At 47.9% G+C, this 287,128-nt stretch overlaps 3 protein-coding genes across 7 annotated transcripts; all 3 read left to right on the top strand.

Moving 5' to 3' along the window:
• Nucleotides 1-43,164: 43,164 nt before the first annotated feature.
• TRA2B (transformer 2 beta homolog) lies at nt 43,165-74,002 on the top strand. The gene is made up of 9 exons (XM_090051115.1): nt 43,165-43,321; nt 50,476-50,609; nt 58,134-58,296; nt 60,696-60,884; nt 62,462-62,577; nt 64,301-64,384; nt 70,427-70,492; nt 71,404-71,477; nt 73,564-74,002. The coding sequence occupies exons 1-9, from the start codon at nt 43,286-43,288 to the stop codon at nt 73,572-73,574; spliced, it is 873 nt and encodes a 290-aa protein (XP_089907241.1). The 5' UTR covers nt 43,165-43,285; the 3' UTR covers nt 73,575-74,002.
• Nucleotides 74,003-110,780: 36,778 nt separating this feature from the next.
• On the top strand, nt 110,781-227,860 carry IGF2BP2 (insulin like growth factor 2 mRNA binding protein 2). 5 transcript variants are annotated; one of them, XM_090055890.1, is made up of 16 exons: nt 110,781-111,575; nt 112,016-112,076; nt 178,253-178,301; nt 179,399-179,450; nt 181,720-181,783; nt 190,668-190,940; nt 193,889-194,023; nt 195,722-195,844; nt 196,239-196,374; nt 196,654-196,782; nt 211,447-211,515; nt 219,079-219,195; nt 221,937-222,011; nt 223,073-223,204; nt 224,770-224,883; nt 225,812-227,860. In XM_090055890.1, exons 1-16 carry the CDS (start codon nt 111,386-111,388, stop codon nt 225,905-225,907), a joined length of 1,815 nt encoding a protein of 604 aa, XP_089912016.1. In that variant the 5' UTR covers nt 110,781-111,385; the 3' UTR covers nt 225,908-227,860. The 5 variants fall into 5 exon arrangements, with proteins under 5 accessions (XP_089912016.1, XP_089912017.1, XP_089912018.1 ...); XM_090055891.1 differs by lacking the exon at nt 211,447-211,515; XM_090055892.1 differs by lacking the exon at nt 221,937-222,011.
• A 34,493-nt stretch (nt 227,861-262,353) lies between these two features.
• LOC149862801 (olfactory receptor 14A16-like) lies at nt 262,354-263,316 on the top strand. The gene has a single exon (XM_090054117.1). The coding sequence runs from the start codon at nt 262,354-262,356 to the stop codon at nt 263,314-263,316; it is 963 nt and encodes a 320-aa protein (XP_089910243.1).
• The last annotated feature ends 23,812 nt before the right edge of the window (nt 263,317-287,128 follow it).

Here is a 287,128-nt window from a genome sequence, read left to right as displayed (position 1 = left end):
GACCAGCAAATCAGGCAGGGCAATGGGATCTAAGAGGCACTCGGGAAGGATGTGGGGCCCATTTGTGGTACGCCTGTCAGAAGAGCCAGCCCCTATCACCCTAGGCATTATGCACACACCAAAGGAAAAGATGTGTGCCCTGGAACACTTGTAGTCTTGGCATTCAAGGAAATGGCAGGTGCAGAGGGAAAGGATAGTATTGGTCACTGTCATGCTTCCATTGCATGTCTTGTGGGAGCTGATGTGGTTCTTGAATCTCCAGCTCCTGGAGGGAGGTGAGTGTGGGAATCAGCTTTCAGTTAAAATGATCTAGCAGTAAGCACCTGTGGCTGTGGAGGAAAATTGTGCTGTGCAGGGAGGAGGATGCAGACCAATGGTTTGGAATGGCAGCAAAGTGGGTTTAGATTGGAGCAGGAAAAACTTCTTCACTGTGAGATCAGGGAGGCTGTGGAATAGACCTCCTTGGAAGCTGTGGACTCTCCATCACTGGAAGTGTTCAACAGAGGTTGGATGGCCACTGGTTGGGGATGATCTAGGTGTAGCTGTGCCTATGTTCTACTATGGGTATGCCCCAAGCTTCTCTATTTTGCTGGTTGCCCTTTCCCCTTCTGCTGCATGGGTCAGGGAGGTTTTAAGCCTTCCTCAGAGGCACTGGGCGTTGGCTGTAACCCAAGCTAAGCAATGGGTGTTGGCTACAACATGGAGATGCTTCACTGGAGGTCTTGCCCTTCTGCTCATGGTCAAACTGATGCCATATTTGGAGTCAGGAAGGAATCTCCCCCCATGGTCAGGTTGGTACAGACTGTGGGGGTTTCTGCTTTCCTGTGTTTGCAGGGGTTGGCCTCTACATGGGATCTCTTTAACCTATATTAACAACCTGTTGTAGAAGCAGGATGTTGGCCAGCATGGTTCTCCTGCTTTACCTGTAGCAGGTTCAGGTGTTGTGTCAGGGCTGAATGTCATTTTTTAAAGAGTTTAGATGATGAATTTGCTTGGGATTATTTGGGGAGGGCTGAGCCCACCTCAGGTAGGGGGTTGAACCAGATGTGGCCTCTGGAGCTCCCTTCCAGCCCCACTGCTCTAGGATTTTGTGATGGGGAAGCAGCCATGGGGAGCACAGGGTTAAACCAGTACATGCCTCTGCAGGGAATCCAGATCAGGGGCTGAGACTGCACAGTGAGCTCAGAACCAGGGAATCTGAGTTTGTTATTAGTCTGCAGCAATATCCAAGTGTGCAGTCTAGTCCAGGCCAGGAGCCAGGGAGCCCAGAACATACAATGAGGTAAGCGAGAGTGAGCTACTGGGGTCCAAGGTAGAGGACAGGCAGAACAAGGGACAAAAGCTGGAGCAAGGCTGGAGCTGCAAGGGTGTGAGGTGTTGAGTAGTAAAAGTGTGAATGGAGAGCCTGGGCTTATACACTAACCAGTCTATCCTGCAGGCAAGTAGCTTGTGGTGGAGGACCAGTGTGTAGGACCCTGACTGGCAGGTTTTGGAGCACTGTCCATATCCAAAAGCCCCAGCTGGCTTAGCTTTACCACCCAGGCTGGCTTCATGAAGTGGATACCTGCTTACTAGAAACTGGACTGAGACTGATCTGCTGACAGGAGACAGCTGTGGACCCAGGCCTGGGCTGAAGCCAAGAGGGTCCACACCTCATTCATTATCCTTTCAGCATGTCCCGTGTGCCCCGCCTTCTGTGCCCGAAGGGACAGATACCCTGTGGGCATCTTGAATGAGGAGCCAGTGTCTGCTGAAGCGAGTGGGTGGCCCCTTAGCTTTATACCATGCAGAGCTAACAACAAGGATCAGGCTTCCTCTTTAATGAAGTGCCCCATGCATGCAAAGCATGGTTTTCTCAGCTAGCAGGGCAGTGCCCAGGGCTCACGCTGTGCAAGGGACTATGGTGGGATTATCCTGGTTATTTTCCCACATACTGCACAGAAGGAACTGTTTCCTCTCCTTCCTGAATGCAGCACTTCATGGTCTGCCCAGTTCAATACAAGTGCGTGCCTGCAGCCTTCTTTCTGGCGATGAGATCAGGCAGTTTGGAGCTGAGTTGTTCTAAGTTGTTCAACCAGCCCCCATGCACCCAAATACCTGCTGGCAGACACGCACACAGCTGGCAAAGCTGGCTACTCCCCCACAACCAGTTTCCCTTCCTGAGCCCTCTCCCCATGCCAAGAGCTCCTTCCTAACCTCTACACAACAGCAGTCTGCCTGGCCCACTCCACCTTTGCCCTTGAGGGCTGACCTCTCTGCTTGGCTTGCCCTACTAGTAAAACAGCCCTAGCAATCCCTGCCCCAGAGAGAGGGGGGCATGACAATGACTGTTTGTGCATTATCCAAGCTACAAAGGCCAAAGCTCAGCTCGCTTTCACTTGGCTCCCTGGGGAATGGCTGGCTGTGTGCACATGCCCCAATTGCTCCCAGCCCTCCAGCTGGTATGGGATGGATTAGAGCATCGCATCACCTCACCTCCCTGCACAGATCTCCTTGGCTGAGCAGAGTGGATGCTGGTGGCCAGGCCTCTTCCTCTGGGGTGAGTGGGAAAACAAGCTTCCCAGGCCCTCAGCCAGCTTCATCCCTGAAGGCCTACTAGCCCCTGAAGGCCTTCTTGACTCCCTCAGCCCTTCTGCCCTTGCCAGGTATTGTCTAGGTTAGGGCATTGATTGCAGACACATTCACTAGCCCTACCTAACTGCGCCTTCCCTCCACCAGGAAGCTCAGTGCAAGAAACCAGCCTGCGTCTGGGCTGGGAGCCACGCTGGTGCCTGCACTAAAGTGGACACACTGCTGGGCTCCAATAGGCCCAGGCCCCAAAGGCACACAGAGGAGCTGACTCCCCCCAGCAGGCAGGGCACTGCAGATGCAGCCAGTAAGAGGCACCAACGGGCAGCAGCCAGCATCCTCCTGCCCCACCGTGGCTGTGCTCACAGCCCTGGGGTGGAGGAGTGCCCCGAGCTACACGGCTGGGGGCTGCACTGTGCAGCCACCCCAGGCATGGACCCACAAGATGTCAAATCAAAAAGACGGGGCTCTCTGATGTTCAAACGCCCTTATGGCCTGCTCTCCTCCTCCCTCCCTCCACATCCTCCTGCTAGCCTGGCAGGAAGCAATACCACCTTCAGCGTCCCTGGCCAGGGAGAGGCAGCTCCCTAGTGTGGAGTGTCCAGCTCCTCCTCCAGCTTCATATCCTAATGCATCAGCTTCGTACCATTCCCACCACAGCAGTGACCTGAGGCCTGCCAGCCTCATGCCAGCTATCCCCTGGCCCTACCCCCAGCCCCAGCCCAGCAATGAATTATGCTTCCCCCAGACCCCAGAGCAACCACCCCAGGCACTTCTCCCCCCATCCCACTATCCAGATAGGATGCTACAGGGATGCATGGGAGGAAGGGAGGATTGAACCAGATTTCACAGGGGCAAAAGAAAGATGAGGGAACAACCACCCAGAGCAGCTGGGCTCTTCTACACCACCCTCTCCCATGGTGGAGAGGTCACAGGGTGAGGATGACGGGCATCCTGTGCTAGGAATACAAGCAATGCTAGTGGTGGTTGGGAGAGGGAGCAGGGGACACAAAGTGCTGTATGCACTTAGGCCTGGTCATCATCATACAGGCAGGCACAGCCATGGGGAGGCATGTGTGTTTTCTCCCCAGAAAATTCTTTATTTGCCCAAAATGCAGGTTTGAGGGGCGCTGAAAATAATTGAGTGATGGTCAAAAAATATTTTGGAAAAATCAAATCATTTTGTTTCCACTTCCCCAAAATAGACTTTTTCTTTCTTTTCTTCTTTTTCAAAGTGAAGTTTTCTGTTAAAAATTTACTTTATGCAAGTTTTAGATACATCCAAAAAGAAACATTTAGTCTTGGGTCTCTTCTCTCACACACAGGAATACTCTCTTACTTGTGTGTGTGTACATACAAACATGCACATGTGTATGCACACACACACACACACACACACACACGTTTCTCACATGGAGATACCTGAAACACTACTCACTCACCCACCCATATGCAAATGTTATGTCCCAATTATCAGGCTGCTACTGAGAGGTCTTTTAGGATGGGGGATCCCAGATTCCTTTATGAAAATGACAGTACTGTTCATTCCAGAAGACAAGACAGAGTAATTTTCTAGAGATGTTGATCCCAGCACTGACAAGCTCAGGCCACTCAAAGGCCTGCCTGATTCTCTCCCTGCTCTGAGCCAGGTAGTTGGAGTGATTCCCATGTGGAGGGTTTCAGGGTTAGAGACACATGGCCTGAAGAAACTGGTAGCAGCACTGCTAACCTCAAGACTCCAAAACTCATGAGATTGTTTTGCCTCTGATGGTTTCTTTTTAAAGCCATTCTAATTAATTTTGAGTTCTTTTTCTTTTCTTTTCTTTTCTTGATTTCTGAGGGGGTTTGGGTCACAAGTGGGTCATGCTTTCAACCCTTACTTCCCAGGCAGGAAGAAATTAACTTCCTTTAATGAAAGCTGATGTTCTCCTGAAATGACAGGAGTCTGGATGCTGAGACTTTAAGGAAAGCATTACCTATCGTGAGACAGACAGGAGAGTTGGCTTCCTTCAGCTAATGATAAACTCTGGTGATCTAAAACTGGAAACATGTCCTTGACCGTAGGCTTAGTCTGCCCTGATCAAAACTGGGTGCAGGGCATCTCTGGAGCAAAAACAGTTCTGGCCCTCAGGCATTTCTCAGTTTTGCAGTCACCTGTGCTAACAAGGGGCTGTGTGGACCGGAGACAGAGGCCAAGGTCCGCTTTTAGCAGCAGAGGCACACATGAGGTCCGAGAGATCCCCCTGGTGTTCAGTGTGAGATAGCTACAGTTCCTGAAAGCAAATAAATGTAAATGCCATGAAGACCTGTCCTGTGGACCGTGCTAGGGAAAATCAGTTCATCAGGAATCACTGGCTGGGTTCCACACTCTTTGTCATCCGCAGCTTTCTGGCCATAAATGCCTGCCTCCTGCCTGAGTTCAGTACTGCCCTGTAGAAAGGGTTTGTGTGAATCAGGCTGTCTTGACTCTCTGAACCTCCAAGCCCCTTATGCGCCTATAGCAGGGAGCCAAAGACTCCTCTTACTACAACAGGGAAGACAGGCAGCTGAGACAAGGCGAGCTGCACAGCAGAAAGCTAAAGGAATAGGGCAGATTCCCAGACAAGGCAGGGCTAAGCTGCAGCAGGGATGGTCAGGCTGCCCATTAAATTAAGGAGAAACCCCTGTGCAGGGACTAAGGCATCACCTGACCAAGGGTTGTAGGGCTCTGGGGGATATAAGCCCAGCACCTGGAGACAGGTGGGTGGTCAGGTCTGGTGTATTGTTGGGAATTAAGTTTTCAGAAGAGAGGGGCTGTAGAGGCAGGCACTAAAGCACCTGGAGAGTGGAGAGGTGGACACCTAGGGGAAGAAGGGCTGTTTTTGCCCAGTGTTGGGGAGATTTATTTGAAAGTGGTAGCTTGAATTTTATTCTGGTTTAAACAGGAGGACTGGATGTGATTATAAGGGGTGCCTGAGGAGCATGCCAAGTTTTGAGCCCTGCTAGGGCTAGAGGTGCAAGATCCAAGCAGTCTGAGGCCAAGAGAGTCAAAGCCTGAGCTCTATGGGGCAGCAGAGGCAGCCTGAAACTGAGAGGGCCAGAGCTAGAGCCCCAGGTAGGGCAAGACCAGAGCTGGAACCCAGAAGCCATGGTCTGGTCTGGTGGATCTAGGCTGAGTGGGGCACAGCCAGAGAAAAGGGGCTGAAGCTGGGAAGGCTGAAATCCCAACAAATGTTCTGAGGCCTGAGAGGGCCATGCATGGTAGTGGAACTGGGCAGCCCCTCAGAAGCAATATCCTATACCCTCTGTGAGACATGGGTGTGGGTATGGGGGCAGACAGACCCTAAACACAGCCTCTAAGGTGCCTGGTGTCCTAGGGCGCCAGTAGGGCTGGAAGGACCACAATAGACTCTGATGATAAGTTTGCAGTGAACTGGACCCAGTCTGGGCCCTCAGAGCAGCCTCCCAACCCTTTTTGAGCAGTATCAAGGGGCTGGTGTGAGCAGGGGGTGGCACTGTGCCACTGGGAATGGATTCTGTCACAGCACCCAGAGGGGCAGAGTGCACAGCTGCAGGGCTCCGTAGTGCTGATGGGTAAATCCTCATCTCCAACCACAGCAGGAAACTTCACAGGGCTTCAGTGTTCCCTGTTTGTAATTGGCACAGCATTGAGATGAAATCAAACTGTACCACAACATGCCATTTTGCTTTATGAATTATAACAACAATCTATGATTATTATGCATCAAGACATCGCTGTCCTCGGCAGGCAGCACAGAGGCAGGATGAATACAATATGCGTGACCATCACACAAAACAGATTGTTGTGGTGGGCTGGGTTGATGGGTGAGTGGCTGGGTGAGGAGGCAGGTGTGACAAGCATAGGTGATGTGGAAAGAAAAGGCCAGCCCCTTTGTGCATGTCTGTCTGCACTGATGCTGTCTCAGTTGCAGAATTGCAAGGTGGGGGGAGGGGCTCAAGAAGAGGCTGGGCGTGGGCAGGCATCTGACTGGGATGGCTTCAAAATAGCATGTCCAGCATCTGTTCAGGGGGCTGGATTAGATGGAGGACCCTTGTAACCATGCAGATTTATGATAGTTGTGCCTCTTGATAAGCAAAGGAAGCCTGAAAAGTGGTGAACTTGTTGTCCTGCTTGATTCTGCTGCTTTTTTTAACATTAGGCGGTCTAGAGCTGTCCGAGATGCCTTGCAGTGAAAAGCATGAGCTCACAGGTGGCATTGGAGAGAAGCACTTATTTGTTCAGACTGACTCGGGTTTTGGCCTAGCCCAACAGTTGGAAGAAATGGGTATGACCAGGGCACCCTTATTCAGGAATAATGGCTGGAGCAATTCTTGTCCAATTCTATTTCTGGGGCAGTCTTTGCCAGGGAGAGGTTTAAACATGCAGCTGAGGTTTCCAGCAATATCTATGGGAGTTCAGTGCCCTGCCCAGCTTCTAGTGACACTCGGGTGGATTTGGGTGCCTCAGTCTCAACAGCAGAAGACAAGACTCGCCTGCCCTTTTGTATGGATGGGCCCAGATGCCTCGCACTTAGACAGCCAGGCCCCCACGTCAGACCCCCACGCATCCCGCCCCTGCCTTCATGGTGATGCTCCCCTTTCAGAGACCCCACTTGCCCCACTTCATGTTCCAGGTCATGGCCTCTACAATCCCCCACACTGTGAGCCACGCAGGTAAGGACAGCAGTGCCAGATGCTCATAAACAGACAACCCGTGAGCTGAGGGAAGCCAGGCCATCTATAAAATGGGCATATCCCATTGGTTTTAAGAAACGGGAGCTACTCTAGCTTGCAAGACTAGGGTTGCCTATACCCACTCAGTTGTAGGATAATCTGTTTCTGATCCATAGTGTTATTCCCACTAAGTTGCACCAGGGACACTAACATTTACTCTGTCTCTTCTACCAGCTGGATAAATGAGGAAAGCTGAGTTTATAACGTTCTGGCTGCTTTTTCATTCCAAGCTCAGGTAGTGCCTCTGCTATCCCTGTTCTTTGGGAGCCAGAAGCAAAACCCTGAACACACTCACAGCACTAGAGGCTTTGAGACAGCCCTCCAGGGCTCCTCTGTCTCCTGCCCTAAATTAATGGAAACTCCTGGCTTTGGAATTGGGGCAGTGTCATGGTCCTATCTGGTCTGATCTGATAGATGCAGGATATGATAGCCATCTCCTGGCACCAGGAAACCCCAGCTTCTGCAGCTTTCTAAAATTGGGGGTGGGGGGAAGGCATCATTCAAGTTTGAGATCAGGTAATGGCTGTGACTTTGCCATGGGGTACATCACAGGCTTAAGTAGCCATTGTGGCCAGATCCAATCCCATCTGTCAGTCATCCAAGTGATACTTTAGGCATCTATTCCATCATGCTCCAGTGCCTGAAAAGTCATAAATGCCAAAGGAGGGTGGGATTAGCTACTAGGATGCTGGCACTCATAGCTGCCTTACTGTGGCAACTTGTCCTTCATGGGTCTTGCCCTGTCAGACACCAAGGGCCAGATCCTATTGTACCTGTTGGGCATCTACTGAGTCTTGGGTACCTAAGTGTGATCCTCTTCTGCCCCACTGGAGTCCCTGAAGAAACACTAATGTAAAAGGTAGGCAACTTGTCTTGCTCTTTGCTTCTTGTGACTTCATCTTAAGGTGAAGATGATGGCATGCTATAAGAGAAACAGTTTCCAGGGACAGGAACAGGGTGGAATAGGCTCACATGTAGGCACCTAACAAGTGGAACAGGACCTCTGCCCAACTGTTAAGGTCCCAAGGACCTCTATAGCTCTGCACACAAGCTGCTACAGCTTCAGCCCCAAGCCATCGCTCTCCAGCCCCTTGTATCCCTCTCACAGAGGGGGCGGTCAGCCCAGGTTCCCCAGTGGGCTTTGTGTTTGCTCAGCAGACCCCTGCTGGCAGTGCTAGTGCTGGCCAAAGCTGGCGAGCAGAGCATACAACGAAGCTGGACGCTGAAACAGCAGCTCTGAAGAGTTGGGGGCCATGCAGCCTGCTGAAAAATCACTAGGTTCCATGCCACTGGAAATCACTGCGTGCCTGGGGCTCTTGGAAGGGGGTAGGAAGCCCTACCAGTCCTGCTCTGGCACAGCTTAGCCCTAGCAAAGCAGCAGTGGCAGCAGCACAGGTGCAACATTAAATTTCCTCTAACTCTTCAGACAGTTCCCTGGGCATCCTGGCTTTTAAAAGGACTGCAGCAGCTGGGGCGGTTGCATGCTCTGACACGGATCTGATGTGGGCAAGTTCTGGAAACAGAGGAGGGCATGGATCCAACACGTGTGTGAGAGCAGACCCCGCTGCAGGTGAGTCCTGGGCCTGCTTTATTTGTTGGGGGAGGGCTCCCCCTCGTGGTTGTCCAGCTCCACTGAGCTCCTGCTGCTGGACTTGGCTGAGATGCACTGGTTTCAGACAGAAGACAGAAGTCAGGCTGACTGTTCTTTGTAAGTTTTCAGGTACAAAATCATGACTCTCCCTCTGCCTGAAGAAGGGTGTTTGTTCCCCAAAACTTTTCCAACTATTTAGTTGGTCTAATAAGATATCACATTTACCCAAAGAACCTTGAGTGCCTATGTCCTTAGACCAACACGGCTACAACCAGCACCCGTAAAGACAGAAGTCAGTCACCTAGTCCTGGATACAGCTTAAGCACCTGGCAACAAAGTGACGTCATTGACTGCGGGGATGGACCCTGCAGGGGAATCTAGAAGTCCAGTGCTTGGGAAGAGAGAGAAGCTTCAGAATAGGACGTAGAATGGCCAAAATGTTAAGGTGCAGTCCCTTCTCAGCCTGATGGAGTGGGTCAAACCCACCACTCCCACTTCTCAGGAGAGCATCCTGATCAATGGGCTGCATGCTTCTCTGAGTGGCCTGCAGTGGAGAGATGCTCTCCTGATGAAGCTGTGTCACTGCGCAGAGAAGAATTCATGATCCCTTGGGCCAGAGAGGGAAGAGGAATCTGTGGCCGGGGAACTGAACAATCCCATGGGAAGTGGAGTCCAGGGTCCTCACACCAGCTCCTGGGTCTTGTTTCTTTAACAGTGAACCGTCATTGGCTATCAATAGCTATGGGATCAGGGACCAGAACCCAAGTCTCGCCTCCAGCGGGAGTGCCCTAATTGCTAGGCTACAGAGATGTGCATGCTTGTTCTCTCTCTCACTGGCCCAATAAATCTTGAGTAAGACACTGCAAAATGCAAGGATCTGGGATTGGCACAGCTTCAACAGGAGGAATGGAAAATCCTTCCACACCCCCAACCACACACTCACACCAGTCTATAACCTGTTCATTACTCTCCTAGGAGACACAGATTTGAACCCTCTCAGCTAGAGGCAGGCATTGAACCCAGGTCTTCTCCTTCCTTGGCAAGTGCTCTAACCACTAGCTTATTATATAAAGGGAGGTGGGACACATACCATCATGTCCACCTTGGGCTATACTGGAAAAGAAAGGGGTTGTTGCAGCTTTGTTTCTGAGGATCTTAATCCTATCATTGTGTGTGAAAACAGTCAGTCAGTATCTTATAAGCATCAGCTCAGTGGCAAGGACAGTTAGTAGATTGCCAGTGAAAAAATATTTCCACACAAAGAATATTTGTCTTCTTGAAGTAAGGTCCCGGGGTCTCCGGCTTCGCCTTCACATTTTTTCCTCTTTAGAGAATAGTGTTGCTCCGCAGAGCAGGATCGCTGCCAGACAGACTGGCTTTGCTCTTTCTACATTTTATGTAGTCTATAATGTGCATATCTACCTTGCCTTCAGTTCTTTCGCTGTCACTGGACCCCAGCTTGTCCTCTGCAGATTGCTCTCTCTCGACATTGTCAGAAGCTCATCTGCCCAGCAAAGTTCAGCTTCATTTCCTTGACTGTCACTGGGTCTTGGCCTCTCTTCCTGCAAGTCTCTCCTTAGTGACTCTGTCTAGGATACTATTGGATTATTCACAGTTTTTATCTCTGGTTCCTTAAACTGCCAGTTAATTCAGGGAAGGCGTCTGCCCCAAAAGAGCCTCTTTGGTCATTTCCTTTTTTAGCTTCTGTTTTTGTCTTATCATTTTCCCTCACGTCCCATTTTTATGCATCTACATGGGCACAAAAGAGAGGGAACATCTGCATGTTTTTGCTTACACTTCTTGTACAATGTAGTAGGCAATGGAATAATCCCACTCCATCCCCAATCACCCATTATTTCAAGCGGTATCAGTGTGGTTTCCTAATAGCCAGGCCCCTTGAAAGCCTGGTACTTACTGGCAGTTGGCTCCCTCCCTTCCATCCCCTAGTGTCTGACCAAGACAATTTCTGGTAAGGCCACTACTTTATGGGCACAGATGTTGCTAGCAATTAATATTTTACTCATCATATTTTATGGAGTATATCATGGTTGTGTGGTGGAGGGGGACAGGACCCAACAGGGGGCTGTCGGATGCATCGTAGAGGGAAAAATGGGTACATTAGGAAGCTGCAGTCTGGGATAGGTGAGGCCCACAGCAAAATCCCTGGGGTATCCAAGCCTGGAGAAAAGATATACCATGTGCCATGTCCAGTTAGAGCTATGATCAGTCATGAGGCCAAGCCCAAGACAAGAGCACCAAAGAGAGCACTCTTTTTCCCACAGAGTGTGGCAAGGACATCCCAGGCTCATAATTTATCGGCTGTAAATCCGTGTTGTGAAGGAAAAAGCCATTTTGTTTAATTTGAATGAAACCATCTGGGCAGCATTACTTAGCAGTTGATGTCATATACCCTGACTTCTCATAGGGATAATGTAAACTTCATCCTACATGTGACGTTGGATACTCTGGTAGATGTGCTCTTGTAAACTATTTTGTAAAACAAATGTTTGTGCTCTACCACAAAAGAGGTTGCCAGAGGAGAAGACCACCCACCAGGGACTGCCTTAATGATCCACACTGACCTGCTTGCCCCCTGATTTTATCACAGAATTATGACAGGATCAGTGAAATGACTCTTCTAATGACATGCATCTCAGCTCAGAGCTATGTCTGCTGGAATTTGCAATGGAGACCTCCCAACTAAGACAGCAGGCACTGTCAGGATCAGGGACTACAAGCTGTGGCACTGTGGCAGTTTCTGGGTATGCCTACACTGCAACGTAGGCAGATAGAGTAGTTTAGGCTGAGTTTCTTGCCGTTGCAGCTACAGATACTGCCGCAGCCTAAGCCACATCCTTTTGTCCTACTAAATAAAAGTGCCAGGCTCTACCTGCAAACTTAGCCCCAGTTTTACAACCAGGATTGGTCCCACTGAAATCAAAGGTCCTCCAGAGCCTGATGGTCCACAGCATGATTAAGGCGCACCAATTTCCACAGCCAGCAGTACATGAGAGGGGGATATAACTAGTATCACATCTGGCCACCTTTGGCTCCACAGCTCAAATGGCAATGTACTCAGCTGAGTTCAGTGGGAGAAGCCTTTGGTGTGTCTCAGGCAGGGCTTGACTTGTGCCCCTGGAACCATAGCAATGTACCTGGACTGCTCTGCCCGCACAATCCTGTTCCTACTAAAATAAAGGAGACAAAAGATGTGAGAAAAGCAATTCAAGTGTGTAACAGGGAGCCAGGGGCTCTGTTAGCTTAAGGGAGAAGCTACAGTAGGGATGTTCCCAGGTGGAACAAGACCACACATTATGAGCTAGCTTCAGGGGAGTAGGCAGCCAGGGACTGTAGGCTACAAGTGTCTACTGTGGAGCTGGCTGTGGAGCTAGCAGGAGGAGAATAGGGCAGAGCCCTGGTTAGGCAACAAGTACGGTGCTGGCAGTAAGCTTCCCTGGAGGCTGAGGTGGCACACCTGCAGTGGGCCAGGGGAGCACCTGTCTGGAAAGGGAGGAGCCAGGGGATATAGGCCTGGGCGGGGGGGCAGTGCAGCTCTGATACTGGCAGGGAGAGGAGCTTCTGCCAGCTCAGGCTGGTGAGCTGTGGGTGCTGCAAGCCATGGCATGGTACTCACAGGGTTGAGAGAGCCAGAGTGGGAAGGTGGCTGGGCTGTAGTATGATGAGAGGGAGTGTGCGAGTTAGACGCAATTGCTTGGATTTTCATTCTTGTTCACACCGGATGATGGGTGTGGCTGGAGGGGTGGGAAAAGAGGCTGCAGGGGTGCCAGAGTGGCACATCAAGTTTGGAGCCCTGTCGGGGCAGAGCACAAGACAGAAGCAAGCTCAGGCCAAGGAAACCAGGACCTGAACTTGAGTGTAGGGGAACGGAAGCAGCCTGAAGCCAAGTTGGTCCCAGCCTGAGACCAGAGAGGGTGACTGAGGCAGCCAGGGGCCAATGACAGGCTGGGACTGAAAGGCTATGCCAGAAACAGTGGGTCTATGTTAGCAGTCTGTAGCCAGAGTCACCTGTAGGCTAAGGCCGAAGCTTATACAAGGGAGTAACTGTGGATAGAGTGACAGCTGTGAGGCATGGATGCAGTGTAGGGAAGAAAGAGGCTATGGATGGCCCTTAAGGCAGTGGGTGCCCTAAGGCACTAACAGGGCCATGAGGGACCCCACTTAAGGCAGAGAGGAAAGGACTAGGGGTGTCAGCTGGGTACGGGATGGACCCACTGGCCAAAGCAGGCTGGGGCTCGCTCAGGGACTCTGGGGCAGCCTGCCTTCTCCAACTGAAAATAACTCCATCAAGGTATGGCAGGAGAGAGGAAGAGGGACGATGCCCCGAGGAGCCAGAGTGGGGCAGGAGCCATGTGGATTCAAGGGGGCATCATGGCCACCCCTGGGGCCTGGTCCTGTCACATGGAGTTTAAGGGTTAATAGACATTGCACAGACCAAGGAAACTCCACCACATCCAGCTGGCATGGGGGTACAGGGCCTCTGGCCTCTCATGGTGGGGCACTGGGGTCTCCAGTCCCTGAGCTGCATCATGACTATAGGGGTGTCCAGTCTACTGGTGACAGCTGTGGGACTTCCATAAGGGGGTCTCCAGCTCCTGGCAGAAGTAGTCTCTAGTCTCTCAGCAGTGAAGGCAGGTGTGCAACCATCACCAGCAGGAGACCCTCACTCTCACTCCTACCACAGGACCAGACACCCCCTCCCCCCCAACCTCAACACCACTGCTGAGAGACCAGAGACCACCCAGCAATGGCTGTGGCAAGGCGGTCTCTGGTCTCTCAATGATGGCATGGGAGCAGAGGTGTCCAGTCTCCTGGTGGAGCAATTGTGACCCACGATGCAGGGGTATCTGAAAGGATCAGAGATTCCTGTACTACTACTACTCCCACCAAGAAATTGGAGACACCCTCCCCACTGCCATCACTGTGGGGAGATCCCTGTGCTCTAATCACCACCACTGGGAGACTCAAGACCGTCCTCTCCCCAGATGCAACCACCCTGTTGCTAAGAGACCATCTCCCCCAAACCCTCTCTGCCACCACCACCACCACCACCACTTCCAGAAGACCCCCACACCCCTGCTGCCACCACCATGAGACCAGAGACCTGCCTGAAAACACTGCTGAGAGACTTGGAAATGTGTCAAATGTTACGTCTGCCCATATTCTAACAGGCAGTATTTTGGAGCATTTATTCATAGATTTCATAGATGTTAGGGCTGGAAGGGACCACATCAAGTCCAGCCTCCTACCCCAAGGGCAGGAAGTCAACTAGGGTCAAAGGATCCCAGCAAGATAAGCATCCAAGCATTTCTTGAATGAGTCCAGAGTAGGTGTCTCACCACTTCTGGAGGGAGTCTATTCCAGGTCTTGGGGGCTTGGACAGTAAAGACATTTTTTTCTTATGTCCAACCTAAAACAGTCTTGGAGGAAATTATGACCATTGGTCCTTGTTTTTCCTTGGGGCACTCTGGTGAACAGATATTCTCCCAGGTCCTGATGTACATCCTTTATGCACTTATAAGCAGCCACCAGGTCCCCCCAAGCTTGCACTTTTCCAGACTGAAGAATCCCATGCCTCTCAGCCTCTCTTCATAAGGTCTGTTCTCTTGCCCTCTGATCATGTGCGTGGCTCTCCTCTGGACTCTCTCAAGCTTCTCAACATCCTTCTTGAATTGTGGAGCCCAGAACTGGAGGCAGTACTCCAGCTGCGGCCTCACCAAAGCCGAGTACAGTAGGAGGATGACATCCTGAGATTTACTTGAGAAGGATCTATGGATGCAAGCCAGAGTTTTGTTTGCTTTACCAGCTGCAACACTGCATTGGTGGTTCATGTTTATCTTGTGGTCAATCATGGAAATCGACAGCTATTGACAGCTATTAAATCATGTCAAGAAATTGACAGCTATTTTCTTTCCCTGCAGGGTTGTATGACCAAGGAGGATACACCTCAAGATGAGCCCTCCACTGCTAAGTGGCAGACAGTCACCTCCCGTGCCAGGGCTGCTGAGACATGGCAGCACCAGTTCCTACAGTCCAGCTGGAGAACAGGTACGAAGCTCTGGCAGCCCTGGAGGAGGAGGACGGAGAGGACGAAACCAGGGAGGAGGCAACTCCACGCACACCGCGTCCCGTGCAAGCCGAAGGAGGCAAGAAGGCCAGGAGGAAGAAGCGTCACATGATCGTCATTGGTGACTCCATCCTGAGAGGTACGGAGGGCCGCATCTGTCGCCGGGACCCCTCGGCACGTGAGGTATACTGCCTACCTGGAGCGAGGATTCAGGACGTGAAAGGGATGCTCCAGACTGTAATCCAGCCCACCGATTATTACCCTATGGTCCTAGTCCATGTGGGTACTAATGATGCGGCCAGGAGGAGCCCTGATCGCCTGATGGAGGACTACCACGCTCTGGGGCGCATGCTGAAGGAGATGGGCGCACAGGTGGTTTTCTCTTCTATCCTGCCAGTGAGTGGACAAGGCAGACGGCATGAAACGTGCATCGTGGAAACCAACTGGCGGCTACAGGAATGGTGCTTCGAGGAGGGCTTTGGCTTCCTCAGCCACGACCGGCACATCACGACGAGAGACATGCTGGGATGGGACGGGCTCCACCTTTCCCCTAAAGGTAAGGGTGTGTTCTCTTCTAGGTTGGCGGACCTCCTCCGGCGGGCTTTAAACTAGGCTCGTCGGGGGAAGGGGAAGATGAGGGCGGAGGAAATATTAGACTGCCAGACCAAACAGCACCCACAACTACAGCCCAGCCCAGCCCAACGAGCGAAGCAATCAAACAGGTAAGAGAGAGGGACCAGGGTAACGTTGGGACTAGGGGGTCAGTACACACACCCACAGGAGGCCTCAAATGCCTCTACACAGATGCTTGTAGTATGGGCAACAAGCAGGAGGAACTCACCCTCCTGCTGGCTGACACCAGCCCAGACATAGTGGGGATTACGGAAACGTGGTGGGATGAAACGCATGATTGGGCGGTCAATGTCAAGGGCTATAGGCTGTACAGGAGGGATAGGATAGGAAAGAGGGGTGGGGGCGTGGCGCTCTATATTAAGGAGGAATACACATCCTCGTTAATTAGCAAGGAGCCAGGGGAGGGGCACTTTGAAGTGCTCTGGGTTAGAGTACGAGGCAGTCGAGGGGAAAGGGACTTAATGGTGGGAGTCTACTACAGACCTCCCAACCAGGGAGAGGAGCTTGACCAGGATTTCTTGGGTCAGCTCACAGAGGTAGTGAAGGCTAAGGATGTGGTTGTCATGGGGGACCTGAATTTCCCGGACATCTGCTGGGAAGAGCAGTCAGCCAGGTCTGAATGCTCACGTAGGTTCTTGACCAGAGTGCAGGACCTCCATCTAACCCAGGAGGTGCACAGCCCCACCAGGGGAGACGCCTTGTTGGACCTAGTGCTGGGCACGGGTGATGACCTGGTGAAGGGGCTGCGGGTGCTCGACCACCTAGGCGACAGCGATCATCGCCTGCTGGAATTCACCATCCAGCACAAGGTGGCAAAGGCATGCAGTAAGGCAGCGGCCCTAGATTTTAGGAGGGCAGACTTCAACGAGCTAAGGAGGATAGTTGGAGAAGCGCTGAGGTCCCGGGGGGGAGGGGAGCCAGGTGTCCAAGGAGAGTGGTCGCTCCTTAAGGAGACGATCCTCCAAGCCCAAAGGAAGGTAATCCCAATGAGGATCAAAGGGAGCACGAGAGCACACAAGCCTCTGTGGCTCACCAAAAGAATCTGGGAATGTCTCCTTGCTAAAAAGGAGGCTTATACCCAGTGGAAAGAAGGGGTCATCACCAGGGAGGGCTATTCTGTAGCTGCTCGGGGATGTAGGGGGGCAGTTAGGAAGGCCAAGGCAGAGATGGAACTAGGACTAGCTTCCCAGATTAAGGACAATAAGAAGTCTTTTTTTAAATACGTAGGGGGTAAAAAGAAGGTCCCGGGTAATGTGGGACCCTTGCAGGATGACATGGGTAACTTGGTCGTCACACCAGACGGCAGAGCTAACATGTTTAACGATTTCTTTGCCTCTGTCTTCCTAAGTAGGGACCAGAACAGCCACCTCCCTGCTGGGCCCCCCTCAGGCCCCGGGGGAGGCACACCCGGGCCACGGGTTAGCGAGGATTTAGTTAGGGAGCTTCTGGAGAGGTTGGACGTATTCAAGTCAGCCGGCCTGGATGATCTCCACCCTAGAGTTCTAAAGGAACTGGCTGAGGTCATTGCAAGTCCCCTGGCACAACTTTATGAGCACTCGTGGTGCTCTGGTGAGGTACTGGAGGACTGGAAGAGGGCCAACGTGGTCCCCATCTTCAAAAAAGGCAGGAAGGAGGACCCGGGAAACTATAGGCTGGTTAGTCTCACCTCGATCCTAGGCAAGCTGTTTGAGAAAATTATGCTGGCACACATCCAGGAGGGGCCAGCAGGGGACTGCATGCTTAGGGGCAACCAACATGGGTTCATCAGTGGAAGGTCCTGTCAGACCAACCTGGTGGCCTTTTACGATCAGATCACCAGATCGTTAGATGCAGGGGTAGCAGTGGATATAATCTTCCTGGACTTCCAGAAGGCTTTTGACACTGTCTCTTAACCTGTTCTCATTAAGAAACTGGGGGGCTGTGGTGTAGACACCCACACAGTCAAATGGGTCGCCAACTGGCTGGAGGGCCGCACCTAGAGGGTGGTAGTAGATGGGGCCTTCTCAACCTGGAAGGACATGGGCAGTGGGGTCCCCCAGGGCTCGGCCCTCAGGCCTGCACTGTTCAACATCTTCATCAGCGATTTGGATGAGGGGGTAAAAAGCACCCTGTTTAAATTTGCTGATGACACTAAGATGTGGGTGGATGTGGGCACATTGGAAGGATGCAACGGGCTACAATCAGATCTAGACAGGTTACAAGGGTGGGCGGATGAGAATAGGATGGGTTTCAACACAGACAAGTGCAAGGTGATGCACCTCGGGAGGAACAACCGGCACCATACCTACAGGCTGGGGAACTCCCCTCTTATCAGCACGGAGGCGGAAAGGGATCTGGGGGTCATCATTGACTCCAAGATGAACATGGGCCGGCAGTGTGGAGAGGCAGTCAGGAAGGCCAACCGTACCTTGGCATGCATCCACAGATGCATCTCAAGCAGGTCCAAGGAGGTGATCCTCCCCCTCTATGCGGCACTGGTCAGGCCGCAGCTGGAGTATTGCGTCCAATTCTGGGCGCCGCACTTCAAGAAGGATGTCGACAGCATGGAGAGGGTCCAGAGGAGGGCCACTCGTATGATCAGGGGACAACAGGGCAGGCCTTATGAGGACAGGCTGCGGGACCTGAACCTGTTAAGCCTCCAAAAGAGAAGGCTGAGGGGGGATCTTGTGGCCTGTTATAAACTAGTTAGTGGGGATCAGCAGGCATTGGGGAAGTCACTGTTTCCCCGAGCACCGCCAGGAGTGACCAGGAATAATGGTCACAAGCTGGCAGAGGGTAGATTTAGGTTAGATATCAGGAGGCGCTACTTCACAGTCAGGGCGGCTGGGGTCTGGAACCAACTTCCAAGAGAAGTGGTGCAGGTTCTTACCCTGGGGGTGTTTAAGAGGAGGTTAGATGAACATCTTGCTGGGGTCATTTGACCCCAGTATTCTTTCCTGCCACGGCAGGGGGTCGGACTAGATGATCTGCTCAGGTCCCTTCCGACCCTACAAACTATGAAACTATGGCCCCCAAGTCTCTCTGAGCCATGGTGCTAGCAAGCGTAGCACTGCCAAGCCTATAAGTATGCTGTGGGTCTTTTTTCCCAAGGTGGAGTACCTTATATTTATCAGTATTCAATGTCATCAGATTGTATCTGCCCACTTACTAAGTTTATCCAAGTCAGCCTGGATCACTAGCCTGTCCCCAGGTATGGATGCTATGCCCCAAAATTTAGTGTCATTGGCGAATTTAGCCAGTGTGCTTCTGACATCAGCGTCCAGATCATTGATAAAGATGTTAAAGAGAACTGGTCCAAGGACAGAGCCTCAGGGTGTGCCGTTGGTCACGGAGCACCATAATGATTCACTACTATCGACCACTACTCTCTGGGTCCAACCTTGGAGGCAATTTCCCAGCCATCAGACTGTGGTGTAGTTAAGGCCACAGTTGGCCATTTTTTCCATGAAGAGGTCATGGGACACCAGATCAAAGGCTTTTTTAAAGACCAGATATATGACTTCAATCTCTTCCCCTTGTCCAGGTGATGTGTCACCTGGTCATAGAAGGAGATGAGATTGGTCAGGCAAGACATACCTGTGACAAACCCATGCTGGCTGTCTCTCAGGATGTTGCCCTCAGCCAGCTTATCCAGATAATTTTCTTCAGAATCTTACTGGGGATTGAGGTCAAGCTGATTGGCCTGTAATTCCTGGGATCTACTTTCCAGCCTTTCTTGAAGATGGGTACCATGTTGGCCTTCCTCCGGTCTTCAGGTACTTCTGAGCACCACAAGTTTTCGAATATTTTTGCCAATGGTTGGGCTATGACACCTGCCAGCTCCTTGAGTACTCTAGGATATAAACTGTCAGGACAGCTGACTTGAAGGTGTCCAGCCTTCAGAGGATGGGTCCAGCTATACAGCGCACCCTTTGAAGCACTTAAAGGGGTTTAAAATGCTTCAGATATGACATCTGTCTGCAACTGAACATACTACTATGAGCACCTCTTTCAGTCTCTGTCTTGGGACAAACAGAACTTTCATAAGGGCATGTGTTGGGCTCTGTTGGGCCAAGATCTTCTCAATGCCCTGAAATACATCTTCTAACTCATTGGTTCCCTACCTTTCTTGATAAGACCAAGGATTTGATACATGTTTAGCCCAATTACAGGGACCTTGGCAGTAGCTGTATTGGTCTAAGCACAAAGGCAGACAAACTCTTTGGGAAGAGATGATATCTTTTATTAGACCAACTAAATAGTTGTAAAAAAGTTGTTCTTTGCAGGCTTTCAGACACACAGATCCTTCTTCAGGCAAAAAAAGAAATTGAAAATGGTGAGGGAAATTAAAGATGATCAGAAATCTCTCAGTATGAAAAAAGCCAGTCTTTGGAAAGCTGTTCTGTGAGAATAAAAATGAAGCAGAGTTTCTGAGACAAAGGCAGGCAGGTTACCTGGAGTTATCAGATGGCAGACAGGCTGTATGGGGCCTTAAGCCCAATGTTAATATTTAGTCCAGGCTGTTGTATTTGGCTTTTTTCTTCATGTTGTGCAGTTTCCATTTTAACTGGCAAAATGTGATATTTCCATGTTTTGGGGATCTTGGCTGTAGCCATATTGGTCTAAGCACAAAGGCAGATAAACTCTTTGGGTAGAGGTGATATCTTTTATGAGACCAATTAAATTAGCCCAGTTATGGGTACCTTTATCCCCTGGCACTGTTACAAACAGCAGCTCCTCCTGCTGGTTATTTAGAGAAACATTAACCACCAGACCAGTTTAGATATTATCCTTCTCCTCTTTACCCCACCTCATTTTTTCTCAAATTATAATCTGGGGGTTTATGCTCGGTGATGCACTTAGAGACATGTATCAGCTCAGCCAGAGCACAACCTATCGTGCACACTCAAGGACCATGTAGATGTTTGCACATCTACAACAAACATAGAATAGGACTAAGTGTAGGGTATAAAATCAAATAGGATTCTGCCATCAGTTCACACATGCCCTTTTGGGGAGACTAACTCCTTGCTGTAAGCCCTGAGTTTTCCTACTTCCCTCTTGGGGCTGTTGCTTTTCTTGTGCTGTTTGCCCCAGAGCATGAAGCTCCATTAACTATTCCATATGGATTGTGACTTCAAGCCCCACATGCCTTTTTGCCTCAGGTGTCTCTTCTTGTAACATTTGGGTCCCAGTGTCAGAGCACTGTCCGTCCTCCCACAGTTCCACTCTGTACTGGGTGACTTCCTTTGTTCAGGGAATTCTAACTTCTTTGCCAAGGGTTAGTTCTAGGTCTTCCAGCAGTCTCCCTCTGAGCATGTTTTCCCAGATCCTAATTATCACCTGGTTTCTCATCAGGAACTCAGTTTTTTCTCCCCAGACTGCAATGATGGCCCTTTAACTTAAAATCAATCACAAACTCTTCACCTGCTTACTGTGCCCTCTGATAAAAAGCATGTGTTGTCTCTGTTTCTTTTTTATGTGTGTAGTTTACTTCTCTTCAGATTTCCACAATACCATGTCATAGTTACCCTCTTTGCCCGACTTAACTGAAAGCTTTTGAAAACATCAAATGTGCAAAACTGGCTACTGTCAGAATAATACTCCCCCTGGCTCCTTCCCCTTTAATGGCTCCCATTGCTTGGAGAACCAGGGTAAAACACTGCTTCAGCTTTCCCGTTATCCTCCATATTTTCTGCGTTTTACCTGGTGGACAAGGTTATTTGGGTAAGTATGCTATCTTTTATTTTAGACCAACTAAATAGTTGGAATTTTTTTTTTGTGCAAGTTTTCAGATACAAACACCTTTAGCAAGCAAGGGGGGGTCTGCAGTTGTGTTGTGTTCTCCTGGATGGGATAGAAGCCAGTACGCAGAAATACAGGTCAGTGAAAATGCAGATGTGAGGATCAGAGGTTAACTGTTGGAGCATTTTAACTGCTCCCCATTCCCCTTTGGGGTTTTTCCTTAGTTTATAACATGATGTATTGTTCAGAAGTCACTCAGAACCAAGCAGTCTGACAGGCTTGCTTCCTCCAGGGTCTCAATTCTAATTGAAGAGCACTGCCTAGCTTGGGGCTTTGAAGAACATAACTATCAGCCCCAGCTGTCCTACTCCACATCCTCCTAAAGTGACAGTTCTCCATACCTTTATGATTCTCAGCTACTCATCGCCGTAACTTCTGTTGTGGCTGAGCTTCACACTAGCAAACCCTTTCTTGCTCAGATGACAATCCCTCTCAGGCACTGTGGCAAAGCGTAATGGAGCTATAATGAGGTAAAAAGGCTTTTGGAAAGACAGAGGACTGAAACTTCCACAGAAGCACCCAAAGGCTCAGCTAACTAGCATGTACATCTTAACATGATCCTTGGGAAAAATAATGATGAGCAATTGTGCTTGATGTAGCTTGCTCTGAACAGGACTAAAGCATGCCTTCTTTAGTGTTAATATTTCCTTCCCAAGGTCCTTCATCTTCTACCTTATGTCTAATAAGGTATTTTTTGTCCTTGGTTCCCACCTATTGTTGGAAAAAGCTTTTTGTTTCCTGTCCCCTTCAGGTCCCTCCATCACAGAATGCAGGTACATTTTTTTCCTGAGCTTGCTTCATGCAAATAAACCCTCACCTCCTGCCACACAGATGTGCAAGGCATAGGTGGTCACAGCTACATGCTCAGCACTGAACTCTGGCATTTAATGGCTTTGGAGGCAGTGCCATCTTCCCGTCAGTCTCCCAAAAATGCACTCTACCACCAGCCTGCAGCTGCTTGGAGCATAATTCAATGGTTCTCGACCCTTTTAGACTTGAGGCACCCCTCGCTAGACTTAAGGTGCCCTTTGGAAACTGCCAGCTCTTAGCAGTCAAGTGTTTTTTGATTCTGGATAAACAAGACAGGAATTCTTCTGTTGCAAAGTACTCAGAAGGACCATAGCAGGTCAGAGTGTTTTTGACCCTATGGAGTCACATTTGAAATCTCAATGTTTATCTTATGAATCACCTAACAGTGCTAATGTTGTGTGGTACCCCACAGCACCCTTAAAATGATCTGTACAGAGGATATGGCTGCAACACAGAAGCAGCATTTCCAAACAGAGACACCCCTGAGCATGAGCTGCCCACCTGCTCCTGCTCACATGCTGCAAACCTTGAACCATGACACTAGAAATGTTCTGGCCCTAATGGCTGCACTTATGCATGTCAACGACTGGGGTCTTCAGAACAGTCACAGAGGGATGCTTTTTCATGTGTTTTCTGATTATAAAAAGTAAGAGAACAATTCTTCTATTGCTAAAAAGAATACTCACCAGTATATTTCCAACTTCGGAGAAGGATTGGTATTGTTGGCTCTGTCCTTTTTTGAGGATCGTTTGTTAAAGGGTAATATAAGGAAATCACTCCCACACTCTTGAAATCTTAAAGCCGAGTAACATAGCATCTAATTTTCTCTCCCAGTTTTGTCCTGCTAGTTACGTAATCTCTTGTCTCTGGGTTTCCACTTTGTTTGGTTTGGCTGCCAAACAAGAAAGCACCAGATCTCCTCTGCACCTTGGCATTAAGCACCCTTCCAGTGCCACCAGCACTTGTGGGCACCAGGCCCTTCGGCACCCCTGAGTGGTACCCCTTACAACTGACTTACTTAGGGGCTCAATCAGGAGAATGTGGTATGGGCACATGGGTGCCATCTATACTCCTTGTCACAAAACAGCCCACAATGTACCCCTGAAGCCCTGAGTTTCGCCCCACTGTGCTTCCAGTTGCCCCAAGGAACAAACCAAGGTTGCTTTAAGATAGTCTCCTACCCCAGCACCTCCGTTCCTCTGCAGTTGCAATGAGAAATCTCTGCCAGCCCCAAGTGCCCCCCACCCCACTTATGGGTTATGGCAGAAATTATAGGTCTCCCTCTTCACAGAGAGAGACACCCTGGAATATCACTCTTTCCACTAGCCATCAGTAAGGAGATGAACAGCAAAAGGATTTATTTCATAGGATGAAAGAATTATGCAAACAAAACAGACCATAGGTTTGGTGCCGGAAAATAAAATAAGTACGGATTTATACCCTCTCATCTGGCACTCATGACAGTCCTTGCCAGAGTTCGAGAGATCTACCTGCATGCTGGCTCTACCAGTCCTGTGTAACTGGGGCCAGTGAAACCCCAACACCAGATATTCAAAGATGAATGTTCTAGCCTAGTAGCTAGGGTCTAAAAAGCCTGCAAACCAGTGCACCCCCCACCCCTAAGTGAGCTCTCTTCTAATATTCATGAGTCACCATATTCTTCCAGAAAGTTCTGCTGTGCCTGGGGTACCTGGTATCCCACTTGATGGGCTATTATTTCCAGAAGCCTTTGCTACTGAAGAGTTGATTGCCCTCATTGTATGCGGTCAATGCCCAGGAGTGCACATCCCACCAGTGGCCCCTTTGGTCTGCTATTGCGAGTACCAGCAGTCTTAGCTCTAGAACACAATGGCAAGGGATAGTTATGCAATGATTTCTTAGGGTGGTATCTTTTACTGGACTAACTAGGTAATTGGGATAAAGGTAGGCGAGCTTTTGAAGACATTCTTCCTCCAGGAAAATTAGCAATTCCGCCCACTCCCTGAGTTCCCTGACTAAACCATATCCAAAACCATAACCATATACATAGTTAGCATAGCATAATCCATATAGTAATAACAGTAGATTAAATGGATACAGCCTAACATGGGCTTTCCAATGAGATCCACATGCCATATCAGTACAGTAAAACACAAGAAAACAATTATGACATGCCATGAACCCCTAAATGTAACAGGGTTCATGACACCCCTCTCCCCCACAGTTGGGAAATCCAATCTCTGGAAGCCATTTAGGAGTTCTGGCATATCCAGGATGTCAATCACCTTCAGATGAAACTATTCCATTTTGGCATCACAGGCCTTCTCTACCTGAACACAGGACTTGCTAACACCAAACTGGTTAGCCACAGATCAATAGCAATCTCATCTGAAAGCAGTTTGATGCTAAAAAGATGGTTAAGAGACACCCACAGTCCCTCACAAACTCATGCATGTCCTCAACAGTAAAGCTTTACACACAGAGGAGCCTGCGTATGGCTTATATGAGAGAGGGGAGATACCCAGGATGGTCTGGGAGACAGAGGTTCATTTTCCATCCCTGCAGAGCTGCTAGGCAAAAAGCAAAGAGGAAGGTGGAGCATCAAGACCAGTTCTCTTCAGGGATGTGGAATTTCTCTGGAGTTGTTCCCCTGGCTGCCCTGCCTCCTCCTGTTGCACTAAGTACACATCAAGCCAAAACACCCTTAGGCCATCTCTAGACTGTACACCATGCCCAGCAGCCTCTCAAACACGCCATGATACCCAGTGGGCCCAGCCCTCACAACTGCAAGCGGCATAGCCTCATCCGTGCAGTGCTGTGGATGGGCTGTCACTGTCACTGCCATGCTAATTGGCCCACCCATGGTTGAAGCCAGTACATTGCTTAGGGTGCTGCTCTTGTTCCCAATTAGTTTGCCTTAGGGATACAGAACTGGCCTTCCCCCCTACCATCACGTGTATCTCAGGAGCGGTTCTTTGAATTGCACAGCATGTCTGCTCCCCTGCCCCTTGCTCTGAGTGTGCAGCTGTTTTCTCTCCATAAGGGGATGACTCAACAAAGCAATTCAACCCAGTAGGAGTCTTCCATGTGTTCCTCTTCTAGGGCATGGAACGGAGTTTTTCCTGCTGAACTCAGCCAGGCCCCATCGGTCTTACTACAGGCTCTTGTGTGCTCAGAGAGCCTGAAGCCTGAGGGAATAATTCAACACGAGTGTATAATTATGGATTCCAATAACAATTTTGTTGTTCTTGTTTTGGGTTTTTCTCTGGCTGTAGCTATTTCATGGAAATTGCTCTGGCAAATGTCTCCCGTAGGACTACATTTTCTTAAAGTCATCTCCTCCACTCCCCTACGGTTCTGTCTGAAAGCTTTGTAGGTACAGAATATAGCAATCCTCAGGTTGGAAAATGTCCTAATTTGCTTCTTTTTTCATGGTTGAAAAAATATTTTCCACGTGGCCATGAGAATGTCAGCATGACACTGGCAGAATCAGTTTACTCCCCAGCACATCTCAAACAAGCCCCTAAATGAGACCTTATGGGAGTTATGAATTCACTCTCCCCTTTATATCAGGTCCACTCATTTCATAACCCCAAGTGTACTAGAAGCTCCTGGTCTCTCTGCCATCCTTGCAGGCAAACTCCCCAAAACCATGCCATCCTACTTCTCCCTCTAAACCAGAGCAGATAATATATTTGTGTAAGTTTTCTGTTATCCCTTGTTAGATTGCTTTTCTGGCCTCTCAGGACAATTATAAAAGTCCCAAAGCCACCTTTCCAGGACCAGAAAAATTCCAGGATCCATGTTGCTCCTGTTTTCCCTGCTGTCAGCCATGGGACAAATGATCATAGCTTTCCAGATCTAGGGACTTCCTTGAGCTTGTTCCCAAGTTCATACCCAAACATCTACAGAGAAGGAAATATACTGAGAAAGAAACAGCTTACCTGTTTGCCAGCACTTCTCTGGAGATCTGTTTCTTTTCTTCCTGTGTGACTCCTCCTTTTTACACGTGTTTCTATTTTCTTGCTCCTTGATTTTCCCTGTTTCTCTTGGCTCTGGGGCTGTAGTCTCAGCCACTTTGCTACCACTTTTTCAGCCCAAGCTTCCTCTCCCTCTTAAATACTATGCTTAGAATCATAGGGCTGGAAGGGACCCTGAAGGATCATTGGGTCCAGCCCCCTGCATGAGCAGGAAAGACATCTGGGGTCAGATGACCCCAGCCATGTGACCGTCCAGTCTTCTCTTGAAGACCTCTACATGATTGCACCACCTCTGGGGGGAGCTTGTTCCATAGTCTGGACACCCTAGTTATAAAGAAGTTTTTCCTAATGTTCAGCCTGAAACTATCTTCCAGGAGTTTGTGGCTGTTGTTTCTAGTTTTCCCCCAGGGCGCCCTGGTGAACAGTTGTTCACCAAGCCCCTGATGTATGCCTCTGATATAGCAGTAAGCTGCAATCATGTCCCCTCTCAGCCTTCTTTTCTTTAGGCTGAAGAGTCCAAGATTCCTCAGCCTGTCCTCATATAGCTTGCCATGCAAGTCCCTGATCATGTGGGTGGCCCTTCTCTAGACCCTCTTGAGTTTTAGCATGTCCTTGTTGAAGTGCTAGCACCCAGAACTGGATGTAATGCTCCAGCTGCAGCCGCATCAATGTTGAGTAAAGTGGGAGAATCACTTTTTTGGAGATGCATGGATTGATGCATACCAGAGTTTTATTGGCCCTAATGGCTACTGTGTTGCATTGCTGGCTCATATTCATGCTGGGGTCTATTGTTACACCCAGATCCCTTTCATTGTAGTGCTGATCAGATTATTCTGTAATTTCACAGTGCTGGGCTTCATGTTGATAAGGATGACACTGGAGTGTATGGTGGCCTGCTCTCTCTTTTTTCTTTCTGTCAGAATTAGGCAAATTTTTGCTCTCTCCCTTTTTGAAGGGAAATCTTTAGCTAAAGGATAGTATGAGGAACTCAATTCCACATGCCTAAAGCCCTGAGCCATTGTGCAAAATAGTATCTTAATAGTATCTTAAATACTGGAAACTACAAGTGAGAGAAGAACAGTGGGAAAAAAACCTTGATCAGACCCTGCTCACTCTCCTTTCGTATCTGCTCTCTGCCACTGGGCAGGATGGACCTATGGTCTGATCCAGTAAATGGCAGTTCTTATGCTCTTACCCAATTTTCTCTCCCTCTTCTGCCATGCTAGATATATAATCATTTGTCTCTGGGTTTCCACAGTTGTGTTTCTCCCTTTTTCCCCCAGTTTGGGACTGCTCATTCTCTATTTTGTGGGACTCTGGTTTGTTTTCCAGAACTCTCTCTGGTACAAACCCTGCTAATGGGAAGACAAGAGATAGGACCCTAGCTCGTGTTGATTTCTGATCTTTTCTCGGGTAGTTACTTCACTGTGCTTTAAGGGCTTTGATTAGCATTGTAAATATTGTTGTTCAGTTCCAACCTCAGTGCTGATACATGGGTTCCTTGCTGTTTCTGTAGTATGCATTTAATAGTCAGCAGAGGGTTATCTTCTGTCCCATTGGGAGCAGGGAAGGGAACAGAATACAGGCAGTCCTCAACTTAAGATGTTTCGAGTTACAATGAATAGCACTAATGACGTTTATAAACTGACACCCGTTTTGACTTTCTGATGTCAATTTCGACTTTACGACGCTTTGATCTGATGCCACACCAGCGAACAAGTTCACTGAGTCACTCATCTCCCTGTAGAACATCTGTCCAAACTTCCTTGCATGCTTTCTTTAAGAAAGCAGACAAGACTCCAGAAAAACCTGCAGCCAAGAACCCTGCACAAAGTCCAACCAAGAGCCCTTCAAAAAGTTCAGCAAAGTCACCTCAAAGAAGTCCTTCCAAAGCAATATAATTACCATTTACAATATAATTACATTAATGTATAATATAAATGTAATATACATAAATACAATATACAGTGTTGTATACAATATAAATACATAGATATTACTCATCTATAATTGATTGAGTACAAACTCCTGGGTTATTTTTGGTGGAAATAGGGTATCGGGCCTTGGTTCAGAAACCAATCCTCTATTGATAACATTGTTTGTATGGGAAAATCGGTTCCAAGTTACAACGTTTCAACTTAAGATGCAGTTTTGGGAGCCAATTGTGTTGTAAGTCCGAGGCCTGCCTGTAAAGAGACTTTCTTCCAGGGCACTGTCTCTCACTGAGCATCATTCCATCTACTTTATTTGCCTCCTGAGCTCATGTAGCATGGGTACACCCAAAGGTGTGCTCTGATCCCAATCACAAGGGAGTGGCGAGGGGTGAGGGTTCACCACCACTGACTCATGGTTTCCTCCTATCTCTGTAGAGTTAGACTTGAGACAGGCTCTTAACGACTTACAGTATTTATTAATATATAATATGCATAAATATAAAATTAAATATCATATACATATATTTACACAGGGGACATTAACCAATAACCAAGGTCAAACCCTGAATAACACTGTGGGAGAATCACTCCCAACCACAACCCCCACAGAAAACAATATATATCCACAATGAACCCACAGCTTCCCCACCCCACAGTGGGGAACCCATACTCAATTAAAGGGTCATGCAAAATATAGTAGTGGAAATGTGACTTTACCCCTAGATTTTACCATTCCCTTTTCCCTTAATGCAGAATAATAGACATCAAATGAGTCCCTACCCAGTTAGGGAAACTAACATTCAAAAAAACCAACAGAGGGTGTTTTTCAGAAATTACTCTGTCCTATGATAGCACTATTTACCCATCACAAATAAACAGTTTCAGCAGCATCACCCTATACTTCATAATAGAACATTTCAAGATAAGGCACAATCATTAACAATCTTACTAACATCTGCTCCTTGATATAGTCCATGACCCATGGCAAGGGATAGTCCTCTTTCCAATGGGAACCCTGGGATGGGGACAAGGGAGGACATGGGCCCTTGATTGGATGAGGGGTTGCTGACCCAGCCCCCTCCCCTGGCCCCCCCACCCCAGCTGTCTTTCCCCTGTGGGACCCAAGGGCCCAGTGACTCACACTCCCTTCAGGTGGCGGTGGTCAGGGTGCAGCTCGCTGGGGTCTCCTCTGCACTGATGCTGGAGCGCCCCTCCAAGCCTTCCCCATGCCGCTGGGCTCCTCCCCGCCCTGTGCCCTGCTCTGGGCACCAAGGGCTCAGCTCCTTTCAGCTGCTGTGCTGCTGTTGCTGGCTCCCGGGTGCTGGGCCTCACGCCATAGCACTACTATTTCCCTGTGCCCTGGCTTTGGTATTGAGGGCTCTTTTAGCAAAGGCTGGGCCCTTAAGGCTCCAGCCATCCAGCCTCATGTTGCACAAACAGCGGTTTGTTCCCTGGAGGTGCGCAGAGATCACAGACATCAGTCGGCACTTAAGGGTCTATTTGCTTGCAAGCAAAGGTCAGAGCAGAGCTACATGCTCAGATTAACTCTGACCCTTGATTGTGTTTGCAAACGGCATTTATCTTCTCAAATCTTCTGGGCGCGTGCGCAGACACAGAAGTTCTTGCAGCTTACTTCCGTTTCATACAAACATACATGTAACTACATCATCACATACATCGCATGTATAGTATAATTAGTCATTTGAGAAGGGGTGGGGCGGAGAGGTAAATATGCAACAGCTAATTAAGCATGCTCAATGCCACAAGGGTTCATCAACAGTTCATTCCCCAAGGCTATGCAGTTAAATTCCAGTTTCTGTAATCAGCATGTGAAAGAGTAAGGAGGATGAAAGAAGAACCTTGGGCAGTGTTCTTTTCTTATCAAGAGCAAGATGCAAGCTGTGTAATTCTAACAATATTCCCCCCTCAAGATGCTTTCTGTTTTCCATTCTTGACTAGTACTCTTAACATCCGCCTTACTACTCACTAACCACTTTGGGGCCAAAGGAAAAGCCCTCTAAGGCCACAGTCCTTTGACCTCTTGGAGTCCCCCACAGGCCCAGCAGTTGGTGAGATTGAAAGTACCTGTAATTCTTTCCATCATGTCAACATACAAATTTGCTTCTGGGGGAGCAATTAGGGGGAACGGGGATATAGGGTGGCAGCTAGGGCTGCTCAATCTTGCCTCCTTTACTACATAGATAACAACAAGGCATATTAAGACTCCCGCCATATCTTCCCTTTCTTGAGATTGAATACAGCCTAAACTTTTCCTTTGTTACTTCCTCATCTGATTTTCTGGACTCTGACTAAGCCGCCTCAGGCGTACTTGGAGATCACCAGTAGGTTCACAGCTCCACCTGCTGGCTTCTTGTTCTGAGGACGGCTCAGCCTCCGGAGTGAGCTTGTCCTGGGAGCTGGTGTCCTCTGATGCTCGTGGACGTCATTTCACACGGGTATGGTGTATCCAACGGTCATGGCTGGCAATCTTTACAGCGGTGTGGGTTGTTAAAAGTACCTGGAAAGGGCCACTCCACCGCTCAGTCAAAGGTTCATTTTTCTACTGCTGCACCAAGACCCAGTCTCCCGGCCAGAATTCATGTACCGGAACGTCTGAAGGCAGACGTTGAAAGGAGGCTGCATACGTGTGAAGAGAAGACAAGACAGACTGCAAAGCAATAACATACATGTGAAGCTCGCTATTACCTAATTCAAAAGTTACATTTTCTCGCATCCCAGGAGGTAAGACCCGAGGAGGCTTGCCAAACATAATTTCATATGGGGTTAATTTAATGCCTCGTCAGGGAGTGTTTCAAATGGAAGTAAGAGCTAGCGGCAATGCCTGAGGCCACTTAAGGTGTGCTTCAATACAGATCTTGGTGAGTAGAGTTTTTAAGGTCCTATTCATGCGTTCTACTTGTCCTGAACTCTGTGGTCTCCATGGTGTGTGTAGTTTCCAAGTGATCTTGAGGGCTTGTGCGACTTCTTGAACTACCTTTCCCACAAAGTGTTGTCCTTGATCCGACTCGATGGATTCGGGCAGAGAATACCGGGGAAAGATCTCCTGCAACAGATACTTCACTACTGTAGCCGCAGTGGCAGTCCTGGTGGGCCATGCTTCGACCCAACTGGAGAGCTGGTCTACCATGACAAGTAAAAACCTATGATGTCCGGATCGTGGGAACTTGGCAAAATCAATCTGCCATGCTTGTCTAGGGTACGCTGCCCAGGGTCTACCTCCCATTGGCACAGGAGGTTTCGTTCGAAGGTTTACTTTCTGACATGTGATGCACCTGGTAGCAATACGCTGAGCTTCTACATATAGCCCTGGGGCTACTGCTTGGCGGATCACTAGATCACCCATAGCCAAGCCTCCCATATGGGTACTTGCATGGAGCTGGTGCAGCACCTCCCGAAGCAATGGCCTGGGTATCATGACTTTCCTTCCTGGTACTATCCACCACCCATGGGAGTTCTTTTCTGTGCAAGCCTCCTGTGCAAATTTATGTTCTTCAGGGGAATACTGCGGAACTAGATCCTGGACGTATGGCCATACGGCATGGGACAAGGCCTGCCTGGATACTTCCTCCGCCTCTCCACCAATAAATGCGGCTTCCTTTGCTGCTGCATCAGCCCTTGCATTTCTAAGCTTATGCTTTTCCTCAGCAGCCTTCCCATGGGCTTGCACATGAATGACTGCTACCTCTTTAGGTTGGTGGAGTGCATCTAGTAGCTTGATAATCTGGGGGCCGTTAGCAATTCTATTCCCAGAAGCTGTAATGAAACCCCTTTTTTTCCACAATAGTCCGTGCGCATGAACCGTAGAAAAAGCATAGCGAGAATCAGTATATACATTAAGCCGCCGGCCTGTCCCCAACTGTAATGCTCGAGTGAGCGCAGTGAGTTCTGCGGCCTGTGCCGACCATGAGCTCGGCAATGACTCCCTCCATACTACCTAATCTAAGGTTACCACTGCACATCCTGTTCGTCTTTTCTATCGATGACAGAGCTGGAGCCGTCTACAAAGTATTCAGCATCTGGGTTTTCAATTGGGTCCTCAGCCAGATCAGGTCGCACCTGTGTGGTTTGATTCAGGACCTCAAGGCAGTCATGAATTGGTCTCCCTGGTTCCGGCAGCAAGGTTACAGGGTTCAAGGCTGTAGTATGTTTGAAAGTAAGTCCTGGATTAGAGAGCAAAAATATCTCATACCGTGATTGTCTGGAGGGGTTGAGAAACTTTCCTCTCTCAGTCCCTAGAATCTGGGGAACTCCATGTAGGGTGTATATTTCCATGTCTGCACCCATGACTATCTTCTGGGCTTCCGACAACCACTGCTGTGGCTGCCACAGCCCGAAGACAGGCTGGCCACTCGAGCGCAACTGGATCTAGAACCTTTGAGTAATATCCCACGGGTCTCCAAGTTGGGCCTGATGGTTGTGTCAGCACCCCTGACGCAACCCCTCGATTCTCATGAACATACAGTCGATATGGCTTTTTATCATTTGGGATGGCCAGGGCAGGGGGCTGGGTTAATGCTGCCTTAAGCAGATCAAAGGTGTGCTGCATTTCTTTAGTCCACTTCCATTCAGTGAGACTCTCCTTAGTCAGGGAGTCATACAGTGGTCTAGCCTTTCTACTATAATCTGGTATCCATAGTCGACAGAACCCAGTTAGCCCTAGGAATGCCCGCAGCTCCTTGGGTGACTTAGGTGAGGCTAGACCTTGAATTGCCTGTACGCGGTCCGCACTCAGGGCTCTGACTCCCTTTGAGAGCTTATATCCCAGAAATGTAACTTGAGGCTGACATATCTGGGCTTTCTCTCTAGAGACCTTATATCCTTTTTCCCCTAGAGTGTTTAGCAGTGATTTGGTGGCTTCCTCGCAGAGTTGCAAATTTGGGCTTGCAACCAGCAGGTCATCCACATACTGGAGGAGAGTCACTGCGGGGTGTGATCCCTTCCACTCCTCCAAGTCCTTCTGAAGGGCAAGTCCGAAAATATGGGGGGCTGCTATGAATCCTTGTGGGAGAACCGTCCACATGAGCTGGGCTTTATGGAAAGTATCTGGGTCCTCCCATTCAAAAGCAAACAATTTTTTACTTTCTCGGTGAAGGGGAATGGAGAAGAAAGCATCTTTCAAATCTAGCACTGAAAATATTTCGGCTTCCTCCGGTACTTGTGTCAAAATCGTGTGTGGGTTCGGGACTACAGGGTGGTCTGAAAGAACCTTCTTATTTACTGCTCGCAGGTCTTGGACCAGTCTATATGAGACCCCATCTGCCTTCGGCACTCCAAGAATGGGGGTATTATATGGTGAGGACCCTTCCACTAGCCAGCCGTATTTCTTGTACTTCTCTATTAACGGCTTGAGTCCAACCCCGGCCGCTCGGCTGAGTGGATACTGCTTTACCCGAACGGGCTCCTCCCCATCCTTGAGTATGATCCTTACCGGGGAGACCGACTTAGCTCGCGCAGGGGTTCCATCAGCCCATACTGAAGGGTCTACTCCAGTCATGTGATCTTCAGAACTTATTACAGGGCGTCGGTCCTCCAGGAGAGCCATCTGATAGTTCGAGCTCTGCTTGACAGGTAACTGGACCACCATCTGGTCGTCTCTGAAAAATATCCCAGCTTGCAGTTTTGTGAGTAGGTCTCGCCCAAGTAGTGCAACCGGGCAACTTGGAGAATATACAAAGGAGTGCTCAAGCAAATGGTCCCCCACTTTGGTGAGGAGTGGCTTACAAATGGGGAGTCGGGATTGCGTTCCCTCAATCCCTTCCACAAGAACATGCTGTTCGCTAGTTCTTGCACGGGTGGCGTTTTCTGGAATCATTGAAAATGTAGCCCCAGTATCAACCAAGGCTTTAAAGTCTCTGCCACTAACCCTAATAGTTACCATGGGATCTTCTCGGGCTCCAACCCGAAGGGTAGTGGTCTTAGATCCCTGTCCCCTTCATTCTGTGTCTTCACCCTTTTCCTCTGCCTGCATGAGGTGACCCCTTGGTTCACGCTCTCTCTTCTCCTTCAACTTTGGGCATTCCTTCTTCCAGTTCCCTTTCTCCCTACAGTAAGCACAAACGTCTGCTCTCACTCTTCTTCCTTTCCTTTTCTGTATCCCAGTCTTTCCAGGGTTACCTCCAGTTATGGCAGCCGCCAGCGCTGCCATCTGTCGCTGAGCCTTTTTATCCTCCTTGCGCTCCTGCGTTTGCTCACGATTCCCATATACCTTATATGCGATTTCCACCAGCTCTGAAATCGGTTTCCCGGGACCTCCCTCAGTTTTCTGTAGCTTCCTATGAATATCAGCAGCGGATTGACCAATAAACATAAGATTTACCATGCGTTGATTATCTGGGGCTCCTGGATCTAGGTCCGAAAACTTGCGGAACGCCTCGTACAGCCCGAGGAAGGCTGAGGGATCCTCTTCTTTTCCCTGTCTCACTTCATACAATTTAGACAGATTAGTAACCCGGGGCACTGCCTTCCCCATTGCTTCCACTATAATCTCCAGATACTGTGCACTCAGCTCTCTTCCTGCTGCGGTATGATTATCCCATCCCGGTTCCTCAACAGGGCAGGTATCACGCAAGGTACGACTGGCGGTTCCCTCCGCTTCTACCCTGGCTGCTGCAATGCGCTCTGCTGTCCCCAGTACTAATCTCCTCTCCTCAGGGGTCAGGAGGGTTTGGAGCATCATCTGGACATCAGCCCAAGTGGGTCGATGGGTTTGCCCAATGGATCGAAACAAGTCCCTCATCTTTTCAGGGTCTTCACGAAAAGAGGGGCTCTGATTCCTCCAATTGAATAGATCTGAAGTACTAAATGGGGTGTAGACAAAAGTTGCATCGCCCCCCTCTCCGATAACCTCTTGCATCGGGCAGTTCAGTACTGGCCGTGATTTTACAATATTGTGCAAATTATAGCTCTTATTCCCCGATTCAGATGGGGCACTTGGCTGAGGCACTCGCTCTGAATCATTAGGTATATTTTGATATGCCGGTGGTGGTTTTCCTGAGGGAGGGAGCAGTGGTGCAGAAGGACTGGGTCCTGGGGAGGTGTCTGATTCATCCTCGCTACTTGTCAGGGTGACCGGAGAACGAGCCCGATACTCGGCTAATTCAGGATCCCCCCCCCCCCCCACATTAGACTTGGGGAGTACAGGCGGTCCCCCTCAGGTCTTTCCTTTAACAACCATCATGTGAGATTTTATTAAGCATTTCTTAATCCAAGGTGGCTGATCTTGGACCACTTCTAACCAATAGTCTATGTAAGGGAACTAATCTCAGTGTCCATCCTGCATAATTACCCCATAGATGGCCGTCACTTCTTTTGCTACAAAGGATCCTTTCGGGGTCCAGTGGACCCTGAATGTTGGCCACTTGAGTTGACAAAACTTAATTAAATCATCTTTTTTCATCTTTTACCCCATAATCCGCCTGCTTTGTAAATTTGCTAAAGTTCTGTAAAACAACCTAGAGGAGTACTTGAGTTTCTACACGGGAGCTACCTGCACCCATTTTAATGCCCACAAGAGTGTGTCTAACGCACACCAAATACTAGAAAGCGTGCATCAAAAGATCCAAGTCAAAGACTGTCCGAAAAAGTGCGTCCAACGCACACCAAATTCCGGGCCAAAAGAATCCCCGGAACAAAACCAGATCGAACAAGTCTCTTTGTCCCCAGATCCAAAAACCAAATTGGGCAAGGGAATTTGTATACTCACTCAAGTATCCTAGAGATCTCGATCGGAATGCTGGAATGTGTGTCTGGCGTCCTCAGAAACCAAGAATTTTACACAGGTAGCCTTTAACCTCCTGGGTACCCCGACTCACGTCTCAAACCCCCTGGGCGAGCCCAAAAAGGCGGCTCGGTGCGCACTCCCCGTGGCGGCAGGGACGATCTTGTCACTGGGTCCCGGGGTGGTCCAGGAGGCTCCTGCCTGGCTTGCCAAATTGTTGTACAAACAGCGGTTCGTTCCCTGGAGGCGCGCAGAGATCACAGACACACAGACATCAGTCGGCACTTAAGGGTCTATTTGCTTGCAAGCAAAGGTCAGAGCAGAGCTACATGCTCAAATTAACTCTGACCCTTGATTGTGTTTGCAAACGGCATTTATCTTCTCAAATCTCCTGGACGCGTGCGCAGACACAGAAGTTCTTGCAGCTTACTTCCGTTTCATACAAACATACATGTAACTACATCATCACATACATCGCATGTATAGTATAATTAGTCATTTGAGTAGGGAGGGCGGAGAGGTAAATATGCAACAGCTAATTAAGCATGCTCAATGCCACAAGGGTTCATCAACAGTTCATTCCACAAGGCTATGCAGTTAAATTCCAGTTTCTGGAATTTGCATGTGAAAGAGTAAGGAGGATGAAAGAAGAACCTTGGGCAGTGTTCTTTTCTTATCAAGAGCAAGATGCAAGCTGTGTAATTCTAACACTCATGCCAGGTTGCGAACCCGAGCAGCCCTGCTGCTCCCTGGCTCTGCTCCCGTGTGCTGCCATGTGCACCATGGGACCTGGCCACTTGCCGGGAGATGGGGCCTGAACTGCCTCGCTGCGGCTCTCAAGGCCTTGCCCCATGCACTGTGCGGCCTGCCGGCCCACTGGGGTTGTAGACTTGAGCTGCCACTTGTGGCTCCCAGAGTCCAAGCTCCGTGTGCAGAAATGCGCACCGTGTTGAACCTGAGGGTCTCACACCCTCCCAGGGATCTTCAGGAGCTTGGGGCTAATCCCCACTGGGGCAGCTCATCACCAGCTTTTCTCACTCCCATCTTCCATCTTCAGCTCCCCTGTTGCGTCTCCCTGTGCTAAGCACGCTGCTTTTTATATACTTTTCAGGGCTCCGCCCCTAAGGTTGTGGGGAGCTGATAGGGTTGCAGTCTACAATTAGGTCTGTGGAGCTCCTCTCTCCCTCCCTCAGGAAGAGGGCACAGCTTCGCTCGTTCGGCTGCCTCCCAACTGGTGGATGGGCCCCATCAATCAAAACAGCAATCCCCAGCCTGGGACTCAACCGGGTTCTGAAAAGCAGGCCTGCTACACTCACATGTATTTTCCCCTTGGTTTCCCACAGAGCAAGCTTCAGTAGGAGGGATAGAGGGACTAGCACAACTGTTTGTGAGCAACTGGGGCAGGTGACCAGGGCACCAACTTAGAGGGGTGAAACAAGAGCCACTGCTGCTGCTACCAGCTTGGCCACCACCACTACCCCTGCCACCACTAGGGGCACAGAATCTTCTTGTTATGCCTCTGGGTATTGCATAGCTCAGTAGTGCCTTGTAGTTTGTTAGCTTTGCTACCAAGTGGAAAACAAGGATGCAAACCTTCTATTAGAACCTGGAACTCCCATTTTCTGGGCAAATACCCTAAATCCTAAGCTATTGAGCTAAAATATGAGACTCCTTTTCCTCCCCAACTCCCCCCACCCCCTCCAGCTCCCAGGTTTTCTCCCACTAACCTTTCAGGACATATACAGGGTTGTTGAGGGATGCTAGTGAGATGGATGGCATCTGCTAGGTACAGGTGTTGGCTGCACTCAGCATGGGCTCCAAGATGGCACTGAAATGGTCAGGGCCAGGAATGAGAAGTGTCACAGCAGAGGTCCCCTGCAAACACCAGCAGCCTGACATGGTGAAGGCTGGGTTTGAGGAGGGATCTAAAGCCTTGCATTCTGCTGAGGCCAGCCTCACAGGCCTGTAGTTGTTTACATCATTATTTTTCTCTTTCTTATATATAAGATCTACCTTTACCATGCCCCAGTCATACAGTCCCATGCCTGGGCTGACAGATCTATTAAAAGTCACCATACTTGTGATTTCATGTGAATATTCTGAGAGGGAGATCATTTGGTCTTCCCAACCTGAACATGTCAAGCTCTTTGAGTTGCACTTTGGCCTTAAATGTAGTAATTTCCATTTCTGTTCCCTCATTCCTGTTAGCTACTCTGCTTTTGCCCCCTCTTTTGGGGGCCCCAAAGCTAGATTATTTGAATCTTGACACCATGTTCAATGTATTCTGTGAAAAAAGTGTGACTAAATCTCTATTTTGGATATGTCTGGTTTCAGCTTCTAGCCACTAGCTTCTAGTTCTTGTTCTCTGCTAGGTGAAAGAGACCTTTCACGGTAGTTCCTATGGCAGCACTTACACTGTAATCAGGTCACCTCAATCTTCTTTTTTGATAAAGTAAACCAATTAAGCCTTTACTGTAAGGCATTTTCTCCAGGCTTCAAATCATTTTGCAGGTCTTTCCTCCCATCTCTAATAATTTTTCAGTATCCTTTTTAAAATGTGAACTCCACTTTATTCCAGAAATACTTTCAGCAGTGTCATATATACAGGTAAAACCACTTGCCTGCTCTTTCTTCCAACTCCCTTGTTTATATATTAGTTTCATAGTTGGTAGGGTTGGAAGGGACATGAGCAGATCAAGTCCAACCCCCTGACATGGCCGGAAAAAGTACTGGGGTCAAATGACACCAACAAGGTGTTCGTCTAGCGTCCTCTTAAAGACCCCCAGGGTAGGAGCCTGCACCACTTCTCTTGGAAGTTGGTTCTAGCTGCCCTGACAGTGAAGTAGCGCCTCCTAATGTCTAATCTGAATTTACCCCCTGCCAGCTTGTGACCATTATTTCTAGTCACTCCTGGTACTGCTCGGGGAAACAGGGACTCTCCCAGTGCCTGCTGGTCTCCTCTGACTAGTTTGTAAATGGCCACTGGATCCCCCCTCAGCCTTCTCTTGTGGAGGCTGAACAGGTTCAGGTCCCGTAGCCTCTCCTCGTAGGGCCTGCCCTGCTGCCCCTTGATCATGCAAGTGGCCCTCCTCTGGACCCTCTCCATGTTGTCCACATCCCTCCTGAAGTGCGGCGCCCAGAACTGGACGCAGGACTCCAGCTGCGGCCTGACCAGTGCCGCATAGAAGGGGAGGATCACCTCCTTGGATCTGCTTGAGATGCATCTATGGATGCATGACAAGGTGTGGTTGGCCTTCCTGACTGCCTCCCCACACTGCCGGCCCATGTTCATCTTGGCATCAATAGTGATTCCAAGATCCTTTTCTCCCTCTGCACTGACGAGAAGGGAGTTCCCCAGCCTGTAGGTATGGTGCCAGTTGTTCCTCTCCAGGTGTGTCATCTTGCACTTCTCAGTGCTGAATCCCATCCCGCAGTGTTCTCATCTGCCCACCCCTGTAACCTGTCTAGGTCCAACTGTAGCCTATTCCTCCCTTCTAGCGTGCCCACATTCCCCCACATCTTAGTGTCATCAACAAATTTGAACAGGGTGCTTTTTACCCCCTCATCCAAGTCACCAATGAAGATGTTGAACAGTGCAGGCCTGAGGACCGAGCCCTGGGGGACCCCACTGCCCACATCCCTCCAGGTCAAAAATGACCCATTCACCACCACTCTCTGGGTGTGACCCTCCAGCCAGTTGGCGACCCATTTGACTGTGTGGGTGTCGACACCACAGTCCCCCAGTTTTTTAATGAGAATGGGGTGAGAGATTGCAGTTTCCTTTTACCACAGCATAGTATTGGGAACTTATATGACATTGCTTGTTCACTAGGACCCCTATATCTTTCCAGTTCACTGCTTGCCAAGATGTGATCCTCATTCTGTAGCTACATCCTTTTTTCATAGACATATCACTCTACTTTTGAGTGAGTGTAAATGAATTTTGCCTGTTTATCAAGTGTTCCAGATTTCTCTGTAGGACTCCCCTGTTCTCACGATTATTTTCCATTCTGCCAATCCCTTGGCTTATCTGCACATTTTACCAGCAGTGATGTTATATTTACTTCCAAGTCACTGGGGAAAAATTGCATAGTGTAGAGCTAGTCCTGGAATGAGGAACATCACTAGAAATACAGCTAGTCAATGACAAGTCCACAACTGCTTTCCAGGAACTGTCAGTTAGCCAGTTCTTAATCCATTTGCTGTTTTATTGTACAGTGCCAAAATTTTAGCAGTGCCACGTATGACGAAGTCAAATGTCATATACGATCTATTAAAACTATACAATGATCTTAGCAGTCAGCCAGACTCGTATCTTTGTCAAAGTATAAAATCTTGTTTGTTTGATAAGGCTCATTTGCCATAAAACATGTTGACTGACATTAATTATAAACTCTATGATTCTTTATTCTTTGAACCTTGCATCAGCTTTTCTATTATTTTGCTGTTTTTCCTATGAAGTATTTTAGGGCTGTGTTTATACTGTAGCATGAACTCATAAGGAAACTGCCTAAAGGGCAGGTAATCCAAGCCACACCCAGACCTTCAAAACTGTTTATTAAGAACTATCCTTTAACATGATTATGTGCAATAACAACTTACTGGGTTAGTATATTGCAGGATCTGTCTTCCCTTACTTGCTCTGTCTTCACTTTTGTAAGCTCATCCTAACATTTTCAGTTTCTGCATCATTAGTTTTGTTCCTGTGCATTTCCTTTGTTTGCTTTATTATTCCATTTAAAACACAAAGCTAATTATTTTAAACCATTGTTTAGACAGTGTAAATTCTTTTTTTGGAGAGGAGATATACCCCCAAAATGAGTGCAAATGGCTAGTTAATATGATTTGAAAAATACCACATCCTTTCTACAGTAGGTGCACAGTTGAAAGTGCATTTAATTGAAAGGTGCTAACTTACGTTTTACAGATGCCCTTTTCCCTGCCAGTCAAGATAAGACCTAGACCTGTGATTGAGCTCAGATGCTGTTTGTGGTAGGCTGTTAGAGATCTGCATTGGGGTACATCTAGACAAGATTGTGTGGTTCTGCTTAACTGATTATTTAACTAGTGCTTTATAAATATTGATGTAAGCATGCCCCAAACCTTTGTTCCAGGACTGAGATTGGGTCTACACTGCAACCATTTCTAGCATCAGGCCTAAAAACTGATATAGCTAAGCAGTAGTGTAACTCAGGAGGGAGCTAATGGGGCATCAGCTGCTGGTACCAACATAGTGGATCCCAGAACAGCACACACCTCTTGTGGGGACTATGTGCCCTAGCAGCAGCTGCAGAGACTTTTATTGAGTCTCCAAAGCAGGTAAGATTCCTGTCCTCCACCCTCTCCTGCTCTTGTTACTTCCACCCTCCTGCTCTCAGGGGCTCCCTCCCTTCCCCCACACTCCCCTCACACTGATCCACCCCACCCCCAAGGGCAAAGCATGCCACTGTACCTAAATTGGGAACCCCTTCCCCTCTGGGTGTAAGTCTGACAAGACAGATTAACACGTTTCTTTTGCTGGTGTAAACTGCATAGCCACTAGGGGGCTCTGCCTAGATCTCTAGCTCTGATTCTCAACCAGGGTGTCAAGGTGGCTTAAGATCCTTCCAAGGGTGTTGCAGGGTGTGACACAATCTTAGCACTGTTAGGTGTGCAAACATGATTCACAAGATAAACCCAGAGATTTCAAATAGAAAATCAGTGTTAAAAGCATTCTGACCTGTTGTGGTCTTTCTGAGTTATTTGCACGAGAAGAATTGCTTTTTTATTTTTCTGTAGTCAAAAAATGAGTGAAGATTAAGATTTGATATTTTCCAAGGGGTGCCTTGCGTCTAAAAATGTTAAGAACTGATCTAGCTATATATCAGCAAAACCTTTTTAGTGTAGACTAGGGCTGTGTGTGTATGTGTACGTATGTTTGATTTATATGCCACCCTTCCCAACACATGGTTAGGGCTACTTAGAAGAGGAGAAAAAATAACTTATGAAACGTGAAAAATGCTTATTCTGTATTCCCACCCATTCCTCTGAGATAAGGATGTCTTGGCCAATTCAGTAGGAAGCAGGGAAACTGAGTCATGGCCTGTGACCATTGTTCTTTCCTAGGGTCACCTTATTAGCATGGGGTGTGTGATCACTGGTCTATGTATTTCAACTCCCTTGAAACTGTCCCTCACAATCCACTTGTCTCACATGCTGATCGTTTTGATTCAGACTGAACTGCTTATGGGAGAGGCACATAGCAGGCAGCCGGGGCAGATACATATTAATTTTCTAAATTTTTTAGGGGCCCCATGGGCCAGATAGAATGGTCTGGTGGGCCACATCCAGCCCCCGGGCTGCATTTTGCCCACACCTGCTCTGGGGGCTTTAGAGTGGCTCACGGACTCCCCTGTTCCCAGACCACATATATAAACGCCCTATAACCATCTCGCCCAGTCTCCCGTGTCACACTGCTCATTTTGAACATATGACCTTCATTCTCATCCGTATTTTGTCTTTTAGTTGTCCCCCAAAATCAACATGGGTAGTCCTGGGGGAGGCTGTCGCACAGCTTGTTCTGAACCTTTGACCTCCTCTCCCATCCCTGTTTAGTCTTTTGGCTGCCCCATGCAATCAGTGATGTGCCCTTAGCAGCCCATTCCTTCTGTGGTTAAAGCTGTGCTCGGTGGGCTCTGGGCCACGTTCTGCAACAGCACCTCAAAAGAGGGTCACACCATGGCAGGGAGCAGCTCCTGAAGGGCAGCAAATTGGCTCTGACTAGGATTTTTCCTCTCCCACTTGCAGCTTCCAGCAGTGAATGTCTGGGGAGCTCTGGTGCCCTCACGCCTGTGCCCAGCAGCTACCAACGCCCCTTTCCTCCAAGCCCGTGTCTGGTCCCTTTTTCCCTGGGGAACCTCTACTTCTTGCACCAATGCCAGTGCTTGGGGCAGCTCAGCCCATCCCCGTGCCTCCAGACACAAACTCTGCGGCGGAAAGGCTTGGCGCGTACCGATACTCCTTATTTGCTTTCTCTTGCTCACAGTGAGAACTGGGTCCAAGCTGAGGCGTTTCTTTATTTCGACCCAGGCGGCCAGGAGGAAGGGCTGACAGCCGACCCCACAGGCGGTTAAGCCTCCCTGGGTGCCACTGCCTGGGTTTGCATCTGCGGCCTCTAAAAGGATGGTCCACATGGAACACGTTTACTTTTACTGAAGCACGTCAGGCAAGCACGGACGCCACAGCTCCCGCCTTGCCCCTGGCCCCGCCCGGCGAGCGGGGGCGGGGCCAGCCGAGGGGGCGGGGCCGAGGGCTCACAGGAAGGAGGCGGGGCCGAGGGGTGTCAGGTGACGACGCGCGCGCGCGGCCTTCACGTCACTTCCGCTGCGGAGAGCGCTCGCGCCTGGGACGGTCGGGTCGGGTCGGGTCGGCGGCGCCGCGGTCGCCCAGAGCTCGCGCGGGGGGGAAACGATGAGCGACAGCGGGGAGCAGAACTACGGCGAGCGGGTAATACACGGAGCTGCGCGCGGCCGCCTGCCCGGGCGCGGGGCTGGGCTCCGCCGCGGCCCGGCTTGGCTCGGCTCCGCCCGTCCCGCCCGGGGGCCCGGAGAGCGAGGCGGCGAAGGCCACAGTCCGCCGCACGCGGGAAGGCCTCTGCGGCCGCGGGCCCCGGGAGGCGCCCGCGGGGCTGGGTTTGGCGCGAGAAAATGGCCGCCGGGCCGGCCAGGGGGGGAGGGGCGGCGCGGGCGCTCTAGCAGCCCCGCGCACTCTGTGGTAAGTCCGCCCGGCGCCATCTTGGGCTGGGGACCCGGGCGCGCGGCGGAGGGACAAAATGGCCGAGGGCCGGGGGGGGGGGCGGCCCCGAGCGCCCCTCAGTGCTGCCTCCTCTGCCCCGTCTCTGCAGGGCGGTGGGTGCGGGGCCGCCGGGCGGTGCGGGTGGCCTGTGTAGCGCCCTGGGGCGCTGGCTTCGTGTGCGGCGGGGCCCCGCTTCTGGTGGGCCCCGCACTCTGCCTGGGGGCCGCAGACGGGCCGGGCCGTGGGAGGGGAGCGTTAGAACCCCCCGGGCAACCCCGCGTGGGCCGAGATGCTGCATGGCTCATGGACAGAGGGGCTGAGTCGGTCACCCGTGACAGCGGTCTTGGTTCAAATGGAAAAAAGATTGAGATGCTTTTCACTTCCCCCGTAGCTGGGATGTGTAGTTGGTAGGGTTCTAGGTAAGAGCAGGCTGCAAGGGGCCTCCCAAGGTCACCTAGTCTAGCACCCTGCTCAGTGCAGCATCCTCCCTGACCAGAAACTAAGCGTCTTCATCCTATGTGTCAGTCGGTAGAACAGTTTTTAAGCCTCTCATGGGGGTTTTGCATTGCTTTTCTTAGTGAGATTAGGCGAACCGCAGAAATCAGTCTGGGGTGTTAGCTATTCGTTGCTTCCTGGCACTGCCCTTGCAATAGCAGGTGTAGTATTTTCTAGCTTCAGAGATTTGGCTGTATTGGGCAGCGCTAGGTTTTGAAGTTATCAGCTGTGACAACTGAAGGCTGTGCTCTTTGAATGAACTGGTGCCCTTGGAGGTAAAAGTGATAGCCATAATAGATGATGATATTCCATCCAGTAACATTTCAGACTTGTGTTATTTTTCATGAGCATCCATATCCTATGCTCATCCTAAATAATCTACTAAGAAAAGAATATATTTGAGGTGGGATTAAGTCTTGCTTACAGTGAGCCATCCAAAAAATGGCAGTAGCTATACCTTGCTTTTGGCTACTGTGTAAGCACACTTTTAACCCTACTTGGGATGACCTTCGGACAGGGTATTCTAGGAAAGCTGTTTGCCGAAACACTGAAAACAAACAAAGCAGTAGAGGCAAGAAGACCTTTATCAAGGAATAGTAAGTAATAACTTCTAAAAGTCAGGTTACAAATCCTTCTGTTTTTGGGGTTTTCCAGACAGTCATATTGTAGGCCGTGTTTGAAACATGCTAGTATTACTCATGTGGCTCATTTGGACTCTTGGAAATTCATAAATATGCTTGGTATTAACAAGTGTCTTTAAAAATGGAGAGTGTGGATAACTAGTTACAAGAGATGTGCTATTGTTAAACTAGATTGCAGGTTGTGGCTTTCATGAGGGTAATTTGTCTATAGAATAACATACTGCTGTGATTGCAGTTTCCTGTTGTTCTGCCTGTAGCCCCCTCACCCTACTAATGCTAATTCATAACTGCTGAGTAAGGTTTGTTTGCATTCTCCAGGAGTGGTTAAATAACCAGGATTTATTTTATGTATTTTTGACATGTTACAAGGTTAGTGTCGTTCTTCTTCAAGTTGGAAGTTGTGGTGTCCGTATTTTGTAGATGAAGGGCTCAGTGAGTGAGATGTAATTGACTTCCATTGTCATTAGTCTTGCCACTGCTTGCCTTTCCCAGCATAATTAGGCCTTCTGTGTGGCTTCATTGATTAGTTTTCCAAGATACAGGTGTGTGAATTTTGTTCCAAATGCAGAATTTTAAATAAGAGCAGCTTGCTTAGGAGGCACTGTGATAATGATTTAGATCATATATTCATAGATTATCTGGCTTCACCTAAACAATAATATTCAGACAGAAGAGGGTACTTCTGGAAAATGGATAGTTGCCATGCATTGATTTGGAATCATTTGAGACTTGCAAGTACTGATCCTATTCTTGACCAGTATGGGTGGCGGATACTTGTTGGTTTTTATTTGGATTCGCTGGCCTTATCTTCAAGTAGAAAAAGATACACTTTTCCAGATCATGTTAGAATACCTTTTCCTAGTGCAGATACCTGTTGAAGGATGAGGCTATTCTAGATGTTCCAAATGCCTCTGCCTTCTTTAAACTATTTAATGCATCTTACTAGCAGCTTGTCTGTAGTGTGTTTTTTCAACTTGCATTCTTTAAAGTATGGAACAAGTTAATCTTGCAGTTGTATCTAATGCATTATCACAAGAAGCCTCTTCACAATCTGTAACCACATGAAGCTAATTTTAACAAGTTAAAATGCTGAACTTCAGGCATGGCTCACTCTAACTAATAGGGGTGTACCATTGGTGTAATGCACCTAATTAACCTCCTTTATTTAGACTATTAAGAGTAAATGTTGTCTATAACTGGAAGGTTTATTAGGTGATTTTACATGGTACAGTCACTGCTTCTGTTTTAATTCTGACAGAAATAAATAGTACTGTGGAAAAAAGGTCAAGCTGTTGTCATCCTTTGCAGTTTCTTTCATGGCAGAGAGAATTTTAAAGAAATAAAAATCAGCTTTCCTTGGAACAGTTCTCTTTTCCTAGTTTTCCCATGCCTCTAGTCTTCTGCTACATGCAACACTTTCATTAGCATAACTGTGGATTCAGAAAATCCGCACTAAACAGTTGTTTAATTGTTCTGTCCTCTGTTAAATTAGCAGGCATTCAATTAGCAGAAGACAGGGCTGATTACTGGGAGGAGGCTCATTTGTACCTTTTGGTGTGGAAAGAATTTAGGAGTTGGATGAATTATTAAGTGCCACCACTATTTAATATGATGGCAATATTAATATTGACCTGATTTATAATATTAATTGACGACCATATCAATATTAATGTTATAGTTTACCTGACTTCTTGATTATTTACATACCCTGAAGGTGAGAATGACCCTCCTCTTTTGATAGGCCTGGACTTCCTGGTAAATCAGTTTTTTCTTCTGGGAGAAGCAAGGATTTCTTAGGGTGATACTTTTTATTGGACCACTTATGTAGTTGGGCTAAAGTTATCCAGGTTTTTGAATATGAAACTTTCTTTGCAGCCCTGATTGCAGGAAACCAGGCACAGTGACTTGTGCCTGGCTTCCTGTAATCAGAGATGCAACAAAGAGTGTCTTGCATTCAAAAGCTTGTCTAGCTTTATCCCAGCTACTTCATTCAATAAAAGATACCGCCTTAAGAAATCCATGTCCCTCACATATGTTCTGGCCCATCGGGTGACAACATCACTCATACATAACCTTTTTCTTCTGCTAACTGAGTGTCTGCTACTCCTGGCAACTTCTCTCAACCCCTCTTTACAGCTGCTGTGGTTGGCTTGTTCTGGTCAGACATGAAGAAGAATGTGAAAGGCTGCATAACTGCACCAACTATATGCAGTTGGTGCAATAAAAGATACCACCCTAAGAAATCCTTGCCTCACGTTTCTGGACTGTCTTGGCTACAACATCATGCTTACACATTGCAGGGACTCCTCAAGGGACTTCATAGTCTAAATCTAGCATTGTATGATGGAAAGAAAAACAGCCAGGTCTGAAACTTGGATTTAGGAGATCTTGTTTAGATGTACACTCAGTAAAGTTGTAGTTGTCCAGATTTTACTGTTTCCACAAAAGCTGAGCCGTTTTATCAAACAAAGATGATACTTGCTGGCTTTGTACCAGGATGGGGGCAGTGAGCAGAAAGTAGAAACAAGCTTCCTCTTCTGACCCCATCTTGCTTATTGCTGCAGAAGCCTGTTCTTTTTCTGCTGCTTCTTGGGTTGCAAGCTATTAGTAGATGTTGCCACATGGGACATATAGCAGCAAAAAGAGCAGTGCACATACAAAGAAGAAAATTCAGATTGGGAAGAGCAAACCAAGGCAGACTTGGAAGCCTTTCAAGCTTTAGTGGCCTGTTGAAGGCATAAGAAAGGTATTCTATAGAAATTTGGTAAGAGACTCCTTGGGGCAAAGCTCTTGCCTTAAACCAGGAGCTTTTCTTATGATTTTAACAAGTGAAAGCGTAATGTTGTCCAGATCTGTTGCAATCACTTCCTGCTTTCCTCAGTTTTTAGATTATTACTGTACTACATATGCTTGAGAGTTGAATAAATTCTTCAAAGGGACTTTGGGAGAGATTTCTATAAAACTGCATTTGAAGTAGGTTTTGGGAGAAGAATATAGGGAAGTGAGTACTGAGAGATGCAAAATCAAAAGGCAGGAGATGAAAGAGAAGCAGTTGTTTAATTGGGAATGTAGAGATTCATCAGTTAACTGGTAGGGATTAGCTCTGCATTTATTTGAAACAGGGTTGCCAACATTTACAGTTGTTTGGCTCTTACCATGGTTTGCTATGTACAGCCACAGAGATGACTGTACTCTGGTTAATAGGTAAAGTGATGCCCAGCTTAAAACAAGAGATTTTTCTTGGATAAAATGTAGTCTTTGAAATTGTGCAGTTAAGGAGTTGTTGGAAACTCACATCACAGTATTTGGAATTTTTGTCTGCAGTCTCAATGAGAGGCATGCCATGAGAGCAGAATGGCATTGTGATGTGAGATTTCCTCATTTCTGTGAACATGTAGGATTTTTGGCTGCCTCTATGTAAAAACTGGATTATAGTTTTAGGACAGATATGTCACTAGACCATCAAGTTCTGCAGTCCGGTGATTTTTAAAATCAGCGTTTAGTGACTGTACTTTTGAATATTCACTATTACTTGGATTGTATATTGGCATAACTTCATCAACATTTTTGACAGACAGGTTGGGAGCCAAGACTTCCTTATCTATCTCTAAGCTATCAACATTGTGAATGTACTATTTTATACAAGGAAATAGTGTGCTTATAGGCTGGAAGTTGTTGTTCCTAGTTTTATCCCTCTTCATGGTTACTGTATCAAAGTTTTTAGAGCATTAGAGCAAAGATTTTGACTGGCTGTATTAGTTTACAGAATTTTTAACCTGAGATGAGTTCTTGATGGATTGAGCTTTTTTCTTTGAATGTTGTCATTACTGAATGTTAAATAACTAGGAAAAAATCCTGCTAGCCCTTCTTGAATGAATTTGTGGAAGAGTTCAGTGCAAAATTACTTGTAGAAAACTTAAGATCAGCTTTTTTATTCACTTGATAATACCATTGATTTAAATGCTTGCATTTTACACTTCAGAATACCGAGTTTAGTACCTAATGACAGGCAACTAAATCACTAGTAAAACTTACAGTAAGACTAAACATTTCTCTGGGCTGTGTGGAAACAGTTTAAACTAAAACTAAACCCTAGTGTTTCATTTAATGACTGTTTGATGGTCTTAAACTCCCTTTTATGATGAATTTCCAAAATTCTGAGAATGTGAGGTTAAAAGGAGGGGGGAGCAACATTCCTTAGAAATGACAAAACAAGAGTGAATGAGAACAAGTTTTGGCCCCAAGATGTTGCATTTAATGCTGCGTTCTTGGGAGCAATCTTGGCTCAATATTTAGCTTTTATGTTTTGTATTTCTGTTTTTCAACTGAAGAGCAGTTAGAGGAGTTTCTGTTCAGAATTAAATTCCCTGCTGATGTTTTGAAATAGTACTTTTCCAGTGTTTGCAATACAAATTGCAGACTTATGATCCTGTCTGAGAACATTTAACATTGTTACTGATTAGAAACTTAAATTACAAAATGTAACTAATTAGGATAGTTCTTTTGTCCAATAGAAGAAAAAATAGAAGTTAAAAACTGGTCTAACTAGAACAGCTAGATTTTTAAAGTGAGACTTTAAAATGTTGATGTGCAGACTTGTGTCCTAAATTTGTGTTTTAAAATCATTGTAACATGAAAGTACAAAGCTTGCGTGTGTAATTAGTTATGCAGGCAAGTGAAATGAATACATGCCTAACTTTTTAAAACCAAGCTTCAAAATTCTTTTAATAATGCATAGTGACAACAGAAACATAACAAAATGTTTAAAAAGAAGTATCACATTAAATTGTCTAATGTACAATTGAATTGTACCCTTGCATTAAAACATATTATCAGTTGATCAGTATTAAATATTTATGGTGACCTTTTGACACTTAAGCCTTTCTTGTTGAAGTCTAAATATGACTAAAGATGTGTGAAATATAACAGGGCTTGAAATGTCAAAAATGACCAGTAAGTTTTCCATTCTTCATATTAAATTAGGCATAAATAGAAATTGCACAATTACCCAGTGCTAAGTTAGATTGAATGGACCTCTATGTAAAAACGTAGTAAAAACTTAATAGTTTCAGTTCTTGATCTGCATATCTAGTAATAAAAAGTCCAAAAACAACCTTTTTTTTCTAGTTTCAGTTTTGGCACTAGATTTTATCCTGGAGTTTTTAAATATTCTTCATCCTGTTCTTTTTCTATTAAGGTTAATGTTGAAGAAGGAAAATGCGGAAGTCGTCATTTGACAAGTTTTATAAATGAGAATTATTTGAAGCTCAGGAATAAGTGAAGCTGAAATTTGAAAAAAAAAGAAAGTGAATGCATGCTAATTATCAGACCAGAAGTCCCACTTATAGAATATTGAGCAATTTGTGTGAAGTGGGGAAGATGAAAGAAGTCAGAATTTGAAACGGAAGAATGAAGAAAAGGAATAAAAATGAAGTTAAGATAAGAAGTAATCTGGAATCTGAAAGCACTACGCTAAGTAATTACTAGTCTGTTTATGTGTCCCTGTATATTTTGCTAAACATGCATGCATTATCTGTTTAACAGCAAAAGTATATGCAGGGTAAAGAAGTGCCTACCAGGAAAAAAAACTTCTTAAAATCTAGGCAGTTCTAATTCCAACTGCCCGGACACATAATTGAGATTTTACCATTTATTTCACTGGAGCTTGTTTACAGATTTCAGATCACCCAGAAATTGTGTACAAATTAGACTTTCAATATCTGCATGCAGGAATCCCGTTCTGCTTCCAGAAGCGGAAGTGCTCATGGGTCTGGCAAGTCTGGAAGGCATACTCCTGCAAGATCTCGATCCAAGGAGGACTCAAGGCGATCCAGGTCAAAATCTAGATCCAGATCTGAATCTAGGTGAGTTCACCCCCAAAGTCAGTTGGATTGTTTTGGCACTGTTGGGCTTGAGGGGTAAAGGTTACCTGTAGACATTTTGAATGGAAATGGCCTCATACCATTTCTGTTGTGCTCTGATGTATACAAAGGGTCTGAAAGGTGTGAACTTCTTTTTTTTTTTAATAAGACAGCTAAATATCAAGTTAGGGCTTGCCATTTCTTTTCCTGAGAGGGCTGCAGTCATTTATATGGGTGGCCCTGCATCTTCATTCAAATGTTGAAAGGGATTAAAAGCCTAATAAAAATGATGCCGTTCTCCAGTTTAAACATTAACACAAGTAGTTCAAAATGCCCTAATTAAAAATCTTCCCTGTGTCATCTTTCACTCTTGTGATGTCGTTACACTAATTTGTCAGTCACCATAAAAACTTCCAGGGCAGATGACTTGACATTTTAATTCTTTAATTTTAAAAACCAGAAACAAGCCTCATTGACAGGAAGGTGCTGGAAATCACACCTTTCAGGCTTTTTTTTTTTTTTTAAATACATTAAAAAATCCACAAGCCCAAGTTTTTTCCTCTGCAGGTCATGGTTAACATACACTGGGATCACTTAAATGTGGCTTATGTGGGATACTGTTCTGTGGAGCAGCATTTATACTTTAAATGTTTTAAGTAGTAATCCTTTTAGGTTGGCCACTGATACATATTTTTCACCCCAAAAAGCTGATAATTAGATATGAATTGCTGTAATAGATAACAAGTATTCTTTGTGTCCTCCAAATGCATAAATACTACCCTTATGCTTATACTTGGAAAATGCTTTACTATTGTTTGCCATAATTAAATGTAAAGAGTTAGACTTCTGTGAAGCTTTTGAACGCCTAGGGTGAAATAATGTTATAAAATAGTAACTGTAAAAAATGCTGAAGCATATTAAAATGCCATTAGTACCCTGTAAATTTTAAGCCATTACTATATTGTTCTCACTAGAAATCTGCTTTTATTCCCCCCCCCCACTTGTGTGGGGTCAACCAGTATTGTTCCCCCTACTGTCTTGCCTTTGCTACTTACCTTTTTGCATGCTGTAAAAATACCGAATTAACTTTATCCATGCCATTGTTATTGTAGTGTGTTTAGTGTATTTAACTCTGTGTCCTTTCCTTGCTTCTCCTGTGTGGTTTTGAAAGGGCAGTAGCAGCTAATGGTCTTCATTTGTAGTTTTCGTCTTGTATTCCAAAAACAAAACTTTTTCTAAAATTGAACTTGAAAATATGGGATCAGTTTAATTCAAACGGTACTGTATATCCATCTGTTTAACAATCTGAGCTATTGGTGACAGTTTTGCACAGGGCTATTGAGAGAACTATTTGTGGGATGAGAGGGTAAAACCTCATAATTTATACACACAGCCCACACCCTTTAATTATTGTTCCTTTTAAAATAAGTATTTGGGTAACCTGCAGGTCCAACTAACACACACCCCATAAACATACCAATTACTGTATGTAAAAGCAAGAAAAACTTCACTTCCTATTTACATCTTTGCGTATAACCTGGTCTGCTTTTAAAGTCAGAGTTCTTGTTCCATAACCATAGGCTATGAGAGGTTGGTACTCTCTTGGGGTGAAATCAAGATGCCGAACTATAGAAATTCCAAACTGAGCTCAACTGTTGTGCTCCAGTGTAGTCCCCCAAAGTGCTGTCTGAGTCCTCTCTGGCAACTTTTTATTGTTGTCTTTATATAATAGTCAGCACAAATGAATTAAGAATTAAATGAATTGTTAGTAACCTAGATAAATCAATGCTGACTAAACCAAGGAAATATACACATTGCTCAATACTTTCTAAATTTAATTGTATATGTTCAGTTGTCACTGCACAGAGCTTTTCCTTGAGCTCTTCAGTGTCACTTTTACTGCGTAAAAAGCGATAATATGTTGTGAAATGAACAAATTAAAAAAAAAATGAAATCATCATTATATTTAGTTGGTGGTGCACCTTTACGTAGTGTGCTGTTGTGTTCTGGTTTGGTCACCTAATAACTGAGAGCGGATAAGAGATGGGGTTACAAGACATAGAAAGGTTTCTTTGGTCATTGAAACTCTTTACACTTCTTCCTGAGAATAGAATGAGATGGGGATTGTTTTTTAAAAAAAAAAAAATTAAAGTTATGAAGGGCATAGAATAGTAAATTATGCATTCATGTCTTTTCTATAACAAAGGAAATAGAAGGGGTTCAAGTAAAATTGAAAGCTAGTTAGAAAATAACTACTTTTGCACAGCATATAATTAACCTTTGGAACTCCTTGTCATGAGAGATCCAAGGATTGTAGTTTGAGGATCCAAAAAGGTTTGGCCATTTGTATCAATAAAGATGAAAGTTAAATTTAAGATAGATAGATATAGATGTTAATAATTCTGTTTCAAAGCCTAACCTATTGCCTGGTGAGGTAGGAAGAAATTCTCCTATTTGTTCACCCTGTAAGGTTTTATCAGTACTTTTATTTTATTCACCTGTTCTGTTTATTTCTGTTTTGTTTTTTTTCTGAGGTATTAGTTGTAGTCAGCATGAATTGGAAAACTGGACTAGCTAGATCATGTGTCCACTTTATTTTGCAGTTCATATGTTTTACACTGTGTATTCCTTTTGTTATACTTGTGAGAACTCTGGCAGAGAAAGTCAAGAATTCAGATGTCAAAGTTTTGAGGCAATTTAGTATACTAACTTGACTGTGGTGGATTTGTCTTTCTGAAATCTTACGTATGCTCTTAAATTCCTGGTGCAGCCATTGCCATTCACTACTGAAATTTCCCAGCTTGATATTCTGCAGGTCACACTTTCTCCCATGATATTGTGATTCGGTTGTTACATATGCCGCACATTTTGTTGCGCATATTGTAATGTAGCCAGAAGAATTTTGAACTAGTACAGCTGTCAAATGTCTAAGTTTGGACATTTGATGTCACAATCTTAAAATGTTAGCCCTGGTTCTTGTGGAAGTCAGAGGCTTTGTAACAGAACTGTTCATACCCTGAGGACTACATGCTTTACAGTCTTGACTTTTGTTCACTAGGGGGGTTATGACAGTCTGGCTTCACGAATATACAAAGTAGTAAATGCTTTGAATTCGAAGTATCCTTTTTGCAGAACTTAAAACTCCATTGCTTTTACTGACTTGAATATTAGTATACCCTTGTATTAATATAGATACCCAAGTTAATAACTTCATGTCCAGTTCTATCACAGTACAAATGTGATCATGGGAAAATCTATTTGAAATGGTGTTTTGCCCATAAAAATACCAATCATGTTTTCATGCCTCAATTACTATAGCAAACATTTGGATAATCAACTCTGCTGACTTAGCTTTGGTTCTGAGAACAAAGCTGTTTTTTGGTTTCAAGCATGATAGTCACACAGAGGTTGCACACATTATTCCCTTAGTAATAATTGTACAACCTCACTTTAATGAAAAGCATTGTTTGTAGACCTGCACATATATTGTCTGTAACTTTTTTAAAGGTTTGGAACTAGAACTTAAACAGCACTGACCAGAAAGAATAGAATTTAGCTGTGTACAAGCAGAATGAAATTAGCAGTACTTGGAAGCAAGGAAGCCCTATCACGAGGCTTAGTCATGGCAGACGAATGAATCACTGTTCTACTAGTCCAGGATTGTCCCAGTTTATTCTGTGAGGAGGACTAAATCTGTAATCATGATTTGTGAGCTAGTGCACAGATTTGGAATTAAGTACTCCTGCCCTGCAGAACTCTCTGAGGCTGAAATATGGCTTTATATAGTAACTGTACATGTAACTTACTTGTTACCTTATTCTTGCACTTGTTGGGAAAGTAAAGGTTGGTTGCTGTTGTTTCTGTTTTTCTGCCCCCCCCAGTTGATTTTTGTCACTTCCTTTCCCTGCAACATCTAATTGTACACTTTATCTGCTTCCCTACTTCACCTACTAATTTCATTGGCTTTATTGACATTAATGACATAGTTAAGTTTTAATGCTAGTATTGCAATGAAATTTAATTGGGGAAAAAACAAAACCCTCTGTTTTCTATCCCAAATTCACTGTATACTGGTGTGGTTGATTTCTCTCCCCCCACCCCCCGAAATGATTATAATTAGCATTTTAAAGATTTTCTTCTGGACTATGAAGGCTGGAAACAAACTTTAAAAAAAGCCCATAATTTATAAAATGAATATTCTGTGTCATGGAGGTTTGAAAACCTCTTATCTAGTGTGAAATCATACCGTATAGGTAGTGAGCATTACTAGATACTTTAGATGAAGGTGCAGAAATCATGTAGATATCCTACTCTTGTGATATCCTACTTTTAGAGGAGGTTTCTATGTCATAACTGTCAATTTAATGGTTGGAATATACTCTGAGCAGGGGGAAAATATGTTCCTACATGTGAGCTTAGTTGATAACCATTCCCTATTAGGCTGGACTATTTGCAGCCACTGTTACAGGAAGCTTTGAATGTCCTCAGACTTCCGGGTCTGGGGCTTTTTTTTCTTCTCCCAACAGGGCTTCTTTTTCTTCACCCCTCAGCAAGGTTTTTTGTGGTTCACAGCTAAACAACTTGGATCTTCAGATTCCATTTTGAATCGCACAGTCTTGTGCCCAAGGACCCAGAGAAGAGGCAGGTTAAATACCTTATCCTGATCATTTAAGATGCACATACCTGGCTGAGGTCTTGGGAGGCTACTTTCTATAAGCTATCATTAGACTTTTCATGTTGCTGTTCTTTGGGCCAGTGTGAGTGGTTCCACACGGGGTCCATCATTCTTCGTAAGGCCCCCATCTCTCTTCAGGTCAGGTCGTTAGTCCATTAAGAATGGAGTGAATTGCTTTCTTCTGAAGCCATGGGTATCAGAATGGGCAACAGTATCCACTCCAAACCTCTTAAATATCCTCTGCATGGGTATGGATCTCTGTCAGTAATCTGAAAGGAGTGTCCACTTGCATAAGAGCTGGATCCTTCTTGCCAGTCTACCTCAGTCTGCAAAATCTCTGGCTAGGTTAACTTCATTCAAGTACAGAAAAAGGAACAGTGTTTCAGGGGGCAAAGCATTGTGTTATTCATGCTGGCCAGAGAACCAAGAAGAGTCCTTGTCTCGGGAATAGGGAAGAAAGGAGCACAGAGGCAGGCTAGAGGCCTTCATTGTAAAGGCATCCCTTGCTCTCACTGTGACTGGAGGCATACACTACTTATTGCTCTCCTTTCTTCAACTCCTCTTGATGTTGATACCCCTTTTGCTTCAGCATGGTGACCATGGCTCCCCAAGAGATGGGGGCAGGGAAGACTTGTTTATACCTGTTTACCAGTCTCCAGATTCATGGCCTTTTCAAGGGGGTCTGTCTTAGCATAGGGATTGCATAGTATAGGGGTGGAGCATTCTCCAAGATCAGGGGAGTTTGGCTTCTGTAAGAGGGTGTTACTCAGGCTGCAGCTGGAGCTGTTTCCTTAAGGGTTTCTCAGGTTTGCTAGAGAAATGTATGGGTTGGAGAATAAGACTCAATTTTTGTTTATTTTTTTTTAACTTTATTAATGAATCCAACCCATAAAGTAGCAGTTTAATATTCAAAAATGTATCCAAACCCCCAACATATACACAAAGGTACTCTCTTCCTCTAAGCAGTGTCTGTGATGGCTTATCAGATGCTGATTAGGACAGCACATGTGCTAGTGTCCCTGCCATTAGTTATAACACAGCCCTGTCTTCTGCTTTTGTTGTGATCTCTATGTCTTGGTCACTGCCTAATACCCAAGAAGTTTTGGGATTGGTCAGTGCAGGTATCAAGGTTTTCAGAGCTTGCCATCACAGTCCAGGAGACGAGTCACTTTGCACTGACAGATGACTTGGCCTGCCAACAACAGCTTTATATACCTTGCTTCATATTTTACTGAACTGAGCAACCTTCACTTGTCACCAAGAATCCAGATTTTTTTGTAGTAAGTTCCACAGTAAGAATGTGAATATTTTCTTATACCAGAACCTTAAGGCCTTCAGAATTTCTGCGTACCTGGTGTTATGAAGTAAAGCATGGAAGTATTCTCAGAAAAAGTATGGAGGGCAACCAGGCTACTTCCTCAAACTCACCAAATATTTGGTTATCATGGCTAATATTCAGTGTGAGTTCCAGATCGGGTTAATCCCTCTTCTTGTCCTAGCTTTCCAAAGTCTAAAACATAGCAAAAGGCACTTGCTCAGGAACACATCACTTCCAAGGATACCACCCTTTGTGCTTTATTTAAACACATCAGATATGTTTAGAGCTATGATATCTGTCATTGCTGTCTGCTAAAGTTGGATCAGATTCTCTTTCTTGTTTGCTGAAATCTAAGGGAAGATCCTTAGATCACTCTTCAAATGAAAAGTTGTCCTTGTTTGCAGTGAGGGGGAGAGAACTAGATTTACTATACCATGTTAAATGTTGCTTGAAATGTTGTCATGATAAAGTTGGGCATTCCTTCCCTCTAGCTTTCTCTGTTTCCTTCTCTGCGCATCTCAAAAGCAGAAAAGTAAAATCTCTCTTGAATGAGGTCCACCTTGGCATAGATTTAGTAGGATACTCTGAAGGGTGCTTGCCTCCATATTTACTTTCCTCTGCTTTTTGGAGACCATTTGAAGCACAAGTGGGAATGTGCAGAAACATCTCCAGAGAGAGATTGATTACAAACATGTATTCTTCAAGAGCTTTTCCTAACTTGCCTTGCTAAATATGACTGAAGACTTCAGTAAGCTAAGAAAAAGCTAGTCACTGGTTGTGCAAATTTCAGTGGTGGAGAGAGGGCCATAGCATTGTTTTCCCAGAGACTTAGGTTCCAGAGGATAAGTCACAGCTCATGGTACATACCGCAAGTATAAATGTACAAAGACTATATGTGCAGTTCCAGTTAATGGTGGGGTCGCTTCTTAATAAGGAGAAAAACGACAGGGGTCTCTATGCCAGTCTAAAGTCTATTTTTTAAATCCTCCTTAACTGCTAGCCTCTGGGCCTTTAGGCAGAGTTCTTTATTATTTTATTTGAACTAACTGAGCTTTTACAGTCTCATTGGGTATCATTTTGTCCTATAGATAAATATTTCTTCATTCTCCCATGATATAAAAGTCTTCATATGCTTGTAGTTGTATTCATAAGCAGAGATAGTTGCATTCTGTCATGTCCCAAGTCCCTTCCTCTTTTCAATAATATCTTTGTCAAAGGTGCCATTTTCCATCTCCTGACAGGAATATTTCTTTACCTTTTGGGACTAAACTAAGTATAAACTACTTCAAATCAAAATAAACTTGTTTAAGAAGAGAACTGTAGAAAATGGTTTAGAACGGAAGTTGTAATTTGTTCTGAGCTGACTTAATCCTAAGAACTGGAGCCGAATTGAGTACTGAATCCTCTAAAGTGTGGTACAGCATGACTGTTATGAACTATTTTAAACAAGAAGCATGGGTATTGCAGTTCAGCATATTATGCATTGGCAACTTTTAAAACTCTTTAGAAGTAACTTAGTTCTTTCTCCCCACAGGTCTAGGTCAAGGAGGAGTTCTCGTAGACACTATACAAGATCCCGTTCCCGCTCCCGCTCTCACCGGAGGTCCCGGAGTAGGTCTTACAGTCGGGATTATCGGCGACGACACAGTCATAGCCATTCCCCTATGTCTACTCGCAGGCGTCATATTGGAAACCGGGTACGACTGCCTTGGAACTAGTTGGTTATAACATTCCTTTTCCTTTCCCTTCAAACTTGCTTCCATTTTTCTGGTTTGTAAAAGTAAATTCCTTTCAATAACAGCAAAAATTGAGATAGTCAAGGAAGCTGCTGTGCTTGTAGAGAGTTCTTAATAATCTTTGTTCATGTTCCGAGTTCTTGGTTTTTGGCTACTGGAACACTGGGTAAGTAATAAACTGGTAGCCTTTTATCTTTGAATCTTCCAACCATAAATTTATCTTATTTGAACTTGTAGCTTTTAAAAGGAAGCATTTTTAAACATTTGAAAATCTTTGAATTGCATGTCACTTAAATACTTTAAAAATTTAAATACAGAAAAATGAGGCAAATACTGTTCTCCAAAAAGTCAAATTGAGGTTATGGGTTCTTCATTAGGTATCTGACCTTCAGCTCCTCATGCTAGCTTTTAAAATGAAATAAATCTCTTTGATTTTTTTTTTCTTTTAAATTGCATGGTATTTTGTTGTAGATAATTACACAAGTGTCTAAAATGCTGTAATGCCTTAGCAAAGGGATACAGTCATGTTAATAGTCCGTGCAGTTTTTGCTCTTGTGTTTCTTCATGTGATCATAAAGCTTATAAAACTTGTTTTTTAAAACCATTACCTCGTTAACAACCACAACCAAAGCTAACAAGCAGTATTCATGAGTCTCTGTGATAGCTAAGTAGTGTACATACTTAATGGGAGGGGGGGAGGATCTATAGTTAGATCTCATTTTCAGGTTTCCAGAGTGTTTTGTAATCCAGAGACATTTTTAATGTGAAAACTGTCAGATGACTCAATGCATTGGATTTCTTTTAAAATGAGAAATGCATACTAAAAATGTTTAAAAAATTGGTGGGAACAAACAGTCTATATAAGGGTGGGCAATTATTTTGGCCAGACGGCTGCTTCCCCAGTTCTGGCAGGCTGTCAAGGGCTGCATGACAGGTGTTCTGCCCCCTGGTCACCATCTTGAGGCCAGTGTCCCAGGGCCAGCACCAGTGGGCCCAAAGCGGGGCACAGTTTAGCAGGGGTGTGAGGAGCTGGGCTGAGCTGCCCCAGCTGGGAGTGGGGGGGAGCTGGCCCGGCTCCATAGAGCCGCTGCTGACCAGGACCCCTGTACTCCTGCTGTCCTGCTCTGGGCCCTGCCTAGCCCCAGGACACCGGTACAGGCCCTGTGCTCCCGCTGGCTCGCTACCTACTCACTCCCAGTGCCCCCCAGCCCTGACCCCCTGCCTGCTGGCAAGGAAGAAGCTGGTGCTGAGCATGGGGAAAAGCGGCCCCTTGCCCGCCCCATGGCCAGTGCTCCCTGCTGCAGCAGTGGGGTGGACAAGGGGCCGTTTCCCTGTACCACACTGAGCTTTTCCCCGGGCTCCTTCTCTGCCCGGGGCCCTCCTCTGCTCTTCCCCCTTGGCTGCCCTGTGCTGGAACCACAGATATGTGGTCCCAGGCCAGAAGCCTCTGCTCGGACTTCTGGTCTGGCTGGGTGGGCCCTGCTGTTGTGGAAGCCTGCTGGGCTTCCCCTGGGTCCTACTGCCCTTGGTTCCTGTAATTTTTGACAGGAACCAAGAACAGAGAAATATTAATTTTTCTAAATTTTTTAGGGGCCCTGTGGGCCAGGTAGAATGGCCTTGCGAGCTGGATGCAGCCCATGGACCATATTTTGCCCACCCCTGGTGTATATCCATATTAACCAGTCAGTATGCCACTTAAAGGTGGAAGATTAAGCATTTTCAGACACTACCCATTTCTGAAAATAAACTTGTAATGTCATCATAATATCGCTGCCCCCCTTCCCCCCCACCCCCAGCAGGTAGTGGTGATGGGAAGCAGAGGTGAGGGTTAGGCCTTGCTCCTCCTTCTCCCCTGCCCCCACTTGCTCCTTGGAGATGTAGGGGTGGCAGTGTGAGGGAGACTGCGGTCGGGATACTGTGGTAAGGGGCGAGGACAGCTTCCCCTCCCCCCCCTTAGTCCCAAGCCTACTTCTCTTCCACCCCTCCCTAGCGTCAGTCCCAAGCCCGCTTCTCTTGTCTGCTTGCCGCTGCAGCATCAGCCTGGGCCTGCTGCTCCCCATAACCACAGTGTGCCTGCTCCTCCCCACGTGTCCCCACATCAGGCCTGTTTGCTTCTCTTCTCCCCTGCCAGACCCCAAGAGGGAAGGGTGGGGTGGGGTGGGGTGGTCTACTCTCAACAAGCAGTTGGCTAGTACCTCTTTATAAAAAGCTGACTTAAACATATGGGTTTGTTCTACTTGCAGCCAGAAAGCTAACTTAAGGATCTGCCTTGAAATGTTCTGAAAGCAGCTTATGTTTGTATTGGGTTTTGCAAGCAGTGAAAGTTTTTTAAACTCCAATATTTTGATGCTTTCTAATAGGCAAATCCTGACCCAAACTGCTGTCTTGGTGTGTTTGGACTGAGCCTGTATACGACTGAAAGGGATCTCAGAGAAGTGTTCTCCAAGTATGGCCCAATTGCAGATGTTTCCATTGTGTATGACCAGCAGTCTAGGCGCTCAAGAGGATTTGCATTTGTATATTTTGAAAATGTTGAAGATGCAAAGGAAGTAAGTTGGAATATGTATGATTTGGAACATTTGCCATTCTCAGCTGCTGAAATGTTCTTGTACAGTGCTCTGCAAAACTATGGTTCTTTCTCCTGTACTTGAGGCCAGTGTAGAAGAGGAATACAAGGAAAAATGTGAAACAGTCAAAATGCAAAATAACTATTGAGTGCCTGAGCAGTAACAGGCATAGCAAGTTCTGCAAGAAAAGTGAAGAGATTATAGTTGCATTTGTTTTAAACCAGTTTGGCCAGGAGGTTTGAGGACCATTTCTTTCCAGGTTGAATTTGGATGGTCTAGTGATCTAAGCATTGGGTTTCAAATACCACAAGATAAAATTCCATCATGGCTAACTCACTTTTACCTCTGTCTGAAATAGTTCCACACTGCTGGTTTGTTTCCCCTGGTATAGTCATGGAAGTTCTTACCAGTCAGATAAGAACAGCACTTGACTAATGCTGCTGAGGATAATTTGTAAATTGCTTTGGAATTACATGGGATGAAAAGTGCTATATATGTATTAAATATTGCATACTAGCCTCTAGAGCAGATGGTTGAATGGAAAATATTTCACTATATAATAGAACTTAAAACTGCGCAAATTCTAGCTCTCACAACTTGACTTGGAAGAGTTAAACAATTTGCCTTTTTTTAAGTTGTTCTTTCTTTAGGGTGGTGGTCTTCCCATCTTGGAAAGCATTTGGTAGTTTTAAAACAAGATTTTAAAAGTTTGATTGGTTTTAGTTTTTATATTGGAATGATAACTAAATGTGTCCAAAACCAAAATCATACTAGGTTTAATGGACACGCACAATTTTTCAAGGGTCAGCAGTAAACCAGTAGACTTTTTGCCTTGTATATCAAGTTAACTACTTAATGCTATAAAGTAGACACTGTTTATCAGCAGCTAGAGAAGAAATAGTTCTTGTACACTTTGTTTTTTGCCAAGCTCTCAATTTGTTGTAAAAGAGCTACAAGTACTCTTGAGTACTTACTGAATCATTATTTGCAGATCTCTCAGCACAGCATAGGAGGTTTGTTTGAAATGTACATACAAGTATTCCAGACCTATAAGGTCCACTTACTGGATGTATAACCAGATTTGCTGAAATTAAAATATTATGGCTGCTTGCCGACTTTAAAAAGAAACAAAACACAAAAAAACAAAACAAAACCCCTTTGCTTTACCAGAATAAGCAACATGTTACTTTGACTCAGGCAGTATCTTTGTGGATCAGGTGCTTTGGCAGGTCTTTTTGGCACTTTTATCTAAAGCTGACTCAACCAGCTGTTAGAGGCAGCAAAGAAGCCCCCTTTGGGGCACCTGATCTATGCAGAGGTTGGGCAAGCTGGGTCCAGCTAATGTGCTGTGTCTTCTGGGCTTGGTGCAGAAATGCACTGAGTTTTAAAGTAAAGCACCTTTTTTTAATGTCTGCAAGCAGCCTATGAGTGCACACACTTGCATTCTTCTGTCTCTTGGACACTTTTAAATTGAAGCATCTAGAACTTGTGATGGGTTGCATAGGGTTATTACCAGTCTGAGGTTAGAACAGCAATTCAGACAATGTTGTTCTGTATAGGCTAAAGAGCGTGCCAACGGAATGGAACTGGATGGGAGAAGGATCCGAGTAGATTTCTCCATAACAAAAAGACCTCATACTCCTACGCCTGGAATCTACATGGGGAGGCCTACTTAGTAAGTTATCCCAGAAATCAGGTGGCACCAGTACCCACCCCACTTCTTTCCCCTTGCCCCAAAAAACCCAATGTGTAGCCTCTTCTACTTTGTTTGTCTGCAAGAGAACAAAGTATTTCTGCTTCTGTGCATTCCTACTTTGTCATGCTCTGCATTTTGGTTTCTCTTTAATCATTACCGGGGAGCCTGGTTTTCCGTTTCCAACGGAAAAACAGAGAAAACCATAGATTTCCCCTTTTTATCAGCAAGGAAGCGGATTTCTCCTTTTAGCAGAGAAACCCACAGATTCCATGCTTTTACAAACGGCTCTGCAGGCTGGTTGAGCTCCAGCCTATAAGAGCTGTTTGCAAACAGGGTGGGGAAGGCCCCCAGCCCTGCCTGGAGGGGGAAGGGTGGGGCCTGAGGCTCTTAATCAGCCACAGCTCTTTTCAGCTCAGCTTCATTCTTCGTTCCTGGAGCCTGAGGTAAGTGGGGCTTGTAGGGGGCTGGGGGCCCCTCTGACAGGCCTGGGGGGTTTTGGGTTATGGCTGGGGACAGTGGCAGGGCTAGGGGACTTAGGAGCCAGCCTCACGAGCCCCACCTGAGCAGGCAGAGCAGTGGGGGAGCCGGCTCCATGCTGCTTCTGCTGCAGCTGCCTGCTGTTAAGGGCAGGGAGCTGCAGACTTGGGATCCTGACCCTATAACCCTGGCAGCTGGGGGCCCTCTCTGACGGGGCTGGGGGGCAGGGCCTGTGGATGGGGGCAAGAGGCATGAGTAGGTCAGTGTGCTGTTGGGACAATGAGGGGCACCAACAGGGTTGGGATGGCTTTAGGGGTGAGTGAGGGGCACCAGCAGGGGGAGAATTGTTGGGGGCAAGTGAGGGGAACCAGTGTGGCTGCAGGGGTCTTTTAATTTTATTAAGGGATTTGGGGGGGTTTATCAGAGAATTTGTGATATTTTTTTTTATCAGAGAAAACCATGATCCGTGATCAAAGTCCCTTTTTAAATGCTACTTGTAGAACACCTGGCATATGGCTATAAAGTTTAGGCGTTTGTACACTAATCTGTGCAGCTACTTTAAAGAATTAGTTGTTTGTACAATATATTTTAATGTTTTATTGTAAGTGAAATCATATCTATAACCAGGAATGGAATTAAGAGTTGATTGGAAAGCAAAATATCAGGGAACAGTTGAAGCATTTTCCAGATTCACCTTTCTGATCTCCAAATTCGTCAGTCCTTAATCTATTTCTCTTTTGTGAATGTGCTTCTTACAGATGTGCAAGTGTCACTTTCCCTGGAAAACCCCAGAGGTTTTAATAGCAAGCTTTAGTTGTGCAGCTCTGCTTAATAGAATAGTTACATTTGGACGCTAGGCTTTAAACCCAAATGCTTATTTCTTAACAAACTGAAAAGACTTGTTCCTTGGGCTGATGGCGGTTCTTTAAAATTTGGGCTTTAATGCCCGTGTAACTGAAATGTTATGCCTGAAGTCATCTTTGTCCTAACAAGGATATATCGTTCCAAAGGGAGCGTCTTCAAGGTAGAAGAAAAGAAAAAGTTGGCTTGGGAAGAAATTATTCCCATAACCCATTTCGGATGATTAAATGCAAAGAATAGTTGGGTTGGGTTTGCAGTTGCACATGCATTTCGTGATGTTATTTGAAAACTTCTACAGCTGTGTTGACTGAACGTATTCTTCTGTATTGTATTAAATGCGACTGCGACTGTTTTACTGTTATAGCGGCAGCTCCAGACGGAGAGATTACTATGACAGGGGATATGACAGAGGGTACGATGATCGGGACTATTACAGCAGGTCATATAGGTGAGTTGGTATTAACTAGTACTTTCAAAAAGAGGAAAAAAGCCGTCAAATCATCTTGCAGTATAGCTTTCTAAAAACTGTTTATGAAAATAACTTACCTGTGTTTCTTCTAACTAAGCTTTGTGCCTTTTGAAATTCCTGTAAAGTCACTTTAAATTCTGGTTTTGAGATCTTTGGTTCTTACTACACATCTTTGTGTTGACTCTGACTGCACACAAGAAAAATTGTTGTTGGTCAAACTGGAATGGACTCTTGTTCAAGGAGATCTTTCAGTTCAGCCTAAGCTTAGTCCAGGATGCTATCTTGTTAAATTTGTAACTAAGCATACAAATATACATATCATGTACTTGTATGTTTAAAAAAATTGTCCCACAGCTGTACCTCCACCAGAGGTAGCAATGTTCAGATTGCGTCAGAGAGGCCATCACTTGGGTTTTTACCACTGTATTTTAAGCTGACTTGTAACAAAAGAGTTCATAAGGTTGCCACTGTTATTACCAGTAGTAGGAATATGACTGTGGAAGACTTTTTATTATGGGAGTGTAAGCAGTGTCAAAAAGTAACGAGCCTTGTCTTAACACTGAGCAGCAGTTGCTCGTTTATGCACTGTATTTAGTCTGATGTGTCCTATAAAAGGACAGTGTCGGGCTGGTACAGAAAACAACAGGGTTAACCTATATTCCAAGACAGTGCATCTATTTGTTAACTCCTTGGCACCCAGAGTTGGATTTTCTTGCTGTAATATCCTGTTCCGGACAACAGCTGTTCCAGAATCAATCAGCACAATTAGCTGTAGGAAATGCAAAGTTTTAAGTGGGAGGAATTGAAATAATTAAATATAGTGTTTTTTACTGAATTGTACCTACACTAACATAAGTATACTCAAGGAATTTTAAATACAGTGGTAAAGATAAAAGAACAGAAGACAATTAGTAGAGAAACAATGTGGATGAAGCATCATGATTTTTATTCTTTTTGCAGAGGGTTTAAATATGAAGGCCTATTCCAGCATGACTCAAAAGCTAGTTTGGTCAACATGAGTGGTGTTTGATTTGGGGATCAAATGATTTTTTTAAATCAAAATGGCAAATAGTGTGTTAGCTTCCACACAAGGATTGAATTGCAGGGGGTAGAAGTCTATCCAGAAAATCAAGCTTTCTGGCTGACCATAGTAATGGGATGAAATTTTGTGATGAAAGAACCCTTGAAGATACCATCTAACCTTCATTATCCCAAGTTTGTCGTTATTACTCCATTTATTTATATCCAGGTGCCCTTGAACAGATTTAAGTTCAGCTTGCCTGACATCTAATGCATTTAAATTTCAATAAATCCAATATGCTTGCACTACCTTAATCTCACTCGAATTGTTGTTTTACCTCTTTTCAGCTGCTCTTTTTAAATCCTCTGGCTGGGGTGCTGCTTTTCCAGTTGCTTAGGAAATTTGTGTTCCTATAAGATCCTGTCTGTCTTCATTAAATTGCATTTTCTGTTCAACACCATGGTAATTTGTTGGGGAGGTGAAGGGATAATTGCATTTGCTTGATTACATAGCTCTACAAAGATACTATACAACTTATTTGGAACTTGATTTTAAAGTTGACCCTTTTGCCAGTTTTATCATTTGATCATTTTGATGAAAATGTCGAATTTTTTTTATTAAATGAATCTTCAGGTTATTGGCCTCCACAAAGCTGGGTTAAACAAAAAACATGTTAATACGTAGAGCAGCTCTTCATTCTAGCATATTTATACAACTATACTACTGAAATGGTAAAAGTTGCAGTCTAGCACTTAAGGTTAATTTTGATGTTTTCTAACTTGCCTCTTTGTATATATACATTGCTATAATTTAACACTTATGTGAAGAAGGCTGCATTGATACCCCTCATTCTGGCTTATATGTGCTGGACTCTAGAGTAATTGGTTTTTAAATGTAGTTAGTGTTACTCCCTAGGTTTCCTTTTAAAAAAAAAAAAAATGGGTGGGGGGAGAAGATGGTTGGAATCCTGTTTGATGCATTGATACCATCTGGATCATTCCCAGTACTGAAAGATGGTGACCACTGCTTCTCTCTCCTTGGTTTTTTTTTTTTTTTTTTTTTTTCCCTCACCAGCTTTCACTCAGCTACTTCTTTGTCCAGTCCCAATACCATCATACTTTTTGGCCTAATCTGTTCTGTTCCTTGGTCTGTTGAAACATAATTTTAATACATGCTTCTTGGAATTTAATAGTTGGGGTATGGAAGAAATGAGCTCTCTACTCTTTTTTGGCTGTTTGCCCTTTGTAGGTGAGGACAGTCATAACTGAGAGAGTCCCTCCGGAGAATGCATATGTGTAGTCGGGTCATCAGAAGGATTTTTGAAAGCTTGGAATTTGACCCCTTAAGATCAAACCTTTTAAAATAGTATTAGTAGCTAAAATGTAGTCTCTTTGTAATACATTTGAGCTGTGCCTCTTTTCAAAGCTTAGTTGGCCATTGTTGAATAGATTTTTACAGGACTAGCAAAAGGCATATTCCTAGAACAGAGGCCACTTCTTGGCAAAGTTTTTAGTCTTGTTTCAGAGTGTGTTGGCACCAGTATATTCCAGCAAAATGATTTATCATTTTTAACCTGACAGGAATAATCTGTTTTCCCCAGTTTCATTCTCAGGTTGAAACTGCTTCAGCTGCATTATCAAAAAAAAAAAAAAAAAAGAAAGAAAGTAAGCCTAAAACTGATAACTAGTATATAAACTAGTCCAAACCACTGGCAAAATTCTAAGCAACTGAAAGTAGGTCTTAACTGGGGGGTGTTGGGCAGCCTTCATAGGGAACACTACTAATTCTGCCTGTGTTGATTTATGTAATTAGCTTAAGGGCTCAGAGTTCTCTTGCTCCTGTTTTTTACATTGGAATTTTATCACAAACCCCATCTTAAATCCAAGATAATGTATTAGTTTAGGAAAATTTTAGGGGAACAATTATTTACTATTAATTCTTCCTCCTTTCCCATCCTCTCCCCCCTTAATCTCATGTGGAATAAACAAAGTAAGTTTTCCCTTTTTTAATCTGAAAGTCTATTCAGAAGCCCACAAATCTGTCCATGATTTTCCTTCATCGAATTTTGAGTAACAAGTTTGGGTGAAGGGCAGTCAGAAGGATGGGCAAGATTCTAAGCAGTTTCTGCAAGAGTTTCGTAGAGTAAACTGGTCCTGCTGCTCTGCCTGACCATGATGTGACAGGAGGACTGGAAGTATTTTCACTTGCTACTCCTTAAACCAGTGAGAACAGCTAGTTGCACAATCTGGCCTGCACACTGGAAAATAAATGGCAGCCCATATTTAGAAAACTTGCTAGTAAGATGCATGTGCAGATCTTTCTGTGGCAGACATCAGGGGTGAGCCATATCTTCTCTACAGGCAGCACAACAGAGCATAGCACCAGGTTTTGTTCTGCTGTTTCCAGGATAGCTGGAGTTGCACTCAGCATTCCCACTCCTTCCCTCCTCCCCGCCCTTAGGGCTGAATCAGAAAACTTCTGAATAGGTGCTTGGCATCTAAATACCTTTTTAGATCTGGCCCTAAATGATCTAGAATAATACGCTTTTTAGCATGGTCATACTCAGCAAGTTTAAAGAAGGCCTGTCTGGCCTTGTATAACTTCAGTAAGGGTAATTGGCCCTCCATCTACCTCTTCCCTTCCTTGTTTACAAATATGAGGAGAACTTCGTCTCTGTTTTATTGTATAGTATTCTTTTCGTAGGGGCTGAGGTTAAGGCATGGTTTAGTGACTTCTGCATCTCAGTTTTCTGAGACTACTGAATCCCCTCACCTAAACTTCCAATTAGGATGTTGAAAAATTGGACTGAGTGGGGCACTTCCATGTCATTTGGAAGTAAATTTGCATTGGGTTTAGTTCATGTAATGATATTGTGTAAAAATATCTTGGAGCCCTTTTATAAGCTGTACTCTAATGCACTCAACACTGGACCAGAGCTGAAAAATCAGTTGGTGCCATCTGGTGCGTTGCATTGTTCTTTTATCTCCTAAACAGTAAAGTCTTACCCTTAATCCAGTATCAAATAGGAATTGCCTGTTAGAGCTCACTCCCTCAGTGTGTGGTATGGGACCTGTAATGCTTAGACTGCATAATGTTGCAACAAGTTGTAAGCCCTTCCCTTAACAAACAGGGTATTTGTATACACTTGTACTGTGTGCGGAGATCTTGGTAAAATGGAATTACATTCAGCCTTTTAGAAAAGGAATTCCCAAATAGAAATTGTCAGTATGTGAAATCTTTTCTTGCTTCATAATAAAAGTGCTAACTCTGATGGTTTTTGGTTTTGGTCTTTGAGACCTGCTGTATTTACAAAGGTCTTGAGCATCCATTTACCCCTTTTTTTCTATATGCAAATTACATTCAGACTCCAAGTCCCAGTAAAATGATTTTGTTGTAACCAGTGTTTCTGAACCAAGCTGCTCTTTTAGGTGTGAAAACACCTATACATGATTCACAAGATGAATCCTGATGTTTTAAATAAGAAATTCATTGGATCAAGAACATTTTTTGTAGTCTTTGCAACAAAATTTGCTCTACTTCTCCGTAATCAAAAAATGAGTGAGGGCTCAAAGCTGGCATTTTCTAAGAGGAGTCTTGAACTTAAAATGGTTGAGGATCTCCCCAGACTGGTCTATATCACCACCTCAGGGTGCACTCGCACTACCTTTTTAATCATCGTTGCCATGTTCCCATTACCTGATTTTTCTTTTCCACGGGGGCCTTGACTGCTTCCAGTAGCAATTTGGAGCACTTGGCACCTGGTCAAACTTTAAAAATCTGTGCATTCTTTGAGCTTAATTCTGTCAGGCATGAGGATCATTTGTGTGGGGGCAGAGTTAAGGAGCATGTGTGCTAGAAATGATCTCTCAGACTATAGTGATTTGCATGGGCTAGGGGTGACGACAGAATGGGCAAAGCTATTTTAGCTGCATACCACCTGTCTCAACAGAATAAAAAATGTTCACACCCAAGATGACATGCCTAAGTAACTGTGAAACTTATTTTTGTAACACTCTTTTTCTCTTGTCTAAAGCTTAGATTGTAAACTTTGTTGCATGGGCTTGGCACTGCTTTGTTTGCATTGCAAGGTATCTGACATGCTTCTGGATGCTCTAGAACAGTAGTTCTTGACCCTTTTAGACTCAAGGTATCCTATACTTGATGCACCCTTAGGAAAATGCCAGCTCCTAGTTTTTCACTTGTTTTCTGACTACAGAAAAATAACAAAAAAACTTGGAAAGACCACAGCGGGTTGAAAGGCTTTTTTCTTAACACTGCAGCATTCCATTTGAAATCCCTGGTTTTAATTTATTAATCATTTGCATACCTAGTAGTGCTAACATTGTGGCACCCCTGCAAGGCACTTTGAGCACTCCAGGTTGCTGTGATTCTCAGAGTGCCACTGCTTTTAAAACTAATTCTGTTAGTTGGATGTCTTGTGCTCTGTGAGTGACCCCTTATGGAAAATGTTTTGTGTGGCTGTTGTGTTTAAGAAGTCTCATCATTGCTTTTAATAAGCTTCTCCCATGCACTGAATCTGTTTGTTCATGTTTCCACATAAGGATGAGCTGATTGCACACGTCATACTTGGCGATGGTGGGGGGAAGGAAACAAATGAAACAAGCCGTGCATAGCTGGATGTGCAAGTACAAGGTTTTGCATATCTTGGCAATTGCTGGATTTTGTATGCTTTTATGTTAAAATAGTCTTGAGCTGCTGCTTGGAGGATAGGAAAGTGTAAAATACAGTTTAAGCCAATTGAAACATGAGCCGGTTTTCACTTTCCTGAATGCTGTGATGTTAGCCAAGTGACACTACGCAAATGAAGTGTAATGAGAAATGGTAGTTTACCTTATGCAGAACTCTTAGACATTTTATCTCTCCTGTGTGATCAGACTAGAATTGTACCTGCAAATGGTTTCTCTGTGTGTAATTTTCTTGTTTTACACCTTTGCAAATAAAATAACTTTTGCATTTATTTATTGATTTTGTTTTCACAGAGGAGGAGGTGGAGGAGGCGGTGGAGGAGGGTGGAGAGCTGTCCAAGACAGAGATCAGTTTTACAGGTATGCTAGGAAATGATTTAGTATGCAGAGAACAGTGGAAATGTTCATGAAAAAAGGCTACATAAGAATCAAACAACCAGAGCCTAGTGTATATTCCAAAGCATTAAAGGGAAGTGATTAGACATGGAAGTTATTTAACTTCTGTCAGTAACACCACTTGCCACCTGGAAGGTGTATAGATGGGTGATACGGTTGTTTTAGCATAAACTGGCTTTGGAGCATTATGGAGGGAAAATTTGCATTCTGTGCCAAGGAGTTAAGCAGTTACTGAAAAAAATCTGTGAGAGACTGAGCCTTAGGTTGGACTGGATGGTTTGGGGTTATGGACTTAGTCTAGAAGGAAGGGGATCCCCAGTTAAGTCCAGTACAAAGATTTCCTGCTGTTAGCTGTCCATCTCAGATTTAACTTTAAGAAGTTTTCATGTTCTGGAATGCTGCTTGAGATGGGTGTTAATCTTGTCTGTAACGAGTTGTATAAAGGGAAATTTATTTAAACTATTTAAAAAATGTCTCTGTAACTGGATTATTCATAAGAGTTATAGAATGCAAACATAACATTTTCATTAGAGAGATTGAGTATAACAAGTTTGAAATCAGTAGCATATGGAAAAAACATAGATGCCACCTAGTACTAGGGCTAACTAACTACCCACTATCTATTAGTACACTGTATGGATAGTTCTGTAACTGAAGGGGTGTATATTTTCAGTGAATAAGTTACCAATGTTAAACAGATGAGTGGACTGCGGGTGTGGCAAGGTTAATAATTATGTCAGGAACTGGTTACATCCAGTAATCATTGGTGCTTAAGTGTGCCAAAGGAAAATTGGAGAATGCAGTATCTTTCCCTATCACGTGAATTAACATAAATATTAATAACCTTCTGGAACTGGAATTGGCTCTTTCCACAGGAGGCGATCACCATCACCATATTACAGCCGAGGAGGTTACAGATCTCGTTCCCGATCTCGATCCTATTCGCCTCGTAAGTGGTTTTGTTTTAGAACTGGCAGTTCAAAAGCAACTATGCTGTTAAGTGCTCGTGTAGAATGCTTTGGATAGAGATGATCCTGCCTTGTGGGATTGGACAGGATCAGTGGGGGACGACCTTTTTGGCAGGTGTGCCACTCTGATCCCCTTCCCCTGGCTGATCAACTGCTCTGCTTTCTGGTGCTCTGTGCCCTGTGCTCCCTAGCTGAACTGCTTTGTTTTCTTCTCCCTTGCCTACCTTGCTATCATGTTGCTTGTCCCTCCCCTGTCTGCCAGGTTCCATAAGCAAAGGCTGTCCCTACTGCCAGTGCTTCAGTTTGACCAGCCTCGGACTAGATGACCTTCTAAGGTCTCTTTTGGCCTTGTTTTTCTGTGATTTAATTGGACTTCAGTGAACTTAAAATTATTTGAATGGGCAAATACATATTGAATGGGTAATGCATATTCCATTGGAGAATTTAATACCGGCTTCTCCACCATTTAAAGATGAGACATGCTAATTTTATTCTTCAGAACTTTACAAAGGCATCCCTTCAGGTTTTTGAATATACTGTTTAAATAGCTGTGGGCAGCCCGGTTGCCATGAGGTGTCTTGTCACATTCACAGTTTTTGTTATGCCTTTACATGTCTGGAATGACCTTTTTAGTGTCAACAGGCGCTTAAAAGTAGCTGAGGTTCCCAACATGATGATCTTTCCATACTGCTTACAACATCTTAACTTTGAGATCTTGTGCATTTTAGAAGAGGGCTCTCCTAATACCTGTTTTTGCTTTTTATATAGCAGCCATACATTTATCTCCTGTACAGAATGCCAGTTGAAATTAAACTGTACATAATGGGATTATTTGGCAGTCAGAAAATTGACTAACATGGTTTCATGCTGGAAAGGACCTGAGCAGATCATCAAGTCCAACCCCCTGCAATGGCAGGAAAAAGTACTGGGGTCAGACAACCCCAGCAAGGTGTTAGTCTGGTCTCCTCTTAAAGACCCCCAGGGTAGGAGCTAGCACCACTTCGCTTGGAAGTTGGTTCCAGATCCTAGCTGCCCTGACAGTGAAGGCTCCCCGGTCAGGGAGCCTTCATATAAGGTTGGCACTTCAGTCCTTTAGAACCATCTCTTCCTTCCTTGTCTGTGCTTTTTGAGTAAGCCCTGTCCATTTCAAGGCTGCAATTCCAGGCAAGATGCCCCAAGTGAAGTGCAAGTGGCTGAGAGCTTGCTGTTCCCACATGTTAGTACACACCCTTAAATCACTTCAGCAGTACCTTCTTTTAATTTTAAAACCATTGGACTTTGAGAAATGGGTTGTACCATTCATCTGCACTGCCTCCCACCTCGCCCTTTTATCTACTGCAGTGGTTCAAACTGTTTTATGGTCAAAGCACCCCACCTCCTCCTCTTTTGGATGTGGTGGCAACCCCTCCCTTCCTAAGTAAGAACCATTGTTGGTGCAGCCTCAGTTTGCCTCTGTGCTCCTCAGCCAGGTCTCTGTCTCCAGGTGAAACAGCCTGCCAGAGGAAGGCTGTTCTTGTGCTGCTTCTGTATTAGGGCTCTCTCGTCATCCTGAGGGATGTGGGAGCTACCTCATGGTGCATTAACCCTTCCTGGTCCATTATCCCTTACACTCCTTCTAAAACGAGCACAAATGGAATTGTCCCATCTGCTTCTGGTTCTAGGAGGAATGTAAGGGGTACTGGACCAAAAAGTGCTGCCCGGCAGGAAGCAGTTTGCTGCCTGCTTTAGGCTGATTGGGCAGCCCTAATTTCAGGGGGAGAGCACGGGGCAATCTTACCTGTCCGGTGTTGCCATGGCACCCCAGGTAAGCCTGTAGATTTGTATTTTTCAACTGGCTTGTAAGGTAGTAACTCTGTCATTGCTCCTCATGTTTCTGATTACTTCCAACCCAAATCCTATGGGAGGTGTCCACCAAGTTCACGTGTGCAGCCCAATCTGTCGCTCTCCAAATTGGATACCTTTTTGAGCAGGGCACCTCCACAGATGCAGATGAGGTACACTTAAAAAATGCTGGCTAAAGGCAGTTGCTCCATGGAAATTTAATAGATGTGTAACTTTTTTTTACAGGTCGCTATTAAAACATGGAATTTCAAAGAATTTCTGGTTACAGCCCTTGAGTTGGAATCGCAAACTTGTGGACAATATTTTTATTGTCTCTTCTGTTTCAAAAGTGAACAGTGCCTAGTGAATAGGTGACTTTGACACCTTTTATGAAGACTACTTTTTGGTGATGTTAAAACGCTGTTTCATTCTGCATATCTGTTGTGTAGTTTGGTGCTTTGTTCAGAGTTGTGTTTTGAGAGGAGTATGTTTTGCATGTATTTTTTTAGTCTCAATTTTGACTGCTAAAATGTTTCTATTGTAAAAAGGAAAAAAAAAACCTGTTCATTTAAAGTTTTTTCTACTGATTCCAGGGTATTCTGAAGATCAAAACCTGTGTAAAATGCTTTCAAATGGTAAAAAAAAAAAAATAAACATTTTGATTTTTACTTCCTTTACAACCTCATCTTGTGCTTTAGCCACTTTATTTCCTGCTCATCCTTCCCCTTTTTGTATAGTAACTGATTATTTTGAAAGAAGATCCTCTACCGGCTGTCGGCATACATAACATGAAGCTGATAGATAAAACATCAGGTTTACGCTGTAATCCATACTACTGTTGCTTGTATAAAATTTTGTTTTTCATGTGTATTGATTTTCAGATGCTGATTTTCAGTGTCTAATTAATCAAGCCCAGATACATAACCAACCAGTAACAAGGATGATGAATACACTTGAATAGAAATGTAGTTTGGGGGGAAGGCTTTTTTGTAATTGACTATTACAGTGGCAATGTTGAGCTATTTTCTGTAACCTAGTTGCGTTCCCCTCCTCACTCCCATCCCTCTAATGTTAGTCCCTCGCTCTAGTGATTTTGTATTTCCCTACTGGCTTTTGTCATCTTTTTGGATTCACAATCCTAAACTTGTACTAATAAGGCTCTACCACCTTTCCTACCCCCAGGGTATGAACACCCCCACCCCACCCCCAAAGGTTTGAAGCATGGTTAGACTCCCTGGGAAGGTGGACCAAGGTTTCTCTTATGTGTAGACCAAGTATCTGAGATTCCTGCAACAATTTTGCTTATGAAAGGTAGCAAGCTAAGTTTTAACTGCAGTTGAATTCCTGATTTCAATATTTTGGTGAAAGGAAAGAGAAGATTCTTCATTTAAAAAGTTTAAATCTACTAGTCTTTTACTTTTGCAATTAGCTTAGCTCTTAATTTTTCCAGTGCTTTTCACTTGATATATACTTTCTTTGCTCACAGTAGCCAGTGAGGCAATCTCTGGTTTCTCACCTACACCCAGTGTAGGAAGAGAGCATATGGTTTTCATAAGATTTGAGGAACTTAGCAGATAGGCAGCAAAAGGAAGAAGCGGGATTGTGGGAAAGACTGAAAAGAATAAAAATGGAAGGTTGCCATCTTTTCTCTTCTAGTAAAGGTTACTTGCTAGCCTGACATGATAGCATCAGTTTGTTTCACTACATCATTTCTGAAGCATGGACACCAAAAGTAGAAATGGCATTTGAGCAATGGCCTCACTTTATGGCATAGGGAAGTGATACTACTTCTTAGTCCATGATAAGCTGCTATTTAAAACCTCTGGTCATTTTTGTCTTATTAGTTTTTGCATTGCTGTAAGTGTTCATGTTCAATTGGCTCGCCACTTTTTGACACACATGTTGCTACAGTCAAGCATCCAGCCCACTATTCTGAGAGACCTACACTTTGTCTTACAAACCTGCATGTCCATTAGGCCTGCGCAAATAGGGAAGCATTCCATTTGGGTTTGGCCAATTCAGAGGGCAGTGATTTGATTTGGTGATTCAAATTGCTGTCCCCATTTGATTCGGCCAAATCAGAATTGGAGATTTTGATGCTGATTTGGATGGGCTGGGGAGAGGCAGGCACAGCTGGGCGGCTGTAGGTTCTCCTGCGGGTCCTCAGGCTGTGCCTGCCTCTCTCCGGGCTGGGGGAGCTGCAGGAGAAGCCCCCATGGCTGCCCAGCTTCCGATCAGTTTTTAAAAGCCCCTGAACTCACTGGCTGCAGCAGTGGGGATCGAGGCCTCTTGAGGGCTTGTGGCAGAGTGTGGGGCAGCAGGGATTCCCCCCTGCCTGGCACCTGTGTGGCAGCTGCTCCATGGCACTGGTGCAGTGTGGCTTGACAGGGTGCCATGTGCTGTCTGGGAGCTAGGGCAGAGCGGTGCTGGGCTCTGACTGCTGGAGCCACCCCAGCTCCCAGACAGCATGCAGCACCCTGCCAAGCCATGCTGCACCCATGCCATGTGACAGCTGCATGCAGGTGCCTGGTGGGGGTTAAGGAGTGATCCCTGTAATAGCTGGGATTTTTTTTTTTTTGAGCATGCTCAATGTACGTCCCATATAAGGGCACACGTGTGCGCACACATCAACCATGCCAGATTTTAGTTGCATTCCTTGCCTCCTTGTGCCCTCATTAGAGGCCATAAGTGATAGAGCAGGTACAAGTTTCCCTCAGTTCCTTCTTACCACCCATAGCACTAAGGTGGCATCTGACCATGGCTGACTAGTTTTCTTCAGACTTCAAGTTTGTGGTTTGGTCCTGGTGTGTAATGAAATCCCTTTGCTCCCTCTTCCCCTTCTCATTGAGATTTCTTTAATGTGGGTATGGAGGGAAAATAAGATGCATCTGCAATGAAGTGGGCTGCTTCCACACACCACTGTAGGAAGTTCTAAACCCTGCCTGACCTGCTGTGGTCTCATTCCCATGTTGATGGTCATAGAAAAAGTGCCGTACCAATTACAGTATGCCCTTATTCTTTTTCCATTCACTTGGGCAGCAAGGATCTGTTGCTTGTATCTATGGTCTTACTCCACGTAACGTTTACGAGGCCTGGAAACTAGACTAAGAAACTGGTCAGTAATGTGCTGAATTCAAGATGGGTGGGTGAGACAAAGTGGTCTCAACCCAGTCAGTGAGGGATATCTGCCTGATCAGATCGTGATGGCAAACTTCAGGGCTGTGCAGGGATGGATTCATCCAAGTGTCTAGATGTCTGATCAAAGCTTGCGTCCTCAAACCCTGTGGTTTGCTTGACTTCTGTAATATGTACAAAGTCATGCCATGTTCTACCAAGCACCCGATGATGGTAATTGTGTGTAAGGCCTCCAGTCTCTTAAGTTTCTCCATGATAATGTCCATACTTCAAGCTTATACACATCACAGATGAGACATGGTACAAAAATAAGGATCAAATAAGCGCCAAGTCATAGCTTATATTGTCTCTCTTCCTTCTTCAGTGAACCCATCACAGATGACATAGGGCAGTCCTTCACAGTACATCTAGCAGGTACCTGTCCAAAGTGCTGTGCTTGAAATGGATAAATAAAGACTCCAACCCATTCAAAAGAGTAGCTATTAACTTGTATATTCTGTGCAACTGGTCCAACTGCCCTCATGAAATAAATGGTTGAAATCTTTTCTGGGGGGCATTGAAGAAACATGGCATCAAGACCCCAAACTGAGACATTATGTTAAAGCTTCTGAATCCAAGAAATCTTACCTACCCCTTGTCATCAACACTGGATAACAATGGTTCCCCTCTTGGGAGCAATCCTAGGGTTGGTAGTAGAGGTTCCTCTAATGGCACTACTGCACAAGATGCAAGTGGCATTGAACCAATCAGCTCAGCTCCATACTATGCCTCCCTGGCTGTACTAGTCTTTCTAGGGATTATTAACACAAGTGCCCTGCACCTGAGGGCAGCAGTCAGGTGATCAGAAGGGACAGGGTTTGGCTGCTTATAAGCCCAGCCACTGAGATGGGGCTGGCAGTTCAGGCCTGCAGGCAGTGGGGAAAGGCATGGAGGACAGAGCTGAGTGACTGAAATGAAGGTACCCTGGGGACTGGAAGGAATCAAAGTAGCTCCTTGTACAAGTGGCAATTGTTATGACTGCCGAGGGGCTTGTAGTTGGCTTACAACTGGAAGGTTAACCTTTGGTGTTCTGATTTTCTTCTATGTTGTTAAACTTTAAAGCCAGAAGACTGAGAGTGGCCATAGGGGCTGAGGAAGCCATGAGTGGGTACCTGGCAGGCACTCTCCTCTGCAGGGCTGGGGCCTGAATCAGCAGACCTGCCTTGAGGGGTCTTAGCTAGAGAAAGAGGAGGTAAGGCATAGGTGTGGCTAAAGGGGTGGGAAGGAGCCCTCAATAACTAAAAGCACCTCAAAGGACTACCCCAGCCCAAGAGCAGCCTGCCTCCAAATACACTGGTTACCAGCAAATCAGGCAGGTGAGAAGGAAGAGGAGTAGTTTGGGGTAGTACTGATGAGAAGGGGTGGAAATGAGAGCCCATACCCTTCGCAGTGCCCAAGAAATGACTAATGGGGGAATGAACATAGGCCCAGGATCCACCAAAGAAGTTAACACCTGATGAGACAATGACTTTGGACCTATGGTGTGGTCAGTCACTCCAAAGCATTCCAGGGCTCCCAAGATTTGTACAGTGAAGACCCTGAATATCAAACAGCTGTATGAGAGCCATTGCACAAGCTCTTTGATACCTGGACCCCATGATTTCTTGTAAGTGAAAGGGTACTGGAGCCTCTCAGGGGGCTCTGGTAGTAAAGGTGGGCCTTTATTCTAAGCAGGAGGACCTGGATTATTCTTCAGCTTCTGCAAGTCACCAATAACTGGTGGATTTCTTGAGCTGGCAAGTTGCAGGGTCTTTGCACATAAGACTGATAGTCCACCATAAAGGTTTCCCCCGATAGATTGGGTTGCCACCAAAGACGGCACCAAATGTCTGCTGGTCCAGAGGAGGACTGGATCTTTACCTACTGCCTCCTACAGTGGAGCCAGGGACCTGGTTTTCTCCTGCCAATTCTCCACAAAAACTTCCAAGTTTGGGAGAGAAAGGATTACAGTAGCTCCTGTTCTGGGTAAGGCAGATTGATTTACCAAATTGTTACAGATGTCTGTTCAGCCTCCGATTTAGTTTTCAGACAGTCACTTTCTGATCTCACTACAGCATAGCCAGGTACTTCCTCCATACCTGGAGTCACTGCACCTGATGCTGTGATTATGGCTGGCTAAATATGGAGAAACTGATCCCTTTGCATCCAGAAAACCTTGGATCAAAGTAGGAAAATTCCTATTGGAAGGACACTCATCCAAATAAAGGCTTTTGATGTGGGTGGCCCAGCATGTTCTAGACCTTGTCCCTGTTTAGCATTGAATATCCATCTCTGTCTACTGCTTTTGAGAACTTCTGCCTGGGACCACCATGTAGTTTTCCTGAGGCTACAGAGTCTCTGTTGGAGTCTCTTTGGGAATAATGTTTCCTTCACTACTTCACTATGGGAGAAGAACGTGCAGGTGACTGCAATGTCTCAAGAGCAGTAGGTGCCGTAGCAAAGAATTGGGAAGCAGGTTCCCCGTACAGCCCAAACAGAATTGAGGGAGCTCCTTATGATTAACACCTTCCACAATTTCAGGAGTCATGTCCTTTCTGGTGTAGTATTATCTCCTGTGGTCTTCACCCTACTAAAGAGCTCTGTCAGGTAGGGTCAAATGTGTACATGGCCAGCTGCCAAAACCATAGAGGCAGCAGTTCCCAAGCAGGCAGCCCCCACACTTGAAAACAGCGGGCACCGTTACACAGAGCCAGAAGGACAGGTCCATTTGCAGGGGCCTCAGCCAGTCGCTGTCAGCCCATTCACCCACAGCCTTGTCCTAGAAGGGGAAGGAGCCTCACCTGGCTTGGAGGCTGCCCCTTGGGGCTCAGCTCCAGGTAGCAGACAAGCACATGGGCAGATCTAGAATATGGGCACACATAACAAAGTGTGTAATCACATATAAAACAACACATTTTTCTCCAGGTACAAATTCAACTAGAACATTTACTAATGCGCAAGGGGCCAAAGTTGTATTACTTGGTTTAAGACTGAAGAGGAAGGTCAAGGAAAGTGTGGGTCCCCTTTACTGAATGGGTGAGGCAACCTAGTGACAGAGGAGGAGGAAAGGCCTGAAGCGCTCAATGCCTTTTTTTAATTTGGTCTTCAAAGGCAAAGTCAGCTCCCAGACTACTGCACCAGGCAGTGCAGTTTGGGGAGAAGGTGAGCACCAACAATGGCAAAAGAACTTGTTAGAGACTATTTAGAAAAGCTGGACATATGCAAGTCCATGGGGCCGATTGGGATGCACCCTGAGGGTGCTGCAGGTGCTGGCGGATGAGATTACAGAGCTGCTGGCCATCATCTTTGAAAACTTGTGGTGACTAGGGGAAGTCCCAAACAATTGGAAAAGGGCAATTATAGTGCCCATATTTAAGAAAGGGAAGGTGAATCCAGGGAACTGCAGACTAGTCAGCCTCACCTCAGTCTCTAGAAAAAATAATGGAACAGATCCTGAAGGAATCCATTTTTAAGCACTTGGAGGAGAAGGTGATTAGAAACAGCATGGATTCACCAAGGGCAAGTCATGCCTGACCAACCTGACCACCTTCTATTTTGAGATGACTGGCTCTGTGGACGCAGGGAAACAGTGGACATGATATACCTCGACTTTAGCAAGGCTTTTGATACCATCCCCCACAGCATTCTTGCAAGCAAACTAAGGAAGTATGGGTTGGATGAATAGGACTGTAAGGTGGATAGAAAGTTGGCTGGACTATTGGGTTCAGTGGGTAGTGTTCAAGGGCTTAATGTCTAGTTGGTAGCTGGTCCCAAGTGGAGTGCCGCAGGGGTCAGTCCTGGGGCCAGTTTTGTTTAATATCTTCATTAACGACCTGGAAGATGGCAGCGAGTGCACCCTCAGCAAATTTGTAGATGACACCAGTTGTGGGGAGTAGTAGATGCACTGGAAGGTAGGCCTAGGATTCAGGGTGACCTAGACAAATTGGAGGATTGGGCCAAAGGAAATCTCATGAGCAGGGATCCTGGCTTTCTCTGTTTAAAAATCGCAAATTCTCTAATAAAAAATTGCAAATTCTTTCATTAAAAACCGTGTGAGCACTGCTGAGGATGGACACAGAGGAGCCAGGCACTTCCCAGTGGGCTGTGGCTCAGGCTGGGGCCATGGGAGATGTATGCCCAGGTTGGCCTGGGCACGGGGAGCTGAGAGCAGGCAGGGCTGTCATGGAGCTGCAGCCAGCTGGGAAGGGCCCAGAGGGGCTGGCCTGGGCAGGGCTGTGGGAGCAGGGCCCTTCCCAGCTGTCTGCAGTTCCATGACAGCCAGGCCTGGTGGCACAGGCACCAGCTGGCTGGGCAGCGGGCTGCCCAGGCCATCTTGGGGGCACTGGCGGGCCTGAAGTCCAGCAGCTGCCGCCGTACCCCCTGTCCTGTGCAGCACCTGGCAGCTGCAGCCACACCACAAGCTGTGCCCTGGCTGGGGCTGGCAGAGCTGTTCTGCCTCCTTAGCCTCCAGCTGCCACTGCCACCTCTGTCCTGCTGTGCCACTCTGGATGGGTGGGTGGGAAGCTTGAGCCCAGCAGCTTCTGCCCAGTGCATGGAGCTCTGACTCTAGCTCCTGGACACCTTGCACCCACTCCACCCTCCTGGCATAATGAGCAGCCCCCGCAGATGGGCAGAGCAGGTGGAAGGCATCCGGGAGCTGGAACCAGAGCTCCATGAGCTGGGCAGAAGCCACCGGGCTCAAATTCCACCTGCCCAGAGTGGCACTGCACAGCATGGCGGAGCAGGAACCACACCTGGAGGTGAGGGGAGCAGAACAGCCCTGCTGGGTCCAGCCCATGCGCAGCTCCTCCTCCTCCCACTCCTGCCCCTGCTGCGTTGCTCCAGTCAGCAGGGGGGAACAGGAGGGGAGGAAGCTTCTGCCCAGCGCAAGGAGAGACGGCTTCAGCTCCGGCTGCCTTCCACCCACTCTGCCTGCTCAGCACGATGAGCAGCCCCTGTGGGTGGGCGGAGTGTGTGGAAGGCGCTGGAGCCAGAACTCCACAGGCTTCTGCCCAGTACATGGGCTTACGCTTCCTGCCCACCCACCCAGAGCAGCATGGCAGGGGCAGCTGGAGGAGAGAGGGGCAGAACAGCCCCACCAACCCCAGCCAGGGCACAGCTTGTGGTGCAGCTGCAGCCTCTGGGTGCTGCACGGGACAGGGGATGTGGTGGCATCTGCCGGGCTCTGGGCCTGCTGGCACCTCTAAGCTGGCCTGGGAATCTCATTGCCCAATCAGCTGCCACCCATGCCACCAGGCCTGGCTATCACGCAGCCATAGCCGTAGCCGCAGCTGTGTGGGAAGGGCTCTGCCATTGAGGCCTGACTCAAGCTGACCCCGCTGGGCCCTTCCCAGCCAGCTGCAGCTCCATGACAGCCCCATCTGGCCTGGGCGCAGGGGGCCAGAACCAATCTGGCCGCACAGGTCCCATGGCCCTTCCCCGAACTACAGTCCACTGGGAAGGGCCTGGTCTTCATGGCTCAGCCTGGGCTGGCCCCTCTGTGTCCACCCTCAGCCATGCCCTCAGGCCAGCCTGGCTCAGCCCCAGCTGTAGCCAAGGCAGGCCTGGCAGGGCCATGTCGGCCAGCTCTGGCCATGCTCCCACCCCTGCAGTTGGAGTGAGGAGTGGGGAATGCCTGACGCGCTGCTCTGCCCCAACCAGGTAGACCCCGGCTGGTGGTAGAACAGGAGATGGAGAGGGAGATTAAATCCTCCTCCCTCTTTCCACTTGCTTCAGGCTGTGGGTGCCACTCAAGCAGCAAGGGGGGGAATGCCTGACAGGAGCTGCTACATCCTAGCCAGGCAGACCCAGCTGCAATCCCCCAAGATGTGTGTGTGTGTTTGGTGGCGGGGGGAGGAATAAACCTCTTCACTGCTTCCTTTGCCTCAGGGGACCATGCCAGGCCTGCATGTGGCCATGCAGAGCAGAAGGGCAGAGCCAGCCCTGTTCTCTGGAACAGACAGCCCAGTCCAGCCTAGGGCTGTAGTGCATGCTGGGATGCTGGGGAACTCTGGTTTAACTTAAACAAGGAAGGGGCCTGGGACAGAAGTTGCATGAACTGGTTTGACCCAAATCAGTTAAATCTGATACTACATTCAACTGTGTTTATCTTAAACCAGTTCCAGCCATTTTGAAACTGATTCATTTGGAATGAGTTAAAAACAATCTGCAGGGCTTGAAATAGGAGCTTCATTACCAGGAGTGCATCCTCAGATGACTCTCCAGGGTTGCCAACACAAGACAATTATTTCACTGGAAACTTTTTACTAACATCCAAACTGTTTTACTGACATATATTTTTACTGACCTGTGTTTTACATAATGTAAATGTAACTCTTTTGCCAGGCCCTGGACCAGGGCCAGAATTTTAATGCCAACCATAGTTTAAAAGTTTGGTTTTCAGTAAAAAGTTAGCGAGTTATCAGGAAAAAAAAAGAATTCTTGGGTTGACAATCCTGCTTGATTATATCCATAGCTTTACACCAGGCTCCCCCAATCCCAGAGGTCCCCTACTCACCCCCATACCCTGATGTCCCTGACTGCACCCCCCCACTACCACCATGTCAGCCTTCCAGCCCTCTCCCAGTCTTACCTCTGCCAGTCCTATCTTCTTCTCCCAGCATGAACCCCCAAAGAAGGACTACTATCTGTCTATCTGTTACCCAGCAATGTTACAGGCAGACAACAGGATGCAGCAGTGTGTAGCTGGGGGAGGAGGCAGCTATGGACGTTCCTGCAGACCACAAAGCCCTGGCAGAATACTCCCTGAAGGGTGCTGTACTCAGACACCAGCTGACACTGCTCTGGCCTGCAATTAAACTTGCCTCCAGCTTCTTTGCAACTAGGGATCTTCAATCAATCTCCCAGTTGCTTAGTTTTTCTATGGACAGCTCAATTTTTTATGGACTTCACAGATGAGGGTTTGTAGCCTTGTTTTTTTATAGACTGCCTGTAAATGTAGGGACATTTGGCAACGCTGCTCCCTTCCCTGGCTTATCCCTTGTTTGCTGTCCACCTTGTCCCCCCTCTCCTTATCCACCCAACCTTACCTTTTCTCCCCTCCCCTACTTTTCTGCCCTTCATCTTCCTGATTTCCAACTATTTCCCTTTTCTTTGAGAGCCTCTTTTTTACCTTGTGTTATTACCACTATAGTGTTTCCCTTTGGCCTTTTTTCCCTTCTTGTTTTCTTCCCCCTCCCTTCCCTGTTTTACCTTTGTTTTTCTAATTTATACCTATTTACATTTTCACTGACATCCTGTAACACTTAGCTTCTCTCATTCCTGTTTTCCTGATCTCCAGCTATTTCCTCTTTCACAGACAGCATTTTTTCTACCTTGTATTCTAGCACTGTAATGTCTCCCTTTGGCCTTTTCCCCCATTCTTTCCTTCTCCTTCCTTCCCTGATTTACATTTGTCTTTCTAATTTCTACCTATATACATTCTCACTGACTTCCTGCCACACTTTTAGCTTCTCTTATTCCTTGGAGTCTCAGACCAGCAGAGACTCCTGATGCCTGAAGTAAGGTGACAGTGCCCAAAAGCTTGCTAAGAACTTTTTTCTAACTATTCAGTTGGTCAAATAAAAAATATCATATCTACTCAAAAACCTAGCCTGCCTATGCCATTAGACCAACACAGCTACAACTAAAAACCCAGCTACAGCAAAGATGAACAAATGGTATTACACCTATGGAAAACAAATGAACACAAAGTGAATGGGGGTACTGGCTTGGAAGTAGTACTGGCCAAGAAGGATCTGGAGATGTGGTAGGTGATAAACTGAACAAGAGTCAGCAGTGTGATGCTGTTCCCCACCCAAAAATAATAGTAAATGCAGTTTTCGGCTGCATTAACAGAAACATTAAATGCAAGACACAGAAAGAGAGAGTACTATTCTACTCAGTGTTGGCTAGTAGGCCTGTGTGAAGTGGCTAGTATTCACTTCAGATTCGGATTCAGCCGATTTGGGGGACAGTGATTCGATTTGATGATTTGAATCACTGTCCCGAATTGATTTGGCCTAATGTCCAAATCACACAGGCCCCATCCTCTGCCCACTCCCCCAGTCCTGGTAATGGCTCCCCCAACAACCCCAGCTCCTGGCACTTTGAAACCCCCTCCTACCCACCCCCAGCTAACCAGCTGCTGCCTGGTGAGGGGGCGATCCCTGCTGCCCCCCCACTGCCCCACGCTGTGCGGGGGATGCTCTGCACGAGCCCTCTGACCCCACCCCCCGCTGTCCCAGCCCCACCATGGCTGTTCCACCCGCTCCAGCTTTGGCCTTTTAAGGAAAAAAAAACCCAAACCCTGGGCGCACTGGTTACTGCCCAGTGGGATGATCTCCGCTGCCCCCCACTGCTCTGTGCCATGTGGGGGGCTCTTCCACAAGCCCTCCAAAGCCCTGAGGCTGCTGCAGGAGCTGGTGAGTTCAGGGTTTTTTTCATTTTTTTTTCTTAAAGACTTGGAGCTGGGGCAGGTGGGGCAGCCATGGAGGGGCTGGGACAGGGGGGTGTTGGGGGATCATGGCAGAGCCCCCAGTACAGTAGGGGGTAATAGGGGGCAGCAGGGATCACACCCTGCCTGGCAACACTCAGTGAGTAGGGGCTTTTTTTAAAGCACTGGGAGCTGGGGAGGGTGGGGCAGCCATGGGGAGGGGCTGGGGGAGTGGGTGGGGGCTAGGGGGTGCTCAGGGGAGCTGGGGGAGCAGGCAGGGGATGGGGCCTAGTAGGAGTCCCCCTTCCCTCTCCTCCATCCCCGCCTCCCCCACTCCAAGTCTGGCTCCAGCTCCCTGCTGCAGTGGCCGGGGACTGCCCGAATCATCGAACCTCTCCGAATCTTTTCCAAAGATTCAGAGAGCTTCAAATCGATTTAGACCTTTTTAATGGTCCCCTGATTTGCTTCAGATTTGGAGATTTGACCACTGAATTGGGCCAAATCTCCTCTGAATTGAATCGACACTCCAAGCTTTGCACAGCCCTACTGGCTAGGCCTCAGCTGGAGTATTGTGTCTAGCTTCCTACCACATTATAGGAAGGATGTAGAAAAATTAAGATCCAGAGGTGAATGACAAAGATGATGAACAGGTTGGTAAGCAAGCCGTATAAAGAAAAGCTGAAGAAACTAGGTGTGTTTAGTTGGGAAAAAAGAGAGATTAAGAGGAAACATGATGACAATTTTCAAATGTTTGAAAGGCTGCCATAAAGAAGATGCTGAAATATTGTTCTTCCTTTCCACAGAGGGCAGGGCACATGGCAATGGATTTAAACTTCAGCAAAGCAGATTTATATCAAATCTCAGGAAAAACTGTAATGCAACAAGTTGCCCAAGGCAGCTGTGGAATTTCCTTTGCTGGAGGTTTTCAAGAAGAGGCTGGATAAGGCATCTGTCTGGGAAGGTTTAGGAAAAGAAAACCTATATCTCTGCAGGGGGTTGAATGAGATAACCGCAAGGGCCCTTTCAGTCCTATGAGTCTATGATTTTATGGCTGCAGTAGTAGTGGGCAATTGTTCTGCATGCTTTGCAAAGAAAAGCCAGTTGTTCAAGCTGACCTTTCTGATGCTGTGGTGCTCAATAACTTGCCTCCATGATGCATGATCACCGCCTGTGTAAGCACTGAAGTCCCCCCAGTTGGTTCACTGGTTGCTGCGTGGTCCTTTGCAGATGACATGACTCAACTCTTCATGAAATGCCTCTTTGACTTTGTCTGTGTGAGTCATGGTGGATGATTAAGCAGTGGTGTCCGTGACATTCATGATCTCCCGGGAGGCTGGGGTGCAGGTCCATCTATCCACCACACCTCTGGGTTAATTGTCCAGTTTCCGTGCAATAGATTTGCAAGTGGAAACCCTACACCAGACAGCCTTGGCTCATCTTTGGGTTTACCTGTGCAACAAAATACACGGCCTGCCCTGAGCTCCTCCAAAATGATTCCATCAGGAAGCCTTTTTGTCTGTTGTACTTAAATTCCTTGCTGTAAGCCTCATGCCTGAGTAACTGGGTCAGCTGTGTAAGGCTAAGTCTGAATCCTGCCCAACAGTCCTTGCAACTGGGTCAGCCACAGTTAAGGAACTAATCAAGGCCAGCTGATCCCCAGCCCCTTCCCTCTGATTGGTTCTGGGGCTGTTTTTAAGGAACTTCTCCAGCACTTGAGCTTTGCTGTACAATCTATGGGTGCCCGGTCCTTGAGCAACTCTTGCCTGGTGACATCTCTGGCTCCCACCCCAGTGTTCCTGACTATGTCCCCAGTCCCCCAGACTTTCAACTCCAGTTTGAGCTTGGTTTGCTCCTCAGACCTCTGCTTCTGTTTAACCCTCCAGCTCCATGTTTGGATTCTTCAACCCCACAGACTTCGGTGTGTCCTTGGCCTGCTTCCTGGCCTGCTTCTGATTAGTCACCTGGCTTGGTCTTTGGTTCCTGATTGTTGGCCTTTGACCACCCCCCAATCCCCAATCCCATTCCTGGCTCCACCTGCTAGGCAAGTCTCCCCAATGAACCATGACACCTGGCGATGAAAGCCGTCTCACATTCCATTCTTCCATAATCATGAAGCAACATGTGCACCTTCTGGGACACCAAAGCTCATCCCCCATTTTATATGTTTCAAAGCTTGACTGATGAAACAGATGCTTTGGCATGCACAGCCATCTGACAGGTATTAGGAGGGGCAAGGCACATGTAAGCTTTCTTTTCAGTCTACTGTCCCCATTTGGGCCAAGCTGTGTTGTCCCTGAGAAGGCTGCTTGAATGCATGAGGAGGATATAAATGACATATCTGGCCAATCTGCAGCAAGGGACCATCATTCCCGACAGTGATGGTGACAAGGCCCTCCCAGAAACATCCTTTTACTTTTTCTGTCACCTCTCCCTCATTACCATGGATCTTCATATCCAAAAGAGGTGGAAAGCTTTTAAACGGCCAGTGCACAGGGTTGGATTCTGATGGGACAAAGGTCTGTAGTCCTGATCCCACCCTTGGTCACATGACCCAACTGCTGCAATAACTGCTATGAGCCAAGCAACTACCACAAATGCAGGGTGATTTCCAGAGTAACCCTCCTCAGGGGTGCTGGTCTCTAATGCTATGATGTCCTATCTGCTCTAATCTGGAGTCAGATTTTCCTCCTCCTACACTGATTGCTGTGTGAGGCTGACTAGTTCCTCCTGCCTGGGGTTGAAACCAAATTTCTCCTGCTGCTGTATTGGTCAATGTGAACCCCCAGCTAGAGGGCTTTTTTCCATCTGCTGTCTGGAAGATGCACCTCAACACTGTCTATTCCCAGTATGACAAAGTTGACTTGGTTTTCACTTGTACTGTGGGGAGGGAAAGCATGCATCTTTGGGCAGAAAGCATGACTGGAACATTTCTACCAGTCAGTGGTTCTGTGACTGACCATGGTTGAAGGGGCACATACACTTCTCTGACCAGAAAGGGGCATACTTCTGTCTGCTCACATCCCCAAAGGCTGCCAGCATGAAGCAAGCAACCTGCAAGCATTTTATGAGTTACTAGTGCCCCCCATTATCCACTGGGTCACCTGGCAGTTCTTGCAGCCTGTAGATGGCATCCCAGGTAGAAATACAATTCTTGCAGAATTACATCAAGACTGCTCTGAGCACGAGGGATCTCAGAGGTATTTTTCTTTTCAGTGTAAGGCAGGAGAAGTGAGGCAAATATTGCATAACACAGAGCTTTTTGAATTAAAGGTCAAACCTGAGATAAGGAAGACGCTGGGCTGACCTAGCTGTTCACTCCCAAAACACGCTCTGGGAGCAGAGGTCAGGTCATGTTGCCTCATGTCTCTCCAGAGCAGGCAGGGAAGATGGACTTCCACACTAACCACCTGGAAGTTCAGGCAGAGATGAGTTCCTGTGAGCCAGGGATGGAGAAAACCTGGCTTCCAAGACCCCATTTTGTCACAGACCCATAATCTTGGGCAAAGGTGACAGGGAGCCAGGTGACATGGGGGTTGCAGAAGAGGAGCACAGGCTGGCCATCAGGCAAAAGGGAAACCCCTGTGTGTGGCTGGGAAGTCACATGACAGGAAGGGGTGGGGTTTAGAGGTATATAAGCCCAAGGCCTGAGTTAAAGGCAGCAGTCTGGCCCTGCTGGGAGAGAAGCTCCTGAGAAAGGTGCCTGAAGGAGACAGATTGCCGGGTCCTTGAGCTGTCCTATAGAGCCAGAAGGAGTGAGTCGAGAGGGACTTATAGCCTGTGGTGAGGCAGTGACTCACATCGGGGTGAAGTTCAGTTGTGATTAAGTTGGGTACTGGAGGACCAGACTGCAGCTATGGGGAAGGTGTGGAGGCTACAGAAGGGTCCCTGGTGGGGCACTCTGTGACAGGAAGACCAGCCTGGGGCTGGGAACCCAGAGGGCTGAAGACTGATTCAGGAAGAGCAGTCTGGTCTGGGGTCAGGTCAGGGCTGCTACAGAGAGAACAACCCAGCCTGGGTTTGGGGACCCAGAGGGCTGGTTGGGAGCATGAGAGGGTAGGACAGGATAGGGCCAGGGGCCTGGAGCCTGTGGAGGGTGAGACCGGGGCTGAGGGTCCCGAGAGCCTAGGGCTCTTGGACAGTGGACCTTGGGTAGAGGGGCCCAGTTAGAGTAAAGTGGTCCAAGGCCAGGTGGTCTCAGCCCAGACATGGACCTCAGACCTGAAGTGAACCCCTGCCCCTGACTGCAAGGGGCAGCCTCCCTGTCTACTTATAACACTAAGGTGTGGCAGACAAGACAGGGTGGGACCCTGAGAGACCTGAGGGGGTAAGCAAGGTGTGATCCAGCTCGCCACTAGGGGGTGACATGGCTGCCCCAAGGGCTGGACTCACTATAGTAAGTCACTCATTCTCTCCATTCCCTATTTGTGAAATGGGACACCTGGACTGCCTAAATGTTGTGAAGAATAATTCACTAACACTTGTGAGTAGCTCAGATCTTCTGGTGAGAGAGCCTGTCTGCATGACTGAGAGAAATGTTTAAGGTCCTAAATAGCCTTAACTCAGCCCTGCAGTGATGCTGTGCTATAAATATACAAATGCAATCAGAACATCTTGGGGTTTGGGATTGCAGATTTGATTGAACTCACTTTGAAAGATGCATTTGATTTCCACCCCCACCTTCCTGCCTCCTCCCACCCTTCTGAATTCCTTATGGAGCACACTAAAGGCTTGTTTGTTTGTCCGAACTTTGAATTTTTGCATTTAACTGTTTGGACTTTTTAAACCTTAGCTCGGAATTTCCTGCATTTATTGTGCTGGATTTGCAGATAACTGGCATCCCTGTAATGCATTTCATCCTTTAACTTACTGACATGGACTCTGCTCCCTACCTCTCAACAGAAATTTTAGACTGGGAATTTCCTTTGTTTCTGAACATTAACATTTCCTCTGTGAACATGGGACAACACACCCAAAGAGAATGCTCCCATCCAACAGACTATTGAGTTGGAGACACAACATCAGTCTTACATTATCTTTTCAAGACCCTTTCATCAGCTCATGTGGTAGCCAGAGTGCACTGGCCCATTAGGCAGGCCTGCAGCTTATCGTCAGAGCAGCATGAAGTATGTAGGCTGCATTGATGAACCTGGCCTTTAACTTGCCTTTGACCTGCTGGTTTATGGGGCGATGTGAAGTTCTGAGAAAAAGTTTGTGTTAAGTCTGGCAGCCTGATGCACCACAATCTGAACCCCCAGGGCTGTTAAAATACACTTGAGAGATCCAAGGGGCCCATACCCCCCACTAAAACAAAGGCAAAAATGCTACCATCTGTGCCAGTCTGACTATAGGGTAAAATACCTTCCTGACCTAACCTGAAACCTCTGGGTTTTAGTCCCAGCAGGAACATTAGCACATCCCAGTGACTATCCCCACCCTTGGCCACAGCCAACCCCCAGTGCTTCTAACAAAGGCAATCCCCTTCCCCAACATCCATAGCAACAGAAGAGAAAAAAATCCATCCCAGTCCCTTGTGGCAATTAGCAAAGCCCAGAAGAATCAGATAACCAAATGCCCTCCACTCTGCTCTGCAACCTGGAGACAATGCGCTCCACACATTGCACATCTTTCTGTCCTCCTTTCCCCTCCATGAACTTACCTCAGCTCCTTGAATCTTCTTTCACCTCCTCTTTTTTTTGCCCCTGACATGAGTGTCAAACGGCTTTCAGCAGTTGCTTCTCTTCCATGTGTGTTGCCACTTCTCTGCCCTCCCTGCTGCTGGAGTCAAGAGGCAGAGCTGGACTTGGAGCAGGGGAGGTGCAGAGTGCCAGTGGGAGGGGGCATAGGGGATGGGAAGGTGAGGCACCCCTGAGCTGCGTTCCAGCACCCAGGGCTCACACCTCACATGCCCATCCATTGTCACATTACTGTCCCCTGGGCATCCAACTGCTGCTCTCTACAGCCCATTCTAGGCATTGCTACTTCTAAATCACCCCGATCAATGCCTGTCCAGCCTCTTCTTGAACTCTTCCAATGGTGGAGAGTCCACAGCTTCCCTAGGCAGTCTATTCCACTGCCTCACTGCTCTAACAGCAAAGACATTTTTCCTGGTATCCAAGCTAAATCTAACTTGCTCCAGATCCTGCTCTCTGCAGAAACAGAGAAAGAGTCCTCTCCCTCTACTTAATGGCAGCCCTTCAGATATTTGAACACTGCTATCATGCCCCTCTTAATTGGCTTTTTCACAAGATGAACGTCTAGCTCTGTCAACCTTTCCCCATATGACTTGTCTTCCAAGCCCTTTATCACCTTTGTCACCCATCACAAGCTGATCCACTCTCCTGTTATGACCAACAGTGATCCAAAATTGTGCAACTCAACCCAACAGAACTGTTGGTCCACCACAGTCCCAATCACTCCACTCATCCTACAGCTTTTACCTGTGTGGCTGCTGGCAAAGAAGTCATCCTCCTGACCAAGGCAGTTCTAGAGGAAAACCTTTCCCATTTATGTTGGGTCCAAGTCTTCCACAGTGCCCCCTGGAACACACCAGCACCAGCTCCCTCGGCACGTGGGCTTTAGGGCAGTTTTGATATTCAATACAGCTCTTTATTGGAGGAGCTGCATTAGAAGAGCCATTTTACCAAAATGGCCCCAAACTTGGAGGAAAAACTCACCTTGCAGCCTTGGTGAAGCACAGGAATAGTCAGGACAGTCTGAGCACCCTGGTGGAGAGCAGGCGCTTTAGAATCACCACCTGTGGTACAGGAACTGTCCTCCTAATCCCCCAGGTGTGAGTGGCTCTGTTCACCTTAGGAAATGCCACCTTCCCTTCCCTCCCAAAGTCCAGCACCTCCCTGTATGCTGTGGAGGAACAATATGCTTGGAAACCATTGACCAAAGGACCATTAATTTGCACTATGAAGTATACCCCAGCCCCATGCCTATGTCCAAGGTAATCTCAGGTCAAAGGCCAATCTCAAATCTTCAGCCTAGATGACCCATATGGCTAGCAGGGCTAAGGCTTGTCCCCTCCTGTAGCTCTTTACACACAAAGGAGTGATGTGGCCAGCATTGGGTCTAGCCACCTTCAGCACCTCAATGTGGCCAACTAGGTGCCCATTTACAGCCGAGTCAACCAGAAGGACAGTCTTGGGCATAAGCCTAGAGCCAGGCTCAGCCTCAAGATCCCTAGCAAGATAGCTGCACAGTGCTGTCACTCCCCCTCCATGGCCTCACCTGCAATCTACCACAGAACAACATCACATCCATTCCTAGCATTTGCCACCCAGGCTTGAACTACATGGGGGCTGTATCTTAGAAAGCTCTCACTCAGTGACCCCAGCCCTATCCTGGACCTCCATGGGGCTCACCAGATTCCCAGGTCACCTTCAAGTCTTCAAGAAGAATCATGTGTTAAACCCTGTACTTATCCCAATCATGCCCGGAGGGGTGGATCCATCCTGTTTATAATCTTAATCCTGCCTCAGATTCTTGAACAGCATTTCACCAGAGGGAATGATATCACTCGTGGAGATTACAATTCATTTGCAATTTTTGTTGAAGGTAGAGGACCTGCAGAGGAGCTGTTTAGTTTGTGCTCTGTTGGAGGTCTTATTGGATTAGCAGGGACAAACCCAAACTCCTCATCCTGGAGAATAACTGATTGGCTTCCTCAATTAGAAACAAGCAGTCAAAATAAGTGAAAATAAGTGAAGCTTTTGCTTCTTTAAGTAGTAACCTCTGTGCATCAAATGATCCATACCCTGAAATTACCCTTAAGCTGCTTCCTTGCTGGCTTATCAAAAATGCAGAAGACTGATAAAGAAACTTCAGCTGCAGAAATGGCAGAAGAGGAAGCTATCTTCAAGACAACGGTAAGCCTGAAAAAAAATGGCAAAACTCCAGGACCTGAGAACGTTCTAGACAAATTTTGCAAGGTATTGGAGGAGATATGACTAGGTCCCACAGTGGAGTCCTTCAGCACTCACTCCAGAAACTACTACTGCAGTTCTCCCTAATGCTGAAGTAGACTTCAACCTATGTACCTTAAAAACCTACAGGTGTATAATGCAAATACGGATGCAAAGGTGGCTGCAGCTGTCTCCTCCTATCAAGTACCTGGGCTGAAATTCTGCAGTGTGTGATGTGGAGGAGGTCCGACTAAAGCAACCTTCTTGGACTTCAGCTCTATGAATCATTGCTGAATCACCATATAATGATCTCAGCACAATGAGGCCTACCTGTTTGCACTCCTCGCTGTCAGTTGTTCTATTCAGATCAATCTGGGCTCACGACAAAGGCAAGCATGTGAAGAAAAAAAAGCTCTACCAGAAACCCAGAGCAAGCTGTGAAAATGTATATAGCACATGTACCCACCACACTCTCCACATTGAAGCCTACTTTACATATATTAGAATGAGAGTACATGAATCTGCTGTCGGTGGTCCTCATCGAACACTAGTGCAATGGGGCTGCTTCTGGGTATGTTGTGACATCCTGGACTATTCCCTGTAGGTATGTATACCCTGCTGCATGTTTTTCTAAGAGCCCAAGTGGAATCATTCCTTTCAAAGGGGGTGGGTGGCAGAGGGAGAGGGGCTAAAGCATCCTTGTCACCCCTTTAGGGGCAACAGGTGACAAGGCACAGAAGCCTGTGACTTCCTGGCAAAACAGGGGCCAGTAGACACAGACCAAAATTCTGGCTGGGCGTTTCTCATGGCCAAGCCAACTCACAGCAGGGACCCTGTGAGCCAACCCCGCAAATTCTTGCTGATGAGGTCATGGGACGAGGAATTGTGGCTGGATTTCCTTGATCGGGTGTCCCAGCAGGGAAGGTGCTCTCCCTAGAGCTCAGGCCAGCAGCACCAAATGCCTGCTGTGGGCCTTTTACCTCTCCATTTAGCACAGCTAGTTGTCCTCAGGCCCAGCTTGGGATCTTGTTCCTTCTCTCTTCTTTGACAAGAACACTGTTTAGGGAATGGGCACTGTTTCCTTAGCAGGGCAGAAATCTGGGGGAGCTTCCTCCTTTCCCAGTCCATCTTCCTGCCGGTTCCCACCAGAGGTGCCCATGGGGTCTTGCCTCTTACTCCTAGACTCCTTCTGGGTCAGCATATAAGAGGCTCTCAGGCCCCTCCAAACCTACCCATCACCTCTGGGAAATGCTCCCAACCCTGGCCAAAAATAACCGGTTAGGGCACCATTGCAGCCAGCCCCTCTAGCAGTGCCCCTTACAGTCAACTGCCCACATGTACCAGGAACGAGCAGGATGGAGTCCTTGAGAGTCACATATCAGAGCCTGGAGTGAAGTTTTCAGGTCACTGGGCTTCCCAAGCTGACCTCCCTTAGATCCAGCTTCTCCCTCACTTCCACTGACTTCTCCCGTGGCATTTCTAAAGCTGCAGCATCTGCCAGATGTGTTCCAGCTCACGGAGAACTATCAACCAAAACCTCAGCCTGGTGCGTCAGCACCCAGCCCCTGCCTTGAGCCATGGGGATGGGGGCAAACTGCTCTACCAATATGGGTTCAAGGACCTGAACCCATTCAAGTTGCTAGCTTCAGCCGCCTCCTGCCACAGACCCCCAACCTCTGGGCTGTTCTGGGTGGGGGAAGGGGGGGTGATCTTCTCAGGCCTACTCTCCTTTCTGAAGATGTTAGAGATGTTTCTTCCTTTATGTCAAGGCAGTCCATATCTACCTCCACCTAGGTGCAATCTAGTTCCTATTATGCAGTCTGCACTGTGTCCACCAGGTAAGGATGTACCGGGACAGCCTATTGCTCAGAGAGACCCCAAGCTCCCAGGAGGAAAACCTCCAAGTCATCCTCTGGACCTATCTTGGTGAGACTTCCTGGTACAGCAGCCATCACTGTGGCCCACAGTCCTGAGGCATAGTCCCAGCAGGTCCCCACCCCTGCCACTGCAGCAGGGCCACTGCTTGTTGAACCAGCTGTTGCCGCTCCTGGTGTCTCACTTCTAGTTCAGAGATTTACTGCTGTGGTTGGGTTCTCACCTGCCACCAGAGCTGCTGGATTGGTTCCAAGTCATCCGTTTTATCAAGAATTCTGGATGGGTTTTGTCCTGAAATCCTCAGCGTCATCAAAGGGAATGAAGGTCTCACTGTTCCTAAACAATTTCTCACAGTGTTCCCCTGCCAGGGCAGTCCAGAGCCATAGCACCTTGCATTCACTTTGCCCCTGGTCAGTCTCATGCTTCTGGTTATGGGACACCTAGGGTCAGATGCCATTCCACCTATTAGGTGCATAAGTGCGCTTGGGTGCCTAAGTGCAATTCTTCTCACCCTGCTCGACCCCCTGGAAAATGAATGCAAAAGATGGCTGAGCCGTCCTCTTCCTCACTGCCTTTTTGTGACTCCGTCTTAAGGAGGAGATGATGGGGTGCTACAAAAGTATATGTATTAATGGATTTTCAGAGATTTGAGCAGGGTGGACTAGAATCACACTTAGGCACCACAGTCCACTTGAAGGCCCAGTGAATGGATGAGAATCTGGTCCCTGGCCCTCTGCCTTGGACTGTGAAAGTTCACCCCTTCCAGCATGAATGGTGATCCAAACAAACCAAGCCCAGGACATAGGATGACTCTTCTTCAGAAACCTCATATTCAGAAAACCTCTGAAGGTTCACCTCTGCATGAACCACATGCAGGTTCCCAGGCCAGTCTGTATTCATAGTCACAAAGCAGTAGCTCAGTGTTTAGCTCTGCTTTTCCTCTGGGCAGGGAGATAAGGAGTTCCTGCTTTCTCCAGGAGCTGTGGCCCAGCTGCCTGCTCTTCTCTTCAGTCCTGCCTCCGCCATTGTCCTTTTCAGTTCCTCCCTCCAAGCCTGACCTCCCTCATGTGCACGAGAAGCCTGAGCTGAGCTGATAGAGCCCACAGCAGCTTGCCCATCCTCGGTTGTCCATTGTCAGGCTTGAGAGCTCCACCACCCACTCATCCCCACCTGCTTTCCATTGAATACAACCCAAATTCTCTCCACATACCTCCACCTGCAGTCATCCTGCAAGCCAGCCTGTATTCACACCATATGCCTGCATATGCGGCATTCAGTGAGGCCCCTGCTGCCACAGTCAGCCTCATCATGGAATCTTTTGGCTAAGCCAGGCGAGCTCCATCTGACAGGTTGCTTGGGTTTCTTTGCTCTCACTACTCCTCTGGGCAAGCTGTTGCAGAAAGTCCCTGAGGGTTAGAAACCTTGTAATGTCCCACCTTATTTGTTCATGGCTAGCTTATCCCGACTTGTTCTTATGCCAATGCTATGCTTTTATTTAAATAACTCTGCTCCTTCCCTCGTGTTTACCACCTTGATGTAGTTATAGTAAGCAATCATATCACCTCTCAGCCTCCATTTTTCTGACCTAACTAAAGCAAACTCTTATAGTCTCTTTTGTTTCCCTTAACACGGGCTCTCCAATCCCCTGATCGTCCCAGTAGCCTTTCTCTGAGCCTATTTCAGTTGCAATTGAGTATGGGTGGCCAGAACTGCACTCACAAATCTAGGTAAGGCATTGCCAGTCCTTAAACAATGGTATTAATACTTCCCTATCTCTACTAGATATACTTTGCCCGAAACATCCTTGGAACTTGTTTACCTTTTTCATGGCCACATTGACATTGGTCACTCATAGTCATCATGTGATCATCCAGTGCACCTCATGCTTTCCCTTTCCTTTTTTTGTTTCTAACTGAAGAACTCCCAGCTTAAGGCAGAAATTATTGATATTTAAGTGCATGACCCTGCACTTTTTGCTGTTGAATTTCATCTCACTTCTATTAATCCAGTCCTCAAGGTCATCCAGTGCTTCCTGTATGATATTCTGATCTTCTGCATTGGTGATGGCACCCAACTTCACATCATCCACAAGTGCCATCCCCTCACGGATGCTTTTGGTCACTGATGAAAATATTAAATAAGATCCATCCCAGAACCAGACTACCAATCCTTGAGGAACTCTATAAGGAGCTTTCATCCAGCTTGACAGCAATCTTTTCAATGCTATGTAATGCCTTCTCTTCTTCAGCTAGTTCTTCTCCTGCTTCACAGTTCTTGAACAAATCCCAATCTTCTTCAGCTGAGTTCCCATTTCACACAGTATCAAATGTTTTGCCAAAATCCAACTAGATTAGATGTACTGCTTGTCTCCTGTCTAGAAAACCTGTTTTCCTTGCAAAGAAAGATTTCAGGCTAATTTACTATAGTTTATTATTGTATTTTAACCCCTTTGCCTCCGTTTAATTAATTACTCTTTGCCTTAGTACTTTCTTTTGGTCTTGCATTATATTGTGGTCAGACTAATGGACCTGTACTTGTCCAGAACATTTTCCCCTGCCTTTTTAACTAGAGGTACTAAGTTTGCTATGCCTCAGTCATATGGTACCTAACTTAATGAACTCTATGCTATCAAATCTGAGATTTTGTACAACCTGGCTCTCATTCATTGTAGACTCCAATCTGCTTCATTCTATACCCCTGCACCACATTTGTTCCATGTATCCAGTCCACAGTCAGTCTATACATTCAAACCAACATTCATTTTGGACACTCCATCCATGATTAATTCTATACATCAATTTTCAGGGATTTCACACCTTAGCTCATGTTCATTTCATACATCTCATCTAACATTCATGTCATATCTCAAAGTGCATTCATTCTGTATACCCAGTTCCACATTCACCACACATTACAACATTCATTTATTTCATTCATTCATAGATATTCATTCAATATACCGCAACCTGCATTCAGTCAGCATACCACCAAACCTATTCTTTCCATAAATCTCAATGTGCATTCTTTTCATCCATCCAATTTACATTCAGTCCATACACTCAAATAATATTCATTCTATATAATCGTACCTGCATGAATCCCATTCAACCTCAACCCCAGTTCAGTTCATAAATGCTTAAAGCCACTAACAGTTCAAATCACACTAATTTCCTACACTCAAATCTGTGTTCACTGGGCATCCGAACACATATTCATCTCATCACGTATGTCCAAACCACTCTTAATTCTGTTAATTGAATTCACATATGTTTTACATGCCCAAGTTTTTCCACAGTCAAATCAGTGTTCGTTCCACAGGACCAGAACCAAATTAATTCCACACCCCAACCTCATTCAGCTATACACTGCAAGCTCCATTCCTTACACAGACACCCAGTTCTTATTCATTCCATGTACTCAACCAATATTCAATTCATACAGCGCAATCCACATTAAACTCAAACACAAAAGTCCATATGAGTGGGGTACACCTAAACAAATTTACTCAACACCCTTTCATTCCACACACCCTGACTCACATTCATCCCATATACCCAGCTCCTTCTGTGTTCCATATTTCTATATGTAACCATTCATTCCACACATCCAACAGAATTCTTTCCACACTACCGATATCATTCACACCATACAGCCTAACTCTCAGTCTTCCTGTACATCACAACCCTCATTCATTCCAAACAGCCCAACACCCATTTGTTCTATATACCCAGCCTGAATTCTGTGTGCAAGTTCTGATCTACATGGTACCCACAAACCATGAACAGCACCAATTCATTCCAGTTCACATTCATTCTAGACACCCCACCCTGAACATATAACATACATCAAGCTAAAATTCCACACCTAGACCCTCATTCATTCTGTCTTCATTTTGTATACCACATTAATCCCAAACACCCCAAATCCATTCCAATTGTAGCTGAAACCATATTCATTTGCTTGCATTTATATGTCCTATCCCACATGCATGCCATACACCAAAAACTAATGCATTCTTCACACATGCATGCCATGTACTAAAATTGATATATACTCTTCGCACACATGCATGCCATACAACACAAACCACAGATGTTGCCTACACTGCAACTTACATGTATTCGGTACAACACAACCCACATGTTCCACGCACTAAAACCCACCTGCATTCCACACACCAGAATCCATGTGCACCCCAACCAGTTTTCAGTCAAAAAAGCCAAGCCCCATTCTTTGTGCACACTGTGTAGTCAGCCCACACATGCCAACCCTGTTTATTCCATAGATCCTGAATCTCATTTGTTCCATATGCCAATACCGTTTTTTTCAAACATCCCAGTTCCCATTCCTTCCATAAATCTCAGCTCACATTCAATCTGCACTGCAACCCACGGTCTATTCATACACATCAACACCCATTCATTCCATCCATCCATCCCTTCTATAAAAGAACCCATTCTTTCCAACCTCCAACTTGCATTTGAGCTATACCTGCCCAATCCATGCATTCCCTGTATTGCAACCAGCATTCATGCTATGTACCATAACTTGCTTTCCTTCTATATGCCAACCCACATTCATTGCACCGACGCAAACCACACTCATTCCACATAACCTCATTGTGACAGGAAGCAAGAGACCCTTGTCACTCTAAGTAGAGAATGCAGGAGGCCAGGCCAGCTGTGTAGGACTGCAGCAGTGGAGCACAGGCTGGCTATTAGACCAAGGGGAAACCCTGTGTGTGGCTGGGAAACCACATGACCAGAAGGGGTGGGGTGTAGAGGCATATAAACCCAGTCCTGAGGCAAGGTGGGCACTCTAGCTCTGTATGCTGCAGGAAGTAGCGCTCTAGAGAAAGAGGGGCTGAAAGACAGTTTGGTAAGCACCCAAGCCACCCATGAGAGCTGGGTGGTGAGAGCCCAAAGAGAGGTAGGCCCACAGGATGGCATAAACCTAGAGTGGGAGGGAGTTTTTATTGAAAGGGGTCACTTGTATTTGCATTATGTTTAATTTTATACTGGAGGACTGGATTGTGGTTATGGGGCGTAGCATGAAGGCCACATGGGGTTCATAGAGCCTGGTGGGGGTCAGGGACCATGCTGAATGGCATGAGAACAGCCTGGCCTGGGTCAGGGACCTAGGAGGCTGAGTGCTAGAAAAGCAATTTTGCTCAAGTCAGGGACACCAGGGGGCTGAGAAGTAGAAGAGGACCCTTGTTTGGACCCCTAGAATCCCAGGGGTCTGAAGAAGCCAAAAATGGCAAGCTGGAAGCCAAGGTCTGGGGCAGTGGACCTGGGATGAGTGGGGGCAAAGTCAAAGAAAAAGGGCTGAAGCCATGAAAGCTGAAGCCCTGTCAAAGGTTTGAGGCCTGGGGGTGAGGCCAGGGGGTTCCTCCAAAGTGATCGAGTACTATCATTGAGGCATGGGCATAGTTACACATGAGGACAGAGACCACAAATGAAGCCCATAAGGCAGCTGGTTCCTTGAGGCACTGACAGGGCCAGGAGGGCCACAGATTAGTGCTCAGGGGACAAAACTGAAACAAGCTGGTTGAGGATTTGGGGCTCACTTCAGGATGCAGTGGCAGGCTTCCTGCACTCTATAAGAAACATCAAGGCATAGTGGGTGAAGTTAAAAAGGGAGGGTACCCCTAGGAGCCAGTGGGGCAGGAGTCACCAGGCCACCAGGGGGCATCACGACCACCCCTGGGGCCAGGCTCACAGCCCAGACCCCTACCCATATTCTTTTTGTATACACTATTCATTCCATGCACCCAGCCTGCATCCAGTCCACCCCTGATCCACATTCATGTCATATGCCTCAACTTCCATTTCTTCCACATCCCAAATCAGGTTTCATCCATGTGTCCCAACTGACATCGTTCCATACTACCAGCCCATCTCACCCTTTACACCCCACCCTCCAATCATTCCATATATCCCGGCCTCTTCCCCCGCTACACCCAACCCCACATTTGTTCCATACAACCAACCCAGTTAGTATTCAGAGATAGGCTTGGAGTGTGCTGGTCCATGCCGCCTCCAAGGGCTGTGATATGATTGGTGCTGCTTCACTTCCATCCAAGAGCTCCTCCAAGGTTTACCTGAGTGGCTGTTTTTTCATTAGTACCTCCTCAGCATCTGCTAGGATCAACTTGGCAACCAGATCTGACTTTTTTTTCTTGTTACTTAAAGAAAACAAAGGTGTTGCAGGCTGGCATTCTGTAGAATATACTGAGGTATGGATGAGGTACCTGATATTGGGTTTGTTGTGGCCATGGTGGGGGATTATCTCTTTATCAAGACTCTGGTACACAATATCCATCTCAGTGTGCAAAGTGGGAGGCCCCTTGAATGCCCTGGGAGTTAGCCCTGGCCAGCTTCCCTAGGGTGGGAGACTGTGAACCTCAGAGCACAAGCCAGGCACATGGGGTGGCTTACTCCCACTCTATGAAACCTTACCCTTTTCTTCACCCTGCTATCTCCTGCCTGGCCCTCAGGAGTTTGCCTTTAAGCCTATGCTCTTTAAGAGCCCTCTCCCCTGACCATCCCTGATGCACCACTTGAGTCTTCTGCACAATGTTCAGTGAATCTGCCTCTGAACCTTACCCTGCAGACACCTCTACACACTCATGCTCCGTACCCTCTTTCCTTGTCCTTCTGCCCCACTGGGACAACAGCAAGCAGGACTTCCCACCACCTGTGAAAGGCGAGGTGCCCCAGGGCTTAGCCTCTGCACCCAAGACCTGCTGGGGAATAAAGGTTGATGGCTCTTGCACAGAGCCTCAAGCACAGATGTACTGACGCTGCCATTCATGGTGTCTCCAGTGACTTCCCCTTCCATACACCCACCTTGAGTGTGCCAGGCTGCAGCTGTCAGGCAGTGGCCTAACTTGAGGCCACAGTCTGTCACCCTCCAGCTGACCAGTCAGACTGGGCAGGGCTGGCTGGAAGCCTCTGTCAGAGTCTAGCCATCCGCTCACTTCCCCGTCACTGAAGTGGCCAGCTGGGATCAGCTGGCCTTGCACTTCCCTCTGGATAAACCCCTGCACAGGAACAGGATATTTCATAGACATTACAGATTTCATAGACATTAGGGCTGGAAGGGACCTTGGGAGATCATAGAGTCCAGCCCCCTGCCCAAAGGGCAGGAAGTCAGCTGGGGTCACAGGATCCCAGCAAGATAAGCAGCCAATTTACTCTTGAAGGTGTTCAATGTAGGCGCTTGAACCACCTCCGCTGGCAGACTGTTCCAGACCTTGGGGGCTCGGACAGTAAAGAAATTCTTCCTTATGTCCAGCCTGAAACGGTCTTGCAGGAGTTTGTGACCGTTCGACCTCGTCATCCCATGGGGCGCTCTGGTGAACAGATGTTCCCCCAGATCCTGGTGGTCACCCCTGATAAACTTGTAGGTGGCCATCAGATCACCCCTGAGCCTGCGCTTTTCCAGGCTAAAGAGTCCCATGGCTCTCAGCCTGTCATCGTAAGATCTGTTTTCCTGACCTCTGATCATGTGCGTGGCTCTCCTCTGGACTCTCTCAAGCTTCTCCACATCCTTTTTGAATTGTGGAGCCCAAAACTGGACGCAGCACTCCAGCTGCGGCCTCACCAAGGCCGAGTACAAGGGGAGAATGACGTCTCGGGATTTGCTCGAGAAGCATCTATGGATGCACGCCAGCATTTTGGTCGCTTTACTAGCCGCAGCATCGCATTGCAGGCTCATGTTCATCTTGTGGTCAATGATGACCCCCAAGTCTTTTTCTTCTGTAGTGCTAACCAACGTAGCACTGCCGAGCCTATAAGGGTGCTGCAGGTTTTTCCTCCCAAAGTGGAGAACCTTGCATTTTTCGGTGTTAAACACCATCAGGTTCTCATCTGCCCATTTGCTGAGCTTGTCCAGGTCAGCCTGGATCACCCGCCTATCTTCTGGCGTGGATGCTTTGCCCCAAAGTTTGGTGTCATCGGCGAACTCGGCCAGTCCACTCCTGACTCCAATGTCCACATCGTTAATGAAGATGTTGAACAGTATGGGTCCCAGGACAGAGCCTTGAGGGACCCCACTGGTGACAGGGCACCATGATGAGTGACTGCCATCAATCACAACCCTCTGGGTCCGACCACGAAGCCAATTTCCCAGCCAGCGGATAGTGGTGGAGCCAAAGCCACAACCGGCCAGTCTGGCCAAGAGGTGATCATGGGATACCAGATCAAAAGCTTTTTTGAAGTCAAGATATATGACATCAATCTCTTCTCCCTTGTCCAGATGATAGGTCACCTGGTCATAGAAGGAAATGAGATTGGTCAAACAAGACCTACCCGCAACAAACCCATGCCGGCTGTCCCTTAGAATGTTAGCCTGGGCCAGTCCCTCAAGGATGGCCTCCTTAATAAACTTTTCTAAGATCTTCCCCAGGATAGAAGTCAGGCTAATGGGCCTGTAGTTAGCCGGATCCACTCTCCTCCCTTTCTTGAAGATCGGCACCACATTGGCCTTCTTCCAGTCTTCGGGCACTACACCAGAGCGCCAGGAGTTTTCAAAGATCCATGCCAGGGGCTGGGCTATGATGCTCGCCAGCTCCTTGAGTACCCTGGGGTGCAGGTTGTCAGGGCCAGCTGACTTGAAGGTATCCAGCTTCTCAAGGTGTTCCTTCACGAGGTCAGCATTGATGGAGGGTAGGGGATCCCCCTCACCCTGATTTCCCTGTCCCATAGCAGGCATGAGCATCCCGTGTGACTGATGAAAGACTGACGCAAAGTACCTATTTAATAGGTTGGCTTTTTCCTGGGCGTCAGTTGTCAGTTGCCCCATCTGGTTTAGCAGGGGTCCAACATTGCCCTTGCTTTTCCTCTGGCTCCCCACATATCTGAAAAAGGACTTTTTGTTGTCCTTGATGCTTGAAGCTAGTTGGAGTTCAGTTGCAGCCTTGGCTTTCCTGGTTTGCTCCCTGCAGGACCGGACCAGCGCGGAGTAATCCTCCTTGGAGGTGAATCCCGTCCTCCATCCTTTGTAGGCTTTCCTTTTTAGCCACAGTAGGTCCGCTAGGTCTCTGGAGAGCCAGGGGGGCTGCTGAGCCTTCTTGCTGCCTTTCCTCCGTGTTGGAATAGATTTAGCTTGTGCATTGAGGATCGCTTCCTTGAGAAGCAACCACTCTTCTTGAGCTCCCAACTCCCTGTGGTCATGGTCCCTGAGGGCCTGACTGACTAGCCTCTTGAGCTTGTCAAAGTCGGCTTTTCTGAAGTCAAGGACTTCTGTGTTGCTGAATGACTTGCCAGCTTTACGGCGGATGGTGAAGGTGATCAGCTCGTGGTCGCTGTCACCCAACTTCCCATCAATCACTAGGTCGCTGATTAGGTCATCCCCCGTAGCCAGTACCAGGTCAAGCAGCGCTTTGCCTCTCGTTGGCCCATAGACTTCTTGAGTCAGGTAGAGGTCATCCACGCACGAGAAAAAGCTTTGCGCCTGCTCAGATTTAGCTGAGTGATCTTCCCACGAGATGTCCGGGTAATTGAAGTCACCCATGACAACCAAGGTCCTGGAGCAAGCGGCCTCAGTCAGTTCCTGGGTGAACTCCTGGTCAAGCTCGGGACTTTGAGTGGGAGGTCTGTAGTAGACTCCCACCGTTGTGTCCCCTGTGCCGAATTCCCCACGAATTTTTACCCAGAGGGTCTCTAGCTGTCCATGCCGGTTGCCAACATCAGCTTGCAGGGACATGTAGCTTTCCTTCACATAGAGAGATGGGCCATATGCCTGGGCCATATGGCTTACCCTGAAACCAGGCTGCTTTGCTGTTTCCCCCAGCCCCAACCTTGCTTGATCTTCTGGCTTCTCAGCTTGGGTCACCCTCTGACTCCATGTTCCACCAGATCCCCCAGCTTCCTGACTAGGCCTGTTCTCTGACCCAGGCCCAGATTGACCTTGTGGCCACCCACAACCCAGCATGACAGCAGCCCCTGGTTGGGCTCCCCCAGAATGCTGTGCTGAGGTGCTGGCTGCTCTCCTTTCCACACCTCCTTATACGCACCCACCCCAACCATAGCACCACAACGTTGTAAGACCTTCTCACTGACTTCCTTCTGGCCAAGATGGCCCTCTGGGTGGGTGCTTTGTCCTTTCTTTTCCCTTGTCATGTCAAAAGTCTGGGCAGAGCTCCTTTGGGAACAGGCCATGAGCATTTTGGCCCCTTGGAAGAGTCATGAGCAACACCTGGGGGTTCTCTGCTTGATGCCACCCTAGGAGCCCTCATGTTGAACCAGTTACCTCACCTGCCCCTTTGTTTTCTTTCTACTGCTTGTCTCCAGATTCAGTTGGGATCTGGCTTTCTTTCTCCCCCACAGCTGCAGGGCTGAGATGTTAGTTCTCTGTGGACCTCGGCCCACCCATCTTGGGGCTTCAACTCAATCTGCATTCATGCCACACACCCAACCCACTTTTATTCCATGCTATTTCCTTGCCAGCTATGCTTACTCACACCCAGCTCTCCAAACCTCGCTTCTCTTATACATCCTTGCCCAGATGCATAGAATACATACTGGTCTGTATTCAGTCCCCATCCTAACCCACCTTCCATCTCTGCCCTAATAGGTGATCACTTCATACACCCAAACCCCAATTCTTTCCATACTCCTGAAGCCCTTTTTGGTCCTTCAGGACACAGACATCCACATCCATTCCACACCCTCTGCCCACTTCCATTTGAAAAACCAGCTCACTTCATTTCACCCATTCCCACACTGCATTCACCCCCCCGACACATATACACACAGCAGTTCCCAGGCCTGCCCCCTCTGTGGGTCCCCCCTGAAGTTGTCCCCTCCACAAGGGGAGGTGGGGACTGCCCTAACCTATAGGCAAATCACATTCAGTTTCCCCTGCCCAATATGGAAGAGCAGACAACCCAAGCTGCTGCTGGGGTACCACTGAAGTGTGGAGGCCCTTGTGCCAAGACCTAGCACTTGGTTTTTCAGCAGCTCCCACCCCTTCTGGTTCTCCTTGCCCCTGCCCCACTTGCCTCATCAGGGATAATGAAGACCACAGTACCATATAGTTATGGGAATGAAGTGCTAGATGGGATGTCCAGTCATCATCTAGTCCCACATCTGCATGGAAGCAGGATCAGGAATACCTAGAGTGCCCCCAATGGCAGTTTTTCAAACCAGTTCTAAAACCTTCAAGTAAAGGAAATGCCACAGTATCCTGATGTCTCCTGTTCTTGTCCATAACTTGTCTTATAGCTAGAAAGCTTGGCCTAACATCCAACTTAACTCTTTGCTGAGAATTAAGCTGATTTTTCCTTGCCCTTCTCATTGTGGACATGGAGAATGATTGATCATCATCTTCTTTATAAATAACTTTCATGTCTTGGAAGACTGCTATCATCTCTTGGGCATATCTGGGATTCCTTAGCTAAACCTAATTCCTTCCACATTTCCTTTAAGTTACATTGTCACATTTTTGTACCATACCTGTTGCTCTCCACTGGACTCTTTTCCATTTGTCTCTTTCTTACGGAGCAGAGCCCCCGAATGGCCTCCTTTCTCCATCTGAAGCCTCACCAGCACTAAACAGAATGGAATAATCATTTTCCATGCTTTACATGGGACACTTCTATTAATACATCTCAGGATGAAATTTGTCCATTTATTTGTAATTGCATCCCACTGTTGATTCATATTTGTGACCTGCTTTACCTCGATTCTTTTCTGGCAGACTGCTGCCTACCTGCTTATTTATCCACACATTTGATTTCTCCTTTCCATGTGTGCCACTTTGCCCTTATCTTTGCACAACTTCATTTTATTGAATTAAGATAATCTCTTCTATTTGATTTTGAATTCTGATCCCGTTCTTCAGAGTGCTTGAGGCCCCTCTCATCCCTTGGTTCAATACCCCCCTTCAGACCCTCTGCTGATAATCACTTTTTGACAGTGATTTTACAACTATGTTTTTTACACCTCCTTGTGGTGCTTTCATTTAGACTCTATTTCTCTAGTTTTCTTATGAAAATGCCATGTGGGACAATGCCAAAAGCTGTGCTAAATTCAAAATATCCCACATCTACTGCCTCCCCCTTATCCATGAGCCCAGTTATCCATCAAAGAAGGATTGGTTTGATAAGATTTTTCTTGGCAATCCCATGTGGGATTTTCTTTTTCACTTCAAGATGATCATTAGCAATTGTTTAATAACTGTTCCAGGACCTTTCTCTGGTTTGAAGTGAAGCTCACTGGTCTGATTCCCTGGGTCCTGCTTGTCCCCCTTTTTAAAGGCAGATGATCGTTGCTCTGTCTTGGTTCTCTGGGTCTTGCTTTGTCCTTCACAAGTTCTCAGAGATCACCATTAGTGGTTCAGAGGTTGCTTCAGCTTCTTCCTGATGTACTGTAGGATGAAATTCATTAGGCCCTGCATCTCCTTCAGCTACTTTTTGAGCTGGTCTCTCCTTATCCTGGCTTATGCTCTTGTTAAAATTAGTTGCATTTTGTGTCTGGTCACAATTATTTTTTTTTTCATGGAAGTATTGAATAGTTCACCCTCATCTGCATCAGCCATTATTAACTCTCCTGGCTTGTTAAGATCTGGACCTATATTGGCTCTCATTTTCCTTTTGCTTCTAATGTATTTATAGAACATTTCTGTTGCTGCCTCTTCTCCCAGTGGCTGGAAGCATCTAGGCAGGGGGCATAGCTTGTGAACCTATTGTTCCCCATCCCAGGATGGTTGCTGTACATGCCCTGCATTCACACCCTGCCCCTGGTGCACTGGCCCAATAATCCCATGTGCCCCCATATGTCCCCATTCCCTCCTGAGCTCCATCTGCTTAAGCGATAACACCCCCAAGTGCCTTGTTGTTGTAGGAGTCAGACAGGAGGGACAAAGGCCTCCCTTCCTGCTGACTTCATGGGGTAGTCAGGCACCCTCACCTATCTTCATTCACAGGGGGATGTTGGTAACTGTTCCCTGGCCTCACATTCCTCCAGAGCCCCAGGATCTTCAGGAAAAAAGGGGGTGGCCCTCCCTAATAGCTACACAGCAGGACTAGGCTTGGCTTTCAGTTTGCAAGAAACTCTGCTCCTTGTGGTAGTGAGTGATTCCCAGTAGTATAGGAGCTTCCTTCTAATCAACCTGGAAAAAAACACCCCAGCAAGAAAGCAGGGAGTGCTGATAGATTGCAGAGGGAATAAGAGAAGGCTCCAAGTGGGGACAGCTGCATTGGACAGACCCTTGATGCACTGTGGGATTGCTGCTCCATGGTACAATCAGACCAGCCGACTTGAAGTGGTTTCTCCAACAGGCCACTCTTCTGACAAATGCCATTCTCTGCAACAAGCAAGCCATGGGAACGAGAATATTTTTAGCCAAACCTGCCAGAGACATAGCTTTGGGGGAAGAAAGGAGCCTCTGAGGTATAGCATGGTAAGAGAAATTGTCTTTAAGATACTGTTTCATTTACACCTGACTCCAAGAAGGCCAACAAAATATAGGTTGCCTGGGGACAGGGAGAAATTGTAGGGAAAGTGATGACTTTCATATGACGGATGCATCCATTTACCAAAGCATACTGAGGTGTAGCTCATAGCCTAATACTAAAACAAGTTGAACGTTATTCACTCCAAGAACCTCCTCTGCATCTTTCTCATGGAAATGGTTTCACTTGCTGAAATAAAGAATGAATCTCTCATCTGTTAGTCCGTCCAAATTATAGATAGTGTCTCACTGGAAAAGAAGACACTGCTTTCAATTACAGCTATTTTTTAAAACACAATGAGATATTATTGTTACAGTAAATTAATGCATCTGTTATACATGCAACAAAGAGGGCATTCAGATATTGCATTATCAATTATTCAATATTCCAATGAAACAATTTCATTCAAAATTACTTTTGACACATTTCTTTGCATTTTAATAAGTAGACTAGTCTTGCCATACATAGTGTGTTGAGAGGAGTCAAGATACAACAATCTTTCCACTAAGTAAAAAACCAGAAGCAAAGGGCCTTGGAGGGATTATCTAGTCACTTGAGTTACTCAAAAAAATGGGTCATTCTTTGCTTGTGTAGTGTTTCTCTAAAGTGGGAAATCCTTGCAATGGTTAAGGTTGCGTTTCTGGAGGAGCCACTTCACATCAGCTGCTTGAGGGCTAGTTTCACCAAAGCTCCAGTGAACTTTCCAATGCTGTGTTCAGTGTAAAATGGGTCCAAGATAAAGGGGATATATCGGTGATGCATCTGTCAGAGATACGATAGGCCACTTAGAGCTGCAGCAGCTCCCAACAAGAGTTTGGATAATATTGGTCGGGTGTAATCTAGGCATATCAATACCTATATTCTACTATGGGGATTTCTTAGGCTTCTGGGCTTTACTGGTTACCGTCTGGGGTGCGGAAAGAATTTTTTTCCCCTTCTGTTATTGCACGTCAGGGTTTTATTTCACTTTTCTCAGAAGCAGGGTCTTGGCTGCAGCCAAGGCTGAGGATTTTGACGGGGCTGTGTCAATGCTTCTGCTGGGACTAAAACCCAGAGGTTCCTGGCTAGAGGGTCTTGCCTTTCCTTTCAGGGTCAGGAAGGAATTTTACCCCCTGTTTGGACTGATGTGGACTTGCCAGGGTGTGTGTGTGTGGGGGTTTCTTTCCTCTGCAGTGGGGGCATGGCCCTCTTTCTGCGATCTCTCAAACATATTTTAATAACCTTTGCAGCAGCAGGACATTAGTCACTGCTGTCCCCCTGCTTAAACCATGCTAAGCTTGGTGGTTGCATGAGTTGAGTTGCCTGTGCAGTTTTAGTAATAGGTTAGAGAAGGATTTGCTTGGGAGGATCTTGCTTGGGAAGTTATGATAGTGCCCTTTTATGAATTCTTCTGGTGAAAGCTCATCCGAGTCTTTCCTGAAATCAACTAAGGAAGAACCCTTGCTTTCAACAGCTCATTCAAGACATCCAAACAGGGCAGAATTCTCCCTCTGATATGATGCTGGGACATGGGCTGCGTGAGAAAGGAGGGACCACTGCATCATGCATGGTAGCTCTGGGAAAGCATTCTTCTTCCTGCCATCCAGTGGACCTTTGCTGGAAGAAACTTCTTTATCGGCACACAAGGCCAAATCGCAAGCCTGTCCAAGTCTAAGGGAATCTTTCCATTTGCTCCCATGGGCTTTGGGTCAAGCCCAAAAACCTACAGAGAATGAACACACTTCTAGACCTCAGTGAGACCATCCTTGAATATTTTTCTTTAAGAAAAAGCAGATGACGTAAGAATTACACTTTTTTTTTCTCTTAGTCCTCAGTATGGCAATCGCCCAGCTGCTAAAGAGGCCTCTTTAAGCCAGTACATAAGGGTATAACAGGATCCAGTGCCTGAAAGTCAACGTAGACCAATTCAGATGAGAATTTCTTTTTAATGGTGCAGATAATGAATCTAAGTCATGGCCAGATGTCTTTCTAGAGGATATATTTTAGTTCATCCAGCGATGATGGACCTGGCGCAGGAGGCACTAGGTGACATTCTCTGCCTGGTGTCATGAAGACAGTCAGGGTAGATGTTCATAACGGTCCAGTCTGGATTCAGACTACAAATCTGGTAGATAGCACAGCCACCCGCCACTGAGCTCTTAAACACAGCGAATGTACGTTACTGTTCTTCAGATATTCAGGTGGGCAGGAGCTTGGCAGAATGAGCCACTGGTGTCCCTTTGTCATGTTCCTCAAAGAAACCTATATGGCTGCCACTTGTGGAGCTGGGCTCTCGCGCCTGCCACTTCTCCAGAGCTGCTCCTCAGGGACGGTTTGGTTCTGCTCCTAAGTGAGTACTCAAAAACAGGAATGAGCCCCGAATGTACAGAGGGCGGGATCCTCAACTTTCGGAGACCCGAGGCTCCCTCCTTGGACTCGAGGCACCCCTTCAAAAATGCGGGCTGTGAGCGTCCACTCGCTTGGTGGAGGACAGAAAAAGCAGGGGCGTTTTCTCTCCCAGAACCAAACTCCACAAGACCCCAGTGGTGCAGGCCTACGTGGTGCACGTGCGGAGCGGGGGCTGAAAGCCGGGGCCACCAAGTGCACGTCAAGTGGTTTCTTCTTCAGGGGACCTGAGAAGAAACCAGGGCTGGGGGTGGAGGTCAGGGGCTGCCTAAGGGCACAGCCGCCCTCCCCCCAGCCGGAGGTGAGCGCCCTCCAACGAGCCCGGAGACAGGAGTGGAGCGGGACAGGGCAGTCATAGGGCTGGAGGGGAGGTCACAGCGAGTCCAAGCAGGAGCAGCCCCGAGGACCTCATCCCAGTCAAAGCTTTGTCTGGCCGGGTCTTCAAAGCCTCCAGGGCTGGCGTCTCCCCCATCGCTCGGGGCAGCCTGGTCCGGCGCTTCCCCACCCATCGGAAAGTTCACCCTCATCTCGGAGCCCGGCTCCGCTTGCTGCCGCTTGAGCCGGTCGCTCTTCGTTCCGGCGCCCCCGGCGCCCCCCAGCTGCGTCCTCGGCGCTCCCCGTCTCGGGCTCCTCTTGCGCAGCCCGGCCCGGCTCCCTGCCGCCGACCCCAGGTGGCTCCGGGCCGGGGCCGGGGCCGGGGCCGGGGCGGGCGGAGCCCCGCGGCCACGCCCGGCTCTTCCCGGCGGCGCGGGAGGAGGCGGCGCTGCTGGGCCCCGCCCGCCCGCTGCCCGGCGCGGTTGCAGGCGGCGGTGCGGGGTGCGCGGGGCTCCGCGGCGGTGCGCGGCCCCCATGCAGCGCCGGAGCATGAACAAGCTGTACATCGGCAACCTGAGCGCCGCCGCCACCGCCGCCGACCTGGAGCGGCTCTTCGGGGAGCGCGAGCTGCCGCTGGCCGGCCCGGTGCTGCTCAAGTCCGGCTACGCCTTCGTGGACTACCCGGACCAGAACTGGGCCATCCGCGCCATCGACGCGCTGTCCGGTGAGCGCGGGGCCGGGCGGGCGGGCCGCCGCGCGGGGCCGGGCATGTGCCGCCGCCGCCGCGCCGTGCACCGCGCTGCATTTTTCCCCGATTTTTTTCTCCGATTTTATTGCGAGGCGCCGGGGCCCCGCGCCGCCCCCCCGGCCGGACCCCGCGCCGCCCCCCGCGCCCGGCCGCCTGTCTACGAGGTGCCCTGGCCCGGCTCGCCCGGGGCGCCGAGCAAGCCGCGGCCGAGCGGGGCCGGGGGGGGCCGCGCCAGGCCAGCGCCGCGGCGCGCGTGGGGGAGCCTCCCTGCCGCCCTCCTCCTCCTCCTGCCGCCCGCCGCCCCCGCGCCCGCGCCCGCGCCCCCGGCCCGCGGGAGGGGCCGCGCCAGGAGCCCCCCGGCATCCCCGCTCGGCCCCGGCTGCGGGAGGTGCTGAGCGCCCGCTTGTGTGTTGCAGGTAAAGTGGAGCTGCATGGCAAAGTCATGGAGGTGGACTACTCCGTCCCCAAGAAGCTGAGGTAAAGCCCGCGCCCTCCCCCGCGGCTCCTGCCCCTGCCCCTGCCCCTGTCCTGCCCCGGGGGCACCGGCGGGGCTGGGGACAGCTGCGTTTTTACTTTCATTATGGGCCACCCGAGGCACAGCGGCGCCCGGCTCGGGCTGTCCAGCCGCTGGGACTTGTTTACCGACTTGGAAAAGTCTCTAGCAGCCCCCCCACCCCCGCGCCCGAAGCGCGCCCTGGCAGCGCCAGCCTGGCCCCACGGCTCCTTCCTGACCCTGCCCGCTGAAACCCCCCCAGCCCGGCGCTGTGCGGTGGTGGTGGCGTGGGGGGGGGAGTTGTTGTTTTTCGGGCTCTGCCATGGCTGAGCACCGCTGGCGGGCGGCGTGATGCGGGCTGCGTCCTCCATGCCGGCCTGCCCGCCAGGCGCCGGGGGCCACAGCACCTTGGCTCGGCCCTGGAGAGCCCCAGCCGCTCCAAGCCAGGTTGCGGGGCCACGGCGGCCTGGCCCGAGGCTCCCGAGAGGCTGGACCGGTGGAGGCGCCAGGGTGGGGTGCGGGAGCGGGACCACCCCAGGGTGGCACCGAATGCGGTGCAGCCTAGATGGAGCGCTCTGTGTGCGCGCAGGTGAAGCTGCCGCTAACCCCCGGGTTGCATTGTCTTTGCCTTCATTTTTATTCCGGCTGCGGGCAGTGACATGTCTCCCCTTGGTGGCTCTCCTGATTTGAGATGTGACGCGTTCATAAAAGCCTTTTTTTTTTGTTTTTGTTTTTTTTGTTTTGTTTGGTGGTTTGTTTTTTTTGGGGGCTTTTTTTTTTTTTGGTGGTCATTCGGGTTGGGAGGAAATTAAGGCGAAGCCCTTGATCCTCCCAACTCGGATTTGATTTTAGACGTTGTTCTAATGCTGGCAATAGAAGCAACTGTTATTGTTCTACTGGGGCAGCTGTTTAGCACAAACTTCTGTAAACTGACAAGGTTTGCTGCTAATGTAGGGCAGGCAGTTTTTAATCTTCAGAAATACAGCTGCGGGCAATGTAGCAGATACAGGGGTCTAGCAATTCAAATGGTTCCAGCAGGAGTGCTTGTGGTCTTTTTTGTTTTGTTTTTTTTAATTTATTTCCCCCCCCACCCCTGGAAGGCCTGGCTTGGGCTATCTCTTGCAGGGATGGTAATCATATTTACGCTGCGTTTGGGAGGGAGAAAGTCGTGTGTACCATTTTGACTGGAGAGTTTTTCTTTTTTCTTTCTTTTTTCTTTTCTGCGAGAGAGTGAGCGAGTTCTGGTCTGTTAAAGTAGGACTGTGTCCCATGTTGGTGAAACTTTTTGAGCAGGGGAGAAATCCTCTTCTCATCCCATGCATTGAATTCAAAGAAAGTGCCACAAGAGACTGACGTCACAACCCTTAAAGAGTGATGGGATCAAATATGGCAGGGCAGTTCTGAATGTGCAGTCTTACTGGGTCTTTTCCTGCTCTGAATCTCCTCAGCAATAGGCAGGAAGATGAAAACTTCAACACCAGTTTCGCCTTGAAAATACCTTTGTTGCCTGATAGATACTGCAGTAGTTCCAAGGCTTGGGATGTGTCGTTCGCGTTTGATGTGAGCTTTGTACAGAAGCGTTGCAAAACAGAACGCAGGGTTTTGCTTTTACCAACAGGAGGTCTCCCCTTCCTTTTCACGTATTTACAATTACTTTGGTCATTTGAAGGATCCTTGACTTGAACCTTTTTACTAGGTGTTTAGAAGATTGAATCTCAGGATATGTAGGATGTGTAATTTATTTATATTTTTAAATTAAGTGTGTGGGGGGAGAAGCCTAGAATTTATTCTAAAGCTGCAATATTTGTTTGAGCACGTGTCTGCGTAAAATGTCCATGTTTTGTGATTCAGTGGAAATGCAGGCTAAGTATACAGACTGCATACAGGACTCTCAAATGTGTTAACTTAGTGCTGCTGCTATTTCAGTCTCATACTAGAGGTTTTCAGAGTGGTGGATTTTCAAGTAGTAGTTTCAAAATGCATGGGAAGTAAACGTGTACAGTCAAAGCTCCTGAGAAATGGTTAATGTTTGGCAGCATGTATGACATAGCTCCTAATGCACATATGTGAAGGATGTGAGTGTTAGGGTTTCTTCTACAATGAGCATGCACAGTTCTACCTAAAACAACAAAACAAAACCCCCCAAAAGCGGGGAAAAAAGCCATACATAGTGTTTCAAAGCAACTAAATCTCTTCAGTAACTTTTTCTTGGTGTTCTTGCACTTTTAGGACTTTTGTTAGAATGACAGAGTTAGATCCCTGTGAGTTAGAAGCACAGGTCTCTGGGGAAGGCTTAGTTTCCACGTCTGTTACTTCATGTTGCATTAAGAAAAAAGATGTGAACTGTGATTTCATCCTTACTGCAGCCTTAGTAACTGTGGGAGGGAAGAGGGGGTGGTGAGGGAGGGGAGGTCCTAATATTACCTATGGGGGGGAAAAAATCACTGCACAGTCCAGAGAAAAATGTTTGTATTTCTGTTGCTCCCCTCCCCAGCCCTTTAATTTTACTCTCCTTTCAGCTGCGTCCAAGTTCTCAACTTCAGTTTGGAATCTTGATTTCTTTTAATTGTTGAAATCCGATTTGAATCCTGTCTTTCCCCACCCCCCTCTCTAAAAATATAGTTGGGCTGTGTTTTATGTACTTTGTCAGTCTAGTGGTGTATCAATAAGGTTGGACTTTTCATCCTGTTTTTTATTACGTTATTTTGACTTGGAACATGGGCTCTCACAGTTGTGCCTTTTGGTTTTTCTATAGATGCCCCTTGAAGTATTCTAGTGTTTATGGAATTTCTATATCAAGGCAAATCTCCCACGTAGCTTTTAAGAGTTGCCCAAATTTTGCTGCCCTTGCCCTGTGCTCGCAGGATTCAGGCAAAATTCCCCTTGACTTTGGAGGGGGATTGTTTTTAATTAGGTGTGCAGCATTTGAGGACTTTCCATGTTATATAGATGATGTTACTCTCCTACCGTTTTAATATCATGTGACTGTAATGTAGTGAATACGCCCAGGGGGCACCTCTCCTGATCCCTAGATTTGATCCAAGCTGAGTTTATATAAAATATTCTAAAATGTTTTGGGTCCAGGTTTGTTTTATGCTTTATTGGTTTTGGTTGACACACTTTATGCTGTGACATGTTTGGACTGGGAGTGCAGCATTTGAATGGTTTTGTGTTGGATTTAATTGAGGAAGGGAAACATGATAAGATGTCTGTTAAAATGCGTCTGAAATCTCTCTGGATGTGCAGACAGTAAGATTAATTTGCACTGCTAGGTTTAGTTAATAGAATTTTCTTGAGTGTCTTCAGGAACTGTTTTACTTTTATTTATTTCCCACCCCCCAAAAAATACAAATTAAATTGACATCCATTGACAATCCAAAGGTGTTTACATAGCTTAAAAATAGTGTAAAACGGTTAGATGCAGCTCTGCAAATTGATTTCTGCACACCTTCACGTGGTAACACAGACCTGTTGGAGGTGAGTGAGCTGGTGGGGGGGGAATATCATGAAGCACTGCAGGAAAGTCTATGACTTTGGCTTTCATGAGTTAAAGCCCAGTAATTGTGTTCTCTCTCATGCAAATGATTTTTGTCTCCTATAGGAATGTTAAAGAAAACAGTATCCCAATTGTATTTGTTTGTATGTACAACATTGTGTATAGGCAAAGTCAGTTTTAAAAAACCCACTTTTTTGTAACATCAATTTTAAATCCATTAGAAACAAAGAATACATTATTTGGTTAAAATAGGATGTTATCAGCCTGTTTCAAGAATCTGCTGAATTGGAAATGTAACATTTAAAAGAAATGTTGCAACTGTGCTTTTAAAGCAGATTTGTTATAGATTGAAACTGTGATTATTAATTAAAATCACTGAATACCTGATTAATATTAATAAATATTAAACAATTATGCATTTTTGTGAAATACTAAAAAAAATCAAAAAAATCACTACAATGCTAAATCTAATGTAGTGTGTATTTGGCAGGAATAAAACAGATCAATTTGGTAAAGAGTAATAATATAGCAAGTAATTCAATTTAGTGTTCCCACAATGCTTTTAATTCCTAGTTGCTTTATTGCTCTTTTGTTTTAAGCTTCTACATTATTTTTAAGTGTGAAAAACAAGAGCCAACAGGAACATGTAGAACAATGGACTGAGCAAGAGAATGAGAAGAATCTTGAATTCTAATTTAATACCAAATTTCTAAAACATTTAAACATTTAAACCATTTAAAAATATTTTATTTGTGCTATTTAATAGCAAACTGTGGTGGTGGATGCCTCTTCTGATTTACTTTAAAAAAAAAAAAAAAAAAAGCAAATGTCTAATGCATACCCATCTCGTTTTTAAAATCAAGTCTGCCCAATGTCATTTTCATTTTAAAAAATGTACAATAACTTTCCAGGTTTATTTAAAAAAAAGAAAAAAAAAGGCAGGGACTTTTAGTGAAATTTTTTAAGTTTTAAAAATCCTCCCATGCACATAGCATGTTCTGGGCATCCCCTTTTATTGTTTTCTGTGGATATAGAGCCAGTAAGAGATAGAGGCAAAGAATACCTGCCAAAATTTCACTTGTGGATCTAATCTTAGGATGGCTTGAGGAATAATGATATTTCTCAGGTTTCAAAAGGAATTCTCCTCAGATCTTACCTGCTTTTTAAATATCATATTAGAGAATGCAAGGGCGAAAGTTAACGTGTCTCTGCAATATTTGAAGCCCTCGTTAAATAATTTGTTGTTGTTTTTAACAGGAAAAGGAACATTAACATGGTGTATGTAGATCAATTCTGATAGAAAATTGCACGAAAGTTAAAAAAAAAATAAAAAAAAAATCTGGCCATTTGCTCTAGTTACCGAGGGAAATTGTACAGATCTCTGTGTTTTTGCCTAAAGGGGGGAAGCTGTGCATTTTGGAAGTGATTTTCCCCATCGAAACTTTTTCTAACTATATGATGCTTAAATGTGAATCACCATTCCAGTCTGAAAAAACGACTGTTCACAACTGTGAGAGCACTTGCCCAAAATGGTTAGAGGCGATGGTCTCAGCTTTGTGTGCAGTTTCCATGATTCATTTTCATGGTAGCTGTTTGAAGTAAAGCAATATTCTTTTAAAAAATAGGCAGGACTCTTAGGGTGGAAGATAGGCAGAGTCTTGGGACAGCAGGGCTTGTTAAATGCTTCGGTTGTGGCATACCAAGGGGCAGAAGGACATGACACAAAGAAGAGTGGGCTGCCAATAGGCTAATATAATGACCATCCAGTTGTTTGGTTCAGTTTGTCCTTGACATGCAGAATTGTGACATAAAGGATCATCTTACATGTAAATCATGTTACTGTTTTAGCCAAGGAAGTTCAGCCCTCATCAAGAGAAGGGAAGTCCAGTCAGGAGAGACTGACAGACCTCTTACATGTTTGGTTTCTCCCTCCTTCCTCTTCCTCTGCGCTGTCCTCTCCACACACAAAAAGTGATCTTGTGTGGGATACAATGAAAGAAAAACCTGACTTGGCTGATCCGTGAATGTGTTACTTTTTCAAAGCCCATTCAAGCAACATTTTTCAAATGTTAATCAAAGATTTAAATGTCAGCTCCACCGCTGGAATTCTAGAAATGAGCGGGACAGACCCTGAGCATTCTGTGATACAAAACTTAACCAGAATTGTTACAAGAGAGAAAGAGTATTGACATGGGCTGGAAGAGGATCTTACAGAGACTGTGGGAATTGGACCTCATTGCAGCGTGTCTGATGGTATAAAGAAAATTATTTGAATTTTATTTGCTTTTTTGCGCAGGGCTCAATTTGGGCGCAATTAAACTCAAGTTATTCAGCTATTAAAGAACAGGGCAGCACGTGTGTGGCTACCATGCAGGGTTGTAGTGAAATTTAATTAGTGGGTATTTGCCCCATGTTTTGCAGATGTGAATTGCTGCATATGCTAAGTATTATTATTTTAGGCAAACAAACTAGCTAACACCTTTGTCGTGCTGAAAATATGCATTTCCCTCCCCCAAGTTTACTATCATTAAAATATTTTAAAAAAATCTTTTACTTTACAATTTCCCTGGTTGCTAGCAAACTTGTAATTTTCATTTGGTGGCATGTATGTGTTCTATTTTAGGCAGCCAAATTGCAGTGTTCTTTCAGCATTATTTTTAAGGTCTTATTTTTTCTTTTTTGATCATGAACTTCATTCTGGTTTTCCACATATTGTTAACAGGGAGAGAGAATAGTTGCAATTTTTTATGTATGGTACTGTGGGAAGAAACTGCAGGAATTATCACATGAGATTCTCAAATGGAGGAATAAAAAGCTTGAATGCTGCTGCTTAATTTTTTTTCACAGACCTTGCCTCCACTCAGTGTTATTTCATCACATACGATTTTAGTCTTGTCCATTTTTAACTGGTGAAATGTAGTGCCTTTTTCAAGTTGTTTTCTTCATTTCCAAACCCTAGTTCATTTGACATTACTTTTTGTCCTTCTGTTTTAGCTCCCAGGATAAGGAGTTTTTATCTTTTTAAAAAAAAATCTTTCACCTGCTACTGAAGAAGTGTTTTTAAATTTCTAGTGTGGTATTAATTTGCTTGACCCATTGTCATTCTATATAGATGTGGTGTGGAACTTTCTCTATAAGTGTTATATTTATTGAGGGTGGGGGGATAGATTTGCATGCCAAACGCCCATGTTTACATTTGTTAGCTTGCTAGAAAAACCTCCAACACCTATTCCCCCCCCCCACAAATCTATCCAATGAACAGAAAAATGTTTCAGAACTGATGAGCCCCTGAATCTGCAGTTTATTTTTAAAAACATAGTTTTCCCCCTGCTGGGTTAAGACAAAAAGGGAAACCCTTGGGGAATGCTGTCAGAAACAGATGTGTGAATCTCTCAGCTTTATCTGTTGTGTGCATATCTCCTCTGCCCTCCTTACAGTGAAAGTTTACGTTTGCGGATAGGTGAGTTAACCTGTTACAATCAGGTAGGTTATGAGATGGGAACAGGAAGAAAAAAGTGTAGTTCCTAAGAAGCAGTGAAAGATCTTCTTCTCTAAATGCCTTACCTGAAGAAGAATCTTTCACTGCTTCTTAGGAACTACACTTTCCTAAGAACTGAGGAAAAAGCCATGGCTATGTTTCTCCTGCCCCAAAAGTTGCTCAGCAAAGTACACTGCTTGTCATGGCAGTAGGTTTTCTTCCTTCCAGTTTGCTTTGTTCTTGACTTTGTTCCCCCTTTTCCTCCTCTATTTTACTGCTGAGTTGTAAATTTTGCAGTAGAATCTGGAGGAAAGGAAGTTGAAATTGTGCTGCCTTTGATGGCCCCACCTTTATTGCCTTCAGAAATCCCTTCTTTTTATAAAGTTCTGAAGATGTGACCAAACTGGAGAGGGCTCAGATTGCATCGGATAGTTTGTTGCAAGAAGCTGTGGTAAATGCCAAGCCTAAATTAAGAAAAGCCATTGTATGAAGTTAATTAACTTAATCAAGGCAATTAAGCACAGGGATGCTGGAAATTTTATATGGGCAGTAACCTGGATTTACAACAGAGATTGGAGAGCCACAAGGACACTTTTCTTCCTCAAAACTGCCTTTGGTCCTGTCCTAGGTAGCTGCTATACAGAACCCCCTGTAGCCCTACACTGTAATTTTGTTAGCAGCCATTGCTTCAAAGTGACTTTCTTTTACCGGTTTCTTAGCTGGCTGCATGAAATAGGGTTCGCTGTACATCTAGGATGGACATTCTTTTGCAGAGGGCTGGAGAGGGGAGAAAACATTTAAATCCCCTTTATTTGGTAACGTTCAGGACTAATGTATAACTCCGATATCCCTTCCCAACCCAGCAAAATGATGGCATCTATAATTTGGAGGAACTTGACTCCTTCCAGAAGGAATCTGTCTGGTATGTTATAACTCTGGGCGGTGATGTCATTCTCTTATATTCAGCTCTATTTATATATAGCTCATCGATAGGAACTTCTCTCAAATCAAGGATAGCAGTAACGTGTTCTCTACCCCCAGTCATTTCTGTTTGGTCCATTCAGACTGCAAGCTCTCTGGGGCAGGGAGTTTCCCTTGTAGTGCATTGGCCGAAGTGGGCATCAGCTTTGGTTGGCGTTACCACGGTGCAGGCTGCATACAGTAATGGGAATGCACAGTTGCTGTCACTTGGATGTTAGGGTGGGCTGCCCAGAGAGCTAGTTTCATAGCTCAGGACTTCAGTGTAGAAGTGACATGTGCAAAAAATTTGGATATAGGAGAAATGCCTCTGTGGAGTTTCAGGTTCAGATTCAGGGACCTGTTGGGTATAGCTGGCTCGCCTACTTCCCCAGCTGAAATGCAGGGGACAGAAAGGCGGAGGATGGCAACAGTAGCAATTTAATGCTGAAATGAAAGGTGCTGGATGCTGAGGATGTGCTGTGCATCTTGCCCCTTTCTCCCCTGCCCAGTGTTGCCTGGCATTGCTGTGGGAACTGCTGCAGCCCAGGTTAAGACATTATGAAGGGAATGGTGCCATGCGGCATGAATGCTCCCCAGTGGTGGCTCTCGCAAGGCAGCGTGGAGCAGCAGGCAAAAGGGGAGATGCTGCTGGCTGCCTGGCTCAGCAGTGAAATGGGAAGGAAGAGTCTGGCTCCAGGAACTCTGGCTGTGTCTGGATTTGTGCTGTGAGGGTAGCAGCCCCCTTCTGCAGATCATGGCATGGCTGGCACCTCCCTTCTGCTATTTCCTTCTGCTGTGAACAGATCAGCTGTGGTGCGGGTGCAAGCTCAGAGCTGTGCTTCTCTCTGCCTTCCTTGCTTTCTGTAAGACCTTCCTTGACACCTCTCACCCAACCATGCTGCCTGTCAGCCCCAGCTGGCTTTGCCAGCCTCTCCTGAGGAGGGTCATCAGAGCCCTAGCTTCAGCTCAGCTCACTGTGCAGGCCACTCCCTGTCCTTCCAGCTGGCCCTTCATACCTTTAGCTATTGCTCTTTGCCCCTTCCCTGGAGTCTGCCCCGTGTCTGTGGCCCTCTCTGTTCTGCCATCACAACCTCACTGTCTTCTCTCAGCTGCCTTCTTCCCTTTGTGCCCCCAGCTGCCTCCTCTGCTTCTGTTCCCAGGGCTGGGCAGACTGGAGAAACCTGCAGGATCCCTGCCAGCTGCTCTCCTTGTCAGCTGGTTCTCCTTTCTACCTGCCCCCTGGGAGCCCTGCCATGGAGCCCCAGCCCTCTCACCCACTTCCCTTGCTTTTCTCCTTAAAGCTACTTCCTCTGCTTTGTCCCTGGTCCTGCTGGGGTCCTGCAGAGAAGGGAGCTGACCTGGTGACAGCCACTTCCTGCTGCCTCCTCTTTGCTAGTTTCTGACTTGGTCTCTAGCCTGGTGTCCCAGGCAGCCCTCACTCCTTTTTCTGCTGGTTTGTCATCTCTTCTGTTTACTCTCCTTACATGAGGGGGGAGGGGGGATGTGCTCTTCTTCCTTAAGAAGTCTTGTCCTTGTCTCTACCTGGTTCCCAGGTACCATCCTATTCCTCCCCTGGCCTCTCCCTGAAGCTGCCCTGTATAGGTACCTTCTTGATCATTCCTCCTTTCAGTTCCTTTAGGGATCCCACCACCATCTGGCTTCTGCCCATTCCCCCCACCTGAGCTGTGCTCAGCCAAGTCACAAAGGACCTGCTTTGGGGCTTGCCTGGTTCTGGCCTGAGCCCTTGCTGCGGGGAGGGGTGGGTGGCTGGTCTGGAGCCATTGTGTTGGCTCGGTGTCACCTGGGGAGTCCTTCAGAGCCAGGATTAATTCTGGGCTGGTGCAAAGGGCTTCATCAAGCACAGGCACAGGTGGAATGAGAGGGAAGCAGGGTCATGGCACTGCCCTCCCCATCAGGCTTTCAAGTTAGCTAGCATACATGGCTGTGGAGTGGACCCTGCTGTATGCACTGTCCAGTCGAAAATCTAGGCTGGGACTGTGGAGCCATGTATCACATGTTTACCCAGGGCTGTGTGGTCCCTAGACTGTAGGCATTTGGGGACAGGATTAGCATCTTGTTCTTGAGCCCATACAGGGCTAGTCTGTGCAAACCTTTTTCCAAGCAGATTAGGGGTCCCAAATTTCAATTGTGGAGGAGCCATGAACAAAGCTCGTAAATTAACGGACTTGAGCCAACTGGTAATTATGGAGCCGTGAACTCCCAACTGACCACAGTAGAAGCATAATGTCTTTATGAATGGCTTTTGATAGCATTAGGCAGTTCAAGAAGGAAATAGTGCCATGTGGCTTCTGTGACATGGCAGTTACTGAATGAACCAGCCTGGGGAGGAAGAGGGAGGAGCCGGCATTGCTTTGCAGAGAGCAGAGATCTAAGGCCTGATGTTTGCTGGGTCAGTTCAATGGCAGGTGTGCATGTGTCTGGCAAAGAGCAAATGGTGCTGAGCAGTGTGAAGTGGATGCAATTTAAAAAAAAAAAAAAGTCAGGCTTCCCAAATAACCTCCTCTCCCCACCAGAGAGGGAGAGCCACTTAGGAAGTAACACTGACATCCCAAGCCTCAAGTGAATGATGATGCTGTGCAAGTCGCTTCAGAGCTAGTTTCTCACCGAGTTCTACAACAGTGTTTGGCAGTGAAACTCAGGTGAGTAAGTGGTACTGAATTCAGGACAGCACCAGAGGATCCTTGCCTTGTTTTCCCAGTGGAGTATGTAGAGAAAGACCCCGACATCTTCCTTAAAGTGTAGACGTCACTGAGTGTTATCATCACTCAGCTTATTGCTGCCTCTATCTCTCCCAGTGGGGACACAAGAGCAGCACTTTTCCGTGGAAGCAGATTAGAGTGCAGCTGCTTATTAGTATTGCAGAGTGGTGTTTTTTGGCACGTTGAAAATCTGGGTTCTGGAAAAAGGTACAGGGAAGAAGCCAGGGTGGGAGCAGAATTGAAGGACTTCATAGGTGTTCGCCATTAATATCCTCCTACTCAGAGCTGCAGCACTCCGTGCATTTTATAAGGGTGAATCTGATAATAGTTAGAAGTTGAGTGCTGTGAAATAAACTCCCTTAAGGAATTATAGAGCCACAGGGTTCAGACTCCAATGGGAGTTAATGGACACTTTTTCAGCTTGTAGCCAGAGTTCTGACTTGTATGCTTCCTTGTTAAGCTTATCAGCAAAAAAAAAAAAAAAGCTTTTCTGATAAACGTGTACTGGGATATCTGTGGGCCCAATCCCGCTCTGCTGGCTCATCAAATTCCTTGAATGCAAACTTCAATGGGAGTTTGGAGTGTGCAAAATCAGTACTGAGCAGAGAGAGAGAGTCAGTTTGTCTGTCTGTCTATCCCATGTGTACAAGTATTAGTCTTATAGCCTACCCTTCTTTAGTTGGACTCTTTGCTAAACTTCACCCTAATTTGTACCAGTCACATTCATGCCTCTAAAAAGAAATGCTTTTAAAAGAAATGTTACTAACTTCCTAGTACTAATTGTACGTGAATGCAAGGCAGCAGGAGGGATGCTATGATAGGCTTTATTCCTGATGTAAACAAGCCCCATTTTTGCACTTGCACTGTGGTCTTTGCTCAAAAGTAAGGTGCTGTTCTGTTCCATGCAGCCTTGAATAGCCCTTGGACTGGCCAGTGTGTATTTTTTTCCCCCCATTTGTTTTACTTTCTGCACATGTAGCCAGCTGCTGTTTCCCAGGTGTATGGAGATTAGCCCTCCTTTGTTTTGCATTTTTGGTTGTCCAATAACCAAGATCCCTCTTCCTTGCTCTCCAATAAAGATAAAAACTTTTCACATGATTCCTTTTGCCAGCAGTACGAGTTGTTTTGCTGTCTGTGTAACTGGGTGAGGTCTTATTTTTCCAAAGTTATGCCCTGTTGTGGTTAGACACGGCCTATAAGTGGAAAATGTATCTATCTTCTTTTTTTATCACAGATTTTCCATATGAGGTGCCACCTATTATACCTGTGGCCAGATTCTTTTCAAGGGTCGGTCCATGGGGTTCAAAATTCCACCCCTGAAAGAGGCAATCTAGCCTTGACTTTTCAGTGGTTTGGGCGTGTGTACAAATGTGAGAGGAGTTGGGGTTACAGAAGACTCCTCTGACTTACTGCAAAGATTTGTCTAGGAAAAGCTTAAAGGAAGAAATGTTTCAGGTATTTGTGGTGCCCATCTTTGCTGCTGCTGATTGCCCAAAGGTCTAGGCCTGATTTTATACTGAGACATTTCTGGAATTGTTCTGCAGAGACAACTATATGGAGCAGTTGGAGATGCAGATATGCTGGCCAAAGAAGCATTTTTGCAAGTATAGCTTATTCCACATCAATGAGCCAAATGAGCTGTAAGTGAATCTCCGCTAGGACTTTTGCAGCCTATCTGTGTCGTAAAGAATCACATTCTTGCCCAGTGGAGCTGAGCTGTAAAGCCTGTAAATGGGGGCCTGGCCTTAGACGTGCTAGTCAACTGCAAGGATCTGGACAGTCTTTATATCAAGAAGCAAAGGAGGGAGTGACTGGGGTGGAAGGGGGATGTGTATGGAGGAGAAGAGAGAGCAAAGCATGGTTGATGCTTTGAAGTGCAGCTTAATACCCAAAGGTACAGGAACTTTGAAGCCCTCAGCAGGCATTATTTGCCATTTGTGCCTCTAGGTCAGGGGTCAGCAACCCCCGACACGCGTGCTGAGCATGACACGCAAAGCCATTTTGCTCAGCATGCCACCGCCAGCCCCGGCTCTAAGCAGCTGCTGCTAGCCATGGAGCCCAGGCTGCTCCCAGCAGTCGGCTGGGAGGCTGCAAGCCCTGCTGCAAGCAGACCAGGCTCCTTGGGCCAGCTGCAGCCGTGAGGCTGCAAACAGCTGCTCTGAGCATGTCGGTACTCTGGCATCTTCCAAGGTAGACATTGTGTTTTTTTGGCACTCTGGCCAAAATACATTGCCTGCCCCTGCTTTAGGTAGTAAGTAATACATGGCAGTGCTTTGGGGTCAGATGCTGGTTCTGAACCACGTACAATTTCAGTCCCCTGCAACCAGACATCTGGCTGGAGCCCAACCCCAAGGGGCTCCTTGTTGGTGTGGAGCAAGACGGCAGGACTGGCACTCCGTGTACAGCTCCAGGCTGTTGCCCAGTGCCAAGGGACAGCATTTCTTCTACTGCAGGTACTCCTGGCATCAAGGGTCAGAACTGCCTTTAGGAGCCCCTCCATGGGGAGATCTCCTCTGGAGCTTGCCTAGGCAGGGCCTGGCTACAGTCACCACTCTGGGAAGCAGTGTTGTGGCTGTGGTTCCCTTGGGCAAAGTCCAAGCATCTTTCCGCTAGGGACACTAGCTTTTTCTTTGCCCCATTTCTAGTTGGAGCTGGTGGGGAATTTCCCTGGGAATGCTGTCCCATCCAAAACTTCTCGTTACTGAGCTCTCCAAAAGGCTTTGCCCTATGGGAGAATGGTTCCTGATCCACCTGTGTTCATAATGTGCTGCCATTTCCTGGCCTCCTCCTGTAGTTCCAAATGTACATTTGAGTGTACCCTGGTGACCAGGACAGGTGTCAGATAGCTGTAACCTAAAACAGCTGAGGCCTCGCAGGCTGGTGAAATGCTGTTCACAGCAGCTAGGAATAACAGACTGGCTGAAATGTGCACATGTGCACCACTGTCCCCTCTTGGAGAAGAGACCTGCCCCCAAGCATGTGATTCCCTGTAGACTGCTCTTCTGAGCAGGTGGCTGTGCTCTTTAGCAGCGTTCTCTCTCATCTCATGGGCTGGCTGGTCTGTGAGGGGCAGGATGCCCTGGTAGCTAGCCCATGGTATCATTGCTTGTTGTACAGCAGACAACTGTGGGGTTCATGATGTGTAGCCTCAGCCGCCACTCTGGGTCATATTGCCTTTCCCTATGGGAGTGTCTAGAGATTTATTTATTTTTGTTTCTCAAAAGTCTTGATGCCAACCTCTGATTCAGGCCATGTGTCTGCTGGTAAGTGTATGTGCCAAGTCCCCGTGCCATACTGTGGGGGCGAGTGTACAGGTCATGTGCCAAATCGGGGAGGGGATGTACCAACTCATCTGTTTATGCCACTCCCTAGGGTAGGTGTACAGGCTATGTATGTATGCCATGCTGTAAGTGAGTGCATACAGGCCATTATTTGGGATTGATGTGTGTGCCAGATGTCCGTGCCAGGCTTTGGGAAGAGTAAATAGGCCCCTTGCCTACTGCTCACTATGGGGTGGGTACGCAGGTCACAAGCCCACAGTTGTGCTCTGGAATTGGGTGCACAGGCTGCAGATCTATTCCTTGTTCTGTGGATGGGGATACAAGCTGTGAACCAGATCCTGTTCTTCTTTCTAGGTGTTTAAATGGGATCCTTTTCTATGCTCCTACCTAACGACCATCCTCTTAGCTTTAAGGCTAAAACAGGACAAGCAGGGAACTGGAGGAAGCTGCCTTAAACATTCACCGTTTTTCAGGGGTAGTAGAATAGGATCTCATTTATGCACCTAAGTGGACCTGATAAGTGGAATAGGATCTGACCTCTGTGCCATACTTTTGGGTGGGTACAGACCATGTGTGCATGGCAGGTTTGGGTAGGGCATTGCAGATTAACTTTTATATGGAAATACCAATGAGGAATCAAATTTGACTGATGTTGGAAAATTTCCTCATCTGCCCGCAGCTGCCAGCCCATCTACCTGCTCAAAAAGAACATAGGCTTGTTTCTGTCCCCTTTATCCAGCGGCCAATGCTATGCTGCTTTGTTTCAAACAACAGATTTATTTCTGGCCCTGACAGGGCGAAACACCTTTCTTCCCTTTTTAATGTCAGAGTTACAGCTGTGAAGACAGCTGGAAATGGCTTTTAGCTACATGTCAGGAGGGACACACTCTGTGCTGTCCTCTGGGTGCACAGGGGCAGTAAGGCTGTGGTGTCCTCTCCAGGCTCCTCTGCTAATATTTCAGAGGTTTTGCTGAGTTAGCTGAGGGGGCTCTGAGAGCCCTCCCACCCCTAGGCCACACCCTGACATGCCCAGCCATGCAGCCTGCCAAACTAGATTCCAAACCAGCTTTCTAGCAAGTAGGACTACCTTGGTTTAGGGGTTATTCATCCCTAGAGGGAGGAAAAAAGCCAAACCCTATCTGATATTTTGTTGCCTTGAGTTTGTTTTGATCTCTCTCTGTTTTTCAGAAGCTATTGAACGTCCTTCTGAAACACTTGCATGAAGGGAACAGATCATAGAATCACAGACAGTGAGGGTTGGAAGGGTTCTCAGGAGGTCATATCTAGTCCAGCCCCCTGCTCAAAGCAGGACCAGCTCCAACTAGATCATCCCAGTCAAGGCTTTGTCTAGCTGGCCCTTAACCTCCAAGGATGGAGATGCCACCACCACCCCTCTGGGTAACTTGTTCCAGGTCTTTACTACCCTCCTCATGAGAGAGTTTTTCCTAATATCCAACTTCAGCTTCCCTTGCTGCAACTTGAGACTGTTGCTTCTTGTTCTGTCATCTGCCACCACTGAGAACAGTATAGTTCAGGGGCAGGCAATTATTTGGGCCTGTGGGCCCCATAGGCAGTTCTGGAGAGCTGCCGTGGGCCCCCACAACAGCTCATGTGCCCTGCAGCTCCTCCCTGCCAGCAGCAACAGCACACAGCCCCAGCCCCAACCCCAGCCCGCCCCATGCCTGCTCTGGATTTGCCTTGGCTGGAGCAGACTAGCTGGAACCCACGTGCAGAGCTCTGACCCCAACCCACTCTGTGCCTGCTCCAAACTCGCTGCAGCCGGAGCAGACCAGCTGGAACCCACGTGCACAGCCCCGACCCACCCTGCACCCACGCCAGGTTTGCCCCGCCTGGAGTGGATCGGCTGGAACCCACGTGCTCAGCCCTGCCCCCGGCCTGCCCCACTCCTGTTCCAGACCACCTGCCCATGCTAAGTAGTGGCCACGGCCGGGCAGAAACTGCTGCTTGGTATGGTGGGAAAAGCAGCCCCTCCCCCTCACCACTGCTGGGTCCTTCTTGTTGCAGCTTTCCAGAGCCCATGCCTGGACTGCCCTGTGGCTCCTTTCTACCGCCATGACCACTGCCTCTGGGCCAGCCAGCAGGGTAGCAGTGGCAGTGCAGAGGAGCTGCAGGGCAGCCCGAACGGGTGGCTGCAGCAAGAAGGGCCTGGCGGTGGGAAAGGGGAGGGGTTGCTTTTTCCTTGCTTTGAGCAGCAGCTTCTGCCTAGCTGCCACCACTACTGCCACTGCTCAGTGTAGGTGGATGAGTTGGGCAGGCGCATGGGGCCGGCCAGAGTCGGGGTTGTGCATGGAGGTACCTGTACCATGGGGCTGGGGTCAGCAGTGGCAGCAGCCGGAAGGAGCCACCACTACCTGGTCTGCCTAGAAAGGCAGTCCAGCTGTGGAGCTGCCCTAGACCTGCTGCATACCCAGGGAGTGGCGGGAGGCGCCATGGGCTAGGCCAGGGGTAGGTAACGTTTTTTGGCCGGAGTGCCGAAAAAACCCACAGTGCCTATCCTGGAAGGTGCTAGAGTGCTGGCATGTCAGAAAAACAAAACAAGGGCAGGGGGTACATGGCAGGATGCCCTGCTCGAGCCCCTTGCCCCCCAGCCCAGGCTCTGGCAATCAGCAGCTACCCAGCACCTGGACCAGCTGCAGCCAGGAGGCTGCAAACAGCTACTGCCTCCCCACATTAGCCCCTGCTGTCTCCTGGCCCTTGGCTCTGGGAAGACAGCAGGTGCTAGCAGTGCCCCTGTTAGGGCTGGGGCCCACTGGCAGCATGGGGCTGGGGCTGTGGGCAGTGTGGGGCTGGGGTCAGGGCCGCCCGGCAGCATGGGGCCGGGTTGGGGCCCACAGGCAACAGGAGGCTGGGGCTGGAGTCTGGCTGTGGGCAGCGCAGGGCTGGGGCCAGGGCCCATCAGCAGCATGGGGCTGGGGCTGCAGCCAGGCCATTGCCAGCACCAGGATGGGGCTAGCAGCGGCGCCGGGCTGAGGCCAGGGTTGCACAGGGCTGGAGCGGGTGGTGCCGGCTGGGGCTGGGCCCCTGCACGGCCAGGGCCTGCCAGCAGCATGTGGCTGGGGCCTTGGGCAGCACTGGGATGGCCCAGCCACAGCCTTGTCCCGACGCTGCCGATGGCCTCGGCTCGGCAGCAGCACTGCGATGGGGCTGGCGGCGGGGGTGGTGCCTGCTGGGCTCACCAGCAGCACATGGCTGGGGCTGGGGCCCATGCAGGTCTACAGCCCCGGCCTCATCCTGGCGCTGCCAGTGGGCCCAGCCCCAGCCCTCGCCACTGCCGCTGCTGGCCCCAGCCCACTGCCAGGCCAGGGCTGTCGGCAGTGTCAGGAAGGGTCCGGGGCCTGCCCCTATCCTGGTGCTGCCAAAAGCCCCAGCCAGCACCATCACTGTGGCCTGTCCCGGCAGCAAAAGCACTAGGCTGGGGCAGGTGGCAGCTGTGGTGCTGGCCCGGGCCAGGGCCGTTGGTAGCACCGGGATGGGGCCAGGGCTGTGGACTTGCTCAGGCCTCAGTCCTAGCCATCACCAGTGCCACCGACAGTCCCTAGTGTGCTGACACTGCACCTGTTGGACCCCAGCATAGTGCCGCTGTGGTACTGGCTACTGGGGCCTAGTGTGGTATGAAAATGGGGGTCAGTCACATCATCATTTCCCCTCTGGATCTACCCCTGTGGATATCTGAACTTTTTTAATAGCAGAAGTGTTTGGACCTATTTTAAGGGCGAATCTGAAAGGATTAATTCACTCTGAACAGTGAATGAAGAGAAAGTGAAGGTACTTGTTATGTCTCTTGGACCTTTTGGATTAATGAAGCGCAAAACATGGCTAGTGAGTGGAATTAGCTGTCATGGGATATTGGTGATACAAACTGTGTAAGTGACCACTGTATACTCTTGTAAGTTAGGTAGGGAGCATCTCGTAACATGGCTTTGTAACTTTGGCTACTTCATTTCTAAGATGAAGATAGGCTTTTCATCTTTAATGTCACTGAATTCAGTACAGGTGTGCCTCTGCAGGATGCAAGGGGTGGGCTAATCTGCACTGCTGTGTGATAGTGCTGGTAGTGCTTTTGAGCCTGCCCATCAGCTATTTAGCCTGCCCACCACGGTGGCTACAATGCCTCTAGTTTAGGCAGTAGGCCCTCCAGAGTAGTTCAGGCGACAGTGATATCTTGTAGAATTGGCCTAGGGAATGGTTCTTGATTCTCACAATAACGACTGTAAAAGCTGCTGGTCAGTACTGCAGCTAGGTGATTCATGATTATGAAAACTCAATGTATAGATTTATTTCTCTTGCCTAAAGCTGTAGGTAGTGACAGGAAGTGGATTGCATGCATTTAGAATAATGCAAGCAGAATTTTTTTTTAATGCACAGTATAGGATGTTACTGGAAGAGCCATTTTCAGTGTTGTAGCACTGTGGTAGCTACAAAGCTACGTCGCATTCCATTTCCATGATTCCCAGCAGCTTTTCAACACTGGCATCATTTTAAAGCATAGTTCTTTGACACCTCAAATTTCGCAAAGCTCAGCTAGTGATTATTCTATTAAAGCCACTGAAAGGCAGAAGTTTGATGAGAGAGCTTCATATTTCTTTATACTTGTAACATTGTGTTATGAGAAATTCAGAGAAATGTGTGAATCCTTCTGCTCAGGATGGATACTGTCTTCTAAACAGATATGGACCTTTCTGGCTTCTACGAGATGTTGGGGGGAGTGCAGGAAATCAGAGGATTAAAAATAAGTAAAGAATTAAAACAGCTGCCATTAGAATGGATGTGAGATGAGTTGGTCAAATGTGACAAATGACCCAGTCATGGCTGCAAGCATCAGACTGGGGGAAATTTCTAGCTGCTCAAAGCTGTTGATTCTGCCTACAAAAAATAAAACTCCAAATGTTATTCCACGGTTGCCACCCAACGCAGAGTAGGACAGAACTGCCTTTTTCCTCCCCACTGTTGAGCACGTGGCACTACGGTGAAAAATATAAGACTGGATTTCAGATGCAGGTGCCTTAAATGTCTGGTAGGCAGGTGCTCATCATGATCATTGCTGAGAAAGCAACAATTCTTAGCTTCATTTTAAAACACATTGTAGAAGTTTGCACCTTTTTAAGCCACTGCCACCACTTTCGTGGTGGGCTAGGACTGAGGAGGTTCCCAAAGATGCTGCATGTCCAAACATTTGAGTCTGCTTGGTCTGTGGGGAGTTGTACTAAGCCACGAGGAAGATTTTCATTAAAACACAGCCACGCATTTTCCTCAATGAGGAAACACTGAATTTACAAAACAATTGAAGGAGATTTGGGATTACAGCCCAGCCATGATAGTGTCATAGTCTCAGTAGAGATCTGGCGTGATCTGATTAACAACAAAGAACTGGAACTACACAAGAACAAAATCAAAATAGGATTCGGAAGAGCTATGGGATTTTTCCATTCCTTAGCCAGCAGGACTCATCTCAAGTGCAAAGGCCAAAGATAAAGCCTAGAACAGGAGAATGAGGCTGACACCTAACTGGGGGAATGCAAACCTACATTCCTTCTCTTCAGTGTTTTAAACTGAAGATCCAAATTATCCCCCCTCCTGTTTTTGTGAATGAGATTGTTGAATTTGTACATCAAAGTGGTGGAACATTTTTGAATTTGAGGAGTGAAAATTGATGGTTGAATTCAGAATTTTGAAAGGACCCTCACTGCTCTCCAGTCGGATCAGCAATGCTTCAAGTAGTTTTATTCTGTTTGCTTTGTCTTGCTCCAAATTTCGTAACAGACAGAGTGCTGCAGAAAGGATAGAATTTGGTAAAAGCATATGGGTGTCTAAGGGTAGGTAAAAGGAACTGTAGGAGCCCTAACTACTGAGTAGCCTGGAAACTCTTGTGCTTTAATTTGAGAAGTGCGAGGCTCCAGTTTCAAGTAATACTTTGCCCTGCATATTCCATCCCACAAAAACCCTGAGGACCTGGGTAGGTTTCATGGTGGTGGGCGGTTGCTACAGTACTTTTTTTTTTGTTGTTGTTTAAAAAAACAATCACTTAAACCTCATTCATTTTCCCTTTCCCCCTCTCCCCCCCTTTTGGGGGCTATTTTATTGTGGTTTTCTGGGGACAGCTGACAGCCCTGTAGGTTTTTTGGTGGAGGAAACCAGTGAACAGAGCATCCCATTCTGCCACCGCCATTTCCCCCCCCAACCCCAGGCTTTTTCACCTGTGCAGCTGTTGGCTCTGCTGTATTAATGCACTCCTAGTGGTCTTTGTACAGTGAGCAGAAGTGATGTGCATACAGGTGCAGGGGCTGATGTGTTGGTAGGAAGAGGCATATTGCTTTGTCCGACTTGTGTTGAGTAGGAAGGTGCCTCTTTCCATCTCAACTCTGTACTGCAGCTAAAAAGGATCTCAGAGGGTGTTAAAGATCCCAGGTCTAGGACATCCCAGACTAACTGCAGTCTGTTTAGAATTAGGCTTCCCAGGCCTTGCAGTATCAGGAATGTTTTGCCTAGCTGCCTAGTTCATGCATGGAGGGTGCTTAGTGGTGATGAATCCCCCCGCCAAATGCACTTGCATAGCAGTACAGTCCAGGATGTGCGGACAGAGCGTAAGCAAGGTCAGAGGGAAAGCAGCTGTGGATCCGAGTGAGTTGCCAGGTAAAGCTTTGCCATGAGAGAAACAGAAGTACTGGCATGTGGGAGGTGGCCCTGGCTCTGTCCCTGCAGGTAGAAGTCGCCATCTGCCATTATCCTGAGAACTGACTCCTCCGCTGCTACAAATGGCCAGCGCTGGGATTTCTCTTCTCCTAGTTTTTTGTATGTAGAATTTGCTCCCTCCAGTATCTGGGGATCTGGTGATATGCGCCAGTTTGGGGGTTTGGGAAATGTCAGACGTTGGGCCGCATTAACCTTCCCTTTCTAATGGGTAGCAGGACTAGGCTGCAATTCTGATTCCTGGCTTTGGCACATAACTGTTTAACCTATTTGAAACCAAAGCTGGTCTGCTGAAACGTGGGACTAGCTGTGCAGTGCCCTTATAGCCTGCGAGACAGAGTGGAGCCAGATTGCAGTGCACTCTGGGAACTCATCCTGGGGTGTGGGCAGGAGGGGAGAACCAGCTTGGCCTGCGACTGGGGAATGAAGGCAGGAGCTGGGGGGCAGAGTACAAAGAAGGAACAAAGAAATGTGTAAGGACAGTGAGAGTCAAAGGCAGGCAGGCATCTAGGAGTGGGAAGAGAAAGTAAGAGCAGAGTACATGCATGGAAAAATGTAGAAAAACACAATTCTTGTGTTTATCTATGTTCCTGTGCTGAGGTTGACTAACTATTGCAATGCTAATTGTAAGTTACAATTAAGTATTTTTCCGTAAACTGTAGTCCCCTGCAGCATGGCTGTTGTTACCGATTTTTAAGCCCAGCAGCCTGCTGCAAAACAGGACAGAAGCCCCCACGACTGCTGGAGTTGTCATGATACAGCAGGCTTGGGGCGTTTGCCTTTGCTTGCCTCCTGAAGTTAGACTGCTGATGCCCCCCTGGTGGGGGCTGTGCAGAACTGTAGTCATTAGTGCGGTTTGGAGACCGACAGAGCCATGGAGCTGAGGCAGGACTTGAAGAAAAAGAGGGAGGGGGGGAAAGAGAAGGAGAGGGCCGAGAGGAGGAATGTATGGTCCTTTTCTGGTCCAAAATCCTCACTGTGGATCTCTGGAAATTACAGAAAATTACACATCTGAGAAGCTGGCTTCAGTCTCTGCCCTCAGTTTTTAATGCCACTAGCATTTTGCCATTCTCTGCAGAGCACGCATCTTCCTCCTTCCAGCATCAAAAGGGCATCCCCAGGAGGAAGAGGGATATGGGCCCAAGTGGGCACTTTTTTTCTACAGCACGTAGCAGTAAACTGCCCCTTCGTTTTCCTCTGGCACCAGGTACCATAGGGTCCAAGACCTTCAAGGATGACTGAGCTCAGGAATGCAAAGGCTGGGTGAACTATGGACATTAGCAGAAGCTAGGACTGGGTGCACCGGCGCTGCTCCTCTAGTCTATCCTTGTGCACATTTGAGTACCCCAGAGGGGTAACATTTTCAAAAGCCTGTAAATGACTTGGGCTCTTTGTGCCCGTCTTCCCCCCTCAGGTTCTTGACATCAGTGGCCGGGGATGCCCCTGAAGTGTCCTCGCTGCCATGTTTTGGGGTTTGGAGCAAGGCCCAGAGAGCTAAGCCAATTTCACAGGAGCAGTATGGAGAGCGCCCCCCACGGGGCTGGTGTAGATGTGCCCTGAGGGGATGTGTGGCTATTAAATTGAGGCTGGGTGTCTTCAGTGATCTGTTGCTCGAGGAGAAGTTCTGGGTTGGCTGCAGACGTTTCTGGGTCTCAGTTATGTGGGAGGTCCAATTAAGGTGACGCAGGAGAAAAGTTGCATCAGGATAGTATGACAGGTAGAAATGCAGTCCTTTTGCCCCACAGGCTACAGCTGTTCATTTTCATGCCTCTTTCCACCCCATGCTGTTTTCTGTTCTCTTGTCACCTCAGTTCCTGATGCATTAACAGCCAGTGAGCGATGATGAGGCCGGTTTGCCCCATGGAGTGCATGTAGGTTTTTTTTTGTTTGTTTGTTTGTTTTTTGTATGGCTTGGGTCTTCTAATAAATACCTACATAGGTAACTTTGTGCATACCTATGTATCTGTCAGCTTTATGTCCAGGAAATTAAAATGTGAGGATGGCACACATCTGCCTTGAGTGCTGCTCTGCTTTTTTTTTTCTACCCACCTTGGTGTTGGCGGTGTTGGTGCCAGGCACAGAGTAAGGGGCAGCTGGGGAAGGAACCAGGATCAGGTGCCTTGGCACAGGGAAAGGAGCTTTCTGTGTGCACCCTGTGGTCGCCCAGTGCAGAGTGGACCACAGTGAGGTTTGGTTCTGCTTCCGTCCCCTGGGGAGGCCCTTATTCCCCTCCCCCTGTTGTTGCCTTTTCTCGTGTTGGGGGTGGGGGTCCCAGTTAGCATCAGGTACTGATCCCCAGCAGCTGTAAATCCTCATAGATCCACTGAAGTCACCAGCTGAGGCAAAGGCTGAGCCTGGCTGCTCTGTTGTCCCTAAGTGTGAATTAACATCCCTTTCTCTCTGTTTGGCTCAGACCTCAGTTTTCAGTGCTTTTCTCAAAATAGTGAGATTCAACTTTTTTGCCTTGGCACAGTCTCCCTGCATGGAGGGGTCTCTTCCTCTCGCAGAGTGGGGATCTGCCAGCCTGGCTCTGCGCTGCTTTGTGAACCTGGCAGCTTTTCCACCTGATTAGATAGCATGTAGCAGTAAACTGCCCCTTGGTTTTGAGGATGGTTTCTTTCCTCACCAGCTGGCAGGGGAAGAGGCCAGATGTCATCAAGGCAAGGAACTTAGGCTCCGATCTCCCTGGGCACTGGGTTGGGCCACAGGATCATCCCACAGAATCGGCCTCAGGGCGTGACTCCTAGGATTGGGTGATTATGGATACCTGTCCCTTGCAATGAACTGCTTACTACTGGGGAATGACCTTCTCGCCCCATGACTCAGAATGGTGCTTGCCCTGACGCATCAGATTTTATTTCCCTCGGGTATTTTAGTACCATGTTTGCTTCTGGCTTTGAATCTTCTGGTGCTTGAAGGAATTGGAGGGTTTCCCATGTGTCAGCTTTAGGTTTGTTCCTGCTCAGTTTTTCTCCTGTCTGGGTGTTAGAGAAACCATGAAGAGAGCTGGAAAAGCTTACCCTCTCCCCACTCTGTAGTTATCGTGCCACTCTGAGAGACCACTTAACATTTGAATGCTTGGAAAGGACTTTCAGAGGAGGAAAAAAATGGCTTCTTCTCACCTTCCTTCCCAAAATATTCGGTGCAGATAGAAACAGGGCAGTTATCCCTTTAAGCACTGGGTGAAACCTGTCTCAGTGTGCAGTGGTTGGTGACCCAGCTGTGCAGAAAGGGCTGCAGTCTCCATGCCAGAGAGCCAGCTGCAGGGCTGTAAAAATGCCTGGCCAGCTCCTGCTAAGCCTAGGTGGCATTAGGGAGATTGTTCATTTCAATCCCATTAGCGGGTCAGACCCAGATTGCTTTGCTGACGTGTGCCTTGCCCACAGGCAGTGGCCTGGCTCTGGCACAGTTCCTGTGCTCCCCTGCTGCACTGTACCCAGCTCTCCAGGCCACTTGCAGGGTGGCCAGCTCAATGCACCTGCCCAGGTGCAGCTGGAACACAGCAGCCAGGGCTGTGGGGCTCCTTGCCATGTGCCCACATGTGCTGAGTCTCCTTGCACTTTGTTTTCATGCTGTGGCCCACTGGCTGCACTGCACGGCTATGGTGTCCCAGGGGCTTGCAGGAGGAGTGAGGGTATAGCCCAGTGCAATGCTTGACTCCCTGGCGGGGGGTGCGTGCAGTGGGGCAGAAGGCATACTGTACAGGTAGTCTCCTGCACCTCAGAAATGCTGCTGGGCGCTCACATTTGGCACACAGTGAAGGAGCCCCATGGGGCTCATAGGCAGGCAGCAGCTGAGCCCCTGAGTACCACAAACCTCTCCAAGAGCTTCCCCTCTGCTCCATCCGGCTTTCAGCGAGTGGAGAAGCCAGGGCTTTATGGACTCGTTAATGAATCTGTAAAGCTTTATGAATCTTCCTCCAGGTCTGTGCCTCCCATCTGCCAGTGCCTTGGAGATGTGCAGAAGACCTGGAGCTGGATTTCTGAGCATATCTCAGGGGGGCAGCAGCAGTGCGGGGGAACGACGCTGCACAGCTGCTCTGGGAGGGGAGATCTGAGGCTGGCATCAGAACAGAGGCAGGAGAGTGAGAGCATTGAGTGAGCATTGGTGGCGGTGGGCATCGCATGGTGGTTCAGGAAGGACTTTTGCATCGGCAGAGGGATGTTGAAACCATCATGAGATGTGATCAGTGTTCTTCACTGGCATCGGTGACGCGCTCATGTAAACAGCGCAGGCAACAGTCCCTGTGCATCTGGGCTGAGCTGAAACTGCAGTGTGTGTCCAAACTTCCTGGCTTCCCTCAAACGCGATTTGGTTTCGGTGGCCACGTGCCATCTCCCTGGCACCCCTCAAATGCTGGAATAAAGTGTGTGTGGGGGGCAAGAAAGGGGAGGGGACTTTAATCCCTAGAGAGCTCCTTTTCTTCTCTCATTTCTGTCCCTGGTGTTTGGGGAGGTGATCTTTTTAATTTTAGTCAGGGCGGGACCATTGTCTGTCTGTCCCTTGAGTGGTGACCTGGTGTAGGGTTAAAGCCTGTGCACTTCAGGTGCAGCTTCGCAGGGGAGCAGCCATGCTCCAAGTGCACCTCCTAGGAGGTGCTTGGAGAGCCAGAGACAGCCAAAGCCTGCACATAGCTCCATCTGAGGGCAGGGCAGGGTGGAGACTGGGCACAGCAGCTACGCGACTTTTCCTGCTCAAGCAGATGCCGAGTCGCAGCAGCTGAAGAGTCACGGTTTGAGCTGTTGGCCTACGCTGAGACACCTGCTGCCAATGAACAGGCAGGAGCTTCCCCGAGCCGGAAGTGGTCGGCGGGTGCGTTTCCTCCCATGTTTGCTTTGTTTCTGTCAAGCTGCACTCGAGAGCTGCGGTGCAGCCGGGACTGGCAAGACCGGCTCTTCTTTCTGCCTGCCACTCGCTTGGGGTTTCTGGGCCCCAGCCTTCCATGCGCTGCTTTCCCAGCGGGGCCTGGGCTCTGTTTGTCCCAGCCTAGTGAGCGCTGGAGGGAACCCAAGCGGAGCCACCTGGTCCCGGAGCCAGGCATGGCTCCCTCTTGCTCAGAGCAGTTGCTGACAGGTTTGCAGCATGCACCCTCCTGGGAACACGGCTCCAGCCAGCACCGCTGGCTCTCAAGGCCGGGGGGTGGCAGGTTCTTTCTGTTTCTGGTGGTGAGGCTAGATGGGCTGGGGGAGCTGCCAGTGGTCACTGCAGTGCTAGCAGTGTCAGCCACAGCTGTGGAGGGCCTGTTACCTACAAGGGACCAGATCAGCAGCACCCAGTTTCTCCAGCCAGGGAAGGGTCCAGGGGATGGAGCAGCATACAGCCTGACTTCTGTCCATTTAGCCACTGATTTTAAAATCATGGGTTTGAATGTCCTGGCACCAGGCCTTGCATGCTTCATCCAGCCTGTCACTTGCAAATGCTAGGAGATGACACTTTTCCCTATGTTCATTTGTTTCGGAGACTCTCCTCCCTCCCTCCCTCGGAAACGGGCCAGTGCGAGCCTTCCTGGGACTTTTGCTCAAAGAGCAGTCCCTTCCTTTCATTAGAGCAAAGGGCATAACTGGGCCACAAGTGCTGCAGCCACCTTGTCCTGTGTATCTGGTCAACCAATAGAGAGAAAGTGTTGCGGCAGTTGTGATTACTTGCTATCTCCGTGGCCACTGCTGGAGGCTTGGTGTCATCTGCTGTTAGAAATGGAAAGCAGCCGCTGGGGAGAAGTAGGCCCTGAGAACAATCTGCCCTCAGTGCTCACCCATCGCGTCCGCTGGCAGGGACATATCCCCAGCTTGCCGCGGCTGTGGGTAGCTTGGAGCAGCTGCAGGGTCCAGAGCAAGGCAGTGCTCCAGGAGTTTCCTCCTGTTTCGCTTGAGGCAGGGAGCTGAGAACTGCACGGGTCTCTTGGTGGGAAGTGGAGGGATAGTCAAGAGGCGCTGGAGCAGCTGGGAAGTGCATTACATGTGACAGCCTTGGCCATCCTTTTTGCTTCTCTTGGTTGTCACTCTCCCTGAGAGCTGCCAGGAGAGCACTGCAGCGTCTCAAAGTACAGTGCAAAGGAAACCAGCCCTCCTGAGATCAAACAGCCCCACTGTCCTGGCTCTGAAGGACAAGCTGGGGAGAAGCTGTAGAGAGATCCTGGTCCTAGGCTCAGATATCTGCACCTGTAGATATCTTTTCCTGGGTCCCTGTTTCCCGAAGGTGCGAGCTGTAGTGACTGTGCTGGACTACCTGCACAAAGCAGGAGATGGCTAGCCTATTCTAGGTGGCCAAGGCCAGCTCTTTCTGTAAAGCATTTTGGGTCTGTGGAGAGGTCTGGAGGGTTTTGTTTCACTTCCAGTGTCAAAAGCAGATTTTGAAGCCTCATTAAGTGGCTGTGAAATAGACTCATTGTCCCCCAGCTGGCTCCAGTGAGGGCTTCGTTCCTCATGGCCTTTTCCAGTGAGCGTAGGGTAGGGCTCTGGCTGTCCTCTTTGATGTCAGCACCCTCTCTCAAGGCCTGACAAGAGTGACCGATTAGGAGACAAACTGCTGGCTGAATGGGGGGAGCCTGTGCAGCTGCTGTATTGACTGCACCACTGCCTCCACTGGGCTGGCTCAGCTTGCAGGGAGCCAGAGAAGGGAACACACCGCAAGCCGTTGTCTTGAGGGCCAGCAGCAGGAGAGCAGGGGAGGAAAGAGCATGTTGCCTTGCACTACTTGCAGCGGTTGGTGCACACTGCTTGGACTACTGGCGTGGCCCATGTCTCCTCTTTGAAGTCTTGGCTTTATGTCTGGGTCATCCATGGGCCTTTGTGGCACTTTCTGTGAGGCTTCTTTTCCAGGCACCCATTTCCTGGTCTTGCCCTCATCTCCTCCATCCTGCTTTGTCAGTCTTGTATCCAGGAGTCCTTAACATTGTTCTGTTCCTCCCAGTAGTGCCATCCTCATGGAGAGGCCTCTGCTTCTGTGTGCCATCCAGGGAAGAGGGAGTAAGGGTGTTAGCTAGGGGTGGGGATGCCCTCTGCCTCTATCTGGAAAAGATCAAAGACCTTTCCACCTTTTCGAGACAGAGTTTCTCCCCTGTGAAGATGCCAAATTAGGAGCCTACCTCCATGGTCATCACCATTTGTAAGCCAAAGCTTTCTTCTCTGTTTGCCTAAACAGAGCTTGAGAGACGTGATCAGTGCTTAGGCACTTGGGCTGTTCTTCCTAGCTCTGTACTAGGGCATTGGGTAAGTCACTGGGCCAAAATGGCCTGCATGTCTAGAGGGCTAGCAGCAACACAGAAAGTACCTCCATCCTCTGTGTGTGTTAGCTTCTCCTTTGAGAGGAGGCTGCTGCCAACACCCAGCAGATAGCAGAAAAGTTTGTAGACGTGACTTAGACCTTCGGCTGGTTGCCTGAGCTTCTTTTGCAGCTGGTGCCTTCCTAGGGTGCGCTTTGTGCCCTGCCACATGGATCTGGCAGAAGCTGCCTGGGATCATGGGTGCATGTGCGCTCTATTGACTCCCCTGTGATGGCTGCTGTCTGCTGTGAGAACCCTCCTCTACCCCTCCAATATGGGGAGTTCTGACAGAGGCTTCTGTGTTTCCTCCCAGATGCCCCCTGTTTGGTCCTTGCTGATAACTTGATGACCCTGGCTGGGCTGTTAAGATGGAAGGTCATGGTCCTTTCCACTTTGCTGGGTGGACAGTTGTACATGTCTTTGTGGGTTTTCATCCATTTTCTTTGCAGAAGAGTGGCAGGGAAGGGACTGGAAAAGAGCCGATGCAGAACAGGAGGACCCCGTGTTCCCATTCAGGCCTCTAGCCACCTTTTTGCAGAGGGCTGAGCCAGGCATCAATGAGCTGGAGCCTTCAGTTTCCTGGCACGCTCACATCCTCCCTGGTCAGTAAGGTTCATTCTTTGGCTCAACAGTAACTCTGGGTTCATGGCCCATGGTGCGATGCTTGCACTGATGCTGCTGTGGTGCCAAATAACTTGTCCAGAAGCTGGCATCAGTGCCCAGAGATGAGAAGGCAGAAGGAGTGGGAGAGAGCTCCCTGTCTTGCAGTGCAGCCTTGGGGGCGCTCCTGCTATTGAACATGCTTGTAGGCTTCAAAGAGGGCCAGCCACCCTGCAGGTCCTTGCCATTGCTGTGCCTGTTGGTTGAGGAGACTCCTTTGCTCCCCAAGGCAACACAATCCAGGGGGTGCGTGGCACCGATAGTCAGATAATGTTGGGCCATGAACCAGCTGCCTCATTTCCTTTCTATTTATAGGGCTGGCCGTCAGCAGGGACCCAATTTAGAGGCAAGTTTTTCCAGGATTATTTCTGACACTGTGAAGCGAAGGGATGTGCTGTAGCATTTGCTGTTTGTTTAGTTTGGATTAAATTCTGCACCCAGGCTAGGAATAGCTCTACAAGTCAAGCAGGGAAGGGGTGTTTTTGAGCATGGGACACCTCCCCAATGTGAGCAGTGGGTGGCCAGGGAGAGGCAGCGGGACACCTCTCAAGAGGGTGAGATCAGACTTTCCCGGGAGGGTGGGAGCCAGGCCGGGATTAGCTGGAACCAGCAAGCACATGTGGCAGCAGTAGGGTCAGCTGTGGCATTGAGCCCTGTTGTAATGGCCCCAGTGGAGATCATTTTGGTTACAGTGGGGGCAGAGTGGAGGCATTTGCCATGGGGCAGTGAGGTGTCCATAGCTGAGTTAACCAAGCTGAGCACAGAGCTGTGGGCTCTACATGCAGGCAAGCCAGAGGAGGACTTGGGGCAGGCCGGGGTCATGACCTCCTTCTCCAGCACTCTGAAATGAAGCTGAGAAAGGGTGTCTGCCTTAGCAGTGCTGAACATTGGTACCTCAGACCAGAGAGAGTGAAAGGAGGTTGTGGTAGGTAGATGCTGACAGGCCACAATGATGCAAGCACTGAGCCGGAGAGCAGTGCAGTGGTCTCTGGCTTCCCTGCTGGAAGGGGATAGGTCACCACTCCAGGGCCACATTATTGTAAATCCCTCCAAGCTCACTACTGGCTTCTCCCATCTGTAGGGAGACAGCCCCAGCCAAGACATGGACATACCTGGGCAGGAGGAGAATGAGACACAGCAAGCAGCATTGCACTGATGCCTGGGCTACCTCACCATCTGAACTGCTCACCCAGCCACTGCATGGGCAGGGACAAGACCCTGGGCATCTTGGAGCTGTGGCCAGCGCAGCTGTGCTCCAGCTATGTTGTTTTCCCTTGACACAGGTGAGGGATGGGGCGTGCTAGGGCAGGCAGGGCTCGAGCACCTCCAGTATCTCAGCCCCCAACCCGCTTATTGTGTAATCCAGTGCAGAAGGGCACTTTGGGGTCTGTCTGCATCAATGTTCCTTTAACGTAGCAGAGACCCATGCTTTCGAGGGAGCAGGCCACTGGCAGCCGCTGGTAGCTGTAGCAGGGATGTTTGGAGAATAGCCCTCAGAGACTTTGAAGGAAAGAGGAGAGTCAGTAAAGAGCAACCCCATCCTACCCACCAGATCTCACAGACGAGACTCCGCAGTACCTGGTTGTCACTGCCCTGTGCTGTAATGGCCCTGGCATCTGCTGGAGGCCAGAGCGCCATTCCAGCGGACATCTTGTTGCTTGCTTTAGGGCTGTCCCCTAAGTTCCTGATTGTGGATCTTGGCTCACCCAGGAACCATGCCCAGGCCAGCAGGGGGGTCATTTCAGTGCCCCGGTATGGTCTATGAAAAGTGCTTTTCCAGGTGCACTGGCTGGTATCTGTTGCAAGCCCAGCTCTCCTGCCAGGTGCTGTTTCCTCAGGGCATGAACAATTAGGGAGGTTTCAGAGCTGGGCAGGGCTGTTTCCAGTCCTACCCCAGGGAAGGTCCCATGCCGGCATAGTTTGATTTCTGTTTGGCCTTGAATGAGTTCCAGTGCCTTGGGTGGTGGCTTCCATTCTTTCCAGCTGGCTTACTCCACTGAGCAGCTTAATTGCATTGAGCCTGAATGCAAAGCGGCTAGCACAGCCATCAGCTGTAACAGGGTCTGTGATTGCCTATAGAGGAAAGGCATGGCAGTCACTGCTGCCTTCCAGGCAAACAAGCCCAAAGATGATGTTCCACAAACTGCTTCCTTACAGGAAGATGGGGGCAAAAAATGTATTTCAGTGTGTGCATTAATTCCTTATGGGACACTAGTGAAAGACGATGTGGGTTGGCATCTTCACTACCTACCACTCTCTACCTAGTGTTCTCTTGGTTTGTATATTGCTCTTTGGGTTTGATCCTGCTACTGTTAGCACTGGGGGAATTCCTATTTATTTCTGTTCCAAGGGGGTGAGATAAGACCCTCTCAACTTCATCTCTTGCCGTCCTCTAAAACTGGCACTCTTTCTGTCCATTTAGAGGGGGATTTCACTTGCTTGTCCACTCAGCAGTGGATGAAGTCTGCTTACTGAGATGCTGTGAAAAGCTGGTAAGCTGAATAAATGTGGAGCGGAGCAGAGCAAAGCTGGGAATAATCCATGCACTAATGATGGAAAGCCTTGGGAGGCCAGCTGGTAATGGAAATGACCTTCCTTTCCTAGACCTGGACTGCGGCCATGAGAGTGGTACATCTGGGTGGGATGTATGATGTGAAGGGACCACATCTGTATTCTCAACAAGCAGGGGGAAGTGGGTGGAGCTGGTGCTTTCTAGGGAGAAACTGAGGGTGTGGGCAGATCCACTCCAAAAGGAGCTGGGAGCACTCTTCCTGGTCACTGCAGACTGAGGTTTGTGCAACTCCACTGACTTCACTGCAGCTGCTCCTGATTTCCATCAGTAAAGGAAGAGCAGAATCCAGCCCAGCCTTTGGACCTTCCCTCCATCCTATTAATGAAGAGCCAGGTGCTGAAGATACCAGGAAGGCTGAAATTACCCTGCTGGTTAACAGTGCAGTAGGTCCCAGTTACAGGTTCAGAGATGGGATGTGGGGGTTAGCCCATGTGCATCTTCCTCCACTTGTGCCTTCTTTATGCATCCTTTGCTTAAGCTCAGTGTAGCTGCAGCAGAGAAGAAGAGCAGATGGTGCCCTTGCAAAGGTGGGCTGGCCTGTGGCATCTGTTGTTGAATTAAATTGAGGATGGGATGACACAAGTGCCTGGGTGTACTCAGTGGGGGTCTGTGCCCATCAGTGCCAGTGTGCCTGTGGCAGAGGAGATCGGTTCTGCGAGCTCTTCTCATACCTTGTGAGCGGCTTCTGCTGTTGATGTGTGCACGCTTACAGCCTGTTTTGTCAAATGTGCTGAGCCCTGCCCCACGGTGAATTGGCTCTTCTGTTCTAGGCATTTTCTTAGGCAGCACCTGTGTTGATCCAAGTTCCTTCAGACCAGCCACTGGGGATAATGTTCAGGTTCTCGTGGCCCTGGAGCAGGTTTGTGCTCCAGGCTGTCTGAGCTTCATACAGTCTGTTCCCAGGTTGGTACCATCCTGCTAAGCTGATAACTAGCAGAAGATACCCTGGGCAGGGTACCTCCCTTCGAGAGATCCCTCTTCTGTTCTGGTCAGCCAGGTTGTGCTGCATGTTCCTTGCACAACGTGATTTTTCTGAAAATACGAAGACAAACTTTTCCCGTTAAACAAAACTCAAGTGGTGGAGAAGTTTGAAACCCTGACTCTGCCCACTTCCTCATCAAGCAGGTACTCAAAGGAGAGGTGGGGATAGGACCACAGCTCAATTTTGCTGAGGCCAGAGGGCACACAAGAAAAGACTGGGGCCACTGGCTCCTGAGTGGTAGGACACAGCTCCGTGTTGGCAGGAGAAAGGGGTGGCTCTTCTTGGTTTTCTGCTATCCATCCTCTGCCAGCTGCTTTCCCAAGTTTGGCACATGTGTGGAAGATGTAAAAGGGGGAGAGGTGGGCATCCAAACCCTGAATGGGGGAAACACAACAGCAGCTGGACCCCAGAAGAGAACTGAAGTGATTTCTGTGTAGAGCAGAATAACTAGTGTGGGGGTGTCTGTGCATGTGTGTTTACATGCTTAGCCAGCTGTGTGTGGTTCTTTGATGCAGAGTGAGATTCCAGCCTTTGACAACCAGGGCAGCAGCCTCACAGAGGGTACACTGTGTCCCAGCAAACCAGCATCAGAGAAAATATCCCACAAAAGCAAAACTTAGGATCTATGGCTGAGCTTTCTAGTGCCGCTGAAAGGCTGTGGACGCCCAGTCCCATGAAGTACACTTGGAACTGAGGACCCCAAACTCTTCAGGCTGAGATTTTTAAAGAGATTTCTCTGTAGAGAATTCAAGGAACTGGCACAGCTGGACTGAATGAGAACAAGATCGCTGTGTCAGGGTAGGCTGTGCACGCTCTCCGGGTTGCAGTTGCTTGTTGTTGTGTGCCTGTCTCACTGCTTGGGCAATGGATGAAAAGAGTGCTTTCCTCTTAAATTGCGCTGCAAAGTGAGCGATGGAGAAGAGCACAAGAGATGCTTTTGCTTCTCCTCCAGTGTTCTAGCAGAATCCATGCCATGCTAGCACACTGCTTTTTTGTGGCAGAAGGCTGTCTGTTTATGTTACTTTTTCTTGCTCCCGGTTTCAGTGCCTTTTGAATTAACGATACACCTTTGTGTATATTTGACTTGTCAGGAGAGCAAAGGATTTAGTGATCAAATAGGCAGGTGGATGCAAACATGTCCCTGCCCTGCTCCCATTCATTTATTTTGTCAGTCAAGCTGAGCAATTCAACTTGGGTACTTTGTTAGCCTTTTGGAGCCAGACTTTATTGCACATATTGACATACATGGATTTAGGCAACTAGGTGCGATTCTGTTTCACCCTGTTTAAACCCCTGAGAAATGAACCCATTAATGCTTTTATTGCTGCAACACACCCTATGCTTAGCCTTGAGTCACAAAGCAGCAGCAGGGAGGAGGAGAACCCACCTACCTTTTGCATTTACAGCTTTTCATGAACAGAAGCACACTTAGGTACCTAAATCTATTGATGTACCCAGTCGGTGGACTGAAGCCTGGTCCATGGGCATGCCAAGCGTTCTGAATGAAAACCCTTTTCCCCTGCTTAGTCCTCAGGTGTATGTTGGTCTGGGAATCCCTGGTTGTCTCCACGCTTTGTCTGCCTGTTAGGGTTATGACTTGCCAAAGGCAGCTGTGATTCTTGGTAGCTCCCATAAGCCTAATATCATCTGGCCTGATGTGTGCGGCCAGCCAGCCTCTGAATAACCATGTGTTGGGGGTATGTGAGGCTGTCTTTTTTTTGTGTAGCAGGCAGCATCCAGAACAATAGAGCCCCAATACTGCTCACCTCCCTGAACGCTCCTGCAGCATAAGTGTGTAACCATGATGTTTTTGTGTCCTGGACTGGAATGGTGGCAGTATTGTCTTCTAGGATCCCTGTTACAGCATGGTGCCCTGCCTCTAGGCATCAGATGTGTAATGGTAACCACTGTGTGCTCTGATGCCAAATAGCAGGGGTTAGTGGTCAGCCTTACTGCCAGCTGCAGCTAGTTCCTCACCAGTAGCAGAGTTTTGACACAGGCCAGAGTCAGTGCAGTCCTGAGTGCAAAGCTCCCCAGCTGGGCCCTTTGCCATAATTCAGCCTTGCATTATGAGCCTGGTGGGAAAGCACTGATGTGGGGCTGGGGATGTTTAATAGAGTGCTGGCCTGAGGGAGGCTGGCTGGCCTTAGCTGTGGACATGGGAGCTGGTACAGCGTGAATCTCTGAATGGGAGTTGGTCTCCTTCTTCATGGGGCCCTGTCTGAATGGGGAACATCGTTGGGGTAGGGGACAAGCTGGGAGCTCCACAGCAGACAGCAGCAGCAAGAGCTAGGACCTCCATATTCTGCACTCTGAGGGGGATACACACACCCCAGCCCAGTCTTCATGTGACACTAAGCTGGCTTCCCACCCTGGCCTCAGTGTGGCGGGGGGGGTGACCTCCTCTTGCAGGACCCCACTACTCTGTGGTCCTGAGAGAGGAAACTGAGCAGTCCTTGAAGCTGAAGGCAGTAGTTTTTGGCCTGGTGAGGGTGGTGATGGCAATGATGGTGTACACCAGGTGGTATCTTGCCAGCAGGCTGTGAAGGACCCTCTGTATCAGGCTTTTCCAGCTCCTCCTCCCCTCTAGGTGCCAGGGAGCTGGTCTGGCTGTGAGACTGGCTTCAAAGCACAAAGGGCAAAACTCCTGTTCTGGCAGAGAGGAGGAGTTGGGACATCACTGAGAGCCCAGCTCCCCAGGGAAGGTGGATGGGGTGTGGGGGCCCACACAGAGTCTAGGGAGCACTAGATCACGTCTCTGCTCTGCCTGACTGGGAGTCTTGTTTTTTGGGAAGCTGAAGACAGAGCAAGCGGAGGGGTCAGCACAGCTGCGTGACAGTAGCTCTGACGGACCAGTCTAATCAGTGCTTCCATTGCTGCTCTGTTTAGCATGTGGAGGTAGGTGGCCTTTGCAGTGGATAGGCGAGCTGGCATGGGGTAAGCCCATGAGTGCAAGTGCATCTCCGCCTTCATGGGAGCCGATCTGAGCAGGGCACCAGCTGTGTCCCAGCAGCAGACTGAAGCTACCCCTTGTACATGCAAGGTGAGTGCACATGAAGAAATGTGTATTCCTGCTTTACTAGTCTGTTTGAACTTTGATTTTGAAAGCTTCCCTCCTTTTCCAAGCCAGAAGTCTCCCTTTGAGGAAGAAAGCGAGGAAGAGGGTGTAAAAATACCTCGCATTTCTCTCTCCCCTGAGAACGTGCTCGGACGTTGTCTCAAGTTCTCTGCTCTGGGTGTTTCCAGTGTGCGATTGCTCTGTTAACTGCATAGGTAGCTGATGTGCCTTCTCTTCCTTGCAAAACGAGCTCTAATCTCTTCCCTTCTCCCTTCACCAAAAATAATTAGATCTCTGAGTGATACAGAATGATGAGTTCCAAAACCAGGATTCACTTGTGTGGAATGAACTTTGTCCCTTTCCACAGCTTGGGCAATGGCAATCTTTCTTTGATTTCTTGGTGGCAGGACAGAGAGTTTTAAAAGCAGTGAACATGAATGGAGGTTCTGTCACTATGTGCAGCCTCCAGTATTGCAGATGCAGTTTTCTTTTTGAGATGAAGCGCAGGTGGAAAACCATGGGTACTTATTTGCATCTACCATTGCACCTATTCAGCAGCTGAACTTCTGGACTGCATTCAAAGCCCAGTGCAGTGTTGGTTTGGTACCTAAAGAGAACACTCTGTGGGCAGAAAGGGGTTACCAAATTTGTGCTTTTTAATTGAAATATGTCTCCAGATTATGGGGATGAGAGAAATGGTCCTGAGTGATAAGTTGCCCTTAGTAATAGTCTGATAGTGTTTTAGTGCAAGACTTCCTGCAATAAAATTGCTATGCGCTTGGGCTTCTGATAAAGCTTAGGGACTGTGTGGCAGTGACTTGGTGAGCCCATATATTCTGCCTTTTTCTGCTCCAGAATTTAAGCTAACCTGCATGATTTCAAGGAAATCTTTAAAACATGAGCAGCGTGTGATCCATGCTTGAGTCTGCCAATAGCCTGAAACAGTAGAGCTCAGAGGTACAGTCACTTGTGTATCTCCATGGAGTGTTAACTCAGAAACCTGATGGTGATTAAAATGTCAGTTTTGTTAACTGTTTCATTGCTGATCAGGAGAAGTCACATGCTCTAAATGAGCATGTTTCATTGCCCGTTTCCCAAATAGCACTTGAGATCATTGCAAGGGAAAGAGTTTAAAATCCAGATGGTGTGCCCTTCCTGAGAATGTGCAAAGAAATCAATGAAGCATCTTTCACTTTCACTTCGTCTCCTAATTGGTTTTGCAGTTAGTGTTGCAATAATTGGGTTTTAGGCTCGGCTGAAAGATCTCTTTTGGCTTAAGGCAGTTGTTTTAGCTGGAACAAAATGAACAACCCCCCCCCCCCCCAAAAAAAAAAAAAAAAAAAACCGGCGGCACTGTTTCTGAGAGTTATTTTTGTAATAACAAGCTTGTTCCTACCAAATATCAATTTAGGGGTCAAATTACAGATCATGTTGCCCTGTAGTCTGCGTTTCCAGCCTGTTGTGTGGCAGAATATTGTCATGTGCATATAGAGGTGTTCGCTGTGGTGTGTACAGGCAGGATCAAACAGTGCTGTTATCGGACAATCCCACTCTGGACAGGCAGTGCAGAGAGTCTGTCCACCCCGCCCCCTAAGCATAAAGGAAGCTGTTCCTGCCACCTCTTTTTGTTCCTTTGGGGCAGGAGAGCAACAACAGCATCCTCTTCAGTTTCCTGCTTTAGTTCCTTCCAGGCTGGGTTGAGCCTTAAGAAGACCCTCTGTTCCCTGGGCATAACTCTGCAGTATCAGTGACTAGGGGCCCAGTCCATGCCAGCCTGTAAGCAAGCAGGTCAGTGATCTGCTAAGTAATGATTTCTGGGTTGACCAAGCCAAGTGTCAGGGTGTCCCTGATCTCTGTGGGAAGCATCCAGTGCATGAAGGGGCATAAGGCATGTCAGCATAATGCTTTGAGCCAAGAATTTGAAAGGAAGATGAATGACGCAAATGTTATAGGAGCCAGTACGTTTCTGAGGTTCATAGTATACCACCTGGCACGCTAGCCCTTTGCTATGGCTGTGGTACCTTTGCTAGCAAGCTTGCTGTAGTCTATTATCCTTCATTGTCAGAGTGTAACCAATTCTGGGGTAAGGTGAGGTAGTTTAGAGGTGTTAGGTGACCACTGGAGTACACAGCAAGGTGAAAACGACAGTAGTCGTGTCTCCCAGAAGGGACTGTGTTCATGGATTTGACTAGTTACAGTTCAGGCTTAATGATTTTTGAGGAAGCCGCCTAGTATATTAATAGTAGTAGGGTGCTTTATCTATGGCTATAGAAGACACAAAGGTCCTTTCCACAGCAGGTATGAAATACCACTGTAGAGAAACCTGCTTATGAAGCTGTTTTGGCCCTAGCTGCATGAGGTAGGTCACTGCTTGTGTGCACGTGTGCGCGCGCGCACACACACACACACACACGTCACTGTGCTTGTCTGTGCGCGTGCGCGCACGCACACACACACACACAAACATATTGTACTGCTGTAACTAGACTGCTCTGGGTTCAACTGGAACAACTGCTTTTTCCTGGAGGCTGCTGTACCAGCATAAAGGTGTGTTGCATCAGGGGAGCGGTCTCCACAAAAATAATCGACTGTACCAGTTTAAGGCACCTTGACGCTGGTGGAACTACCCCCACATGAGGTGTTGTACTGCTTTAACTCTTCTGGTTGTAAGGTACTTCACACGTTGGCCAAACACTGTGTAGACAACCAGGCTTCCCTTCCTGGGCAGCTGAAGTGAGGGAGCTAGGAGCATGTTGACACAGTGGTGGGAACTTGTTGCAACTGGTGTGTCCCTGAACATGCTTGCCTACCCATGTCTGTCGACGCACGCTGGGTGGGAACCTGCTCTGGAGTTGCCCCAGCAGCTCCTCTCTGGCTTACCCTGGCCCAACAGCTCAAGAACAGCTACAAAGGGATGCCCCTGAGAGTTGTCATCAGTGCTCCTCCAGGTGTGGCATGTATCGGCAGGCACCCACTTAGTATGTCCCAGTCTCTGTGAAAGGATCCTGCCCTCTCTTTCCTCAGGACTGATAGTGCCAGATGTCAGCAGGGCCCCAGCACACTTTCTTGCCACTCTTATGGCCACAGCTGGAGCCCTGTTTGACACAAGCAGCCTCATGTCTCTGTTTCTAGTGTAGGCCCAGGTGACGGAGCTGGGCCTGACCCTTCCCTAAGAGCAGTGGCTGATCTGCTGTTGTGCAGGGTGTGGTGGGCCCTGAGGCCTGGGGAGCCCAGCCCTGGGGATGTGTAATCTCTTGCTTCAGGCCAGCTCCCCATACAGCCCTTCCACCCCATGTGCCCTCTGCCCTTGTTCCAGCATGGGTCTGTGCAAGCCCCATCTGGGATTCTCCAGTCCCAAGGCCATGGGCTGGATCTGCTACTGCCTCCTGCCATGGTAAAAGGGATTCCCTCTCCCACCCACGCTGAGGACTTGCTCAGGCTGTGCTGGGTCAGCATATATTGCATGTGCTTGTCTCCAGTCCCGTGTTTGTACAGCCCAGTGCCAGCAAGCGGGGATCTGGGCTTCTGAACTGAGGCTGTAAATGCCCTGTTGGCCTCAGCAGCTGGGGAGGGCTGCCCGCCAGGGGCTGTGAAGTGCCCAAACCAGTCACGGGAGCATTGCTAGGTGAGAAATAATGCGGAACAACCAATGCTAGTCTGGAGTGTTAAACCCAGCTGGGCAAGACCTCTCCTCTCCCGCCCCTCCTTGGGTACAGCCCTGCACCACACCCAGGGCATCGCTGTAACCTCTTGACCCTCAGAGGAGCAGTTTGCATGTGAAGAGAAGCCTTCCTTTGTTCGGCCCCTGCGCTGGCCTTTTCTCCCGGTGTGACCTGGTTTTGTTTGTGGGTGTCTTCCGCTCGACGGTTTCCTGCCGTAGAGGAGGGAACGAAGGTTGGTTGACTCATTTCCTGAACTGTCCTCTGCACTGCTGCCGACTGTCGGTTGCCTCTCGGCCAGGCCGGGCTGCGCTGTGCTTCCCCACCGGGCTGTCAGGCTGGCCTTCCCGGTCCAGGCTAGCAGGCAGGGAGCAGGCCACACCTTGCTTTGTGCTGTCAAGCTGCTAGGCAGGGCTTTTATTTCGCAGCAGCTTTCCCCTGCCTTGCACGCTTCCTCGCTCAGCATTTCTTCGCTGAGGGAGACTTGTGTTTGGATTTGCAGTCAGCTGGAGGCAGGGCAGGCTTCCCGGGCCAGCTGTGCTGCGAGCCAAGGTCTCCTTGCACGACCGACCCAGGCATTGCTGTTTAAGCCATGCTGTATTCCCAGATGCATGCTCCCCCTCACTCCCAGCTCACAAAGAGCCCCATCTTCTTCCTTGGGGGATGGAAGAGAGGTTAGGAACATGGGTTCTGGGCTTTTAATGCCTGTCAGCTCAGCTGGTTGGGACCCAGTGCATCTAGCTCCCCCACCCCTCCTACAGCAGTAGGGTCACTTATTGTTTCCCCACAACCCGTGGAGTAAGCTGATGGAGGAGGAGGCCCCAGGTCTGTGATGCTGGGCTCCTGCCCGGCTCGCAGCATTCAAGAGGAAGCAGACCTGTCAGGCCATCACAGGGAAGGAATGGACCTGCCCTGGATATGCAGAAGCTGGCGGCTTTCTCTAGACTCCCAACTGTCTTGGTGGGAGGCCCTCAAGCAAGTCGCTTTCCCTCCCTGTGCCTCAGTTTCTCTCTTTGCAAAACAGGCCTGGTGACACTGTCATGTTATGAGGTTTGCTGATAAAGAATACTATGCGAGCTGTCTGGCTTTTTACTGAAGGACCTGCTGCCAGAGGGAAAAGCAGTTCTGGGGAGAAGTTTCAAAGTCCCCGTTTTATTTCCATCTTGTGGGTTTGAAATGGGACCATGCGTTCATCTATTTAGTTATTTATTTGTGAAAATGTAGAATGTTTGCTGCTTTTGCTGTCTGTTTATCTGTTCTTCCTCTCTTTTGTTCCCCTGGAGTTCATTCAATAAATGCAATCCACGTCTGTTTTCCCTTCACTTTTTCTCAGCCTCTACCCTCTTTTTTTCCTCATACTGTGACATTTCAAAGCTCCTTGGCTTCGGAAAAATTACCAGGACGAAAAGGAAAAAAGGAGACTGCCTTTGCCTCTCACTGACCTTTCCAGAGCAGAGGAGCTTTAACACTTAAAGAAAGGGGGAAGGAAAAATGACAGTACAATCAAATACAGCAGGTGTTATTCATTGATTGCACTCAGTGGCAGAGAGCACTTTTAGGGTCTGTCTCAAAGGAGTGAATGCTCTCAAGCGTTATACATTGTACCATAAAGTATCAATGAGGCAAAGATGAGCCTACTTCTGTGGTCCCAGTCATGTCAAGGAGCGGAAGCAGCTTTCTCTCTCTCCCTCCCACCAGTCCACAAAGCAGTGGCCGATAAGCTCATGGGGACGGACTTCCCAGAGTATTTGTGTGTCTAAAGATGCTGGGAGGCGCCTGTTTCAAGTGGATAGGATCTTTCAAATGACATTAGGCTCAGTTACCTCACTGGAGTTCTCCTCCACCTGAGTAGGCGGCTGGTAAGGCCATCACTTACCACAATGCCTGGTGTGGGCAGGAGGATGTGACGCAGCTGGGGCAGACATGGGCGGATTTCTTGTCCGTAGAGAGGCGGTCTCTGACGCAGCCATTTCCATAATAACCACTGAGAGGTGCTTGCCCTGTGCCATGGTGATGGGGGCCAGAGAAGTCCCTATGATAGATAACGTCAGAGAACATGTTCTCTGTCAGGCCCCTAGCACTTTATTTGAAGACCATTTCCTTTACAGAAGGGTTTGCTGCTGATGCCTTGTACTGTTCCCGTTTATCATTCACGTTATGGGGGGCTGAGTCACAGGCCCAGCAGATCCTGGTGGCCTTCAGGTACCGTGGAGGTAATCACTTCATAGGACTGACAGATACGGTTACCATAGAGCCCTCGGAGGGGTCCTTGACTGCTATCAGAGACAACTGGAGGTAGCAGATACCCCATGGTTACCTGACAGTCCTTTCCTTACAGAAGGACAGCAGTGCTGGCAGGCAAATGTGGACTGGATCCACTCTGAGGTTCTAAGGCCAGATGGGGCTGCTGTAATCATCTAGGCTGACCTGCTGTTTCCTGTGGTCTAGCATCAGGCTTCTTGCTTCTGTTGAAGCCAAAGGAGCTGATTCCACAATCAGAAACCTTTTCCCTGCATGTGTGTTTGAGAATGGTGGTCACCTCACTTCCCTTGGGATCTGCAGTGGTTGAGGTCCTCCTGCCTTTCACTGTATGGCAGGTTTTCCATGGACCTCCAGGGGAGGTTCAGGTATGAAGTCTCTTCACCAGCAGGCTCCATCAAGCTGTTAATGTGATTCAGGTCTGTTCCAGTCCAAAGGGGTGTCCTTCCTAACTGGCTCCTTGCACACATCTCGGGAGCTTGTGTCAAAGTCCTTGCAATCTCCTTTTTGAACAAAAGAATCCAGATGCTAAAGGCACAGGCCTCACGGTTATGAACGCTGAGTCGCCTCAAGTCCAGACCCTGATGTCCTATAAAGATACTGTCACCGCTAGCATCAGTCTTTGATCCTAGGCAGGACTTTATCATTCATAGCAAGCAGGATCCTGGCTGCAGCAGCTGAGTGATAATGATTGCATGTGGTGCCCAGGGCTGGGCAGGAGAACTGGCAGTGGTTCCCCAGAGTTTTCTCTGAGTTGATCTTTGCACAAAAGCTGTGTGTGGTGGCAGACAAAGATGGCTTTTCCCAGGTCAGGTAGTAGAGCTAGTTCCCGCAGTCGGGCTCTGATCTGTCTTGTTGGCTGACTCTGATAAATCTAAAGTCCCTGAGCAGGTTTCTCAAGAAGCCACAGTGCAGGTTAGAAATGCCCATGTCATTAGCTGCATCACCCTGAGAGAACCCCAGTGTCTCCTCAGCTCTCTTCCTTTGACACATTCCACCAAGGTCATCATCCAGGGGATTTCCACTCTTCCCAGATGGGGACTGACCTTTCCAGCACTCCTCTACACTGGGGCCTGGCCTCAGCCCCCTGGCTTTCCAAAAAGTGCCAGGAGGCTTGCAGCATCTCCTAGACCGTAGGGCTGCGCAGAATTTTGCTGGCTGTTTTGTTTTGACACTGTTTTGACACATTTTGAGCTCGAAACAGTGAAATTGAAATGAAATGAAGGGCTTTAAAACAGCTTTGAAATGAAACAAGGGCAGTCGGAATGTTTCAAAAGTTTCGAAACATTTCAAGTTTTGAAGCTCAAGCTGCGCTTGCCCGCAGGGAAACGGAAAGTAAGGAGAGGGAGGGGGAAGAGGGGAGAAGGACTGCTCTCATATTGACTGTGTAGCTGGCCAGTGACTGTCATTCTTCCCTGAGGTCTTTCCAATCCCAGTGCTCTGGGGGAAGGATGGAAAATGCACACAGTGTCACCCATGTCACCAAGTTTTGCTTGTCAGCAATCTGAGGTGCAGTTTCCCGGAAACCCCTGCACCTATCTCCTTGAAAGCTGGCAGGCTTCATGGCCTCAGCAGGGGCTACCATGCCTGCAGTTTTCACCCTGCTGTGGCTTAATACACACACACGACATGAGTTTGTTTTAAAGAATTAGGTGCAGGTTTTTCTGCAAAACTGCACCTCAATCTCCTTGAAACTTGGCAGGATTCATGGCCTCAGAAGAGGCTACCATCCCTGCAAGTTTCGTCCAAATCAGGCAAGAAATGACAAAGTTATAGGCAGTTTCATGCTTCCTCATTATAGCCTATGGGCAAAATGTCGAAACAGTTTTGCTAAAACAAAACAGAACAGTGGTTTCAAAATGAAACAAAACTTGGAACGAAACTGTTCTGTCGAAATGGCAAAACGGAAGTCAAAACAAAATGGTGCTATTTAGCACAGCCCTACTGGACCAGGGCGTTTCAGCCTTTTTTTCATTTGCGGACCCCTAAAAATTACAAATAGAGGCGCGGACCTCTTTAATTTGTAAGTGTGGGTATTTGCAAACCTTTGGTTGATCATAGTCGTCTTTTGTGGAACCCCAGGGGCCCACAGACCACAAATTGAAAACCACTGTCTTAGATGGAAAGAAATATTCTAATACCCCCTCTGCAGATCTTCCTTGTCTGATCATCCTTACAGAAGGCAGAAGCCACCCTACAAGCCATCTTCTACATGAGCATGGTTTCCTCAAGGCAGCAGAAGTCAGCTGGCAGCAGGTCAGTCAGTACTTTTGTGGGAAGTAGTAGTCAGCTGCAGGACCTTTAACCCCAGGGGCCAGTGTGTCTGAGGCGCACGTTCATGGCAGTAGTGGTATATGATTCAATGGATCTGGCTCAAAGCAGAATGCAGACAGTAGAGTGGGTTGGTTACAGCTTGGGCCAGGGAAAAACGGTCTCAGAGTGGTCTGGGGAACAAGCAGGATCTGTGCACCTACAGAATCAGTGGGATTTGTGCCTCCGTGGTCTCAGAAGGAGACCTGAGACCACCGAGGCAGTTCTGAAAGTCCCAAATACTCTGGGGGTTTCTAGAGGCACAAAAAAAATGTAGATGCCTCACTGCCTTTTGTGTTGCTGGAAAGCTCCCCCTGCTTGCCCAGGTATGGCTCAGGCTGGAGCTGGGAAATAATCAATTTTTCAGTAAAAAGCAGAGGAAAGGGCAGAGAAATGGAAAAGTTGCGTTTGTCTTGCCAAAAATGAACCTTCCTCCCTGCCTCCAAAATTCATTGCAGGTCAAACAAAATGTTTAATTTAATTCCCTCAGGTTTTTTCATGTGATTCAAAATTTAACTGTAGCTCACTTTTGATTTCATTAAAAAAAAAATAAAAAAAATAAATTCCAGTTTCTTCCACCCCCCACTGCTTTCTCTCTTTTTTTTTTTTTTAAATTTCTTTTTGGCTAAAACGTACTTTTTGACATAGCTCTACCAAATCATGCCAGACCTGCATCTGCATTGAATAAACTAGTCATCCAAAAATCTTGGCACCACTGTAGCTATGGCACCTATTTACTATACCAGGGTAGGCAACCCCCAACCCCTGGCGCACATGCCAGAGCGTGGCACGCAAAGGTATTTTGCTTGGCACTTGCACCTTGTTGAAGGGGCTGAAGCTGCACTGCCACGACAAGGATTGGGCCCTTTGTAGTTTCCCCACCATCTTACAAATTGAGGTTGCAGGCATTTTTGACACTCGGCCTAAAAATCTTGCTGACCCCTGCACTATACCGATTGACCCCTTTTCAAGCACCAGCCTGCAAGCCTTTGACCACACTAAGAAATCTTTGACTCGTGTTGTCCTGGTGATGCCAACTCTATGGGATAGGCACAGGCACAGGCACTTTTCCCTGTGTCACTTAATCTGGCTTGTGACACTGGACAAAAAATCCCTATCTTGGGTCTACTGCACAATTTTTAGTGCCTCTAGCACCCTGGTGGCTGGCCTCCTGTGGGCAGTTGTGTAGGCAGCACTAGTGTCATAGTCCTTACGTGTGAAGTTGCTGTTCTTTAACAGGTGCTTGGTTGCATTTTGTCTAGGACAGCCTACTCATACACCGTGCCCCAGCTTGCTAACATCTCCACTGGAGCATAGTTTCCCAGGCAGCCATGTGAGGCTCAATAGAAAGGAAGTACATCTCTGAATGTCCCTGTCCCCCACAGGCTGACAGTCCCTTGAGTTAACTTGTGGATTGACCCTTTTGCCTTTGATAGGAGGAGGGAGCATAGTTTTACCAGCTCCTCGTGTGGAACTATTTTGGGTCACAGGACTTATCTCAGGGGCATTCCTTTTTCCTAGATCCTAAGTCAAGTCCAGTGGTGCCTTTCTTGTCTTCCAAGGGACCTGAAGTTCACATGGAGTGATACCCCTTCTCTGAGCTGTGTGGCCAGTATTCTTTTGCTTCCCCCTTGCTTGGGGCAGAGGAGGTCACACTGCACCGAGGACCATGCACAGTTGCCCAGCAGTCCTACTGCAAGCTAGGGCAGTGTTTCTGTTTGCCCAGGAAGGAGGTGTTTTCTTAGCTGTGTCAGCAGAACTGTCTATCAGTTTTAAGTGCTATCATTTCCTTTTTGTTGTGCCCTGGGATCTGATGGGCCATGGAACCCAGTGATTGAACAGTAGGATTCATATTTAGTTGATTTCCCAGTATTTTTAGTTCCTGCTAGTGGCCTGCCACACTGGACGAGTAGGCACAAGGGTGTTCCTTGCAGATATTCAGTTCTTGTCTCTTAAGCACCACATGCTGAGAAAATGTCAGGTGAAAGTCTCCTAAAAATCATAGCAAGGAGAAAGAAACAGATGCCAAATTAAAATTCTCTCCCCCACTCCACCCCCGATTCCCTTGCAGTGTTAAAAAAAAAAAAAAAAAAAAAAAAAAAAAAAAAAAAAAAAAGCCCAGACTGGGATCTCTTACTTTAATTGTTAAAATAATGCTTTCTCCCAACCCCAAATGTTCTATTTTCCACCACAAAAGGGTTTGCAGTGAGTTTTCAAATCCCTGGAAAATCAGGCAGATGCTGAGTGCTGATAGAAGCTGGCCTGGTCAAGGCCTTTTTTTTTTCTCTGTGGTAGTTCACCTGTGCTTCCCCTCACACCTTCTCATTGGAAGGGCCTTTTCCCTTCTTTCTTTGGCCAAGTGTCATGGGGTGAGTAAAGAGAAGGGCAGTCTTGCATTTCTACCAGGGACTAAGGGCTACAGATTATACCTGCCACCCATGTGGAATTATCCAGCCATGTGGTGGCTGCCTGGGGAGAAACAAATGGTTTTGGGTGACGCTGGGAAATTTTTATGGAATTGACTGGAGATGCATTAACTTCCACCATTGGCGGATCCAGGATTTTTAAAAGTGGGGTGCAGGAGCAGTGACTGGTGCTGCAGGGGTAGCTGCATTCTCTATCCCCCTGTTTCCCTTCCAGCACCCAGCTCCCAGCCTAGATCAGGGGTGCTCAACTCCTGGCCTGTGGGCAAAATACAGCCCGTGGTGTTATGTTATGGGGTCTGTGGGGAGCCCTACAGGCCGTGGCTCTGCATGTTAGATGAGGTGCACAGGGCCTGATCTTGGTACATGGGGCCAAGCAAGGGCAACATGGGACTCTAGGGCCTGATCCCAGGGTGTGGTGGTATTGCATGGCTCTGGAGTCCAGTCCTGGCATGTGGGGTCCAATCTGGCCTGTGAACTGGCCGCATACCACTTACATGGTTCACAGGGCCAAAACATTGAGCACTGGCCTAGATGATTAGGGTGGCCACACCTGGCCATCAAATCTGAGAGTGGATCTTTTCCACTTTCGCCTGCCAACCTGGCTGCCTTCTCTTCTCTGTCTTGAGGATGGCCAGTAAGGCAAGGACTGTCAGCTAATCTCAGGGTGTCTGGTGCCTCCAGTAGCCTCTGGTAGCTTAAGTTATACAATGACTTTAAGGAAGGGAGACCTGCCTGATGTCACTGCTGTCCCTGCCTCCTGCCCAGCTCCAGCCTGAGCTGTGGGGAACATCTGCATGGGGGACTGAGCTTTGCTGGGGACAGTGGTAGTAGCGGTGGCCACAGTGAGTGGGTTCCCCCTCTTGGCACCTGCTTCTGGGCTGGCAGGGAACATCTGGGATGACTGGGCAGGGAGGGGATCTGCCTGCTGTCACCGCTCTCCCAGGCTGAGTCCAGCTCCCTGTGTAGCCTGGTTGGAGTGGGGCACGAGGTATTCTGGAGATCCCCTGCCCTCAGAAAAGCTAGAGACTATAGGGACAGCAGTGGAGGAGGGAGGGGAGGTGCTGCTTAGCAGGAAGGGTTGTGGAGAGGGAAGGATTCTTACCTGCTTCAGGGATTTACAAAATCCCTGGCTGCTGCTTCCACTGTGATGCATAAGGGGGCTGCAACTGCACCACTCTTCATCCTCCCTTGACTCCTGTTTAACCATCTGTGGTGAACACCCTCCCATCCAATGCAGGACTCAGCAACTTCAGGTAAAGTGAAGGATGGGCTGCTGGTTTGAAAAGTTGCAGTGGCCACTGCTGTGCCAGTCTGCTGGATTCTCCAGGTGTGAGCTGGTTGGAAATGCCCAAGAGCAAAGAGGATGGAGGGAGACAGACAGGTCCCTCCAGAGACTGGGATGACCGGGCATGGGTCACAGCACCAAAGCCCTTGGGACAGACTGTCATGGAGCTCAGGGTGTTTCCCCAGCTGAAGATTTGGCCCCAGATGCATTAGCCTTTCACTTCACCCTCCTAGCACATCCGGTAGCTTTGGTAATGTGGCTCCCCACAACAGAAGTTAACCCCCGCTATAACTGTGACTGTTCATGCAGCCTTATCTCTGAAGCAGCCGTGTTGCGTCTGCCGTGCGGGTTCATGCACGTACACACGTAGTACTCATGGCTCCATCGTTGCATCATATTGGAGTACAACCTGAGAGGACTGCAGACTCAATGTTGTGTTGATGTGTTGCTTTCTGGGAGGGGAATATAGCCATTGTTTCACCCCCAGACACATTCTAATTTTAGTATATAAAATCACTCATCCGCGCATAGTAGGGCTGTAGTCACATCACCTTTCAAATGCCTGGAAGCCGATGTTATTTTCAGGAGCTCTACCCGCCTTCCCCAGAGGGAATACAAGGGCTGCCACTGTCCAGCCTGTGAGAGAGTCCCCTTCCAGCTTCTTCATCCCCATTGTATCTCCTGAGTAAGTCTAAGCACAGTTGACCCCAGACTGAAATAAAAAGGGCATGGAGGTCCTCACTTTAAAAGCACTGTTTGAGTCCAGGAGATAATACCTGACAAGTGCAGGTGGACCAAAGCACTGAAGGCCCACTCCCGAGGCCAGCATATCTTCAGACACCCAAGGCACGTGAGCATCACTATAAGACAGTGCTCCGATCTGGGCAAAAAGGCACCTACACCATGGTGGTTTTGTCACCGCAAAGCCTGCATGCTCTGGCCTGATTTCATGAGGCATCCTCCCTCTTGTGGCCAAAGGGGAGAATACATTGGGACACTGGTAATATGCACACACGAGAGCAGCTGGAGCTTTGCCACATCAGTCGCGCTTGCCTCTAGAAAGCCTTAGTCAGAGGATATGATGCTGCTGGCGCTTTGCTATAGATCGCGTAGTTGCAGTGCAGGGAAGACACCTGTACATGCTGTGCTCTGTGCCCATATGGATATGTTTTGGGCTGTCCCTCATTTGTTCATTTTCTCTTCTACCACAGCACAGTTAAAAATCAAAATCCCACTGCTGCCAGCTCTGCATCCTTTTCTCCCCCTCCCTTTTCTCCCATCCCCTCTTCTTTTTTTCTCCTATTCATTTTTAATGCTTCTTTCGCCTTTTTCCTCCTGTTTTTCCTGTTTCTTGTTTTGGCTTCTGCCCTTCAGCGTTACTTTTCTTCTGTTAGTTTTAAGTGCCAGGTTCTAGCTGTGTTTGCCCATCCATCGCTCCCATTGAAAGCAACGGATGCCAGCACCTGGGTGAGAGCAGAGCCTGTCCCCAAATAGATTCCTCCCTCTTGCTGGGGTGGTCCACATGGGTTTGTCCACCAGGCAGTTAGTTGATCAATCTTTTTCTGATTCTCTCTAGTCTTCCCCATCTTGTTCCCTTGTGCTTATACATTGCTGTTCCATGAAAGTTCCTGCTTTTTCCTTTCCGGTTCGCTCCATGTTCTCTCCTTTCATTCTGCTTTCCCAGTGGTGCTCATTCTTCCACACCGGTTTCCTATAATTGACACACAAGGTGGAAGTGGACAAAGACTTTGCCTTCCTTTTGTTCAGAGCAACAGAAAAAGAAACTTTGTGTCCAGCTGTTTGAGCCATCGCACTGTAGTGACTAGAACAGGACTGTTCTGACTAATCTCTTTTAGTTGCGTCTGTTTTTATACTACTCACAACTTTTTGTGGCTAGGATATTTTTGCTTGGACGTGGGAAGGTTTGGATTAGACATCGTTTTTCTTTAAAGAGTTCTAGGAACTAAACCACAGTGGTGCAGATAGATTTTTTTTTTTTTTTGATGGATGCTTTAGGAAAGCAGTTGTAAACAGGACTGCAGTGTAACTTGCTTCCGCTACAGAATCAGAACAGTTATTTGCTGTGTTGTCTATCCGTTGTTTATCAAGCATGAAAACCAACAGATTGGCTTTAAATAGTTCCTTGAGAAAAAAAACAAAGCTTGCTGGGCAGTATCTGGACAGAACTTGAAAGTCCTGTGTGCCATACACATTTTATGCATGTGCATGCACACTCCCATATGCTCCCCCACAAGCACAGATGCTCACAAGCAGCGAAGCCTGCTATGAACCCGGGAATGACTTGTCTAAGTCTGCCTTTCTGTGAACTTTCTGAACATTGCTGTGTTGGTGGGGAACCTCCGTCTGTCTGTCATACCTTTAGGGCCAGTTTATAGCCTTCTACCCTCCTTACTGGCTGAAAAACCCCATTGAAAAGTGCTACTTGAAGGGGACCTGCTATTTTTTGCCGTTCCCTGGTGATGTTTAGGAAATGAGCAGAAGCTGGTGGAGAATGTGTACGTCTTCCAGAGGTGTGTGCCCAGCATGGGAGGAAACATGCAGATGGTGCAACCCATGCCATTCTTTCTTACCTGGAGTAGACCTGTAGTTTGTGAGCCATCCCAATAAACAACCTTGCGCCACATACTGAGGAAGAACGTCCTTGCTGTGACTGAGAATGTCAGAGTTTGGCTTGGGCAGTTGGAGCAGCAGCCATTCGTACTCCTGTCTAGAGCTCATCAAGGGTTTGGCAAAGGGTGTAAAGTTTGTGGTAGGCTAACAGAGAATTAGTGTGTTCTGGTGTCTGAAGTGAATAACTCCAGAAAGAAGGAACCTGATTTACAAGAATAGCCCTCCACACACTATCTTAAGCAAGGGTTTGTGAATGAAACCAATGTGCAGTGTAAGGACCAGGTTTCTTTCAAGAGGTAACGTGACAAGAAGAGTTGAAAGACTCTTCCCCGAGCAACACTTATTTTTCAGAAACCGTTTGTCCAATTCATCTCGGAGCTTCCCAGAAATTCTCCCTGGGTCACGGGTCACGTGTAGAAATGGAGGAGCATGAGGGCATTTTACAGGAACTTCACAAACATGGAAATGGAAATTGTCCTGATAATTGAAACGTTGTGACAACCTCTGCTGCTAAGTCTCCTGTCTTCCCATAACGTGGTCCTGTGCAGTTCTAAGCTGCATAAGAAGCAAAATACAGCAAGAAGGAGAATAACAGTTACAGTAGGGATGAGATAGAGTTAGCAAGTGCTGATTCTAAGGAATGTCAGTCTGTGTTAAAACTAGTGATAGTGACCAACAGGGATCCGAGTTTTCCCTTTCCCATGGGAAAACACAGATCTTCCCCTTTAAAGTAGAAAAGCATGAATTTTGAAGTAGGAAAGCACAGGTTCCCCCTTTGTAAACAGCACTCTGCAGGCTGGCAGAGTTTCCGCCTACAAAAGCAACTTGCAAAAGGGTGGAAACCCCTAATCTCTGTCCAGAGGGGGCAAAGGCAGGGCCCAAGAATCTGAGTCAACCAGGGACAGCTCTGACTTACTTTCCCCCCCGTGGCCTTTGGGTAAGCAGAGCTTTTGGGGACAGCTGGCAGGGCAGGGGTGTGTGAGTGGCAATCGCCCTGTCCTGCGCCGTGGGCTAAGGCCATGGTGAGTGTAGGCTACCTTATCCCACTATGGCTCATCCCAGTAGGGCTGGTGCCAGGGGCACTGCCCAGCTGGGGCAGCAGTGGCAGGAGCTCAGTGTGGGAGGGAGGGTGGGAGGAATCGTGTGCTGCACTCCTGCCTGCCAGGCCAGGAGCCCTTGGGGCAGGACTGGGGGCAGGGGCTGAGGGAGCTGCCCAGTCGGGGTAGTGCCTGGGGCTGCGGCTGGGACACTGGGGGCAGTGTTGCCCATCTGCTGTGCTGGTAGCCACTGCTCACCGCACTGCTGCACCACATCTCACCGGACTGCATCTTTAGTGGCTGCTGACACCTCTGCTGGGGCTAGCACTGAAGGTGGTGGCTGGGGGTGCTTTGCACAGCAGAGAGCAGGGAGGAGATGGGAGGTGAGGAGAGGAGTGGCACGGCTAGTCTGTATGATGCCCTGCCTGGGGCCTTGTTAGCTTTGTCCTCCTTGGAACCACTTGGTGGGGTTGTGATGGGGAGGGGGTGGAGGTGGCAGGAGGGTCTGTGTGTGTGTGTGTGTGTGTGTGTGTGTGTGTGTGTCTGATTGGCTGGGGGTGGCAGCAGGTGGGGGGAATGTGTGAGAGAGATGGTTTGGAGGGGGGCGCTCCGGGTAAAAGAGACCTCCAGAGTTGGGCCTGGAGCTCCACCCCCCCCGCCCAGCCCACTGAAGCAGTCTATACAGTGGGAGGATGGCGTCGAAGGGAAAAGGCTTGCCCAGCCAGAGGCAGGTACAGCCCAGTCCCTGGCCCCCAGTCCAGGGTTTTCAAGGAAGGGCATGGGGGCTGCTGGGGCCTGAACAAAGGTGTGGGGAGCTGAACAGCAGGGGCTGGCACTGCTCAGAGCCACAAAGAACAGGCAGGACAGCTTCAGCTGGGTCCATGGCGTGGTGCAGCAGGGAGCAGCTGCCAGGAGGGAGTGAGTGGGGGCCAGCAGGGCTGGGGGAGCTAAAGCATATAAGTGCTGCTTAGCACCACAAACCAGCTGTGGGAACAGCCACAGCTGGACCTGAATCTTGGTGAGTGAAGAGCTTTGGGAGAGCTTTGATTTTTCTATAGTGAAAAAACTGAAATCAAATTCCAAAATATATAGGTATTTAGAATGTATTTTATTTTAATGATTGAAGTACTGATAGGTTTCCAAATTGCTTTAAAATTGTGAATATATCAATAAAACATTGTGTTCATCTGTTAGTTATATATATAGTGGCATTGCATTGTAATCACGGAAAAATGAAGATTTTGGGTTTTTTAATTAGTTTAATTTTGCGGGGATTTTAATCAAAGTATTTTGGATTTTCAAACAGAAAACCAGGATCTCTAGTGACTAGTCACACTTTCAGGGTTAATATCTTCTCTTATATGCACTACTCAGACCCAGGGGTGGATGGGGTGATCTGGAGGTTATAGGGGGGTAGTCAGAGGGGGCAGCGGCTTGGCAGCTGTCCATCCACCCACTCCCTCCTTACCACGCTCTCTCTCCCTGTCCAATTCTATCCCCCCTCACCTCTTCCCCATGCCTCCCTGACCCCCTTCACCCCTCCCCACCCACTTGTTGCCTGACTGTTCCTAGCTGTCAGTTCAGGGCCATAGAATCATGTATGATAGCTAGTCCACCTGGGAGCAGTGCCTCCTGGGATACTGGAGGACAGCAAGTTGTTGGTTTTATCGCAAATGAACACCTAGAAGTTTAACTTAACTCAAGCTGGGTAGCAGAGCTCATAGATAATCTTGGCACAAAGTGGCATAAATTTAAGACAGCTAAAGGATACTTGTACCAGATATCCAGGTTGTAGCTGTATTGGTCTAGAGGAAAAGGCAATCGGGACTCATAGTACTCATAGTACTATGTCCTGATTGCCTAAAGGATAATTAACACTAGCTAACGACACTTAATGTGTGATCATTCAAGATTTAAGTGCTCTTAACATGATCTAATTGTAATGTGTAATCTCACCCTAAAATGTAGGAGGCATACAAGGAAGGGACTGGGTGCTTAACATCTGTAAGTGCTGATGTGGGGAAGTAGCTGGGGTTTGAGCTGCAGGAGCTTAGAAGCTCTAGACACAGCACAGCGGGAGGTGCTGGGAAGTCTGAGACATGGGCTCGGAACAAGGAGAAGAGAGAGCGGGGACCAAGTGGACACGAGGACTGATTGTGAAGAGGCTGGCAGACTGGGCCTTGCAGGATGTTCAGGAGTGGGGCCGAGGAGATATGGCTGCATTGGCTAGGGTTCAGGACCTGTTTCCTGTTCCTTCCTACTTTTTGAGGGGTTCAAGGTGAAACAGTTCTTGAAATGCAAACATTCCTTTCTCACCCAGCCATCCCCTTCTTCTCTCCTCTGCAACAAAGCACCTGGGATAAATCGTCAGGGCAGTATCACTGAGGTGGCATCAGCATCACTTTGTTGCAGAGGACAGAAGAAGGGGGTGGCTGGGTGAGAAAGGAAAGCTTGCATTTCAGTAACTGTTTCACTTTGAGTACTCCAAGCCCCTCAAAAGTGGGTGGGAACAGGGAACGGGTTCTGAACCCTGGTATGGCACTTCTGGTAAAGGAAAAGGGGGCCATGTGGGGAACAGGAAGTTGAGATTATTCTCCAGGCCTTGCAATCCAGGTTCCTACAACTGGATGTTGAGAGGCTCCTGCCTTGTACAAATTAAGCTGGACCCATGTTAAGGAGCTGCAGGAGAAGGCGCCCACCTTTGTGTGGGTTTACGAAAATCTGGCTGGTGAGGATACTAGGTGTAGCCCAGTTGTCACCATTGGGTCTGTGATATGTCCTTGTCCAAGGGTGATTTTATTGGTGGTTGTACTGATGGCATCTAGGCTAAAGTGTTCCAGCTGTCTGAGTAGGCTCCTGGCCAGCTGTCATAGCAAAAGGTTTAGTACCCAGCCCAACTAGACCAGGCCAGCCCAGCTCAGCTCCCCAACTTCCCAGCATCCCCCGATCTGTGCCTAGCCAGCAGGCCTGAGCCAGGGCCCCTTTGGGCTTGTGTTCTTGGCACTGCAGGGGCGGAAGGTCAGGCGGAGCACAGTAGGCATGAGGCTCAAGATAAAGGAGGTAGATACTCCAGGGATCTTTGCCTGGGAACTGGAGCTGGTGTCCTGCTCTCTGTGAACTTCTTAACATTCCCCAGGTCCAGCAATGTTGTGTGCAGAGGTGGTTGCAAAATGCCTCATTTTTGTCCCCCCTCTTTTTTTCTGCCTTTTCACATCGTCTTTCACTTCTGTTGCTTTCTCCCACCTACTTCCATTGCCCCTTCCCACTGGTTCTCTGCCATCTAGTTCACCCCTTTCCCATTCACAGCTGCTGCTGCTCTCCCTCCCTCCTGAGTCTGCACCTGAAAGGAGCAAGGGGGCCTTCTGAAGTTACCTGAATGTCAAGAGCTCCCTTGGAAGTAGGCAGTACTGGTGCATCAATCCGTCACTCCAGCGTGTCTCCCTTACCTTGGGGGAGGATGACCCAGAGCAGAAGCAGGTGCAGGGGAAACGGAGAACACCCAGTGCTTCACAGGGCTGGACTCGCACACCTTCAAATATTTCACATAGGGAGCAGGTAGGGGGTGGGGGTTGGGTTTGCTTTGCTCTTTCCCCTTCTTGGGCATACAGGGACTCTCCTCCTGATGAAGGCATTCTCTCATGGCTTGTCAGCACTATGTGTGGACACCCAATGCCAGCAGCTCTGCAGTGTGCAGACTGTGGTCTGTTGTAGGGATTTGCAGGGGCCTAGAAATGCAGGCTTATTTTTTTCCACATTCAGCAGAAGCCAACTCCACCCCCCTGTCCTGTCCACACACCCTATGTCTCCTTGTCAGGTCCTGGCCATGCCAGTCAAATAACAGTGGATCTGCTGGGGCTGGGTCCCCTGGAGCAGCAGAAGACAGGGCAGGGTTTGATGCTGTGAATTGGTTCCTTGGCCTTGGTTGGGGGTTATTCTTGTAAATGGCCATAATGTTGTATGACTTTGAATGTACAGGCCAGACTGATTCCTCTGCTCACCGACTCCCAAGGAGCAGGCCAGGAGGCATGTTTGGTGTCAGACTGGTGAAATCTGTCCCAAAAAAGCTGTTTCTTGTGCAGTGCCAAATTTTGCTGTCAGGTCAATAAGAAACTCTCTGTGTGATGGTGTTAATTTTGGCAGTATTTAAGTTCCAGTTACTTTTAATTACATCTCCTTTCTATAGTTGTGGGGAGCAGAAACACTTCTGGATGCTCCATTCCTGGCACACCTGGGGTATGCATAGAGTTCACTGTGATGCACAGACCTGCTTATGTTCATGTGCTGGAAACACTGGGTTTGGGTCCTGGTGATGGGTGGTCAAGGTGACAAGGCAGAGGGCCACTGGCCTGTTGCTCTGACTTCCTTCAGAAAGCCTTAGCAGCCACAGCACCATTTCCTTGAGCAAGGGAGTTCCTGCAAACAGGAGTAGTCATGAAGAAGCAACAAGAGTTTCTTCCCCAAATGTTACTCTATGCACCATGGCCAGGAGGAAAGCCACACAAGTGGCTTTGGACTTATTCAGGGACAATGCTGGCTGCAGTCAATGGAGGTTTCTCCTGAGGCTGAAGGAGTTGGCCCATGTTAGGAAAATAATAGGTTTCTTTCTCCGAATTCCTTCTTGCCTTTTAAACTTCTCTAAAATGGCAGCTGTCCTCTGCAGAGAAGAAATAGCGGTAACAGCCTCTAAGAAGAAGCAAAACATAGGGTAGAAGGAAAGCTGCTAGCTAAGCACCAAGCCATCTGATGGTTTGTTGTGGTGGGGAGAGGCCAATTTAAAAATTACACATGTAAACAGGATTTTTTTCAAGGCCCCAAGGCAGTAGGTGAGGAGGGGACAAGAACTCGAACATGTGGGTCTCATTTGCTAGGATCCATGATGCGATACGGTGGGTTTTTAATTGAATGCCTACCGCTGGGTCTTGTTCAGATATGAGCTTCGCTCTGGAAGCGCAGCCCCATTAAATCTGTTTCCCAGCTCCTGCTGTCACAGGTTCATCTCTTGGCTCCTCTGTCGTCTTGGGTGGGTTCGTCTTCAGTGTGGAGCAGGCCCTAGTTGCTTGCCTTCTGCCTGGATTGTGTTGATGTGATCTGGGAGTCACCCCATTATTTGCATTACCTCACCCTTTGCATTTGAAAACATTCTTGTGGCTTGAGGGGGTGTTTTTTCAACATCATTATTTACAACAGCCCTTTGAAATCCAGCAGGGACAGAGTCCTAGGCAAAGGGAAATGCCTCTTCTGTGCCCCAAAGAAATCCCGTCTGGATTTGGCTGTGATGGAAACTTTTGGAAACTACCAGAAGTGCTAGCTGGTAGCCTCAAATCTCACGGGTCGGTGAGGACCCGAGGAAAAGGGGTTTCCTCAATGATCACTTGGGTGTTTGTTTTCTTTTCCTGTCGCCCAGTGCCCGATTGTCCTGTTGCTCTGAGAAAGGGTAGCCAGGAGCTCCTCGTCTGATCACCGTGGCCCTGGCGTTTCAGGCAGCAACCTGAGCTCACTCAGGGCTGGCAGTTCCCATGCTGGCCATGCTGGGGATTCATTGAAGCAGTGGAAGTAGAGTGAGGCTCCTGGCTCCATTGCTCATAATACTGAAGGAGAGGCTCTGCTGGGACTGGCTGGGGTACTTTAGGACAACTCAGTCATGATGCTTGATGGCCAGACTGTTTCTGCTTGTTATAGGGACATGGCTAGGTCCCACTCCCCTCTACCCTGCCTTTTGTCACCTTAGCCATTCCCAAACTATCCTACGGTCTCTTCCTGCCTCCCTGATCCAGGCCTTATGTGGTCTGGTTTTGTTTTTCCTCAGAGCAGTGCCCCATGTCAGGGACACAAGGGCTGGTTGCTTTGATGGATTTTAGTGGATTGAGGCCACAGGCTCCCTTCGTCCGTTTGGGATGAGCTGTTTCTGCCAGCTTGCCAGGCTTTCTTCAGGCCTGTGCCTGAGGCTGTCAGCAGATCAGTGGCGACCTAATGCCCCCAGCCACTTGACTGCATCCCCACCCCTTGGGCAGTGTCTTGATAGGGATTTAAACTGCCATAGGCAGTGCCTTCATTGGGAAGGAGGAGACAGTGGAGCTGGCTTGCTCTGCGGGTGGCCAGCTATCATTGCTCCTATTTGGAGGCCTAAACTGTAGCTAGAGCTGTGGGTCGTAAGTGATAGCAGCTCCTATGCTTGGCTGTTGCTGTCATAAGGAAGGGACTTAGCCAGACTGGGACGATGAATGTTGGAATACAACACCAGGTATGAAACCAGCATAAGGCTCAGGCAGTGGAAGAGAATAAGGGGGGGAAAAAAGCAGGGAAGACACCTGCAGCTCACCCTGCAGCACTGCCTGTATTTTCTTATTCAAAGTTAGGTAGCAACATCACCTTGGCAACTTGATTCAAGAGTCTCTGGCGTGCTCGGGAACGTGCTCACTTCTCTCAACTCACAGTTCTTGGTGCTCTACTTTCTTTGAAGGATTCTTTCAGCTCCTTTTTGTAGGGCTGAATGACCTGTTCAGTAAATGCTACTGTAAAACGCAGTGACTCAGAGGAAGGCCGCTGGCAGGGCAGATTAGGGAAGAACCTGAAAATCCAGCAGGTGTCATGGAAGTAACAATGGACAACCGGACTCTGCGGGGGAAGCACGTCAGTCTAGAACAGCAACCTGAACCTGAACCGGAGCCCACAGCTAAGCTGGTCACAGTTTGAGATTACTGTACTGTTCTGATCATAAGTCTACCTTTATTTTCTTGTGAAAGAACTTGCACTCAGTTTACACGTTGGGTCAACCTATAACTGCGCCCTCTACAGCCTGGGCTGTGTTACTGGGAGTATTTCTATGCATGCAATTGCATGCAGTATTGCATCGGACGTTTTTTCAGGGCAGCTTTTAATTCAGCATTTTTAGTGCTTTCTAACGCTTTCATTCGTTACTTAATTCTGTTGTGGGATTTTATAAGGGCAGTGGCCACTCAATGTTTTTCTTTGTGGTTCTTCAAGTTCTTATTCAGCGAAACGGCTGTTTTTTCCAAGAATTAAACCTGAAAATGTGAGGTTGACTGCAGGGGCAATTTATAATCAGAACAATCCAGTATGTGTCCCAGCCCAACTAGCCAGAGATGCCTGATATGAGGCTCAGTCACATATTGCCAGCTGCTGGGAAGGAGAAGGAAGCCAATAGATCTAGTGAACCGAGGCCCTTTCTGCTTCTATTCCTACCAGCACTGAAGGGGGAGGGTCTCCCTCATCCTGAGACGCATTGACCTCTGTCACCAGAACAGTACCACAATGCCAAATAGTAATTTTAAAAGCAACTCCTGGTTGGTTTTCTGGGAAAATGACCTGCACAATGCCTTCACCTCCAAAAGGCAGGAGACATGATGGGCCAGAGCTGCTACCCCACCGACACCCTCTAGCTGGGAGTCCAGAGCAAAGAGCACGCTTTCCTGGAGTGAGGTTGTCAGGATCTGGCCCATCTTACCAAGCAGTTTTTCCATCCTGGTGGCACCAGGCTGGACGTGGGACACATGTGCCTGTTGTTCCTAAGCTTTCTTAAATGGTGCTTGGATTGGGCCGAGGGGCGCTAGCCGATGTCTGTAGGGTATGAGGTGCAGACATCAAGAGCTGCACGGTGGTGTTTCGGCTGACTTGGCATGGATTTCTTTCAGGCTTAGTAAGTCCTTCGTTTGCCTCTTAGTGCAGCCCACAGATGAAGGAATGGTCAGTGGTCATAAATTACAAACAGCCCGAAAGGGAGCAACTCCTGTTGGACCCAGCAGGTGAGAGCCTGCTGCGCTCCCCATGGAGGGTTTGATTAGAAGAAGCTCATCTTCGAAGGCAGTGCCTTGCCTGGAAACATGAAATTAGGGTTTGGTTTAAACAAACCAGGCAGGATATTTTGGCGATTATGACTAATTGCTTTGCAGGCGGGTTTTCATCTTGTAGCCTCAGGCTTGTGTTTTTGAAACACCTTCTCCCTCTCCCTTTTTTTTTTATACTAGAAGTTGTTACCCTGTTGCCTTCACTCCTTTACTGCCTTCACTCCTTGCTCCATGCCCCTTTGCTTTGAGTGGCGAGTAGGGTGGCCACCATTTATATGAAACTGAATGCCCTTATGTCCTCTATTTTCCTCTTCAAGAGAAAAATAGAGGACATAAAGGCGTTAGGTTTCGTATCAATAGAGGACAGAGTAGCAGAAAATGGGAACGTCTTCTGTGATGGCTGTCTTAGTGGCGAGCTGTCGGCAGGCCCATCAGCCTCTCTTCAGGGGTAAGCAGCTCACATTCCTTGTCTTTAACAGAGGTCTTCAGCAGGCTTGTCCTGCCCAGCTTCAGGCTAAATGAACAAAGGATTCCTAATTAGAGCGTAGAGAGAGAGCCAGTGTAAATCAAAAGCAGTGCAGACACTCTCACTAAGGCTCACACTAGTCAGGGGAAGTTGGGTTGTCTTGTAAATTGGGTTGCTTAAAGGACTTAGGATCCTTTGGAAATCCCAACATACCTGTTGAATGTACCTGTACCCTACCACCAGGAAGCGAACCCCTGGCCCTGTGGATATCGAGGGTAAAACTCTCTACTGCAGCTGAGCCTTCAATAGACAGCTCAGCTGGCTGAGCCAGCCTTTCCATTCAGGTCTGTGCCTCTGCTCTGCTGCCTCCCTTAGAGCCTTGTCAGTTCTGAGCAGGGCCCACACTCCTATTTAAGCACCTGATGCTCAGAGATGCAGAGCACCCCCTGACTTCCAGGCCACAGCAGCTGCAAGCACTAGCAGGGGCAGATCCAGGATTTCCCAAAGGGGTGTGTGCAGGAGCAGCAAACCACTCTGGAACGGTGGCTGCACCCCCTGCTCCCAGCCTCCTCCCTGCCACCTGTGAGGGCAGGAAGGGCTCTGGTGCTTCCCCACCCTGGGAGAGTGGGGAAAGGTAAGGGGAAAGGGGTGTGGAGGTAGTGTGTCTTTGAGCAGGAAGGGTGAGAGGATTTTCACTTGTTTTAGGGACTTGTTAAAGTAGGGGCTTCTGGGGTGTGGTGCAATTTAAATGTGGGATGCAGCTATGCTACTGCACCCTCTCTGACTCCACCCATTGGCACCTCCCCTTGGTACCCCTTGTTGGAGTCAAAGCAGCACTTTGATTTGTGGTCTATTGTCTGCCAGATCCGGCCTGTTCTTTGCATCCTGAGTGTCCTCTAGGCACCCACAGACAGAAGGTCCCCTGTGTCCATCCTCAACACACAGCCAAAACAGCCTTGGGAAACAGATTTGTCAGAAGCAGAGTGGGGCCATGTGGTTTTCTGACCGTCTGGGAAGGCAGCTGCTCCTGTCTGCAGGAGTGACTGGAGCTGTCCACCGGTTCCCAAGGGAAGGAGACCTTCTTGAAAGCCCATGTGTAACAGCTCTGGAAGAATCTGGGTGCCTGCTTTCCTAGGCAGAGGATGTGAATGAAACTGCATCTGACTTGGCCTCTGCTTTCCTGCATACAGCAGTATCAGCTTCAGAGGAAAGTGTTAGAATCCCACAGCACATAGATTTGGAAAAATCAGTGTCCACCTCCTTGAAAGCCATCTCCCCAGGTTATAGAATGATCTGTAAACTCCGTGTCAGGTACAGAAGCTGTGGCAGAGAGGGGTTGCTTTTCTTAAGTCATGTGGTTCCTATAACCTTTGCTAGTAAAAACATTTCGCTACTGTGCGTTACCTGGCATGTTCATTCTGGCACTGTTTTAACCCTGTCTGGGCCCAGGTTGCACATCTGCATAGCTGCACAGCTCTTAGTCATTCTTGTACCTCTGTCTAGGACACCTAAATTCCCTTTTGTCCAGATTTAGCATGCAAGTCTATTTGTTCACTTGGCCTCAGATAACAAGAGGAGTTGTACATAATAGCCCTTTCCATTACTTGGGTAGCTCCAGGCAGAATTTGTTTCCCACCTCTGAGATCAGGGACAGGTGAAATATTTGAGGTGAGAACAGAGGAAAAAGGAGTTTCTTGTTTTTCTTCTCACCTGTGGAAGAGGTGAGTTCCCGTTGGCTCAGTTGACATGGTTGTTTCAACACCACTCAAAAGGGGAGGCGTTGAACCAAGTGCTGTGCGCTTTGTCAGCTTGCAAATCTAGTTTTTGTGGAGAAATTAAAACAAAAAAGTTTCCTTTGAGCTTTGAACTTTCAATGTTCTGATTTAACTGTTGTTTTGTCTTGCTTCTGGGGAAAGGAAGTAGAGTTTCCTGAAGCGTCCTGTGGCAGGAGGAGATGTAGGACCTGATGGTTTTGGTTCCCTAAAGACAAGAGCCCTCAGATATGACAAACACCATCTCAGCAGAGATCAGCGGCACTTGCAGGGGCTGCGGCACCACTCAATCCCCTCTTGGAGCTAGTGAGACAATGGTGACTTGTGGGGGATGGAGTTTTACTGCCCATGGAAGCACTATGCCAGAAGCAGGAGCTCCCCTCCCCGGGGACTTGACAGGATTTTCAAAGGTGTTTCAGCCCCCAAGAACTCTAAGGGGTTGCCGAAATGCACTGCTTTTGGTTGCCTTCCCATCTCCATCCCTGCTGGTCAGTGGGATGTTGGGGTGCAACTTTGTTTTTGTACCATCTGGGGGAGGGCAGAAGGGGATGGCATTGCTATAGGCACCAGTTGGGAGCTCTGCCGTTCCACCCAGGTGGCCCTCTTCTTCCTCTCCTTCCACCCATGCATGGTGGCACAGTTGAAATGAAATCGGGGCTCATTGGACTGCTGTTGATGTGGCACGCCATTTTCTGTAGCCATCAGCAGACAAAGGAGCATTGTGACAAGTGTCATGGTCACTGCCTTTTACTCCCCAACCCAGGTGACCAGCACAAGTCCAGAGTAGGACTCGAACGTGCACCTCTGGTGAGACACCTTAACCCCTCTACCACTGTGCTGCTTTCCGCCCGCCCCATCAGGTCTGCATGAAGGAACCCATTTCACTGACTCTCTATAACATTCAAATGCCCAGCGTGGCAGTTTTGGCTACTCTGTCACTGGGTCTCCTGCCTCTATTAACAGTGACTGTTATGATCATAGGAAAGTAGGGTTGTAAGGGACCCCACAAGGTCATTTAGTCCAGCCCCCTGCTCAAGGCAGGATCATCCCTGACCAAGTCATCCCAGCCAGGTGTTTGTCCACCTGGCTTCTGAAAGATTTCAAGAGTGGAGAGTCCACAGCTTCTCTAGGTAGCCTGTTCCAATGCCTTACCACCCTCATAGTCAGAAAGCTCTTCCTAATCTCCAGTCTAAAGTTCCCCTGCTGCATCTTGAGATTAGCCCTGTCCCCTACAGCTGCAGAGAAAAGCCCATCTCCAACCTCTCTATAATCACCCTTCAGCTATTTGGAGACTGTTATCAAATCCCTTCCTCAGTCTTCTCTTCTCCAGGTTGAATAACCCTAGTTCTTTCAGCCTTTCTTCACAAGTCTGGTCTCCCAGGCCCCTAATCGCTTTTGTTGCTTTGCATTGGACTCTTTCCAGTCTATCCACATCCTTCTTGAAGTGTGGGGCCCAAACCCAGTACTCCACATGAGGCCTCACCAGTGCTGAAAAGAGTGGAAGAATCACTTCCCTTGAGCTAGCAGGTGACACTCCTGTTAAGGCATCCCAGGATGCTGTTGGTTCTTTGCAACAAGAGCACACTGTTGACTTGTATTCATCTTATAGTTCACTGTAACCCTAGGTCTTTCTCTGTAGGGGTGCAGCCTAGCCTTCTTCCACATCCCACTCATATGTCCTGCTTGCTGTACAAGCAGCTGGCAGAGGTGGACACCCTTCTGAGTGAACTCAGCCACCTGTGTCATTGCAGCTCTTATCATAGTGACATTTCAAAAGAGCGCGTTGTCCTAACATCAGGGATGAGTCCAACCAGTCTGTCCCAGAGGGCTGATTAGTAAATGCAGTGTCACTAGATGTCTGTCATCAGCTCTTGCTCCTCAATTGTTTAAATGGGAAGTCTGAAAAACCCTGGGCTCTGTCCCAAGACTGAAAGCCAAGAGGAATGTGCTCTAGGAGATACCCAGGCTTCAGGAAATGTGCGGTCAGTTGTGTGACTGCTAGCCATGACATTTTGGTGTCTCATCGCCATCCTCCACCCACTAGTACTCTGCCACCACCCAAGCAGATGAGTGATATGTCTAGGAAGTCAGACTTGCACAAGTTCTCGGCGGGGGGCTTGCTCTAACAGCTCAGCTCCACATCTCTCAGCAGCTCTGACTGTATGTCCCAGTGCTGCATGTTCTCATTTCCCATCTTTGGCTCAGACACAAAAGTTTTTGCAGAAAGGTGAATCTCCAGCCTGCAGAGATCAGTGCCAAACCTCCCGTTGACCAACTGGAGCCAGGATTTCACCAGATGGAGCTTAAATATAAAGACAGTGTCCATTGAATCACACTGAGTCTCCTGTCCTTTCCTAGCAGGCTGCTTGAATTTTCCCATAGACATTTCACCCAGGCTTTAAGTTTCCCACACTCGAAGTCCATCCAAAGTTCTGAGTCCAACCAAACTTTGTTTTTGCTCCCATCACTGTCCTTCTCTACCAAAGCCTGCTGACTGCCCAGCATAAGTTGGCATTTCATTTAACAGCCTGTTTGTTCCCTTCCAGCATTTCGAGCAGCAGCCATGGAATCAGCTTTGTCTTGAAAGGATTTGTTCTCACTAATCACCTACTTGACACTCATCTTAATTCCTCCCTGGTCTTGTCTTCCTTGCTGCACCCATCATTGGGGATTTTGAGGCAGGTGACTTTCTCATGGCTCCAATGGGAAGGACAGATGGTTGCCAACAAATGTACCTGTGGTGCTGTGTGCATGTATGTGCCTGCCCTAGGCAAAGATTTCTTTGACATCTTTCCTTCTGTCTTCCTCAGAGGACACAGAAGAGTGAAGTCACAAGCATCCTGCTCTCTGATTTAGACCACAGAATCCATGCAGTATTTTACCTTGCTTCCGGCTTTGCTATACAATACATGGTTTAAACTATTGACTTGCATCCAGGGAGAGGGTGGGCTTGAGATTTTACCCTCCTGTTGGACAGTGGTGGGGCTGTCCCGTCTCTCAGGGTCCTTGCTCACTGAAGAGTTGACTCTCCTGGTTGGCACCTCAGGCCTGTCTAGTCCAGGTGGGAGCAGCCCAAAGCCATGCTTGAGTTCCTGTTGCTGCCAGTGTGTCCCTAAGATGGGGAGGGGGGACATCCCATGGTTCTTTGTGCCGCAGTCTTCTGAGCCACTCTAGGATTCTTTTCGAGCCCAATGAGAGAACTTGTCTGTCCTTCCTGGCACATGAGGAGAACTGTGGGAAAGCACTGGAGGACTGTCAGCAGCGAGTCTTCACTGCAAAGGCTGATAGCCTAGGTGAATGCAGCAGCAGTGCTCTAGGCTACCCCTCAGAGAGGCAGCTAGCCTGATCTGAAAACACTGCAGGTCATGTTTGCATGTGGGTATGTTTACAAAGGGCTGGGGAGGGGCAACACTGCAGTGAGAACCTGGGTTAACTCAGCAGTGAAGATATACACTCATCCATCAGGGGGTGAGTCATTGCCACTCATCAGGGAGAATTAACAGTGGCTGGAGGGAGAGAGACTTCCTGGCGGTCTGAGGCCTAGCAGTCTGCTCCATCTGTCTTGCCAAGGCAGAGAGTTTACGTGCTCCTTTGCTGGGGGGCTGCACACAGCAGAGAGGTAGGTAGGGCGAGTCTGGATTAGTGCCTGTGTCTCTAACCCAAGTTAATTTATCATCAGCCTGGCTGTAAATGCAAGTCGAGGCTCTGGACCCACAACCCCCTGGCCACGCCGCCCACGCAGGGAGAGAGGAGGGGCCAGGCTGTGGTTTTAGCTTGTAGAACATAGAAACACTAAATCCCCGCAAGCCTTCCAGGAGACTGCAGTCAGGAGCCCTGGAGGAGGTGTGCCTGGAATGGATGGAAATCGGATTGCTCAGCCCTGAGCCCTCACTGGTGGTGAAGGGAGAGACTTAGAAAGGTGGTACAAGGCCCAGGGGTCACCACGTGGGCTCCCATCAGTCTGGGGGTGACACAAATGCTGTCCGCGATTTCCACCTCCCAGCAAGAACTGGCCAGGAGTCCCTGTTCTCCAGTCTCCCAGCTGCCTGTGACAGCACCAGCCACTGGGTACCAGCACAGGCTGGCAGGGCTGCTGGGTTTGGTGGCTGTGCCTTCCTTTCTGAGAGTCCCCAATGGGTGTTTGGGGTGGTTGCTTCTCCAGCCCTTAGGGTCTCTCCTCAGCCTCGGCTCTGTGTGAGGTGTCTGGGTTAGCAGAGGGGTCCTTGCTTTTGTGATGCTCTGCTCTGCTTCTTTCTCTCATGGGAGTGAGATGGTGGAGTGCCAGTATTCCCAGGGCCTTGGCAGCTTGGGGCAATGGGTGGCAATAAGCTAGCTGAAGCTGCATCTGCACAAGGCTGAAATGAGTGGTGTGTAGTCTGGGGCAAGGATCTGGAGGAACAGACATGGGTTGCTTGTGTAGGCTCAACTCTGACTATAAAGCCTGTTTTATGCATTGGTTCCTGAGAGCCCAAATTTGTTAACCTTCAGGTGTGTAAGAGTGCTTCTGGGGGCTTAGGAGGGGCTGCAAGGGTGGGCACTTGGGTGTTTCAGCTCTGTAACGTGTGTGTGGGCAGACCAGATTGGGATAGGGGCTGCTTCTGTATGCGCTCCCAGAGACTCTGCAGGGCAGGTGTGCAACAGGTGACTGGGGAGGTGTTTAGGGGAAGCCAGACCAAGCAGGAGCTGTGCTTTCTTCATGGGAATGGAGGCAGGGAGGCTGTTCTAGAGATAACTTGGCTTACCCTGAATGGCTCCATGCACAGGTGGGGTGGGAGGTGTGGCACTGTGTCAGTCCGTGAAGAGACACAGTGCTGCTGTGCCCAGGCCCTTTGGGGGCTCGCACCAAGGGAGAGCACCAGCTAACTGGAATTCACCAGCTGCTGGCAGCTCACCCCCACACGGCAGCTCATTAGCAAGGTACAGGGGGTTTAAGGTTGAGAGGTTCCTCAGAAACACGAGATGATTGCACCAGTGAACAAACGCCCCCAAGATTTATTCACCAAGGCCCCCCCGGGGGTTACAAGAAATAATGGCCACAAGCTAGAAGAGAGCAGATTTAGATTGGATATTAGGAGGAACTTCTTCACAGTTCGAGTGGCCAAGGTCTGGAACGGGCTCCCAAGGGAGGTGGTGCTCTCCCCTACCCTGGGGGTCTTCAAGCGAAGGCTAGATGTGTATCTAGCTGGGGTAATGTAGGCCCAGTACTCTTTCCTGCTTATGCAGGGGGTCGGACTCGATGATCTATTGAGGTCCCTTCCGACCCTAGCATCTATGAATCTATGATGTAGGGTTAGCTCCCCCTGTGAGTGGTAATCCAGGTGTTTTTCCTTACAGGAGCAGGAAAATTCAGATCCGGAACATCCCCCCTCACTTACAGTGGGAGGTAAGTAGCTCTCCAGTGCTGGTTCCTCCTCTCCAAGATGCTTGCATTTTGAAGAACATTCTCCTAGTTTATCTCCTTCCTTTCCTTCTTTCCTAGGGGGAGGATCTGTCCCAGATGTTGGGAGCTGAGGTGCTACTGGCTGTCCACCCTGTAGACCATTTTAAAGCCTATGTCTTTCTTGCCAAAGTCTTGAAGTGGGCTCTTGTGAGCATTGAAAGGTCCATGTAGTGAGGCATCATGTTTGCCCTGGATATAATGAGTTGGGGCTTGGTCTTGGGATAGGAGGTACAGGGCTCTGGCAACAGCTCTAAGAGGGAGCTGAGTTTTGTCCTGTTTTTCACCTCCCCAACGATCTGAAGAGAAGAACAGATTGAGGCTCTAGGGCAACGGCAGAATGTCCCTTATGGCATCTTGCTCTTAGGCAGCTTTTCAGTGGTTGAGGGTGCTGGGGCTTGAGATTCTGTACTTCCTATCCTGAATCTTACAGTGTGGGTGAGGGAGGATATAGCTTGAGGTGCCCCATCTCCAGAAGGTGGCTTTGACTAAAACAAACAGTGATGCTACCTCTGCTAGTCTCACATCTGCATGTCTTCTCATGTGGAGAGTCCTTGGGAAGGTGGTCAGTACTTGTTGTTCTTCTACTTGATCACGAACTTTGCAAGCATGCAGCTAAGCAGGGAGAGTAGCAGCCAGGATCCATTAGCACAGTTATTTGGGCAAGAGAAAGACAAGGTCCGCAATGGGCCATTCTTCTGTGTAGGAGTGTAGAACAGGAATGGGCCTCCCGAGCCAGGGATCCAGCCCTCTCTGTTCACAGGCAGTCGTTTATCCGAGGAGTCCCCCAAATCACTGCCACAAAACTCCACACGCGACTACAGGGTACAAGCCCAGAAGCATCCAGAACCCCTGACAATGTGCCTTAAATAAAAGCAGGGGCAATGTGGGCACTGAAGTTGTCAGGAGGCAGGGTGGAGTGGGCCTGATTCTGCTCTGCATTCCCTCCTGGCCAGGCAGACGCATCTATATTGCTGCATCCTTAGCTCTAGACTTCCCTCAGAGCTGGATTCACTTGCGTTGCTTGCTTCTTTCTCTTTCAGGTGCTGGATGGCCTTTTAGCTCAGTATGGGACTGTAGAGAATGTGGAACAAGGTAAGAAAGCGGAATGCGGACTCCCCTTCTCCCGGTACAAGACCCTGCCCCTTGCCTCTGAGAGTTCAGTTCTCCCAGTAGCTCCATCCATCTTTTCAGATAGACAATCTTAAGAGTTAAATCTTAAGAGTTAAATCTGTTCCCTGGTAACTTTGGGCTAGGTAAAAATGCTTTTCCTTGGCCACAAGCCCCATTACCTGGGTTGTAAACGGCTTTCATGGAGCACAGAGCAAACTGGCTAGCAGCTGTTTGACCCCAGGGTAGGAAGGCTGTGCATGGCATACGGTCTTGGAATCCAGAAGCCGATGAGATGCCCAGTGGGATGCCAGGAGATGCACAGAACCAACCCCTACAAAGGTCTCTTCCACATTCCCTAGCTCCTAGGTGTGTGGTTGCCCATACTGCACAGGCACCAGACCAGCTCCAGGCCAGGCGCTGGGTTGGTTTTTGCTGGCAGCCCTTTGTGTTAGCACCCTTAGACTAAAGCAGCTTGCACTATTCAGTTAGGGCACTTGCCTGCCCTCAGAGCTGAGTCCTGTTGAGCAGCAGTGCTGAATTTCTCCAGCAGCCCCATACCTGTTGGCCAGTTGCAAACACCTTCAGAGAGCCTGGCAGGGCTTAGGCTTTCTTGTGCAATTGTGATAGCTGAATTGGGCAACAGCCAAGAGTGGCAAGCCTGGTATTACACACAGACAAGACAAGGAAAGTTCTCTCTTTCATCCCCCTCTCCCCACACATGCATACATATGTACACACAGGGATCCAAGGCCTTGTAGCTAACCAAGATCATAACCTAAAAGCTTAGCTTTCATGTGTGACAGGCTATATCTTCTGCTGGACCTTTTTTGAAGCAGTTCCACCTGGCAGGCAGGAGTAGTGGTTTTGTCATGTGCTTGTCACGAGATTTTTTTTTCCTGCTTTGGACTGTAAAAAATTGTATCTGATGCAGCCCTACAGGACTCGGGGGTCACCCCTACAGGACATGAATAAAAGCAGGAGGCCATTTTCAGGCAGTGATTGAGAAATCAGTGCAGAGGGAGTCTAACCTTGGAGATGTGAGCTTCGAATGGATCTTGACATGTGCTGCAGGCTCAAACACCCCAAGAAGTAGCTTGCAGCCTCAGAGAAGCCAAACTGGAGCCTACTGGTCTGTGGGCCCAGCTCTCCCCAATCAGAACTCCCAGTGGGATGTTTAACTGAGTGAGGACTTCAGATCTGGGCACTCTGGCTCAGAGTTTCACACCTACCGTGTGTAATCAGGCAGGTTTGCAAATCTCAGCCTGCACATATAAACCCAGTCTTTAAGGAGAGGACCTGCCAGCCCAGCTACCAGCTCTCCCTCCCCAGAAGGGACTCTTCCTCCTAGCCACAGCATCAAGTCCTGGCATGGGCAGGAGCCAGGGGCCGTTATCCTAAGCACAGGATCTTTCCAGAGTTCCTGAACTAGCCTGTGGAGTAAAACCCATCATTAGGGAGTGCTGTGATTGCATGATATCAACGCCCAGAGTTTGTAGAGCAATTTGCTTTGGACAGTCACAAAGCTGTTCATGAATTCTCTCAGCCCTCCAGGGAGGTATCCAAGGGCTGTTCTGCTCAGAGGGAGAGTCTGAGCCACAGCGACCTGCCCGGAATCACAGAGTCAAACAAAAGCCTGTTCTGGACTGGAACCCAAGGCTTGTGTCCTTAATGCTCCTGAACAAGCGCCCTCACACAGGAGCTGTGAAAATGCAGCTACCTGTAGATTAACCCTTGAGCAATCACTCACTCCGTTTATGGAAGGAGGAAATGTGGGAGAGGCCTGGGGAAAGCCCAGGACCTTTGCACAGAGCCCAGGGGTGGGGCTAGCCCAAGTCATAAAGGAAAGAGTGTCACTGTGCCAGGGGAGGAAATGCCCCTCGTCCCTGTATGTGCAAGTGGGGAAGCCAGCAAAGGGGAGTGCTGTTTGTTGGTCCTCTTGCCTCTGGGCCAGGACACAGCTATGCTGGTTGGATTTCCTCAGGTGCGGCTGCATTGGGCACAGTACAGGGGCCTGAGCAGGTACCTGCAAGCCTTTGGCAGTCAGCAAAGGACTGGACTGCAGGGAAGATGTAAGGTCCTCTTTGGGGTACAGGTTCTGTGCCAGTCTGTCCTACCAACCGTTTGCTGCAAAGACCATTCAGGTTCCCAGCTTGTCAGAAACAGCTGGCCTCCATAGCTGCTTTGACTCAGGAAAATGGTGAAGGCCTCCTCCTTCCATGAGCTAATGCAGCCTGTGTTGCTTTTCCCTTAGTCAACACAGACACAGAAACGGCAGTTGTCAACGTAACATATGCAACAAAAGAAGAAGCAAAAGTGTAAGTGGCCTCTGTTTTCTTTTACCCTTATTTTGTCTCTCTCTTTTTGTTTCTCTCTCCTGGCAATGTTTCCAAGCTTTTGGCAGGGGGCCACGAGTTTGCCAAGTCAGCTGACTTTCCTTGCATTCACCTTTGGTCATACTCCACGTCACTGGTGAGGGGCTTGTTTATTTCCATCTAATGAATGACGTTTTTGTCTGTGACAGATGTAATGTTTTTTCCTTAAGGCAATACACTAATGGTGGTCTGCCCTTTGACTCCAGGGGAGGGGAAGGACAGACATGGTAGGGCAGGGAGAGTGCCTCTCTAGAAGCACCAAGTGAAGGGGCTTTGTCTCTGACTAACAGACAGTGACTTTTCCCCAGTGTTCAGCCTAATTTTTTCATTCTTCAAGTGTTGGAAGATGATTTTCCTACATGTTTTGGGAGCATATTTCCAAACTGCATCTGATTTTGTAAAGTTTCTGCCAGTGCTTTGTAACATTTCTAGGCTTCTGTGGGTTATTACTCTGTCCCCACACTAGTGTAACCTGTGAGCTTTATTAAGTGTTGCTTCCTCCTCCTGCTAGCTCCAGGCTCCAGTCTTAGAGTGGCCTGTATGTAGCCTTAACTTGGCTATGGGAATAATCCCTTTGACTTCAGTGGGCCTGATCACAGGAGTGAAGTGAATGATGTGCCAGGAGCTTTTGGAGAATGGGGGATTAAGACTGGATCTAATACTGATTCTTACTCACTCTCTGAAATGCCTCCCCCTAAGTTATTGATTTGCCACCTGTCTCAACCTTTCCATTATGATTCATAGGCTGTTTTTCATTGTGGCTGCAAGTGGTTGTATGCAAGGTGATGTGAATTCATTTGAAAGTCTGATTTTGTTAGATACTCCATCAGATGCTTTTCTAAACTCTAAGTGGGTCAATCAAAAGTTTCTGATGTCATCACTCTGTATAAAATAAAGCCAAAATATTTGCCTAGTGAGATCTGATTTTTATAGCTCTTTGTATTGCTTGCAGTTCTTTTATTCTCTGAAAGGTTAACCTGTTTTTGCTCTCACTGTTAATTACATTAGTGAGCCAGTAATAGACTTTGGAGTTCAACCTTAGGGCCATGTTCTGCTCCAACAATAGGCATTAAGGGACTTGGGAAATAACCTTACTGCACCACTGAGAATTATAAATTGGGGAAGTGCCAGAAGAGGATAAAAAGTTGGTTAGATCTTCAAAAAGGAAAGAGGAGTGATGCTGACAGTGCTGGCCTCACATCCTCATTCTTCTCCCATTGTTGGTCGAGAGTTGATTGGTTGTGTCAGTCTGAAGTCAGGCAGAAGGTGGAGCATCAAATGAGAGAGGCTGTCACCTAAGAAAGCTTATGCCTTTCTGAACCAGTTAGTCTCCAAGGTGCCACCCTTCCCTCCCTTCCCTCACTGTTGTAAGTCCACAGGCTTCCTTAGAATTGCTCTCAATGCCATGACTCTATTCCGTCTCTTTCCTACTTTTCCAAGTTGATTTTCTGTATCTTTCTGGCTGAAGACTGATTTTAAGATGAGTTCAGCATCACAGCTGTGCTATTTCCTCTTCACCTCCGCGACCTCCACCTTGTTGCCCACCGGTCCTTTCATCTCATTCTCAGTGTTGGGTTTTCCCCTCTTGTGCAGCCTCTCCTCTTCTACCAGTGTGAAGATGCCCCACTCCAGGCTTCACGTTCATATCCATCACCCCTGTAACAGAGACAGCCTCCTTTCCTGTCCCTTTGGACCCACTATTCTTGTCTCTGCACAAATCATGCAAAATCATGCATAGTCTCTTCATCACAGAACCCCTTCAGCTCCTGGCATTCCCCAAAGCCAACTCCATGGAGGTCCCAAAGACTGCACTCAACATACGGGTCTGTATGTCTGTCCTCTTGCTTGCATTGCCCAGCTGGTAAGGTTGGTGGTACAGGGTGAGCTTCCAGCTATTCTCCCCTGTTGATAACCTCTCCTTTTCCCCTTCTTCCACTACTGCCATGTGACAGAGCATAGCCAGGTCCAGAACATAAAAAACAGACTCTTCCCAGCTCTCCTTGGAGTCTAACCTTCACACTGAGGTATCAAAAGGGAGCAATGAGGCTTTTCAGTTGCATGAGAACCTATACCCCACCTCTCCATACACAGCTGTATGGTGACTACTGGTTCATGGCTATGGGCCCATGGGAGAGTGCAGTCCCGGCGGTGAAGGAGGGAGTGGTGAGTGGGCATGACTTCACACACCCTCGGCCCAAGGCACTGGCCTGAAGAGCTGACCGAGCTCTTCCCCTCTACGAGGTCAAGGTGAGAGCGAAGCAGGAATGCATATTGTTACGAAGGCAACTAGTCAGATAAACTCATGTCAAAATCTCATGAGTGCTTTGATCTAAGTCACAGCGGCTAAGGAAAAACATGCTTTCTTTACCAGAAACTAGCTGCCGAGAGCCCACGGACCAGCATGCTGCAGAGCTCTACAGTAAATTCAAGGCAGATAAACATGAATGGTTGCCAAATGGGCTAATTAGAGACTGGAATGCTCATGGTATAACTGACAGCCAGGTCAAAGTAAAGCTATTGCAAGGGAAGGACAAAGAACTGTGGGTATTCACCAGGCTAGTTTGTTTATTGATTGATTGTTGGATTAAATTTATATGCCACCCTCCTCAAGACTGGCTCAGTATACCTTACAATAAGAAGTAGATAAAAATATTAAAATAAAATGACATCTCATAGAATTAGAGATGACCTGAGCAGGGTGCAGGGCCCCACCCTCGTGTGCCCCAGACGAGAAGAAGCTGGAGGCAGCAGGAGTGGGGGGCAAGCGGCCATATGTGAAGCTGGCGGCAGCAGTGCTGAGTTGCTGCAGCCACTCTGGCCAGCTCCGCAGGGCCCCCCAAAGCATGGGTCCTGGGGCAGTTGCCCCAATTTGCACCCTCACAAGGACAGCCTGCACAGAACAAACTCTATAGACAGTGCCCTGAAATGTATCCTCAGCTGCTAAAGTCTGCCCTTGCAGTGCTTCTAGAAGATCATACAATCATAGACAATGAGGGTTGGAAGGGACCTCAGGAAGTAACATCTAGTTCAACCTCCTGCTCAAAGCAGGACTAGCCCCAGCTACATCATTCCAGCTAAAGCTTTGTCTAGCTGGGTTTTGAAAGCCTCTGAGGACGGAGGATGCACCAGCTCTCTGGGTAACTTGTTCCAGTGTTTTACTACCTTCCTAGTAAGAAAATTCTTCCTAATATCTAACCTAAATTAGGAAGAATTTGGAAGATGTCCAGGCTCATGCTGGACAAGGAGGAAGGGGTTCCAGAGCTGAGGAACAGCCACCTACACAGGAGTTTGCTCTTGGTTCACGTCAGGGATCATGTTGGAACATATGGGACAAAGGTATGTAAGATCCAAACCAACACCTTGAATTGCACCCAAAAAAGTTACTGGAAGCCAGTATAGACTCTGGAGCACTAGAGTAATCATTAGAAGGTGGGCTGCTGCGTTCTGTGTTAACTGCAGCTTCTGGACAGACCTCAAAGACAGCCTGAGGTAGAGTGCATTGCAATAGTCTATCCTCGAAGTTACAAAAACACAGACAATGGTGACCAGGTTCAAATGTGAACCCAAGATTCTGCTCCCAGAACGAAAGGGTTAACAAGCTGTGGGACAAATGTTAGTTACATTGCCTGGAAAGCACTGACAGACTGTGGTGATGACAGCAGTATAAGAACCCGTAGAGAAGAGCAGAGCCTTTTATTGAAACACAAACCAAGAACAGAAGACAATGCAATGGTAAACTAAATCCAGGGGCCTTACCAGTGCATAATAAATGCAGAGGCAATCACAGTGAACACAGATGTGCCCAGGACTAAAGCATGTCACGCACACATTAAAAGAAGCTACTTTACAGAAGATGGTCTGTCATAGCATAAAAGTAAAGCTCCTTTGTCCTCCAGCAGCCTGTTCACAAAACTCAGAGGAGGACAGAAAAATGTTTTTGCTTTCGATTGCTTTGTTGTTGGGCCTCTTACTTCATTGTCAGAGTGGGGTTTCCCGGAGCTAAAATGGGAAATGCATCTTCTTTCTCAGGTAGGGTACAAAGTGAGTCAGTTACCTGGGTGTGCCTGTGTGAGACCAGATAACATGCAGCAGGATGGCGCAGAAGACGATACATGTGCAGGACAGGACACAAAAGAGATTGTACAATAAACATGAAGATGGGAAAACTTATGCCTTGCTGAATGAGTTAGTTTGTAGCATGCTACCCTTCCCCCTGCTTTCTGCCTAGCCGCTATAAAACCAAAGCAAAGATTGTGTAGTTCCAAAATGCATATGGGTAGAGCTATCAAATGAATCCTGCACTCTGAAAGCAGCTAAGGCCACATCTAGACTCTCAGATGCAAGCTTATTTTGAGTTCAGGACACAGCCAAGGGTCCTAATGGTAACCGAAAAGGCACAGCCCTGCACCTCTGAATCTCATTTTGGCAGGTGCATGTGTAGGTCGCATCATTTCTGGATCACCTGTGCACCTGCTGTGTTCCAAAGTGTCTCTCCCTGGATTGCAGAGAATTTGGAAGTGGCAGTCAGTAGCCCTCTGCTTCGGGGAAGTCTGAATGAGGCTGCAGCTTTCTGCAGGAGCCAAGGGAAAGAACAGGAATTGAAACAGCTGGATTGAGCTGTCTGAGACAGGTCCTGCAGGAGGCACATTCTGCTGCCAAGTTGCTCAGGTGGACTCAAGCAAGTGCCTGCAAGTATACAAATGGAAAAGCCCCAGAACAAGGAGGCATCACAGGTTTATAAACAAGTGACTAAATTTCAGAAAATCTCTTTCCTAACCGATCACCAAGCGGAACCCCACACTGGGTATCCTTGGAGGACACGTAAGAAAAGCTTTGGTAACTCTTATTTTCAAGTTTCCACAGAAGCACCAGTCCTGCTGCCTTTTGGGATTATCCATGGTTCTAAGCTTTGTCAGCACATGGTCTGCATGGACTGAGGGCTTCCCTTCTGCCGGACAATCGTTCAGTGCTATGTGCTTCCTCACAACAGAATGCTGCTTGGGCCAAAGGAGAAATCCTGACTGCTGGTTTTCCTTGCTGTGGTTGCTGTTGTGAGCATTCACGCTGAAATTCACGTTCATTTAGGTGGAAACTGGTTGTGATAGAAAAAGGCCACCTGAACGCAAGCCTTAGTACAGAACCCTGACTGCAAAGCCCACCACCCAGATTTAAGAAAGCGACAATGAGACTGCAAACGTAGTCATTAAATGTGAACTAGAGGGATGGCAAGGAGCTGCTTCCAGTGACACATTCTCAAGAGCACTTATAAATAGCAAAAGCAAGAAGCTGTAGAAGGAGGAATTTGAAGATGTCGTGCCTCCAGCCATACCTGCTTCCAAAACTCTGCAGGGTTTCAACAAAAAACACCAAATGGCTCTACCCCACACCTAGGGAAAGAGCAACCCTAGATGAACAGTCACTAGAAAAGCCCTAGTACTTCCAAGTACAATATTTTACTGATGCTATAGAAATGAACTTGCTGCATGTGATGTACCAGGGCATTTTCTGATACACAGATATTCTCCATAAGAGTCAGAAAAGCTCCATCTTTAGTCCCAGATTAAGTCTACTGGAAGAACCTGACAGACTGTCTTGATTTCTGTCTTTTTTTTAAATAGCTTAAGTCTGTTGACCCCAGGCAATGGTTAGGTCATGTATACTGAGCGACTTTAACTTAGGGCATGATTCTGCCACTCTTACTTGCACTGCTTAGCCCTTTACTCCATGAGTAGCACCTTTGAAAACCAAAGGGCTGCTTGTGGCATTGGGTCCTGAGGGGGGTGAGAGCAGGGGGCAGAGCTGGGACCTTTGGAGGTGAGATTCACATACAGAAGCTGTTCTGTGTCAGCAGTCCCTGGAAATCACTGCTCCTTAAAAAAATGACCATCTCAGGAGCCTTATAACCCAGCAGGATCGTGTCCTTCCCAGCTTGGTTCCATGTGATCCCACCTGCTGCCCACAGTGCAGGCTGGCTGGTTGCTCCCTCGCTTTCCAGTAGGCTCCTCCTTTGCCCTCAGCTCTGTCAGCACCATCACCTCCATTCACAACTCTCTTCCTACTGGTGCGGCTGGAAAACGGCTCCCTGCCTCCACAGCCTCTGCAGTTTCATTCACCAACTGTTTTTCTTAACAAGCTGTCCCCTTTCCCCGGTGCTTTCCTGTATTAAAAATGTGCTGTAACGGGTGCTGCAGATTTGATATTGCCAAAGAATGCTCAGCTAGGTCTCTACATTTTTTTTCCTTTGCTTTAAATAGTGAGGTTGTCCAAGCTGTGCCTTTAGCTATCTTCTCCAATATGCTCCCATCCATTTGCTTTTGGGAAAATTCTGTAGTCATTGTCAATGGATCCAGATGAAGCAAGGGGATAAAACAGCCCCAAAATAATCCACTCTAGCAAACCCTAGCCTGTGGTGATCTGATCCCATCCTTTCTCCTGCAGATAGGGGAGGGCTGCTGCAGTCTGTCCAGAGGAGAGGAATTTGTCTCCGTGCTTGAGATGTTCAAAAGCCCCCCACCACCTCTGAGCAGGGGCCATGGAGCAGCCCATGCAAGATCATTGTTAGCAGGAGGTAACTGGATTCTCAGAGCAAGGTAGGTGAGAGTGAACACACTTCTCACCTGGTTTGCTCAGAGAGGTTGCAGCTGAGGGAGGCATCCAGTTCGCTGTAAAACAATGCCCTTCTCTAACGTCCTTCTGGTTACAGCATCCTCATCGCTACAGTCCAGCAGGGTTTCATGATGGAAGGTTCAAGGCCGTGAAGGGACAGCACAACTGGCCCCTGTGACTCTGCAGGGGAGGATGGGGCATGCTCCATTTCCAGGGGCATGTTGCTAATGCATATTGAATTTCCCAGGGTACTTTTGAGGATGCAGCATTTGGTTGTGGGGGCAGCCACCAAGGGTAGAGCTGGAGCAGGAGTCTGACTTCTGTGTGCTCCATCTGGTCCCAGGAGCCACCCTTCTTTCTTCTGACAGCACTGTCTCAGGGGTTTTGCCTCCTGCTGCTGTGTTCCAGCCCCTCCCTCAGTGGTGGGTGCCCCGGAGCCCCCGCTGATTAAGAAGGTATAGTTCTGGTGGGGGCTAAAGAGCAAGCTACTGAGTCAGAATCCAGGCCAGAGCCCCCTTTTTGTCCAGCTCCACTGACTTTGTCTACACCAAGCATCAGCTAGCCCAAGCCGCAGTGTCCATGCCCAGCCCCAGCTACGGGGGATTAGAGCATGCCGTGCCTGGATATGGGGTATGCAAACCTCCTGGCCAAGGAAGCTTGTCATGAGCTGCAGAGCCACCTTTTTGGACATCTAGTGAGAGTGCTGAGTGGGTGGGTGGATCTCCGACAGCAGGGCTTGAACCTTGGACTCAGCAACAAAGCTAAGAGGGACAGTTCTGGTAGCCAAGATGAATCCAGGTCTGTCAACATCTGTATGTGGCTCACAGAGGGCACCACACACCTCAGGACATGCTGTGTTTGCCTGAGGCATTCAGATGTCTCTGAATTACTTTTCCCAAGAGGGGTTAAGGCCAGAGTGGTGGGAGATGTTAGGTCTTCAATTTAGGGCCATCTGTGACTTTAAAAGAACAGCATGGACTGGGTTAGGGCTGAGCATGTGGGTGTCCATGAGCAGATGCCTGATTTGGCAGGCTGGATGGAGAGGAAGTTGGGAGCAGGGGACAGCCACTGTGGCCTGGTCAGCTAAATGGTTCCTTTTCTGAAGAAGAGTATAAAGAGCATTGCTTGGGCATGCAGAGTGAAGTCAGGAAGGCCAAAGTGCAGTCAGAGTTGCAGCTAGTAAGGGACGGGCAGGGTAACAAAAGAAGTGTATGTCAGTAACAAGAGGAGGAGCAGGGGAAGAGTGGGCCCTTACTGAATGGGGGAGGCAACCTTGTGACAGAGGATGCAGAAAAGGCTGAAGTGCTCAATGCTTTTTCAGTCTTCACAGGCAAGGTCAGCTTCCAGACTACTGCATTTGGCAGCACAGTTTGGGGAGGAGGTGAGCAGGCAACTGTGGTGAAAGAATAGGTTAGAGACTATTTAGAAAAGCAGAATGTATACAAGTCCATGAGGCTAGATGGGATGCACCCAAGGGTGCTGAGGGAGTTGGCTGACGTGATTGCAGAGCCACTGGCCATCATCTCTCAAAACTCATGGCTATCAGGAGAGGTCCCAGATGATTGGAAAAGGGCAAACATAGTGCCTATCTTTAAGAAAGGAAAAAAGAGGATCCAGGGACCTATAGGTTAGTCAGCATCACCTCAGTCCCTGGAAAAATCATGGAGCAGATCCTGAAGGAATCCATTTCTAAGCACTTGGAGGAGAAGGGGACTAGGAACAGTCGGCATGGGTTCACCAAGGGCAAGTCATGTTTGACCAATCTGGTTGCCTTCTAGGATGATATGACTGGCTCTGTGAATGCAGGGAAAGCAGTGGATTCGATAGGATCCTTCAACTACCTGAAGCAAGGTTCAAAAGAGGATGGAGCTGGACTGTTCTCAGTGGTGGCAGATGACAGAACAGTGGGCTCTAGTTGTAGCAGGTGAAGTTGAGGAAGATATTAGGAAAAATTTTCTTACTGGGAGGGTAGTAAAGCATTGGAACAGGCTACCCAGGTGGTGCAATCTCCATCCTTGAAGGTTTTTAAGACTCGAGCAGACAGAGCCTTTGCTGGGATGATCTAGTTGGGGCTGGTCCTGCTTTGAGCAGGGGGTTGGACTAGATGTGACCTCTTGAGGTCCCTTCCAACCCTCATTGTTATGATTCTAAGATACCCCAATTTTGGAGCTCTGCAGCTGGGTCATGGCCTAACAACCTTGTTCCTTTCTCTGCTTTCCAGAGCAATTGAGAAGCTCAGTGGCCACCAGTTTGAGAACTATTCCTTCAAGATTTCCTACATCCCGGATGAAGAGGTGAGCTCCCCTCAGCCCCTTCAACGATCCCGCCGTGGGGGACACTCTTCCAGGGAGCAGGGCCCCTCCCCGGGGGGCTCCTCACAGCCCAAACAGCTCGATTTCCCACTGCGGATGCTGGTCCCCACGCAGTTTGTTGGTGCGATCATAGGAAAGGAGGGCTTGACCATAAAGAATCTTACTAAGCAAACCCAGTCCAAGTAAGTACCTTGAATGGTTTTGTTTCCTTCCACAAGACTCCGTATGTAGCCTGTAGGTCCCCAGCATACCTCACATCTGGGTCCAATGCAGAACAGATTATTCTGTATGACAAAAAAATGTTTAATTTTCTGTGACTTTTGGTCAATTGTGTTTTGTCTTGTTTTTATTTGTAAAAGGCATTAGTGGAAGGTAGGGAGCAGGGAAGGAACAGTGCTTGGCCACTGGCAATTACAGCATACCTGAGCCAGAACTTTCAGCCTGAGGAGCTGGGCCCTGAAATAGGAAGCCTGCTTCTCGGAGGTGTTAAGCTGGCACCCCCTGTGCTTACTGTCCCTTTGCCACCAGGGGATGGACTGTGTCATCCATTCCCAAACTTCACCCTGAGGTGGAGTAGCTCCTTTGCTACCTGTGGGTTAGTAGGGGACTAAACACAGCAGTTTAAATCTAATTTGTGTCTGATCAAAAACTGTTTCCTGGCTCAGATAATCTCATGAGGCCACACGATTTGGAGTCCTTTCTCAAAATGGGTCAGTAACTGGGGCCCAGGCCCCTGATAAAGTTATGTGGGATACTTCCAAGATAATGCAGTGTCCAGAAAGCCAGATGCTGCTGACACCCGGAAGTGGAAGGCTAGAGTTTGCAGTGCTGAATGGTTCTAAGGAACACCGAAAGCCCTGGCAGGAGCACAGAGCAAGTGCCATCTCATCAATCCTGTGACCAAGCACACAGCATGGCTTTGGGAATGTGGGAGGCTCAGAGAGATATCAGAGCTCAGTTCTCTACCCAGGAAATCATAGGTATTGAAATAAAACAGCAATGGTATTGGATTGGGAGAGGAATCCTGGAAACAAGGAGCAATACCTACCTGGCCTTTTGCACAGAGGGCACGTCAGGATGTGGAGTGTCCATTCTAAAGCATGCAGAGGAGATGCAGGCGTGCTGGAGGGCAGCTTTCGATCAAGTGTGCATTGTCTTGAAATGGATGTGCTGTGAATAGGTTGCAGTTCCTAGGCTCTGATCCAGACTTGACACTTTTTTTTCCTTGGTCTACTCTTTTGTTTTCAAGACAGGTTTTCCTGCTGGCGATATCTTTCAAATGTATCGCATTAATGTTTGTGAATGTATTTAACTCTGGTTTCCTTCCCATTTTTTTATTCCATGTTGGTTGTTTTCCAAGCCTGTTAGTGTTTAAGCCAAAGCTTTGTTTTCCCAAATGTATTGTCATCTTTCACATGATTGTACCAGGACACAGGTGTTCTCATATAGGAACAAGCTACATGGTTCATATGGAGTGTTCCATTTCTGAGAGATGCTTCAGAGGGAAATAGTCAGACCCTAAGAAGGCACCAGCTGGGGCAGAATTTCTTGTGGACTCTGAAGTCTACTGAGTATCAGTAACCCTTATGGTATTAGCCTGGCAGTCATATCAGCAGATGCCAGTACTGGGTCCACCAGGGTCCCCACACTAACTCAACCTGCAGTCATATAGTTGAGTTGTCCAGTTTACTGCAGGTATTTTGTAAGTTAGTGATCATTTTGGGATCCTGGAAAAGTGGTGACTCTGTTTACAAGACAGATATCTCAGCTGCTGCTAAGTTATTTAAACCTTGTGAGGGCTGGGACAAGCTCCCCCTCCCCATACCAAGAGCAGGATCCAGCCTCTTGTTCTTGAAGGTGGAATGGCAGGAGGTGGCTCCCACACACTGGCCAGCAGAGCTGAGCCACATAGGGAGGAGGGAGGTACCTGCTACACCCTTCTTCATAGGCCTGCCCCTGCCCCAGGTCAAATGGTTCTGCTGCTCAGAAAACAGATCTCCAGTCTGAGCAAACAAGAAATAATTAATGATTTGCTTAATTGGCCAGGGGCTTTTTGGGATACTGGGTCGTCTTTTGGAGAACACCCAATTCCACCTGCCCCCGAAGGATATCTAGGCTAGCCTGTTCCATTGTGGGAAGTAATTTTGTGTCTGTGGCATCGAGATCATCCATGGCAATGGATTTCAGGACTGTAAACCTAGGATTCAAGCTCTACTGAAAGAGGAGCTGGTATGTGAAGGGTGAAAGCTCTTATTAAACTCCAAGTGCCTTGAAGCATACAAAAGCTTATAGAAAATCACAGGCCAGATCCTTTTCTTTGTGTGCAGTGTTTAAGTTGTCTAAACATGAACATTCCCCTGCATGATGCTTGGTGTTGTAGTTTACAGAGGGAGGATGTGCTGCATTTTACTAATTCCTAATGAATCTATTTGTTATTAACCTATCACTTGCACTGTTTGAAAGAGAGATTTTAAGTAGCAGCTGTAAAGGTATCCTCCCTGCTCTCGGGCAGCAGAACAGGGAAGTTCTACCATGTTGTGGTTGTGGATGCAAAAGCCAGCAATAATGCTAGTCAGGGGAGAGAAGGGAATCTCTCCTTTGTTTCTGCAGAATGTATTTGGTCTGACCTGCCTTGGTGCAGCTCCTTCCCCTCAATCATTTGCTTTGATGCCCTGGGGCAAATGAACCCAGATCTGGAAGACAACCTTGGGCAGAACCTGAACTAAAATTGCTTTGATGCCAAAGCCTCTTGAAACCATATGTTTGTTATAAACTGATTTAGGTTTGCTCAGAGCAGAGCCACTGGTCACCCAGAACATGGGCCAGGTTCATTCCAGAGGTTTAGCAGGCCTTGAAACCAGCCTTTCCTGACTGCTGAGCGTGTCTGGTGAAGGTTTCATGGTCTTGCACAACTATAGGGACAAGTCCCTGGTCCAACTGCCTTATACCACCTTCAGGGGGAATTGATGCCGAGCTGGCTTCAGCTGCATAATGGTGAATTCCTGGTTTATGGTTACTTTCAGATGGTAAAACAAAGAGATGGCTTTGCTTTTTATGCTTTGTTAAAATGCTTCCTGACAACATCAACCTGATGCGCAGTGCTTTCTCTGTGCTGCTTCTCTCGCTGTAGGGTAGACATCCATCGCAAGGAGAATGCCGGTGCTGCAGAGAAGCCAATCACCATCCATGCCACCCCAGAAGGGTGCTCGGAGGCATGCCGCATGATCCTTGATATCATGCAGAAAGAAGCCGATGAGACTAAATCGTAAGTATGGCACCTGCTTTACTCGCCCCTACGGGAGACTGCCACACACCCACACCCAGGAGGGGAAGGAGGCAGACAGACATGATGAAGAATCAATGCATTTTAATCAAATACCTATGGAAAAAGGCAGTCAGCTTAGAAAATGCATCTTCAGAGAGCCAAAAGATGGATTGCAATAGACACTGCAGTTGCCTGGTGAAAGAAGCTGGTTCGGTTTGATACATCTGCCTATTTAGAAAAGCTATCCAAAGCCATGGATATTAGATCATCATTTTGGGAGATTATCTCTGCCTTGGAGTCTCCCTTTTTATTCTTTTCTGTTTTGTTTTTCCTCCCCCTTTCCCTCTGGACCAAGAGGCGATAACCATAGCTGCTTGAAAACTTTTTGTTGACTTTTTTTCAATGAAAAGTCATGATTCAAAATGAAAATTTTCCATTAAGTTATTGTTTCATTGAAAAAAACCTATAAATGTTTCATAGCAAATGACAATTTTTCATTTGATTAGAACATTTTCCATGTAAAATGCCTACTAATTTTTGACCAGCCCTGCTTGCAATTGGTATTGCAGAATAAGGCATATTTTGCCTTCCCTTCCTGCCATAAACATTTAGCTAAAGGAGCTTTCTCTATTTTCTGTCAGTACCTAACAAAAATCATTTAGACGGTTTACATGGCAAAGACTCAAAAATGTATGGGTTTTGCAACAGAAAAGAAAATGTCACTATGATTTTTTTTTTGACTTTTTTTGTGGGCTATTATGGTTATTTGAGAATTTGCACATCTTTGTGAATGCACAGCTGGAGTGCTGCAAAGTATTTTTCATGGGTGTCAGAATTTTCTAAATAGTTACATTCCCATCAATAACTGCTCATATTTAGCAGACTTGTTATAATGCATGTAAATATATATCCCAGTGTTGTGGGGACAGGGGGGCCCTCTGTGAGAAGTCAGTCCAGAAGGGGGTCACCCTTATGCCCCATACTCTGTTGCACTACATGTTCCTCAGCTTTATCTGAGAAATGTGCATTTCTGTAGGCTTATCCAAAACAGTCCTTTCATGCCAAGCAAAATTGTCCTTCATTAGGCAGATCTCACTGGAGATAAAGCAAATGTCTTACTAACCCTGAATGAAGGCAAATCATTACACTGAAATGGGACCCTTGCTGTCGGACCATACTGTACTACCTGAGCTGGCAGCACCACGATGTTAAAGGAGCTAAATGTGGCGGGTAGTTAGAACTGTTTTCAAATCTTCCTTTGTCTCCTTTCCTTTCCCGTAGGGCTGCTGTCCTCTTCCAGGCCTGATGGAGAAGGTCATGACAGTATAGGGAGTTTTGACCAGGCCTGCTAGCCTGATGGAGAGAAAAGCTAGTGTTTTCCCTGTGATTCTACAGAGATCTCCTCTGGGAGGGAGGGAAATAGGTACCATATTTTCAGCCTCCATTCATGCTCTGAGCTGTTGCAGAAGCTGTGAGGGTCATTTTGATGTAGAGGTACCTGGCTGTGCCCCTAAAACACCCCTCAGTGTCTGTTTGTGCCTGTGTTCAGGAAGAGGGAGGGCTGGGTAAAATCCAGAGGAAAACTGAACCTGAAGGATGCTGAGGTGCCAGAGCTAAGGGGTGGGGGGGCCCCTGCCCTTCACATGCCGAGTGAAAAGAACATGCAACTTAACACTGAATGCCTTGTGTTTCTCTTAGAGCTGAAGAGATTCCCTTGAAAATCTTAGCCCACAACAGCTTGGTTGGTAGACTGATTGGCAAAGAAGGACGAAACCTAAAGAAAATTGAGCAAGACACGGGGACCAAGATCACCATCTCTCCGTAAGTGCCAATATCCTGATGGATGCTGAGGTGCCCAGCAGAGGGCTCCTGGAGGTTGGCCGCTGGTTGGCTGCAGTGGCTTGATGTAGTCCTGGGCTTTTTGCTCTCCTTTTTCGGAAGAGCCATGGTAGGGATATGTTGGGAAGACTTGGAATGGACAAATAGCTCCATCCACATGTTCCCACATGCGCTGCCTTACACAGAAGGCCAGCAGCACTGGCCAGAGGGGCAGACTGGGGTCTGTCGGGTGTGGCTCTCCATAGCTGCTGAGAGGAGAGAGCTCAACAGAGCAACTTCTCCTTTTGGTCCTAGCGGGATGACAGAAGCTGCTTGTTCTTTCTGTTGTTTGGGTTGAGTGAGGCTTCGCTGACTGGTTTTTCATGTAATTGGCTAGTTTACAGGATTTAACCATTTATAACCCTGAACGGACCATCACGGTGAAGGGCAACATTGACGCCTGCTCCAATGCTGAAGTGGAAATCATGAAGAAGTTGCGAGAGGCCTATGAGAATGACATTGTGGCCGTCAGCGTAAGCTCCTATTGCTGCTTCCACCCTTTCCATCAGGGGCCTCAGACCTTCAGAGCCCTAGCCAGAGCTGACCTCAGTGAGACCATGATATATGGCTGCAAGGTGGTTTGCAGCCATGGAGAAGGCTGTTGTCCCCCAGAAGGCAATGTAGGGCTGGCCCTGCCATATTGATGCTGTTTGGCCAGGACAGCAGAAGTCAGTTCAGTATTCTGCCTGTGTGGTTTTTCTCCTGTGTTCATTCCATGTCTTCCTGTTTCCATCTTCTGTCTGCATTTCTAGCAACAAGCCAACCTGATCCCAGGGCTCAACCTTAGTGCTCTGGGCATCTTCTCAACAGGATTATCCATGCTTCCTTCTGCAGCTGGGGCCCATGGAGCTGCTGCCACTGCCCCCTACCATCCCTTTGCGGTAAGAGCCTAGTAGGCTTAGCCTGTGTGCGTGGTGGCAAGAGATGCTACAGCTTTGCAAGCTTGCATGAGAGGCATGGAGAAGATGTTCATTTTGACTTCTGGTGGCTAGGCCAGTATCCCTTTGTTGGGAGGTTCCTGTGGGCGCTCTTGTATAAGAGCACTGGACATCCTGGCTAGAGACAGACATTACACATAAATCAGTTTAAGTGATCAGAAACTGGTTTAAACTAGTAACAGAACAGACATTCAGTGCACATAAACCAATTTCAAAATGACCAAAACTGGTTTGAGATAAACCTGGTTGAATGTAGCATCAGACTTAACTGATTTGGCTCAAACCAATTTTTGCAATGTCTGTCCCAGACACCTTCCTTATTTAACTTAAACCAGACTCCTCCAGCATCCCGGCATGCGCTCTGGTAGGGCTGTGTGAAGCTTTAGTCACTGATTTGACTCGGCAGAGATTCTGCCTGATTTGGCAGCTGAATCGCTGAATCCGAATTGAATCAGGAGGACCTTTAATCTCTCCGAATCGAATCAGAATCCTCTGAATTGATTTGGGGAGATTCAGAAAGATTCAGTGATTTGGACACAGACACAGCTTTAAATCCTTTTTCTACATACCTCAAGGTACCAGGTGGCTCATGAATGCTGAGATGGTGGGGTGGATGGAGCATCCCCTGGGAGTGGGGGGGGGGGGGGGGGTCCCCAGTGTGCTCAGCAGTGGACCTGGAAGAGGACTAGAAGCACTTTTGGGTCCACTGGGGAGTGTACAGGGGACCACTCCCCATGGCCCCTGCCTTGGTGATTGGTGCCTCCTGGCTCTGGGGAGGCATCTGGGGCCCCCTTCAGTTCTTGGTGGCAGATCTGGAAGTGGACTGGAAGTATGTCTGGTCCACTTCCGGGTCCACTGACGAGCATGTGGGGGGGGCCCCCCTGCACTCCTGTGGGATGCTCCATGTGCCCCAGCATCGCAGTGTTCATGAGCTGTGCCTGGTACCTCAACATATGTAGAAAAAACGTTTAAAACTGTTTATGGCCGAATTGCTGATTCTCTGAATCAGCATTGAATCTTCAGATCTGGATTCGGCCAAATTGAATAGGGACAGTGATCCGAATCAATGAATCGAACCACTGTCTCTGATTCAGGCTGAATCTGAATCTGAATTGAATCTGGCCTGTTTCGCACACCCCTACTCTCTGGGCTGGGCTCTCTGTTCCAGCCCAGTGGGGCTGGCCCCGCCTCTCTGCTCCCCAGCCGGAGTAGGGACAGGTGTGTGTGTGGGGGGGGGGGGTCTGGCCAGAGTGGGGTTTAATTCCCGCCTCTCTAACCCACCGGCAAGAATCTGCTGGGTGCTTTCCCTCCCTGAGGCAGCAGCGGGGCAGGGAAGAAGGTTAGTCTCCCCTTTACCCACACTGGCAGCCGGGCCTGCTCGCTGTCACTGTCATGCTTGCTCCCTGTGGGGGAATAAGCCCCCTGCTGTCCTTTCCACCAGACACTGGAGGGAGGGGGAAGAACCCCTGTCCCTGCCCCTCCCAAGGGGCCCTGCCAGCTGGCGTGTGGCCATGCTCCTGCCCTGTTGCTGCAGCGGGAGGGGGCAGGGCCTTTCATGAGGGCAGCAGCCCCTGTCATAATGTCACAGAGCACAAGTGTCTTCGCCGTGGCGGCGTCTAGAGCATGCTAGGGCCCCCCAAGTCCCTTGTAGTGCCGCCATGCTGTGCAGCAGCTCTGCTGGCCCTGCAGTGCAGCCCCCTGCTAGGAAGAGGCTCACACTTGGGGAAACTGATGGGGGTAGCTCCTGTCAAAGTCACTCCCCCCTTGCTCCAGCAGCTGGGTGGGGGCCCCTGGGTGGGGCAGGGAGTGGACTTATTTTCTGCTCTGCCCCGGGGGCACCACAGCCAGGTCTGCCTGGCCTGGCCACAGCTGCTGCTCCGTCTGCGCTTAAGGTAATGTCTGATGGAATAAGCCCTTTCCTGCCAGGACGGGGCTGGCCCTGAGCACAGACTGATTGGCAGCTGTGGCTAGGCTGGGCAGACCCAGCTGCAGTGTCCCCGGGGCAGAGCAGGGAATAAACCCACTCCCAGCCCCCGCCTCCCAGGGTCCTGCCGGCAGTGTCTGGCCCCGTCCATGCCTGGCTGCTGGAGCAGAAGGGGGCAGCATCTGTGATGGGGGCAGAAGCCCTGTCACAGTTTTCCCAAGCGCCAGCCTCTTCCCAGTGGGGGGCCGCACTGCAGGGCTGGCAGAGCTGCTGCAGAGCACAGTGGCACTGCAGGGGGCTTGGAGGGCTTTGGCTCAGTCAGGACACCAGTGCTTCAGCGTGCAGCCCGCCGCAGCTTTGCCTGCCCCAGAGTGCAGCCCCCTGCTGGGAAGAGGCTCATGCTCTGCGACATTGACAGGGACTGCTGCCCTCATCAAGAGCTCTGCCTCCTCCCACTGCAGTGGTGGGGTGGGGGCACGGCCAGACGCTGACTGGCAGGGCCCCTTGTGGGGAGGCAGGGACAGGGGTTATTCCCTCTCCCTCCGGCATCCAGTGAAGGGGATAGCAGGGGCTTATTCCCCCACAGGGAGCAAGTGCGGCAGTGACAGTGAGCAGACCTACCTGCCAGCAGAGGTAGAGGGGAGACTAGCTCTTCTCCTTGCCCCTCTCTGCCTCGGGGACCATGGTGCCCTGCTGCTGCTGCAGTGTGGGGGAATGTCCTGCAGACCTGGCTCAGGTCCTTGTGGGTGACACAGAGAGGAGGGAATTAAACCCCTCTCTGGCCAGTTAAACTGGGACTGGTCACCCCCCCTCACCTCCCCCAGCACATACGTGCCTGCATTCCCTCGGTCCTGAGAGATTGTTTGTCCTCATGCAAACCAGTTCAGCCTAGGTGGGTTAGACTAACCTGCAAAAGTTGAATCATTTTAGGCTCTGGCTTTTTGAATGTCTGTCTTAAGCCCCTCTGAATCATTTTGAATGAGGTTTGTTTAGAAACTAATCATTCGTGTCTTGAGTATTATACCTGAGAGAGAGTCTTTTCCTGCTGAAGAACATAGGATCATAGCAAAGCTGGGTTGGAAGGGACCTTGTAAAGTCATCTAGTTCAGCCCCTTGCTCAAGACAGGATCATCCCTGACAAATCCATCCCAGGCAAGTTTTTTTTTCTAACCTGCTCTTAAAAAATCCCATAGATCCAGATCCCACAACTTCTTTAGAACATGCTTTGCAAGCTCCTGGCTCCATTATCTCTGCTTCTCCCACAGAGATCTGTAAGCACCACAGCAGCAGATCTGTGAGGGATGCTGAGCCTCACGTGCTCTTTCCCATAGATGTGCATATACACACGCACACAATGAATGTGTGTTCAATGGGATTGCCCTCCTAATGTTTCTGTTCAGCAAATATGAATAAAGTACAAAGAGCACATGGCAATGATGTACAGTGGAAGCTGCCCTATCAGTTTGACTTGCTGGGGTTGAATATTTATTTCATAGCAGCAGTCTCAGGAAATCTCAGCTGTAGCATTTAACTCTTGTAGCTTAATCCATTATCAACTCCTTGATGCATTTTTAACACACTAATAAATATGATGGTTCTTATGCTGTGAATGTCTTTAGAGTGAAGGGAAAAAACGTATTTTACTGTTGTTGTTTTTTAAAGTCATAGTAGCTAAACAGTCTGAGAGGAATGATGAATTTTCCGGCATTGGGAGCTTAAATTCTAGGGATGCGATGCAAAAAAGAAATAAAATATTGGGTGTATACATAGTTCGTGTGTGTGTGCGTGCGTGCATGATGTGTACACGTCTGCTGCTCTGGTGTACTTGTGCCTGGATATAATAGTGAACTGTGCATGTAAATGCTTACCTTCCTTTGGAATAGTATATCCTAGGGCAGATTTTGAAAAGGCTGGGGGGAAAGGGGGCATGAAGATAGTGTGGTAGAGCATCACGTATATAGCAACTCATTTTTTCTCCAGTTAAAGAGAAACTATTGAGCTTTACTAATGTGCTAGGAACCTAGCATTGTATTATTCAGTTTAGGATCAAAGCAGAAACACACATAACTGTATTGGAAGGTGCACTAATTTTCTAGATTATATAGTAAATTTAAAAAACACAACAAAATAGTCAAAATAGTCAAAAGAGACTGTTTCATTGGTCCTGTACTTATAGTTAAATGGTCATCTCATTCAGATTTGTAAAACAAAATCTACTCTCAAAGAGTGTGTGCGGTTGTAACCTAGAAGGGAGACGTTCTCAGGAATGGCCAACAGACAGCAACATTGCAGATGAAAGGATACGGGCAGTGCTCAGACTTATGACACAGTTGGTTCCTGAAAACCGCGTCATAAGTCAAAATCTTGTAACTCGGAACCAGTTTTCCCATAGGAACAATGTTACAAATGGGGGACTGGTTCCTTTACTACTCTCGATACAGTCGTGTCTAGCTTGTAAGTCTGGTGTGGTAGAAGGGGAAGGGGCAGGTCAGTGCCCTGGCAGCCAAGGAGGGATTGGGACAGGGCCTGGGGCAAGTGCTGCCCAGCTGGGGTAGGGGGGCATCGGATGAAGGTGCAGCTTATGCAGGGAGCGTGCGGGTAGCTTCTGCCACTGCACGCCGCTGGTTCAGGTGGGTATGGGGTGGGGGGCGTGTGCCCTGATCTGCGTGGAGAGGGCAGGGCTGGCGCTGCACTGTGCTGCGTTCCAGGTGGGTGCAGTGGTGCTGGGAAATGGAGTCTGTGCCCTGCAGTCGCTGGACCAGCCAGGACGGGGCATGGGATGAAGGCGTGGCTTGCTCTAAGTGGGCGTGGTAGCACTGGGAGCGAGGGCTGTGCCCTGCTGCTGCTCGCCCAGCTGTGGTGGGATGGGTTCAGGACAGAGCTGCCGTGCTGCCTCCAGATGAGTGGCATGAAGCAGTGGGAGCTGCCCTCCCCCTCCCCATGCCCCTGAATGAGCTGCAGCTTCATCCTGCACAACCTTACTAGGCCAGTGGCAGCAGAATAGCCCCCACCCAGAGTGCAGTGTGGTGCAGCTCAGGCCCCGCTTGCCCTGGACAGATCTGGGGGCACACGCTCCCCCATGCCCTCCCAGACCACCAAAACAGACATACCAGCTGGCCGCAGCTGTATCAAGCGTCCTAAAGTTGAAGCCTGTGTTGGAACCTCGAAACAGGGTGTCCATTTATAAAGGTCATAAATGCTGTTCATTGGAACTTAAAGTCATAAATCAAGGATTGTCTGTAGTCTGCATAATGGAACATCAAGACCATTTTAAAAAGGAGAGAGGGTCATTAACACCTGTGGAGTGGAGAGAGATTAACAGGAGTCAGGTAGATGACAATGAGCTCGTTAACTCAATTGACTTCCTCACTGCTGCCTGAGTAGAAATGCTGCTGCCTCTCCCAGGCTGTTTGTTTTGAAGTTTGAGTGGAGCAGGAATCAAAGCAGGGTGGGGGGTGTGCAACTTCATCACTGCACTCTCAGATTCGCCCCAAGTGTGTTCACTGGTTATGCACACATCATTAAGAGAAATCAATTAGACACAGAGTGGTAAAGCACCAAGAGGAGATTAATACCAGCCAGGGTAACTAGCACAGCTCCTGCAAGAGCTGGATGTCTTGAAAGCGTTAGCAGAACTATTCCAAGCAGCTGCAGGAGCAGGAAGCAGCTAAGTGGTTACTTTTTGCTCTACATACCTTCCATTGCATAAGCAAAAATGATCAGTTCACAAGGCAAGAATTATCCATAGCAGCAGAGAATGGCAATAAATGAGTGCAGCTATATTGTACAAATGTGGGGGAGAGGGCCGCATCTGCATTTGGACCCCTTGAACCCCTCCTCTCAGTGCTCACTCCCATGGTCAAGGCCGAGACCTCATCCAGTTCTGGCATTCACATTTCAAATAGGATGTTGAAAAAATGGAAAGGGTGAAGAAAAGAACCATGGGGCTGGTTTGAGGGCTGGAAGAGCTGCCCCTCAGTGACCGGTTTCAGGAGATGTGTCTGTTAAAAGGCTCAAAAAGATGATAGAGAGATGCTTGATTACAGCATTCAAGTACCTTCACAGGGCAAAGACATAGGGAACGGAAGGGGCTTTTAGTCTAGCAGAGAACAAGAGCCAGTGGCTGGAAGCTGAAGCTATATGAGCTAGAATAAAGCATGTGTTTTTAACTCTATGGACAATTAACCAATAGGACAGGCTCCCAAAGGGAAAGGTGCCTTGGCTTTCTCTTGATGGATTCAGATCTGGACTGGATGGCTCTCTGGAAAATCCATTTGGCCAAGCAAAAACTGCTAGGCTAAAGTAACTCGTGAGAAATGTAACAGCCTGTGTCATACAGGAAGTCTGATCTCTGACTTTAGGTCAGATGAGATGATTTCATATTTTCTAGGGTCGGAAGAGACCTGAGCAGATCATCGAGTCCGACCCCCTGCCATGGCAGGAAAGAGTACTGGGGTCAAATGACCCCAGCAAGGTGTTCATCTAACCTCCTCTTAAAGACCCCCAGGGTAGGAGCCAGCACCACTTCTCTTGGAATTTGGTTCTAGCTGCCCTGACCGTGAAGTAGTACCTCCTGATGTCTAGCCTGAATCTACACTCTGCCAGCTTGTGACCATTATTCCTAGTCACTCCTGGCAGTGCTCGGGGGAACAGGGACTTCCCCAATGCCTGCTGGTCCCCTCTGACTAGTTTGTAACAGGCCACTAGATCCCCCCTCAGGCTTCTCTTGTGGAGGCCTAACAGGTTCAGGTCCCGTAGCCTCTCCTCGTAGGGCCTGGCCTGCTGCTCCCTGATCATGTGAGTGGCCTCCTCTGGACCCTCTCCATGTTGTTCACATCCCTCTTGAAGTGCGGCGCCCAGAACTGGACGCAGTACTCCTGCTGCAGCCTGACCAGTGCCGCCTGTGGATGCATGACAAGGTGTGGTTGGCCTTCCTGACTGCGTCCCCACACTACCGGCCCATGTTCATCTTGGCATCAGTGATGACTCCAAGATCCTTTTCTGCCTTTGCACTGATGAGAAGGGAGTTCCCCAACCTGTAGGTATGGTGCCGGTTGTTCCTCTCCAGGTGCATCACTTTGCACTTGTCAGTGTTGAATCCCATCCTATTCTCGTCAGCCCATCCCTGTAACCTGTCTAGGTCTGATTGCAGCCTATTCCTCCCTTCTAGTGTGCCCATGTCTCCCCACATCTTAGTGTCATCAGCAAATTTGAACAGGGTGCTTTTTACCCCCTCGTCCAAGTCACCGACGAAGATGTTGAACAGTGTGGGCTCGAGGACCAAGCCCTGGGGGACCCCACTGCCCACATCCCTCCAAGTTGAAAATGACCCACCACCACTCTCTGGGTGCGGCCCTCCAGCCAGTTGGTGACCCATTTGACTGTGTAGGTGTTGACACTGCAGTTCCCCGGTTTCTTGATGAGAACGAGGTGAGAGACAGTGTTGAGGTGAGAGACAGTGTTGAAAGCCTTCCGAAAGTCCAGGAAGACTATGTTCACTGCTACCCCTGCATCTAAGGATCTGGTGATCTGGTTGTAGAAGGCCACCAGGTTGGTCTGACAGGCCCTGCCTCTAATGAACCCATGTTGGTTGCCCCTAAGCATAATCTCCCCTGCTGGCCCCTCGTGGACATGTGCCAGAATAATTCTCTCAAAAAGCTTACCCAGGATCGAGGTAAGACTAACTGGCCTATAGTTTCCTGGGTCCTCTTTCCTCCCTTTTTTGAAGATGGGCCCTCTTCCAGTCCTCTGGCACCACAGCAGAGCTCCATGAGTGCTCGTAAAGCTGTGCCAGGGGTCCCATAATGACCTCGGGTAATTCCCTCAGTATTCTAGGGTGGAGATCGTCCGAACCAGCTGATTTGAATAAGTTCAGTCGCCCCAGAAGTTCCCTGACTAGTTCCTTGCTAACCCTTGGCCTAGGTGCACCTCCCCTGAGGTCTAAGAGGGGCCCAGTGGGGGGGTGGCTGTTCTGGTCCCTGCTCAAGAAAATGGAGGCAAAGAAATCATTAAATAGGTTAGCTTTGTTGTCTGGTGTGATGACCAGATTTCCTAGCATGTCTTCAGGGGCCCCATGTTACCCGGAACCTTCTTTTTGTCCCCTATGTATTTAAAAAGGGACTTCTTGTTGTCCTTGGTCCAGGAAGCCAGTCCCAGTCCCATCTCCGCCTTGGCCTTCCTGACCCCCCACTGCATCCCTGAGCAACCGCAGTGTAGTCCTCCCTGGTGATGGCCCCTCCCTTCCATTGGGTGTGTGCCTCCCTTTTAGCTAGCAGACATTCCCGGATGCTTTTGGTGAGCCATGGGGGCTTTTGCATCCTTCTGCCCCCTTTGATCCATGTTGGGATTACTTCCCTTTGGGCTTGGAGCATCGTCTCCTTAAGGAGCGACCACTCTTCTTGGACACCTGGCTCCCCTCCCCTCCGGGACCTCAGTGCTTCCCTGACTATTCTCCTTAGCTCATTGAAGTCCGCCCTCCTGAAATCTAGGGCTGCTGCCTTGCTGCAGGCCTTTGCCACCTTGCGCTGGATGGTGAATTCCAGCAGGCGATGATCGCTGTCACCCAGGTGGTCAAGCACCCGCAGCCCCCTCACCAGGTTGTCGCCGGTGGCCAGCACCAGGTCCAACAAGGCGTCTCCCCTGGTGGGGCTGTGCACCTCCTGGGTTAGATGGAGGTCCTGCATTCTGGCTGGGAACCTACATGAGCGGTCAGACCTGGCTGACTGCTCTTCCCAGCAGATGTCTGGAAAGTTCAGGTCGCCCACGATGACCACGTCCTTTGACCTAACCACCTCCGTGAGCTGACTTAAGAATTCCTGGTCTAGCTCTTCCCCTTGGTTGGGTGGTCTGTAGTAGACCTCCACCATTAAACCTCTTTTGCCTCAACTGCCTTATATTCTAACCCAGAGCACTTCCATGTGCCCCTGCTCTGACTCTTTGCTAATTGATGAGGATGTGTATTCCTCCTTAATGTAGAGCGCCACACCCCCACCTTTCCTCCCTGTCCTATCCCTCCAGTACAGCCTGTAGCCCTTGATATTCACCGCCCAGTCATGGGTTGGGTCCCACCATGTTTCAGTGAGCCCCATTATGTCTGGGTTGCTGTCAGCTAGCAGGAGGATAAGTTCCTCTTGCTTGTTTCCCATACTATGAGCGTTTGTGTAGAGGCATTTGGGGCCTCCTGAGGATGTGTGCACTGGCTCCCTACTTTCAGCATTGCCCTGGCCCCTGTTGCTTACCTGTGTATATGTTCCGCTCGTCAGTCTAGGCTGGCCTGTACTTGTGGGTGTTGCTTGGTTTGGCCCTCCAAGGCTTCCTCCACCCTCGTCTTCCCCTTCCCCCAACAAGCCTAGTTTAAAGCCCGACAGAATTTGATAGTTCTGTCTCGCCCTAAGCTCTGTGAAGATCCAGTAGAACACTGCGCAGCCACACTCCAGTTGGCCACGTGTCCCGACCAACTGTATGTTGACACATCAAGTGTCATTCATCAAGAAACCAAAAGAGTCTTCATCATCCACCTCTGCCCTCATCTGTACTGAAATAAAATAAACCCATTTCAGTTCCTGTGCCAGAACCTTGTCAACAAAGTTCTTTGCTGTTTTGTTATGAAGTCATCAGTCACATTTTGGCAAGCTCTCAATTACTGAGGTTGCTCAGCACTCTTCCATCTTTGCAACTTTGACCATTTTGTTGAGAAACAAAATAACTGCTGATGTACAAGCTTCATTAAAGATCCCAGTTCTGTAATTCACAGCTCTCCAGGAGCAGATGAGAATGACAGAAGAAGCAACGGGCTCAAGTTGCAGCAAGGGAAATTTTGGTTAGATATTCAGAAACACTTTCTCACTAGGAAGGTAGTAAAACACTGGAACAGAGAGGGTGTTGAATCTCCCACTTGAAGGTTTTTAAGATCTAGCTAGACAAACTTTGGCTGGGATGATCTAGTTGGGCATGGTCCTTCTTTGAGCAGGGGGTTGGAGTAGATGTGACCTCCTGAGGGCTCTTCTAACCTTTATTTTCTGTGGTTCCATGATTGCCACTCACTACCAGACCCTGAATCTTGGTTTTAGTACATACAGTCACTTAAAGGAACTGTGTGGGCTTACTTTGGTTTCTGGATCAAACCTTAGGAAAGTTGCTGGCACACACAAATGGTATCTTGTTGTTTAAACCAGGATCAGAAGAAAGTTTGTTTCCAGTCTTTGCTGCTGCAGGACTAGCATGCTCTATGTTCAGACAAAGACTCCTTGCATTAGTGAGTTATATACTAGGAAGCCCGCACCTGGAGGCTGCCTCAAGTCAGCACTAGTTATAGAATCACAGACAATGAGGGTTGGAAGGGACCACAGGAGGTCACATCTAGTCTTAACCCCCTGTTCAGAGTAGGACCAGCCCCAACTACATCATCCCACCCAGGACTGTCTAGCTGGGTCTTAAAAACCTACAAGGATGGAGAGTCCATAACTTCTCTGGTAACCTGTTTCAGTGCTTTACTGATCTCCTTGTGAGAAAGTGACTCCTAATATTAACTTCCCTGGCTGCAACCTGAGTGAGAGAGCCCAGCAAGGGTACTGATAGCACCACTGTCCAGCAGATAGTGCTTAGGGATTGTTAAAGCATAATTAACCCTTAAATGGAACATGAAATATGAACACAGACAACTAAGTGTCCTAAAATCAAAGTCTAACTTAATTAGTACAACAAGTACTATCTTAGCAGTTTCTATATTCAGAGAGAGAAACACACTTAGTACAGTGATTTCACCCAATCCCAGGTGTTACTTTGCTCAACAGAAAAGACAGCCACTCAGTTCCTGAAGCAAAGGGTGCATTTTTGGCTGGGATGGTCCAGACAGGTGTTGAAAACTGGATTCATGATGACAGTGATGATGACACATATTTGACTTTCTTGTTTCCTCCCCCTTTTATGCTTTTCTTTAACTTGATTCTTGTAATGATTCCTTGATTTCAGATTGGTCTCTCTGCAGTCAGCATATTATCCATATTTTATCCTGTCAGCATATTCCTTTGTTCAACAAACCCATCATGAGCACACCTCTTAATTTGGCCTTTTTCCGGTGTCTTGCTCTGTACATTGCCCATTGGTCTCCTTTATCACCTTTCATTAACATATCCAATCATTTCATCCCTCTGGTTAGTGCCAAGTTCAATTAATTTGAGCTAGCATCAAAACTATTACTATGTTGTGCTAGAAAAACTTCTCACAGTGATAGAAAAGGAAAGAAACATAATGTGAGCAAACGCAAGGTCATAAAGCTGCTTGCAAGAGGCAAGGCCAGTTGATATTGCAAACACCAGCAAAATGAAAAGTTCAGATAACAGTGAGGCTATACAGAACTTTAGGGTGAATAGCAAAGAAAAGTTAAACAATACTGCAATTCACCACTCTATAAACAGGTGCCACTTTAAAGCATAAAATACAACAAGATACCCTGCAATTGAGGAGACTGCAAAAAAGATAATTCATTACATGAATATAGAGAGAGGTGAGGCTGGTTCAGCAGAACTGCTGTAGGTTTCTCATAGAGGCAATATCGTATGCTTGCGCGCGCGCGCGCGCGTGTGTGTGTGTGTGTGTGTGTGTACACATCCAGTGAACGCAAGTTGTTTATTTGTTAATACCTGAGCACTTCATGTGCCCTTGGTCTGTATACCTTTAAAACATTCAAGATGAATGGATAAGTGCCCCATTAGACAGCAAAAGCAATGAAAAATGGCCATTATCTTTGTGGTAAATGACATTTGTCTGTGGGGTTTACATAAAACATCCATGGGCAACAGGTCCGTTTTGCATTTATAACTCCCAGTGTAGCATACTCTCCCCATGCCCAGTGGACTGGTGCTGATGAGGTCACCAGGGCTCCTGGTTCTGTTCTTGGCTATGGCTACTCACCTGCTGTGTGACCTTGGTGAGCCACCTAGACTGTGTCTCGGTGTCCCCACCCAGAAAATGTATTGCTGGTATTTCTGTGGGAGTTGTGGGACCCTGTGCAAACACTGCCGCCCAGAAGAGCTCATACTGACAACACTGTGATAGGTCATCCCAGTGGAGGGCAGAACTCCTGCTGCCCACCCCAACCATAGGTTGAGGGTAGAGCCAGTCTCCTCCAAAGGAAAGGGGGCCAGCCTGAACAAGACCTGTTGTGCACCTGAGAGGGCTTGGGCTTTCTTCTTGCTCAGGGACTGGTGCCAATCTCCTTCATGGCACCCCTCACCCAGCTTCTGCAGAGATGGGCTAGAAGGAGGCAGGGCTTGTTTCTGCCCATCCTTTGGCACTGGCTGGCTTTGTCTCTTTCTGAGGCGGGTTTCAGTGGCTGCCCCCAGCAGGCTGTGAGATCCAAGGGTCAGGGAGTGCTTTTGTTCTGAACCGAAAGCAAATATGTGTCCTCCATCCCTCCCGTGCTGCCCTGCTTCCAGACAGCGTGGGTGCCGGAGATGGAATATGGCCTGACCGAAAGTTTCATGGATCCTTACTGATGGACCTGACTCAGTCTCATGGACCTTTCCTGAAGCATATGTGCATCTAACCAAGGGGCAGCTGCACAATGTCATGGGTGGGTGGGTCTCTGCAGGCATGTCCCCTGTCACAGTTGTGCTAGAAGGAAAGAGCAAGCACTCCATTGAAAGGACAGCATAAAGGGCTTGGGAGACTGGCAGTGTAACGGGAGCACCCTCACCTGCAGCCCAGTCACATGAACCATTGAGGGATGCTGATCCATAGATGCTACACCTACATGCTGACCTGTGGGTGCCTTCAGGTGCATGTGTCAGGTTGGCAAAGCAGGTCCTAGATGGGTGGGAGCCTGCATCACTTCATTGTTGTCAGTGGTGATATGCATGAAGCCAGGGGTGGTTCCAGGATTTCCAAAAGGGGGGTGCAGAAGCAACAGCCCAGGATGCAAAGGTGGCTGTACTCTCTGCTCCCACCCCACTCTGTCCCCATTAGTGTGGGCAGATTGCACTGGAGAGTGCTGGGGACTCTTAAGTCCCTAAAGCAGGTGAAAATCCCCCCTCCATTCCCCTTTCTGCTGAGAGGCAGGTCCCCTTTTTCCCCCTTTTTCCCCCACCCTCAAACTCTCCTGCTGGTTGCTGCTGCTTTCCCCACTGCTCCTGGGCAGGGAAGCTCCAGAGCCAACTGGGTTGATTGGAGCCTGGGCTCAGCTAGGGAGGGGACAGCAGCAGCAGGGTGGCAGGAGAGTAGCTCCCTTTTACCCTGCCGAGAGGAGGCATAGGGAAGTGGAAAGGGATTCCCATCCATCCCTGCTACCCTTGTCCCTGTCCCCAGCTGAGCCCAGTGCAGGGAGTAGAAAAGGCTCTGGTGCTTCCCCACCCCAGGACGGTGGGGAAACTCAAGTTGAGGGGGAGAGCAGGGAAGGAGCATACCTCTGAGCAGGACGGGATTTTTCACCCGCTTTAGGGGCTTCAAAAAGTCCCCAGGGGCTCCTGTGTGGCAGTGACCTCCAAAAGGGGGGTGCATTTGCACCACTGCATGAGTCCCACAGCTTTCAGTTGTTGGGGGTGGGGCAGAAGAATTTCTACCAGAGGGGCAGCAGCAGGTAGTTTAGTTCTTCCTTGGACTTGGGCTTAGAGGCCCCCTGTGCTAGTGAGCGCGAGGGGGCAGCGGCATGGCCTCATTCTCCGGAAGGGAGCTGGGAGGCCAGCGTGCTGGCACCCAGGGCAGTGCCGGTGCCCACGGAGCAGAGCGGAGAGTTGTCAGCAGGCTGCAGTGGCTGGTGACAATAGTTTCATAGTTTCTAGGGTCGGAAGGGACCTGAGCAGATCATCTAGTCTGACCCCCTGCCATGGCAGGAAAGAATACTGGGGTCAAACGACCCAAGTAAGATGTGCATCTAACCTCCTCTTAAAGACCCCCAGGGTAGGAGCCTGCACCACTTCTCTTGGAAGTTGGTTCCAGACCCTAGCCGCCTTGACTGTGAAGTAGCGCCTCCTGATATCTAACCTAAGCCTACCCTCTACCAGCTTGTGACCGTTATTCCTGGTCACTCCTGGCAGTACTCGGGGGAACAGGGACTCCCCCAATGCCTGCTGATCCCCCCTGACTAGTTTATAACAGGCCACAAGATCCCCCCTCAGCCTTCTCTTGTAGAGGCTGAACAGGTTCAGGTCCCGTAGCCTCTCTTCGTAGGGCCTGCCCTGCTGTCCGCTGATCATACGAGTGGCCCTCCTCTGGACCCTCTCCATGCTGTCGACATCCCTCTTGAAGTGTGGCGCCCAGAACTGGATGCAGTACTCCAACTGCGGCCTGACCAGTGCCGCATAGAGGGGGAGGATCACCTCTTTGGGCCTGCTCGAGATGCACCTGTGGATGCATGCCAAGGTACGGTTGGCCTTCCTGACTGCCTCTCCACACTGCCGGCCCATGTTCATCTTGGAGTCAGTGTTGACCCCCAGATCCCTTTCCGCCTCCGTGCTGACAAGAGGGGAGTTCCCTAAACTGTAGGTATGGTGCCGGTTGTTCCTCCTGAGGTGCATCACCTTGCACTTGTCTGTGTTGAATCCCATCCTATTCTTGTCTGCCCACCCTTGTAACCTGTCTAGGTCTGATTGTAGCCTGTTGCATCCTTCCAGTGTGCCCACGTCCCCCCACATCTTAGTGTCATCAGCAATGACAATCACTGACTGTCCTTTTCTTTCCTGCCATAGAGCCCCCCGGCATACCTCTCGGGTCTGTACGGAGCCTCTCCGGCTGGCACGTTCCCTCACCAGCACTCCGTAAGTGCCACATCTCTCCCTGCCGCGCTGGCACCTTACCCCCTTGCTTAGCCACCGCGCTTCTCTGCCATGGGAAGGCCAGGGCTGTGCTCCTTCTTTGCAATCCCTTCCCTTTAGGCTGCGGCTTTGCAGCTGGTGTAGCGGGAGGTGGTGCCCTCCTGGCAGCAGAGACTCAGCCATTGGAATTGAGGCTGCAAAGTTCCCGGTGCTCCTTGGCACAACCTGTGTGCCTTCCCTGTGCCTAGGTGTGCCTTGGCGCTAGCGCCAGGCTCATCCCCATCACTCTGGGGCTTTGTTGCTTGCTCTTTTCACTGGTCACACATTTCGCATAGCCCATTTGTGCCAGCAGTGTAGAGAAAACAGCTTCTGTCTTCTGGCCTCTGGGCACTCTGGTCCAGGGGGTGGGGTGGGGGAAGGACGCTTCGTGACACAAACAACTTTTGCCTGCTGTGGGGGCGCATGGATCACCTTTCTGGTCTTACTCTTCCTGCTCCTCTTGTTGCTCCCAGCTACTTGTGTCTGCTGTCTTCACACCTCTACTAGTGCTCGTGCCCTTTGCAGGTCCACTGCTCCCCTGCCAGGAGCTTCCCTGATGATGTGTCAAGCACTGAGCACAGCACAACGTGGGCTTGCGTGTTCAGGCAAATATTTATGCTCCCCAGACACTTCATACCACCCCAGTGGAGAAATGGGCTGGATTTGGACTCCTGTGAAGAGCTAGATGGGATGTGGGAGATGTCTGGAAAGAACAAGAGCAGGAGCTTGACGTTCAGCTCGCAGGCATCCCAATAAGGGACTAGCCTTTGGAGGCAAGTGGCCAACACTGGCAACAGTCCAATCCCTGAGGGAAAAGAGCAAACCTTAGGCTGGATTCTGGGCCCCTTTGGCATGAAAGTGGGCATAGCCTTTTGGAAGAGAGGAATCTGCTCTGGGTCTTGTTTGGCATCTGCCAGCAGCTGGTCTGCACCCGGGCTTGTTCCAGCGTTATCACAGAGGTTTGGAGCCTGACACATTTGAAGCAGGCCAACCCCTAGGGCAGAGGCAGCAGGACCTCTCTATGTGGGGAAGTTTCACTGAGCAAAAGGAAGGCTGTAAAGTGGAAGTGCAGGAAGCATGCTGGCCCAGATGCTATTGTGGCTGTTTAGTGTAACCCCTAGTGTAACCTGCCCTCGCCAGGAGCCACTGTGGAAGAGCTGAGGCACAACATCTTCTGTAGCTGTTCAGGTTAGTGTCCCTCAGCTTGACTTCCCCTTCTACCAGTATATGTGGATCCACACTGAAGCTCATGGTGGGATAAAACGCAGCCTTGGCCGAGACGGGAACAACAGGCATTTGCAAACCTGACCTCTCATGCAGCCCACTCTTGGCAAGGGGGTCCTCTGAATGAGGACAGTCACTGTGTCTTCTTCGGGCTAGAGGATGTGATGTTTGCTCTGTAGGTGCTGTTTGTTTCTCTCTTACTTCCATGCTGTGGTGCTGTTGGGAGGCAGGAACGTAACGGTGGGGGGGGGGTAGGCACGAAGATGCCCCTGTGAGGCTTTGCTGTGGGAGGTGCAGCCCTGCTCTCAGTAGCTCCTCTGGTGGAGCAAATGGGGCACCTGGGGAGTCTGTGCTGCGGGGCTGCTGCAGCCAGCATGTAACCAGCCTGTCCTCCAGCTGCAGCTACAAGTGTCTGTGCTGCTACAAGAGCGACAGCCATAGCACCTGCCGCCAGCATGCAGAGCCAAGGCTGTTATGACTTCACTCCCCCTTCTCCCTCCACCCATGCCAAAGGCAACTAAAGGAGTTTGTTATGCCTCTTTTGGGAGACCCTGACTGGTCAAGAGCAAGGCAATGCAGTTACCAGCTGCCAGTCGTAATGGATATGACCTGACCAACCCCTCTGTCCTGTAACTTTGCCTGTAGCATGGAGGACAGAGGCTATGTCCTGTTGCAAGTAGTTGTCATGTCACTGACTCATGCACAGCATTTTAAAATGCAGCAATTACTGGTTTTAAACAACCAAAATGTTGCACAGGGCCATGGAGAGGAACAGTGCAGGACAAATAGGGAAGACAACATCTCAGGCCAGCACTGTTGTCAGTGGTGGGAAATGCTTCTGGAAGATTCATTGGGAGTTTGGATTGAAAAGTGGCAAGTCTATTGAGTACGAACCAGAGTCTGTGCTGATGTTGGTGGCGTACCAGTGTTGGCCATGGGTGCCCAGAAAGCAGGGCACTTGTATGGCTTTAGAGCAAGCACATGGAACTGCCTCCACGTAAGATCACTGAAATGAGGAGAAGCAGGGAGAAGTGAAGCCGATGTAGAGTAAGAACCATGCACTCTGGGACTGCTCTTGCCACTTGCAAATGACATCTGTACTTTGACATGTGACACATGGACTGATCTGACAGTTGGACCTGAGTTGAGATCTCCTTGGCTGTAGCAGGGTGAGATCTCTGTCACTCCACTCGAGCGCAGGAGCTGGCAACAATGCGTTCCCTTCCAGCCCTTTCTCCTGCCCCCTCTCTTGCAGCTGTGCAGACTCTCTGCAGGAAGTTGCAGCAGGGTGCTGATCTGGCCTGATGAGGGAGGCAGCCTGTCCTCACTGCCAACCCAGCCAGCCGGCTGCAGCAGAGCACTGGGAGGGGAGCTCCCACACTGCTAGGAAGGATCTGAGCATCACACGCATGAGCAAGTGAAGAGCAATTGCTTGTGTTGCACGCATAGATCTGCTGTTCAGTAGCGACACTGAGCGTAAGTGTGGTTAGACCTGGAATTAGGTGTGTCTGTACAAGGGAGCAGAGAGCTGAGTTGATCAATATGGTGTCTGCATTCTGATATTGTAGGTAAGTCATTTTGGTGGGCTAATTTGAGGATCAGGCAGGCAGGACCATTATTTGGCCTCCCAAGGCCCTGGTGGAATTATTTGGGAATGGCTGTGCATCTAGAGACACTCGGTGCCGTGACCAGCCATGGTTGCTGATACAGCAAATGCCCCGCGCTACTTCTCTGGCAGGGATCATGATGTGTTCCTAGCTGCGTGTTCCTTACGCATCTCGTAGCACCTCTGGGACTGGCAAGGTGCACGATGGCTGTGCGTGAGGCAAGACAGGCTCCCTTGTCACAGTGGTCTGCCCTGACTTTCACAGCCTCAGAGCCTTAAATCTCAAAGTGATCTTTTTGCAGCCTTGTTATATGAAAGGTGAGTCATTGGTGGCAATCCCTCGAAGTTGAGGATGATGTCCATCAGGCTTGATGGGTCCGTCGGTGACTGAGGAGCCTGATTTTTGGATGTACACGTTTGTCAGCAATGAGGGCATGTTGTTGCATGAGGGAGTGGGATTTGCAGCCACGGGTTGGTCGTTTTCTCTTTCCTTTGCCTCCACCTTGGTATCAAGATGTTGGGCCTCAAAGTGATGTGCGCTTTGGTGGACCAGGTGACAACATGCCGAATGGTCAGCAGTTTGCTCCTCCCAGCCATTGGTGTTGATGCCTCTATGCTTGAGGGTGACCTTGAATGTTTCTTTGTACCATTTCCTTTGGTTGCCCTTTGTGTGTTGGTCAGTGGAGAGCTGGGAGAAGAGAATCTGGCAAGAGAGGCAGTTCTCGGACATCTGGATGCAGTGGCCCGTCCGTCGGAGTTGATTTCTTAAGAGCAAGGCTTCAGTGCTGGTGGACACAGCATCATGAAGGATGCTTCTGCTGGTGCAGCAATCCTTCCGTTTGATCCCCAGGATTTGATTTAAGGTGGTCAGCATGACAGCCTTATAAACCAGGACCTTTGTCAACTTCGGAAGATCTCTTTTTTCTAAGATGCGTTGTCACAACTTGTAGAAGGCAGCACTGGCACGGTTGACCCGGTGCTGGACTTTTTCATTGATGATAGCCCATTGAAAACAGTGGTTGCCAAGGTACAGAAAGTGCTCCATGGACTCCAGAACCTCCCCGCCTGCGTAGATAGTGTGAGGGATGTGCAGCTGGCTTGGGGAGGGTTGGTGGAGAGCCTTCGTTCAGGTTCTCCACCCTGACGGAAGCCTCCGTGTGCCATGTTTAGTGTGGGGATTTCAGTGCACAGTCGGGTCCACACGGTCTTGGTGGTTGGTGCCCAGGTTCAGTGGCATGGTGAACCACAATGACTGAGGCCACTTCTCCATTTCAGCCTTCTTCCACCTTCACAGCTGTTGGGGCCACAGTCTTCCCTCACCTGCTCCACTGTTGAGGACTTCTTAGATTAATCTTTGTCTGAACCTCTCTCTCGACCTTACTGCCATGGATAGCCCTACCAGGAGCGTGACCTCCAGACAGCATTGCTCTCAGAGTCATTGGAACACACAAACCTCTCCACCACAACAAGGTGATGATCCTCAGAGAGGGAAAGGTGAGTAGGGGGGAGTCTGAAGAGCAGGAGTCTGCTGCAACCAGGTTCAGAGAGTGCTGGTTTCCATGAGTCCCAATCTTCTCAGCGCTAGGCATTTCAGATGGTGGATGATAGAAGTGTCATTTATACACCTGCGGTGTGACATTTCCTATGAGGCCTGACCCCACAGTGCTGAGAAATCCTGCTCACCTCAGGGCATCATTCATGGACAAGCTGGGAGACCAGGTCCAGGATCTGTAAAGAAACAATTCTTTTTCCTGTTGCATATTGTTGGTGCTAGTGGTGGCAGCCTTTCAACATGAGGATGACAGTCTCCCGGTAAATATTTAGAGAAGTCATCAGTGAGTCTGTAGATGACTAAGGAGGCTGATCTGAGATCTGCGTGTTTGAATGCAGATATGGCAGATCGTTCAAGGAGGAAGGAATGAATCCTAATAATGTCAGGTGAGCTCTTTCCCTTGATCTCTCTCATCTATGCTCAAAACCACTGGGGTGATTCAGTGCTTCAGTCTCACATTTCTTCAGATTGCCTTTCAAGGTGTCTTGGAATCTCTTCTTTTGCCCAACTCTACAGTAGCAACCATTGGTGAGCTGGGAGTATAAGGCCTGTTTTGGGAGCCAGTTGTCTGGCATCCTTATGATATGTCCTGTCCAATGAAGCTGGTGCCATATAAACATGGCTTTGATGCTGGTGGTGGTATCAGCTGAAACACGCATTCATTCTTCTGTCCTTCCAGTTGATATGGAGGATTTTCCAAAGACGTGTGTAGAATCACAGAACAGAGGGGCTGCAAAGGAGCTCCAGAGGTCACATCTAATTCAACCCCTGCCTGAGGCAGGAACAGCTCTGTTCAAACCATATGGCTGATAGTAACATTACAGAGCTTTCAGGTGTTTCCAATATGTCATTCAAGTTTCACACCCATGCAACAAGGTGAGGATGGCAATATCCTGGTAGATAAGAAGTTTGACTGGGTGCCGACATCATGATCATTAAAGATATGATTTCAGAGATGTCTAAAGGCAGCACTGGCAGATTTTATTAGTGTTGAATAACGTTGTCTATTACTTTTTGGGAAAGGTGGCTACTCAGGTAGGGCAGTCTGTAAGGATTGACCTCTGATTCTAACAAGTGGAGGAGCAGCTGGTTGGTTTGCGTGGGTTGGTAAAGGATCTTGGTGTTCATTAAGCTGGCAATGAGTCCAAACGTTTTGTACATTTCATAGAAGCAGACAAGCGTGACCTGAAGCTCTTCCATTGCGTGGGCGCATATGACAATTGTCAGCGTGTTAAGTTTCAGTGATGGATTTGCTGGTTATCTTGGATTTGGGCAGTTTTTTTAACATCAACTGGTTATGTTCCATCTGGGCGATACTGGATGCTGACCCCAGATGGAAGTCTGTATCACAGTTATTCCACATCTCATTGCTGATGTGGCATCTTGATATGTTTCTTTCTATCATGTGCCCTGTTTGACTACTTTCAGCTGCTATGGTAAAGTAGAGCCAAATGAAGGCATCCAGGAGAGTTTTGTCACTGATTTCAAAGGAGCCAGATTGGATTCTCCCTCTCCTGGTTGACTTCTCTGAGTGTGTATCTAAAATAAAGCCTGTGCAGGGACCAGTTCTTCTGAGGCTGCTCTCTGAGTTGTGTACAATGAGTATGTGGCTTAATGGGTTGTGTGCCTACTAGTATTATATTTTGGTACTGTCAGAGATGGTGGCATAGGCAATCCAGGTCAGTGGTTAGGGCAGAATTAAAAGCTGGGGATTTTAACCAGAACCAAAGTCCAAAGAGGAAGCCAAGATCGGGGCCACCCATGAGGGATCTGAGAGGAAGACAGAGGGTAAGCCCAAGCTAAGGATAAGGCTGGGGCTGGGGGAAAGGTTCAACGTTGGCACGGGCCCTCAGGCAAACTGATCAGACACTGGCTATGAACCTACCCAGCCCTTTTGTGGCTGGCTGTGAAGAACAGATGTCACAGAGGACCAGGTTTAATGCAGGGCATGCTTCAGACAGGGTACGTGCTAAGAGTGCAGTTATGCAGATACACTGATACTTGGCCATACTCGCAAACACCTTTCCCCCTTGAAGGGTTGTCAAGCACTTTAATAAACCAGTGAGCTTAGGTAGCTAGCCTTTTCAGTTAACCTTGCAAGGGAGTATAGTTATCTTCAGTTATCTGATAGTTATTAGAGCCATCCTCCCAGAGCCACTTCAGTGCCTCATTTCATCCTGACTGGTGCTGAGTAATCCTATTGCTGCTAGCTGTAGGCATGCAGCCCCAGACCCTTCCTTGCTGCAGTGTCTCTAGTGCGGGGCAGCATGAGCCAGGACTGTCCTGACTGCAGACATGTCCTGTAAGCAGATGCACAGAGACAGGGCCTCTCAAGTATCTCTTGTCTCCTGGGGCCAAGCTGGCAGCGGGGGAGCATGCTGCCCAAGCATTCTCTCAAGATCTTCTAAAACCTCTTTGGCAAACCTTGCTTTGGCTTCACAGGTAGAGGGCTGAGACCCCTGTCCCCAGGCTAGGTTTAAAGAGTTTTTTTAAAAGCTGAGAATCTGGACACGAGCTCAAGAAGGTGGCCTCAGCCTGCCACAGCTTTGTGAAGGGCCTTTACCTCCATGTCTTCCTGGCTGTCTTGGTGCCAAGATCAGGAATTTTCTGCTGCAGTTCAGACACAAGTCTTGGGTGTGCTGCCAGAGTCGCCAGGGTGCTGATTAGGAGTCAGCCTGGATGCCTAAAATGGCCCCTTTGGCCCTCACTCCACATGCTTCATTCTTGGTGGCTGTGAGCACTGGGGATAGCAGAAGAGGTTCACGTGGCTGTGTGGGTGGAGGTTGTTTGCTCACCTGCCTTCCAGGTTGCAGCTGTGCTCTTTCCTGCACTGTCAGTCCCTGCATTACACCATGCCTGCAGATCCGCTGCCTCTCTGCAGCAGCTCTGTGCCCTCCATGGGTTGTCTGTCCCCTTAAAAATCCCAGGGTGGATTCCGACACATAGGTATCCAAATAGGACATGGTATCTCTGACATCCAAGTCTTTATAACCAGCCAACATGCAGATGTTTTTGCTCCCACAGAGAGCTAATGCGTACATTGGAGGAACCCTGGAACCATACGTCCCCTGCCCCTGGCGAGAGCTCAAGTCCTTCATTTTTTTCCTGTCCCTGAAATGCCTTTTTGTCATGTCTCCTCTCCCAGCTACCGGAACAGGAGGTTGTGAATTTATTCATCCCGACGCAGGCCGTGGGTGCCATTATTGGGAAGAAGGGCCAACACATTAAACAGCTGGCAAGATTTGCTGGAGCCTCTATTAAGGTAAGGAAGCATGAGCTTGTGGTCACCTGCCCCTCCCTGTGCTGCCTGTCTTGCAGCACCCTGCAGGCACTCCAGATGGGTCTGTACATCTTCTGTTGCATTAAGATTGAGCCCAGTGAGGTCATGGAAGAATTGGTGTGCTGGGACAGGGAGTTCTCATCTCAGCCAAGTATGTGTGGTGTCATGCAGTTGTAGGCCCCAGGTTGGAGCACAGATGCATCTCCCTTGTAGTTTGGAAGCTCTCTGGTAATCCCATGCTTTAGGGCAGGGCTGTTCACTTCATGGCCCATGGGCCATGTGCAGCCCTTGAGGGGTTAATATGTGGCCCCAGACTTCCAGTCTGGGCACTGCTACCGCCCAACACTCCAGCAGTTTCTGCCACCGCAGGCCCTGGGCTCCCTCTCCATTCTCTGGCTTGCACTGCCTGACTGCATCCTGGCAGTGGGGTTGAGCAAACCTGCAGCTGTGGGGTTCAGAGGGATCCCATGCAGCATAGCACAGCCAGCATGGTACAGTATGAGGTGCAGTGGGAGAGAATCACGTGGTGCAGGGATGCTGGGACGCACTAACTCTGGAGTTGGACAGTCCTGCTGATCACTTGTTGGGGAGGGGATCTTTTTCCCTCCCAAAGGAAGCAGGTACCTTACCTTCCTCTGAAGCACTGGGACACAGCTGAGGCTGGAGGATTTTGCCTCAGTGTACTGGCGCTCCTGCCAGTTAGAAGATTCAAGGCCTTTCTGGTTTTATGTCCTGCTCAGCATCAAACCAGTTGCTGTATTTGGGATCAGGAAGGAATTTGGCCCCGAGGTCACATTAGCCAGGCCTGTGGGGTGCTGTGGTTTCCCCTGCAGTATAGGTCTTGTTCTGTCCCAGGATCCTCTAAACATGCATTGACCAGTTATTTCCATGTCTGGCATGGTTATAAAGGAGGATGAGTAGTTATGGCAGAGCACGGGGGTACCAACATGCATGCCCACCTGGAACTGAATGGTACTTGGAGGGTACCTGCACGCGTCAGTCAGGCTGGATTTTCTAGAGCAGCCTGACAGCCAGGTGGAGAGCTCCATCTGTATGTTCCCTGCTGTCCAGCCCTCTTTCTAGCTTGGGAGCAGGTTTTGCTCTCATTGCCCACCAGTGTCAGGTAGGCGCTGATCCCTTTAGGCCCCTGCTCCCAGGAGGGCCCAGTGTCAAGGGGCACAAAATGCAATACCCATTGGTCAAATTGCTTTGCAAACTGTTCCTCCCTGGTGCTGAGTGTACTCTGCTCACTGCCAGCCAGACCCTGGGGGCAAAACAAGTCAAACCTCTGGGTGCAGCCTTCAGTCTCCTATGAGGAATGGGCTTCTTCTATAGGCTTTGTCTGTTGAACAAAGGTTGGCAGCAAGGCCTGCCCCCTTCCACTAGCGTACAGCCCTTGAAAGAGAGCGAGAGAGAAAGAGGTGCTGCTTGCCCATTTCCCTTCACTGACCATCCCAGTTTTCAGTGTCCAGAGGTCAAATGCTCCGCAGCTAACCTCCTACTTGTGTGCGTGCATGCACCACGCACGCACGCGCGCCACAAGTGAAGCAGGTTGGGGCCCAGGAAAGCTGCTGGCTGCTATGTACCAGGTAGCTGATACTCTTGCACAGTAGCTCTGGGATGCAGAGACATGCTTGTGCACGTGCACGGACCCACACACACACAAACACTCGCACACAGCCACGCAGGGGGCCACCATGGGATGGGTCAAGCATTGTGTCCCCCATGAGGAGGCTGAGTCAGGTTGTGATGCGTTCTGAGCAATAAAGTTGGTCTCTCGGCATGAGTTGTAAGTGAACCTAGAGATCTTCCCCTATTTAGGCTGTTGCTAGTAGCACGACAAACGCAACTGGGCTGCCTCCTTGTTTTCTTTTTGAGACAGCAGCGCTAGTAGGTTCTGTTTCTGCAAACACTGCTCACCATGAACAGTAGCCCAGTTTAGTTCCCCCTGAGGTCGGTGGGAGACCATTCCTCTCCCTGAATCCAGTAGAAGCCAAGAGGCCACATAGCTGACCACACATTGCAACCTAGAATCATAGAAAATGAGGGTTGGAAGGAACTTCAAAAGGTCATATCTAGTCCAACCACCTGTTCAAAGTAGGATCATCCCAGTCTAGCCAGGTCTTAAAAGCCTCCAAGGTAACCCACAGCCTCTCTGGGTAACCTGTTCTAGTGTTTTACTACCCTCCTCATGAGAGAATTTTTCCTAATATCTAACCTCAAATTCCCTTACTGTAACTTGAGCCCATTGCTCCTCGTTCCATCATCTGCCACCACTAAGAACAGTCCAGCTCCATCCTCTTTGGGCCCACCCTTCAGGTAGTTGAAAGCTGCTATTCACCCTCCCCCCTGCAGTATTCTCTTCTCTTGACAGAACAGGTACCCTATTCCAGTGCTTCACTACCGTCTTTGTGAGGGTAGTAATTTATGTCTAAGTTTGTCTGGAGAGAAATGGCATTTGTTGCTCAGCTCCAGTTCAGCACCACTCAAGACTGTTATCAGGCTTTCAGAACCCCAGGAGGGACTTCCCTGCACTCACTACATGCCTGCACTCTTGATCCTCCAAGCTGCAGGCCTTGCTGCTCAGCTGCTTCTGAGCTCAGCAGGAGATGCTAGGCTTGAGAGGACCCATGGATGGGACACCCCTGTGGGTGGATGCTGGGGCTGGGAGGCATCACTGGGGCTGTCTTGATGCATCACACTTTCCTTTCTGTTGCTGGCAGATTGCCCCAGCAGAAGGGCCAGATGCCAGTGAGAGGATGGTCATCATCACTGGGCCACCGGAAGCCCAGTTCAAGGTCAGTGCAATGTAGGCACTTGTGGAGAGGGGTGTTCATGTTCTGTGGCTTTGCACAGCACATCCCAGAGCTCCAATTTTCACAGGCCTGGAGAAGCCAGGGAAAACTGCCTAGATGTTAAGAGCTTAGCTCTGAAAACTTAGGGCTAGCCCCTCCCCTGGCAGTTGGCTCTAGAGGCAGTGAGAAGTGGGGAAACTTGTACAGCCTGGGAGATAAGGGGTCTGGGTTTCAGGCTGTGGCAGGCTTGTGCTCCCACAGCTAGACTGGCAGTGGTACCCAAGCTTGATGATTTGAAGCCAGTTTGAGCAGGTCTGTGAACTAGAAAGGTCAAGACTGAGCAGCAGGAAATCTAGACTCAGGTGGCAGCTCTAGGAGAGTGTTTGTAGTGCAGGAGGCACCTGCCTGGCTAGAGCTGATGCTTGTCTCTGGCCAGGTGGGTCCCCAAACTCTGCCCTTGCTGGTCAATGCTGGCTGGCATACCATACCTACCGGAGCTGTCAGAGTCTCCCCACCTGTTGCCTAGGGACCCAGGGGGCCTGGCTCAGGACAGAGGTCTTCAGTAGGGCAGAGTTTCACAGGGTGTCACAGTGCCTCAGCACCTTTGCGGACTTTCTCCCAGATGCCCAAGGCCCTTTGGGCATCTTGGCCTCCCAGTCTAGCCAAGCCAAATGGAAAGCAGTATTGTTGCCATGGTGCAGGCTGGGGGCTGAGGCCCAGAGATGCTAAGGGCAGGATTTCCCTAGGTGCCCAGCATCCAGGAGCTGCAGCTTTGGAAAACCTGGCCCCTTCAGGTAGCTGCTGAGGTCTGAGCACTTCTACAGTATGGCCCGATCTCGCACACAGTGTAGGACAACTGAAAATTGATGTTGTCTTCAGATTCCCAGCCCAGTGCTGCCCATTAGTCCACTCATCCACCTATCCAATGTGGACAAATAGGTTGACATCCACCATGACAGGGGCCAAGATCCACTCTCCCCCTGCCCCTTGGACACAGGCGTACCACTGTGGGGCCCAGTGTCATCTGCTCCAGGAATTTACTGCCTACTCTTCTTCCTTTCCAGGCCCAGGGCCGAATATTTGGAAAACTGAAAGAAGAAAACTTCTTTAATCCAAAAGAAGAGGTGAAGCTTGAAGCCCACATCAAGGTGCCTTCCTCTGCAGCCGGCCGTGTGATAGGCAAAGGTGGCAAAACGGTACGTCAGCCTGCCAGCACAGAGTGGCAAGCCCAGGCAGGGGCTGTGGGAGGTGGGGCACTGCACAGACACTAAGTTTTGTGTTAGGCTGTTCCACTTCTCTCACACAGTGTCAGCTCAGACTGTATACCCTGCTCAGGCTGTGGGAGGTGCCCCAGCTGCTTCAATCAGACAAACAGCAACCGGGGCTACTATGTTCAGAGGGAGTAATGGATCCATCCTAGCCAAGAGTTGGGGAACTAGGAATTTTGTCTCAAGCTGTGCTCTGGTCATCCGTTGGGTGAAACAGGATTTTGGCTGTAGTTCCTCCTCACTCCTTTCCCCAATCCCGGACTCTCCCAAGAAGCTGAGTTCTGGGCTGCAGCACACGTGGTAGCATCGCCCACTCCAGAGCTAGGCAGTGTGGCTGCTTTTGTGGCCTTTTCCGCTGAAGTCTGTGCCAAAACCTTATACCCTCAATTCATCCCAGCATTGTGCAGATGCTGTGCATCTTCCAGGGGGATGGTGTGGGGGCCTGGCAGTGCCATTTTCAGGGATGGAAAAGGCAACAGTATAAGAATGATGAGCAGTGGTGATCTCTCTCATACTTGCAAAGACCAGTGTATCCATGGCTCTTCAAGGGTTTTCTGGGGAGCAGGTGAGCATTGGAAGAAAAGAAAACACACAAGCAAGGGACATGTCTGGGCTCAGTCAGGGATGGTTGCAGGCTTTGCAGCTGGGCCTCCTACCAGTTCTGTCTATCAAGAGGGAAGTGGAAGGTCCACTCAAACCCCTGGTTGACAGATCAGCCCGACTCGCATTCTCCATAGCAACATTCAGCTTCATGCAAACAGGCACACAAATCCATGGGCATTTTCCAGCGATGGCAAGAAACTGATACCAGCTTGCAGCATTATCCAGAATTCATGCTGGTTCCTGAGCCACAGCCCATGGTTCCAGCTTTTGCTGGGTATTAGTGTGAATGGCCTCTCTCTGTCCCAGACACAAGAAACATGCTGACTTTCTTTTCTGGACTTGCTGGCCACATGGTGGCACTGTGGAGCCATTAGTCATAGTGTCATGCCTCCTAGGCTAGCATCCTTCATTAGAGAGGGGATGATGTGCTTATGCCTCTTCCAACTGGGACCCACAAGTGGCCCCAGTAGCGGAGTTGATCCTGTTATCTTTTCAGGGCTCTGAACACACACATGCATACATGTGTGCAAGTGCCTAGAGGAAAGCTCAACTAAGCAGGTTTTGCACAGAAACTGCACACAGCCACCTGCTGCTGTCCAGGCCATAGGACCCTGAGCCTCTATATATAGACCATTGCCCTGGACTATCTCACATGCCCCTAAGCAATCCTGCATAACAGGGCACAGTTCATGAGCAGAACACTGTCTTTCCAAAACCTCCCACAAAAACCAAAACTGACTTCAGGCAGCTCTGCTGCTGTTGGGACTGCCAGGGCTGTGCTCTAAGACTCAGCCATAGCACATGAAAGCACAGAAAAGGCTCATAATTCAGGTGCTAGCACCATGGGGAAGGACCCCTGATGAGGTTCATACAAGCTGCTTCTCTTACAGGTGAATGAACTGCAGAACTTAACAAGTGCGGAAGTTATTGTCCCACGTGACCAAACTCCTGATGAGAATGAGGAAGTCATTGTTAAAATCATCGGGCATTTTTTTGCCAGTCAGGTACAGCTGTGTGATTTATTTATTTTTTTTTGTGGGGAGACTATTTAATTCTAAAGAAGGGATCTGTCTGACCCTGGGTAGCTTGGATCAAGTCTTTATTCTCCACACACATCCCTTATCCTTATTCCTGTCATAGAAGTATGGAATTTCTGGCTTCTTATAGGCACTAAGCAGTCATTGAGTCACAGAATCATAGACAATGGGGGTTGGAAGGGATCTCAGGAAGTCATCTAGTCCAACCTCAGGAGGTTATCTAGTAGGGACTTAAAGCAGACCAGCTCCAACTAGATCATCCCAGGTAAGGCTTTGTCTAGCTGGGTCCTAAAAACCTCCAAGGATGGAGAGTCTATCATCTCTTGTAGAGTCATAGAGCAGGACTGGAAGGGACCTCTGTAGGTCATCTAGTCCAACTCCCTGCCTGAGGGAGGATCACCCCTATCCAAATCATCCCATCCCATTCCATCCCCTACCCAAACCATCATGTACATTCTATATACCTGGTCTTATACCATCAACCAGTTTCAAGGCATGTAGCTTAGTGCAGTCACTAGAGGCCCCACACATTGGAGGCCCCTGCTACCATCTGCAAGTGAAGAGCTGTATTGTAGTGACACCAAAGTTCCTTATTTAAAAATGGCTAAGTTATGGTTCTAGGAACATTGCCTATGGTGGAAGCAAAGTTGGCTGCATCAGGGAGTGTGGAAACCCCTGCAGATGGTTGCCCCAAGCAGTGGCTCAGGATGTGAAGCAGGAGTAGGCAAAAGGGCCTCGCAGTAGGGGGAGGTCAGCCCATGAAAAGCATGTTCAGTTTCACCTACCGGTTCCCCATGCAAGCACCTGGCACAGGCTGGGGGGCTCAGGCCTAGCCCAGCAGAGCCTGGTGGAGCTGATCGTGTCTTGACTGCTACCTCTCTCACTCTGTCCACAGACTGCACAGCGCAAGATCAGGGAAATCGTACAGCACGTGAAACAGCAGGAGCAGAAACACGCTCAGGGGGCCCCTTCCTCACACCGTAGCAAGTGAGGCTCCCACGGTGCCAGCCAGCAACAACTGATGAATGTAGCCCTTCCAACACCTGACAGAACGACAGATTGGGGAGCAAACCAAAGACCATCCTGAGGCATGACAGTCTGCCCAAGGCTGGGCTCTGCAGAGGACTCAGTGCATGGGGAGGGGAGGGGTTCAGATCCATTCACACTGAAGAAGCCACACAGCGGGGCAGGGCAGCCTGCCCCATCCCGGGCTCTAAGACTCTTCCAATCCACAGCCTCCATGTTACTCTGTTTACTACCGACGCTATCCCTTTAGTTGGACTAACATAGGCAGAGATTTTTGAAACCAACCTCTTGACAACTCTTGTAGGAACCCTTCTCTGTACATGTATGTACATACTAGATGAGAAGATTTTACATTGCGGGGTCCGCAGTGCACACAGCAGCATTCGCAGTATTAATATATTTTAGAATTAATATATCAATAACTAAACTAACTCCGATTTAAATTTTTTTTTTTAAAGGAAAAGGTTAATTTTTTTATTTTTAATTTTGTATTTGTTTTCTTTGGGAGGGTTGTTTTAATTCTTTTTAGGTTTTTTTATTTTTTAGAAGAAGCAGACTTTTCTAGACATCTGAGGAAAGAACCTAGTATATTTGGATCTCTAACCTACAGTAGACTGGAGCTTTAGGATTGCCAGCAGCAAAATTCAAGATGGGTAAGCAGTGGCGATTTCTCAAAGGGCGTTAGGAAGAGCAGCACGAGCCATGTGCCGTTTGGAGTGCCTGTCTGTGCCAACAGAAGGGATAACGTCTCTTAAAAGAGGAATCTCTCTCTCTCTCTCTCTCTCTCTTTCCCTTTTTTTTTTTTCCTCTGTCTCTCTCTCTCTCTCTCTCTCTCTCTCCAGCTCACTCGCTCTTTTCTTGTTGCTTCACGGATACCAAACTGGTTTTGCATCCTGTCCTATTCCCTCTCTCCTGCTCTCTCTCTCTCTCGCTCTCTCTCAATTCCGCCGTCATCAAACCAGTGCTCTAAGCAACACACCGCAGAAAACAGAAACACCCAGCCACAACTTCCAGTTTGGTTATCAACAGCCCACATCACCATGGTACCTGTTCTAGCATTTTGGAAAAACCCCGCAACCAAACCCAATACACACACACACACACACACACACACACGCACGCAAAACCAAGAAACCGCAATACCCCCCACCCAACCTCAGACTAGCTAAGTTTAGTTTTCATCCTTCCCACGAGGACACTGCCACCAGGATCAGGGAAAGTTGCGTCTTTCTCTTCTCCCTTTTTTTTGTTAACTGGGGGATGGGAGGCAAGGGGAATTAAAACAGTCATTGACAAGAGGTTGTTGGCCCAGGGCCTGAAAATTGCAAATTTTGTTAAAAGAAGAAAAAGACACACACACACACACACACACACCACACACACACACGAAAAGAAAAATGAAAAAAAACTACCTCAGGTGTTTTTGTACCTCAGCACCTTGCTCTTGTGTTTCCCTTTTAGAGATTTTGTATGCCTTGTAAAACTGATAGTTGGAGCATTTTTTTATTTTTTTAATAAAAATGAGTTGGAAAAAAAAATCTAGACCAAGTCAGCTGCGAGGCAGGCGGGAGAAAGCACCCACCCAAGCGTGCATCGATTCTTCTGTACTCTCCTTCTGCGAGCTGAGCGCCAATGGCCTTTCCTTTGGATAAATCTTGAAAAAAAAAGTTCATAAAAAAAAAAGGAAAAGAAAAAAAACTGATAAAAAAGACAAAACAGAGAGAGAAAGGATTGGAGAAGAACTCCTGAGTTTTGATAGGGTACACGCCATTAGAAGTTTCTATGCTAAAGGATGAACATGTACTGGTTTACGTGAACATACCATTGTACCAACAGACTGCAATGCCAGTTTCCTCTACTGCAAACAGTGTTATGTGAAAAAAAAAAAAAAGAAAAGAAATATATCCAGCTAACCAGAGCCTGACCTTGGTATTTATTTTGTTTTGTTCAAGCGGCTAGGACAGTGATGGCGGACACATGTGGGCCACCAGCCTGGCTGTGGGTGGGGGGTGAAGGACCATGATGGGGTGGGTGAGGCCCCCATCTAACTCCACTCCTGACTGGGGCCATATACCCTACCTAGGCCAGGCAGCCAAAAGCCCCAAGAGAAGAGCCACAACATGCTCCAAAAGCAGGTGGCATTAGGAGGGTTGGAAAATGGCTTGTGTAAAGCCTTGGGGTGCTCTGTGGGGCTCTGACCCCCCAACAGAGATGTGTGGAGGATCAAGTCAACAGCTTCCTGGGTGTTTCGGAAGAAGGGAGCCATTTGGGACACCCCAAAAGGCTGAGTTTTGGATATTTTTTTTAGCCAATAGAGAAGTTAAAAAAAAAAAGTTTTGGTTCAAAACAGCCATTTGGTTTTTGACTCTGCAGGGGCTTTAATAAAACAGATGGCTTCACACACTATCAAAACGTTAAGTGTGTCTTTCAAAAATTTTCAAACTATGATGACTATTTTTTTTTTTGGTCCCCATTCTGGATATGTCCAAGACCCATCATGAAGGCATTGAAAAGCTTTGGTATTAACCTGTCTCCAAATTTTTTTTTTTAAAACAACATTATTCAGCTGAGAAAATGTTCTGCCAGGTTTTACCCCAGAGCCTTTGGCCCAGAGCAAATAGAGCATGCAGCAATTTTGGGCATCCTCTGGTTGAGTCCTGTCAGCCTTACATCAGGGACGGCATTCAGCAAGGAGGTCAGTACTTGGGCATGCCGGAGGTCGCTGACTGTCCTGGATCAGCTGCATGGTGCTTGGCCCCTTTGTGCCATTGTCATTAAAGAGGGTTTTGCCCCTCCACTCAGACTGATGTCATATTAGGGGGCAGGAAGACATTTACCCCATGGTCAGATTGGTACAAACTCTTGGGGAGGGGAGGGGAGGTATAGGGTGGGGAGGTGCAGGGGGAGAGTGGCCTTCTACCTGGGAACTCTTGAGCATGGCATGCAATTATAGGAGCAGGATGATGGCTGCAGTGCTTTCCCCATGGCAAGTTGGGATGATCTGTCATGTATTGTGTCAGGGTTGACAGTTGTGTTATTAAACATTTAGATCATGGATTTGTCTGGGATGGGGATGATCCTGCCTCAGGCTAGATCAGGGCAGGCAATTATTTCGGGTGGAGGACCGCTTACTAGGTTTTGGCAAGCCATCAAGGGCCACATGACAGGCAGCCTTGGGCAGATAAATATTAGTTTTCTAAATTTTTTAGGGGCCCTGAGGGACAGACAGAATGGCCTAGTGGGCTCCATTTTACCCACCTCTGGGCTACATGTGACCTCTGGAGGTCCCTTCCAGGACAGTGGCTTTATGGGGGGTAGGGAGGAGGTGTTTCTGTGTGTGCTAGCACGGGTTGGTCCTTAAGACTGATCTGCACCATTTATCACATGTGAATGAGAGACTGTCCATGAATCCAGGGGTTGTCATTGCTTTAACTAAAGTGATGCCACTTTTTTGTGCAAACAAGGCCAAAATAGGCTGAAACCAAGTGCTTTATAGCCACACACAATTTACAGCAAAGCAATCTACCAAAACCGAGACCACAGCCATCATCACTGCTGCAAGGACATGGCTGTCACTGGAGGGGTGGGTAGGCAACAGGCCAGCACTGTACCTCACCAGGAGCATAAGAAGGACCATATCAAGCTCAACCTGCCACCCAAATGAACATGCATCATGATCCACATATCCCCGGAAAGAGGGCAGCTGTGTACAAGGAATGGGCACCAAAGGTGCTGAGGAAGAGGTCAATGTAAAACTGGACAACTATGTTTCAGTGACTTGCCATCAACAATCAGAGCTAATAATTCTTTTTATCACTTTCAATTTGCCAAAAGTTTAAAAACAAATCCTTTATTCAGCATGGCCTACCTGAGCTGGGGGATTGTGTTTCGTATCTGAATGAAGGCTCGAGGGCATGTAAGATAGCAGTAAAAGACTGATAGCTCATTTGTCTTTTTAAAGCAGCTTAAGAATGGAACATTGCAATTAATTTTTGTCTCGTATGCAAACCTTACGGCATGTGTCCATGCTCAAAAGGCAGCACAAGGAGGAAAGAATGGGGGAAGCATGGAGGAACACATCAGTTTCTACAGGCTGGAAACAGCAAAGGGAAGCAAGGCGAGTAGGTCCAATCGCCATGCTCCACTCCAGGGACTAACGTGAGCATGTATGGACTCAACACTCCACAGTGCAAGGAACTCAGGAAGGTATGAAATGGCCTACTCAACTCAGGAAGATATTTTCAGGTGAACAGGAGTTCTGGAAGGGGGAGAACATGGCAGGTGGAACAGATGAAAGGAAGGAAAACTGACCTCATCAACACACAGGTGTTCACCAGAGAAGCTTCTGCACACAGGGAAACAGCTGCATTGCATTTTACCACTGTAGTTCAAACAATGGAGTCCACATGGACCCTTATTTCAGGATGGGACCTTTTCCCAGTGTAGTTTATATCCCTCCCACTGCACCAGAACCTCAGTTGGAACAGGTCCCTCCTAGTCTGGGTTAAGAATGCTCACACAAGTTGTACTATGGTGTAATTCTAGGAACACAGTGATACCAGTGGGTTTCTCCATCCCAATGAGCCCAGAGTTTACCCCTAGGCCTCACTGGGACAAGCAATCTTATTGTCATGCACACAAGTTTCAAAACAGTAGGAGCATTTAGCATGGAGGTTGTTGCACACAAGGACCCCTAACTTGCACAATTCCTTCTCTAGCAGACCTGCAGAGGTAAGAGCATTTTCAGAATGAATCTCTACACGCACAGATATGAAGGTCAGATATTAAACCTGGTGCTTTGGTCTCAGGGTGATACGTCTAAAAAGGTATCCTGTTCCAGAACAACTAATGGTCTTGCCTTCAGAAAGCTACAACAGGCAGGACTTGAACCTCTTGCACACATGAGCTGCTCAAACCAGTTGGCCACCACATTTCTTGGCACACCTCTGCGTTGCAAGCCACTGTTTGCAAGTAAACAGAGCTTATATTGATGGGTGAAAGTACTAAGGTAGACAGGGTGCACAGGTAGGATGACAAGAGGGGAAGGAGATTGCACCTAATTGCAGTGATGAACCAGACAGTTAAAGCACCACCTGACTTCAAGTCTTCCCCTGGCAGAGTAAGGTGGCTTACAAAGCACTTACATAAAGGCAGTCCTGGCCATGCTAGAACACCGGCTCAGTCTGAGATCTGAGAGTCAGGCCCAGGAAGGACACATTACATTGTTGTGAACCCGCATAACTGTGGTAGGGCAAGTGCTCAATGCAGTCTTAGAAGAGTTGCTCAACTGTTTACCATATTTTCCAAGTATAACCACCTCAAATAAAACACCCACCTTGTTTCTGGAAGGCAGACTGCAGAAAAGAAAGGCTTTTCAAAAGTCATGGCCAACTGCATGAGAGAGAACACCCCCCTGGGAACATTGAGTGTCCAGGCAATGTGGTACCAAGAAGTTTCTCCTCTCAGCTGCCTCATCCAGATTGTCACCTCCATTCTTCCTGGGCACGCACTGTTTCCAGGAGAACTTACTTTGCGTCAACCAAGGTTAGGCCCCAGACCCTTCCAAGGGCAGTAGCAGGACTCCTACATCTTTATATAAGTTTCGATAAATAAAGCAGAGTTTCCACTTTACAAGACTCATCAATATACTAACAGCAGGTCACTTGCTGCTTCAGGCAAAGCTGCAGTGCTCAGCCAACAGCTATGGCCATGAGACACTTAACACAAGATGCCACCATATCATATAGCACCTGCCTTGCTTTTTTTCCGAGGAAGAAAATAGCTTCCCTGCTTAAAGCACACACCCCAGTTTGGAGGGGCTGATTTGGGGAAAAAATGGTGTGTGCTATATGTGGGAAAATACAGTGCACAGCCAGTTTGCACACAAGCCTGGGTATTTGCAGTAGCTCAAAGCTCTGTATTGGCCAAATTTGCCCCCCTGAGCAAGTCAGCCAATGCAGTCTCTCATTTTAATTCACCCCAGTATCTCCATGAGGTATTTGCTAGTCAGGGTTCCAGCTTGACAATACATACATTTCAGGCGTGGAAAGGCAGCAAAGGAACTTGGTTTTGCTACACAGCTTATTGGTGGCTTTTCTATTTTTTGCAACCTCCTAATGGAAGGAAACAGGCAGATTTCAAGGAAGTGAGTGGGAAACGTCTTTGCTATGCAAAAATACATATTTTTTTTTAAATGGTAACTTCAAATGCATTCACAGTCTCTTGCTAGAGATTTGAGCCCAGGAAAGACTCCTTACATAAGTGAAACATATATTCAAGAAGAGTCTAAAAACAAATAGTAAACTCCAGGCATAAGGGCTTCATTAAGATTTTGTTACAACTGAGGAGATTAAATATCATCTTCATAGGATCATTGCAAAACCTTTTTCAGGAATCAAGTGGATCTTCTGTTCTCCAAACAGAGAAAACAACTCCTGAAATCACAGCAACTGTTGGTGGAGTATTTCTCACACCATCCTCCTGCAGAAGTAAGGCACCTGGTGCTAAAAAAGATTTTAAAAAACAATTTCTATTAGACATAAAAGGCGTATCTACACGTGCATTTAATGTACAATCATTTACTGAGGTCTAAAAACATTGACTGCGTGGTAAGCAGTTTTTAGATCAGCATCTACAGGTGTAGGCATTACAGTGCAGTAATGCTGTGTGTGCACTGACTTGGTTAATCCACACACTGTCACTGCACAGTAAGGCATCTACACATGCCTTACTGCGCAGTAACTAAGCAGGAGTAAATTTGCTACCTGCACAAGTAGGAGTTCCCACTTTTATATAGAAAAATCATAGGGGTTAGGGTCACAAGTCAACAGACCAAAGGGAGGAAACAGGTAAAAGGTGAAGAAACATCAAAACTATAACAGACACGTAGCACCTTAAATTCCCCCCACACCTCCAGAGTTGTCCTCAAGTAAACTTTTAGCCCCCAGAGCACTAAAATGGCAGCCTGCAGCTGCCCCCAAGTCTGAGTCCAGCTCGCACAGTCCTGGCTGACCAAGGTAACTAACCGAGCCAACTCCACTGTGTACTCCTCTGCGTAGGGCTGACCTGGTTTCATGTGCAGGCTGCTTTCCCTCTTCCTCTAACTCCAGCCTCAAGTGTCCTCTTCCTTTTTCCGTGCCCTCCCTCCCCCTAGCTTCTGGGGGCTTCTGGGAGTTCCAGTCCAAATTAACAAGCTCTGCAGACTCCTCCCTGGTTCCTCATGCTCTTACATTTGCTGTTTTCCATGAAGCTATATTTGATACTACTGGATTTTCTCCTCTACTAAACACAGAAAATTCAAAGCTCAGATAAATGTCAACTGTAAATGGCAGCACCTGGGTCAACAACTGATAGCTAACAAGCCTGGAGAACCTGAAAGCTAACTAACATTCACCCAGGAAAGATCCTGACTGAAGTCTCAACCATACCTCTAATCTCTCAGCTTCAGCACTTTGTCTCAGAGGAGTTGGACAGGTTGTCCTTGGCAAATGGGCATCAGAAAGAGGCCAAGCAATTACGTGGTGGTCAAAATTTGGGTGGGCTTCTAAGGGATGTGGTGCTCTCCCCTACCTTGGGGGTCTTTAAGAGAAGGCTGAATAGGCATCTGGCTGGGGTCATCTGACTCAGCACTCTTTCCTGCCTGGCAGGGGGTCAGACTCGATGATCTGTTGAGCTCCCTTCTGACCCTAGCATCTATGAATCTATGCACAGCCCTGCAAAGGCTCATCTCTTGCTACTACAGTAACAAGGCCAGGTCTACACAAGGGGCTGGCTGATAGAACCCCAGGCGAGTCACCAGAAGGAAATGGATCTGCATGCAGTTAGACAGCTCAGCAGTGGTGGTGGATGAGGTGTAGACAAGGCCCATGGCCACAACTCACCACCTCCTCACCCCACCTTCAACACTGTTGCCCCGGAGACTTTACGGTCCAGGAATTGGACAAGAGGCAAGAGAAGAAGTCACTTGCCCAAAGTGTTAAGATATTTATGAGCTTCACTCACCTGAGTAAAAATGATGGGCTTGTCCCCAGAGAGACAGTCCACATATTTACAAGGAAATATCCCACAGTCACTGCCATTCAGCTGCCTTGGACCCTGCCCAGCACAACAGTGCCCTGGTACCACCTGGGACTTATAGACTCCACCAAAAACAACTTGGAGTGGAGACATCAATTTAATTCTGTCCCTCTCACCATCACTTGCTGGTGTCTGCCTCTGTAGAGTTCAAGCTACTGAAGGACCAGCTTTGGCACTGGATTTCAATGGGACTTGTGGAGAGGAAATCCTGAAGGTTTAGAGCTACATGCACAAGTTCTCAGCAGTGGCTCAGTATGACACAGGGTCATAGCTGCACATCTCATCTTGTTATCCAGCTGCTCAGCACCAGGAAGTTACAGTTCTGGGGCTGCAGTCAGACACCACCCTTGCCACACCAGGAAAATATTTGTGGTAGCCCCAAAACGGGAGTGAACAGATGTCTATGCCCCCTGCCACAAGCCCAGGGCCCAAAAATGTGAGCATGAGGATTCCTATGAATAGTTTGTGTCACTTCACTGCTGTAGATGTCTGTTCAGTCATAGGGTGATTCTCACAGCCTGGAGCTGCTTGTGCTCTCCAGCCATGCCAGGCTGGGGATGATGGGGTGCATGGTTCACACTGCAGAGCAAAGCAGCCCCTTGAGACTCCCTGCTCTGAGCCCACAGACACAAGCCCCAAGTCCAGATCAGGTACCTGGAGGCACTTGTGGCAGGAAGCCACCTTTGTTTCTCCCCAAAATCTCTGCTCAGTGATAATTTGATTAGAATGGGCCCAGCAGAGGAGACACACCTTTACCCTATCTCTTTAGGTAACCTGAGATGGATACATTCCTGAGGGAGAGGGGAAACCTGCTCCCTCTGCCTATGTGACTGGTATCACCTACCTAGGTGAGGGGCTCCTACCTGGTGGGCTAGAGCCTAGTGATGTATTTCAAATTGGTTGGCCAACAGCCAACAGGTGCTGGCCTCCATTGGACCAGGTGAATGAAGTCACAGGGGCTATATAAGTTAAGACTGCCCAGGAGGAGGGGGCAGCAGCCATACAGGGGACTCAGACTAAGAGAGGAGCCTTACCATCTGAAACTGGCTCTCTTCCCCATAACTCATGAGCGAGAAATGACCTGCTTCCAGAGGGAATCTCCAACAGCCTCTGGATGACGCTGGTGAGTAAGCTACTCGAGATCTGGTTAGATCTCTAGCTGGCAGTAACTCAGATGCGTGATCAAAAGGCTACCTCAGCCAGACTGTTTTGCTCTATGGGATTTCTATGATATTGCTCTACCAATTTTGGCCACCAGTGGGGGCTAGAGAGATTTTGGGGGGAGGCGCAGTACTGTTTTTGGCCACCAGAGGGCACTGGAGAACCATGTGCAGCCTGAAGTACCACTTTTGGCCACTAAGGGGCTCTAGAGCACCATCTGCAGCCAACAGTACTACTTTTTGTCCATGAGGGGGTGCTGGAGAGCCATCTGTGAGCCGCAGTACCCTTTTTGGGCACCAGGGAACACTAGACAGCTGCCTGTGGCCCACAGACCACCATTTTTGGCCACCAGGGGGCACTAGAGAGCTATCTACAGCCAGCAGCACCATTTTCAGCTACCATGGGGGGCTAGTGGGCTGTTTGCAAGGTGCAGTACCATTTTCGGCCACTGGGGGGTGGTCTTAGAGAGGCATCAATGGTCTGCGGGACTGTTTTCGGCCAACAGTTTGCACTAGAGAGCTCCTGCAGCTTGCAGTACCATTTCCAGCACCTGGGGGTGCTAGACAGCCATGTGGGGCCTGCAATATCATTTTCAGCCACCAGGGGGTGCTAGAGAGCCATTCCTTGCCTGCAGTACCATTTTTGGCCACCAGCAATGCTAGCCAGCCACCTGTGGGCCAGTGTACCATTTTTGGCCACCAGGGGGTGCTAGAGAGCCGGCTGTGGGCCACAACAATTTTTGGCCACTAGGGAGCACTCGAGAGCGATCTGCGGCCCGCACTACTGTTGATGGCCAGCAGGGGGCACTAGACATAGGCCTGCCGGGCTTCCAACCCAAAACTGGGAGCGTCCCATCGTTTCCGTTAGGCAAGACTGAGCTACCAGGAGCTGTAAGACAGCGGGGAAGAGCCGTCCGGTCTTCAGCTCTAGGTCAAGAGCACCAGGAGCACGAGCCCCCCCGATCCTAACCCCCCTGTCCCAGACGGGGTGGACCCGAGGACTTCCAGCTTTCGTATAAAGAGAGCTAGTCACCAAGCCACAATTGAGACACCATCTGGATCCTCCTGGACTCTCCTGAAGCTGGCCCGCTGGACTGCTAAGGAAGGAACGCAAGAGGAGCCAGGAGGTAGGTGGTTAAGCAGTGGGCGTGTGACTCACTGAAATCAATGGGTCCCTGAAAGGAAGGGACCTCTGGGTTCAAACTACTTGACTCCTACTTCCAGTGGGTGCAAAAATGTCCTAAGGCTGTTCCTGCAAGGAGCATTACAGAAAAAAGTGGAGTTAGCCAACTTCAAGAGGAGGGCCAGTGGTTAGAGCGCTGCGTGTGGACTGAGGAGTTGCAAGGTTAAATCCCTCCTGAGGGACCTGGGGCCTAAAGCCCCTGTCTTCTGCTTCCTCAGCAAATATCCTACTGGGTTACGATGTGAGAGGGCTTTCTTCCTCTCCTCTGTTCTGGCCGGTGTATGTGATCCTTTTTTACCTGTATGCCAGAAGCTGCAGTTACACAGCTGCACCTGTGCCTTTTAGGCATGCATGTGAAAGAGGATTTTGTCCTAAATGCATGATTCTGCCAGAAGCCAAGCACTGGACCTTGCATGCACGTGCTTCATGGGATCGTCTGATTGACTTCAGCACGTGATGATTAATCCCTTTCATATCAGGGCCTTTAGCTCTTAAATAGGACATCATCAGTTCAAAGTTTTTGACCCCCCACAAAAATGACAATTTTCAGAATTCATTCAGCATTTCTCTCTTTTTTTTTTTTGAAGGCAGGGGATGTCATTTTCAATGGCTTATGTTTTTCCAAGGTGAAAGTTGAACTTGAACTTGCTATTCCGTGCTACTGGTTGCATATGAGGCTGCATACAGCGTTCTAAGGCACGTTCATTTGCTGTCAGTATATTCTTAAAAATGTGGAAAAGATCATATTTTGGAAAAAAAAATACAAGGGTTTTTCTGTTAGTTTGAAACTACTTTTCCATGTGAAATCTTGACCTTTTCATGACCACTTTTCTCAATACTTCATCTTGTAATCATTGCTTTTTCCTTTTCCTTTTTGTTTGGCTTATTGTTAAGTATATAAATAAATTCCTCACCATCTTCATTTCCCTATAAACGAAACACCGGCATTTCCATCGCTGGTGAATTGTAGCTGCTCTATGTAGTTGCTGAGTGTAGCCACCAGATGGAGATCTGATCACGAGGCCAGAGGGACACAGGTTTAATCTGAATTAAACTGGTGCTGCCTCAAAGTCAAAGGCGGCAGTCAAACTCACAACATACATGCATGATACACTGGTGGTTTATTATCTGTGGGGAAGGTTCGTAAATCAGCCATTGCCAGAAAGAGTTGCAGCTCTGCTAAGAGCCAAGAGGTCATTTCCAACATTCGGCCTTTAAAATGTAAAGTGATGGATCATTCCACATTCCTCAAGACAGGCTTGGATTTTGGGACTGTGTCCCAGTGTCCCCAGGGACTCCCTAAAACTGAACTTTCATCTCAAATTTGACAGACCTTTCCTGGACTGCCACCAAGCAGTGTCCTGCTGGATCTGCTAAGAGGATAAAGCAAGACTCAGCCTGGGGCCACAGTCAGGCAGTTGCACTGACTCCAGACCACTGTGGAGCGTCGGAGATACTGTGCTAGATTTTGTTTCCTCAAAGTTGGCTGCTTGCATGTTATGATGTCCTGTTGTAGTCTGGCCCTGCACTGGGACCTCAGCCAACGTCATGGCCTCTCTCAGAGCCTTGGGGTGGCAGCATGAGGCTCCCTTTACCCTGTAAGACCAGCACCTTCTCTCAGAGCGAAATTCTTTAAAATGCTTACCCCAGTCAACCGTCTAGCATCTGTTCCCAGATCTTCCGCTGGTGGAGGCACAAGCGTAAACAGGGTGTACAATCTCTGTATATACCAGTTCCCTACTCACTGGGATTCATAGACGCTAGGGTCAGAAGGGACCTCAACAGATCATGGAGTCTGACCCCCTGCCTAGGCAGGAAAGAGCGCTGGGGTCAGATGACCCCAGTCAGGTGCCTATCCAGCCTTCTCTTGAAGACCTCTAAGAAAGGGGAGAGCACCACCTCCCTTGGAAGCCCATTCCAAATGTTGGCCACCCGTACTGTGAAGACTTGTCAAAGGACTTCAGTGAATGCAATCATCCAAATCCTGTTACCATTTTCTTTAATATAGATATGGTTCTCAGGGAAAATATTATTTATTTTTCTCAAATAATAGTAATAATAAAGCTTTAGATAAATTAGGCTCTTTTTCGGACATGTGCTGCATTCAACACCTGTGCCAGATGAGCCCTGAATATGGGACTGTGGGTTGGTTCTATAGACTGACCGTACATGCAGGATCCAGTGTGCACAGTTGGTTGGGTGCAAATGCCACATGCTGCTCTTGTGGTATGCAGGGCGAGAGCCAACAAACATGCTCCAAGCAGCACACATGGACAGTCCAGGGCACTCGGACTGGGTCCGCACCCCTCATCCAGCCTCTGGGGCCAGATGTTTGACACCTCTGGGTTAAAGGGAAGTGTACTGTGAAATATGCCAGAAATGAGGTGGAGCTGGAACCTGGGATGGATATGAATCAGGGGGAAGGGGTCTGAATGTCTGTCACTCACCATACAGTCATTTTAGGACCATGACTCTACTAATGTTTACTGGGATGAGATTTTCCCAATGTGATGCCTAGCATTTGTAAGGAAACTAATTTGTTACGATGGTGAAATACCCGCCAAAGGATCAAGCTCCCTCTTGTGACTGTCATTCGCTTTTATTATTCTTAACAGCTATAAAGAAGTGATGACAGTATTGTTTCCATGAAAATATCATGGGGAACCAGTTTACTGAAAAATCTTTCATTTTTGTGTTCTCACTTTCTGTATGTCCATCTTGAAGTGACACATATAGCCCATCTTATTAAGGCACTGCCTGTAAAAAAAATCTATATCCATAGCCGTCTCTGATTGCTATTGCTATTAGAGTGTTCCTAGATTGGAGGATAAAAAATCTTGTTGAGAGACCAGTGAATTTCTTGTTTTCCTTTCTAGATAATTTTTCCCCATATCATTTGTTTGATTTAATGGAGTGATTTTGTATGAGCTGCTGCTCAGCTGGAGGGGAATGGGTCAATCTCAACTCAGCCCTGCAGGCCAAATGTAACAGTTTGGCCATTGAGCCACATTTCCTTCCAGTTGCCACCTGGGGGCTCAGGTGGCCAGACACAATGCCAACAATCCTAGCCTTCTGTCCCCCGCTAGCTGGGCTGACTATAATTGTGGGGTACGGCTTAACAGTGTCACAGATACATGTTATAGAAACACACTCTGGTGTTGGGAAATCGGGTCCACAAACCTCTGATATATAAAGGTCTGTCTGGATCCTGAGTCTACCAACCCCATGACCTGTACATCCCCTATTTTATCATGTACCACATAACCCTTCAGACCCAGGCCCTATCTGGGTGCCCCTGACATGCCCACAATCCATCTAAAATTAGTAACTGCTCCAACAGCCTCTCTTGCCACATTTAAAACAAACAGAGTCTTCACCATACTTCGTCATTAGGATGCAAGCCTGTTCCAGGTTTCCCTCTTCCCTAAGTGCGTTGTCAGAACCCCTCTACCCTGCTGCCATCTGGGAGGAGAAGGGGTTGGGGCCTGGGTGGTGGCGCTCCAGCTGATGCTTTCTTCCAAGTTGCAAGTGTCCTCTCTCACAAGCCTAATCTCCCTGAGCCTGGGTCCCAGAGTCTAGGTCCACTTCCATAAAGCTTTTGGTCATGTGGGTTGCCTCATCTATGGCTGGTAAACCACTTCTGCCATAATGGTTGACTATGTAATTTGCAGTATCAGGATGTCAAATGATTTCACTTTTGATATTGCACTATACAGCTGGCCATGTAAAAGGACACTTCTTCTTTGTCATCTTCTTTATCTTCTTCCTCTTCCACCCTCAATTGTCCCATCTGAACAGGATTGCTGTTACAGATCCTGGCTCTCCACTGGCTTTGGTTATATCTATCTTCTTCTTTCAACTCCTTTTCTCTCATGTCCCTCTTGACTGTACCTCCTTCATCTCATCTTCAGTCTTCCTCTTCCCCTTCTCTCTGGTAGTGTCCTTCTTTTCCCATGTATTCTTCCAGACTCCTTTGAACATGCCCATATCATAACTCCACCACGGATGACCAATTCTACCAATCCAGTGTGGGTCCCAAGCTCAGATAAAGGAGGAGTGTCATCATCAGGAAGGGCGTCCAGCTGTAAAAAAACTCTCCCAAATCATTATGATTCCATGTCAAACCACACACTGCCTGGAAAACAAAAACCTACTTGATCAAGAGTCTGACCTTGACTTCTTTTCATAGTCATTGCAAAAGTTACTCTGATAGGAAACTGTCTCCTGTGTATCTGAAAAAAATAAAGCTGTGTCTGTTGGGCATAGTATGACTCTTTGCAAAAGAATGTGTTTTCCAGTAGCAGCTCTTCTTATCACTTCTAAGTCTATAGCATTGTTCTAAAGTATTATTTCAATAACCTTGATAGTGTAGATTAAGCCTCATCCACTTCTTCCTAATTTTGTGGCCTATAATAAATTGCCTCTATCTTCCACCTTTTATTGTCACCCAAATACACTACAAACTGCTGCCTTCTTCCTTTGGAACCAAGGAACAAGCGTATATGTTTTTGCTGTACCACACAATGCCACCATCTTTTTCCCCAACCCTGTCTTTCCAAACAAGAGTGTAGCCTTTGATGTTAATGTTCCAGGTATAAGAATGGTCCCACCAAGTCTCTTTGATACCGGTCAGGTCAGATTTTTTTTCACAGACTGTGATTTCCAGCTCATCATCGTTGTTGCCCATAGTTCCGACATTTGTACACACACACTAAACATATATTGTGTTTTGACCTACTCATTTCCCTTTTTGTATCCCTTATTGCTGTCTTGTAGCTTTCTAGCCCCTTCTTTAAGTTGAGCTGTTTCTTCCATCCTCTCCTCTCCAGATTGTTTGCTTGGTTGCTGAAGGGTTTTATTCACCATTTCCTGTGGAACTTAGTTTAAAGCTCTCTTCATTAGGTTGGCCAGATGGACCCAAAAATGCTCTTTCCATTTCTGATCAGATGGATGCCACTTCTTCATTGCAGTCCTCCTTCCTAGAACATCTGCCATTGTCAAGGAATCCAAAGCTTTCATATCAACACCACCATGTCAGCCATGCATTTACTTCCATGATACAACAGTCCTTGCTTGGGTTTGAGGAGGACAGATGATACTATCACTTGTGCTCCAGGCTCTTAATCTTTCTCTTCAGAATTTCATAGTCTCCTCTTGCCTGCTCAGTGTCATTCCTGGCAAAATGTCAGTAATGCCTACATGGACAAACAGGAAAGGAATGGTAATGGTATAATGGATGGATGAGCTCTGGCAACCTTTCTGTGATGTCCAGAATAGGGGGTCCGGGCAAATAGCACTAATCTCAGGATCTCAAATCTGGATAACAAAGCACTGCTTCTGTTCCTCACAGAACAGAGTCATCAACAATCACCACTCTTCCTTCTTCATGCAGTTCTCTTAAAGGCCCCATACCAGGGCCCTGCACTCCCTCCTTTATCATCTTATCCTTTCCTACTGGTGTCCTCCCCTCCAGTGTTCCCTCCAAGCCGTGTGGCATGCATGGCTGCACAGGAGTGCCTGGCAGCATGGCATGAGTGTGCCTGCATGGCTGCGCACGCCATGCAGCTTAGAGGGAATGCTGTTCCCCTCTGGCTTATCCCCAACTGTTGCACTGCAGTGTTTGAAAATAGTTACTGACTTCAGTCTATTCCACTTGAATTATTGGGACCATCTTCCTTCTGGTAGTCACACGTTGCTACATCTCTTCTTTTTTCTTTGGCCACTCTTGTGTCAGCTTTTCCTAACTATTCAAGAAGTCTTCATTTTCCCAGATACAGTACATGCAGCATGTACTGTACTTCCAACCTTTCCCTCTTTTCTTCTAAGGTAGATACTAGTTTATACTCAGTGCACGTGAAACAGTAACCCCTCTGTGGGGAATACAAACACAGAATCATAGAATCATAACAAGTTAGGGTTGGAAGGGACTTCAGGAAGTCATCTAGTCTAATCACCTATTCTATGCAGGACCATCCCCAACTAGATTGTCTCAACCAAAGCTTTGTCTAGCTGAGTCTGTGGCGGGCCAGTAGGGGGTGCTCCTGCGTTGAGTCGCCCACCTCCCTGCGCCCGACCACCTTCCAGACTCCGAATGCCTCCCTAGGGGCGCCTTATGCTTGGCCGACCCCTCTCCCGGAGCACACTTGCTAGTCTGGGGGTAACAGCGCCGCCACCACCCCGAGAAGGGACTGTCTCGGCCCTGTGTCCTCGGGGAAACACAGGCCTAATAGTCCGACGGGTACTCGACCCAGTACAGGCACTTGGGGCACTTCCCCAAGTCAAGGGGCAAGAAGTAAAGTTTCCCTTAGTTTGCAGACCTAAGGGGTCTCTTAGGCATAATTTAGACTCACCCCTCAATAAGTCTCCCACACCAGTCAAAAAGGAGAACTTTATTGATTACGAGGGGTAGGGGAAACTAGGGTACAGGACTGAGCAATATCTTAGAAATCCTAAAGAGCAAACAGTGTGGCTGAGGTAGCCTTTTGATCACGCATCTGTGTTACTGCCAGCTAGATATCTAATCTGATTGAGTAGCTTACTCACAAGCATCTTCCGGAGTTCTCCAGTTTCCCCTCTGGAGTCTTGGGGTGAGAGAGAGAGCTAGGTCCAGATGGCAAGGCTTCTCTGTCTCCCCTGCTTTGCTGCTGCTTCACCTCATGGCTGAAGAGAGCGAGCCTCCTCCCCCTCCCAATCTATATAGCCCCTGTGACCTCATTCACCTGGTCCAGTGGAGGTCAGCCCCAGTTGGCTGTCAGCCAACCAATTTGAAATACGTCACCTGTTACCAGGCAGATTCCAGCTTCCCAGGTAGAAGCCCCTCACCCAGGTGGCTGATGCCAGTCACGTAGGCAGAGGGAGCAGGTTTCCCCCCTCCCTCAGGAATGCAGCCAGCTCAGGTTACCTAAATAGACAGGCCGAGGGTGCGGTCCCCTGTGTGCTGGGCCCATCCTAATCAAATGGTTGCAGCTCAGAGATTTTAGTCACAGTGTCACAGGGCAGAGATTTTGGGGAGAAACAAGGTGGCTTTCTGCCACAGGGTCTTTAAAACCTCTAAGGACAGAGATTTCACAACCTATCTGGGTAGTCTGTTCCAGTGTTTTACTACCTTCCTAGTGAGAGAGTTTTTTTTTCCTAGTATCTAGCTTAAACTTTCCTTGCTGCAATTTAAGACCATTGCTCTTTGTCCTGTCATTTGCAGGGATCCTGGTTTTCTCTGATGTCCCGGAGTTGGTAAACCAAGCTCATGATGTCATGGTTGGGCGGCCGGGTGGTGGCGGATTGGACACGAAACAGGCGGGATTTTTTGGTGTGGAGTTCTGAGGCATGAAAACATAGTGGTTTCAAAACAGATGGAGATCTTTTTGACTTACGCTTTTGACGGCGTAGGTTGTGATGCTTGCTTCAGTTATAGTTTAAAGTTGCAAAAACAGAACGGACAAGAACAAAGGGGTCTGTTGGCCCACAAGGTTCCCCAACAAGCCCTTGCTTTCTAGCCGGAGCTAGGTGCGGCTGCCTGTTGGTTAGTCTCAGGGCTGGTCAACAGCTCATAAAGGATCGAACGAACAACACGAACAATTGACAAAACTGTAACGCATCGGGAAGAGCGAAGTGGTTGTGACGTCAGTCCGGTGGACAACGGGTGGTTGAAGAGAAAGCCAAAGTCGAGAGCCGGGATGTGATGCAGCGGAGATACGATATGAGCCGAGTCGTAGTCAATGATGGATGCCAAGGTCAGTCAAAAAGCCAGGCAAGTGAAAGCTGGAATCAGTATCAAAGCAGCAGAGATGTGATGAAAATCGAGGTCGAGGTCAAAGCCAAAACAGTCCGGTGATCAGGAGAATCAATATGAGGAGAAGTGAAATCGAGGGTATGAATCATTGCGTGAGGCTGTGAAGAGAACCAGGGGTTGAATCCCAACATCGCTCTCTGCCTTGCAGTCCCTGCTGACAGGTAGCGCACAGTCTCTCACACTCTCTCACCAACGACGCCCACACAACCCACACCTCCAACACCCACACTGAGGTGGGGGGCTCACTGGCTTTTATAGCAACCCCTTGGTCAATCAGGGTGCTTGGCGATCAGAATTTTCTGGTACAATTATGTCATGCTTTTGTTAACTGAGCATGCATCTGATCAAGCTCTGTGTGGAAACCAGGCATGCGGAGGGCTGAAAAGTAGGTCACCGGTGACTGACAGGTCCTGGGGTCGCCCAGGGGGCACATGCTGGGCACACGGTGGAATTTTCCATGAGCCAGTGTTATCTGCGCAAGATCAGACTTAACTCATGTGTTGCCAGCACTCATAAAATTTCTCTGGGACATCTGATAAAAGAAATTCCCAAATTTCCTGAAAGTACCCAAAATCCACATTTTTCCATGATTAAAATGAAACACCTCTATATCTATATCTATATCTATATCTATATCTATATCTATATCTATATCTATATCTATGACATATACACACCACTATATATGAAACACCACTATATCTATCTATCTATCTATATATATAAAGAGAGAGAGAGAGAAAGAGAGAGAGAGAGAGGTGTTTTATTTTAGTCATGGAAAAATGTGGATTTTGGGTTACCTTTTTAAATCAGAAGATTTGGAATTTTTTTTTACCAGAGAAAACCAGGATCCCTGATTCTCTGCCACCACTGAGAACAGTCCAGCTCCATCCTCTTTGGAACCACCCTTCAGGTAGTTGAAGGCTGCTATTAAATCTCCCCTCAGTCTTCTCTTCTCCAGATTAAATAAACCCAGTACCCTCAGCCTCTCGTCAGAAGTCATGTACCCCAGCCCCCTTATTATTTTGTTACTCTCCAATGGGCTCTCTCCGATTTGTACATTTCTGTAGTATGGGTCCCAAAACTGGACTCAGTACTTCAGCTGTGCCCTCACTAGAGCTGAATAAAGGAGAATAATCACTTCCCTTGATTTCCTGGCAATGTTGGCTTAGAAATGGTTTTAAAGGTTTGCTTTTGAAAATAAGCTTATAACTTATAGTAAAGTTTGGATGTTTTCAGTTACCCAGAATGTGCGGCCTTGCTGTTTTCCTGCTTTGGTTAGACACCCTGTCTGATTCTGAAGGCTGTGTGAATGTGAGACCCAAGCTTTAGTGCCTGCTTGCAAAAGGCCTTAAGCTTTCTGGTTTTCAGTAGGCAGACCAAATTAGAAGGATACTTGTAAAGCCCCAAATTAGGAGGTGGGCATGTAATAGGTTTGTGAAAACGGGGTTTTGGCTGACAACACAGGATATGTTGCTGTGTGACCAGCCAGTGACAGCCATGGATCAAGAGTCATCAGAAATAACTAAGAGGAAAAAATACAAAAGGAAGAGTTTTCAAAACAGAGGAGAGGGAAACAGTTGGCATCAACTCCCAACCTCCAAGGCTACTGACATTGGATACTCAAGCAAAGAACCTCAAGGTGGCGTTTATGTGCCAGCCAGACGGCTCACTCACCTTGCGTATATTCTGGGACTGGAGTATTTGGGTAATGTATACTGTACTTGCTTTGCCTGCATTGCTTTTATTTCCTATCACTGTGTATCTGATGCAAAAAGTGGTTCGTTTCTTTGGAGGCTTGCAAAGAATCTCAGACACACACTTATTAGCAGCACAAAAGGTGTATTTGCAAATAGGGACAGAGCAGAGTCAAAGACTCAGATTACTCCGAACCCCTGAGGAATTTTTCAGCCGGTATTTATCCTTTCCCTCCTGGGCACGTGTGCAGAAACAGGAACTCTTACAGCTCATTTCCATTTCATACAAACATGTGTGTGGTTACGTTACTACATCCATCGCATGTACATTATAATTAACTACTTAAGTATGCAGGGCGGAGAAGTAAATATGCATCAGCTAATTGCGCATGCTCAGAAAGTTCTTTAGGTCACCAAGAGTTTAAATCCGCCCCCCTTTCAAGGACACAGTCAGTTGAATTCCAGCTTCTGTAATCTGCATGAGAAAAGCTAGGGGGAGGCTGGGGGAGTGTGTGATTTAGTATAAGAAGAACTGTGGCAAGGCTGGCCAAGGAAAAAAGTCCTTGGCAGTGTTTTTTTTCTTATCAGGTACGAGATGCAAACTGTGCATTTCTAACAACACTCCATTTCTAACAATATTATAACAATACTCCATTTCTAACATATCAATAAACTCAACTATTATCAACCAGCAGGGGCTGTGGTCGATCTGAGAGTTATGCTCACCCAGACCAAAGTTATCACGGCTGGGTTGTGAATCTATTGCCAGCAGACAAGACACCTACCAATGTGGTCCAGTACTCTGTAAGCCTTCTTGGCTGCAAAGGCAAACTGATGGCTTTAGTCAACTTTTTGTCGACTGTAATCCCAGGTCCTTTTCTGCAGAGTCACATATGTCACATTCCACACAAGTAACAATTTCTGATCCAGTCTCCAATGCTGCCTGGAACATGCCAAGGCTGTAAAAAACTAAACAAAGAAAGGAAAAAGGAAGAAAAAATAAAAACACCAAAAAAAAAAAATTAAAAAACATTCTGCATGCATGTGCACACACGCACACACACATGAACACACTGCCTCTGGCTCCCTGGTTCTCTTCTACCACAAACTCCCAAGCAGATTTTATCTTTGTTCATGCCTTCTCCCATGACCCCCAAAGAATAACTCAGGGACCCTAACCCTATCCTCCTTCATCCCAGAGTTTCTCTCATCCCCTGTCTTTTGAGTTTTCATGTTCCATGTCCCAAGATCCATTTCCTCCATATGGGGTTCTAGCTTCAGATACTCCAAAGACTCCTGACTCATTCTCTCTGCCCCCAATTTACCTCCTTTTTTAAATGCCCACTCCCATTATATAATCCCTACCCACAAGTCTCTTTCCCATACCTTTGTTCCTTACATCTTTCTTCCCAAATGTAGTTTCATAGTTTCTAGGGTTGGAGGGGACCTGAGTAGATCATCTAGTCCGACCCCCTGCCATGGCAGGAAAGAGTACGGGGGTCAAACGACCCCAGCAAGATGTTCATCTAACCTCCTCTTAAACATCCCCAGGGTAGGAGCCTGCACCACTTCTCTTGGAAGCTGGTTCCAGACCCTAGCCACCCTGACTGTGAAGTAGCGCCTCCTGATATCTAACCTAAACCTACCCTCTGCCAGCTTGTGACCATTATTCCTGGTCACTCCTGGCGGTGCTCGGGGGAACAGGGACTTCCCCAGTGCCTGCTGATCCCCCCTGACTAGTTTGTAACAGGCCACTAGATCCCCCCTCAACCTTCTCTTGTGGAGACTGAACAAGTTCAGGTCCTGTAGCCTCTCCTCATAAGGCCTGCCCTGCTGTCCCCTGATCATGCAAGCGGCCCTCCTCTGGACCCTCTCTATGTTGTCCACATCCCTCTTGAAGTGCGGCGCCCAGAACTGGACGCAGTACTCCAGCTGCGGCCTGACCAGTGCTGCATAGAGGGGGAGGATCACCTCTTTGGACCTGCATGTGGATGCATGCCAAGGTGCGGTTGGCCTTCCTGACTGCCTCCTCACACTGCCGGTCCATGTTCATCTTGGAATCAATGATGACTCCAAGATCCTTTTCTGCCTCTGCACTGACGAGAAGGGAGTTCCCCAGCCTGTAGGTATGGTGCCGGTTGTTTCTCCCCAAGTGCATCATTTTGCACTTGTCAGTGTTGAATCCCATCCTATTCTCATCCGCCCACCCTTGTAACCTGTCTAGGTCCGATTGTAGCCTATTACTCCCTTCTAGTGTGCCCACATCCCCCCACATCTTAGTGTCATCAGCAACTTTCAACAGGGTGCTTTTTACCCCCTCGTCCAAGTTGCTGATGAAGATGTTGAACAGTGCGGGCCCAAGGACCGAGCCCTGCAGGACCCCACTGCCCACACCCCTCCAGGTTGAAAATGACCCATCCACCACCACTCTCTGGGTGCGACCCTCCAGCCAGTTGGCAACCCAATTGACTGTGTGGGTGTTGACACCTCAGTCCCCCAGTTTCTTAATGAAAACAGGGTGAGAGACAGTGTCGAAGGCCTTCTGAAAGTCCAGGAAGACTATATCCACTGCTACCCCTGCATCTAATGATTTGGTGATCTGATCATAGAAAGCCACCAGGTTGGTCTGACAGGACCTGCCACTCATGAACCCGTGTTGGTTGCCCCTAAGCATGAAATCCCATATTGGCCCCTTGTGGATGTGTGCCAGCATAATTTTCTCGAACAGCTTGCCTAGGATCGAAGTAAGACTAACTGGCCTATAGTTTCCCAGGTCCTCTTTCTTCCCCTTTTTGAAGATGGGAATCACATTGGCCCTCTTCCAGTCTTCTGGCACCACACCAGAGCACCACTAGTGCTTGTAAAGCCGTGCCAGGGGTCCTGCAATGACCTCAGCCAATTCCTTTAGTACTCTAGGGTGGAGATCGTCTGGACCGGCTGACTTGAATATGTCCAGTCCCTCCAGAATTTCCCTAACTAGTTCCTCACTAACCCTTGGGCCTGAGGGGGGCCCAGCGGGGGGGTGGCCGTTCCCGTCCCCACTTAGGAAGATGGAGGCAAAGACATCGTTAAATATGTTGGCTTTGTCATCTGGTGTGACGACCAAATTTCCTAACATGTCCTGCAGGGGCCCCACATTACCCAGAACCTTCTTTTTACCCCCTATGTATTTAAAGAAGGACTTCTTGTTGTCCTTAATCTGGGAAGCTAGTCCCAGTTCCATCTCTGCCTTGGCCTTCCTGACTGCCCCCCTGCATCTCCGAGCAACTGCAGTATAGTCATCCCTGGTGATGTCCCCTCCTTTCCATTGGGTGTACGCCTCCCTTTTAGCTAGGAGACATTCCTGGATGCTTTTGGTGCGCCATGGGGGCTTGTGTGCCCTCCTGCTCCCTTTGATCCTCCTTGGGATTACCTCCTTTTGGGCTTGGAGGATCGTCTCCTTGAGGAGCGACCACTCTCCTTAGACACCTGGCTCCCCTCCCCTCTGGGACCCCAGTGCTTCCCTAACTATTCTCCTTAGCTCACTGAAGTCCGCCCTCCTGAAATCTAGGGCTGCTGCCTTGCTGCAGGCGTTTGCCACCTTGTGCTGGATGTTGAATTCCAGCAGGTGATGATCACTGTTGCCCAGGTAGTTGAGCACCTGCAGCCCCCTCACCAGGTCATCTCCCGTGGCCAACACCAGGTCCAACGAAGTGTCTCCCCTGGTGGGGCTGTACACCTCCTGGGTTAGATGCACCCTTTATCTCCTTCCCTTCTCCTTCACCACAACTTAAGCGCTGGACACTGCAGAGGCAGCTCTAAAAGTAATACTGAAAACACAAAAACTGAGGAAGGAAGATGGAGAAGAACTAGAAAGTAATGGAGCAAAGGATCACTGAACACATAGTTAACTTGGGGATTTTTTGCACAAGATCAACATGAAATATGTTCACAATATCTCGTTGAGAGTAAAATTCTAAGGATCTGAATTTTGTCAGCTTTGGGAAAAATGCTAGAAACTCAGAATTTCCGCTGTGATGGCAATTCCAGTTCATGCTTAGGTGTCTTTGCCAACTACATCATAAAAGGAGGATATTCTGAAAGACACCATATCTCTGATGACAGGTCTCCAGTCAGACACTGCCTCAAAGGGGTAAATTTCTTGGCCTGGAACCTAGGGCAGAACTGTTTATTATCACCATCCCTGCTCATTCCTCAAGAGCAGCCTCTGCTGATGGTCTCAGGATTTCCTGTTGCTCCCATGATGTTTTTGGAAAATAGGTCTGTACCCGCTGGGCTATGCTTGCTCCCGAGGCCACTGCCCTTTAGATGTCGGTCTTGCCCCAGGACCCTGGAGGGCAAAGCTGATGTTCTTTCCCACGTCGCCGCCCCCTCTCTCGCCTGCCACGTCTTGATGTATCTTCAAAGGGAGGGAGTCAACTGACAGGTCTCGTTGCCCGGGTCCTCCCAACGGATGTACACAGGGCTCCAACCACCCCTGCACCCTGGTCTCACGCCACCTTCTCAAGCTGGGCTGGAGAAGCAGGCATGTGGCTCCTCTTGCCCATCTGCTGCCCTCCTTTACCCCTCTTTTAATATACTAAAAGGATCGAGCCTCTCCAGTTACGAACATGGCTCCAGACCCTCAGCTCCTAAGGCCTATGTTTCTAATAGGCCCGGTCACCTGCAGTCCCAACGACGATCCCGCCCCGATCTGGCTCCTCCTCAGGACTCCTCGTCACCCCACCGCACCCTGTGTGCACCTGGCTCCAGCGGGTCCTCTGCTGTGATTTTCCTCCACAGCTATCCAATGCGGGCACCTCCCGCCTGCCGCTGGCTCCTGGCCACTGCTGCTGGCTCCTTCTCTCTGGCTCTTCTGGCTCTGGCTCCCCATCCTTTCCTGGGTGCCGCGGGGCCTCTCCCTCTTCTTCCTCTGTCCACGTCTTTCCTTCTTCAGTGCTATCTGCCCCCGTTGTTGCAGCTGCCACCGCTTTTATTTGCACCGGCCGGCATTCACCGCTGACGTCACCAGCCAGCCGCAGCTGAATGAAGAGCTGGCTCACGAGCCGTGCGGTTTTCCCCGGAGCATCGACTCCTGCTGCCAGTGAGTTTTCGGGCTCACCCCGGCCCCCGGGACAAGGTCCACTGTGTTTCATTAGTCCAAGATATGCACAGGGCTTTCCCACTTGTGAAATGGCCATTATAGGCATCCCTTCCAAGACCTTGAGAGGGACATGTAACCCCTTTGTCCTCCTAAGAAGGATGGTCAGTAACAACCTCCTTGAGATCAGGGTTCCCCAGATATACATAAGGTAGTTCAGTCTCCTAGTTCTTACCCCTTGAGCCAGAGAAAATCTGATTTGGGAAGGAAGGCCAGACTGCTGCACTCTCTTCCCTCCCCCCTCAAGTCATATGCAGCTGGAAGGGTACCAATGATCAGCGGGTCTGAAAAGTAAACCCCAGGAGATACTAGGGATACTCTATGTTTCAGGGCAATTGTCTCAGGCTCTTGTAGACTCAGGCAAGAATCACTGTAGAAATTGCATTTAAGGTATCTCTACAGAAGCTGGTCCAGTTTATAAGAGGTGCATTTTCTGATTCTGGCCCCTAACAGAGGCACAGGGAATTGAACTAAAGAAGGTGACAGCAATTTTAACATACAGTTAAAAGATTCCTGAAGAAAGTTATCAAAATTGAATTATTGACCTGAAAAGAAGTACCTGAAGAGTTGTGGGCAGTTCTGAGGAGTCCCAGCCATCTTAATCTGTCCTCCCTTGCCCCTGCTGCCTCTGTCTACTTGTTGTCATTTTTGGATAGGATATTTATGGAGTCTAAAGGAACAGTGCACTGGAGAGTTGCATATCTCAGCCCTTTCTATCTTTTGCTAATACCAAGATTCATTCATTTGAAAGTCAAGAAGACCACAGAGCTTGATAGAGAACACGGTGGACACAGTGATGTGTTTATTAAAACACTGAGAAGTACATACCATAAAAGGCAAGAGGAAAGATGCCAGGCCATGTACATCAGAGGTAATGATGTGCCTAAAATGCACATTTCCTAAACGTGTCCAAGTACTGATGAAATTTTAGGTGCCTAAATATCTTTGATAGTCTGGCCTCCATATACTACAGATCTTGTCCCCAAAGCATGACAAATACTTAAGAAGTAGTCTAACTAAATGATTAAAAAAACCCTTTAAAATATGTCAATCCAGGAATGTTTCCCTCCAGCTCCCTGCTTCAAAGCTGAGCTGGGCTCAAGGGAATGGGTCCCATGTTGGGTGCCTCTGAGACCAGGGTCAGGGGGCATCCAACAAGTGTGCTGAGCAAACACATAAGAAGAGGCAGCCCTTTCCTAAAACAGTTTAATAGCCTTGTATGCAAGTGACAAAGATTAAGGAGACAGAGTGCAAATGAAACAGGGGGATGGTACTAGGAAATTGCAGCACACAGCTAGCACTCTGGCTGGGGCTGGGATCATGGAAAATGTTTGGAGCCAGGTGGCAGGCACTCTGCATGCGGAGCTCACTGCTGCATGATTCTGGACAAGGTGACACTTAGGGCGCTAGTTGTAGCAAGGCTGTATGTACCTAGGAAGTGGAAAGGAGGCTGAGTTAGCATTTTGTGGACCACACCGTTACCAGCTAAATGCACATACTCTAAATGTGTGTTAAGCAAACATACATTAAGAAGTGGCTACTCTATCCCAACAGAGGATAGAGTAGATGTGTGGCTCAGTGAGGAAAACAGGAAAGTACACAAATTCTAGTGTGTCAAATGCAACAGCATATTAAGGAAGGCCAAAGGGGAATTTGAAGAGCATCTTGTGAAAGAATTAATAAGAATTCTTTGAAGTTTATCAGATAGTGGGGCCATTAGAGGACAAAGGTTTAAAGTGTGCACACAGGGATGGTACAGTCATAGAAGAGAAGCTAAAGGAATCATTTGCATTGGTCTCTAGTGCAGAAGATACTGGAGAAAAAAGAGCATATGGGGTTTTTTTTCAGTTGAAAATCAAGATTTCTTTTTGTAAATGCTGCTATGACCATTCATAGGCTACTGTTTCAAGGCCTCAGGACTCTGTTATCCTCTCCAAGCTGATTCACTGGCTTGGCTATATCACTCCAGTGCATTAATTTGCTGAGGGGAAATGGTTTTATAGTAAGAGTCCATGTAGCAGAATGGGAAATCAGGCAATGAAATAACAAACTCTATAAAGCACTACAGGATCAATAAAAATAATTATACATTTTTTTTGCCTGAAAAATCTTTTTAGGTGGTTTGCTATATACCTTTGGCATATACCATAGGTACGACCACAAGCAAAGATTTCTACAGAAAAATGCAATACATGCAACAAAAAAGTGCAGAAAACCTACTTTCCACTACAAACTTTACAGCAGGCTAACATGGGCACCTTTAACACTTTGTTCAGGAGATATTATTGATGTGATCTTCACTCATCTTATATTTGTTGCTCTGATCCGAACTATTACCCTTGTTCTTCCTTCACAGGCTTTGCAAAAAGCACTGAGAAGAAAAATGTCCAACAGAACTACAGTGACAGAATTCCTCCTCCTGGGGTTCTCTGATACTTGGGAGCTCCAGATCTTACACTTTATCATCTTTCTAGCAACATATTTGGCAGCCCTGATGGCGAATCTCCTTATTATCACAACTGTAGCCCTCAGCCACCACCTTCATTCCCCAATGTACTTCTTTTTGATAACTTTACTCATCTTAGACCTTGGCTCCATCTCAGTGACCATGCCCAAATCTATGTCTAACTCTTTATTGAACATCAGGTCAATTTCCTATTCCGGGTGTGTTGCTCAAGTTTTTTGTCTGATCTGCTTTTTTGGAGTTGATATTTCACTTCTCACTGTTATGGCATATGACCGATACATTGCCATCTGCAAGCCATTGCATTATCTTGTAATGCCCAAATCCAAGATAATAATAACAGAAGAATTTGCATCCAGATGGCTGCCTGCACCACCAGTAAAACCAATTGGTGTCATCAATTCTGTACTGCACGCTGGGAACACCTTTAGTGTACCCTTCTGCCACTCAAATATCATCAACCAGTTCTTCTGTGAAGTGCCCCAGCTACTCAGGCTCCCTTGCTCTGACACACACCTCAGAGAGCTGGGAGCTCTTGTCTTCAGTATGTGTTTAGCTTTAGGCTGTTTTGTTTTCATCGTTGTGTCATATGTGCAGATCTTCACCACAGTGTTGAGAATCCCTTCTGAGCAGGGCCATCAGAAAGCCTTCTCCACTTTTGCATTCTTCATCTTATTGTAGTCTCCCTGTTTCTTTCCATTCCATCATGGCCTACATGAAGCCCATCTCTGAATCCCCATCCCCTCTGGATCTCCTGGCAGCTGTTCTGTATTCCATGGTGCCTCCATTAATGAATCCGGTCATCTACGGCATGAGGATCAAAGAGATCCAAGCTGCTCTGAGAACAATGCTCCAAAGGCAGATCCTGTCCATCTTTCTTTTATGACTTCACTTTACTTACATGTTTCTTTTACAATTAACACATTAAATTATTCTTTTCATGCTGGAACCCACAGAAAATGTAGAAGCCATTTTTTATTTTGAAGTATGTTGTTGGGTATATTGTTTTAGTTAAATATGATTTTATATTTTTAAGCTACGCTGTATGCAGTGGCAGATTAAAATGTATTGGGACCCTGGGCATAAATAAAATTGGAGGCCACCCAGTACACCATTATAACCATGAATGTATCACAAAGCATTAATAAATAGACCAGTTAAATATTTACATGGTGCATTAATAAATAAAGCACAACACGTGATTTTGAAATTAACTACTCAGTTTGGCCACACACAAAACTGAACAAAACAACTGCCTTAGGACACATGGAATTGCCACAAATGTATAACAACACAGAAGGAATGATATTTTCATGTAATGTATTGTTTTAAATATACATTTTTTCATTGTGCCGACACTACGGTAAAATACTACAAGAAAAATACAGGCCATACCTATAGCCTCAAGTATGAGTCTAAGAATACTGTTAGTGATTCTTGGAATTAAAATAAAGCAGTGGGCCTACACAATACATCTCAATTTTTTTTATTGCTCCTGAAACACTAAACGTGTTAAACTTCATATATTGCATGCATCTCTTTTATAACCATTACACTTGTGTTTTAATGCTACCATCACATAATTATGTAACCAAAATGTGAAAAAATGCAAGCATGTAAAATCTCCTGAGAATGTATATCTTAAGTTTAAAAGATCAGTTTTTTCTGTACTTGGAGAAAGGAAAAATCTTGTACAATAATACCAAAGTCAATTTGTTGCACCAGTTCTGATTCAACTGCCATCATTGACATAAATAACCTTTTTGGATGATATTAACATTGTCCATATATGGCACACATTTGGCTTGGTCACCATCTCCCCTGGGTACAGGAACTCCACTTACCCCCCATGTCATTCTCTATCTTCTCCAACAGTGATTCCATTCCATATATAAAATAAAAAGGGCATCTTTACTGGACTCCTGACAGCACCTCTATTTCTTCCATCAGGTGACCATTTACCAGTACTCAAATGTTTGTATCTGGATACAACACCTGAATACATCCTATGAGCATGGGAGGGGGGAACCCCATTTTTTCAGAGTTGCCAGCATAAATTCCTGTGCCATGTGATCATATGCCTTTTCTAAGTCCAGGTTAAATATAGTTACGTTCAGTTTCTGCTGTCTGTGAAATCAAACCACATCTCTTAGCTGCACTAAGGCTTCATAAATTTGTCTTTCCAGCACCCATAGATCTCATCCAGCATCGCCATGTTCCCAATCACCCCTTCAACTGCTCCACTATTACCTTTGCCAAAAGCTTATAGTCAAAATTCAGGAGGGTGATGGGTCTCCAATTATTCAAAGCCTGCCTATCACCCTTCTTAAAAACCAAAGTGTGACAGAAGTGCCTCTTCTGGAGTCCTTCTATTAGTGACCCCACCCTCCTGTTATAGGTCAACCACTCACCTTCTCTCCTGCCATGCCTTGATCTTAATTGATTAACTGATGTAATTAAGTGGGAGGCTGTTCATTTTCTGCCCCGCTGCTAGGGGGCGTTATCTGCGGCTCCTTTTCCTCCCCTACACCGCAGTCCAAACCTTGCAGATGATACTGACGTGTTTTCATCTAGGGCCTTGTTGTAGTTTGGCCCTCCCCTTGTCCTCCCTGAGTTTTCCACAGCCCTGTCTGGCACTATGCCTTCACTGGCACTCACCACCCCCCTCTCTCTGGGGCTTCTCGCTGCCCCCCTCTCTCTGGGGCTTCTTGCTGGCCCCCTCTCTCTGGGGCCTGGGGTTTCCCATGCTGCTGCGGGTCCCCTATGAGGCCCTCTCCATCCCCTAGTAGCTTCACCCAAACCACCAGTAAAAGCAAACACAAACACAAAGCCCCTAAGCTATAACAAAAATCCAAGCCACCCGGCTAAAACATCATTCAATCCCCACCAGGGAATACTCCATCCCATAACAGCAACAGGAGCTGCTCATGGAGTCAGGCCTCTTTTCTTTTCTCACTCAGGCAGAGCTCCTTCCCCCTTGGCTGCCAGCAGGGCACTGCTCTCCTGGCCTCAGGCCTGGGTTTATGTGGAAGCCAGGCCCTGCTCCTTCTGGTCAGCTGACCAGGTGTATGTGCGGCCAATTCCTTGTCCCTGCAACTGGCACCTGGGTTCCTGCCTCTGCTCTGAGAGTAGCAGGCACCTTAGTGTCCTGCTACACAGTGCCATCACCCACCTTTCCATGCCCACCACCAATTTTTTGCCCCTTCTTTTTTCCCCACACACTTTCATTAGGTCTAGACCTACCACCAACTGAAAAATTGTATAGAATTCTTTCAGGAACCCATCTTATCCTGGCATCCTGTCATAAACCTATATTTGCCATTTAGGCACATAAATAGAAATTGGATTTAGCTCTGGTTTTACAGGTTTCCTTTAAAACATCATAAAGACACATAAATTGGCACCATTCACCTGTTAAAGAGTGCTAAACAATGCTAAGTGCCCTCTAAACATTTTAAAGTTGTGCCAATTCAAGTAGGAGTTATCTTTAATCCACTTTACCCAGGTTGTTCCAAAATATTGTTAATCTGCTCTGGGAAGATAAAGTACTGTATTACCAGTCCTCCAGGGGCCCAGCATGCATAATTCCCAGCCCTTCCCACACCTTTGCTGCCTGGGCAAACTTTTAACCCTCCTGAACCCTCCTACCCAGGGAAGTAATTATGGCCCCAAGCCAACACTTCTGCCACCCCTGGGAGTGAGGGGTGGGGTGGGGAAGGGAGCAACTCCAGCACACCCTGACCACTCTGAGCATCCAAGTGCATCTGACTAGTTTGCTGCTTTCTCTGGTATCCCCCTGTGCTTGTCTGGCTGGATGTTGGTTCAAAGGGAGTAGTTAAAAAGCCAATGAACTACTAAGAAGCACAGGCAATTGGCTTTTAGTACTGAGCAACTGTCTCCCTCCCCATCCACCTTGCCTCTCCCCACTGCTGCCAACCACTGAACTGTCTTTGCTGCCCCACCTCCACAGTATTCATTTGAACTAAATCACTATTAATTTGAAATGGCTCTATCGTAGGGGCAGGCAAAATACTGCCTGTGAGCTAGATTCTACCCAGCCCAGCAGGCCCCTAAAAATTTAGAAAATTAATATTTATTTGCTTTTGGCTGCCTGTCAAAGATGACAGGACCCAGGGCCCAGCATCTGCTCAATGATATATTGCAAGACTTACCTAACAAATTTGTGGTGGCCTGTTCCAGTGATATTCTGGTTTATCTCAGTGAATGCAGAACACCACAGCCGGTATGTCTGTATGTTCCTAGAAAGGCTATGACAACATGGATTATATGCCAAACTGGAAAAATGCACGGTTGAACTATCATCAAATGTCAGGATTTGTGCTGTCCCCAGATGGATCCCTGGAAGGTGAGGAAAGTCTGCAGCTAGGCACCCCTATGTTTGGTCCAGGAAATACAATGGTTCCTAGGATTCACAAAATTTTACAGGAGGTTCTTTTTGCATGGTTGGTAGCAGCCTTCCCCAGACTACTCTAGAAGGATGTGCTTTTTCCCTGGTTGGCAATGTGCTTTCAAAGAGTTGAAAGAAGCTTTTCTGTTAGCCCTCATAGTGGTCAGCCACTGCAATTCCATCTTCACTGAGGAAATGCACACATGCAACATAGCAATTGTGGCATTGCTGTCAAAGAGGTGTGGCCCACAGAAGAGTTTACATCCTCGTGCCTACATCTCCAGGAAGCTCACTCAAGCAAAGCTATAAAAACTTTGGCAAGCGGATTCTTGGTATCAAAGCCACCTTTGAGAAATAGTGCCACTATCTAGAGGGGCCCTGAGAACGTGTGCAGGTCTTCACTGACCAGGAGGACCTGGAATTCTTTCAAACAGCCAAGGCCCTGCACCAGAGGCAGGTATGTTGGGCCTTATTCTTTTTCCATTTTAACTTTACAATCTCTAGCACCTAGGTCCAAAAAAATGGTAAATCAGGTGCTCTATCGCATAAGCGAGAATATGAGGTGGACCAGGCTGTCATCAACCCAAGCCCTGAATACATCTTGAAGCCATACAACTTTGGAGGTGCAGACCTGTCAAAGGATCTGATGTCTGCAATCCATGTTGTTCCTATCACTGGATTGCCACCTCCTGAGGAAAGAGTAACTGGCAACTTGAGAAGAGATTTCCTTCATCCGTGCCCCACACATACAATGGCTTTCAATCCTGCCATAATCCCCCTTGGCTAGTCATCCAGGAGTCTCAAAGATGTGTTACTTGGCCTCCTATATTTTCTGGTAGCCTCTCTTGAAGACCATGGTTTGGAACTTTGCAAGCTCCTGTGATACATGTGCTTAGGTCTGATGTCCCCAAAAGAAACCCTGTGAGTTACTCCTGTCCCTGGAAACCCTTCACCTACCCTGGGTTGTCATCATTATGGACTTTATCGCAGAGCTGCCCAAATCTAATGGATTTACCTCTATGCTGGTGGTAGTAAGCCATTTTATGAAAATGGCAAAGTTAATTCCCTATAGTGTGTTCCTACCAACAAAGAGACAATACAGCTTTGGGTAACCCACATAGTCTAGTGGTTGGAATCTTGTTCAAATCTGTAAGAGAACAGAAGTTCAGTGCACATAAACCACTTCCAGATGGCCAAAAGTGGTTTAAGATAAATCTGGATGGATGTAGTTTCAGACTTAAGTGATTTAGGTTAAACCAGTTTATTGAACTTCTGTCCCAGATCCCCTACAGATTCAAGTTAACTCACAGCCCTGCAGCATCCCAGGATACTTTGCACATCCTCTGCAGACCCTACTTTGCAGAGTTGGCAGGCTAGCCTTGGACAAAACTACCTTCTCCAGCTGAGCAGAGAGGCGTGCTCTAGTGCCCCACAACTTCTAGCCTGGGCCACTGTAGGCATGTGGCTGCATTTATGGAATCAAAAATGAATGTCTGTTCACTTCCTTATTGATTCTATCTACACAGCTTAGATTAACCTGTGAAGATTGAATTGATTCAGCCTTGGGCTTTTTGGCTGTCTGTACTTAGCCTCAGTGTTTCCCAACCTTAAGGCCTCTGAATAGGCACAACAGTGATTACAGGCCTGGAGACCAGGTCATATGGGGAGAGACTGAAAGACCTGGGAAACTTCAGCCTGGAGGAGAGAAGACTCAGAGGGGACTTGATGGCAACCTATGAGTATATCAAGGGCATAGATCAGGGCCCAGGAGAGCATTTGTTCACCAAGGCCTGCCAAGGGAAGACAAGAAATAATGGGCACAAGATCACTTCAGGCTAGATATCAGGAAAAACTTCTCTACAAGTTGAATGCCACGGGTTTGGAACAGGCTCCCCCCAGAGGTCGTACATTCATCCTCCATGACGATCTTCAAAATGCGTCTTGATACCCATCTTGCTGGGGTCATCTGATCCCAGCAGTCTTTCCTGCCCAAGTGCCGGGGGGGCTGGACCTGATGATTTGTAAGGTCCCTTTTAGACCTAACAACTACGAAGCTATGTTTTGTTATGCACATATGGCACTAAAGGATCACTAAAATATAACACAGAACAAACACAGAATATGTCTCACACCTTTAACTTAACTAACATTTAACTTTATTAACACATTAAATATGTTAACAGTTTCTGTTAACAGAGTAACACAGAGAGAAAAACACTTAGTTCAATGGTCACACCCAATCCCAGAATTTATTCCACTTCACAGATAAGGTGGCCAATCATTTCCTGAAAGTAGAGGGTAGTTGCCTGTGGGTAATGGCTCTTTTTCAATCCAGATGTGTTTGGACGATGACACACACCCAACTTTCTTGTTGCCTCCCTTTTACGCTTTTTCTTTAATTCTACTCCTCCCATGACTCTTCATTTCTGGGTACCATTGATTGGTTTCCCCATGATCATCATACCATTCATGTTCTTATCCTGTCAGCATATAACTTTGTTCCAACCCATCACATGCACACATCTTAATTTGATCTTTTACTAGTGTCTTAGTGTCTTAATTTGGGCATGCCATGCACTCCTAATTTGGTCTGTTCCTCAAAACTGGAAATTCCAAGGGCTCTGCAGTTAGGCACTGTCCAATCAGTACCCTCTTAACACCTTTCATTAATATATCCAATAATGTCATCCCTTTGATGTATTTGGTTAGTGCCAACTTCAGTTACTTTAAGTTAGTAACAAAGCCTACATTTCACACATCTACACTGATAACACTGGAATAAAGCAGCCTGTGAAAGTGAGCTCAAGTCTAACTGACAGTGCAAACACAAAATGCCCCCAAAAATTAAAAAATAATAAGGCTATGCAAAAACTTAAGCAATGGTTAAATAAGGCTGAATATGAGACAAGTTAAAATAATACTATAATTCACCACTCAAGCAGGTGCAAATAAAGCTAAATGTAACAAGCTACCTTAATAGTTCGGCACCCCTGTGTTAGAGACTGTAAAATATGCAAAAATTAGGGGGAGCTGGAACCTGGGATGGATGTGAATCAAGGGGAAGGGGTCTGAGTGTCTGTCACTCATGGCACAGCCATTTCAGGACCATGGCACTACTAAGAGTTACTTTGCTGATGTTTTCCCAATGTGATACTAAGCAATAGAGCTTTTTTGCTGAATAATTTAATATATTAATTAGATTTTTAAATTAATGGTTTTCTACATGTTACTATCTGATTTATAGTCTTAAGTTATTGTTGAGAATAAAGTATTTTTCAATATCATTATATAATAGGTAAATTGGGCATGGGAGTAGAAGTCTTTTAGCACTGACAAAAATACACTTGCTAACCTACATAGGAGCCTATCTAATTGCAACTTGGTGACTGCATCCTGTGGTACCAAAATACCCATCCCAGTCAGGCTTATAGGGATAACAAAGCAAGATATAGAAGTTTTGTGCCTTGGCAGAGATGACTTGTGTGCTGCAGGGGATTAAACTAGAGCCACAGGTATTCTGTTTTGAGTCTATACAGCTCAGACTGTCTTTGCTTCTGAGCTGTGCAGGACTCTGGGGAATGAGTCCCACCAGCCTTTGGAAACAAACAACTGAAAATTGCCTTCTTGCTTCAGTCCTTTTATACAAGGCATGGTTGAGGTCAGCTGCGCACTCAAAAACCTGTTTGGATTTACTTCAATCAGTTTAGTGCCAGCGTGAGCAGAGACAGACCTCTGAGTTACCTGTGCTTTTGGGGACTATAGATTAGTGGCTGGTGCAAAGAAGATCTGACAGATCGACTGGACATGAACAAAGAATCTTGGCAAGGGAAGCTTGAATATGACACAAGATGAGGAAATTTCCATGAAGACAGTTTCAGTAAGTTTCCTGCATTCAGTGAAGTGTCTTGTCCTAGTAAGATGCAGAGGAGATTTAAGAATATACAAGTTGGAAAACCTGGCTATACAAATCATATTGACTGTAACATAAAATATCATCTAAGCTAAGACAGTGAATGAAGACATTTTCAGGGTTTTACTTTTAATTCAGATAAGGTTCTACAGCTGATTGAAGTGGGGGAGGAGGAGAGGACCAGCAGGGAATACAGCCTTTTATGTAATACCTATAGTATATTTGATCTCACAAATTGAATTGGTATCTTCTGGCTGAAGGTTTTCTGGTAAAATTGATTGAAAATGTAGATTTTTCAGTAAAAAAGCTATGGTTAATTTCTGGATAGGTACACATTTTCTTCAGTATTTAAATTAAAAATCAAAATGTTTTCATATTATGTGACATCTTTTTAGGGGAAATACATTTATTTAAAAAATGTTGGGGGGCAAAAATAAATTGAAAATATTCTACATTCTTATCATGAAACTTTGAAACTCTGGTCAAGAGAGATTATTGAAGGGAATAAAGAAGCCACCAAGTTGTTACTTTCTTTCTTATCATTTTTCTTATTCTATTATCCACAGGTTTTGCACAGTCTACCAATGAATATGTCCAATTGGACCACTGTAACTGAGTTCCTCCTCCTGGGGTTCTCTGACACTCGGGAGCTGCAGGTCTTACACTTTGTCATCTTTCTAGTAGTATACCTAGGAGCCCTGGCAGGGAACCTCCTTGTTATCATTGTTGTAACAATGTACCACAACCTCCACAGACCTATGTACTACTTCTTGGTGAATTTGTCCATTCTTGACCTTGGATCCATCTCTGTTATCATCCCCAAGTCCATGGCCAATTCTCTCTTAAACACCAGGACAATCTCCTATTCTGGATGTATGACCCAGGTCTTCTTCTTCCCTCTCTTTTCTATAGCTGATCTTGCCTTCCTCACCATCATGGCACTTGACCGGTATGTTGCAATCTGCAAGCCACTGCATTATGAGATGATAATGAACAAGAAAGCTTGTATTCACATGGCTGCCAGTGCATGGGCCAGTGCTATTCTCTATTCTACACTGCATACTGGGGGCATGTTCAGCATACCCTTCTGCCATTCCAACACGATCAACCAGTTTTTCTGTGAAATCCCCCAGCTCCTCAAACTATCCTGCTCTGATGCATATCTCACAGAACTGGGGATTCTTGTATTTAGTACATGTTTAATAGCAAGCTGCTTTGCTTTCATAATTGTGTCATATGTTCAGATCTTGCCTACAGTGCTACGAATCCCCTCTGAAGAGAGTCGGAAGAAAGCCTTCTCTACCTGCCTTCCTCACCTCATTGTAGTCTCCTTGTTTGTGAGCACTGGGATCTTTGCCCACATGAAGCCCACTTCAGGTTCCCCCTCAGTAATGGATCTTTTTGTGACTGTTTTATATTCTGTGATTCCTCCATTGATGAATCCGGTCATTTATAGTATAAGGAATAAGGAGCTGAAATCTTCTGTGAGGAAACTGATCCATAGGAGGGTATTTGACAATAATAACAGATTCATCTCCATCTCATGACTGTAGTTCAGTTGTATTATTCTTAACTGCTATAATGAAGTACTGACAGTATTGTTTCTTTGAAAACATAATGGGGAATTAGTTTGTTGAAAATCAAATTTTAGTGTGGTAAAAACATTATGTGATGATGCCAAAATTAAAGGATCTTTCATTTTTGTGTTCTCACTCTCTGCATGTCCATTTTCAAGTGACATATATAACATATCTTATTAAGGCACTGTCTGTAACAAATAAAATCTTTATACATAGCAGTGTCTAGTTTGGAGGACAAAACATCTTCCTGAGGGATGAGTCAATTCGTTTTTTTTTTCCTTTCTAATTTCTTTTTCTCCATATCATTTGATTGATTTAGTGGATGATTTTGTATGAAGTCAGTATAGAATGGAAGACTGTGATTATCAAAGCAACAGAGCATGGAACACTGGATTTCATTTTATTAATTTTTGTTAGGACTTAATCTTTTCTTTAAAAAATAATCAATATTGATCTAAAGAGTCTAGGTGAGCTGTTTTTTGGGAGAGAATTTGAAGAGTAAAAAATTTGTTTAAATTGCTTTGTATTGGAGTTCTTAATATGTCAACTCGTTGGGGTTTTCTAAGTGACAATATGCTTGTGTATACAATATTGAAGGAATGAAAAATAAGTGTCTATAGATGTTTGAACAACACTCTCACAAGCTTTTTTGTTATTTTTCACTGTTTTCCTAAAAATGTATTACTGTGTGCCTAAAGTCATGTATGTATGTGGTTGATAAAGCTTGAATGAACAAATATATGGATGCTATGTCACCTTTGTTATGGTAGAAACGCTCTTTGGAAGAAAGAAACTTTGGGGTACCCTTAAAGACAATCTGTCTCTAAATAAGAAAGATGTAATTGGAATTTCACCATTTATCTCAGTGTTCAGAATTTGGCAATGTGCTGTTTCTTAGAGGGGTAAGTTACAGCTCGTATTCGCTGCTGGGAGAGATTAGTTAGGGTTCCTACTATAGCTTTTCCTGCAACTTAAGAACAGAACGTACTGCATTGTGGGATCTTGCCCTTGGGCTTTTGTAGATTCTTGTAAGAGGCCTAATAATTTTGGGGTTGCCAGCCATACAACATTTCAAAAGGGGAAAAGCCAGACAATGATGGTAAGATCTCCCAAATCACAAGTATAAATAGGGCTGTAGCTTGTCCCAACTTTGGGGTTCCCTAGCTAGAAAGCTTCACAACATTTCCTTGAAAGTTCGGTTGAATCTCTCAACAAACCCACCTGTTTGGGGATGGTAAACTGAGATCTTCACCAAATGGATCTTTAAGAGTGACCAGACCTCCTGTAAAAGCCATGACATAAGCACAATGCCCTGTTAGGTTAACACTTCTTGGGGAAGAGAGTATTTTCAATAACTGAAGCAACCAATTTAATCAAGGCTGAAAGGATGGCTGCTGCTTCTGGGTATCTGGTGGCATAGTCTATCAGCACAAGATTAAACTGGCTACCACTTACACTTGGCTCCACTGATCTGAGCAGGTACACTCCCACTTACTCAAATGGGGTGCTGATCAGTGGGTGGAGCCCTAAAAGACTCTGTAACTGGACCTGGGTCCAACTAGCTGGCATTCTGGGCAAGACGCACAGTACTCTTTGATGTCTTGGTACACTCCTGGCTAAAAGAACTTCCCAAATATCCTCTCCTGTTTTTTCTCCACCCACAAGTGGATCACCCTGTGTATGTATGTGCTAACTTCAATGCTTGTTTTTCATACTGTTTTGGTAATGAGAGTTGAAATCACCAAGTTCCTATAATTCTATCTCTTGTAAGCCTTACTAAGAGGTACCACTGTAACTGAAAATGAAGTTCCTGAGATGCCAAGTTGGGGTCCACCATGACCCTGTTGGTATGGCTCTGTCAGTCATATGGTGGGGATATAAACAGAACCCTCCTTTGATTTTCAGTGAAATCAGGAGCTCCTCCCATCTGTTCCAGTCCTTCTATTGGATGGGTCCCTCAGGTTTGGGGCCCTTTAAGATTTGCCTAGGGTTGTCTAAATTGTACTGCATGCCTATGGCATTCCAGAAAATCTTCTCCTGGTGATGAGGGCTTCTCTCCTGTCCCTTTAGTGTTCACAGCAAGATTTGGGATGGGGCCCAACAAGCTTGAGATCTGCAAATTGAAATATATTCCCTAACGACTGCGCATCTGGAGGAGAATGGGTCAATTTTAGCTCAGCCCTCTAGGCCAATTATAATGTTGCCCCGTGAGGTCAGGCCAACTCTCAGGATCTCAATATTGCGCTGTTAGACAGGAGGGTGTGACACAATTGCACATATACAAACACACAAATCAATTAGGTGCATACACACACACACTACCAGCTCAGGCACATACACAGCCAAACCAGCTTAGGCACATGCATACCTATCACCAATTCAAGCACATACACTGTACACCCCAAAAGTTAGACACAGATCACTAATTCATATATCATGCACACAATAACATGTATATATATACATACACACACTTACCGGTCCACACACATATAACCAACCTACACATACACACAGGTAAGTTCCTAACTTGGATGGTACAGTGTGTATGTGTGTGCTTGGGGTACCTGGGATACTTGGGGGAAGGTTCAGGTGAGAAAGAGAGAGAGTTAAAGCGTAGGGAGTGAAAGTTGCCAGAACTGGGATTAGAGAGAAGCTGGCTGAGGAACTGAGGCTTGGGTTTACTTAAGGTAGACTAGGGTTGGAAACTGAGGCAGGCAGATGAGTTATTGTTGGGAGGGGGCAGATAAGTGGTGGCAAGGAGGAGACAGCCAGGAAAGAAACTGAGGCAGAAACTTGGTTGGTCAGGGGAAAAGGAAAAGGCAGTGGGCATAAGACAGTGGCAAAGAAACAGGGATTTTGGAGACAGAGAGGAGCTCAGGACAGGTGTTGGAGGTGGCAGTGAGCCAGAAGCAGGAGAGGGAGAAATGAGACAGAAGTTAGAGGGGTGAGGAGCAGAGAATGGAGCAGGGCCAAAACATAGTAAAAACAAAACCCAACTTAGGGGTCCAAATAAGAGTTTTATTAAACAGACAACATACTACACAGCCCGATAAAGTTATTGGTTTTCTCTCTCTCTCTCTCTCTCTCTCTCTCTCTCTCACAGACACACACACACACACACACACACACACACACACACACACACATACAAGCATTCACAATGGCAGCAGGAGAAAGAGACTCAGTGGAAGGGCTGGAGTCCAGGTAGGGAAGAGAAGCAGAGTCCAAGTCCTTGGTTGAAGAGGAAGTGGGGGGTGATAGCTACCTAGGAGTCCTTGTCCAGTAGGTGTTGTCCAGAGGGGGTTCATCAGCAGGGCCTCTGGGTGGATAGGTGGTGTGGCATGGTACTGGTCCAGATGGAGAGGGCACCCCCCTGGATCTGTCTTCACTGTCCCTTTTTATAGGGGCAGACCTTGTGTGACCCTAGTGACAGGAGGCATGTTCTTGGCAAGGGGCAGCCCCTGGTGTACTAAGCATGTGTGCTCCATGCAGGGCTGTGCAGTTTTGGGTGTCTGTAATGGTGGGGTACAATGGTAGAGTTGCTGGTTCTGCAGGGTCTTTTGTCTTTCAAATGCTGGGTTCTTGTCTCTGTTCCTGGGTGAGGTCCGTGGTTCCTGGATGAATCAACGCGAGGTGATGGCCCAGTCCTTACAGGCCATTCAGTAGAGGCCTGCTACCGTTGTATTTCAATCATTCCCAAGCACTCTCATTCATCCAGGAACCAGTTTACATGGGAGCGGTACATGAATCATACAACTGCAACACAGGGGATGCCCGGGCAGAGGACACAAGATGGAGGCTTAACATACAAAATGGAAACTTGACATGACTTACACTAACTTACACACATAGGCCTAAAGCAGTAATCACACAATATAAAAGCAGTACAAACATAATAATTATTACTTATAAAACAGTGGGTATCAATATCAAAATAGCAGGGAACTTATTTGCAAAGAGGGGAGAGAAAAATAAAACTTACTGCCTAAAATAAAATATTAAAGCTTATCCTACATTTTAGCTTTCTTATCTATAGACCATCACTTGACTGAATTCACCATCTGGCAAAAGGTGGGAAAGATGACCAGTAGGGCAGAAGTGCTAGACTTTAGAAAGGCTAACTTCATTGTGCTTAGGAGATTAGTCAGTTAGTGAGGCACTGAGGAACAGGAGCATTGGTGAGATGGAAGTCGAGGAAGGGTGGTTGTTCTTAAAGGGTTCAATCCTACAGGCACAGATGGAGACAATCCCATTGCACAGGAAAGTGGGCAAAGGGGCCAAGAAACTCTCCTGGCTGAACAGGGAAATCCTGGAAAGTCTAGGGTAAAAAAAAAAGAGGCATATAGGCTGTGGAAGCAGGTGGTAGCTACCAAGGCGGAGTACACCTACTTGGCCCGCACTTGCAGGGAGGCAGTCAGAAAGGCCAAAGCAAAACTGGAACTTAGGCTGGCAACAAAAATTAAAGACAACAAAAAAGTCCTTCTTCAGCTATATTGGAAGTAAAAAGAAGGCGCAGGGTAGCATAGGACCCCTACAAGACAAACTAGGGCAATTAGTGACAGATAGGGAGGACGAGGCTGAGCCCTTCAATGAGTTTTTGTGCCTCTGTATTCCTGAGCACAGATCAGGACAAATCTCCCAGTCGGATCATGGACAAGCACAAAAGGGACATCGGCCCACCATTAGCGCTGACTTAGCTAAGGGACACTTGGAAGGGCAGGATGTGCTTAAGTCAGCAGACCTGGATTTCCAAGGGTGCTGAAGGAACTGGCCAGTGTCAGAGCAAAGGAACTAGCAGGGCTGTTTGAGCACTCTCGGTGCTCAGGTCAGGTCCCAGAGGACTGGAAAAGAGCCAGTGTGGTCCCTATTTTCAAGAAGGGGAGGAAGAAGGATCTGGGTAACTATATACTGGTTAGTCTCACCTCTATCCTCAGGAAAATCTTAAAAAAATTATTAAGGATCACATTTGTGGGAGTCCAGCAGGAAAAACAATGCCGAAGGGCAAATAGCGAGGATTCATAGCAGGTAGAACCTGCCTGACTAACCTTGTTTCTTTTTATTACTAGGTCACAAAATGTTTAGGCGCAGGAATCAAGGTAGATGTCATTTACTTGGATTTTAAGAAAGCCTTTGATACGGTATCTCATCCTAGTCTCATAAATAAACTGAGAGGCTGTGATGTAGATGATAATATGGTTAGGTGGGTGGCAAATTCACTTAGGGGTCACACCCAGAGAGTGGTGGTGGATGGGTTAGTATCAACCTGAAAAGATGTGGGCAGTGGAGTCCCACAAGGCTCAATCCTTGGTCCTATGCTGTTCAATGTCTTCATCAGTGACTTGGATGAGGGCATGGAAAGCACTATGTCCAAATTCATTGATGATGCCAAATTATGAGGTAAAGTAGGGGGTAGGGAATGAATTCAGGCTGATCTGGACAGGTTGGAAATGTGGGCAGAACAAAATAGGATGCAGTTCAACAAAGACAAGTGCAAGGTGCTGCACCTAGCAAGAAGGAATTACCAGCATGCTTACAGGCTGGGGGAGGACCTTCTCAGCAGCACAGCAGTGGGAAGGGATCTCAGAGTCATTGTTGACTCCAAGATCAACATGAGTCTTCAATATGATGAAGTGATCAGTAAAGCTAATCGCACTGTATCATGCATTATCAAGTGCATGACAAACAGGTCCAGGGAGGAGATACTTCCCCTCTATGTGATATGGGTCAAGCCACAGTTGGAGTACTGCATCCAGTTTTGGGTGCCACGCTTCAAGAGGGAAGTGGACAACCTCGAGAGGGCTCAGAGGAGGGCCACTCATATGGTTAGGGGCCCTCAGGCAGAGCCCTACGAGGAGAGCTTGAGGGCCCTGGCTCTCTTCTGCCTTCACAAGAGAAGGCTGAGAGGCAATCTTGTGGCTGCTTACAAATTCATCGTTGGGGAAGAGGGGGGCAGCAAGGAATAGGAGATGCTCTGTTTACCAGGGCACCCCTTGGAGTAACTAGGAACAATGGCCAAAAACTGGCAGACAGCAGATTTAGGTTAGACATCAGGAAGAATTTCTTTACAGTGAGGGTTGCGAGAATCTGGAATGGGCATCAAAGGGAGTCAGTGCTCTCACCTACCGTGGGGGTCTTTAAGAAGAAGCTAGAAATGCACCTGTGCAGGCAGCAGCTCCTCCCTGAGGTGAGGTGGGGTTGGAGACAGTGTGGTCTCCGGTCTCTGGGGAACTGCTCTGCTCTCCAGCCCTGATGCCATGTGCCTCCTTACTCCCCAAGGTGATATAGGGGCGCAGAACAGTTCCCCAGAGCCGGCAAGTTCAGATCTTCACTGCAACGTTGAGAATCCCCTCTGATCAGGACCATCAGAAAGCCTTCCCCATCACCATTCCTCACTTTATTGTGGTCTCCCTGTTTCTTTCCACTGCTCCCATTCCCTACATGAAGCCCATCTCTGACTCTCCATCCCCTCTGGATATCCTGGCAACTGCCTCCATTGATGAATCCAGTCATCTACCGTATGAGAAACAGGAGATCCAAGCAGCCTTGAGGTAACCATGCCAAAGGCTGATCCAGCCCAAGAACAATGTGTTCATCTCCCTTTCATGGCTTTGCTTTATTTTTATGTTTCTTTGATAATTGACTCATGAAATTATTGTTTTCATACTATAGCGTGCAACCTGCTTATAAAAATGAAGTTTGGTGGCTAAATTCTGTAGCATTGTAAGGACAATGACACTTACCTTGGATCATTTTGTGTTAACACTCTTGAAATGGAAAAGTAATAATTCACGCATCAATCTTACCTTCTTTGTGCCACCTAAAATAAATCTTCTCACTTGCAAGTTGATGAAAAATTGTAGAATTTAGTTTACTTAATTTGGATGACAGCCTATACAGGCAAATATCCAGACAATGTGAAACGGGGACAACAGCAATCAATTATGAGATTAGGAATAGAATTCTGATGGATTTAGAAACGCTGGGAAGCTGGGCTAGAAATAACAAGATGAAGTCCAAGGAAATAATTGCAAGGTACTGCACCTAGGGAAGAATAAAAAGCACAGTGGTTTTGTGGGCTTTAGATTGCCAGCTGCTGTGGGGAAATCCAGACAAAACTGATAAAGTGAAAATGAAATATATTGGGACTATTCATTTTGTGAGAAAAATACAAGATTCTTGATTTGGGGACTGGAAAATGTTGATATCTGTAAATTTATCCCATTATGGGACCATTGTTTCTGGTCACGGGAACATCCATGAAGAAAATAAATTCGAAACAGCATCAATCTTTTAGCTGCTGAACCCCAACCAACCACAGGCACAAGTAGGAGCCCCCAGGGAAGGAAGTTAGTATGGAGGATGAAAGAAGGATACATATGGTCACATCAGGCTCTGGCACCTATCAGGTTTGGATCAAGAGAAATCAGGTCTACATATCAGTTTTTGATCCCTTGATGCAGCTTGTGGAGGCTGTCTGCCATGGGCTGTACATGGCATGCGGATGGGCTGGGATGTGTGCTGCATGAGGCATCTGTGCCAGGTCATTCCTGTGTACTAGATTATAGCCTGGATTGGGTCCACTGATCCACTCTATATGCAGGATCCAGTGTACACAGTCAGTTTGATGCAAATGCCACATGCAGTATGCACCACAGACTGGAACTGTGTGCTTTGTGTCACATATGCCCCAGACTGGCCCCGCACACTTTATGCTGTGCATGGTGCTGGGGTAGGTTTGTACAGCATGTCATATGCAGGGATAGAGCTGTACACGAGCTTCAAGCAGCAAACCTGGCTAAGGTTCCCTCTAACCTGTGTGGGCGGCCATGCACAATAAAAAAATCCTGCCATGCAGTAATTTTTTAATGCCATACGCCTGCCTGGAGAGGAGATGGGCTGTGGCTTTCTGGAAACTTTGGGTGCTGCCCCTGGAGCATGGCTTAGGGTGGAGGCACCAGGGCTGGCGTGGGACACTTACCAGCGGTATGTTACCTTGGCTGCATGGGGGGCCACTCTGCTCTGCTCCACTCCTCACTGTGCCAGCATCCCCGTGGAGCGGGAGAGTGGTGTGGGGCAGGCAGTCGCTCCTCCCCGAGGCAAGGCAGGGGTGGGGGTGGGGCTGGGGCAGAGTGTGGGCTCCACCTGCTCCAGGGAACTGCTCCACTCCCCAGCCCTTTTGGGCCAGCTTTGCATAGTGAGTTATGTTTCTTAAGTTCTCTTTTAAGTATTTTTGATGGAAAATTACTTTTTCTAAACTGATTTTTTCATATGGCTTTTAAATACCTTTTGAAACATGGCAATATTTCCGGCTCTCTTGAAGTTTGTCTGTATAGTAACCCCCCTTTGTCTCCTTGAGCTCTTTTAAAAAATAAATGTAGCTTGAGCTCAACCATTTTCAAAGAAATAATATTTAACACTTTTTTAAACATTTCCACATTTGGAAGCCAGGTGGCACTCTGTACTTATCTTGACAGACTACACCAAGACATTTTAGAAAGTATTTCAGATGTAATTTGAAAGAAAAAAAAAAAGCGTGTAGGCTTCTGTGTTATCCTGTGGGGTGGACCGAAGCCGCACGTGTCAAAAGGGGGAGGTGGGACCAATTCGGGAATGAACCAAAGCGGCGCACTCACGGACCGAAGCAGCGTGCTCACAGACTGAAGTGGTGCGCTCACAGATTGCTGTACCTTAGAGGGAATGTTGGACCTGGCCAGTTCACAAGTTCCAACGATCGCAACCCTCTGGGATCGGCCTCTGAGCCAGTTGCCAGCCCATCTCACTGTAGACTGGCCCAGGTCAATACCGTACAGCTTAAATGAAAGAATCGCATGGGAAACAGTATCAAAGGCCTTTCTGAAATCATGTAAACTTCATGTCCCATGTCCAGCTGGTTAGTTACCTGGTCATAAAAGGACACTTGGTTTGTTAGGCATGACCTACCCTCAAGAAAGCCATGCTGGTTGCTTCTTAATACCCCACCAGTTGCAAGCTTGTGTTTGATGGCTTCCTTGACAATTTTTTTCCCAGGACTGAGGTCAGACTGTCAGACTGACAGGTCTGTAGTTTGCAGGGTCGTCCCTCTTCCCTTTCTTAAAGATGGATACCACATTAGCCCTCTTCCAGTCATTCAGGACCACTCCCAAGTTCCATGACTCTTCAAACAGCTTTGCCAGGGACCCTGCTATGAGCTCAGTCAGTTCAATGACAGAGTGAGCAGAGAAAGACCTCGGAGGTATCTGTGCTTTGGGGGATCTTGATTACTGGCTGGTGAAAAGGAGATCTGACAGATCAACTGGACATGAGCAAAGAATCTTGGCAAGAGAAATTTAAATGTGACACAAGATGAGGAAACTTCCACAAAGATAACTTTATTAAGTTTGCTATATCAATGCAAGGTCTTGTCTTGGTAAGTTGCAGAGGAGATTTAGGAATATAAAAGTTGGAAAACCTGGCTGAATATTATGTATAATATTATACTAAATATTATGTATAATATATTTTAAGACACAAGAGTTAATGAAGAATTTTTTAGTGTTTTTTTCCTATTATTTCAGTTAAAGTTTACAGGTTATTGGGAGCTGAGTGAGGAATGGGACCTCCAGGGAATTAATTTTTTTAGCAGAAAATTTCCAGGTGAGATCAATTGAAAATTGTAGACTTTCAGATTTTAAAAAAAGACAACCTGAGTGGTTGCTGGGTAAATATTGTTTTCAGTGTTTTAATGGAATATCAAAATATTATATTTTAGGTAAAGTCTGATTGGTTGCTGGGTAAATATTTTTTTCAGGTTTTTTAATGGAATATCAAAATGATATATTTTAGGTAAGGTCTTCTCAGGGAAAAATAATTTATTAAAACCACATTTTTCAAGGAGAAAAAAATAATGGAAAGTCTACTTTCTTACCATGAAATTTCACTATCAGATCAGGAGACGTTACTGATGGGACTATCAAAGCCATTGAGTTTGTTACTCTCCTCCTTACCACTGCCCTTGTTCTATTATATACAGCACTTGCACAATGCACTGGGAAGGATGTGGCAGGCTGGCTGGTGGCAGCCTGCTTTGATGACTTTAGCCGGGTGGCTCAGACCAATTGGTGGGGGCATGTCCCTTCCCCACCAATCAGGAAAAGGCAGGAAGAAGGCTTGCCCCACCATGATCCAGGGGCAAGGTGAAGAAGAGGACCTGAGGGGGAACTAACCTCTCAGGCTTTCCCATTACTCTGCTTTCAATCTGTGGGTGGAACCTCCAGAAGGGATAAAAGCCAGCATGCCCAGCACATCGGGTGGCTTTGACAAAGGATGATGAAGATGGGGTTGCAGACTGCTTGGGTTTACAGTTAAGAAGAGTTACTGTCTTTATAAACTTATATTTGTAAATAATATATATAAATATTCGTACACGTTTATAAGTTGTTTTATACTGTATTATAAAATTAAATCTGTAAATAGTTAAGCATCATTGGGTGTCCCTGGTCTGTGCTCTGCTCTGTACGGAAGGGAGGTGAACTGGTCTGAAGCTAGACCATCACTCTTCCACAGTATGCTCACACCCACTAACATCCCTTCTGTTGGAGGGGGGGTACCAGCATGTACCACCTAGGCTACAACACTGTAACTGAGTTCCTCCTCCTGGGTTTCACTGACGCTCAGGAGCTGCAAATCTTACACTTTGTCACCTTTCTAGCAGCAGTTTAAGGTAAGATAAGACTTCCATGCTATCACTGTTGTAACTATGGCCCACCATCTCCACTGCTATATGTACTAGGGCTGTGCAAAACGGCACCATTTCATTTTGACTTGTGTTTCGACATTTTGATGGAACAGCATTTCATTTTAAATTTCATTTTGACTCAAAACCACTATTCCATTTTGTTTCATTTCATCGAAACAGTTTTGCCGTTTCAATGCTGTTTCAACATTTTGCCCATGGGCTATAATGGGGAAGCTCAAAACAGCCTATAACTTTGTCATTTATGGCCTGATTTGGATGAAACTTGCAGGAATGGTAGCCCTTTCTGAGGGAAGGAAGCCTGCAAAGTTTCAAGGAGATAGGTGCAGGGGTTTCAGGGAAACTGCACCTCAAATTCTTGAAAGCAAAAAATGCATGTCATGTGTACGTGTTAAGCCACGGCAGGATGAAAACTGCAGGCTTGCCAGCACCTGCCAAGGCCACAAAGCCTGCCAAGATTCAAGGAGATAAGTTCAGGGGTTTGGGGGAAGCTGCATCTCAAGCTGCGGACATGCAAAATTCATGACATAGATGAGGGGAAAGGGACTTAACAGTGGGAGTCTACTACAGACCTCCCAACCAGGGGGAAGAGCTTGACCAGGAATTCTTGGGTCAGCTCACAAAGGTAGTGAAGGCTAAGGATGTGGTAGTCATGGGGGACCTGAACTTCCTGGACATCTGCTGGAAAGAACAGTCAGCCAGGTCTGAACGCTCACGTATGTTCTTGGCCAGAGTGCAAGACCTCCATCTAACCCAGGAGGTGCACAGCCCCACCAGGGGGGACGCCTTGTTGGACCTAGTGCTAGGCACGGGTGATGACCTGGTGAGGGGGCTGTGGGTGCTCAACCACCTGGGCGACAGCGATCATTGCCTGCTGGAATTCACCATCCAGCGCAAGGTGGCAAAGGCCTGCAGTAAGGCAGCGGCCCTAGATTTTAGGAGGGCAGATTTCAGCAAGCTAAGGAGGATAGTTGGAGAAGCGCTGAGGTCCTGGAGGGGAGGGGAGCCAGGTGTCCAAGGAGAGTGGTTGCTCCTTAAGGAGACGATCCTCCAAGCCCAAAGGAAGGTAATCCCAACGAGGATCAAAGGGAGCAGGAGAGCACACAAGCCTCCGTGGCTCACCAAAAGCATCCGGGACTGTCTCCTTGCTAAAAAGGAGGCTTACACCCAATGGAAGGAAGGGGTCATCACCAGGGAGGGCTATTCTGTAGTTGCTCGGGGATGTAGGGGGGTAGTTAGGAAGGCCAAGGCAGAGATGGAACTGGGGCTAGCTTCCCAGATTAAGGACAACAAGAAGTCCTTTTTTAAATATATAGGGGGTAAAAAGAAGGTCCCGGGTAATGTGGGGCCCTTGCAGGACGCCATGGGAAACTTGGTCGTCACATCAGACGGCAAAGCTAACATGTTTAACGATTTCTTTGCCTCCGTCTTCCTAAGTAGGGACCAGAACAGCCACCTCCCTGCTGGGCCCCCCTCGGGCCCCGGGGGAGGCACAGCTGGGCCACGGGTTAGCGAGGATTTAGTTAGGGAGCTTCTGGAGAGGTTGGACGTATTCAAGTCAGCCGGCCCGGATGATCTCTACCCTAGAGTTCTAATGGAACTGGCCGAGGTCATTGCAAGTCCCCTGGCACGGGTTTATGAGCACTCGTGGTGCTCTGGTGAGGTATTGGAGGACTGGAAGAGGGCCAACGTGGTCCCCATCTTCAAAAAAGGCAGGAAGGAGGACCTGGGAAACTATAGGCCGGCTAGTCTCACCTTGATCCTAGGCAAGCTGTTTGAGAAATTATGAGAGATTATGCTGGCACACATCCAGGAGGGGCCAGCAGGGGACTGCATGCTTAGGGGCAACCAACATGGGTTCATCAGTGGCAGGTCCTGTCAGACCAACCTGGTGGCCTTTTACAGTCAGATCACCAGATCGTTAGACGCAGGGGTAGCAGTGGATATAATCTTCCTGGACTTCTGGAAGGCTTTTGACACTGTCTCTTAACCTGTTCTCATTAAGAAACTGGGGGGCTGTGGTGTAGACACCCACACAGTCAAATGGGTCGCCAACTGGCTGGTGGGCCGCACCCAGAGGGTGGTAGTGGATGGGTCCTTCTCAACCTGGAAGGACGTGGGCAGTGGGGTCCCCCAGGGCTCGGCCCTCGGGCCCGCATTGTTCAACATCTTCATCAGCGACTTGGATGAGGGGGTAAAAAGCACCCTGTTCAAATTTGCTGATGACACTAAGATGTGGGGGGACGTGGGCACATTGGAGGGATGCAACAGGCTACAATCAGACCTAGATAGGTTACAAGGGTAGGTGGACAACACAGACAAGTGCAAGGTGATGCACCTGGGGAGGAACAACCGGCACCATACCTACAGGTTGGGGAACTCCCCTCCTGTCATCACAGAGGTGGAAAGGGATCTGGGGGTCATCATTGACTCCAAGATGAACATGGGCCGGCAGTGTGGAGAGGCAGTCAGGAAGGCCAACCGCACCTTGTCATGCATCCACAGATGCATCTCAAGCAGGTCCAAGGAGGTGATCCTCCCCCTCTATGCGGCACTGGTCAGGCCGCAGCTGGAGTACTGCGTCCAATTCTGGGCGCCACACTTCAAGAGGGATGTCGACAGCATGGAGAGGGTCCAGAGGAGGGCCACTCATATGATCAGGGGACAGCAGGGCAGGACCTATGAGGAGAGGCTACGGGACCTGAACCTGTTCAGCCTCCAAAAGAGAAGGCTGAGGGGGGATCTAGTGGCCTGTTATAGACTAGTCAGGGGGGATCAGCAGGTATTGGGGAAGTCACTGTTTCCCCGAGCACCACCGGGAGTGACCAGGAATAACAGTCAGAAGCTGGCAGAGGGTAGGTTTAGGTTAGACATCAGGAGGCGCTACTTCATGGTCAGGGCGGCTAGGGTCTGGAACCAACTTCCAAGAGAAGTGGTGCAGGCTCCTACCCTGGGGGTGTTTAAGAGGAGGTTAGATAAACATCTTGCTGGGGTCATTTGACCCCAGTATTCTTTCCTGCCATGGCAGGGGGTCGGACTAGATGATCTGCTCAGGTCCCTTCCGACCCTAGGAACTATGAAACTATGTCCCTGTGTGTGTTAAGGCGCAGCAGGGTGAAACCTGCAGGAGCGGTGGACCCTGCTGAGGCCACAAAGCCTACCTGCTGTCAAGGAGATAGGTCCAGGGCTTCTGGGTTCTGGGGCCCTGCACCTCTGGCTGCTGACAGGCAACACTCGTGACATGGATGGGTGACACTGTGTATGTGTGTGTTAAGGTGTGCCCTCACTCAACTGACACTAAGGCAGAAAGCAGGGCAGCTCAAACAATGCTGCCTTCTTTGCAGTTTTTCCATTCCTCCCCCAAGAGCACCAGGATTGGAAGGGACCTCAGGGAAGGATGACAGACACTGGCCACCAATAACAAGAGGACTCCTCCCCCCGCTTCCCCACCCCCCTCCTTACTTTAGTTTCTGTTTCCCTGCAGGCAAGCCCAGCTTGAGTTTCGAAACTCAAAAATTTCAAAATGTTTCGACTTGCTTCATTTTGTTTTGAGGCTGTTTCAAAGCTCCCTGTTTCATTTCAATTTCAGTGTTTTGAGCTTGAAATGAGTCAAAACAGCTTTGAAACAAAACTGGCAGCGAATTTTCACAGCCCTAATATATATTACTTCTTAGTGAATTTGTCCATCCTTGACCTTGGATCCATCTCGGTCATTGTCCCCAAGTCCATGGCCATTTCTCTCTTAAACACCATGACAATCTCCTATTTGGATGTGGAGCTCAGGTATTTCTCTTCTTCCTCTTTTGTACAGCAGATCTTCCCTTCCACACCATCATGACATGTGACCGATACATTGCCATCTGCAAGCCACTGCATTGAGATGATAATGAACAGGAGACCTTGCATCCAGATGGCTGTCTGTGCATGGGCTGCTTGTGTCATTAACTCTGTGCTGCACACTGGGAACACCTTTTGCATGGCCTTCTGCCACTCAAATATCAACCAGTTCTTCTGGGATGTGCCCCAGCCACTCAAGCTCTTTTGCTCTGACAGATCCCTCAGATAGCTCACAGCACATGCCTTTACTGTATGGAGGCAGCTCCAACCTTAACTCTTGCCTTCACTGGATTCATCTCTGTCATTGTCCCCAAGTCCATGGCCATTTCTCCCTTAAACACCAAGACAATCTCCTATTCTGTATGTGGGGCCCAGGTCTTTCTCTTCTTCCCCCTTTGTCCTGCTGATCTTGCTTTCCTCATGGCATATGACTGGTACATTGCTATCTGCAAGACATTTCATTATGAGACAATACAGGTTTCTCTCACTTTATGCAGGTTCTGGATGTGCAAATTTGCTTTTATGTGATGACCCATTTTATGGCAAAAATTCATTATATGCAAGGTAAATTCACTCTTATGCGATTGGTGAGGTAGAAGCCTGCAATCAGTTGCTTTGTGAGGTATATTGTAGGAGTGACGTGCACCAAAATATAATCTCCTGTGTGAGTCTGTGGTCCTTGCTTGTTGTCTGCAACATGTATTTCTGTAGTTGCCATCCCCATTATGGTAACATTCACCATCACACTGTGCTTGTGTGTACTGTCTGCTGTTGGTGAGTACTAAAATTGTGGTCTGGGGGTCAGTACAGTCAAGGTCTTAGAATGTATCCCTATTTGTTACATTGTAAAGTGGGTTCCCTTTATGCGAATTTGAGTTATGCACCATTTTCCAGGAATGCATGTACAGCATAAAGCGAGAGAAACCTGTATGAGCAAGACAGCTTGTTTTCAAATGGATGCTAGTACAGGGGTCAGCACTATTGTCTAACCTGTGCTGCATACTGGGGGAACATTCAGCATACCCTTCTGCCTTTCCAACATTATCAACCATTTTTTTCTGTGAAATCCCTCAGGTCTTCAAGCTGTCTTGCTCTGATGTATACCTCATAGAAGGAGGTATTCTTGTATTTAGTATGTGTTTAGTTTCAAGCTGCTTTGTTTTCACTGTTGTATCATATGTTCATCTCTTACCTACATTGCTAATATTGCCCTCTGAAGAGAGTCAGAACAAGGCCTTCTCTAACTGCCTTCTTCACCACATTGCAGTCTCCTTGTTTGTGAATAATGGTATCTTTTCCAAATGAAACCCACTTCAAGTTTCCCCTTAGCACTGGATCTTTTTGCAGCTGTTTTGTATTCTGTGGTTCCTCCACTGATGAATCTGGTCATTTACAACATAAGGAACAAGGAGGGGAAAGCTTCTGTAAAGGAAACTGATCCATAGGGGGGTCAATAATAACAAATGTATTTCCTTCTCATGACTGTAGTTCAGTTCTGTTATTCTTAACAGCTGTAATGAAGGGCTGACATCATTAATTCCATGAAAACAAAATGTGGAACCAGTTTATTGAACATTAAATTCTAATGGGATAAAAACCTATCACACTATCATCAAAGTCAATGGATCTTTCATTTCTGTGTTCTCTCTCTCTCAGGATGTCCATTTTGAGCTGACACTAATACCTAATTATTCATGCACTGTCTGTTAAAAAATATCCTTATCCATAGGAGGTCTTTGCTATGTATTTGGGTTTTTCTATTTTGGCAGATAAAAGAATATTGTTGTGGGCCCAGTGATTTTTTTGTTTTGTGGCTTGCTTTCTTTTCTGATGTTTTTTATTCTTCATATCATTTAGTTGATTTAATGGGATAATTTGTATGCTTTGTATTGGGATTCTCAAAATGTGAATTCTTTGATAGATTTTTTAAGGGACCGTTGAAGACAAGTAGCAGGGACATGGGCGGGGGGGGCAACGACACGTGCCCCCCCAAGATTGACCCCTGGAACTGGGGGCGCCAGGAGAAACATTGGCGTGCCCCCCTGTAGCAAGAAAAGCACCTGCGGTGAAACCAGAACTGGTTTTACTGCTTGTGGTTCTGGGCTCAGCGATCGGCTGCTGGGGGACCTGCCCCCCCGTTGGTGTTCGGCAGCTGGGTTCCCCCCCAGAATCAAGAGGCACCAGTCACCCATGTAAGGGACCAAAATGCTTGTGGTATAAAATGGTGAATGACTGGAAATAAGTATCTGTATATGTTTTGGGAAGCCTATCCCCAACAATTAAATAATTTAATATTTAATTTAATATTGGTGAGTCTTAATTGTGTTCCAAGAAATGTGTTATTTGGGATTCAGCCATTTATTTCAAAGGGTTCAGAATTTTGGTAATTTTGGTAATGTGCCATTTCTTTGAGGGGTAAGTTACTGCTTTTATTTACTGCTAGGAGGGCTAGTGATATATTTCAAATTGGTTGGCCAACAGCCAACAGGTGCTGGCCTCCATTGGACCAGGTGAATGAGGTCACAGGGGCTATATAAGTTAAGATTGCCCAGGAGGAGGAGGGGGCAGCAGCCATGCGGGGGACTCAGACTTAGAGAAGAGCTTTACCATCTGAAACTGGCTCTCTCCCCCATAACTCATTAGCTAGGAACGGCCTGCTTCCAGAAGGAATCTCCAACAGCCTCTGGATGATGCTTGTGAGTAAGCTACTCGAGATCTGGTTAGATATATAGCTGGGAGTAACTCAGATGCGTGATCAAAAGGCTACCTCAGCCAGACTGTTTTGCTCTATGGGATTTATATGATATTGTTCTATCTTGTACCCTATTTTCACCCTACCCATGTAATCAATAAAGTTCTCTTTTGTGACCAGTGTAGGAGACTTATTGAGGGGTGGGTCTAAATTACACCTAAGAGGCCCCTTAGGTCTGCAGACTAAGAGGGACTTTCCTTTTTGGCCCCCGACTTGGGGAAATGCCCTGAGTGATTGTACTGGGTTGAGTACCCGTTGGATTATTAGGCCTGTGTTTCCCTGAGGACACACCACCTCAGGATGGTGGCAGCTTACGTTACCCCTGGACTCTGTGGTGGGACTCTAAAGGGGGTTGGCCAGGGCTTAGGTGCCCCTGGAGAGACACGTGGAGTCTGGAAGTTGGATGGCCATAGTGAGGTAGGAGGCTCAACACACGAGCTCCCCCTACTGGCCCACCACAATCTCCACTATGGGAAGAGGCCTCAGTTTGTGGCTCCATGATATATTGTGCATATATTGTGATATGCTTCTTGCCTGGCTTGAAATTCACATAGAAGACTCTGTGTGTGCTTCACTTTCCCTCCAGCCAGTTGCAGTAAGCTGTTCCTCAATGGCCCATTGATTAAGAGGCTAGAACGAAGCAATCTAATCTTTTTCAAAAGTTATAACACTTCATAAAATTAATTTCTGATGTATTTATGCCTTTGGAAAACACAAATTTGTCTTATAGTCCATGGAAGGAATGGTAGCAGAGGGGAATATATTTTGGTTGGAGATCTTTGGGAACAGAATTATGGATGGCATCATCAGTATTTCCTTCCAATATTAAATGGAAAGAAAAGAGTTTCTGTAAATTTATGGATGGGCACATCCCCATTTAAAAAAACTATTTTAATGCTGGTTGATATGCACCTAGAGTCTTACATAAGTGTAGTTTTTTCACGTTAAACCCAAGGTAATACATATGTGAATGCTGTGTCAATTTTAGCACTGAGAAAGTGTTCTGAGTACTACGCTGCTGAGAAAGAGGTAGGTTCTTCCTCTCCATTCTACATAGTTTGAGGACACCTGACACGCACCTAAGAGTCACAGACACGTTCATTACAGGGATGATTTGTTTCAGAATCCCTAATATCTTTAGGCTGGATTCAGATGGAAATAGGCACACCTCATTCAAAATGGTGGCCATACAGAGACCATACTTCTGTGAGAAAGGCAGCTGTACTCTAGATACCTCCACCTGAACCTCTGCAGTTTTTGAGAGGTGCAGTTTCTTATTCTGGTTTTGCCAGAGGCAGGGCATTGGACTTTAGCTACTCTTTGAGACTGTCACACCAGGTCATAGGCTCTGAGGGTCACTCAGAGTTCAAGGGGCTGACCAGGGTTGGGAAGAGAGTGGATTCCAGGAATGAGACAGATCAGAAGCCAGGAGGTTAATCTGAGAATAGGTCTGCGGGGGCAGCTGAGTCAGGAAGCCAGAGGATTAGACAGAGAGTGGAGTCAAAGGCAGGCCAAGCTGAGAAGCCAGGAAATCAAGCAGAGAGCAGGCAGAGGCACAAGCTGTAATGACCACTGTTACCTCTCAGGTCCATGTTCTTGGGGAGCCCTAGCACAGGACACAGCCTGTGTGACTTGCAAAGAACTCCCTCTCCCCACCTTGGCTTGAACAAGAGCTGATTAGAGGAAGGACTTGCAAAAGACAAGGAAGATGCAGTGGGAGATGCACTAAAGCCCTCCAGACAAGGGTGACAAGAGTGAAGCAACTCCCCTGGTCTCATTTGCATCCGAGTTGGAACCAGATGATAACTCTTCTAAATGGGAGATGGGACGGGCATGCGCCTTCATTAGCATTCAGGATGGAGGACAGAGATCCCGAGGCACGGACTGCACTGAATTCTGGGACCAGGGAAGCAGGGGAGCACTGCATGATGGGGGATCCCTACTCCAAATGCTAATCAACCCACATCTACACACACCCAGCTCAGTATTTATCATACCAATTCTAGTAATGACTCCTCTATTGGTATCCAAAACACTGAATCTGCCTCTCTGTATTGTGAGCTCCCTCAGAGCAATGCCACCTAGAGCCAGGAGTGATCAGTTCCTTTTACCCAGCATATGACCCGTTGTTTACCCCTAAACAAACCTAGTGATCTCCCCTGAGCCATTGTTAGTTCTCTACAAAAATCCCTACCCAAGCTCCAGTTTCTGTCCTGGTGCTTGGATCCAAAAGCTGCACCAGTTCTGCTCCTTTTCTGCCTGGAATCTCTCCACTGATCATGCTGAGGGCTCTACCTGTCTGCCGGCTCCAACAATGCCTGGGAACCTCGACTGGTTCAAGCTTCACTGAGTGGTAAGAAACCAATTCTCTCTCTCTCTCTTGGCTTCCAGGAACCTGGCTTTTATTCTTTTACTCCAGGCACAGCTTTCTAAACCTGACTTTTGCTAATAAAATTCGAGCTAGACTTCCCCAAAAAACCCAATTGAAACTATGTAATACTGTAACTGTTTGTCTCTCTCTCTAGTATGGTTTTATTATTACTGGTATCATAAGTTCATATACCTGGCAATAAATAACTTTTATGGTCAAGCTGGTTGCTATACTTTCTCTCTGAACCTCACCTACACTTTCTTCCCCTTAACCTTTCCCATTTGCTCTACAGCAACGCTTCTTTTACCTAAGCCAAAGATCCCTGTAATGCCCAAACCCACAGTGGGATCTGCTCATCCATGAGGTTACTACTAGGATCATTGTGACAAGAGATTGTGATTTGCTGAGTTTTGAGGTGCATGAGGATATCAGCTGAAAGTGCTGATTGGACCAAGCCTGCTCACTCATACTCTGTTAGCGTGTGCGTATGTGTGTCTAACTGCATTTATTATTGTCCTAATGAACTGTGTTCAAGGCACATGAGGGTGTCAGCCTATCAATGCTGAATAGTTCAACCTGACTCAGATGTGCTCTGTGAACTTGTGTGCTTGTGACTGACTGCATTTTATCGTTGCCCTGATGAACTGAGTTCAAGGCATATGAAGGTGTTAGCCTGTCAATGCTAAATAACCTGGCCTGGGTCAGGTGTATTCTGTTGATCTGTGTGTGTATGTGTGTACATGCCTTTGACTGATTTGGTGGCTGGAGGAACCCAGCCCCATTGAAACCGACTCCTGCAAGATAGCTCCACTGGGGGGTGAGGACTTGCAGAAGAGAGAGATACAGCTCCTTATAGAAACACAAATAACACAAACAGCACATTGATAGAATTACAGAGACCCCTAGAAACATACCCTTAATAAACGAGCACTCCCCAAAGTGATGGGTAAATCTGGTAACACCAGGAAGGCTGTCTGGGTTCATATTGAGCCCTGTTGTCCAGAAACATTCTGTTCCAGGTCAAGGGTTTATATTAGGGTGAAGTGAAGTGGGGGAGTATTTGGCCATTCTGGTGGTACAGAGTGGGCAGAGGGCTAGGGCCTGATGGAAGTTTCTGGATAGTCTTCCCCAGCCTGAAAGTTTAGCTGGAGAGATTGTAGTCTGGGAAGGGGAGGTTGAGGATCCAGGTTTGAGGCTGTGTCCTGCCAGGAAATGACGTAAAACTAATCTAGCGCAGTCACAAAATTCCTGAAGAACTTGATCCAGATAGAATGACTAACCCAAATCTAAATACACAACGCATGGTGATTTGTCCTCCAGCTTCTCCTTTTTACCCTACAGGTGACAGAGCATAACACTGTGACTACAGGCATGTGAAGTGATCTATTTACAGAGATGGTGCAGATTTTAGGAGTCCCAGCCATCCTGCCCTGCCATCACTAGTAGGGCTGTGAGAAGCTTCATTAGCCAATTCGATTTGGAGGAGATTCAGCCCAATTCAGTAGCCGAATCTCTGAAAAAAAACTGAATTGGGAGACCCATTAAAAGGTCTGAATCAAACTGGAAGCCTTCAATCGATTTGGAAGGCTTGCAGCAAAGAGAAACTGAGAACAGGGAGAGGGATGGAGTGATTTTTCAGGAAAAGGCTGAGGGGAGCAGGCAGGACGGGGTGGGGTGGGGCAAGACTGCTCTCATCTGTAGCTGGCAACCATGATCTTATTCTGAGTTCCCTTCCAATCACAGTGCTCTCAGGAAGGGATGTAGAAACAACATATAAAGCCGTGTCTGAAGTGATCTGTGCCTTTTGTGAGCTCTCTCTCGGAGCAGCAGCATCTGAAAGACTCTGGCTTGCTAACTAGTCTCTCTTCTTGTAAGTTATAGCCAATCCTTTCCTACTTACCCTTGCCTACAATCCCTATTGTTATCCCTATCCATTCCTTTCAACTTATTCTTCCCCCAAAATCCCCTTATTTGTTCTTGTTAGTCTGTCTTCATTCTTTCCCCCCACAAAAGGAAATCTGTGTTTCCTCTTGCCAGGTCTTCTGGCAGGGGAGGGAGAGGGGGCAGAGGGAGAGCTGCAAGTTCCTTCTGCCCCAAACATAGACACACCCTCTTTCCTGGCAGTGATAAGTCTTCTGCTGCTAGTGGGAGCAAGGAGGTGGTAGCAATGCCTGGATCTGCACCATCACCACTAACATCACTAACCAGCAGCAGCATGACATTCTCCACCTCAATTTCAGTTCTCAGCATGAGCCTTCCAGTGGCAGAGGAGGAGCTGGATCTGGAAGCAGGGAAGCTGAAGGCCACACTGAAGGAAATTCTAGGGAAGGAGGGGAATCTGAGTTTGTGCTCCACACACCTAAAAGTTCCCCTAGAGGCAGGTCTCCTTCTCTGGAAGGCACTTTGGAGGAAGTTGTTGGGGTAGGTGGTTCATCTCCTCCTGTTGTTGTGCCTCTGCCTGGTGAGGAGGGGGATAAGGAAGGAACCCCACCCTGAACCCAGAAGCAGGTGGGTAGTGTAGTGTGGGATCATTTTGTAGTGGCAGATGATCCCAGCTATGCTCCCTTCCAGCACTGCCAAAGGCAGATCAACCAGGGCAAGGAGGTGAAAGACTTCACCACCACGGTGATGCTGCTGCATCTCAGGAGGCAGAACTCCCTTTGCCCTTGTTCCTCCTCAGCCTGCCACCAGTGGGGAGGTGCCCAAGAAGTCCCACTCTCACTCCAAAGTCCCTGTCCCCAAGAAGCAGAGGCAGGCCATGTGGGGCACATTCCAAAGGTGAGTGAGGTCACCCAGAGCATTGGAGAAATGCCTGCTCTGGATGGCCAGCCCTTATCCTTTGTTGACTGTCCAGGATTCAGGCAGCTCATGGTGCTCATGGCCCCATCCTACCAAGTGTGTACATGTGCCACCTTTAGCAGAACGGTGATGCCCTCCCTGTATGAAGCATGCAGGGAGTTCTTGAGGGAGGAGATGTGGAAGGTAGGTCTGCAGGTAGCCTTACACTTCACCTTGGACATCTGGAGCAGCCAGGGTGGAGATCATGCCTACCTCTCCCTCACAGAGCACTGGTGTGATTAGTCAGGGCTTTGGTGGACTCTCCTTCAAGCAGAGGTGATGGATGAGTCCCACATGGAAAGGGAGACCATGGTGGCCACGAAGCACATGGTGCAGGGGTGGCTTGTTGGGCAGGGTGAGTTCACCCGTGGGTTCATGGTCACTGACAATGGGGCCAATATGGTCAAGGTGGTGCATGATGCCAACTTAGTTGTCTTCCGCTATATGGCACACAAGCTCCACCTCATTGTCAGGAACACGCTGGAGGGGGACAGGGGTCCCAGTGTCAGCACCATCACTTCCAGCCAGCTCATTTAGAAATGCAGGAAGGTGGTGGGCTACTTCCACTGGAGCGTCAAGGGGGGCAAGATGCTGTGGGACAAACAGGCAGAGCTGAAAATCATGCAGGATGTGGAGACTTGGTGGAACTCCACATACCCAATGCTGGAAAGACTGGTTGAGCAACAGAAGGGAACAAACGTTCCCCCAGATCCTGGTGGTCACCCCTGATAAACTTATAAGTGGCCATCAGATCACCCCTGAGCCTGTGCTTTTCCAGGCTAAAGAGCCCCCTGGCTCTCAGCCTGTCGTTGAAAGGTCTGTTTTCCTGACCTCTGATCATGCGCGTGGCTCTTCTCTAGACTCTCTCAAGCTTCTCCACATCCTTTTTGAATTGTGCAGCCCAAAACTGGATGCAGTACTCCAGCTGCGGCCTCACCAAGGCCGAGTACAAGGGGAGAATGACGTCCCGGGATTTACTTGAGAAGCATCTATGGATGCACGCCAGCGTTTTGGTCACTTTAGTAGCTGCAGCATCGCATTGAAGGCTTATGTTCATTTTGTGGTCAATGATGACCCCCAAGTCTCTTTCTTTCATAGCGCTAGCCAGTGTAGCACTGCTGAGCCTATAAGGTTGCTGTAGGTTTTTCTTCCCAAGGTGGAGAACCTTGCATTTTTTGGTGTTAAACACCATCAGGTTTTCATCTGCCCATTTACTGAGCCTATCCAGGTCAGCCTGGATCACCCA

This window comes from Crocodylus siamensis, chromosome 6, assembly GCF_052110815.1.
Source record: "Crocodylus siamensis isolate JL-2025a chromosome 6, ASM5211081v1, whole genome shotgun sequence".
Classification (NCBI taxonomy): Eukaryota; Metazoa; Chordata; order Crocodylia; family Crocodylidae; genus Crocodylus; species Crocodylus siamensis.
This window is presented reverse-complemented; position numbering and strand designations above follow the sequence as displayed.

Bases quoted from the DNA above. Each gene is read 5' to 3' on its own strand.
- LOC149862801 (XM_090054117.1), top strand. From the start codon at position 262,354: ATGAATATGTCCAATTGGACCACTGTAACTGAGTTCCTCCTCCTGGGG.
- IGF2BP2 (XM_090055890.1), top strand. From the start codon at position 111,386: ATGCAGCGCCGGAGCATGAACAAGCTGTACATCGGCAACCTGAGCGCC. The intron at 211,516-219,078 runs GTAAGTGCCACA...CTCCTCTCCCAG, and splicing joins CGTTCCCTCACCAGCACTCC to CTACCGGAACAGGAGGTTGT. The intron at 219,196-221,936 runs GTAAGGAAGCAT...TGTTGCTGGCAG, and splicing joins TTGCTGGAGCCTCTATTAAG to ATTGCCCCAGCAGAAGGGCC.
- TRA2B (XM_090051115.1), top strand. From the start codon at position 43,286: ATGAGCGACAGCGGGGAGCAGAACTACGGCGAGCGG. The intron at 58,297-60,695 runs GTACGACTGCCT...GCTTTCTAATAG, and splicing joins GGCGTCATATTGGAAACCGG to GCAAATCCTGACCCAAACTG. The intron at 70,493-71,403 runs GTATGCTAGGAA...CTCTTTCCACAG, and splicing joins GACAGAGATCAGTTTTACAG to GAGGCGATCACCATCACCAT.